The sequence below is a fragment of the Chiloscyllium plagiosum genome, unplaced genomic scaffold (genome assembly GCF_037043375.1).
Source record: "Chiloscyllium plagiosum isolate Xiang-an unplaced genomic scaffold, Cpla_swu_hap1 HiC_scaffold_8, whole genome shotgun sequence".
In the NCBI taxonomy this organism is placed as follows: domain Eukaryota; kingdom Metazoa; phylum Chordata; class Chondrichthyes; order Orectolobiformes; family Hemiscylliidae; genus Chiloscyllium; species Chiloscyllium plagiosum.
The window spans coordinates 85,658,880-85,945,901 of NW_028270146.1; the positions used below are offsets into that span (position 1 = coordinate 85,658,880).

The 287,022-nt window shown below is 41.9% G+C and overlaps 3 protein-coding genes across 11 annotated transcripts; all 3 read left to right on the forward strand.

The window, feature by feature from the left end:
* Positions 1-2,925: 2,925 nt before the first annotated feature.
* On the forward strand, positions 2,926-224,052 carry actn1 (actinin, alpha 1). Of its 6 annotated transcripts, none has more exons than XM_087990066.1 (22): positions 2,926-3,147; positions 96,279-96,393; positions 97,744-97,863; positions 129,407-129,493; positions 134,360-134,447; positions 138,373-138,451; positions 147,526-147,607; positions 153,551-153,636; positions 170,494-170,586; positions 177,326-177,556; positions 185,002-185,149; positions 189,198-189,348; positions 190,426-190,534; positions 194,816-194,956; positions 205,588-205,770; positions 208,606-208,740; positions 209,847-210,026; positions 211,478-211,624; positions 216,932-217,012; positions 217,377-217,442; positions 222,264-222,422; positions 223,520-224,052. In XM_087990066.1, exons 1-22 carry the CDS (start codon positions 3,037-3,039, stop codon positions 223,676-223,678), a joined length of 2,751 nt encoding a protein of 916 aa, XP_087846192.1. In that variant the 5' UTR covers positions 2,926-3,036; the 3' UTR covers positions 223,679-224,052. The 6 variants fall into 6 exon arrangements, with proteins under 6 accessions (XP_087846192.1, XP_087846191.1, XP_087846189.1 ...); XM_087990065.1 differs by lacking the exon at positions 153,551-153,636 and adding an exon at positions 153,248-153,333 and having other exon boundaries at positions 2,927-3,147; XM_087990063.1 differs by lacking the exons at positions 153,551-153,636; positions 216,932-217,012 and adding an exon at positions 153,248-153,333 and having other exon boundaries at positions 2,927-3,147.
* Positions 224,053-235,924: 11,872 nt separating this feature from the next.
* Positions 235,925-270,129, forward strand: LOC122553788 (serine/arginine-rich splicing factor 5-like). Of its 4 annotated transcripts, none has more exons than XM_087990067.1 (8): positions 235,925-236,171; positions 244,954-245,101; positions 245,214-245,284; positions 248,996-249,103; positions 250,644-250,713; positions 255,808-255,878; positions 268,711-268,818; positions 269,547-270,129. In XM_087990067.1, the coding sequence occupies exons 2-8, from the start codon at positions 244,979-244,981 to the stop codon at positions 269,788-269,790; spliced, it is 795 nt and encodes a 264-aa protein (XP_087846193.1). In that variant the 5' UTR covers positions 235,925-236,171; positions 244,954-244,978; the 3' UTR covers positions 269,791-270,129. The 4 variants fall into 4 exon arrangements, with proteins under 4 accessions (XP_087846193.1, XP_087846194.1, XP_087846196.1 ...); XM_087990068.1 differs by having other exon boundaries at positions 244,957-245,101; XM_087990070.1 differs by lacking the exon at positions 235,925-236,171 and adding an exon at positions 237,816-237,836 and having other exon boundaries at positions 244,957-245,101.
* Positions 270,130-272,638: 2,509 nt separating this feature from the next.
* Positions 272,639-282,369, forward strand: LOC122553787 (serine/arginine-rich splicing factor 5-like). Its single transcript, XM_043698106.2, has 8 exons — positions 272,639-272,760; positions 274,978-275,105; positions 275,243-275,313; positions 275,402-275,497; positions 276,920-276,989; positions 278,811-278,884; positions 279,909-280,016; positions 281,807-282,369. Exons 2-8 carry the CDS (start codon positions 274,983-274,985, stop codon positions 282,072-282,074), a joined length of 810 nt encoding a protein of 269 aa, XP_043554041.1. The 5' UTR covers positions 272,639-272,760; positions 274,978-274,982; the 3' UTR covers positions 282,075-282,369.
* The last annotated feature ends 4,653 nt before the right edge of the window (positions 282,370-287,022 follow it).

A 287,022-nucleotide genomic window follows, 5' to 3' on the forward strand; every position in this document is an offset into this window, starting at 1 on the left:
CAAGGAGTCAACCTGAAAACTTTTCCAACACAATGGCAGGCTGTGGGAGTGGGAGAGATTCTTGGTCAAACATGATGAAAGAATATTGGAGCCTCGACCATCACTAATCATTGCTCCATGTATGTAAAAGTGCATATTGCTACAGCAGTGGGTGATCTCTAACCTACCAGCCTATTGTCTCCATTCGAAAAGTGGTTAACCTTAAGGGAAAGGCACACACTCCAGGCCAATGAGTGGATGCAGGCACATAACAATGGCTCTGGATATGACAAATTTGAAAAACATTTATCAGATAGTCATCTAAATGACTGAGCACTGCATTCAAATGTCCTTCACATTTTGTTAAAAGGAAAATGTTAATCCACGAACTTGTACAGTCCACTAGTGTGCAGAATCACGTGGTAATCATGTTTTTGTCTGTGATTCTATGCTTCTCCACAGGGTGCGCTGCTGAGCTTCTGTCTAAATTGTATCAATGAAAATCTCTTATTCTTAAAGTATTAATCTCACTGTAAAACACTTGAAAAAAGTTACAACACGTTGATGAGGTCTATCAGGGATTTAATGATTACTACCAAACTGTCTCACAAGCCAGAAAGACGTTTTATATTAATGGAATTTCAAATGGCTACGTTATAATAAACTGTTTATTTAAAAATATTGGAATTTATCTACTGTGATGGCCTGTCTGAAAAAACATTTAAACTGTGCTGTCTATAAGAATGCTGCTATGTGATTGGCCATCTCCCCTGCTGGTTGTGTTCATTGCTTTTGGACATGTGCCACCTTTAAAAATGCCCTTTGGCAGGAAGTTTGGGTCAGGTATCTCTGCAGACTCAGCTTCCTTCGAGCATTACTGAACGAAAAAAAAATTAAAGGCCACAAACTCTTCTTTCTCTGCCAATGCTGACTGATTCAAAAGTTGGGGGGGAAAACACACTAGCGTTCCAATAGCGTTTTTCGACAGAACTGGCAGTTCAGCCCCGTTCCCATTGAGTCCTGTACCACGAGGACCGGGTATATGTTACTCATTCTGTCCAGACACGCAGTCCCAGTCAAGTGGGGAGGAGAGAAACACGGAATTTACTGTAAGGATGAAATAGCATGTTGAGTCCTGTTAAACTTTACAGTCTGTAACTGTACTGGATTTATTTTTAGCGAGCGTTATATAAATCTAGATGTGCTCGGTTATAAATGATGCAGACTGCCGGAGTCCCTGCCCCGACACAACATATCGACAGCATCAGGAGTGAAGTCATAAATTGCACAGCAGCTTCTGCCTCTGGGTCCTGTCTCAATGGGTTTGCTCAAAGTTTACCTCCAGCCCCTTTTAAAACAACTTTTCCCTTATATGGTTAGCGAGATTTCTGAGCCTGCTACCCTGATCCAGTGGAGGAGGCGGGATTGTGTGTGTGAGTGTGAAGAGATTACCTTAGATGGCAAACAAAGTCCTGCCTGAGGGTATGTCGGATGCTGTTCCTCCGTCCTGCCCCTGCATATTTTCAGGCAACTTTAGATGCCATCGAAAAAGGGAGACGCTTGCCAGCAATCTGTGGAATGCAAAGCGCTCAATGTCAGAGTAAACGCGGCGAGGAAGAGGTAAAATAAAAGACACACAATGTTGGATCTAATTCGGGATGTTTACTCCATGAGCAAAGAATCTCTGATTCTGGGAAACACGACAGGATTATTTCACCCACTGAAATCAACTTTCTTTTTAAAAATAAAGAAATACGCCAGCCCTGTTTTATGCACAGTATGAGGGACGTGGCGAGGCGAGAAAGAGAGAGAGAAAGTGAGATTAAGAACTGTTATAGCTGGGCTACTGCGCTGCAGGAGTGCGACAGTCCACTAGAGGCGCTTTCTGGGTGAAATTTACAAACACGGATCATGACTGCACTAGACTCCCCCGGCAGCAGCTGTCAAGACGGGAACAGTTAAGGTCGATTACCGCCCGTCAGAACCCATTCCAGCCTCGACTTCAGTGCAATGTGAAGCCTCAGAATTATACTTGGGGCAAAGCTCAGAAAACGCTGGAGAAACTCAGCAGGTCTGGTTGCCACTGTGGGGAGAGAGAGAGAAATCAGAATTAACGTTTCCAGTCTTCACAACTCCTGCTCCGGGGTAGACTCGTCCTGTTGGCTCTGTCACTCCCTTGTATAGATGCTGCCAGACCTGCCGGGTTTCTCCAGCACTTTCTGCTGGGCTATCAGATTTGCAGCACACACACAGGGTTTCGCTCTTTTATTCCACTTGAAGCCGTCGCTAGCTGGCGACTCCTCTGCAACACGCTCTCTCTTACGCTGGCCCTGTGTCGGTGTGGCATGACCTTAGAAGGTGATGCTGATGTTACTGGGATTGGAGGGCGTGGGATCATCGTTAAAATCATCAGCTCGCCAAAGAATTCTGATCCGCGAATAAATCTGAATTAAGGCGACGGGGATATATCTTGTCTGGATGCACTGTATATCTGATTGGTTTGTAGTATTGTCACAGTATATCCTTCCACCCTGATTCTGACCATAACGATACAATTTATTGCCCTGAGTGAAATGTTGCATTCACACTGGAGGGGAGTCTCACTAGTTAACGCCTTTGCAGGCTATCGTCGCCTGAAACGGGTTTCCAACAACAACAAAAAGGGGACAGGAAAGCTCGGAAATTAGCGAGCGCCGAATTCACTGCATTGCTAACTTAACAGCGCGACAAGCGTCTCTCGCTGGCTCACACGGCACAAGTGACATGTCCAGACCGACCTTCCCCCCCCCCCCGACCAGCAGAACGGCCCCAAAGCCCTCGGAGGGAGGACGGGCGGGCGGGGCCGGGTCTTTGACGGGCAGCTCCCTTCATCAATCCGAGTGCGGGTTGACAGCGAATGGGAGCGGCAGGAGGGAGGTGGGATTTCCGCCCCCCACACACACAGGCACTGAGAGAGAGAGAGAGAGCGCTGCTGGGTTCAGCCTGTCTGTGTTACATTGTAACCCTGAGCTGTGCTAGCGACACCTCACAGGGAGAGTACACAGACGCACACACACCATGGATCACTACGATGCGAATCACTCGCAGAGCGATGACTACATGCAGCCGGAGGATGACTGGGACCGAGACCTCTTGTTAGACCCAGCCTGGGAGAAACAGCAGAGAAAGGCAAGTGCTGTTGTATTGCTGAGCAGCCGGCTCGAACCACTTAGAGGATCAAAGCATTATCTCCCTCGCTGGCTTTCCAGTTCCGGAGATCATACAAGTGATCCACTATATCCGAGGGATTATAGGCACTGTCACACACACACACGCCCCACCTTAGTGTTTTTTGTAAGTGAGGTGAGAGTGTAATCAGTGGACGGTGCTGTCTCTTTTATTTTAAAAAAAAATCCTTCGTGGTTGAAAATCTGATTCAGATTTAGTGTGGGTGTGTTTGTCAGTGTGGAGATGAGAGAGGAATCCTTTCTTGAAGCTGGGCTTGGCTTCAATGAGCTGCAGTGTTGAAGTTCTGAGTGCAACAGATGGTTTTTACTGGGTGACTGACTCCGTGTCCATTCCACGACGTAGCGGCCAGTATCTTTCCGGCTTTGTAAAAGTGTCAAACCGAGAGATTTTTCTCTTTAATCCCAAAGAGGGGGGAGGAAAAATAAGTGATAAACAGTCCAGCTTTTTACTGCACCCTTCCCTAGCACACAGAGGGATGATAGGTGCCTTGACCTGGGTGTAGTCCTGGTGTTTTACAACAGGTAGCCTCCATGTTTAATACACAGTTAGGTTCATCCTCTGGTGAGTTTATCAGCTTTCGGAGTATTGTGGCACACCTTTCAGACCTCCCAGGTACTGAGGCCGGTACTTCAAAGCGAATGGCGATCAGATAGTCTGAAATGAGCTCCATGAGTTGATTTTTCGGTTTCCGTTTCTCCTTCAGGGTAAACACTTTTTTTTTGTTGGGTATTTGAAGGAGAATTTTCCAGCGATCTGGTTTCGGCACTAGCGACTGGGTGTTTCTGAGGTTTGGTGAGATTGCACGGTGACAGGGGTTTACTCTACTGGGCAGTCTTGCCGGATCTGTCTCTGTCTCTCTCTCCACCTGGTATTCCTGGACCTGGGAGAATCAACCCCCAGCAGCCTAGCCTGTTTGTGTCAGAACCCAGGCACAAGCCAACATGAGGTCAATCTTCAAATCACGCTTGGGGGGGGGGGTTCTTGTGAGTTCTGGTGTTTGGTACCATTTGTTGTTTGTTTGAAGTGAAGGTAATTAATTTCCCCCATTGCCACACCTTTTCTGTGAAAGGTACTTAAAACTGAAAAAGAATGACCAATCTCTTGTCAATGGGCAAGTTTTGGAACTGGAGACTGGTTAATCCTTGAATTTATTGCTTGGATTCTGTTGATTTGAACTGAAACGTACGGTTCTCGCAACACTTTCTCAATTGCAGACCGAGGCCAGTTGTTGGCTTCTAGGATCATACTGGTGTAAATAGGTGCTACCAACTATTTTTGATGAGTTTTCAACAAACCACGGTGGAAAGAATTTTCGAGTTGATAAGAGTTTGGGAAGGATAAGGGTTGGGTTTACACTGTGGAGTCATGTCCAAAAATGGTAACAGTCATGCTTTCTCTGCAATGTTTGATTTGTCTTGGCCAGAGGTTTCATGCATTAGGTCATTTTTCTGCGTTAGGTATATATCATTTTAAATGTCTGCATTTCGTTTTGCATACCAAACAAGTGACATTGTTGTACTTTAGATGAGCATGTGACTGTCGTGAATCCTCTTGTCATTGTTAGAGTGAAGGTGACTGTGGCTTTTCACTTAATCTCCTGCTCTCCTCTTGTTTATCAGTTCAAAGGAATGAATAAGAAGTTCAGCTTTTTTAAGAAAATGTTTGTAAATGCTCCTATTTGAAATGTTGGGAGACCAGAACACACAACTATAGAGTGCAGTAGGAATCAGACTAATAATTATTGTCAGAGAGACTGTACCTAGCACACTGTCAGAGGCCTTGTAGGAAAAGTTTTACTCCTTTCTGTTCCCCCTTCATTAGGGAAATGTTAGACAGAGACTTCCTTATTTCCAAAGAAGGGACAGACATGTGAAGGACATGTATGTCCTGTAATTCTGAATCCCAGATCTAGCTATTTTATTAAAGGATCCAGGTCTGATTCCTGTCTTGGTGTATTTTTGCCATTTTAGTGACATTCCTTGCTCTTATCAAGTACAGTTGTGCTGCTTTTAAGGGTGCAGCTTTATTACATTGTTCTGAAACTGAGTGGTGTGTTGTTTCATTTGAAATGAAACCATTGGCTTTTGATGCGGGTGTTCCCACTTGTCTGATCAAAGGTTATCTCCCACTTATTACAGCATTTCATGTATTGTGATTTTTGGTGGTTACAAGCTGATACTTTTTTTTGAGTCTTCATGGCTTCGTCATGTAGTATTTCGATCTGCCACCTACCCAACACAAACATTGATCCCTGATCTTTGTAGGGAAATCAGGTTCTTTTATGGAATTCTGAAAAGCCAACTTCAAGGACAGGGCAGGATTATCCTTTGTGTGTAAAAATTGAAAGCTGTTCTTTGCAAACCAAAAAGACTGGGTGGTTTATCTTTCTGACAAAGTATGTAAATATATTCTCCAATGCACAAATATAAATTACAGTTTCATAGCTTTTGAGTCTTCTGTTTATTTGTCTTCTATGTTTTGATAGATGACAATGACAATACCTGTCGAATGTTAATACTCCTATTTTTGTTCTACAAAATTATATGACCACAAAATAAACCAACCCGGAATGTAATAGAGATGTACAGCATGGAAACAGACCTTTCAGTCCAACTTATCCATGCTGACCAGATATTCTAACTAAATCTAGTCCCATTTACCAGCATTTGGCCCATATCCCTCTTAAACCCTTCCTATTCATGTACCCATCCTCATGCTTTTTAAATGCTGTAATTGTAACAGTCTCCACCAACTCTTCTGGCAGCTCATTCCATACACACACCACTCTCTGCGTGAAAAAAATGCCCCTCTGGTACCTTTTTAATAATCTTTCCCCTCTCTCCTTAAACCTGTGCCCTCAAATTCTAGACCCCCACCTCCCCTGGAAAAGACCTTGGCTATTCACCCTATCCATGTCCCCTCATGATTTTATAAACCTCTACAGGGTCATCCCTCAGCCTCTGACACTGCAGAGAAAACAGTCCCAACCTATTCAGCCTCTCCTTATAGCTCAAATCCTCCAAACCAAAATGTCACAATAACAACTTTCTCTTGAGAGATTGTACATGTTGACCTGTGTTTATACTGAGTGGGAGAAAGCTGGTTTTTGAAGATTTGAGTTTACATTACAAGGCTGTACACATCATACAGCTGATGTAAAGTTTCTCTGTACAGTAAGTAAAACAGAAATTGCCAAAACAGTTGACTTTTTGTCATTTGTGAAAACACAGATGTAACAGGTTTTTAAAGCAAATTCGAATGGAACCAGGCACGGATGCAGATTGAGGGTGAACATTATGGAAAGTCCATGTTAAAGTGAAAGGCAGGAAGATTAATAACAAAACGGATGAAAGGCAGTAGGAGGTGCTGATGGGGAAAGTTCTTTCTACTTGTACTATCATCTATTTTGTCACTTAATGTCTCTCGCCTTGCCATCTATATGTACATTTCCCATCAGTTCTCTCCCTGTTCCCTGTCCTTTGTACTTGCTTAAAACTGGAATCATAGAATCCCTTCATTGTGGAAGCAGGCTGTTCGGCCCATCAAGTCTACACCGAACCTCTGAAGAGCATCCCACCCAGATGCACTCCCCTACCCTATCTCTGCATTTCCTATGGCCAACCCACCTAGCCTGCACATCCCGAGACACCATGGGTAACTTAACATGGTTGATCCACCTAACCTGCACATCTTTGGACTGTGGGAGGAAACCGGAGCACCTGGAGGGAACTCACTCAGACGTGGGGAGAATGCGCAAGCTCCACAATGACAGGCGACCAAGGCTGGAATTGAACCCGGGTCCTTGTACTGGGAGGCAGTAGTGGTATCTACCAAACCACTGTGCCACACTGGTTAAACTAGTTAAGCTGTTTCTCAATTCTGCTGAAATATCACCCACCTGAAATGAAAATGCTATTTTTCTTCCTCCTGCATGCTGTCTGACCAGCTTAGTATTTTCAGCAAACAAAATGAAGGCAGAGAAATTGAGAAACTCGACAAGTCTTGCAGCATCTGCGGAGAGAGAGACAGTGTTAATACTTTGAATCTGGGATGACTTCAGAACTGAACAAGTTGCCTCAATACTGTAAAAGTGTCATCCTGGACTCGCTGTTAGTTCATTCTCTTTTCCAAGATGCTGCCAGACTCACTGAGTTTCTCCAGCATTCTGTGTTTGATTCCGATTTCCAGCATCCAATGTAGTTTCCCTTTATTTTAATATTTCCAGCCTTTTGTGTTTTCCATTCAGATCCCCAGCATCTGCAGCATTTTGCTTTTATATTCTCTGGCCCATATCGGACAAACATAAGATTGCGTACCATTTTTGTTCATTCAGTTTTTGTCAGTATTGAAGGGATGTTTAACGCTCGCATGTAGAGTGAATAACTGTGGACAATGGAAATCTGAAATCAAAAACAAAAAATATTATGGAAATACTCAGTAGGTCTCTCAGGAATCTGACAAGCAAAGTCTATACTTCAGGTCAATAACTTTTCCCAGTACTGATGAGAATTTATCATCTTCGAAATGAAAAGCTTTAATTTGAAAATGTTTTGATTTTAAAAGCGTTTCTGTTGCTGTGCATGTTTGAGGCCCTCACTACTTTGTAAATTGTTTTGCAGTGAATTGTGGGATGTATATTTGATCGTGTTTAGATAACGGAGACTTAGATAAAAGATACGCACCATCGCCAAAGATTGGAGTTGATGACAATTTTGTCAGCTGAAAAACCATCGTGAAAAAAATGTCTAAGTTAAAAGTTATTGAGGGTTCCAAGATAAAAATGAGATTTCTCAATTTAGATACTTGTAAACTTGCCATGACACACTGGTAGAAGGCATATTTAATTCGAACACATGCTTTGAATTTATTTATTTATCAATAGATACGTTAAGATTACAATAGACCTTACTCAGGACAATCAAGTTTTTTACCTTGTTATTTTTTCCCAGTAAGAGGTAAAGGTAAACTTACCATAGTCTTACTGGATCAGAGGGCGATGACTGATGCTGGTTTAACCTGGGTGTCACCACACCTTGGGTGAGGGGAGAGGTTGAGAAGAAGAGTCCTTCGTGGTAACTTCAGCAGGTGCAAGAACTGAACCCATGCTTTTGGCATCGCTCTGCATTGCAACTGAACTAACTGATCCTTTATTTTGCTAGTAATCTTTTAAACAAATCAAATTGGTGTAATGAAAAGGTTTTTTTTACAGGTTGATTCTTCTGATTAAAAGCTTCAGCTAGCACATTCAGAATAATTTACTGTTTCATCTATCTTAGACACAATATTGGTTGTATTTATAAAACCAGTTCCTTGAACTAAAGGTATTACATTCTATGACCATGGCCTGATTTTTACACTCGATGGGTTTCAATTAGAGCAAAATGGAGTTTTTCGTTTGAACTTTGTAGGTTCAAATGATTATTTTAATGTTAGCTTTTTATCCCCACAATAAAGACTGGCTCTTCGCTTTCTTGATTTAATGTGTTTGAGGCTGTTTTCAATTGGATAATTTTGTGACCTGCAAACAAGATATTCAAGAGTCACAGGTTGCAGCTACTAAGTCTTCTCTCACTCTCCTTCCTCCTTTTCTCTCTCTCTCTCTCTCTCTCTCTCTCACTCTCACTCTCACTCTCACTCTCACTCTCTCTCACTCTCTCTCTCTCTCTCTCTCTCTCTCTCTCTCTCTCTCTCTCTCTCTCTCTCTCTCTCTCTCTCTCTCACACTCTCACTCTCTCTCTCTCTCTCTCTCTCTCTCTCTCTCTCTCTCACTCTCACTCTCACTCTCACTCTCTCTCACACTCTCACTCTCTCTCTCTCTCTCTCTCTCTCTCTCTCTCTCTCCTCACCTTCACTCTCACACTCTCTCTCTCTCTCACACTCTCTCTCACTCTCTACACTCTCTCTCCTCTCTCATCACTCTCTCTCTCTCTCACACTCTCTCTCTCTCTCACCACTCTCTCTCTCTCTCACACTCTCACACACTCTCACTCTCTCACCTCTCTCACACTCTCACACTCTCACACTCTCACACTCTCACACTCTCACACTCTCACTCTCACACTCTCACAGTCTCTCTTCACTCTCACACTCTACTCTCTCTCTGTTCTCTCTCTCTCTGTTCTCTCTCTCTCTGTTCTCTCTCTCTCTCTGTTCTCTCTCTCTCTCTCTGTTCTCTCTCTCTCTCTCTGTTCTCTCTCTCTCTCTGTTCTCTCTCTCTCTCTCTGTTCTCTCTCTCTCTCTCTGTCTCTCTCTTCTCTCTCTCTCTGTTCTCTCTCTCATCTCTGTTCTTCTCTCTCTCTCTCTCTCTCTCTCTCTCTCTGTTCTCTCTCTCTCTCTCTGTTCTCTCTCTCTCTCTCTCTGTTCTCTCTCTCTCTCTTCTCTGTTCTCTCTCTCTCTCTGTCTCTCGTCTCTCTCTCTCTCTGTTCTCTCTCTCTCTCTCTCTCGTCCTCTCTCTCTCCGTCTCTCTGTTCTCTCTCTCTGTCTCTCTGTTCTCTCTCTCTGTCTCTCTGTTCTCTCTCTCTGTCTCTCTGTTCTCTCTCTCTCTCTGTCTCTCTCTCTGTCTCTCTTGTTCTCTCTCTGTCTCTCTCTGTTCTCTCTCTGTTCTCTCTCTGTTCTCTCTCTCTGTTCTCCTCTCTTGTTCTCTCTCTCTGTTCTCTCTCTCTGTTCTCTCTCTCTGTTCTCTCTCTCTGTTCTCTCTCTCTGTTCTCTCTCTCTGTTCTCTCTCTCTGTTCTCTCTCTCTGTTCTCTCTCTCTGATCTCTCTCTCTCTCTCTCTGTTCTCTCTCTCTCTCTCTCTGTTCTCTCTCTCTCTCTCTCTGTTCTCTCTCTCTCTCTCTGTTCTCTCTCTCTCTCTCTCTGTTCTCTCTCTCTCTCTCTGTTCTCTCTCTCTCTCTCTGTTCTCTCTCTCTCTCTCCCCTTTTCTTTATCTTCCTGCCGCTCCCACCTAGATCTTTGAAGCCAGGCCTTGATGCTCTACTAAATATGCTGCGGGATTCTGTTTGTTTTCTAAAAACTTTTGTGCGTAAAGGAAACTCATCCATTCATTCAAAAGATTAATCTTGGATTGAGATTTCTGCTTTATTTTGGTGAAAATATAAGTCCATTCAATTGAGTGATACCTATACATTGATGTTTTTCTCCCTCTCCATTCAAGGTATGTGCATTCAGACTTGTCATCATGCTGTTTATATAAGGCTTTCAATAATGCTGTTTACAATGTCCAACTGTGTGGCTTTATTTGAGTGAACCCTATGACCGTAACACATGAAACTGGAACACTTTTCATTTTTTTTTAATTGTTGGCTCAATACTACTAATAATCCTCAAAAGGTGAAAAAAACAGCATTATCCCAGAGGCCCTGAAAGCATCATCTAGTTGAATGTATAATTTGTTGATTATAAACGTACGTTGTAAATCTGTGCCTGGAAACACTGTGTGCTAGCAACAGTGTTGCTATGCAGCTTCTGGTTTTGATGTCTTTAGTCAGGAGAAGGTCACAGCAATGTTTACAGGATTGTTGGTGTGCCAATCATGGCTCTGTGCTGCAATCGCTTTGTCTAGCATCCACGTTCAGGTCATCAGTGACATTTCAGTTCAATGTTTTAGTTCACTTCATGCGTGCTCCATGTTGGGTGAAACCTGCACTATCTACATTGTAAAATGAAGGAGTAAAATGGTGGGACTTCTGTTGTGGAAAGTGGAAATGGGTTAATGTTGCACCAGTTCCTCTCTGGCCGATGTGCCATCAGACTTTCCCAGTTTTAGAGTCCGAATCATATCATATGCCACGGAAACAGTCCAACTCGTCCATGCTGACCAGGTTTCCTAAACTGAACTAGACCTATTTGCCTGCGTTTGGTCCATATCCCTCTAAACGTTTCCTAATCACTTCTTGTTCAAATGTCTTTTAAATGTTATAATTGAGCCCACCTCTACCATTTGCTCTGGCAGGTCATTCTATACAGGTACCCTCTGTTTGGAAAATGTTGCCCTTCTGGTCCGATTTAAACCTTTTCCCCCTCACCTAGAATCTATGCCCTCTGGTTTTGGACTCCCAGACCAAAAGACCATATCTATTTACCCTATCCATGCCTCTCATGATTTTATAAACCTCTATAATGTCACCCCTCAGCCTCTGACGCTCCTGTTTTAAAAAAAAAAAGGCCCAGCTTATTCGGCCTCTTCTTATAACTCAAACCCTCCAATCCTGGCAGCATCCTGTTAAGTCTTTTCTACCCCTTTTCCCTCCTTTACCAGAGGGTTATGGCTCCAGGCAGATTTGCCAATGCCTATCGCCTTCTACATTTCACCAAATTGGCTATTTGTCATGCAGTGCTGTCTTCTTCTGACAGCCAGTCAGCACTTTCTGATTAGCAATGGATACACCAGCTAATTTCCTTTCCTTCTCCCACCATCCATTAGCCCATGGATGTTCAATCCACAATGGATCTTGGAGCCTTTCTGGGCTGCGGTTTAGAGTGCTGCATGTATCTGTGGAACAATGTTGTTGAGGTATTGCTGTCTTTTTGCTTTGATGTGTTTTGTTAAAATTAATTCTCCACATTTTCTACCTCAAAAACATGCTTCCATCACTGCCTCCAGGCTACATGCAGACTTTAGGGTGGAGCAGCTAATTGGATAGATTCAGATAACTTGGAATCTGTACATTGTTGGAAATGAGCATTTATCAACCATAGGCAAAATATTTAACTGCTTTTAAAATAAAACATTAACATTTAAGATAAAAGATTTCCTATTAAGTAAATACTTCAACTGATTTGGTGAAGAAGCTTTTCAAAGCACTGAAGAAGTAAGCAATGGTTATGAAGGACAAAACTGTCTGTGTGGGAGTACTATGTAGTCACTCACATTTAATTTTTATTTTGATGCACACAGATATTGACAATGTGCTGTTTCCTCTTCAGTTTTCACAGTCTTTCCCAAAGGTGTTAGACACTCTTATGGTGATTCATTGTTAGCACTACTGCCTCACAGCACCAGGGGCCCCGGGTTAATTCCATCCTGGGTTAACTGCCTGTGTGGAATTTGCATATTCTCCTCGTATTTGCATGAGTTTCCTCAGGGTACTCTGGTTTCCTCCCACAGTCCAAAGCTGTGCAGGTTAGGTAGATTAGCCACTGGAAATGCAGTGTGACAGGGACAGGGGTGATGGGGGTTGGGTCTGGGCAGGCTGTTCTTCAAAGGGTTGATGTGGGCTGAATGGCCTTCTTCCACACTGTAGGGATTCTATGATTCAAATGACAGGGTATCGCCCCTGAAATGTTGGCTAACTTGCAATAGTTTTCCTAAACAGCTACCTGCACGCAAGGTGTTGTGACAATTGTCAGTCAACCAGACAGTGGAAAGCCTCACTGAAAATAATGCCGGAGATCACAGCGGGTCAGGCAGCATCCATGAAGGGAGAGCAATCTAAGAAAGCATGATGAAGATTCGAAACGTTAACTCGCTTTCTCTCATGGATGCGGCCTGGCCTGCTGTGATCTCCAGCATCTTTGTTTTCAGTTCAGATTTGACATCTACAGTAGTTAGCTCCTAATAGAAACCATCACATCTGATGTGCAACAGTAAGGGTGGGTTGTGCCTTTAAACCAGGGGCACAGTGGACTAATTGCAGTGGCTATGGCTGAGATTAAACGAGCCCAGGCTGGGATTAAACTCGTTTGCGTCACTGTTTGGTGGAATCTTAGTCTTTGCTGTTGGAAATCATGACCGGATCCCCGGAGGTGCACCCTACAGGTGCATGGCTGTCATTTCATCTGAGTACAGTACTATTAGAGTGCTCCATGCATGATCAGTGGTGCAGCTTTAGAATGAGATGAGAAACATCCCACCCATCTGTTTCTTTGACAGAATGAATCTGTTATGTTATGAAAAGAAAGAGCAGTATTTACCAATATCCCAATATTTACCGCTCGACCAACAGCAAAAAGCAAACAAACTAGTTATTTAATTGTTAAGCTGTTTTGGGGGCTTTGTGGAGGTATTAGTTCCTGCAGTTTGTCTCTCTATTGCAGCCTCCATTCTACAAATAATCAATTGATTGTGAAGCACTTTGGAATGTCCCTGGGCATTAAAAGTGTACCATAAATGTGATTTTTTTTTTTTCCTTTTGTTCTGCTACATCACACTGCGCAGATGATTCCTTGGATCTCTCATTTAATCACTCTGTGCATTGTAACATAATTTAATTGGATAAAGTTCGAAAGTGTTCACACAAGATAGATCCAAGACAAACTTTGCTCAGCAAGCAAAAATCTTGCACAATTTTCCTGTCAAAGTTCCTTTTGTGCTGTTGCCAAGAATATAGAGTGATGCTGTAGGAATTTTCTGTCTGCTTCTTCATTACCTGAAGTGGTGGAAAATTGCGGCAGTTCCTTTTTTTTAAAAAAAAACACATCAACCCTTTGCTGTTAACAGCTTACCTATTCTGGGGCAGTGCAGTGACACTGAACGACAGCTTGTTAACAACATCTGGTATTATGTTATGGGAATAGAGATGGATTGAGCCAAGGGTTTGGAAGGGAAATGAAAAGGGTGACTTGTTTAAGCAGCCTCCTGCCAAATTGCTCTGAAAGTTACTGGTGGTGGTGTGGGAGAACTGCCACTTCACTCAACACCCTCTTGATTCTAGGCACCAGACCGGAGACAGAAACAATGTGGAATAAAAATACACTGAATATCTACCTGAATACCTCACCCTTTTTAATGTGGAAACTTTCTACTTGAAGTACCAGTTGAGGGAGGGGGGTCTTTTCATTGTTCTTTCATGGAATGTGGGTATTGACGACTCGGCCATTATTAATTGTCCCTTGATTTAAGTAGCTTGCTTAGGCCATTTCAAGGGGTATTTAAAGGTCAACCACTTTGCTGTGTGTTTGGAATCACATGGAGGCCAGACTAGATAAGGATGACAGATTGATAAATGTGAAGTCGTCCATTTTAGTAGGAATAGCAGTAAAAAGGGCTATTACTTGAACGGTAAAAAATTGCAGCATGCTGATTACAGCGGGACCTGGGAGTCCTTGTGCATAAATTACAGAAGGTTGGTCTGCAGGTGCAACAGGTAATTAGGAAGGCAAATGGAATTTTGTCCTTCATTTGCTAAATGGTTTCAGTTTAAAAGCAGGGAGGTTATAATACAACTGTACAGGATGCTGGGGAGGCCACACCTGGAATACTGTGTGCAGCTTGTGTCTCCTTACTTGAGAAAGGCTGTATTGGCACTGGAGGGAGTGCAGAGGAGGTTCACCAGGTTGATTCCAGAGTTGAGAGGATTGGCTTATGAGAAGTGATTGAGCAGACTGGGACTATAGTCATTTGAATTTAGAATGAGGGGCCATCTTATAGCGACATATAAAAGTATGAAGGAATATGATAAGATTGAAGCAGGGAGATTGTTTCCACTGGCCGATGAAACTAGAACAAGAGAGTGCAGCCTCAAAATTAGGGGGAACGGATTTAGGACTAAATTGAGGAGAAACGTCTTCATCCAAAGCTGTGGAATTCTCTGTGCAGTGAAGTAGTTGAGGCTTCCTCATTGAATGTTTTTAAAGCTAAGATTTTTTTGAACAGCAAAGGAATTAAGGGTTATGATGAGAGGGTGGGCAAGTGGGACTGAAGCCGCAAAAGGATCAGCAGTGATCTTACTGAATGATGGTGCAGGCTTGAAGGGCCAGACAGCCTACTCCTGGCTCTTATGTTCTTATTTCCTTCCCTAAAGGACATTAGATTAGATTAGATTAGATTACAGTGTGGAAACAGGCCCTTCGGCCCTACAAGTCCACACCGACCCGCCGAAGCGAAACCCACCCATACCCCTACATTTACCCCTTACCTAACACGACAGGCAATTTAGTATGGCCAATTCACCTGACCCTGCACATCTTTGGACTGTGGGAGGAAACCGGAGCACCCGGAGGAAACCCACGCAGACACGGGGAGAATGTGCAAACTCCACACAGTCAGTCGCCTGAGGCGGGAATTGAACCCGGGTCTCTGGCGCTGTGAGGCAGCAGTGCTAACCACTGTGCCACCATGCCGCCCACGACCAAATGGGTTTTACAACAATTAACAATGGTCACCATAAGGCTAACCTTTTATTCCAAGATTTAAAAAAGAATTAATATTTCAATTTCACCGTCTGTCATGGTGCATTTTGAACTAGTGGCCCCACACAATTAATCTAGGGTTCTGGGTCACTGGTGCCTTGACTTGAAAAGGGTGGGGATGTTTCCTCAGGAAACAAACCCGTGATCCCAATCTGGTCTGTCCTATATGTGTCTGCAGTCTCCTCTTTATGTGGCTGATTCCTAACCACCCTCTGAAATGGCCTTGCAAGAAACTAAGCTATGGTGAAAAGGCTACAGGGGAGGCAGGCTATACACGCACAGGCACCCTCCCTCTATCTTGGCATAGCTCGGTGTTTGCATTCAGATAACCTCATGTGCCAAAGCTGAATCTTCAAAAAAAAAATCATGCAGCATCATCAGGATGAAAGGGTAGGTTTAACTGGAACTCCTGAGCTTGGAGATACACTGAAGTCTTTTTGAAGAGTTGAATGTTTTTAGGGCAATTCATTCCTCCCCTGGTGATGCAACTTCTGCCTTCAGCTCACCTTTTGTGGGAGGCATTTCCTGAGGAAATATCTGTGGACTTGGAAAAAGTGATTGGAAAATTAGTAACTGCTTTAATCTTCAGCTGAGTGGTACAAAATGCTCTGTCATTCCCTTGACTGCATATGGAATTGGTGATGATGAATATGACTTGTAAAGGATGAGTAATAATTTTGTGACACTGAATGTCCCTTCTGTTTTGATATTGAAAGTAGAAAGTGGGCAATTTCTCTATTCTTTCTGGCCTCCCTGAGGTTTAACAGTGGCTGGGAGAATGCATCTGGTTTTATATAATTTGTGTATCCTACGTTGTCCTCCTCATTTGATGAAGCATTGTTTTTGCCTTTGCCCTCATCACTCATTCCATCCTCTTTCTCAGTCACTGTCTTGGACTGACCAAAATTGTTCGCCACCTTCACATCCTGCACAATTGAGCTGAGTTTGCAAACCCTTTTATTCTCCTCTTTGAGCAGAGTGTCAACATCCTCCTCCACCTTCTGCCTGTTTGTTTTGAAACCCTTGTTTGCTTCAATCATCTACAAACTCCGTCTTATGTGTCTCCAATGCACTTATTATTTAAACTTCAGCTCGTGTACTGTGCTGCTGTAAAATCTCCGTTTGTACAGTTGTCACGGTTTCCCATCCTCCATTGCCTCCCAGACTGTGACAATGGCACGTCCACCCCCTTTCCTTTACTGGCCCTATCCTAAAGTCATTGCTCTAGAATTCTCTCAGTAAACCTCTCTCTAACTTCTGCTCTTCCTTCCAGTCTCTCAATAAAAAAAACACCTAATTTTTTTTTTCAAGGTTTTGATCACCTTTCCTTACCTCTTCTCTCTGTGGCTTAGCAATTACCCTTGTGAAGTATAATGGCACTTTGATGACAAAGCTGCTATATAAATGTTGACCTTGAATGATTGAACTATTGTACTGTTTTTGCTTGTTTATCCTGCACGTGTTGTCTAACTCCCAGAATGCAGACACCAATGAGGTATGTTGACCAGATTTAATCCGAATTATAACTCTGTATTAGAGTCTCTCTCAACAAGAATAAGAGAGTAAAGTAATTGGTCAGAAAGTAGAAGGAACAATATTTAATTTAACATGTTAGGAACTGTATTTCTTAATTTATTACATTTAATTCTCAGCAGATCGATGACTCTGAGGTTGGCATTTTTAATCTCTCCCTTGCTCAGGGAAGATGGTGCCCAGCTTTCTGGCAGGCTCACTGAAGGTCCGACTGCTTCAGTTCAAGTGTGGATCCACCTGAAATGTTAACTTGGTTTCTCTCCCTGCTGATTCTTGCCAGTACTTTCTGTTTTATCAACTGCACGCAACTATCTCCCCCTCAACCCTCCCCATTCAAACCTTACCTTTATGAAGCCCTTGAATACAAATAGTTGCAATGTGCTCTCTTTTCCCACCCAGGCCATTCCTGAGCTCTGCCACATGTGCTGTTCACTGTCCATATACCCACAGAACTATCAGAGCAATGTATCTTCCCTGAAGGCCATGTTTGAAACATGGAGAGGCTTGAATGGAGTGTAAGTTAATGTTCCCCTCATTATCTAGTTGTTGTTTGGTTGGTTCCATTGTTATGGCCCTCATCAGGAAACCTTCGTTGTGTCTAAATTTACTGTGAATTGCCAGCATTTCTTCAGTTGATCTCATTTCTTCAGTTTACAGTCTCGTATTCTTCAGTTGAACAATCAACATTCTGGCGTTACTGTTGACTAGAAATCAAACTGGAACTGTCACACAAATACTTGGGTTACGTGAGCAGGCTAGGAGTTATAGGGTGAGAAATTCCTCATCTGCAAGGCACAGGTCAGGAGTGTGGTAGAATATGCTCCACTTGCCTGGATGATTGTGGCTGCAACAACATTTTTGAGAAGCTCCCCATCATCCTGCACTAAGCAGCTTGTTTAGGTGGTGTCCTGCAATGTCCATTCCCTCTACCAGTGGGAGCAGTGTGTCCTGAGTAAACTGCAATAACTCACCAATGCTTCCGCTAAAGCACCCTCCAACCCTGGAATCTCTTAACACCTCAAAGGACAAGGACTGTAGGTGCATGGGGATGCCATGACCTGCAAGTTCCCCTCCAAGCCACTCGCCATTCTAACTTGGAAATATGTTACTGTTCCTTCCCTTATTCCACATCAAATGCAGGAACTTCCTTCCGCGTGGCACTGTGTGGGTGTCCCTTACACCTGGGTGGCACTGTGTGGGTGTCCCTTACACCTGTGTGGCACTGTGTGGGGGGGCCCTTTACACCTGGGTGGCACTGTGTGGGGGGGCCCCTTACACACAAGTGGTCCAAGAAAACAGCTCACCACCTACACCTGGAAAATAGGGATGATGTGGTTAGCGACTCCTTTGTCCAGTGAGAGAATATTTTTAATTTTTAGAAAAATCTAAAACTTTGTTACAGACTTCACCTGCCCACGTGATGACTGTCACTGGTGGGGTGCGGGGTGGTAAAATGGATTTCACTTATGTGGCAAGTGGCTTGTCAGTTGTAGAATTATAAATTGTCCATTTGTGGAGTTTGAAGCCAATAATTATCAGGATTCTAGCACAGTAGTACCGGGTAATCTGTAACAAAAGATGGACAAGTAGCTTCCCACTATCAACACTGCCTGTTCAACCATAACTCAATGTATGGGTGCCCGCCCTATAATCCTAAGGCAAGATAAGAGCTTGGTACCATTTTGACTTAATTTGCAAGGTTTCTAACCGCCATTCTGGGAGCGGAACGGCAGTCAGTTTGACGCTTCTGAATCCTGAACCAAATAAAACCCGTCCTGTTTCATCTGGATCGAACCAAAAAAAGCAAATGTTGGAAGCACGGACAGGGCACAAAGTAAGATAACAACAAGTTATTTTCATGTTGTCAGAGGCAGCAGTTGCTGTACACAGTTTAACCGAACAGGGAAGTAATGGGTATAGCTGAGGTGTGTGCCAAGGGTCAGCTGACCCCAGGAGGCCTTGAAAGAAGTACCATATGATTTCTCGTATGATTTAGAAGCGAACATATGTTAAGCTCTGGGTGTGTGGGAAATGCTGCACAAGGTTTTTAAATTCCCCATGTGCATGTTATGAAAGCTTTAAGTCTTCATAATGGCATGTTTTCTCAACACAGATAATGCCAGGGCACCGTTTCTGCTTGTGACAGCAATAAAACTCGATCAGTGTTGAACTTTGAGTTATATCTTTTGGTTCTCAAAGTGCAGTGTGGATCATGTGCTGGTCGCCTTCTGACCCCTCTTTGCATTTGTGGCTCAGTACATATTATTTTGTTGGCTATCAGGGTTTTCATTAGTCATTTAAAAAGAAACCCTTGCTGGAACTGTATTACAATATTGAGTTTTCTAACAGCCATTCTGTTCTTCATGCCTGTTCTGGCTGTATGTAGGAGTTAGCCAGTTGTACTCTTTTGGCATACAGCATTGCAAACATATTTTTTTTTCCCCAAGATCTAGTTCCCTTTTGAAAGTTGTGTCTGAATCTGCTTCCGCTAACCTGCCAGGCAGTGCATTCCAGGTTATCTGCAGTTCGTTGGGTGAAAACAAAATGGCAACTTAAATTAAACTTGACTGTGGTGAAGGAAGACATTCCATTTCCTGTCCGTTGCAATCTGCCACTTCATTTTTCAAATTTGTGTCAACTTTGTAGATGGTTGCAGCCTATGTATTTACAGGGATGCCAGTCTTTCTGCACAACTTAACACACTCCTCGACATGTGAAATTGCTGTCATGTACTTGGTGGGAGACAAATATACTGTTTGCAGGGCATGCGAAAGCTAGATCTGAAAATTGCAGAGCTGTTTGATTCCTGGGTTGAATTATCTATTCCAGTGTTAGATATATTGTCCGTAACTTTAACCCTAGTTGGTCAGCAGAAGGTTGGGGAATAAAATATCAAGGCACAGCTACCCGATCCCATGCCCACCTGTTTAAATGAGATGAGACTCCCACAGAAAGTACTGGCAAGGTCCTCATTAACTTTCAAAAGCTTCCGTGTGGTGATTTGGTTGATAACTTTTTGTGAATTTTTAAGTCATTGTGCACCTATAGGAGAGCATTCCATTCCCTGGTCGTTGGTGGAGCAGAATTAGGCCATTCGGTCCATCGAGTCTGCTCTGTTGTTTGATATGATTTGATATGTTTCTCAATCCCGTTCTCCTGCCTTCTCCTCGTAATCCTTTGTCTCCATATTAATCAAAACCTATTTACCTCCGTCTTAAAGACCTTCGGAAATATCAAGAGACCACAGTAAATATAGAAGTTATTTTTACCTGAGGCCTGACTGTTCTGGTTGACAGGGTCTCCCTGCCATCCAACCCACTAGGTGCTGCTCACATTTCCGTTCCCCCTTTCCACCTTCTCCTTCACATATTGCGGTTGGCAGTCTCTCTTTGATTTTTTTTTTCTCCACATGAACCCCTTGATCTAACCTATTGTCCTGCTTCCTTGCCTATCACTTTTTAAACAAAAAAAAGTGTATTTCTCGAATTCAGTCAGCCAATGGTTTTACAAAATAACTTGACTTTCTCTCCTTTATCAGTTTGTGGCAGAGAATTTTACGTTCTAACCACCCTTTCCAAAGACATGAGCCACTTATAAACGTTGAACATTGATCAGTACAAGCACAGGAACAGGCCCTTCGGCCCACCATGTCTATGCCGACCATGATGCCCTTCTAAAAGAATCCCCATCTGCCTCTTCATAGCCTGTACCCCTGTATTCCCTTCCTGTTCATGTCTGCCTAAATGCCACTTAAATATTGCTGTTGTATCTGCTTCTGCCACCTCCTCTACAACCTGTTTATTTTTTAAAAAAAAACTTGCCTCCCACATCTCCTTTAAACTTTCCCCATCTCCGTATAAGTCTATGTCCCTTGGTATTTGACACCATGCAATGCCCACAAAAAAGGCATCGGCCAGAATGGAACAAAATATTTGACGCACCATAAATAATAACAGACTGACCATTGCAGAATTGTCTTGGTTATCTCAAAAAGGTGATGGATCAAAGGACGGTCTCTGTGTTTCCAATGCACACTGACACATTTTTTGTCAGATACTCACTCATCAAGCTGCATGAGATTCCTCCCCCCACCCCATGACTTATCAATAGAGTAAAATAGAATTAGCTGTATTGTCATGTACTCAAATGCGTACAGTGAAAGGTTTACAAGTCACTACTTACAGCACCCTCTTAGGTACAAAAGTACCTAGGTACAGATTCTTTACAAACTTGTGTGGGGGTGCGTGGGGGAGGTAGGGGTAGTAATCAGAAAAATAAAGAAATAACAAGTGCAGCATCATAGATTGTGAGAATACATGAGGGAAGTAAAGGAAATAAAAAGTCCAGAATAACAGTGCTTCTAGCTCAGAATATACCAACACTTAGCATCCAGTCTGCACTGGGCCTTGAATCCAGACTCTGTCGGGCTTCACTTCGAGGCCAGGAGACCGCTCTGGAAGTACCTCATGGCCGGAAGCTGGGGCCATATTGGGCCAAGTGACTGCCACACCAGGCTGAGACACCTCATGGCGATGACACAGGAAGAGGAAGCTGATCTGGGTCTCCCTAATTCATGGGGTGACTTGCTCCATGTAATCAATGATCCATGGAGTCATCTGTCAGCCTGTTTAGTCACACAAAGACACAACTCTGTGTAGGCATCATCCTTGAATCGAGGGTCAGCTGCCATTGACTAGTGACATTGAAAACCTTTTGCATCACCAGTATTTCGAGAAAAATGGTTCGCCAATTTTTTTAAACCTGCAGGAATACAAGGATTATTTATCATGACCTTGGCTGAACAAACTCCTCAATGGCTTTGGGATTTAAAAGAAATGCGGGGTGCAGGTAATCCACAATAGAAAGAGAAATACTGGAAATACTTGGTAGGTCAGGCAGCATCTGTGGAGAGGAGCAGAGTTACTGCCTAAAGCCTTGGCACCTGTGGAAAGCAAAACAGAGCGGTGTGACCTGTTATGTATTTTCAGTATTGCTTGTTTTTGTTTTACACAAGAATCATTTGGCCTGTTCATGAAGTACAGAAGGGTGCTTACCTTTTTGTGCTTAACCCTTGTTTCCCTTAGTCTGTTGCTTTCTCTGTTTCTCACCAGCATTTCACTATTAAAACTTCAGTGATCTCGGTGCATAAAAGGTAATGGAATGTTGCATTGCATATGTTGTAGTGAAACTAATGAAGGATCGGGATAGCTCTTACCTTAGACCCTGTTCTCAAGGTGCTATGAGGGTCTCTTGAGCCAATTTACTAATAAGTTATGCCATTGGTAAACTTCATTGCACTAATATGATGATCTTCACACATTTAACATGAGGTGTTCTGCCTACTAATCACACAGGGAATCTAACAAATTCAGGGCAATTATTATAGCTCTTCAATGATTCTTGAGTCCCAAAGCTGACTTGCTGCAGTTTGAAATGAGCTGTAATATTCTTTCCTTGTGAATGAAGGAATGCCTTGAGTTGGCGATTTCTTTCTTTCAGAAGTTACCTTGACTGAGAATGTACAGGTCGTCTTAGGATGTGGCCCATCTCTTTGAATGGATACCAGATGAAAACCATATGTGTATTTATGAAAGCAACTTTACTAACAGAAGGCTTTTATTAACCATTGTACAAACGGTTGGCTTTCATTTCTTTCTTTAACCCATTCATCTTCGTGCTTTGAACAATAATATTTACTTGTATTGGAAGCATGTGTATGGTTCATGTTTAGGAGTTGTCTGAATGCCTGGATGCAATATTTTTGGCTCAGTGAGGTGCATGTCTTTATTGTTAGTGATTTGTTGATTTTCAAACTGAAGGTTCAGCTCATTTCTATCATTTTGAAAATTCATGCAGCGCTATTTCATAATACACATTGAGAAGGCAAACATAGTCTAAGTTCATTGCGATGACAGAGAGAGTGAATGGCAGTAATGGGGCACTAGCATGTCTTAGCTATGGAGGGGAGTAAACAATGATTTCTGTCTCCAGTATAATCCATTGGGCTCTCATTTTTTTTAAGTAATCAGGTTGATTTCACTGCTGAGCACAACAGTGATCACCTCGACTCTCTTGCAATTTAGTGGCTGGAGCAGGTATTGAGAATTAAACGCAGCCTAAAACTACAAGAATCATTCGGTAACAGTACAGACATTACTCCTGGTTGCAAATAACCCTATTCAGTTTGGTGTTTTAAATAGCTTGGTTGTGACTTAAGTATAGTTCCTCTGCAGCAAGCGAACTATTTTAAAACTCAAAAGTTGTTATGATCCTCGCAACACCGGGATTGCAATGGGCAGGAGCTTTGCACAAAGTTAAATCTTCAAATGCAGTGTTGCAAGTCAAAGATTTCAGATGTTGACATCTTCTGTGTCCCTGCTGTAATGAGGTACAAATCTTACAGACATGGTCTCTGTCCAGAAGCAACCCTCATCTCAGCAACAGCCTTTGGAATCTGACTTCTCTGCTCTGATTTCAAATCTTTCCAAACGTTGATTGCTTTAGTGAAGAATAAGCATTTCTTGTTGTTTGACAATTTCACTTAAACCAGTCTTAAAGAGACATACTAGATACAGCAGAGCTCCACAGCAGCAGCCAAAGGCTTTCCACAATGTTGTCCTTTCACTCTTTTTAGTACACTGTTAACAAAACATAATGGTCATGTAATAATATGCGCTGTATGTTATTTTATTTGGTACCTTAATGATCAGCTTACAATAAGTAGCACTCCCATTTTTGAAAAACAAAATCCCAGTTTTTTTTTTCTTTTTCTTTTCCTGAGTGTCCTCCAACTGGTGCACTGTCTCCCAGCTGTCTTAAGGAGCTCCTATGTATATACGGTAGTGCTTGTATTTTCCCAAGCACCCATGTTGTGTGTGTGTGTGCGCAATTGTAGGACACAGTGTAAGACAACAGATGTACAAATCTTTATTCACTTTCCACCACCAGAAAGAAAGGAAACACCAATGTGGCTAGTGACTGGCAGTATCCTTCACACCAAAGGACAATGCTGTGTGATTAAACAGTGAAGTGGAGGGCAGGGATTAAATCAAAATAGAGTTGGATGGGGAAATAATATACTCCACTCCATGTGGTGCCCAACTCTCCCTGAACAGTTTGAGGTGTTGGTAGACACCTCCTTCTCCAAAGACATCCAGGCTCAGACATAGCCACGGAAGAGGGGCAGGTAATCGGCCATAACGACCCCCTCCATGGCCCACTGCCTGGACCTGTTAATGGCCAGCTTGGCCAGGCCCAGGAGCAGACACACGAGGAGGTCCTCTGACCTACCCTCCCCACTCTCCACACCTCTGCCCAAAGATCAGGAGCGTGGGACTGAAGTGCAGCCAAAAGCAGAGGAGAAGGTTCGCTAGAAAACTAAAAAGGGAGTGCAAACGCCCACACCCCATATATACGTGATCCATGGACTCCACAGCACCACAGAACAAGCAGTTTGGCTGGGAGAACATTGTGGATATATTTAAATTCAAATTGACAGTGACTTGATGCCAGTTAGTGGGGGCGGGATGCAGCTTTGCAATCACGGTCCTAACCACCTGAACAAATGTTGATTTGTGACATTGTCCTTTGCAATGGCCTGAAATTGTGTACGTTTACTTTCCCACCTGGGCAATGAGTTGAAGTTTGAATGGCCACCACTCTTGCTTCAGGCTAGATTGCTTTGGGACTTGGAGCAGCTTTGCATGTTTGGATTTTTCCCCACTTGAAAGAAAAACAGCACAGAGTTCTGAAGAGTAGTTTGCTGAAAAGGAGCTCTGCGACTCCCATTTCTACTTGAATGTTCAGTGTGCTCATATGATGAGGCTTGTGCACTTAGTGAACTGCTGCATTTCTAGCCTTCACTTGCACCTTGCAGGTTTGCGTCCAATCCCATTAGATGTAAGCCAGGAGTGAAAAATCAAAGGTGTGCCAAAAGCTGCTTGACCCAGCATTATCACCTCTCTCCCACTAACTTCACGGGCAGCACTTAGTATTTGTTCAACTGTATAGATGTTTTCTTGCTTGAAAATGTTGCAGTTTTTGTTTGAAACATGTTTTGAACTTTGTGTTCAAACAAGACGTGAATTTTTTGTCTAATAATTTGTGATGGTTCTGAATGTTTCAAAACCCAATAACGTTTCATCTGTACACCAGTAAAGCAGGTGAGTAAAGCAAAGTCCACAGCAGTGAGGTGAATGACCTGTATATCTGTTTGTAGTGCTGTTGGGTAGAGGATGCTGGTCTTTCAGGATATGAGGCAAGTTCCTTGGGGGTAAAGTTTAAATTGCGGCTGGGAGGAGAGGGGGTGCAGGAGGAGAGGAGGTGGTTTATTGTCACATCTGAAAGTTGGCACCTCTCTTTGTACACATTACTATGCTAAATGCCAGTGCGATGTTATTGAGCAGAGCTTAGAGAATTTACTCATGAACACTTGCTTGATAGTGTAATGGGGCACATCTACAAGCATAGCGTCTAGTAGACAACCAGCAAGCTCTAATTGGCTTACTCTGAGTAATGCAGTGAAGCTCGGTAATTTTAAGTTTTTTTTAAGAGGACAAGTGCTAAGTGGTGTTTGCAGCAAGTTGTTGGTTTGTGGGGCCTCATTATTTCGACTGTTCAGGTTCAAGAAACCTGTCTCCCTTGTGAAGCGGACAGATCTCCCAAGACTCTGCAGAATTACCAGCTGAGGCTTGGGGTTGGATATTGCAGCCACAGACTGGGTGGAATCCTCCTCAAACCACGCATGCACACTGATTCCCTCCCTCATGGGGAAAGTGCATGAAGGCCAGAAACCCACCTGCCATTTTGAACGATGACAATGAGCACTTTAATCAGCCATCTAGTAGAGGCCATGGACTAAAGTGTTACACTGCCCACCCCGTTCCTTTACTCTGCACCTGGGAAGGATAAACCAGAAGAGAGTGGGTTCTGCCAGGGCTGAGGAGGTCAGGTTGGATTACAGACCCTCATATGGGACTGTCTGCATTGTGGACAAAGATGGCAGCTTCTGATTTTTCCTAGGTCTTTATATAGAATCGCTAGAGTGGAAACAGGCCATTTGGCCCAGCGAGTCCACACCAAAACTCCAAAGAGGATCCCACCCTACCCTATCCCTGTAACCCTGCATTTCCCATGGCTAACGCACCTAACCTACACCCCTGAACACTGAGTAATTTAGCGTGACCAATCCACCTAACCTGCACATCTTTGGAGTGTGGGAGGAAACCCACGCTGACACTGGGAGAATGTGCAAACTCCACACAGACAGAGGCCCGAGGTTGGAATTGAACCCAGGTCTCTGGTGCTGTGGGGCAGCAGTGCTAACCACTGAGCCACTTGTTGCCATATAGCTTCACAGTTTTTAGGCTGGCCTTGCACATAAGGAGAGAGAAGGCAGTTTTTAAGTGGACTGCCCATGACCAGTTACTAGTTCACGGTCTAATCCCTAGTCTGCTGGATGTCCGGCGTTTGCTCTGTGGTGCTCAGCCTCCCCTTCCCCAGTCTTCCAGCCAGTCAGTTATTAATCAGCTGGCCAATGCTGGATTCGCCTTGCTGAAATTGGGGGATGGAGGGATTCTGAGCAGACGGCATGCACTTCCAGTCCTGCCTGCCTGCCTCCCTCACTCTGCTGAAGAGTGAGCAGAGACCCTGCGTCTCACTCTGGTCAAGTGTCGAGTTTAATGTTACAGTCTACTAGGTGCTGCATTTGTGCACGCGAGGCCTGAATGATCATGGGACTGTAATTGGGGCAATTGGAATGACAAGTCAAGTATAGTGAAAGAAGGAAAAGGACGGGGTAAGAAATGGCTTTGAAACTGAGAGGAATACCGATTTTTCCAGATCATGGAATACCTCTAGTGTGGAAAGAGGCCATTCAGCCTATCAAATCTTCATCAACCTTCTGAAGAGCATCCCACCCAGACCCATCCCCCTACCCTATCCCTGTATCCCTGCATTTCCCATGGCTAATCCACCTAACGTGCACATTATGGGCAATTTAACATGGACAATCCACCTAACCTATACACCTTTGGACTGTGGGAGGAAACCGGACCACCCGGAGGAAACCCACGCAGACCCGGGGAGAACGTGCAAACTCCCCACAGACAGTCCCCCAGGGATGGAATCGAGCCTGGGTCCCTGACTCTGTGAGGTAGCAGAGCTAACCACTGAGCCACCAATGTCACCCCATCAGTAGGATTGGTACAACTGGGAGGAATGAAGGAGAAAGCTTGTTGTTCAAATGCAAAATGTCAACCGCAGAGGTTTGGATGCTGGAGTTGATAGAAACCTAGTCGCATTTTGAAAGGCTTGTTTTGAGTTCAGTGTACATTCATGTTGGCTGTTTCCTTTCAACAGTAGACTTTTGACTCTTGCACCTTGTGCTCCTAACCACATGTCATCGCTTCAACAGTCAGGAAACAAAACCACAGGGGGAGAGCATGTAGAGTTTGAACTTGTGACTTGTGATTGTCAGCGATGCAGGTACGAGTTATCTAATGGGAAATAAGCCGTTGTCAGGAGAACCATACATTGTGTGGTTTAAACGGCCCTGCTTCTTCCACCAGAACAGTAACTTTATGCAGTACTGAGCTTTGACGTTTCCTGCTGGTATTCTCACCAAGTCACTAATTCTCACTCTGTAAAGTCCTTTTATGTTAGTTTTATTATTTCCGTCCCAATCAAAATCAAAACGCCTTTTTATTTGCAACAACAACAACTGGCATTTGTATGGTATCTTCAGTGCAACAAAATATCCTAAGGCAGTTCATGGGAATATTATAAACTATCCTTACATGCAATGTTTTAGCGGTCAACTGACCAAAAGCTCAGTCAGGCAAGTTAAAGCATTTCTTAAAGGAGAAAGGCGAGGCAGTGAGGTGTAGGGAGGAAATTCCAGAGGTCAGGGCCTAGGCAACTGAAGATATGGTCACTAATGCAAGGACACTTCAAACTGGGGGCACATAAGGGCAAGAATTGAAGGAGTATAGGAACCTCGGGAGACTTGGTGGAAGGAGATTACAGAAGGGAGGAGCAAGGGGTGATTGAGGAATATGATTTGCTGTGAGGTAAGACCTGTGCAGCAGGGTTTGGATGGTCTTGTGACCTTTACCACTTAAAAGGTGCATGGCATTCCCTCCGTCTACAAGTTCCCTTTCAAGCCCCACACCATCTTGACTTGGAACCACATTACCACTCCTTCACTGTGATTGGGTGAAAATCTGGAACTTCCTTCTGAACAGTCCTTGAGTCTGCACTCATACCCTCAAGGACTGTAGCAGGTCAAGAAGACAGTTTGGCCAGACAGATTAATGAAAGAAGGATGTGACTGGGGCTGCTGATCGATTTATCTCCCTCTTACTTAGAAAGCAGATTGCGATCTCCTCACACATTTTAATTGGAGGGGACAGGGTAAAGCACCTTTTAAGAAGAGGGGTTACAGCAAAGCACCCAAGAGTAATACTTGTGTTCCTGGGCAAGTCTGGGAAGAATGAGCAGCTTTCAATGATGTAGCAGCCCATTCCAAAGGTAGAAGTCTCTGAAACTTGCAAAGGTTTAGAAAAGATTTACAAGGATGTTGCTAGGGTTGGAGGATTTGAGCCATGGGGAGAGGCTGAATAGGCAGGGACTGTTTTCCCTAAAGCGTCAGTGGCTGAGGAGTGACCTTCATAGTTTTATAAACCTCTATGAGGGCCATGGATACGGTGAATAGACAAGGTCTTTTCCCTGCGGTGGTGGGAGTCCTGAACTAGAGGGCATAGGTTTAGGGTGAGAGGGGAAAGATATAAAAGATACCTAGGGGCAACTTTTTCATGCAGAGGGTGGTTCGTGTACAGAACGAGCTGCCCAGAAGAAGTGGTGGAGGCTGGTAAAATGTAGTTTCAAATAAATCCATTGGATAAAATCTGGTGTCGTTTGACTTTTGACTTTGTCCACCCCAGTTCAACACTGGCTCCTCCACAACATTTAAAAGGCATCTGGATGGCTATGCGAATAGGAAGGGGTTTAGAGGAATTTTGGCCAAGTGCTAGTAAATGGCACTAGGATATCTTGTCAGCATGGGCGAGTTGGGCGCAAGGGTCTGTTTCAGTGCTGTCCATCTCTGACTCTAACAAGAAGACTGAATGTTTTGAGGCGAGGAGTCCAGTCCTTACTGGACAAGTGAGCACACTGACTTTGCATGCAATGTTTGTAATTGGATCTGCATATCAAGATGTTGCTTCATGTCACATGAGATGATTCTCAACTTGGATGATGAGGAATCAGCCTCTTGGCTGAAGCCTCGATTGTGGCTGTGAGGGGAGAATCGAAGGCGAAACGACACACTCACTCATGTTTCTGATCAGAGGGGAAAGATATAAAAGAGACCTCAGGGGCAACTTTTTCACACAGAGGGTGGTACGTGTATGGAATGAGCTGCCAGAGGAAGTGGTGGAGGCTGGTACAATTACAACATTTAAAAGGCATTTGGATGGGTATGTGAATAGGAAGGGTTTGGAGGGATATGGGCCAGGTACTGGCAGGTGGGACTAGATTGGGTTGGGATATCTGGTCTGCAAAGACGGGTTGGGCCAAAGGGTCTGTTTCCATGCGGTACATCTCTCTTCTCAATTCGAACCAGTTTAACTCTAAAATAGTGACTGTTTTTCGCTACAAATGCTGATGGATCTGTTGTACATTAACCAAGTTCCCATGTAATTATTTTCAGAAGCCTAGTATTTGTAGACTTTTTCCTTTGTAAATAGAGTATAATCATTTCGGATAGGGCAAACTGCTTAATAACCCCTTTGTTATTAGAAATGCCAAATAAAATGCCCATTTTATGCCGGTCCTCTGGCGATATTTTGTTCCCGTAGACTGCACTGCAACAGCAAAGTATTTCCAGATGGGTTCAGGCCAGGATGAAGTTTGTTTGTATTGCAAACCAGTAAAAACAGTTTAGAATGAATCTTTTTTTGTATTGCGCTTGTTGAGACAACCTATGCATTGAAGACTTCAGTGACTGAATGAAGCTTGACAGTTGAGTGCTCCTCAATAGAAAGTGTGTAAAAAGACACCTTAATATGATAATAAGCGAAACATGCCGTCCATTCTCATTTTTGAAATGGAGAAGATGCTTTCAGTTTTCTGTCGTTTATTGTTGTCCTGAAAGATAGTTCTACCTTTTTGTATTTCTCCTGCTTATGTTGAACAGCCAATATGGTGACAGGAGGAGGGGAGAGAAGAAAGATTTTTCAAAATTGTACTGCAAATGGATTGGATACTACTATATAGGATCATCATCTACCTGGGTTAAGATAAAGTGATTTGCATGTGGCCAGACTAATTATAACTTTGAAGAATGAAGGGAAATGAAATCCGCAAACCTCAACAATAGATGTTGCATCATATATCAACATGGGTTTCATGACTGCACACCAGTTTGGATCAAGGGATATTGTCTGACTGAAGGAAAACCAAGCTGAGTTTAAAGATGGTGATATAAATGTTAAAGATTATAATTTAAAAATGTGAAAGATTTAGAGGAGTTTAATTCAGTTTGAAGCCATCAGAGTTCCTGAAACAGAAGGTGGAGGCTTTTGCCATTTTAATGACTGTTGAAAAACCTAGCTTGGTTTTATGCTTGGTACCATACAAATAGTGGATGAGAGAGGGAGCTAAGTTACTTGATTTTTTTGGTAGCACATATTAGAAGTCAAAAGCAAGACGTTGTCACAGCCTGTTTTAGAATCTGTTGAAAGTGTTTATTCCACCGGTAGCTTACAAATACCTGGGTTCAGTCACTTTAATAATTATGGGGGTCGGTTAGCTCAGTTGGCTAAATGGCTGGTTTGCGATGTGGGGTGATGCCAACAGCATGGGTTTGATTCCCACACCAGCTGAGGTTACCACGAAGGCATCTCCTTCTCAACGCTCCCTTCGTCTCCGGCATGGTGACCCTCTGGTTAAATCAGAACCAGTCATCTCTCTTCTCTAATAAGAGAGCAGCCATGTGGTATGGTAAGATGATGGCAATATTACCTTTTTTTATTTATTCCTTATTTTATCTATTTCCTAGAATAAATTTATAGCTATTTTCCTGTAGCTTGGTTCATTTTATTCCTTTGCAGGCCTGGTACTGCTGAGCTGATAACTGGCTGTTTGCAAATTTGTCGTAATTTTAAGGTCAGAAAGCTGAAAACAATGAGTTTAAAATGGTTGCCTGGTTTTAAAACCTGGAATGTTTTGTTTAGATACATTGTAATGTTAGTTATTTTGAAAATAAAAGTTGCATTGCCACTTCAAGGTGTGCAGTGAATGAAAAGGCTAAAGCAACTGTGACAGCCTTAACCCCCAGAAATTAAAGACCTGTTTCCTGCCAGCAAAACCCTATGGTAATTTTAATACTTGGTCACAAAGCCTACGTTGTATATAGCTTTGGCTTCAGTTTCAACAAATCTCAAAAAATATTGTTGCAATAACACCCCAAGAAATGGGAGGAGCTAGAAAAGCTCAGCAGGTCTAGTCATGGGAGAAGGTGCCGCAAGACTTAAAATTGTTCGACTCGATATTGACACTACAACCTGCGTTTGAGTCCAGTTTCAGCACTTCATTTTCCGCTTGGGAACTCTGTAACCATTGGGAAGATGTCAGGTCTGGGCTGTTGCCAGCAGGGGAGGCAGGCCATCGTTGTCGTAGCTGGGGAACTGGAAGTTGTCAAAACGTGGACAGTGAGGAGAAAGAGGTGGCAAAGAGTGTTTCTAGAGAGTGTGTCTGCAAGTTGTTGAAAACCTGGTTGACATGTGGCAAAACAGGAATATCCAGCTAACTGGGAGCCAGGAAAATTTGAAGTCAGTTACTTATTGCAAATGAATGTAGAATCTCTAATTTAAGGCTGCGTGATGTGAGAGAATTTAATGCCATTGTGTTGAACAACAGTATTAATTATTAAATGTAAGTCTGAGATGGAGATTTGAGTTACACTAAGAAGAACAGTAACTGCCTGGTTAGAATGATCCAGCTTTATGCATGTATGATGCAAATACATTATCTATGATCTAGTCAGTCTGTGTTTAGATGGATGGTTTTTTGTATATAGAAGTGTGGATTTGGATGGGGTAGGGTGGGTGGAAATCCTTTGGTGCTAACTTATAGCTGTTGTCTTTGCCAGTATAAATACTATAGTTTCTTGACAATGAACTTCCTTTGAATGTTGCGGACTTAGATTAGTGAATGACTGATAATTATTGAGGATATTGATGAATTCTTCTAATTTTCATCTTGTGTACATTCAAATACCTCATGTCATCACAAGTACAGAAGGTATTGTTCTGATGTTACTGCAACGCCTGCATAAAGGGACTAGTAAGAATGGAAAATATAGCAATATTAATAGCAAAACGCAGCTCCAAAGATTAAAAGCAGCCTCAGGAAACCTTCAAGGGAATTTCATGAAGGAAACTAAACCTTGGTGGAAAGAGGAACAGAGTCACATGACATGGTGACGACCTGTGAATTGGTGATGGATGTTGAGGAAGAACTGGGTGGGACAAGGAGAAAGAAAAGTTTGAGGAGGGAAGTCAGAAAAGATTGGATGACAGTGGAGCTAAACTAACAGGACAGAAAGGAATAAAAAGAAATTTTGGGGCAAGAAAAGAAACAAAATGCACTGTTCTCAAAAAGCAAAAGAAAAGCTAAACTTGCAAAGAAAAGGAAACAAATGGAGCACTGCGATTTCTGTTTGAAATTTCAGAACTCTGTGTTGAATCCAGAAGGTTGTAACCTACCTAATTGAAAGACAAGGTGCTATTCCTCAAGTTTATGATCAGTCTCAATGGAACAGTGCTAGCAGCCAGCAGCAGAGCTGTCAGTGAGAGCAAGGTGGACGTTTCAAGTTCACAGGCATGTCTGTGGACTGAATTCCTTTACAATATGGTCACCCACAATGTGTTTGGTCCCCCCTCTCTTTCCCCCCCCCCCCCCCCCCCCCCCCAGTATAGAGAAGAGCATGTTGAGAGCAGCAAAGGAAGTAAGTAATTTTGATGCAAATACAAAGAAATCACTGTTTCACTTGGAAGGGGACCTTAAGCAATGAGGATGTAAAGGCAGTGGGTGTTACATCTACTGCATTTGAATGGAAAACTAATGTGGGTGGAGGATGAAGTGTTATGGGAGCTGGTGACTGAAGAGTGGTCTAGGGTATCATGGAGAGCATAGACCCTCCCTGAAAAAGCAGAGGATGAAGGGTGCCTCTAGACATTATCTTTTGTTTCTTCTCTTATCCCATCTCCACTTCATTTAGCTCAGAATACATTTTGGTCATTCTGGCTCAGAGCTTCCTTTTGTCCTGATTCCTTTCATCCTCTGAGTAAAATCTGTTACATTCCAAAACTACTATTCCCAGTTTTGCTGAGTGGTCATCAACTTCAAACATGGACTTAGCTGCTGCAGAGAGGAAGGATCAGATGTGAGTTTGCTACAGATTTCCAGCACCAGCAGTGTGTAGCTTTTTGACTGAAGCACATTGGTTGAGGTTATAATTTTAAAACAGGCTGCGAGTGATGCATCACCTGACTGACGACTGACTTGCTGTAACTTGTTCAATGAGTACCCACTCAAAGTTGACATTAAGAAGTTGAGTTGCATGCTGGTAGTTTCTGAGCATAAACAGCAAATGAAGCAACTGGCAAGCTGTATGCTGGAAATAGTCTCGTCTTATGTGGGCGAACTGTTAATTGCTCATGAGTTATGCTGCCTTGTGATCTTTTGTCAAATTCTCTTGGTGTTTGGTATTTGCCAGTTTTTTCTACAGTAAAGCATCCGTTAACTTGCCAACATAAATTTTTGTTAGAAAGTTTTTCTAGTCTTCAGCTCTCCGGAAACATTTTTAGCTTGGCCTATGAGCTTGATGTTACAGATGAGATTCCTGGTAGTTTTGGTGCACAACAAGTTCCCACAAACAATCTTGAAATGACCAGATAATCTTTTTGCGATATTGATTGACTAATAAACCTAGCCAGTATGCCATGGGTAACTCCCTTACTCTACTTCAAGATATTGCCATCGGATCTTTTATGTCCACTTTCCATGCCAGGCAAGCATTAGTTTCACCTGAAAGATGGCACCTCTGACAGTGCAGCACTCCTCTTTACTGCATGTAATGTCGATCTATATTGTTCATGCTCAGGTCTCTAGCGTTTAGTCTCATCTTCTCGTTAGGAGGCGGATGTGCTACCAACTGAGCCAAGTCTGATAAAGTTGTATGAAAATAAGATTAGAATCTGTGAATTTGAGGGGTGCACCTTGCTATAATTATCTCCTTGTCTCCAATCCCTCTTCACTTAAAGGCTATATTTGTTATTGACTTCCTCTGTGCAGCACTATGATAAATTGACAAGCAATATCAATTTGTATCTTTCAAAACCGCAGTTTTGCTTTATTTGGTATTCGCCTGAATTTAGTCTTGTTGGATTTTCAGTACATAATGAAGTTGACAATAAATGAGCTTATAAAGTGTTGTGACCACCATTACATCTTTGTTCAGTTGAATTATATTAATATATTCAACCCTATTTTGTATCATTTGAAAATGTTTTTAAAACTCTGAAACGTGAGACATGAGTACAGAATGTTTGAAAAAGGAAGCATTTGCTAATGCCCAGTGTTAAATAGAAAGAATGTCCAATTGCCTCTGAAGGCAGAGTTAGAAAACATCTATGATTGCTTTGTATTAGCATCTTGGATGGAATCAAAATACAAGAGCAACAATTTGTGATGAATGCAGTGATTAGACAGTAGCCAAACAAGAAATCATTTGTATGATTTGCAGGCAGGTTTCCAGCACTCTAAATACAAATGTGGTCAGCCTGTTCTGTCCCACTCTACAGCTGTGGGAAACAGGTGATTCTTATATCGCATAAGATTGTCAGTTCTGATAAAGGTGTATGATGCTGTGATCTGTGCATGCATTACTGTTGATGATGGATAGACTGCAAACTCTTTGTGGGCTAAGTTTCGGGGGAGAAAAAGTTCCATTGGGAGGCAAAAGCAGTTTCCTGGAGAAAATGCTTGCTTAGTTTTCCTTCACTTTTCCCCACTTCCTATCAGCGAACAATCCTGAGCATATATAGAAATTATTGGTCAGTCTGTTTTGCCCATTCCAGCAGCTGTTGAAGATCCCAAGGCACTTAAGAATTGCCCATTGGCATGGACAATGTAACTGTCAACCATACACACCCAAAAACAACAAGCAGATTATTGGACCATGTGGCTATTGGCTGTGGAGCATTGCCTGTCCTGAACTGTTTCAACACTCCAAAGCTAATTATTTATAAGAATTGCTTGAGATACTGATAAGATGTAGTTAACAGTTTTATTTTAGCTGTTTTATTAATCATTCAGTTGTCTTCCTTGCTGTGGAAGAGTTTGTGTTAAGGGGAAAGATCTGACAAACAGTATATTGCAAAAAAGCTACTAAGTTTTTTTTCTGTTTTAAAGAGCTTACAAAGGATTTTTACAGCCTCTAATTCTCCGGTGTATGTTCTTTGGAATTCAGACAGCCAAGTGTTTAAGCTGCTTGTTTAGAGGAGAATTCAACAATTTTTTTCTTAAACTGTACTGGGGCTTATCAATTACATACTGCTGGTGTTGGATGTTATTAGTCATATGTGGAAGGGCTTACTGATGTTGTGAAGTAATATTTATAAAATGTCAGGTCTTTTTGTTTCCATTGCTGCATACAAATTGCACAAATAGTTAAGTCTGTATATTAAGAGATAACTGAGGTAACATATATATTGAATGTACAAATAAGGAGCAGGAGTAGGCTGTTTGGTTCCTGAAATGTGATCCTCCATTTGATAAGATTGTAGCTCATCTGATTGTGACTTCCAATCCATATTCCTGCTGACTATCTTTCTCCTCCCTCCCCATCTTAGATTCATTCCCTTGTTAGTGAAGAAACTATTTCCGCCTTTAAAAATATTCCATGCCTTTACTACCACGGTGCTTTGGGGAAGAGAGTTTGAAAGAATCCCAACCTTTTGAGAGAGAAAACTTCTCCTTGTCTCTGTTTCTTAAATGAAAGACCCCTTTTGTTTCCTTTTAGAAGGTTGAAGATTTCCCTCTATAGCTTTCCCTATGTCAGGGAATTGCTTTACACTCAAATACAAGCATTCTGCACAGTTTTCAAGTTTGTTCCATGAATAGTTCCGTTGCATTCTGACCTTGAGGCTTTTGGGAAATCACACTGGTGAACAACAGGAGTTACCCAGTGAGTAAATGGAAACCTGCTTTATATATGGAAAAATGCTATCTATATGCTTTGGGGGGTGAAGATAGAGGCAGAAATGATTTAGAAGGAAAATCCCAGTACTACTGGCAAATTGACCTATGGGTCTGTCTGATATACTTCACTATGACTAGCATGTTTATTTCCACTGGTTTTTCCCTCTGGGTAAGGAAGAGAGTTAGGATCAGGGAGCTGAAACAATGGCTCCAGTCTTTCCAATATTTAATCAGGAGGAACTCCTGCTCACGCAGCACTGCTAATCCACCATCCAGAGGAAGGGAAAATGACATTGGTTTAGTGGTGGTCTTTCATGAGGTGAAATATTTGTGATACTTTTGGACCAAATAGGTAGTTAGATTGTTAATTGGCCATCGTTCACAATGGACCCAAGGCATCTTTGTTTGTCTACTAGAGAGATTTGTTTATAAAATTTGAATGGCACCCCTCTGAATCATATGTATGATACAGCAAGGACTCTGATCTCCCTGTAGCACCACAGCCTTTATGTGGATAGAACTTAAACTGTTAACATTATTTTGAGACTCACTGAGCCTGGGTTGAATCACCCCCCTTGGCTGATTTTACGCAGAGTGAGTGGGCATTGCATTGGAAGACAAAAATGGGTGGGGAATAAAATTTGGCATAGGAAGATTGAAACACAAAACGGTTTTCTAGATCTCAAAGATGCCCTCCCCCCACCCCCCCGCCATTTCCACATTTTATATTCTTCCTCCCCACACACGCACATTGTTTATGAAATACTTGATTCGCAAATACAGAGACAGTCTATTCAAATGCTATTGTAATTTTTAGCAATTCGCAATGTATGTTAGAATGGGAATCAGTTTTTTTTAAAAAGTATGTTTCCAGCAAATTTCAGTAACTTGAGAACTGAGCAGGGGAAAGCAGAAGAGGGCACAGCATTTGTAAATGTGCTGGTGAATCCTATTGCCTGTTGAAAGGGTTTTTTTGCAAAGCAATTTGCTAGTGTGATCTCCACTGTTACTACATGGATACGACAGGAGAACTGTAGCCTTGGGTCACTAGCAGGATGAAAGCAGCCATTGCCAATTAAAATTACTACACTAAACAACTGGACATGAGTTTCAGTGAAGTCTTTTCTACACTACTGAAAGCATTTCATAAATAAGTGTGCATGTTACAATGAAAAAAATTTTCTTTGCCCTTACTGCAAAGCTGCATTTTACTGGAGAATGCTGATGTTGAAGAGCAGTTTAATCTTGCTTCTACATTATTGGTCTGACCACATTGATATTAACCTAGGTGAAGGTCAAATGTGAGATTGTGATTCTTTAATTTATAGGTACTCTTGTAGTATATAATAGGACATTGTTGATTTAAGATTTAATCTGCCACTGTGTAAATGTTCTTTCATGTGATATTTCCCCTTTCTTTCTTTGTAAAAGTATGGAAATGTTTCCTTTGTGCTGGTTCAGCCTTGACCGTCTTTATTAAAGTCACTGTTATGGTCCAGCCATCTGCTTATGTTTGGAGAATGAGAGGTTAACGTTGATCTTGGGCACTCTGTGCAATAATGAAATCCTAAGAATTCTGATGAACACATGCCTCACTGAGTTTTAAAGGCATATTGAGATTTTTTTAGGAGGATGAGCAATGTACAATATGCAGGTTGAATTTATCCCTTTATTTCTCATAGCTTCTGCAGTCCGTTGACTGCAGGAGCTGGACAGAAACCACATTACAAAAAGGGACTCTGAATGGGTTTGCCGGAAGCAGGGAATGACAGATAAGCCAGGTCAGTCACTCTGCCACATAGACCTTCACCCCAACCTTTCAAACCACTTTGTTTCTTCAGGCATTAAATACCCCCCACCTGACAACCCCTCCAACCTAAAAAGGGCTGTGGATGCACAGTTTTGGAGTTTGCCTACTCCTATGCCATGGAGACTATGACCAAGTGCTATTATTGCAGGACTATTAATCCAGAGAGCCAGGTAATGTTCTGCGAGCCAGGGTTCAAATTCCTGCTAAGGCTGATGGTGGAATTTGAATTTGATAATAGAATCTGGAATTATAAGTTTAATGATGACCATGAAACCACTGTCAGGAAAAAAAAAATCTGGTTCACTAATGTCCTGTAGGGAAGGACATCTGTCACCCTTCCCTGGTCTGACTCCAACACCAATGTGGTTGCCTCATAACCCCATTTGTGGGCAATTAGGGATGGGCTACCAAAGCTGGCCTCCATTGCAATGATGCCCTCCTCTGAAGAAATGGGGTTGTGTGGTGGGGGGTGGGGTGGGGGCGGCTATGGGGATAGTGTGGATAAAAGTTCTTGAAGTATTTGATCAGACCTGATCATATTGCATGTTGGAGCATGCTCGGCAGGACAGTCTAATCCTTTTCGTACTCTCCACATGTTCCTGTCAGCTACACTATATAGAGGAAAACTCTTGCAATTGGATGCCAATTTTGAGGAATCACTGTTGCTCACCTTGTAGCAACCAGCCAGAAATGGGCATTGGCAGGATCAAACCATGTTAACTTTTTTGTGTGTGACAGAGGAAGAGACTTGATGTAAATAGGAGGGGAAATGTAATCCATATGTAATTTTCTAGGTACCCAAGTAACTTGTGGAAAAAGCTTTTTTTTTTAAGGAAGGAAATTTGACCGATGAATTGAAATAGAGAGAAGCCTCTTGTGACTCTTGATGCACCTTCAAATGGGAGGGAGACTGTCCTAACCCCATGCTGACGTTAACTGCTCAGAGCTGCAGAACTACAGCAAGAGCCAATTTAATGCCCGAAAAAACAAAATGGTTTGAAAGGTTGGGGTGAAGGTCTGTGTGGCAGAGTGACTGACCTGGTTCTTCTGTTTTTTTCCCTGATTCCCACAAACCATTCAGAGTCCCTTTTTTGTAAAGTGGGTTCTGTTCAGCTCCTGGCTAGAATACTGTCTAAAGGATAAACTTTCTGTCGTCCAAGTAGTATTTGAATAGAAGAAGGTGACTGGTTTCATCGTAAACGTTCAATGGCTTTTTCGTGTGAAGGGTGATGTAGGAAAGTCCCCAGGTTACTGGAGCCTTTGATTTGTGGCGTGAGAAAATGAGACACGCTCAGTCAAATGAGCATCAGATTTGAAAGGCAAGTTGTGGTCTCCTCTGCAGCTTCAGTTATACAGAAATACATACTGGTTTGCGATGCAGAGTAATGCCAACTGCATGGATTCAATTCCCACACTGTTAGCATGAAGAACTCTCCTTCTCCACCTCTCCCCTTGCTTGAGATGTGGCGAGCCCCCAGGTTAAAACACCATCAGTCATCTCTCTCTGATGAGAGAGCAGACCTACGGTCTGATAACAAAACCATGGTGACTTTATCTTACAGAAATAAATAAATATTAATGGACATTATATGTAGTCTTTCCCCCTAATGTCAAATGAAGACTTCAAGTTGTGATTTTGAGATGTATTATGTCCACTTTTCATACAGATTTAATATGGTTTCCATCAGGGTTATTATAGCATAGTAGTAAAGTTTCTAGACCCATAACCTAGAGTCGTGGCCTAAAAATCTGGCAATTTATGCACTTCAATTCTATCATTGTAGCTGATGAATTTTAAATCTAATTATGTAGTTCTGGGGCAAAGAGTGAGTGACAGTAATGTTGAAACTGAGAAACCACTGAATTGTGAGAAAAGACCATCTGGTTCTATAATGTCCTTCAAAGTAGGAAATGTACTATTCTTACCAGGGTAGGCCCACAAATTACAGCCATGACTGTGAGTGCCCCTTTGATTGCCCTTCGAAATAGCAAAGCAAAGCATCAATTGTATTCAAGAAGGTGGTGCAGCACTACCTTCCTATGGGCAGTTAGGATGGGTAATACATGCTGATTGTCGCAGCAACACTCTCATCCTCTGAATGACATAAAAACAAAATGGCTGCTGGTGTGGTGTGGGCCAGCACTTGGATATGGTGTGACAAGAGAGGGAGAGCAAACCTGGATGATTATTGTACTATATTCCATTGAGATCAGAATGTGCGGACTGATTAACCGATCATCTCGCTTCCCCTGTCACTTGCAAGTTGTTCTTTCAGCTCATGATGCTATTATTTCTAATGAATTTATTATAAAATTGCACACTGCAGAAAATTGCCTTCTATACCAGCAAACAGTCAGCTACGAGTGACTTGTGAACAACTGCCGTGCCCAGCGAAGTGTATATAGCATGCAATCCAGACTGGTTCAGTTATGCAAGTTATCATTTAGCTTGTCATAAATGTCCAGAGATGTATGTTTTAAAAAAAGAGCAAGCTAGCTTTCTTAATGAGAGTGACCTTCCACTGATCCTTGACATCAGTGAATGAATGTTATCAGCAAAATGACATGTGCTTACATTAATTCATCAATCACTTAATTGGACAGGCAAAAAAGCTCAGTCTTTTTATTTCCCTTCCCACCCCCACCCTGACCCTGATCCTTCCCTTGCAGAATGAAACTATTCACGCTACTGTATTGTTTGCGCTCAATACACTATTACCTCTTCCAGACCTGCGCCTTTTGTACAAAGGGGTACTTGTCCTAAGAGCAGCATTCAGAACATGAGTTCATTTATTTTAAAAATAAGTGCCGAGTACAGTAATTTGAGTTCCCTGCTGTTGCTCTTCACGTGCACTTATTGAAAGTCCAGGCTGTATGAATGGTCTTTTAATTGCATTGGTGTGCGAGTGTACACATTACAGCCTGGCTTAGCCTATGCATTAGTATAAATCTCGTTTCCAGTTGAGGACTGAGCACCGTTTTAAACACTGCTGACCTACTCTTTCGAGGGCTCGTGGTGTTTTCTTTCCATTAGTGTGCAGCAACTTGCTGAAACAGCACCTTTGGTGGGCAGTGTAAGCAGAACTGTCAAATCTGACTAAACCTTCAGTCACAAACGAATCCCTCGAGTAAAGTTCAGCCACGAAGACTGGAAGTCTCGAATATTCGACAAAATAAACGCTTTGTGTTTGTTTAATTGCACCACTTCTGCCACAGTGCAAGCAGGGCCTGCATTGTGAGCATGACTAATACAGCCAGCTTGTAAGGTTGCTACACCAGCTGAATGTTTGATATGGTGACCATCAGTGTGTGTCTAGATACATTAGAGAGGACAAGGTGGTGTGAGCATTTCTTTTTTTAAAAAAAACATTCACGAGGTGACTGTTGCTGGCTGCGCCAGCATTTATTGCCCGTAGGGCAGTTGAAAATCAACCACATGGCTCTGGGGTCTGGAGTCACATGTAGGTCAGACCTGCTAAGGACGGCAGTTACCTTTTTCTAAAGGGCATTAATGATACAGATGGGTTTTTCATGACAATTGGCGATGGGTTCAAGGTTGTCATTATTCTCTTAATTCCAGATTTTTATTGAATTCAAATGCCACCAGCTGCTGTGGCAGAATTTGAATCTAGGTCCCCATCAGATTAGCTGGATCTCTGGATTAACAGTGCAGCGATAATATCACTAAGCCATTGCCTTCCCAACATCTTGTTGGTTTAATTAGTTCTTATTGGATGCATTTTGTCATTGAAATGCATTTGTTTCCATTCATTCATCCTTCCCTCCCTTGCAAACGTAACTTTTTGATTTGAGTTGTGTCCAGATTCTGTGTGGTGAGAGAATTGTGCTGTTCTTAAACCAGAGGCATGAGTCATATCACTGCCAAGTAATAATTCTAAATAAAAACTTCATTTGCAAGCACCTGCCTTCTAATCTCTGTTTTCAAAGGTGTGCCCAAACCGAGCTGAGGATTTGTGCCAAACACAAGGCTGGAGAAACTCGGCAGGTCTGACAGCATCTGTAGAGGGAAATAGAGTTCGGGTTTTGAGTGTGGTGTAACTTCTTCAGAACATGAAGTCAAGTCCCACCAGATCGGAAACATCTGTTTCTCTCTGCACAGATGCTGCCAGACCTGCGACATTCCTTCAGCCTCCTCCATGTTTGTTTCAGATTTCCAACATCCACAGTGTTTTGCTTGTGTTCAGCATGTGGGTACATTGAGTAGTGAAGTTCCTTTTGCCCTTCGATCCCATGACTGTCCAAAATGTGCTATCCTTAAAAGCCCAGAGGGGTATGTGTATCTCAGACACTGTTGGATTTTGATAAAATGCATCAAGACAGCTAGTGTAATATATTATGGACACCACTCCCTGTCCCATTATTCCTTCTCCTTCACTTAATTCATAAAAACATAAGATATAGGAGCAGGAGTAGGCCAACTGGCCCTTCGAGCCTGCTCCGCTATTCAATAAGATCATGGCTGATCTTTTTGTGGCCTCAGCTCCACTTACCCGCCCACTCACCATAACCCTTAATTCCTCTACTGTTCAAAAATCTTTGCCTGAACAACATTTTAACAAGGTAGCCTCAACTGCCTCACTGGGCTAGGAAGTCCGCAGATTCAAAAGTTCGTCCTCCCCTCAATCCTAAATCTGTTCCCCTTCGACTTTGAGGCTATGCCCTCTAGTTCTAGTTTGACTCACCAGTAGAAAAAAAAACCTCCCTACTTCAATCTTAACTATTCCCTTAATAATTTTGTATGTTTTTGAAAGATTCCCCCCTCCCCCAATACTGTCCACCACCAATTTTCTAAATTCCAATGTCTATAGTCCCAATCTCTCCTCATAAGCCAATCCTCTCAACTCTGGAATCAACCTGGTGAACCTCCTCTGCACTCCCTCCAGTGCCAATACAGCCTTTCTCAAGTAAGGAGACTAAAACTGCGCACAGTACTCCAGCTGTGGCCTCCCCAGTGCCTTATACAGCTGCAACATAACCCCCCTAATTTTAAACTCTATCCCTCTAGCAATGAAGGACAATTCCCTCTGGGCAGATTTTTTTTTTAAGTCCTAATGTGCAGCACACTTATGAATCTTCTTGTTTAATCCCTTTTTTTATCGTCTTACTCCATTTGCGAGCATGTTAAGGAGACCTGAATATGCCACGGACCTACAGAAGCATGTTTCTACAGCCTCAGCAGTTTGGATATCTGGATCACAAGAGCACGGTATCAATAGAGGAAACATTAAAATGGAATCATCCATAAAGCAGTTGGGTTTTCCTGCTTATTGCTGCAGGGAGTCGAATGGAGTTTTCACTTCATCTTTTTGGAGGAGCGTTATTGGGGGGGGGGGGCACAGCTTCATGTGGTGACAAGCACAATTGCAAAGATTCCATAATATCAGAAACGTGCTCACTACTGATGGGGACAAAGTTTCTGGGTGGATAGCGCAGTGTTCCAAGTTTAACAATTTCAATGATGCTCTATTATGACATGGGCATCTAGACTCTTGCATTCAGAGACCTTGTCAGCTTCATTCTACATGAACAGAGCTGAACTTCCTTCCGTTTGCAAATGAATTGAGTATTGCCTGAAATTGCACTTCTTTGGTGGTGCTGGAGAGTTTCGGTCTGGAAGAGTGATTGGACGGACTGGGATTGTTTTCCTCTGGGCAGCGGAGATCGTGAAGGGATGTAATTTAGACGTATGAAATTTGAGGGACATACACAGGGTAGACCAGAAGGAGGGTTAGCCCCTTGATGGAGATATTGATGACCAGAGCGTGTGGGATTAAGGCAAGGAGCAAGGGGTTTAGAGTGGATGTGAGGAAAAACTGTGAGGGTGATGAAAATCTGGAACTCATGGTAGAGGCAGAAACCCTTAACATTTGAGTAGCATTTAGATATTAACTGAGGATGCCAAGGCATACAAGGCAATGGGTCAAATGTTCGATTCATAGAAGCTTACAGCACAGGGAAAAGGTCCTTCAGTACACCGCGTCCACACCAATCAAAAGCAGCCAGTTATTATAAACCCATTTTCTATGACACTTTTTTTTTTTTAAGAAAGATGTTCCTTTAAAACATTTTGTCCGTATCAGGACAGATCCAATAATGTCAAACTTCAAAGGGAGTGGCAACGAGTGCACATTGGTTGGCAGGTAGGATCCAATTGGTTTAGGTTTTGCTATGGGACTGTGCCAGAGAACTATTGATCCCTCGGCATTTGTTTCACTGAAGTGTGACACTAAGTGTTGATGTTTCTTTTTTCACCACCAAGAACAAGTCCCTGTGCATGAATGTACTTGGCTTCTGTTATGGACCAGATCAAACCTCCTCAAAATGTTCAGAAGATAGTCTAGGTTCTAACGTTTTCTTATTGCAAAGACAAATGTAAGATGTTACATTCCAGATGCAATTCGATTGGTCAAACTACCGGATTTAAAGCAAAACACGCTTTAGTCATTGACTCTATTTAAAATATAACAAAAGAAAGAAGGAATTGGACTAACTTGAATGGAGAACTTATCAGAATAATAGATACAGAACTATCCCATAAGCATCCCATAAGCACATCCTTGGAAAAAGGCAAAATCAAAAAACAGATTGGTCTCACATGCAATCCAATAGCCCAGGAAGCAAACCTTCCAACTTGTGGCTATAATCTAGAAAGGGATAAAAATAGCTTCTATTTCTTCAAGATCCCAACAGCTGAAAGCTAAACTAAAGATCCTGGTTCTGTGGGAGTTTAGCCACACCCATTCAGGCTGCCTCTATTGTTCCAATTTGTTTTTTAAATAACCAAAGCCTCCACAAGCTGTTTTCTTACAGACTGCTCCACACCTCTCATTTTAATCTCTCTTTATTTAATAAAAAACAGGACAAAATAACCTCCTGAAGCCACAGCATTGTTACTGTTCAAATAGCCATCAGTGAACCATGCTGCATGTCTTACTGATGATCAGAAATTGGCTATTGGTGATTCTTGTCACATTTGGAATTGCTTGGCAAACATGATCAGATCTTAGTATTATGTCTTGTATTCTGAGTTTTACAAATAAATTATGATTGTGTTTAGAAAGACATAATGAAGAGAGCACAGCATAATAATCCCAGATCTCTGTTTAAGCACTGCTTCTCTAAATCCCAAACTTTTTTTTTGGGAATTCAAGGTGCAGCCTTCTGAGTTTGTATATGTCAGTGTGCTTTTCTTCAGTTGTCTCTGGAAATGTAGAATTTTGATTTGTGTTCTTTGAAACTACAGTGAGACAAGTTTTGTGCTCTGTGTTTTCTGAGGAAGAAAGGTGGGGATGGTGAAAGGGAGACTTCGACAACTCCTCCCTCATTCGAGTGGGAGATGTAAGTTCCCCAAATGACTGACTACACCAGACAGATCTGGCCTCATTTGAGGTCTCACTTGGTGGCCCTGAAACATCAAGCAGCTCATACGAAATCAAGATTTCCAGTCTTGTAGTGAGACTTTAAATCCATGTGTTATGAGCCAGGACAGACACCATCAAAGCATTTCAAGAAAGTAGCACAGACCCTAACTTTGCTAGCTTTTTTAAGCAGCCGGAACATGGATAGTCTAGGGGGGATGCTGTCGGTCAAACCACATAGTTTTAAACAAAAGAATTTATTTACAAGATTACCAAATAAACACAATCAAAAGCAAACAGAATACTGAATAAGTTAACCTATCCGAAAACCCAACAGATCGTCCCAGCTTAATGATGCTGTTGCAAATACTTGTAACAATCCCCACAGACATCCCTTGGCCTGTAAGGTAAAATCAAACACAGGCTGTTACAGGAGAGTAATCGGTGAGATCAGTATGGACCTGCTTCTTTGGGTCCAGCAGCCTTTCTTCAACTCTGCTGTGCTGAAACTAACCCAAAACCAGAGAAAAGCTGAGCTGGGAGAACTGGCCACTCTCTTTTCATTGTACAAATGTTTTTTTTTAAATTTAAAAGTCTTCTGCCTGAGGCTCTAAAATTCTTCAACTTAAACTTTTTGGAACCTGTGTCTTTTATGATCTCACTGGGGGGAAAAAAAACAAGGAGCGCATAACCTCCTTAAAGGAGCAGCATCGTCACACATGACATACAGATGAAGCTCCATGAAATTTCCATTTCTTTGGGATAGCAAGAAGATTAGATCATTCATCCTAGATTTACCATGAGAAAATATGAAAAGTCATCCAGCAAATTGATCTACAGCTGAAAGGAGAATACAGGGTAAACACAATTTAATGTTGGGGTGGCTTCATTCAGAAATGTGTGTTTGCAGTGCTTCACACTCTCGCTTTCCTTGAGAGATTAGTGTTAGCAGCTCTCAACCTGGGCTTTATGTTGCTCTTGCAGACTGCTGCTCAGTTTGCTGTCCAATATTGGAATCTTGTGTGTGTGGTTGAACTTCAAGTGCCGAAGGGAGGCTAGATGCATCTTTGAAACTCTCTATAGCCTTCTGAACCATTGTCTGAAAGTGTGGTGTACAGTTTTCTGCTGCTTTAACTGCTAATTGGTTCTCAATAATCCTGCAATAATCTTTCTGTGAACGTTGTACATCTGGAGAGGAGGGAGATAATTGCAGTATTCCTAATATCAATTACTGCATATCAATGTATAAATTAGTGCAAGTAAACAGCTGAATGTTACTTCACTCTGAGTCAATGTGTCTCTGTCACTTGCTCTTGCTTTCTGTCCATCCCTCCCTCTCTTCCACCCCCCCCCCCCCCTTGCTCTGTGTATTCCTGTCCTTCTCGCTGTGTCTTTCTTTTTCTCCCTCTCTCATTCTTGTTTTCCATCTCAATCTCTCTGTCTCACGCATTCACATCATTGTTAAAAAACAATATAGCAAATCCCTGAGGGCAGTTCACAAACTGGGTTCAAAGTAGGGAATACTCAGGGGCGTGACCACAGGCTTGTTTAAAAAGGTAGGTTTAAAGAAGTGAAGAAGATTGATAGATGGGGGTTTATAGAAGAATTCAAGGTATGGGTTCTCCGTGACTGAGGACGTGATCATTTTCAATTTATGATGGAAGATTGCTCGTCAAAATGTTAATTTTTTTTTGTATGCAGATGGCACCAGAACTGCCGAGCCTTTCCAGCAATTTCTGGTTTTGTTCATTTCAGACCTCCAGTATCCACAGTTCTTTGTTTCATCTGAGCAGAAATAGTGCTGAGCAATGGTGCAATATTGGATGTAGGTGATGAGCAATTGGGAGAATTAGAGTTTGCTCATAGACACAGAACTTCAGCAGGAGCTGATGTTACAGACTTGTGGGTATAAGAAAGAGAGCAAGGAATCACTGACATATCTTTGAAAGACTCCAGGTACAGAACAGGGGGAATGGAGAATGAACTCCACTGAGGATACTTTGATTTCAATTTGATAGTCAAACTAAGTGAGGGCAGTCTCCTTAAACAGAGCACTGAGGTTGAGGTGTTAGAGAAGGATGGTATAGTCAATTGTGTCAAAGTTGGTCATGGAGAGAAAAGTGAGGCAATGCCGCCAACTCATTTGAATATTGCTGAAAACAGAGGCATCTTGCACTCATCAGAACAAATGGGAGAATAGCAAGGCATCAAACAATTTTATATACAGAATAAAAGTGCACATCAACTGTGATTGGTGTTCCAGTGAATAAAGTAACAAGAAATATAGGTTCCTTAAGATCCCAGGTAATTCCAAAGGGCCCATGTTTCTTTCATTTACAGAGAATTGTGTTGTTGGCCGATCAAAGGAACCTGCTGATTGATTCAGTTGTTTAAAATATGTAGAGTACAGACCAGCCCTACCAGTCGGCACTTGCAAAACTCAAAATATCTCCTGTGAGATGAGGTTTTGTAATTGGGCAGCACTCAGTGAACAATCCTGCATGTGCTAATAGCCATTACTAACAAACTATTCTATCAATTGAGGTTATATTGTAGATCCTTTCCATTTGCTAGAGGTGACATGTACACATATGCAGGTATTCATCCTCTACAAATGAAAGCTATGTCTTTTTGTTTTAAATCCTTTGGGAGCCTATAGTTTCCGGTTAATTTTCATCATGGTAACAATTTTGCCAATCAAAGTCAACCAATCAGGACCCATTATGCTTGTTGGGGTTGTTTGAAATTTGGCATTCTTGCATTTGTCCTGATTGTGCAAAATGGAAAGCTTTGTAAAAAGTCTGACTTTTCAGCAATATTCAACTTTTGTACAACTAAACTATGGAATATCATTTGTGATTTGTTATGGCAATTATAGAGTCCTAATTGGAAGGATCAAAACATGAGATGTTGGAAAACTGAACACTGATTTAGGAGCTGATACAATGTTGTAAGCGTTTTGATGAAGAGCGGTTTAGATGAGATGATAATTTGCAAGGACCAAGGTATCAAAGAGTTAATGACTGTGATGTTGAAGGGCAAAAGACTCTTACCCGAGATGGGAGTACTGCGCTCGCCTTCATTACTGAGGCTTTACTTGTTCAACACTGTTTCTTGCTACCTCAGCAGGGAAGTAACCACATGCACACAGAGAGAAGAAAATTAAAACATTAATGGGACAAATTTGATAATTGTAAGTAGACATTTTGCTCGATGACCAATCAAACACTTGCGTTGATGGGTCAAGTTACCCTGAAAAGTATGAAGTATTGGCAACACTCTGTCGAGGTTCACTGTCTCTCAGATGAGTACCTGCCAACAAAAAAAGTACTTATTCAATTGAAAGCACAAGGAGTTCAACAAAATGTAGGGTTTGGATCTCAGCATAAATTCTTTTATGTTTAAAGAAGAACGACCTGCATATAGGTACATGCTATGGCAAGAATTTGAATGTTTGAGAGGATTTGTTTTGACTGGCAGTCCAAATGCCTTGGATGATGTGCTAATGCATTGCAGCTGAAATATCTCCAGCTCCATATGTTAATATAAGATTGGCAGAGTGTCTAATTCATAAGGCTTCTCGGGGGCTGTTTGCATGATGGCTGGGTTCATAAAGTGCTAATGCAAACTTGTACCTTCTCCTGTGAGTTTGTTGCAATTATTTTTATTGATGCCTTTGAGCCTTTGAATTAACTCCATAAAACAAACGCAGCAAGTCAGGATCCAGTGTTCCACTTCAGAACTGCTTTAAACAATTTGTTGTGATTCATCCCGGATGTAAATTAAAGAACATTTTTGTTCTTGGGAATTAGCAGTGGCAACATATGGAAAAATGTGTCTCATTTCAGAGTTCTCGCTTCACAGTTATCAGTCACCAGAAAAACTCATCTTTTTTTTAAGGGCATGCTGAGCTTTTAATAAAGACAATATATTTGAGTTGCAACTGTGTTTGTTTTAAATTTCTTTTTAGGAAGATTGCATTCGCTGCACTGTATTGCATTGCATTGATTATCATATCTTCAGTTATTCCCAACTTTCCTAAGATTTCTAACTTATTCTTGGTGTCAATCTCAGCAGTGTTAGTTATCTTTCTCTTAAGTGTTTGTTCTTTAAGTACAAGCCTTTTTCTGAAAAGAGTCTTCAACCTATTTAGCCAGATGAAGCATCAGAGCTGGGTCTGTCCAACCCAGATGTATACTTCATTATTCTCAGTGCCTGACCTACATTCTGAATTAAGATCTCTATCTTAATCTTGCACAAGCCAATTACAGAGGTATAAGGGATGACAAAGGCTGAAATTGCTGGAGAAATTCAGGCCTGGCAGCATCAGTGGAGAGAAGGCGGAATCAACAGAAGTGTTCTGAAGAAGGGTCACTGGACCCGAAACATTTGACTGTGCTCTCTCTCCACAGATACTGCCAGATCTGCTGAGTTTCCCCAGCAGTTTCTCCATTTTTTTTCCGATTTCTAGCATCCACCGTTCTTGGATTTTAATTTTGAGGTAGAAGGGGAGAGTTGGCTGAAGAGGACCGGGTAAATAGAGTAAAATGTTTCCATCCCATTGGGAAAGAGACGCAGCAAGAAAGACCCATTTGTGGTTGGCTCAGATGGTTAAGGATAGTATTAGATAAAAAGAAGAGGCTTCTGATGTTGGCATAATAGTAAATTTTATGATTGAGAGTGTTTTTCTTTTTAATAGACTAGAAAAGTGTTGCCAAAAAATTTGATAATAAAGAAACAAAATAGCAAGTTAGTGCCTCAGAATATAATGAGTTTTTAAATTCATGTATGCTATGTGGTCTTTGCCTGGGTCAGGTGTCTGCTGCCCTTGTCTTCCACGTGGTAGATGTTGCAAGTTTGTAAGGTGCTGATCAGAGGAGCATTGGTGAAATACTGCAGTCTTGCAGGTGAGACTCACAACTTCTGTGTACATCATTGGCAAAGGGAGTGAGTGTTGAAGATGCTGGATGGAGTGCTTTGTCTGGGATCAGGTCAAGCTTTGTTTGTTCCTGGAGCTCATCCAGGGAAATAGAAAGTATCCAGTCACACCCCCGACTTGTGGCTTGTAGATGGGTGGTCAGGGACTGGGGAGACAGGAGGTGAACTAATTGCTGCTGGAGTGATGCTGGTGATTGTGAGGGAGGAATGATATATGGTTGATTTTAGCGATGGGAATGCCTTTGAACATCAAGGATGATGGTTAAATTCTCCATTTTTGGGAGAATTTGTGGTCACTACCTGGCATTTGCACAGCATGAGTAGAACATGACCAAGCCTGGATATTGTCCGGGTCTTGCTGCATGCAGACCTGGCCTGCTTCAGTATCTGAGGAGTCACGAATGGTGCTGAACATTGTGAATCATCTGCGAATATTCCACTTCTGACCTTTTTTTAAGATGGAAGGGAAATCATTTGAGCGGCTAGAGATGTTTGGGCCGAGGACTGTATTGTACAATTAAGAGCTTTTGCAAATATTCAAAAAGGAAGAGACCAGGTAAAGGAAACGTAGAAGCAGAGACGAGGGAAATTTTTAAAAATTTCATTAAAACGGTGAGGATATCAGTAGCTAGGGCCAGCATTAATTGCACGTAGGACAGTTAAGAGGCAACCACATTGTTATGGGTCTGGAGTCACATGTCGGCTAGACCAGGTAAGGATGGCAGCTTTCATCCCTAAAGGAACCAGATGAAATTCATACAGCATGGTACTCCTTCGTGTGATAGACAGACAAAATGTCTTTTGGCTTGATGGCAGCAGCCTTTCTGTTGTTACTGCACAGCAGCAAGGTAAAATAGCTCGTTTTACCTATTGCTCAAACCTTAAAGATATAGTATCCTTCCATGATTATCCGAGGTGGACTAATCAGTTTTCAGGACCAAAATGGGAACAGGCATTTGATGAGTTTAAACTTCACTCTTCCTAATTAACCCACCAGTAACTAACATCCACTGAAGGTGGTGAATCATTGATAATACGCTAGCTGATCTAACACATATCACAGGATTCTCGAATAACTTGTCTGATTTTTCACCTTTTTTAATGTGAAAATCTGGCAATGTTACAAGGGGACAAGGCCAACCTGGATAGACAAGTCAGTAAACCCAATGAACGGACTGGAATATTCATCCTTTACAATTAGTGACTATGGCAATAAAACTGAGGCTATTTTTAACAACTGACCTTTTATTGATAAACTCATAAATTGATCACCAGCCATTTGTTCACTGTGCAAGCTGAAACAAGGCATATTAAAGCCATCCTGTGGGATTAAGGTTCATCTCATCAGATCATTTGACTCCATGTTGTGTACAAACTTATGGGCCTAAGGCCAATCTTTTGATTCTGAAAACTGACCGCTTATCCTTTTGGACATTCTGCCTATCTCTCTCAAATGAGTACTGTGGTATATGAATTTCAGTGCTGGTGTGATGCCAGGGATGTGGGCCACAAGTCATGAAGGCAGGCAGATTATACCAAGCAGTTTTATCCCTTTGACTGTTTACAACAAACAAGGGACTTATTATACTCAACCAGTCCACATTTGCAAATCTCAGAGCACAGTGTCCAGCATTAGATGTGATTCTGTGACTTGACAATATTTGCTAAATAATTCTGAATCTATGATGAATTCTGCTAAAAGCCAATTTGTGGCTTTGAGTTGGGCTTGCAAAGTGTTGCATTTGTGTATACTGGAAGGTACGTATGTTACTACACAGGGCCCAGTCCTTAACAGACAGACAGACAAAACAGACACCATGCCAGAACAGAATAGGTGACAATCATTCTTTCTCGCTCATTTCTCAGAGCAAGGCCTTAACCATGCAGTCGACCTGCCTGGTTTAAAATTTAACAGCACATGATAGTTAACTATCAGTCGTCGTTAACTAGGTCATTATTTAACAATTAGAGATTACTTGCCATCAGCACACTTCTCTCAAACTGAATCCATCTTGCTTTCTCTTCATTTTGGCAATTGTTACAAATTAACCTGAATCTCACATTAAAGGCTTTGACAAAAATGTCCTTTTCAGCAAGATGTAGTCCATTTAGATTTTAAAAAAAAGCATTTTGTAGTGATTATGATGAGGTCAATCAGGTAGCCCTCAAATAGAATGAGTTCCTTCATTGGGGCTGTTAACCTGGTCCAGTCAGGGAGCCCTGGCTGACAGATAAACAGGAATGTCAGAGGCTCTGTTCACCCTGAGAGCTGGCTCTGTGGGAGCTGGATCAGTGTCAAGTTCTATGTACATGTAAATAAAGGGGACTTGGTGATGGGATACTGGCCTCTTTGCAGTTATTTCACATTTAATGTAATGCGACACAAAAATTTAAAACACAAGATAAGGGTTTGTTAAGCTGAGAATGATAGTAACCTGGATAGAGCATTGGTTAACAGCCAGATTGTGGACAGATGAGTCAAATGGGGGATTTTCAAATTGGCAGTCAGCATGTGGATCAGTGCTGGAGTCTGTGGATTACACTTTATATTAATGAGTAAGGTGAAGCATAATATCTCAAGTTTGGCGATACAAAGCCAGGTTGGAAAGCACGCTATAAGAATGATTTGGAGGTGCAGGTGTTGGACGGGGGTGTACAAAGTTGAAAATCACAATACCATGTTATACTCTGACAGATTTATTTGGAAGCACTAGCTTTCGGAGTGCCGCTCCTTCATCAGATGGTTGTCAATCACCTGATGAAGGAGCAGCGCTCAGAAAGCTAGTGCTTCCAAATAAACCTGTTAGCATTCAACACCAGGTTATAATCTATAAGGATCCAACAAAGAGATATAAATGGGTTGTGTCGCAGCAAAATGGCCAATGGCGCATAATAAGGGAAATTTACTTCGATCCTAAGTGCAGAAAAGGAGAATATGTTTTAAAAGAAACTTTTTTTTAAATGCTGCAAATGCCGATATTTCGGGACTGGTGGCACTTGCACACAAAGATAGCATACCGCTGCAGCAAATTATTTCCCCTTGCTGAGAAGTTTAGGACTAAGGGCTACCATTTCAGGATAAGAGGTGCTCATTTATGACTGAGATGAGGACACATTTCCTCATGCAGTGGAATTCTCTACTGCAGGAAGTTGTAGATGCTTTTGCCATTATTTATGTTCATTTTTGAGGTAGACAGATTTTTTGGTCTTTGAGGGCAGAGAGGGAATGGGTGGAAAATGGAGTTAAAGCCCAGGATCAGCCATAACCATATTGAATGACAAAGGCAGGTTTGATAAATGGTGTACTGTTTCCCCCCCCACCATTTCTTTTTTTTCTGTCCGAGGCCCAATCTACCCCAAACTTAGTGCTAACTCTCCACCTTATGCGTACGTGCCCCCACTCCCTTCAGTCAGTTTAATTTAGTGCACAAGAGAATTGTGTCTCTGGCTCAATGCCTCTGTGTTCAACAAGGGCCATGGGACAGATGATTGCTCTCTCACAAAGGAAGCTGAAATCTTCCAGGAATGCAAACGCGAGATGGGCATCCCACAGACAGAACGGAAAAAGTGACAGATCAGTGCAGGAATTCACTGAGTGGGTTTGCTTGAGAAATGAATGTTGAACAAAATAAAATGGATTACAGAAAGCACTAAAACAAAATAGATTTGGAGGCTTTACCAACTCAGGAGCACATAGTTGTAGCATGGTGGGGTGGTTCAGGTTAGCTTAGAATTGTCATGTCTAACATCACAAGTTGCTCAAGAATGATGGAGAGAAAGTGGTTCAGAGAGTAGCAGTATTGGTAACAGAGTATATTACAACATTGGAACAGACTATGTTTACAGGTTTAGTAAGATATTCAGTATGTGGAGAGGGTGGAGGAGTAACGGGGGAAATGGTGCAATTTTCTCAATATATAACAGGCCACCAGTCAGAGGAAAACAAATGTGGGCCGTTTAGAGAGAAATACAAGACAGCTGAACAATAAAATGATTTGTAACTAGTCCACAACAGACAAAAGAAATGTCTGATCAAAGGTGCTCCACCAATTTTGCTACAAGTAAAGCTTTCAAATGGCTTGTTTTGAATGCATTTTGTACTCCCATATTTTCAATCCCCCTATCTGATACTACTTCCTAACTCTCATTGATAATACAAATTTTGCTTAAAATCTGCGATTTGAAATAAAACCAATTACCAAGTGAGTATAACAATTTGGAAATAGCACTGCATTTTGTTTTCAGTCATGACTCAAAAATGCAGGGCTCCACTGGAAGTTGCCAACTTTTTTCAGACAAAGAACAATGTGACAGAGAAGGTAGAAAACAAAGTGGCAGGTCAACTGTGAGGAATCCTCAAATATAGAAACAAAATATAGAAATTGCTGGAGAAAATCAGCAGGTCTGGCAACTTCTGTAGAGAGAATGCAGAGTCACCATTTCAATTATCCTCAAATACAGGTTAGGTTGAGACTTTATAAATGTATACTTTGCCTTAAATCAACAGTAGATCAAAGAATAAAGATCCAGAGATAAACTGATGTTGGTTTAAATGGGATTGTAAAATAGAAGTATTATAACTAATACTAGGGCTGAAAATATTAAACAAAAACGTGTGACGTTAAAGTGTAGTGTGGAGATAAAAAGGGGTATTAAAGGATGAAATCAAAGTATTGAAAAAGAGAAACATATGCAAAAGTTTTTTGAAGAAAGGTAGATATATTAGAAATAAAAGGGTCATTAGTATATGACTTAAGGGAATCTAATTGTAGAGAGGAAAACTATCGTAAAGTGCCAAAATTCATAAAGCATAAACTAAGAATGTAGTTGTACTAGAGGAGGATGTTAGATTGTTGTACGTAACTTTGGAGAAGGAGTTGGTTCAGATAAAATCGGCAATACTGGAGGTAGATAAGGCACTGGACTGCCAGCATGCTTCCGAAACTGAGAGGATGTCTGACCATGCAGCAACCTGCAATGTGTTACACTGGGAACAGACCAGCTGTGTACAGGCCAATGTTCCCTTTAGCAACCTTAAATGCTCAAAGCCAATGGTGTACAGCAAAGAAAAGTTCAAGTGATGATTCCTGGAGGATATGTAAATAAATGGTTCTGATTGATGAGGCAGGTAACTGGGTAAATGCAGGCGATTGGAAGGAAACTTTCAGAATAATAGTTTAAGATTGACTTAATGAGGATTTAGAATAGTAATATGGACAGCATAAATTTGTAGTGGGCAAGTTGTATTTTTACACATGAAGTAGAGATTTTTGAAGAAGTTACTGAATATTGGTTTCTGTGTATGGATTCCTGCAGGAACCTTTTTCATTAAAAAAAAATTGCAAGTACAGGGGACTGGAGCAAGGGTTTTGTTCGGGTGTTGGATAATGTTTTGGAAGTTGCTCTGCTCCTTCATGTTGTGACCAGTGTGGGGAATAAATGAAGAGAGGTTCAAATCAGGTTCTGCAAAGGGTGTGAAATCAGCTTGATTTCTTAAAGTTATAAATGTTGTCAGCTCCATGAGTTTTAGAAAGTAGGAGGATAGTCCAAACAGAGTATTGGCATTTGCGCAGTATTGTAGCACATTTATTAGAGTCCTAGCGATGTACAGTAAAGAAACAGATCCTTTGGTCCAACTTGTCCATGCTGACCAGATATTCTCAACAAATCTTGTCTCACCTGCCAGCACCCGGCCCTTATCCCTCTAAATCCTTTCTATTCATATACCCATCCAGATGCCTTTTAAATGTTGGAATTGTACCAGCCTCAACTACTTCCTCTGGCAGCTCCTTCCATACAAGCACCACCCTCTGTGTGAAAAAGTTGCCTCTTAGATCCCTTTTAAATCTTTCCCATCCACCTTGAACCTATGCCCAGTAGTTCTTCACTCCCCTACCCTGGAGAAAAGAGCTTCTCTATTTACCCTCTCCATGCCCCTCAAGGTTTTATAAACCTCTGTAGGGTCACCTTTTAGCCTCTGCTCCAGGGAATAATTACCCAGCCTAGTCAGTCTCTCCCTTTAGCTCAATCCCTCCACCAGAGCAACATTCTTGTAAATCTTTTCTAAGCCCTTTCAGTTTCACACCATCCTTCTTACAGCAGGGAGACCAGAATTGCATGCAATATTACAAAAATGGCCTAACCAATGTTCTGGACAGTTGAAACATGACCTCCCAACTCCTGTGCTCATTACAGGTGTACACTGGCCAATAAAGGAAAGCATACCAAACACCACCTTCACCATTCCATCTACCTGTGACTCCACTTTCAAGGAACTACGAACCTGCACTTCAAAGTCCATTTTATTCAGCAACACTCCCCAGGATCTTAGCATTAAGTATAGAAGTCCTGCCTTGATTTGCCTTTCCAAAATGCAGCACCTCACATTGATCTAAATTAAACTCCATCTGCCACTCCTCAACCCATTAATCCATCTGATGAACATCCCACTGTACTTGGAGGTAACCTTCTTCGTAATCCACTATACCTTCAATTTTGGAGTTATCTACAAACTTGTTATTATGTTCACATCTACATCATTTATATAAATGAGGAAAAACAATGGACCAAGCACTGATCCTTGTGACACATCACTGATTACAGGCCTCCAGTCCGAAAAACAAGCTTCCGTCTTCTACCTTCAAGCCAGTTCTGTATCCAAATGGTTAGTCCTCCCTGTATTCCATGAGACCTAACCTTGCTAACCAGTCTACCATGAGGAACCTTGTTGAACGCCTTACTGAAATCCATATAGATCACACCCATTGCCCTGCCACCATGAATTATTTTTGCTTCTTCTTCAGCAATCTCAAACAGGTTAGAGACACATGATTTCCCATGCACTAACCCATGTTGACTATCCCTAATCAGTCCTAGTCTTTGCAAATGAATGCATATCCTCTCCCTCAGGATTCCCTCCAACAACTTTTCCACCACCAATGTTGGGCTCACCGGTCTATAGTTCCCTGACTTTTCCTTACCACCCTTCTTAAATAGTGGCACCACATTAGACAACCTCCAGTCTTTTGGCACCTCATTTGTGTTTATCGATGACACAAATATCTCAGCAAGGGGTCCAGTAATCGCTTCCCTAGCTTCCCACAGAGCTCTAGGGTACACCTGATCAGGCTTTGGGGATTTTTCCACCTTTTATGCATTTTAAGCCACCCAGCACCACCACCTCGGTATTACAGACATTTTTCAAGATATCATTATCTATTTCCCCACGTTCTCTATCTTCCATATCCTTCTCCACAGTAAATACTGATACAAAATACTTGTTTAGTATCTCCCCGATCTCCAGCAGTTCCACAAGTAGGTGACCTTGCTGATCTTTAAGGGGCCCGATTCTCTCCCTAGTTGCCCTTTGTCCTTTAATGTCCTTGTAGAATCCCTTTGGATTCTCCTTTACCGGTTTGCCAAAGTTGCCGTTATGCGAAGGTATGAAGTTGTATTGATTTTGAATGCAGTTAATTTTATTACTACTCTGTTGTTCCTATGAACCCTTACTGAGATATCATGTAATTTTACCAGTTTGTATCTGGCCTCTTTTGCCAAGTGGTTTTTGTACCCACTTCAGAAGACTCTCAAGGAGTGTTCACTTGTGAAAGGCTCGATATTCAGTTCACAGGCGAAAAGCTTACAAGAGCTTAATTATGAGTTAGAACGCCTGATATGTACCAGCGAAGCAAGTACATTTCCAACACAGAAGGGGCACTCTGCCAATTCTTTCATAACAGTGACTTATAACTAATCCTACGAGATTAGTCCTCATGTATTTATCCAATTTTCCCATCAGAAGGTGCAATGGTTCCTGCATCAGCTACTCACCGTGCCAATATGCACCACACACCAACAACTCTCTGCATTTAAAAAGAGCAGTCTCCTAACCTCCACCACCTTGGTCTTGCTTGTTGCAATTTTAAATTGGATCAGTCATCACTGATCAAATTTGCATTAGAAAATATATATCTTTTGGGTCTGTTCATGTTAGTTTGATTTCTTAGTATGGAAGAAATGTGTTATTATGTTCGTAAATAGAAAGCAAAAATAGAAATCAAACTGACCTAAATCAGTAATTCAGGAACTTGACTTAAGACTTGTGGTCCAAACCTGGACAAAAGAACTGAATTTTAGAAATGAGAAGAAAATTACATAAGACAGCTGTTGACACGGTGCAGCACCAGGGAGCGCTAGCAAAATTGAAGTCAGTGGGATTCAAAAGGAAAACTTTCCGCTGATTAGAGCCATTTCTAACATGAAGAGGATAATTTTGGCAGTTAGATGGGAATCATTCTGCCTGAAGGACATCAGGGTAGAGGTTCCTCGGAGTAGCTTCTATCTTAGTTGCATCAGCAAGGACCCTCCTTCCATCAGTAAGGTCATGACAGGGGGGTGGTGGTGCTCACTGCACAGTGCTGGCTCCTCAGCTATTCGAACAGTCTGTGCACACGTGAGGCAAGGGCTTATCAGTAGCAATAATGTTGCCTGCCACTTGTGTGACACCAGTGTTTAAAAAAAAGTTCGAGAAAAGGGAATCCCTACTGACATTCGATGGTATTGCCATTGTTGAATTCTCCTCCATCAACATCCTGATGGCACCGCTAACCAGATCTGGTTTCCTCCCACAGTCCAAAGATGTGCAGTTAGGTGGATTGGCTGTGCTAAATTGCCCATAGAGTCCAGGGATGTGCAGGATAGGTGGGTTAGCCATGGGAAATGCAGGGTTACAGGGATCAGGTGGGTCTTGGTGGGATACTCTGTGGAGGGGAATTGTTGTGGTCTTGATGGGCCAAATGGTCTGTTCCACACTGTATAGGGATTCTATGATTTTTGCTTTGAACAACCGTAATATTACTGTCGATGCAAGAGTATGACAAGTAACTCCCCTCCTGACTCCCCAAAGCCTGTTCACTGTTGGCAAGGCACAGGTCAGGAATGTAATGGAATATTTTCCACTTGTCTGGATGAGTGCAGCTCCAGAACACTTGAGCTCAAAACCACCCAGGACATAGGAACCTATTGATCAGCACCTCATTTGATCACCATAAACATTTAAAACTTCCACTACTGAAGCACGAAGGCAGCGGTGTGTATTGTCTACAGAAACTCACCAAGTCTTCTTTGTCAAATGGTTTCCAAACGTGTAATTCCACCATCTAGAGGGACAAGATTTATGGGAACACCACCCACCTACAAGTTACCCTTGAAGTTGATTTGGAAATCTGTCACATTATCTTCACTGTCGCTGGGTCAAAGCCCTGGAACTCTATTTTCTAGCAACATTCTGAGTTGATCTGCACAACATGGTTCACAAAGGCCACTTACTGTCACCTTCTGAAGGGCAGTTAACGATGGGCAATAAATGTTGGCCAAGCTAGCAATGCCATCCCTTGACTGAATAACAAGGCGCTAGATGGATGGCAGAAAGCTGGGATATCTTGCCTTTTGGATAGATCCCACCCATCGAATACCTATATTTCTTGTCATAAACAATTCTATAAAAACACATTAACTCTGGTGTATTGTTTTGCTGGTAGCAACAGATTTGTATTCTGTTGTCCAAATGGTTGTTTATCACTTGAGATAGCTGTTAGCTCAGTTGGCATGTGGCAATCGAGCTCGTGCTATTGATTCTAACCGTGTTGCTGTGGCAACAGGGATTATTAGGTAACCATCAAGATTAGGGGTCCGAACCAGTTTTTTGTTTGAATCTTGTTTCCGTACTACACCGGCCAATAATAGGGAACTATTAGCTGAGAACTAACTCTGTATACCCCAGATAGGGAGATTAGGACCTTTCTTGAGTCGTATCAAGTTTGCATTAAAATCCTGAATGGCCTTGACAAGGTGGGTGTGGAAGGGCTGTTTCCTGATGTGGGTCAGTCCAGAGCCACGGGACAGTATTTTAAAAATAGGCTGTCTACCCTGGAAAGGCAGTATTATGGGAATGTTCTGAGGATTGTGTGGCTTTGGAACACTCTTGCCACCTCAAGAAGGCAGTAGAGTTGGGGTATTGACAATTTTTTTAAGGAGGACCACTTTTTATTCATTCACGGGATGAGGGCGTCACCAGCTAGGTCAGCATTTATTGCCCTAATTGCCCCAAGGGCACTTAAGAGTCAACTGCGTTGTTGTGGGTCTGGACTCGCATGTTGGCCAGACCAGGTAAGGATGGCAGTATCCTTTCCTAAAGGACATTAGTTAGCTCGATAGCTTTGTTAGGTAAAGGAATCTAAGGTTATCAAGGCTAGATTGGAATGTCGAATTCGCAAGACAAATACGGCACAGAAACAGACCCTCCTCTCCAACTCGTTTGAATGGCCTACACCTTATTTGATGTGATTGTCAGACTCTGGTATAGATTTAGATTTGATAACATTTGCTGAAAGTTACCTTGCATTTAGAGCGTGGCTTACCAAATGTTACTGTTATTAGATGCTGTGATGCAAACAATGATTATAAAAGCACAGCCTACACATTCTTTCCTGTTCTTAGTTCTCATCACTTCCTGCCTACACCGCTGCCTCTGTGCTTCAGTAGTGAAGGTTTTAAATGTTTGGGGTGATGGATGAGATTCCTGTATATAGAGTCATAAGGACTTCTAAAGGGTCACCCCTCCGCCTCCAATATTCCAGGGAAAACAGCCCCAGCCTATTCAGCATCTCCTGATAGCTTAAACCCTCCAACCCTAGCAACATCCTTGTAAATCTCTTCTAAACCCTTTCAAGTTTCGCATCATCCTTCCTATAGGAGGGAGACCAGAATTGCACGCACAATTCCAATCTGTCCGTCTTCCTGTCTCTGTCTACATCTATCCACTCAACCTCTCTCCAACCCCATTTCCATAATACAACTTTTTTTTTCTGGCTGCTATCAGTTCTGATGAAGAGTCACCACACTTGATACGTTAACTCTATTTTCTCCCCACAGACGCTGCCAGAGTTTCTCCTTCAATTTTTGTTTTGGATTTCCAACATCCGCAGTTCGTTCTTTCATTGAGATCTATTTAAAAAAAACACATTTTGAGAGAGAGCAAGAACGTTTTGCACCAAAATCCTTTCAAATGCCTGGGAGTTCTACCGTGAAAAATGTTCAAGATTTCTTTGCATTGAAATTGATTGAGCACTCTCAAAGTAAATGTAACATTTTCAATCCAACTTGTCCATTCTGAACAGATATCCCAACCCAATCTAGTCCCACACCTGCCAGTACTCGGCCCATATCCCTCCAAACCCTTCCTATTCATATAGCCATCTAGATGCCTTTTAAATACTGCAATTGTACTCGGCTCCACCACTTCCTCTGGCAGCTCATTCCATATGCACACCACCTTCTGCGTGAAAAAGTTGCCCCTTAGGTCTCTTTTATATCTTTCCCCTCTCACCTTAAACCTATGCCCTCTAGTTCTGGACTCACCCACCCCAGGGAAGAGATTTTGTCTATTTACCCTATCCATGCCCCTCATGATTTTATAAACCTCTACAAGGTCACCCTTCAGCCTCCAATGCTCCAGGGAAAACAGTCCTAGCCTATTCAACCTCTCCCTATAGCTCAAATCCTCCAACTCTGGCAACATCCTTGTAAATCTTTTCTGAACCCTTTTGCGTTTCACAACATTTATTCTGATAGAAAGGAGACCAGAATTGCATGCAATATTCAAACAGTGGCCTAACCAATGTCCTGCACAGCTGCAACATGACCTCCCAACCCCTGCACTCAATACTCTGACCAATAAAGGAAAGCATACCAAATGCCGTCTTCACTATCCTATTACCTACGACTCCACTTTCAAGGAGCAATGAACCTGCACTCCAAGGTCTCTTTGTTCAGCAACACTCCCTAGGACCTTCGCATTAATTGTGTAAGTCCTGCTAAGATTTGCTTTCCCAAAATGCAGCACCTCACATCTATCTAAATTAATCTTCATCTGCCATTTCTCAGCCCATTGGCCCATCTGATCAAAATCCTGTTGTACTCTCAGGTAACCTTCTTCGCTGTTCACTACACCTCCAATTTTGGGGTCATCTGCAAGCTTACTAACTATACCTCTTATACTCACTTGCAAATCATTTATATAAATGACAAAAAGTAGTGGACCCAGCACTGATCCTTGTGGCACTCTACTGGTCACAGGCCTCCAGTTTGAAAAACAAACCTCCACCACCACCCTCTGTCTTCTACCTTTGAGCCAGTTCTGTATCCAAATGGCTAGTTCTCCCTGTATTCCATGAGATCTAACCTTGCTAATCAGTCTCCCATAGGGAACCTTGTCGAACGCCTTACTGAAGTCCACATTGATCATGTCCACCACTCTGCCCTCATCAATCCTCTTTGTTCCTTCTTCAAAAAACTGAATCTAGTTTGTGAGACATGATTTCCCATGCACAAAGCCCCGTTGACTATCGCTAATCAGTCTTTGCCTTTCCAAATACATGTACATCCTGTCCCTCCGGTTTCCCTTCAACAATTTGTCCACCACTGACATCAGGCTCACTGGTCTATAGTTCCCTGGCTTGTCCTTACCACCCTTCTTAAACAGTTAGCCAATCTCCAGTCTTCCAGCACCTCACCTGTGACTATCGATGATACAGATATCTCAGCAAAAGGCCCAACAATCACTTCCCTAGCTTCCCACCGAGTTCTGAGGTACACTTTACAAGGTCCTGGGGATTTATCCACTTTTTTGTGTTTCAAGACATCCAGCACTTCCTCCTCTGTAATGTGGACATTTTCAAGATGACACCATCTATTTCCCCACAATCTATATCTTCTATGTCCTTCTCCACAGTAAACACTAATACAAAGTACTTGTTTAGTATCTCCCCCAATTCCTGTGGCCTTGCTGATCTTTGAGGGGCCCTATACTCTCCCTAGTTATCCTTTTGTCCTTAATGTATTTGTAAAAACCCTTTTGGATTCTCCTTAATTCTATTTGCCAAAGCTATCTCATGTCCCCGTTTTGCCCTCCTGATTTCCCTCCTAACTATACTCCTACTTTCTTTATACTCTTCTAAGGATTCACTCAATCTATCCTGTCTATACCTGACATATGCTTCCTTCTTTTTCTTAACTAAACCTTCAATTTCTCTAGTCATCCAGCATTCCCTGTACCTAACAGCCATTCCTTTCACCCGCACTCCTGATATCTCATTTCTGAAGGCGTCCCATTTTCCAGCCGACTCTTTACCTGCGAACATCTGCCCCCAATCAGCTTTTGAAAGTTCTTGCCTAATACCGTCAAAGTTAGCCTTCCTCCAATTTAGAATTTCAAGTTTTAGATCTGGTCTATCCTTTTCCATCACTATTTCAAATCTAATAGAATTATGGTCGCTGGCCCCAAAGTGCTCCCCCACTGAGACCTGCCCTGCCTTATTTCCCAAGAGTAGGTCAAGTTTTGCACCTTTTCTAGTCTGTCCATCACACATTGAATCAGAAAATTGTCTTGTACACACTTAAGAAATTCCTCTCCATCTAAACCCTTAACACTATGGCAGTCCCAGCAATTCAGGCAGCATCCGAGGACAGGCAAAATCGACGTTTCGGGCAAAAGCCCTTCATCAGGATGAAGGGCTTTTGCCCGAAACGCCGATTTTGCCTGTCCTCGGATGCTGCCCGAATTGCTGTGCTCTTCCAGCACCACTGATCCAGAATCTGGTTTCCAGCATCTGCAGTCATTGTTTTTACCACTATGGCAGTCCCAGTCTATGTTTGGAAAGTTAAAATCCCCTACCATAATCCCTATCTATTATTCTTGCAGATAACTGAGCTCTCCTTATAAATTTATTTCTCAATTTCCCTCTGACTATTAGGGGGTCTATAATACAATCCCAATAAGGTGATCATCCCTTTCTTATTTCTCAGTTCAACCCAAATAACTTCCTTGGATGTACTTCCGAGAATATCCTCCCTCAGTACAGCTATCCTGCTAATGCTATCCCTTATCAAAAATGCTACTCTTTCTCTCCTCTCTTTCCCCAACCTCTGTCCTTCCTGTAGCATTTGTATCCTGGAACATTAAACTGCCAGTCCTGTCCATCCCTGAACCACATTTCTGTAATTGCTATGGTATCCCACGTTCTTAACCATGCCCTGAGTTCATCTGCCTTCCCTGTTTGGCTGCTTGCATTGAAATAATTGCAGTTTAATTTATCAATCCTACCTTGTTCTCTGCTTTGCCCCTGTCTGGCTGCTTGCCTGCCTGGCTGGCTGACTGACTCGCTTCTTTTATCAACTGTACCAGTTTCAGATTGATTTCCTTCCTCACTATCTCCTTGGATCCCACCCCACCTTAATAGTTTAGATCCTCCTGAAGAGGGGCGTAAACTTAAAACAACAAGAATACCTTAGTTAAGACTGAAATTTCGCAGATCTGTTACCTATCAAAATATAAACATTAATAACTGGATTTTTTTGTCTTAATGGACTGGCCTCTGAAGCCATGAGTGGCTGAAAAGAAGTTAATGCATCAAAATATGTCAACGCTGGCTCCAGTCCAGCTCGCAGAGTATGTCTGGTTTAAGTGAATGCACTGCTGCCTTTCAGACAGCTGAGTTTCTGATGTGATACAGCTGAGGCAGGCTGCTGAAGCAGTGCTAACAATGGGACCCAGTGTATTACTGAATTGCCATGTCCCGTGTGAGTAAATGGGACCCAAAGGTAAAGATGCACAATGAACTGAAGTGTATTGCCTAAGCTGGGAGAGATCCAAGTTCTAGAGGAGGTGGGGTGGGGGGGAAGGTGGTGGTGGTGGTGGAGAGAGAGGTGGCAACTTGTATCATTTCCTGTCACCACTACCCCCCTTTCATCCTGCTCATAATTTTGAATAACTGCAGACCACAAGATGGGCTGTGGAGATTCTTGGCAGACTTTCAGCGTAGTCAGGATTTATTGCTCTAGTCACGATCAGGATGGCGGAAAAGAGCTGTTCGGATCTTGCCGTTCCAGCTTTATCAGCTGCTGCGATCTCATGGCTGATTTAAACCTTCACCTTTTGCAAATTATTTACTGATTTTTCTCTTCGTCTAGCAGACATGTCGAAGAATTCAAATTCATCTCTTGACAGTATTGTTCTCTCTCTTCAGTGATGTAGTGACTCTCACAAATGACCCAGTGTCATTCTGCAGCCTCCTGTCCGCTTTATTCTGCAAAGCTTTGCTTAAAAAGCTGGGAGACCGAATCCAAAAGAATTTCTGTCCTCTCCGTTGGTTGCCCACCCAGTCTAGACTGGTTTCTTAATTATGAATCACTAAAATGTTCTGTTCAGTGATTTCATTCTTTTAATAGTTTCTGGCAGTATCCCATGTGGTGTATGCATTTCAGATTGAACGTTTCTAAACTTGCTTCATTTGAAGTCCTTCTGTGACTCTCTTGTTTCTTGCAGTTCTTTACAGTAAAGAGAAACGTTACCCCAGGTACTTAGTTCAGTTGTTACTGCATGGTACCAGCAGGATAATGTAGGCTGTTTAGGATTAGATTGTCAATGATTGGCAGTTGCAAGGATTTGTTGATTCCAGCAAGCAAATTAAAACAAGCTCATTCCACCACCTTGCTGTTGAGGAACTATTTTTGTCTCCTCTCAGAAAATCAAAAGTGACATAGTGGTTCCTGACAGTACAACGCTGAAGAAATAAGTGTTTCTAATTCTACACTACAGCAAATATTTGTCCACCATTGAGAGTTCCGGAGATTGTTGGCATTTATTGTGACGTGGAGTTAAGTGAGATTTTCCCCAGTGAAATTAGGTCAGTCGGTGTATTTCAATTCCTTTCATTATTTTGTTTTCTTTTCTTGATGCATTTGCAAACTGCGCTCATCCTGCAGAGAAAAGGGAAGAAGGGACTTGGATGGAGTCTTTTCGTGCCTGGCCACTGTTTTCAGCTGTGGGGTGCAGTTGTGGAAAGGACACCAGTTTTAGTTGGAAAAATTCAGTTTCCAAAAGCCTGGCCATTCCAATTTTTAGTGCGACAGTTAATACTGTATATTTATGGCTGTTTAAATCATAACATCCAGGAATTCCTTTGTGCCCGTCTTTTGCTGCAGTTGTCCAAAGATATTCTTTCTCTTCAAGTCAGCACTTTGAACTTTTATAGCATCACAGCATTTTAAATTCTTGGCTGTATTTCATTGCATTGCATTTATTAAAGAGAGAATTTTAAAATGTGATCGGGTTTCAGCAGCAATGCTTTTCCGAGATCGCAAAGAGGCTAATATTACCCATATAACAATGACTGTGAACATTTCTTCGCTCCCACCCCCGAGATCTATAGGATAAAAGAATTCGACAATTTGACCGAGATGGTAGGTGCAGGCAGCACTTAGCCAGTTTGCTCCATGAGCATGTTCGCTCCCCATCATCACGCCCAAGTGATGAGTAGTCACCGGTTAACTATGTTGGTGAGTGTAGGTCAGGATATTAGTTCATGTGGGATATTGCAGCTCTCCCCATTCTTGCCTTCACTTTTACCTTGCATGTGGGTTTTGCACAGGGATTGTTAAATAATAATTACGAAGCATAAGCTTTTCCTTTACCTTTTCCTTCACTTTGCAGCCCCCGAGCGGTGCACTGTTATTTGTGGACCCTACACTGCATCCCAGATTTAGAGCTCAGGTCTACTTTTTATACAGTGGGGTTACTTGGGCAACTCTTTAAATATACAGTAATTCTTAGCATCTTTCATTGCACCGCGATGTCACCTTTTGAGGGGAGAAACAAATTTTAAGACATCAATAAATCTCAATAACAAAGTGAACTTCACCTTCTTTCTTACAGCTGCTTATTTAGGGCCACAATGCGTTACATTTGTGCAGATTGGAAACTGCAAAAACACTTAGTCCTTGCATGTATTTCAACTCAACAGAATAAGTGATGTTCATTCTTAGCACAATGACTTTGATTAGTCAAGGCCATCAGCCTAGTTTAAATTTAAACAACGGGCTGTCCAGTTGGATCGAATAGTCTGTAATTCTGCGCTATATGACTCTAAAGCTTGCTAGTTAACCATCAGTCAGCACTTAATCAGTACATCAGTAATGAAAATGCTATAGACAGTGTAAAAGGTCTATTTTCCCTTTGCCTTGGTATTTTCAAATTGTCCTGATGAGTGCAGGATGAAAAGCTTCTGCAACAATTTCTTACCTCAACAGTACTTAACAGTTATTGAAATATTGTTTGTTTATGGAACCCATCCAGAATAAGAACTGCCTCCCTCTTTATTCGGCACTCCACTGTGAGTATTTCCATGGTGCATGGATTAGTCAGCTGGGGCATCCTATACAGCCCACTATAAGCTGTTGAAAGTCACGAGTAGTCCTGCCCAAAGGACCTGCTGGAAGTAGGTCCTCTCAGCAGCTGGTTGTAGTGTGCTCTGGCTGTAGCTTGTGGTCTGAACCAGTGAAACCTGGCAGCATTATAGTGGGTCTTGTGTGAGTGGCACCCTTATGAGGAGGGAGTGTGATCCAGAGTGTGGGTTGGCAAATGTGTCAGTAAAGCTCATAATTGGCATCTGAATCACTGCTGTTTCTGATGAACAATAATGTCTTTGTTATGGTTGTCCTTCTGTTTTTCATTTAGATTGTTACAATTGAACTTTTAATAAGTATTCAGTGAGCATAGATTTGCAGTCATAGTCATACGTAGAAACAGACCCTTTGGTAAACATGCTGAACATAATCCCAAACTAAACTAGTCCCACCTGCCTGCTCCTGGCCCATATCCCTCCAAATCATATCCATCCAAAATCCTTTTAAGCGTTATAATTGTACCCGCATCTTCCACCTAATCAGGAGGTTCATCGCACACACTAACCTCGTTCTGTGTAAAACGTTTGCCTCTTATGTCTTATTTTTTAAAACTCTCTCCTCTCACCTTATAAAGAAAAATGTGCCCCCTAGTCTTGCAATTCCCCACCTTCGGGGAAAAGGCAACTACCACCACCTCTATCTGTATCCCTCATTATTTTATAAACTGCTATACGGTCACCTGTGAACATCCTACACTCGAGTGAAAAAAGTCCCAGCCTTTCCAGCCGTCCATCATCTGGTCACAGCACAGGGGTTCGTGAAGGAATGCTGTAGTTCCCCCGCCCTGGCTTGGTGTCGAGCAAATCATGTCCTGACTCCCCTCCACTGCCTCCCCAAGCAAGAGTGAAAATTTCTTTTAAACTCCACTTTAAATGACTACCCGCCAGTACAGGAGGAGTTGTTGATTGCTGAACCCCATCCTGTTATGGAACCCTTCAATCATTGCATTTCTTTAAATGACTTCACTCTTGTGGTTCACTAGATAAGCAGTTATAAATCTCTCCGTGCATCTTTTTACACACTGAGCCTTCTCCTCATAGTTGGGATGTGCCAACAGATGGTGCCTCTGCTACAAAGAGGAATGTTCACTCAGAACCAACCTAATCTACAGTTAGGTACCAGGCCTGACAGAACCTGTAGAATTACGCTGACAAGTTAGTGCCTTATCACTTCTCCATAACATAGGGAGCTGACAGATATATCAGCGAGGCCATCTACAAGTCCCTTGGAGGATGTTACTGCGTTTTGTTGCACAGTAGCTCTGCTTCCTTGACTGCATTTTAAGTTGGGTTTCACTAACTCATACGCCTAGCCTATAAATTATTTGTATTTGCTGTGTATGCTATTATTGCTCCCAGTGTTAACTACTACTGACTGCTTTTGAAGGCTATAATGGTGAAAGATTATCCTTGGGCTAAGGGTCACATACTTTATCTTTGGCGTTGTAATAGCCACTGGAAAGCTTTGGGAGTTGGTGTATGCTCTTGTAATCTTGTAATATCAGTGCTTCACGAGAAGAAAATTCTGGTCCTGTTTGTGGCCAATTAATCATTAATCAGTGGAACAGAGTCAACACACTATTTGGACTGCAGAAAATAGGATAGTGTTGCAGAACATTTGTAAGCCTACCTTGTCTGTATCGGGCTTTATTCTTCATAAAAACCATATTTCTTCCACCTCTCTTTTTAACCCTATCAGCATATTACCTGATATCTTTCTTCCTCAGGATCTTATCTAGATTCCCGTCAATGTTCTAATTTCCCAAAGCTGTCCTAGTGGTGACAAGTTTACCATTGTAACCACCTTCTGTGTCAAGGTGTCTTGCTTGACTGAGTTTATTGTTGACTATAATGTTCATAGTCTGTCTGTACTTACCCACCTTCTATCTCCATCACTAAAGGCTCAGGGAGTTTCAAAAAGTATGTTTAGAATTCTCAAATGAGAGCTTCTGATGTTTTATCTCGTAATTGTGTTTCCTATTTTCAGTACGAACGCTGCATGGGATTGGTTTAAGGATTGCTGTGCTGATGCACTTCAGGTTAATAGAACTTGGAGGCAGTACCAATGGGTCATGAAACATTAACTGTGCTCTCTCTTCACAGGAGATGTTTTGATCTCCTGAGCCTTTCCAGTATTTTCTGCTTTCATTCCATTTACATGCTGACTGTCTTTTTGGAGGCATTGAAAGTATGTTGAGTGACATAAATTATGTGTTTATTTTTAGAAAGTGCATAACTATTACTAGGACTGTCTTGTGAATATTTGAGTCTTCCATTTGTGTAGTAATTTACACTGATTGTATAATGTGTGGACTTAGGCCTTACTGCTGATCACTTAGCAGTAAGGGATATGAGCCAAACACAGCCAAGTGAGACTAGTTTAGTTGGGAACATGGTCAGCAGGGGCTAGATGTACCGAATGGTCTATTTCCATTCTGTATGACTCAGTTGAGATAAAATGCTCTGCATTAGATTTGTGGCAATGGAGTATTCGAGCCTGCATCTATGACAGGGCAGTTGTATTTTTGTCAAAAGCATCGTCCTCTCCTCCTTGAACATGCATTGGCGTTCAATTTAAACATAGTTGAGATCATAATCTGAGGATGCAACTGAATTCTTACCACCCATCAGAATTTATTTTGATCAGGCTTCTCTACAACTCCGCATCATAAATGGGCACAAGTCCAATGCGGAAAATCTACAGTTGGACTTGGCTTAACAAGGCAATGTGAGAAATGTGTCCTGCTGCAGCAGCAGTGGATGGTCTTCAACAGCCAATGTTACACCATGTAGTCAGAGAAGTATAGAAGCAGAAGTGCATTATTTCTGATGCATGTCTGTTATCTTTCACTGGGTCTTCATGCTGTTTGAAAGAATAGTTTTGTTTCATAGAGTCATAGAGATGTACAGCATGAAAAGAGACCCTTTAGTCCAACTTGTCCATGCCAACCAGGTATCCTAAACTAATTGAGCTCCATTTCCTAGTTGGGAAGTGCCAAATGTAGCTCACTGCGAAATGTTTGACCTGATCAAGGTATTAAATTCATGTTGTTTCAGTTGAGACTCCAATTCTGATGTAGTCTGGTACAGTGATGCTTGATTTCAGATCCGTAGGGCCATTGTGTGTCTCTATATCTACAGTAGTCACCCTGATCGCATCTTGACTAGGTGGTGTGTCGACTTGGTCCTTTTGCTTTCACAGCTCAAGTTGTTTCCTCTAACCTTCTCTCTCCTAATGAGTTTTGGCATGGTTGTTGACAATCTGCCAATAGCTCAGGTGGTGCATTCCACTTTGAATGCAGTGCAGACCTGATTGCTATGAAACCAGGGAAATGTTCGAGGATTAACGTCAGAATAACAGAGCACCACAAAACAGACCTTTGCTGTTCTTAAGAGAAAACTGGAGAAACCCAAAAGTCTTCAAAGGATATGTGTGCGCGGAAGTAATTAGATGTACAATATAATTGAGGGAATAACATATGACCTTTTCAATTTAATGTGGGTGGGTCAAGATCATGCATGTAACAATTGGTAAAGGGTGAATTTAGGACAGATGGCAGGAAGAAATGCTTCGTACATGATCAATGTATCGGGTGGACTTCCGGGTCTATAGTGGAAGGGTAAGTGCTAGAATAATTGGCTGGTTGCAAGCAATAGAGAGATCTAATTTTCAATCCAAGGTGAAAGGCCCATGTATGACACAATCTGATGTCCCCAAGAAATGGAGAAATGAAATTAATCCAGATCAAGATTGGTTTCAGACTCCTGATAAAACGCACAACATCGATCCATTCAGTACGTGCTGAGACTCGGTTAGCAGATTTTAAAATCAGAACCTGGTTGACTCTCAAGTTATATGTGATTGGTATGTCTGACTAAAATGTGTCCTGAGCTAAGGACCAAGATGAGAGCTTTCACCAGGTGCTGGCTCATGCTCTCAGACTCTTAATCTTTGACTGCTTTTCTTTGCTTTTCTGACTACAATAGATAATGTAATACAGCCCATGATTCCTATCCCGTTGATCAACTGTAAAAGAGCAGCACAGAAACTACCAAATGGATTAGATGTTCTCTTGGTGTCATGCAGGAATGATGAACGCAAATTTCTTATTGGATTATTTTGCCCAATGGAGTGATGCATGCTTTTACAGCAAAAGCAGCTTATATTTAAAAATTTATATTTATAATAAAATTGTAAGGTGAAGTGTCCCAAGCATTTTGCAGAGGAGTTACAAAGCAAAATTACACAGCAAGCCACGTAAGATGCCTTAGGGCAGATGATCCAAAAGCTTGGTCAAAGAGAAATGTTTCAATAAGCATCTCATAGGAAAGAAAAAGGGATGAAGTGAATTGGAGAGATTTAGGGAAGGAATTTTGGAGCATTTGGGCCTCAAAAGTGAAGGCCCTCTGGCTGACACTGATGAGGTAATAGAAATTAGGATGGTCAAAAGGCAAGGGTTAGAAGAAGACAAGTCCTGAGTTTTGGATGGTGCAATTGGAAATTACATAGAGTTTGAGAGGGGAAGCAAGGGAAGGAATGTAAATTAGGCTGAGAATCCTAAAAGCAAAAGTTTCTTTTCCTGAGAGTCTTAAGCAGAGCTCACAGGTCTGGTGCGTGAATGGGCTTCTTGTGAACAGGGATGCAGGTGGCAGAATTTTCGATGTGAGGTCAAAGTTATGGAACATACAAAGTTAGTGACCAGCCAAGAGAGGGTCGGTAGAGTCAGCACATTCTAGAGAAAAAAAACGACCCTCCCCACCACCTTCAACCGTGACCTCTCCCACTCAGTAACTCTGCCACCCTTCCCCCTCAGACCAACTCTACTTTGGTGATCCCTGCTCACAAACTCTCACTCTGGGGTTACGCCAATTTTCATGCATTAAGGTGAGAAAAAGGTTTGGGAAAACATTAACTCATTTACGACTTCTTCCAGTACTATGTCAAGGGCAGAAGCCTGACTAGAGGCATTCAGACATGGTGTTCAGTGGAGGGTGAACATATATTTGGCAATGATATATTGAAGGACTTTGGAGAGGAAAGGGTATTGAGAGATGGGGCAGTAGTTTGCAAGAATAGAGGGACTAAGCATTGCCATTGGATAGGAGAGAAATCTGATAGCACATTTAAAGGAAAGAGGAACAACATCTGTGGAGAGAGAGAATATTAACAAAAACTAACAGAGGGACGTGGGAGAGCATTTTGGCCAGCAATTTGGTAAGTTGAGAGAGGGTATGAGGGGAGTATAGGAGAGAAACTAGTGAGGGATTGAGTTCAGGATAAGTCCAGCAGCTAATGGAGGGAGGTGGATGTGGCCAAGACAGATTGGATGGTGTTGACGAAGTGGACAAAGAAGTCCGTGAAGTGCTGTCATTTACTGTTGAGGGTTTGGATCAAGAGAGAGTCTGTTCTGGCAGAAACTGAGGGAGGAAAAATTGGGACGATAACACCATATGGAACATTTTGTACTTAAGAGAGTGACAGTCGGCGACAGTTTTCAATGAGAGCAGAGAGAGTTGGAACAAGGTGAGATGCTCAAAGTGTCAGAGGGATAGGAAATCCACTCAGAGTCACTTGCTAAGAAGAGCTGCACCATCACAGTGACCGTCTTGAAGGGGCAAGGGCAGGAAGTTCTAACCAGGTGGCAAGACTTCATTTAAGGGAAGGTTCAATGCCCCCAGTGGCTTCTGTTAGACCCCAATTTTTAAAAAACAGCTCAGCAGAGAAGTGGATCAGATTTTTAACAATTACCTGTATTTGCTGAAACAGCCCATTGTCCTCTTCATTTAGTGCAAAAACATACTTTACTATTGGCACTGTCTGTCTTCCAGCAATCTTGACAAAAATGGCTGTTCTGCTTGTGTGAACTATGATAGTTTAACTGAGAATGTTGTTTTGGTTGAGACTGGTATTATCTTCAACTGATGAAATCGCAGGGAATGAAAGAAGGATTCTTAACAGCAGCCTTATCTGAACCTTCCTCCCTCGCACCAAATTTTTTCAGGCCAGTTATTAATCCCAAGTTTGCTGTCTGGATGGTATAAATTACCCTTCTCTGACATTGTTAAAAATCACACAACACCAGGTTATAGTCCAACAGCTTTATTTGGAAGCACTAGCTTTTTGAGCGCTGCCCCTTCATCAGGTAGCTCTGGAGCAGGATCATAAGGCACAGAATTGATTGCAAAAGATCACAGTGTGATGCAACTGAAACCTGTTGAACTATAACCTGGTGTTGTGTGATTTTTAACTTTGTCAACCCTAGTCCAACACCGACAGCTCCACATTCTCTGGCAGAACACAAAGGCTTCTCTTGAATTTCTCAAGCAATTATCTGATTTTTACAAGAACGACCTGTTTTGTCTTTCAGGGGCTTCTTTTCTTTCTGGTTACTGTTTAATTAGGTGTGGCATGTACACTAATGCGCATTCAGAAAGTAATGTTATTATGGATCTGGGAAGCAGAGTTAGAGGAATTTATTAGTATCCTCAATCACCAAACCTCCACTTAAATTGGAACCCACAACATACAGGTGAAACGTTCATTTTCTAGTCTCCAGGTGGAGTGGAAAATTCCTTCATTTCAATGAATTTGACGTGGCAGTTCAACATCAGCTGGTAGCTAGCGTGCGTTTTGAACACTCATGCTCAATAAACTTGTACAATCTTTATTGTTAAGAAATGGGGTATATTTCAGTCTGAACTCCAAATCCCAATCTGATAAAAGTTCCTTTTTCTGCTGTCTTAACAAGAGCTTCTGCAAAGCTTTTTAAGTCTGTAGGAGGTTCTTTTCTGAACTAAACTTATTCTCGATTTTGGTTGTGCTTGAAAGGAGTGCGAATGAGAATAGGATCAGAGTCCAAACCTCAGTGTCCTGCTACTGGAACATTTTAACTCTCAAACCTTGATGTTATAGCATACGTTTTGCTGCTCTTTTTTGAGGTCATGATTTGGAGATGCCAGTGTGGTAGTGGGCTTGTCCACCTGATGAAGGAGCAGCGCTCCGAAAGCTAGTGCTTCCAATTAAAACTGTTGGACTATTACCCGGTGTTGTGATTTTTAACTTTTTGAGATCAGTTTCTACTGGTTCTGGTTTGTGCTGGGGTTATAATATGAACTGCTGAGGGAAACTATTCAGTTTAAAGCATTTGAATGTGGTGTTAAAATAGTCTCTGAAAGTCAAAACTTCAAAAAAAAGATTAATATTTGATTATTTGGGCATTCTAGTTGACGTTGTAATGATCATCAGAGGCCAGTACCTGTTTCAGAAAGAGCAGTGCTGCATTACACGTGTATGCGCTCTTATGTTAATTTTACTCATAGGCTGGTGATACTATTTGCATAGGTTGCATTTTTTTTGGGCTTATTTGAATATCTCACACATGCACAGTAAGTGCAGGAGTTGGAAATGTACCTTTTAAGAGTCCATATTGATTGATTTTAGTATATGTAGTCTTCCTTTTGTGGAAAAAGCTTTTGGTTCTGTCCTCTTACAAAATTTGCAGTGGTTCTCCTGCATGTTGTGTGGTGTTTAATATGAAAGCTGCTGAGATCAGCCTAGTCCGCCAGAATGAATGCAGCAAAAAGAAACAGCCAAAAGATTTTGTTCAAATGAAAACTGAGCAAGAAGTTTTCAAATCAAGATTTTCCTTCCCTCGACAGGGAGAGGGGCAGGGAATCTGACCCTGAATGTAATATATGTGTACTATCAGGCGGGATGTGCAGTCAAATACTTTACAGTATTTCCTTCTGAATATTCCTGATCAAGGCACGATCACACTGAGAAGCTGCGGAGTGGAGGATGGGGTGATGAGAGGATGAGTCATATTGCATATCCCAGTGACTAAGCTCCGAAGCAAGATTATGCCTTTTCCCTTTAAAACGGCGAGAGCTAGAGAATGACACGGGGTTGGGGGGAGCGGAGGATAAACCAGTACTTCTCTCCCTCACGTTCTTCTCTCTTCTGTTTTGTTTGTCTGAGGATCAGCAGCAGGAGCTAGAGGCCTCACCAGATTCTCACAGATAAACTGGAAGTTCCGTTTTTAGTGGGGGCCAGTGAACGGATTTTAATCATGTGATTTTCCAGTGCGGCTTGGTCCAGTTTACAGAATGTGCCTGTTGATAGTGGGCAAACTGGACGCCATTGACCAAAGGCAATCCTGAGAGAATGATGATGTACCAGGAGCACAGGGAACAAGTTGCTGGGCTCTACTGCATTCTGTGCATGTTTTCGTGAATAAATCAGGGAAGCTGATATAGTGTATTATTGCAAAGGGTTATTGAATCAAGCGTAGGAAGGTTTTGCTTCAGTTATGTAGGGTTTTGGTGAGACCGCTTACGGAGCATTGTGTACAGAACTGGTTGGCATACTTACTGAGTGATGTTTGTGCATTGGTAGCAGTTCAGAGAAGGTTTGCTAGAATAATACTTGCATTGAGTGGATTACCTTATGTGGAAAGGCTAGACAGACCAGGCCTGTATCCTCTGGAGTTTAGAACAGTCTGATGTGACTTCAGTCTTCATTGAAGATCCCGAAAGGGAAAAGCAAACTACTATGGATACTGGAAATTTGAAACAAATGCAGAGAATGCTGGAAAAACTCGGCAGGTCTTGCAGCATCTGCAGGGAGAGAATCTGTTAACATTTCAAGCATGTGGTAATTTTTCAGAACATCACAGGTTCTAAAGGTGAATCATACTGCACTCAAAACGTTAACTCTATTTTTCTCTCTCTGTGGATACTGCCAGACCGAGATCCTGAGGGGAATTAACCAGGTGGATGTGGACAGGATGATTCCCCTTGTCGGAGAATCTGGAACAAGGAGTCATTGAATCTGGAACAAGGAGTTTGAAACCAAGAGGTCACCCGTTTAAAACCGATATGGAAAGCCTTTTTCTCTAAAGAGTTGTGAATCCTTGGAGTTCTTTTCTCAAAAGGCAGGAGAATCTTTTAATATGTTTATGGCAGAGGTGGATTTTTGATTACCAAGAGGATGAAAGACGATCAGGGATAGATCGAATGTAGACTTCATATTAAGATCAGGTTAGCCATGGTCATATTGAATAGCGGCCTATCCTGTTCCTTGTTTGTATTTTAAAATTATTATACGCCAGTGTTAGTGACATTGTACTAGAGTAAATCAGCAGTATTAGTGAGGGCAAAAGAAGGCAAGAGTGCAATGATGTAGCAACATCAGTTTTATTATCGGGCTTCTGACTGACTTGGAGAATTTCGGCCTGTTTTGTCAGCAAGTTATGGCAGCAAGCAGTTCAGATCTCTTATTTTTATGGTGCTGCAGTTGGCTGCTGTGTTCTTGGCTGTGTGTGAATGCAAATGTATGTAAGTTTAGAATTGGTTCTTGTATCTCTCTCACAGCATGGTGCTGTGCAGGCTCGTGGAGGAGGTGTGGTGGCTTGGCTCGGCTGCTAAATGGGTTTTGGGTGTAGGTTTGCTCACTGAGCTGGAAGGTTCATTTCCAAGGCTTACGTGCAGGAAGTACAGCTGTTCGCGGGTGGCACTCTGTCGCCAAGCTCGCTAAGACCTATGGGCGCAATATGCTAAAACTGGCCCGAAAATGGGAAGCAAATGCCATCCGACAGTGTGCCAGCTGCAAACAGCTGTACTTCCTGCACGAATGACTTGGAAATGAACCTTCCAGCTCAGCGAGCAAACCTACATCCAAAACCTCAACCTGAGCTACAAATCTTCTCAAAACTCGCTGCTAAATGGGGGTTTCCTTTATGGAGTAGTACTTTATTGTTGACCTCCTGTGTTCGGGTGGGATAAGGGGTGGAAAGTAGAAATAAAATCTTTCACTCTTTTGGCTGGCTAAGCTGTTTTTTGAGGAGTAGGGTGACTATGGTCTCATTCAAAAAAAAAAGGAACACCTTTATGGTAATCCAAAGATTGTTGTCACTTTCAGCAGATTGGGAAAATCTTGTAGTTATTCCACCAATTAAACCCAGGAAGTATAAGTTAGAATGTTGTATTCAGTATCAAGTCATTTCCAAAAAGCAGAATAGAATGAGGATCTAGATTACAAAAGAGAGAAAATTAAGTGGCAAAGGAAGTGGAAAACAAAAGAATCATTTTAATTGAAAGCTAAATGAACAAGAGAAGATAACTAAGATATTTCATGGTGTTAAAGGGTGCCGAAGATGTTAAAATAGAAATTCCTTATTTTTTTGTGGGCATTTAGTTTGTTTTGACTATGTCAGTGAAAGAGCTTCATTCTGTTCAATCCACATAGTGAGATGCCATATTCATACACCTTGCAATGGAATGGCACACCTCATGCACGAAGTGTACACAGTTTGTATTTAACTGTGATTCTGTACTTATTTGAAGTTGATATCCAATTTGTGTACAAATGATGAGAAGGACCGTGATGTTAATTTCACAGTAAATTAGGCCCAAAGCTTTCCTTCACTGCTTAATGCTGACTGAATTTACAGAATCACAGTTATTTTAGTCCCCACCTCTACTTTTTTGCAGTTAACAATGGAAAAAAACATTGAGAATTTTTGTTTATCTCTAAATCTGCTCTTTATTCCAACCAGATTTGTATTGCAAACTAAGGCAACCGAAAGCGCACAATTCGATTTTTAATAGGATGACCGACTACTCGTTTCTCGTGTATAAAAGGATGTGAAGCATTCAGCCATTTTGAATTGCCGTGTAGTAGAAATATAATGTCAAAAGATGCTGTGCATCATAAGTAATTTTTTTCTTCCAAAAACGGTAATGTAATGCAACACAACTGATTTAAAATTTAAAAGGTGTGAAAGTAATTGTGAAAACACATGTTGAAGATATGAGAATAGCTGAAGCCAGTGATTTATTTGAGGAGTGTATCAATTTGACACTTTTGCCGACATGTTGCTAAGTTGTCAATAAACTGCTTTGATGAATTTGTGAGGCTTGCTGCATGGAAATGGCAGATAATTCATGTGGTTGAAGAAATTGGTGCTCCATTATAGCTGATTTTGATTTCTTCATTGACTCTCCTCAACAATAGCTTGAGAATTGGACATATAAGCCTGGGTTTCTTGTGCAGCAGCCATGTTGATTGTGTCATTAATCACCAACCATTAGATTAGATTAGATTACTTAGTGTGGAAACAGGCCCTTCGGCCCAACAAATCCACACCAACCCGCTGAAGCGCAGCCACCCAGAGCCACCCAGACTCATTCCCCTACATTTACCACTGCACCTAACACTACGGGCAATTTAGCATGGCCAATTCACCTGACATGCACATTTTTGGACTGTGTGAGGAAACCGGAGCACCCGGAGGAAACCCACGCAGACACGGGGAGAATGTGCAATCCCCACACAGTCAGTCGCCTGAGGTGGGAATTGAACCTGGGTCTCTGGTGCTGTGAGGCAGCAGTGCTAACCATTGTGCCATCGTGCTGCCCACCCACTGTGCCACTGTGCTGCCTGTTAGTATGAGGGTACACTAAGTAATTAGGGATGAAATGGAATATTAGATGTTGCTGCATAGGGAATGGAGCCCAAAAATGGGGAAGTCTTGTTACTGCTGTATAGAGCGTTGGTGAGATCACACCAAGATAGATGTGTACATTCTTGATCCAGTTCATCTGGAGTGAAATATATGCATTGAACTCAGTCCAGAGAAACGTCACCACTGGGTTGATTCTGGGGTTGAAGAGGTTGAACCTCTATGCATTGAAATTTCAAAGAATGAGAGGTAATCTCATTGAAACATGGAAGATTCTGAAGGGCGCTTGAAAGGGTAGATGCTGAGGGGAGGTTCCCCTTTGTAGGGAAACCCGGAACTGGGGATATTGTTTAAAAAAAAAAGGGTTGTCCCATTGTGATGGAGAGAAGGTGGAATTACTTCTCTCCGAAAATCATTCTTCTTTGGAATTCTCTACTCGGACAGCAATGGAAGCTAGATCATTGAACGGAATCGTGTCTGACCTAGTGTTTGGGGAAAATATAATTTGTGCGTACATAGTATGCTAGCTAGCTTGCCAGAGTCATGCAGCCGCAGCCTCTGGTGTAATTTACTTTCTATTTGGCTTGTAGCCACTATTAAATGCATTTCATAAAACAGTTAGTTAGGTTTTCTATAGATGAAGGAGTTAAGGATTATGGAGAACAGGCAGGAAAATAGGGCTCAAGTCAGAATCAGGCATGACCTTGATTGAGTCGTACAGCAGATTTCAGTGGCCAAATGCCCTAGCCCTACTCCTGTTTTTGTGCTTTATTTCTTACAAACAGATGCATTCACTTAAATCATACTCCAAATGGTTTTAGAATAAGAATTGAGTGTTAAACAATTCTAAATTCTAGTTTAGCACTGCATGAAGCATCCCTTCAGGACATTGTCAGATCCAACTGATGTGAGATGACATTTGTTGAATCTCCAGTTACTTCTGTTTAGAATCTGGTCCGGAGTACCAGATTTATGATGTATCTTTATTTCAGCTGCAAAGTCTTTCAGTAAACTGATGGTATACATGTCCCCATATCTGCTTAATTGTATAGGTACAGTATTGAGAAGAATTGTATTCTGCCTTTCCAATATACTGTTACTGAGGCAACCGGACAGTTTAACGATCCTGTTTTTGCATTTTTTTAAAAGATTCTGTGGTTCTGATCGTGGGATAGAATTCAAGACCAGACTGAGGCATGGTCATGAATTGTCTTCAGGATAGATCTTGATAAAAGCTATTTATTAAAACTAAATGCTATATAGGCCCAATGAAGAGCAGCTCCATGACATCATCACTGCCAGGCCTTGTACACACCATTCCCCAGGCTTTCTCCCCCAGTCATAAACATTTAATTAACATTTATCTACATTCCCAAATGAGTTGCCCAGATTACTAATTTTGACTTTTACTGTACGATTTTTCCATAAACTTCCATGCCTTCAAGTCTTTGAATTGATGCATTTGTATCAATAGGTGGGTCAAGAAGGTCAATGGCAAGGTATAGTTGGTGAGCTGTCTTTTCCTCTGCTTGGCCAACAGACTTCTGAAGGGTCTTGTAACTGCAAGAATGTATGGAGAAGAGGGTTTCTTTGTTTTCTCCATCACTAGCTTCAGGATTGGGTGATGTTGTCTTATTCTCCATGAAAAGAGTGGTGTAGTTCATCCAGAGTCAGTTATTCCCGAGATAAAGAAATTTGAACCATTCCAGTATTCACTGATGCTCTTGTAGGTTTCCATAGTTATATGGTTTAGATAGATTCATGAAGACAATCTTCTGGGAGTTGGTATCTACTATTGAAATATGATCTTGTCAGTTAGCTCAGTTGGCTAAAGGCTGGTTTGTGATGCAGAGTGACATCAACAGCATGGGTTTAATTCCCTCAGTGGCTAAGGTTACCATGAAGGACTATCCTTCTCAGCCTGAGTTGTGATGATCTTCAGGTTAAACCGCCACCAGTCGTGTCTCTCTAGGACAGCAGCGCTATGGTCCACTGGCCTGTACCTTTAATGAGATATTGACAAAAACTACAATCTGATTTTCATTCCATTTCATAGAGAAGTGTGCTAAGCTGTTATATGTTTGATTCAAAGTTGCGTTTAAAAAGAGAGAAACTCCTGAAGCTGTTTGAACACAATAGATTGGTACAGATAAGTTTTGTAGCATTGGCTCATTGTTAATAGGTAGTTAAAGCAGATGATTATTTTCTGGACCTAGATTATCTTTGTTAGGATTTTAATCTTTTTGTACTATACACATTTATTCCCTTGTATTCCTAGTTGATTGAAATTGCTTTTGCATGTTTGTTTGTTGCAGTTAAAACTGAAAACTATTGATTTTTTTTCTGCTATTTTGCATGCGGCTTTCAATGTAACGTTCAGCTTTCCTTTACCAATATGGCATCTTTATAGAGATGAGCAACGGTATTCCTTTCCTAAGATGTCTGAAGGATTTAGAAAATACCTGTTTTTTTCATAGATATTTTTATTAGAAATTTAACATTTTTACAAGTTTACAAAAATAAACAAAACTCTCAAGTACAAACATTGATATTCAATTAAATCTTAAATATACAATAGCCAAAATTTAACAAAAGAAAAAATACCGAGAAAGAAAAAAAACAAAACTCAACTAACTACTAATCTAACCTACAATTAACCAGAGTGTATATTTAAGTCTCTTACATTATTCAAATAAGAGAGAAAAAAAACCCAAAAAAAAACAACGGATAACATAGAAATTGAGTAGTGAGATACATGCTCGGAATGTGATAACATCAAATGTAACAAAACCCGTATTCGTGCGGGATTCCTCTCCTAAGGGGCCCCAGACCAACCAGGTTCGTAATCTCAATTAAATAAAAGCCCTTGTTAGGATAGCCGAAATATCTGTATTTATGTAATTCAAGAAGGGCTGCCATATTTTATAAAATAATTTGGTCTTTCGGTGCACCATATTTGTAAGGAAGTCAAGGGGAATACATTCCATAATTAATCTGTGCCAATTTGAAAGTCCAGGGGGGCCCTCAGCCACCCAGTTTACCAAATATTTTTCCTTGCAAAGAAAGAGAGAATAGAAAATAGTCTCTTCCCGTACATGTCCAGGGAGGGAAAGTTCGAAAAGCCCAAAAGGAGAGAGACAGGGTCCACTTTAATTTCCGTTCCTAGAATTTCTGTCAGGGTACTTGCTACTTTAGTCCAATATCTACGGATCTTATGACAGGTCCATAGGCAATGTACAAGAGTGCCCACCTCTATTTTACCTTTGGGACACATTGGAGATGCTCCTGCCTTAAATTTTGCCAATCGATCCGGTGCTATATGGGCCCTATGAAGTATCTTCAGCTGGATAGCCTGAGTTCTGTTACAGATGGTAATTCTTCTAGCATTTTCCCAAATGTCATTCCATGTTTCTATAGAGATTTCTAGTCCCAAATCCTGATCCCATGTTTAAAGCAGATTGTCCATATCTCCCGATACTTCATCATGTAGTAAATGATAAATAGTACTGACAGAAGCTACCCCCATTGGTCGTAGCACTCTACATTCTCTATCTGATTTATAAAGACTATCTAATAACGTAGTCTTCTTCTGTAATAGTCTCGAATTTGGAAGTATCGAAAGAGTTCTCCATTAGGTAATCCGAATTTCTGACGCAGCTGTTCAAAAGACATCAAGACCCCATCTTTAAATAGGTCCCCAAGACATGAGATACCCCTGGATCTCCAGAGTTTAAAAGTGGCATCTGTTAACCCCGGTTGGAATCCCAGAAAATACCTGTTGATAGAAACTTTCTCAACATAGTGTTAATCAAGATGATTTTTTTGACTGTCAGGCCAGTTTGTTTTTTAGTTTGAAATGTTATTGCACTGAATTCATCGCCATGGTCAGATTTACCCCCCCTTCATCTCCAATTTCTTTTTATTTAAAACTTAGTTGTTGAGTGAAATTGTATTTTGTGCTGGACCCATTATAGTAATAAAGATTTAATTAGTTTTATTGTTAGAGTTCTGAAGCTTTGAATTCCATTATATTTATTCATGGTATTTTAAAAATCAATTTACTTTAAATCCGTTTTTGAGGATTTTCCTTAACTTGTTTGTAGTTAACTTTGTCATTGTTTGTTTGGAATTCGAGATCTCCCAATTCCATTTCCCAGTCTAATGTCAAATTGGTTGTTTTATTTTCTCTTAGTAAGAATAGAATATGCTTTGTGTTCTGGTAGTTGAGCACCCGTGCATAGACGGCCACCTGGAATTATCCCCTTGGTTGCAAGTGAGCTTTTACTACTCTCCCCGCCTATTTTTAAATGTAGAAAAGCTTTTTATCCTCTACTAATATTGTAGAAAATTTTTATTTGGACTTGGAATTTTTTTAATGGCTTTTCAACAGGAATTTTCTGGTCAGAGTTTTGTTATACTTTCAAAACCTTTCCCTTCAGCTTCTCTGGTTGCCGGTTGCCCAAAGCCAACTTTTTTTGTCAAAATCTTTTTTTCAGTTCTTCTCTTCTTCCAATGACAGCAGGCCTGTTTCTTGATCTTCATTGCTTTCACAATATTCTAGGCAGTGCTTCCCAATGTTGCCACCATCCTTTGTGGCATGGTTTTATGCTGTCACCCATGAGTTTTGATTTAAGGCAGACTTAGTGATGAGAAGGACATGTCAAGGATTGTCTTCAGGTCTGGGCTTCTTTATACCATTGTTTTTACTGCATGTTAACTAAATATTACAACATTTTGGTCTTCCAACTTCCAATCTTACTGTTAGATTATTGAAAGACTATTCCATAAACCCTACCATCCAATGCGAGTCAGTCTACTCCACGCACTTCTGTGCATGTTTTAATTATACACATGGCTAGACATCAGGCTCCCGCCTAGGTCTGCATCTGCTTTTCTCTCTCATTTTCTTCACTCTGCCCATGCTGGTCCCTTTTATATCTTTCCCCTCTCACCCTGAAACAATGCTCTCTAGTTCTGGACTCCCCCACTCCAGGGAAAAGATCTTGTCTATTTATCCTATCTATGCCCCTCATGATTTTATTAACCTCTATAAGGTCACCCCTCAGCCTCTGACGCTCCAGGGAAAACAGCCCCAGCCTATTCAACCTCTCTCGATAGCTCAAATCCTCCAGCCCTGGCAACATCCTTGTAAATCTTTTCGCAACCCTTTCAACTTTCACAACATCCTCCTGATAGGAAGGAGACCAGAATTGCACACAATATTTGAAAAGTGGCCTAATCAATGTCTTCTACAGCCACAACATGACCCCCCAACTCCTATACTCAATGCTCTGACCAATAAAGCAAAGCAGACCAAACATCATTTTCACTCTCCTATCTACCTGCGACTCTACTTTGAAGGAACTATGAATCTGGATGCCAAGGTCTCTTTGTTCAGCAAGCCTCTCTAGGATTGTACCGTTAAGTGCATAAGTCCTGCTCTGATTTGCTTTTCCAAAATGCAGCACCTCATTTATCTAAATTAAGCTCCATCTGCCACTCTTCAGCCCATTGGCCCATCTGAATCAGGATACATTTGTACTCCGAGGTAACTTTCTTCGCTGTCTGCTACATCTCCAATTTTGGTGTCATCTGCAAACTCACTAACTATACCTCCTATGTTCACATCCAAGTCATTTATGAGTTATGAAAAGTAGTTGACCCAACACTGATCCTTGTGGTACACCACTAGTCACAGGCCTCCAGTCTGAAAAACAACCCTCCACCCCACCCTCTGTTTTCTACCTTTGAGCCAGTTCTGTATCCAAATGGAACCTTGTCGAAAGCCTTACTGAAGTCCATATAGATCACATCTGCTACTCTGTCCTCATCAATCCTCTTTGTTACTTCTTCAAAAAACTCAATCAAGCTCGTGAGACATGATTTCCTACGCACAAAGCCATGCTGACCATCCCTCTAACTCCTCATTAGATAATTGGTACAAATAGCTCTAGAGTAGAGCTAATGTGCAAGTCTCACCAAATTCTTGAGCATGATATGTTGCTGATACTTGCAGAATTGTTGAACCTGACATTGTAGAGGCAGGCTTTTAACCTATAACACCTACGCTGGCTCTTTGATAGAGTAGTCATGCCCTAGCTTTTAGGGCTAGGAATAAAAAAGCTCATTGTCCTTGAGATTGCCTGCCTCAACATCTTTGAAAATTATTCATGCAATCAGCTTCTGTTACCTTTTCCAGTTCCATATCCTGGAGAACTCTTGCGTGCAGGGAAAAAACTCACCTCAACCATCTCCTAGATCAAATGCCAATGATTTTAATCAGTGACCCAGGGTTATTGACACACTCACCGGAGGGAACAATTACTTTTTCTGATCTGCTCAAATCAAAAATTCTCAATAGTTTCATAATTCTTTTGTGGAATATGGGCATTGCTGGCAAGGCCAGAATTTATTGCACATCTCTAGTTGTTTATTGAGTGACTTGTTGGACCTGTTAGACATTAACCCTATTACTGTGACTCTGATGTGGCTACAGTAGAGAATGTGGGAAGGTGACTTAGCAGGATGCTGCCAGGGAGGTTGGAGGGTCAGAGCTATATGGAAAGACTTGCAAAACTGGGTCTATCTTCTTCAATAGCAAAGACTTGCCAAAGGTGTGTAGGTTACAAGGGACAGGGATAGGCTGTGTAGGAAGACACTTTCTCCATGAATAACGATGGGAATAGAGCTAAGGTAAGAAGTAGAAGGTTAGGAGGGGCATTCCACCATTTCACTCATGGTGGTGGAAGTCTGGAAATCATTCACGATAGGATGATAATTTTTGACTAAATCGGAAGCGTTGAAGAGTATTTAGATATCCATTGGTGTTGCTACAGCTTCCAGAGCTATAGAGCAAAATCTGGAAATTAGGGCCAGTGAAATAAAATCTTTGTTGACAAGCATGGGCACGATGGGCTAAATGGCCTCATTTTAGCTGGGGTCACATGTAGACGAGGATGGGTAAGGATGTTGGATCCTCTTTCCAAGAGGAACTAGAGTAAACGAGTTGGGTTTTAAACAATCGATAGTCTTGCAGTCACATTGACTAGCTTTCAATTTCAGGTTTTACAAATTGTGTTCAGTTTGCCATTGTGGGATTTGAACCCAGGGAATTTTCCTGACCCTCTGGATTAGCAGTCAAGCAATGATGCCAGCATCTTTTTGTTGAAAGCCTCCATTGGTTTGCCTCCTAATTATCTCTGTTCCAAACTTTTCCAGACTGTTTATAAATGAGGTATGTCTTTTTTGTAGTCTAACTTATCTCCTAACCCTTGACAAAGGGTTAAAACAAAAAGCAAGATGTATTTGAGGATTCTTTATCTTTGGGGTTCTGAGGTTTGAACGGCCGGCATTCTGTTGTGAACATTAGTTGTTCAGCTAGAGCAGACTCTGATACAAAGTGAAGTAAAACTTGTTCCCCTGCACTCTGAGTTTCAGTCGATGATGAAGGTAGGCTGGTTTCACACTGCAGTTACATTGGAGGGTAGTGTTTCTCACTGCTTACCTATTTGTGTTAGACTGTGGCTTTGACTGTGAGCAATGTCCACGTTTGAGGAAGGACTTGCTGGCTGCAGTGTTGGTGGTGAAGCCAAAGCTAATACTCTGCCTTCATCAATCATCTTTGTCACCTCTTCAAAAAACTCAATCAAGTTAGTGAGACACTATTTCCCACGCACAAAGCCATGTTGACTATCCCCAATCAGTCCTTGCCTTTCCAAATGTATGAAAGTCCAGTCCCTTAGGACTCCCTCCAACAACTTGCCCACCCCTGATGTCAGCCTCATCGGTCTATAGTTCCCTGGCTTCTTCTTACCTCCTTTCTTAAATATTGGCACCACATTTGCCAACCTCCTGTCTCCTGGCACCTCACCCAGGTTACAAATATCTCAGTCAGGGGGCCAGCAATCTCTTCCCAAGCTTCCCACAAAGTTTTGAGGTACACCTGATTTGCACTTGGGGATTTATCTATCTTCGTGCATTTTAAGCTGTTCAGCAGCTCCTTGTCTGTATTATGAACTCTCTTCAAGACATCACTATTTATTTCCCCAAATTTCCTTGCTTACATTTCCTTCTCCACTGGAAAATATTCATTTAGTGCCTCACCCATCTCCTGTGATTACACATACAGACGGCCTTGTTGATCTTTAAGGGGCCCTATACTCTCCCTAGTTGCTCTTTTGCCCAGAATGTATTACAGAATGTCTTTAGATTCTCCTTCACTCTATTTGCCAAAGCTTTCTAGTGCCCCAGTTGTTTTTATTTGCCATCCTGATTTTCCTGCGTTATTTAATTTTTAAATGCCTCCCACTTCCCAAATGTGCCTTTACCTGAGAATAACCTCCTTCAATTAACATGTGAACAAATGTAGTTCTGTCAATAGCACCAAGTGAGTAGATTAGATTAGATTGCCTACATTATGGAAACAGGCTCTTTGGCCCAACAAGTCCACACTGGCCCTCCAAAAAGTAACCCACCCAGACCCATTCCCCTATCCTATATTTATCTCTGACTAATGCACCTAACACTATGGGCAATTTAGCATGGCCAATTCACCTGACCTGAACATCTTTGGACTGTGGGAGGAACCCGGAGCACCTGGAGGAAACCCATGCAGACACTAGGAGAACACAGATAGTTGTCCAAGGCAGGAATCAAACCTGGGTCCCTGGCGCTGTGAGACAGCAGTGCTAACCACTGAGCCACCGTGCTGCCCCATGTTGTAACTGACTGAACAGCAATTAGGAACTCAATTTGTGTGAAGCACTTGGAGATAACTCAGATACATTATTCAGAATTACACAAGGTGGCAAAGATTTTAGTTTCCTTGTTATCTCCTATCTTCAGCTCCTCAACAATCTGATAATTTCACCTCTTTGTGCATGTTCAGCATCCAAGAATCTGAAAGGTAAAAGCATAAAATTATATATTGTCTTGAATATCTGGACACTATTGCAGAGCTGTCAGGAAACTGATTTTTTTTATTACTTGTGATTGCAGTCATCAGAACCTAATTGTTCTGTCTACTTCCTTTTCAGCTCTTCGCTTCCTATTCATTTTTTTTCCAGAAAAAGTAGACAATTGCTTGCACTCTGACATTGAGGTTTGCAGAGATTTTGTCAGGGCACAATTTTTTTTTCAAAGACAAAATAATTGAATAATTCAGTGTTGCCTGAGGAGAAAACTGCATGGTCTTCAAATATGACATTTATTAAAATTTCTTCCAGAATTCTGAGAGTTCAACCCAAAGCTTCCTCGCCCAGATCAAATTCGGGAGCCATGATTTGGTTCTAAATGTAACCATTGCAAGAGATATTAATTTTGTCACTAAAGACAAATTTCTTTGGTGATATGGCTGCATGTGTCTCAAGGCACAGGACATCTCAGCTATTGGCAGAACAAAGTGGACCTCGAGGAGGCTGTCTAGGTATTGTGTGTGTACATAGCAATATCAACAGCTTTGCAGAAAAGAGCGATTTGCATGTCTTTTAATCCATCAAACCTCCTAAAGTGCTTTACCATCAATGGAGTGTTTTGAAGTTTAGTCTCTCATAGGGTGGTTAGCACTGCTGCCTCAAAATGCCAGGGACACCGGTTCAATTCCACCCCTGGGTGACTGTCTGTGTAGAGTTTGCACATTCTACCTGTGTCTGAGTGAGTTTCCTCTGGGTGCTCCAGTTTCCTCCCACAATCCAAAGATGTACAGGTGAGGTGGATTGACGTGCTAAGTTGCCCATAGTGTCGAGGGATGTGTAGGCTAGGTGGGTTAGCTATTGGAAATAAAGGGTTACAGGGATAGGGTAGGTGAGAGTATGGGTCTGGCTGGGATGCTCTTTGAGGGTCAGTGTGGAACTCGATGGGCTCAATGGCCTGCTTCCACACTGTAGAGATTCTGTGATTCTATGGTGCAAAAAATATGGCAGCCAATTGGTGTGCAGCAAGCTTCCACAAGCATTAGTGTCATAATGAGCAGATGACTTGTTTGTGATGTTGGATCGAAGGATAAATATTGACCAGGACACTGGGAATAAGCCCCAAGTTGCTTTTCTTCAGAGCGCAATGGGACCTTCTGTCTTCATCTGAGGGCAACTAAGCATAGAGTCATAGAGATGTACAGCCTGTCCATGCCGACCAGATATCCCAACCCAATCTAGCCCCACCTGCCAGCACCCGGCCCATATCCCTCCAAACCCTTCCTATTCATATAGCCATCCAATGCCTCTTAAATGTTACAATTGTACCAGCCTCCATCACAATGTCGCATTGGAAAGACAGCATTCCTACAGTGCATTGTTCTCTATGCAGCATTGCAGTACTGGCCTTGATTTCTTTTCTCAAATCTTGGAGTGGAGCTTAAAACCACAGCCTTGTAACTTGCATGTTGCCAAGGCTGATACTGGAGCCCCCTGCAGGACATCGTGACTGCTGGCCTTACCAGTGAGGCCGACTTCAAAAAATGGAATGTGCATTAACTTTTTACTGCATTGACACACTTAGGCTCATTTTAATGTTAGTCACAGGATTGTGTTTGTGATGTCTTTCCTGGAGTGGCCCAATTGTGCTCTGAGCAGGCCAGTACCAGAGGTTTCTGACTTGAGCTCGAGCCAAAGTTCAGCTGCTGGAATTACTTTGTGCTGTAGTGCTAATGGAAATGTTTGCCCGAGTCCAAATTTCCATTTCGACTGCAAATCTGACTTAATTTATCAAAATCTGATGAGCCATACAAGTTTGGCATAGATTTGTACCGGTGCCATTGAACATCAGTAAATAGGCCTGACTTCTCAACTATCATGTTCCACCAGCAATGAAGACTCCCTAGGAATCTTCAATGTACTGCCTCAATAAAATGCATCCTTCACTCTTGCCCTCTATCCAGCACCAAACTAGGTTCTTCTCTCCAATTTCCTCCTCCTTTTCCCATCTTCAGACAATGTACTGGGCAACTTCCCACAATGGGTAATTTTAGTCTTCATCTGATTAAGAATTTGGAACAGGAGTAGGCCATTCAGCCTAGTGGGCTTGCTGTGCCATCCAATACAAACGTGACTGATGTTAGACTCTAGTTTCCCACCTGCTCCCTCACTGCCAACTATGATTGTGAACTGTCTCCCTCTATAGACCTCTGCTGTCCATATCCATGGCCACCCATCTCTGCCATTTCCTATGACTTCCTTATTTGGACAATCTCAATTATATACAAAGCCAGTTCTGTAAATTTCATTTCCCTCACCAAATGTGATAGCCACAATCTCTGTAACCCTCCTACTTCTACACATTGAGCATAAAAGCAGCCTTGTCAATAAAATATTTATTGAATGCTGTATTACCTTTGCTACACTTAAAATCTACATTGTTTCCTCATGCCCTTTCCAAGTTATCTTATCCAGGTTTAATTTCGGTTCTCTGTCATTGTTCTGTGCTGGAATTTTGCAAAAAGTCTATTATTATCTGAGTATTTGGATCTGCATGTTCCCATTATTTCTCTCTCATATTTCAGTGCCATACTCTCAACATTTTTAGATTAGACTCTAGATTAGACTAGATTCTCTATGGTATGGAAACAGGCCCTTTGGCCCAACAAGCGCACACCAACTCTCTGAAGAACAGCTCACCCAGAGCTATCTCCCTCTGACTAATGCACCTAACACTATGGACAATTTAGCACAGCCAATTCATCTAAACTGCACATCTTTGGATTGAGGTAGGAAACCGGAGCACCCGGAGGAAACCCATGCAGATGCAGGGAGAATGTGCAAACTCCACACAGACAATCGTCTAAGGCTGGAATTGAACCCGGTTCCCTGGTGCTGTGAGGCAGCAGTGCTAACCACTGTGCCATCGTGCCACCCTTCCACTACCTCTCGCATTAATAACTTTTCAGCTGGTATGGGCTTGTCCACTTTTCACTCTCCAGTTCAGTAGTACCCAGTGTTATAATTTTCAGAGTTTCAGAAGTTCACTCTGGTTCTGAAATTCTAGTGTTTTGTGTGTGTATTTTTAAACAAAATGTGATTTGGGTTTTAATGTTATTCATTCCTAAGTGCATACCAGTTGCATTTTTAGTAGGAGGTGTTTTGGTTCTGAAACCTGATCTTTCTATAGTTCCTTTGTCACACTGTAGTTATGTTGCAGTTTGGTGTTTTAAAGTATTTTAATTTTCATATCCTTGAGGTTGGAAATCATGAGGTATTTCACATCTGCAATCTAACTAAACTTCCAGTTAACAGTGGATTATGACAAATGACCTATATATGTGAAAAAGTACATCACTGAACTTAAACTTATTTACAATTGTTCAGTCAGTTTTATTAGTCCAATCAATTGGATTCAGTGCTCCCAGATTTGGAGGGGAAAATAGACTGGAAATCTCTAAATCCAGTCCATTTTGCGGAAAACCTGCACATTTGTGGATATCAAGGTCAGCTGTGATGGCTCTATAGCCTTCGAACAGATACCAAAGGGCCACAAGACATGTATGGAGCTACAATTCAGTCATGTCTTGATGGAGGAGAAACTGACAAGTGAAAATAAAATCATACAAAAAGAAGAAAGTTTGTTTTGCATTAGCATTTATTTTATGGAAGTTTCTAAGAAACATTTGTAAAGCAGATTTTGATCCCAGTGGACAATTGAGTTACTAAAGAGTTAAAGATAGCGAGCCTGTCATTGAGTGTAGTTAACTGGTTCTTGCGCCCTTTCTTGCCTTAGAAATGTGAAAAGGAAGTCGGTGACCAGTAACGTTTTAAACAGATTACAGAAAGTGGTGTGTGCAAAGGATTTCAAGGGCTGAGCGACTCTGATAATGCAGCCGCTTTGTTTAGAAAGATACAAACAAATTGGTTCACTTTCTAGAAAACTATTTTGTAAGGATGATGCTGTTTTATTATCAAGCCTGGTTTGCATTACCGGATGGATACTCCTTTTTAGATTACAAAGAAATGGAGTCATGACAAGGAAATTACAAAGCACAATATTTTGATATGAAGGAGACTCCTTCTCTATATATGGTTAAACATTGGCTGTTGTGCTCTGCTCATGACTACATTTCTTGTATATTGTGAGCCTGAATATAGAGAAATGGAAGAAGAGTGCTATATTGAGAAGCATTGAAATAGAGTGTATCTACATGAACAAGAAAGAAACTTACCCCCAGGGGAAGGCAGACTGTTCATTAGCAAGTCAAGCATCGGCAGCCACTTATGAAGTTAAGCTGAAATGGTTCCTGTTTTGAAATACGACCAAGGCCGAAGGGCATTTGTTTCTACATAAGAATCCTGGAGTAGAGCCAGAAGTGTTGTCTTTAAAAAAACAGACTTGCAATCCCATGGGAATAAAAAAAACTGCAGTTCATTTATCCAGTTAATATCAATCCTGATTTTGGAGGTTAGCAGTGCTTCCTGTATATTGTAGACAACTTGAATTGTTTTGCCATATTCAAGTGAAAATGGACAAGTTGGTTCGAAATTTCCAAATCCCATGTAATAAAAATGCAATGTCACTTTGTCATGCAGTCAAAAGACTGTATGTTCACTTTAAAATTCAGAAAACATTTTCTATCTTAAAGGTAATTTAAAGTACAGCCTCAGCTGCCAGTACACAGAACAGCTGAGAGACAGGCTATTCCAAAATAGATACATGTAGCAATGGCTGTTAAATGGATACCTGAGTTTTGGTTGCTGTTTTGACAACAACTTAAATTTAACCAATTAATTTAAATTGTGCCCAGGATACTAAAACCCAATTGAGTTTGAATTAATTTCATTGACAGCATCAGACCAGTGAGAGGGAACCATGTTGGGGGACATAAAACCAGGGCATTTTGAAAATCAGTCAGAACAACTGCCAGAGAGCAAAGGCCTCCCGAAGAAATTAACATCTTGCCCTCAAAGAAATTTCAGAAGACACTATCATCAACTTTAAAAAATCTATCACCTATCACCTGATGAAGGAGCATCGCTCCGAAAGCTAGTGTGCTCCCAATTAAACCTGTTGGACTATAACCTGGTGTTGTGTGATTTTTAACTTTGTACACCCCAGTCCAACGCCGGCATCTCCAAATCATGACTATCTATCAAGAGGTGTCTTTTCCAGTAAAAACAAAAGACGATCTAGGGAGAAAACAGTGAATCAGAAGACCACAAGGAAGACTGCAAACGAGACTGTGTGTGACTTGAGATTAAGTCAATCATTGTGCTATTGGAATAGCATATTGATTAAATTGTGTTCAGTAAAAGGGATAGTGGTTCGTTAGGGGAAAGAATGTTCAGTTTGTTAATTTTGTGTTCACTATGAGAGTTAAGAAAATAAATTATTTTTCTTTTAACTAGTGGAAATTAGGAATTCTCTTTGACTCACACACTTTAACAGATTACAGGGTGAGGTTTTTGGTTTTAATTAACACAGGGGTTCAACCTCCACATTGTAACAACGTGCTCAGTCTACAGAACACTATCACATTGGTCTTGAAGTTGATGTGTTGGCCATGACCCTTCTAATTGCTGGGGTGTTGATGAGTCATCTGTGTAAAATTGAAATGTAGTTATTGAGTGCTCACCTCTCTTCCCCACCCCACAAACTCCCTCCCCTTCCCTGAGTTCTTGTGTACACTTTTTATATACAGGCTGACAGCATTCAACTCTGAATTTTCTTTGTCAACATCAAATAGTGCTGTCCCACTGGCTGAGCCATGCCAGCTTCCTGGGGTAGGAAGAGCTTCCGTCAGTTTGGAGCCAGTAGACCCAAGGTGCACTGTTGCGTCGCTGCCAGAGAACCTAAGTCTTTCCTTTATAACATCACTCGGTGTAATCGAGATTTACAGCATAGGAAAACAGCTCTTTGGGCCATGGTGGCTGTGCCAGTCAAATCAAACCACCTGTCTATTCAAATCCGATTCTCCAGCACTTAGACCATGGCCTTCTGTGCCTTAGCATTGCACGTGCACATCTAACTGCTTAGTTCAATGTTATAAGGTTTTCTGCCTTCACCACCCTTACAGGCAGTGAGTTCCAGATTCCCACCACTGTCTGGGTGGCAAAGACTTTCCTCACATCCCTTCTAAATCTTCTGCCCCTTTTCCTTAAATCTACTCCCCAAGTCATTGATCCCTTTGTCAAGGGGAAGAGTTCTTTCCCTATCTGTGCCCCTCCTAATTTTATGCATCTCAATCATGTGCCCCCTCAATCTCTTCTAATCCAAGGGAAACTGCTCCAGTCTGTCCAATCTCTCTCGCTGTCTCACCAGCGTGGGTACAGATCATGCATAAAAATAAATTGTTATTTTTCTTTAAATAGTGGATTTCAGCTTCCAACTGCAAAGAAAGAATGAAGGAAGACTAACTAACTAACTAGCTCCAGAGAAAAGAAATCTCTTTTCATCTCCTCTCAAATGGGAAAACCCCCAATTCTTTTAAAACTGTCTCCCCATGTTCTATATTCCTGTATGCTGGTGAACTTTGGTTCTACCCATGACAGTTTGCAACAAATCCAAAATGCCTTTGCCATACATTATATTAATGGGGCTTCTACACAAAACATTCCAAGTTTTTTCACCAAAGTAAAGGTGGCCAAAAATTGAGGCAGCCGAGGAACTTTGCTCCTGACAATTTGGTCATACCTTGTGCATATAAAACTCTGAATTTCCAATAATTTTATAAGAGCAATATAAATAATAATAATGTGGAAACTTGGCTCTAAGAATACAAATAATGGGCAATATCAGTTATTTGACATTGAACTAAGAGTATCTGTAAAAGCGAGCTTTTCTTCTGTGGCCGAACACTTTAACTCCCTCTCCCACTCTGCCTAGGACATGCATGTCCTGGGCCTCCACCAAACTCCAGTCACCCAACATCTGTAAGAAGAATGCTTCATCTTTCACCTTGGGACCCTCCAACCACATGGGATCAATGTTGATTTTCACCAGTTTCCTCATTTCGCACCCCCCACCAAACCGGATCCAACCACACTCTTGAACTGTCCCACCTGTCTGTCTTCCTTCCCACCTATCCGCTCCACACTCCACTCCGACCTATCAACATCACCTCCCAGTTTCACCTGCCTATCACATTCCCAGCTCGCTCTCTCGCTCTCTCACACGCTCTCTCACACGCTCTCTCACACGCTCTCTCACACGCTCTCTCACACGCTCTCTCACACGCTCTCTCACACGCTCTCTCACACGCTCTCTCACACGCTCTCTCACACGCTCTCTCCCACGCTCTCTCTCACTCTCTCTCACTCTCTCTCACTCTCTCTCACTCTCTCTCACTCTCACTCTCACTCTCTCTCACTCTCTCTCACTCTCTCTCACTCTCTCTCTCTCTCTCTCTCTCTCACTCTCTCTCACTCTCTCTCACTCTCTCTCACTCTCTCTCACTCTCTCACTCTCTCTCACTCTCTCTCACTCTCTCACTCTCTCTCACTCTCTCTCACTCTCTCTCACTCTCTCTCACTCTCTCTCACTCTCTCTCACTCTCTCTCACTCTCTCTCACTCTCTCTCACTCTCTCTCACTCACTCTCACTCACTCTCTCTCACTCTCACTCTCACTCTCACTCTCACTCTCACTCTCACTCTCACTCTCACTCTCACTCCCTCACTTCTTCACCCCTCACTTCTTCACCCCTCACTTCTTCACCCCTCACTTCTTCACCCCTCACTTCTTCACCCCTCACTTCTTCACCCCTCACTTCTTCACCCCTCACTTCTTCACCCCTCACTTCTTCACCCCTCACTTCTTCACCCCTCACTTCTTCACCCCTCACTTCTTCACTCCTCACTTCTTCACTCCTCACTTCTTCACTCCTCACTTCTTCACTCCTCACTTCTTCACTCCTCACTTCTTCACTCCTCACTCCTCACTCCTCACTCACACTCTCACATCTCTCAGCCCACAAGCCTCATTCCTGATGAAGAGTTTATGCTCAAAATGTCGATCCTTCTGCTCCTCGGATGCTGCCTGACCTGCTGTGCTTTTCCAGCACCACACTTTTTGACTCTGATATAGGTTTGTCTATTTTAGATAATCTACTGAGAAAAGTAAGTTTAGAACTTAAAGAAATGTCACGAATCCCCAAATGATCAATTAAAGCCTATTTTTCGAAGAATTCGCAGAAGTGGCTGTTTTTCAAAAAGGCGCAGTTCAATAATATGTGTAATTCTCACCTGTGATTCTTCAGTGTGGAAGCCACTTAAATGCAAAGCTCTTTCTCTCTGAATATAATATTTCTTCTTAACTCTAAGATTGCAATTGTATTTACAGACTTTCACAGCCTGGTGTAACTCTCATCTCCGCAAGGCAGGAACACAGATTGAGAATATTGAAGAGGATTTTAGAGATGGACTCAAACTCATGCTTCTCCTTGAGGTTATTTCTGGTAGGTTTGTACTTTGTTTATAGTTTAGTGTCAGTGTACACACTCATGTCATCTACATAAAGATCAGTAAAGCTGGACGTACCAAACTATTCCAGATACTGACATCATATTTATCGTACCTTTCAGTCTCTTGGAACTTCTAAAAGTTTACTGTTGGTGATTATTAAGGCATTCGATCAAAGAATCCTATGTTGGCCCCTACTGATCAAAAGGATGTGTCCTCTATGATAACAACATTAATTCAATATCTGTCCTTGGATTTTACCTGAGTACCCTGCACTGTATTGGCATTCTGAATTCATGAAAGCTTATAGCTATCCTTGCTGCAGTTCTGTTGCAGGTAGACTCCCTTTCAAGCTGTTGTTTCACAGTATTCTGATGAGATATTGTTTAAAGTGGGAGCAGCTGCTTGTGGGCTTTGGGGAGTTGCAATGTTTTTCACTTGTGTCGCTGCAAGTGTGCTGAACTTCCTTTGAGGGGAAAGTCACTTTGAAATCTGAGTGGAGTTCAATGTATTATGAGTGATCATATAACCATAGTGGGCGGTGAGGGGTAGTGTGGTAAAACCTACTGTTCTATTTAATATTTAAGGTTACTTACTTTTACAAGAGCAACAGTGCCTTTCAACATTATAGAAGAAGTGTTAAAGAAAATAGGGCAATGGGACAAGTCAGGAAAGATGACTATAAGCTCAGCCAAAGGGAGAAGTTTAAAGAGCATCTTCCGCTTTGGGACCCTCTAACCACACGGGATCAATGTGGATTTCACCAATTTCCCCCTCGCTCCCCCCCCCCCCCCCCCCCACCCCCCCCCCCCCCCACCTTGTCTCAGATCCAACCTTCGAACTTAACACCGCCCTCCTGACCTGTCCTATCTGTCCATCTTCCTTCCCACCTATCCACTCCATCCTCCTGAAAGAGGAGAGCAGGGTAGAAGGACAGAGAGTCATCAAGAGAATTCCAGAACTCAGGTGCCAATGGGGGTCATTTATAAAACTTACTCACTGTCCAGTGGCCAGAATCGGAGAACTGCACAGATCTCCGAGGGGTGTAAAATTGAAGGAAATTGCAAAGACATGAAGGGATGAGGCCAGGGATGGATTTGAAAGTGGAGATGGGTGAAACAGAGAGGCAGGATGAGACAGGAAAGAATATGCGTCCCAGACCCACACAAGCTGGCTTCATACTGACAAATGAAATCTACAACTCAACATTTGTGTTGCCGAGGTGTTTGAGATTTGAATCATGCTGCCCGATGCGCAGGATCGGGAAGAGTAAGGTGGAAGGATCATGTTTACTTGGCAGAGTATTATTTCATCACTATAATATTATTTTTATTTTCCATGATTAGGTGAACGCTTGCCCAAACCAGAAAGAGGGAAGATGCGTGTACATAAAATATCGAATGTCAACAAAGCCCTGGATTTTATCGCCAGCAAGGGGGTCAAACTTGTTTCCATTGGAGCTGAAGGTAGGGCCATAAAGAGTAGAACAGTGGATCCTGATCTATAGTCCAGTCAAAGCTTTGTATTGATTTGTCAAAGTAGAGAGGAGCCTTGCTAAAAGTGACTACTACTCTGAATCAGACTCCTATTATCCCAGCCAGTCAAGTGTTTGTCATAATCTGATCACTGGCTCTGAAGAGAAAATATTTTCCTTTACCACCACTACTGTCATACTTCAGTTTAGCTAATATTAGGTTGGGAAGGAAGAGTGAAGAAGGTTTTAGGCTGGAACTTGCCTCTGAAACTTGTGCAGCATCCATGGAGAGTTACCCTTCAGAACTGTTTTGTAGTGGGGAGGGACCCGAAAGGTTAACTGTCCTGTCTCTCCGCAGGTGCTGCCAGATCTGCCGAGTTTTCCCAGCAATTTCTGATTTTGTGACCATTTTGTTCATGTAACGTTTGCGCCGTGAAGAGAGAATTCTGCCTAAATGTTAGCATGCCAACCTGTTTGTTTCTCAGCATTGTTATCATACTTAGTCGACAAAGTAGACTGGGGTGTTGACCAAGGCATTGGTGCTATCTGCGCTCTTGTACATGCTGTTGGGATTTTGTTGGTTTTCCACGTTGTCTGGGATAAGAAGTGTTCAGATATTTTCTCGGCTCTTGAAAAACGCAGACACATGGGCCCTTTTTACTTGGATGACTGGCGTACCTTTCGCTGTTTGCATCATTCATCACATCTTAACAGCATACGAAGAAACAGTGAGAATTGATTCATTAGAGTCTACACTTCTGTTGCGCCTTGTAATATTTTAATATATTTTTGTAAAATTGCTGACTGCTGAGGCTGTGGAACTGTGATGATCACAATCCACTGATAGTGATTTGATGGGGATTGCCGGTACCTCAGTTACTGCCTGATAGAAATCCTTGAGTAGCTAACTGTTCAAGTGACAGAGTGTTGTAAACTCCCAACACATGGGGTCCCTCTCAGTCTGTGGTCTAATTATGTGACCTACTGATTCACTTCCTTCAACTTTGGGGGAATCCTGTTTTGATTTTGTCTCCCAATCTGTCATAGGTATAAGCAAGTGCCAAGGATTTTTTTTATAACACACACTGAGTTACTTCAGAATAGGGCTGAAAATGTGTTGCTGGAAAAGCGCAGCAGGTCAGGCAGCATCCAGGGAACAGGAGAATCGATGTTTCGGGCATAAGCCCTTCTTCAGGAATACTTATGCCCGAAACATCGATTCTCCTGTTCCCTGGATGCTGCCTGACCTGCTGCGCTTTTCCAGCAACACATTTTCAGCTCTGATCTCCAGCATCTGCAGTCCTCACTTTCTCCTCAAAATACTTCAGAATAGGAGTCGTCTTGAGGTATGGAGCTAAACAGTGCACAGACATTTAAATGGATGTTGCACTGGGTATGCTAAGTCCTTATTCCTGTCACAACCCATGCATTTGTAATGTCTCTGTCATGACCTCAGGGCAAAATGCTTCACAGTAGTCTGAGTTGTAACATAAGGAAATGCAGCAGTCAGTATGCTGCAGCAAGCTGACACTGAGAAAGTAACCAGCTCATCTCTGTATTTTTGCTCGTGTAAGATCCAAGTTAAATATTGTCCAGGACCCTGAGCGTAATTCCCCAGCTGTTTTCTAAGTATGACTAAGGGAATTTTTACATCCATCTGCAGAGGCTAACTGCATCATGGTTTAATGTTTCATTTGACAGAGTGGCATTCCCTCGGAATTGCACTTGATGTGCTAACATTGATTACGGACTCCAGTGTGTGGAGTGAGTTGTGTGAGTAAGGCAAGGCCGTTCAGTCATCGAGAGTGTGCAGCTGGTCTGTACCTGAACTGCATTTACGTGCCCTCATTTTGGAACTCCTCATCCCCTTGCCGACTAACAACAGACCACAAACTCCCAAGGCTAGGCCTCAATGATTTCCTTCAACAGTGTCTGTAGTCTTTTGATGAAGGAAGAATTAAGTTTCACTTCTATAACACCATTTTGTAATACACTGGATATTCCAATGTGCTTTACTGCTGAGAAAATGGTGCCTTTGCTATAAGATATACACGGCAATCGGTTTGTGACAGTGCGATACAATGAACAGTAATGATATAAATGATTTTTTTTTGTAGCGTGAGTGAAGAATGGGAAAAATGAGGAACACTGAGTGAACCTTCAACCTCAACTGGAACCCAACGTCTCTTTCTGAAAATATTTTATATTTCTCCAAAGGGACATTGTGTCTTGGACAAAAGATGACGACACGCTGATCATGCAATGTTCCTTCAGGTGTCAGCTCAGACAAACTCCCTCAAGAGGTGTAGTGAGGTTTAACCTCATGATCTGCTGTCAGTGAGGTGTAAGAGGAGGAACCTTCCAACTCCTGAGACCTTTTATTGAAAGAGGCCAACTGGACATATTGAGACCCAGATCTGCTCAGAGTGGAAGTGGACACCTCTGACACCCCACTTCCATGTGCCGTGATTTTTGTGAGGGCCTCAGAACTCTGAAATGAGCTGCCAGAGGAAGTGGTGGAGGCTGGTATAGTTGCAACGTTTAAAACTCATCTGGGTGGGTATATGAATAGGAAGGGTTTAGAGGGATATGGGCTAAGTGCTGGAAAATGGGACTTGATTGGGTTAGGATATCTGGTTGGCATGGATGAGTTGGACCAAAGGGTCTGTTTGCATGCTGTACATCTATGAACTTGCCCCTGTGCTTCTAAGCAAGCCGATTAATATCATTGAAGGCTTGTTAGGAGCTCACCTCTTCCTGGAAGCATCCAGCTATGAGCTGCTTTCTACCAGAGGCAGGCAAGTACCAGGTCTTGGGAGGCCAGAAAATCCCTACAGGGTGAGTGGTGTGGCTATCAGAGCTTTAAAAGGCCTGCCCCTTCCTGAAGTTCATGTGGCAGCAGCCAGGGTGTGCAGAATAGAATTAATAACTTTGCTAGTTCAGGGAGTGTTTTCCCCTTCCCCTGGCATTGTGGGGCAGCCTGACCAGTGGGAAAAGCTGCATCGACTACTCCTCTGGATGTGAGGCTGTTGGAGATGAGGAGCACTGACCTCCGAGGGGAGGGCAAAAAACTAGGAGGCCATCGGAGAGGAGCCCAAAGGAGGAAGAGACGTTATTCTGAGTATTGATCGACAGCCAGTACCCAAGGGCGCTAAGACTTACTCTCTTTGGGTAGGAGGTCCCAGTTATCAGTACCCTCATTAGGGCACAGCTCTGTGGCACCTCAAGGAGGTTTGTACAGTGGGAGGACATTCAGATGGGGGGGTGGCCTCTTTTAAGGCTGGCCGAACATCAGCTTCACAACTGATGGGCCTCCATGGGCTCAGAGTGGACAGGGTCCAGTGCTTGGACTGTGCTAGGTGTCACTCACTGTGATAGCCAGCCCTGCTGTCAGAGACACTGCTCTTGTGAACTTTTGAGGGACCAGCTGGCTGGGGGGAGAAGCAGGAGGTAAAAGAACAGGAAGGAACTGGGAAGGAGAGGGAGATGGCACTGAGTGCTGCATGTTGAATGGCCTCTTGCTGTTCTTCGAAAGAGAACCTGCCTCCTGTTGTGAGGGTGGGGGGATATGTTCCTCAGTTGTCCCACATTGGGACAGGCTTTCTCAAAGACACATGCCTCTGGCTGCTGTGTGCATTTGCACAAGTCCCCAGCTGTATCTGAGCCACCCCGTTCCTGCCCTACCAGCTTTAATTGGACAGGAAATCCATCTCCATTTCAATGCAAGTCGACTCTCCTCATCCTCGTACCCCTCCCACACCCTCCCTCCCCCTCAATTCCCTCAATGGAACTCCAGCCATTTTTCCACCAAAGTCTGGTTTCTGCTACAAACCGATTCAGCTGATGATTCCTGCCTGTCAAAAGTTCAGTGCCTGGACTTCTCCAGCTTTTAACGTATTAAAACACCCCGAGGGATTACACAGGAGCTTTGTCAACTGACCTTTGACACCGAGGGGGCACACACCAGAGCTGTGCGAGCAGGCGAAATAGAGCAGTCATTTCTCTCTGTGCACTTCGTCATCAGATATGCAGCAGTTCGTGTGTGTGTGTCAACAATATTTGGCGTTTAGGTATTCCTGCTTTGCTTGAATTAGTCCTCTGAGTTGTGAATACAAATATTTTCTCTGTGTGGTGAGAATTATCTGGAAAGCTATCCATGTTGAAAACAGCATTATTGATAGGATCTTTCTGAGATTATAATCCTCAATACAGTTCATTTTAGTCTCCTCCCAGTGCAGGTTGGTTTGTCCTGATTTCTGTTTGTACAGGCCGTGATCAAAGTTGTCTCCCATATGTTAACACATTTTTCTCATCGTGCCTCCACCTCTCACCATTGGAGCTCATCACTTGAGAGCCACAGCGTGCCAGCAGCCAAACTGAATATATTTAGGGCGATGTTATATTCTGTTTTTAATGTCCCTATATAAAGAGTATTTTGTTGTAGATAAATCCATCCTATATCACTTCCTTTCCTCCATTTTGCAATCTCTATCCCCCCACCCCTTCCCCCCCAAATAGAGTCATGCAGATATACAGCATGGAAACAGACCCTTCGGTGCAATCAATCCATGCTGCCCAGATATTCTGATCTAATCTAGTCCCAGTTGCCAGCACTTGGCCCATGCCTCTCTAAACCCTTTCTATTAATATACCCATCCAGATGCCTTTGAAATGTTGTACTTGTACCAGCCTCCATCACTTCCTCTGGCAGCTCATTCTATGCACTGATCACCCTCAGCGTGAAAACGTTTCCCCTTAGGTCCCCTTCATGTCTTTCCCCTCTCGCCCCAAACCCATGCCCTGTAGTTTTGGATTCCCTACCTCAGGGAAAAGACCCTGTCCACCCATCCTATCCATGCCCCTCATGATTTTATAAACCTCTAGAAGATCACCCCTCAGCCTCTGACACTCCAGGGAAAACAGCCCCAGCCTATTCAGCCCTTCATCTCTCAATCTCAATGGTGTTTAAAAAGAAATAATGTTTTTGCCTTAAGTTTAAAGCTGTCCTTATCAAATTTAAAACACAAGGATAATAACAAGTGAGAACTATGTGAAAAAGGCATTCCTTTGCTCCTGGCCCTTTCCCTCCTTAACTTGTATCTTACTTTTATTTTCTATTCTTTAAACTTTTCTGCCTGCTTTGTTTCTTTCTCTCTCTCTCTCTCTCTCTCTCCCCCCCCCCATTCCCCGTCTCTCAGTGCAGACAATGAACCTCTAGAATAACGCTGACAGCGATGCGTAGACACATCAGGCAGAGAGTGATCATGTATAGACTGCAGCGAAGGAGACTGTCTGAGTTCTTTCTGAAGTGAATGTATGATGGTGGCAATTGTGAAGAGCAAAACTGTCTGTACCTGCCAGGTATGCATGGGACCTTCATTCCCTTGCTCAAGCTTTAGATACATGCATTTACAGGCTAGTGAGGGGTGGGGCTGATGCCAAGGGACCTTGACCTCCCTCCAGATGCCTCTCCTGTCCAAGACTGAGGGAGCTCTTACTGCATACTGATAGGGCAGAGGAGCAACTACATATGAACTACACCAGGGATTGTTACCTCAGGAGGTACCTGCCACATCATTTCCCCATACACAGGACCCAAATTCAATCTTAACCTCGGCAATGCTAGTACAGTGGCTGTGTTAGATTGGCCCAACATCTGGCAAGGAAGTAATGGCCTAAGAAGAAATATCTGGGATGAGAAGATTTGTTTTTCATTATGAGATCTTGACATGGTCAATCTAACCTTTCAGATCTTTATCAGACTGTTCATCTGAAATCCTGCTCTCCAGCCCCTTTCATGTGCTGGGGGTATTCTCCATGATCCATGCCATGTTCAAGATCTCTGTAGCCTTGAAATTTTCTGTATTGCTATCCATGCTGCCCTTCATTATCTCCTGCAGCCCCCATAATGGCTTTATCCTCAGCTCCTTAACATTCGGATACATGGGGCTCACAGATACATCATCCTGCGCATATGGAACCAGCACTGAGAATCGTAGAACCCCTGGTGTGGGAGCAGACTATTCAGCCCATCAACTCGCTGAAGAGCATCCCACCCAGACATCTCTTTCCTCCCCCCCCCCCCCCCCCAATCCTATCCCTATAACCCTGAATTTCCCATGGCCAATCCACCTAACTTGCACATTTTCAGAGTGTGAGAGAAAACCGGAACACCCATAGGAAACCAGCGCAGACACTGGGAGCATCTGTAACCTCCACACAGACAGTCGCCTGAATTGAACCGGGTCCCTGGTGCTGTGAGGCAGCAGTGCTAACCACTGAGCCACCGTGCTGCCTTGTCACCAGTGTTGGTGAGCCTTGCGTTTGAAGTGTTCTTGTAGTAGTGTCTTTCAGTTTCTGTTTTAATTCCCTCAAATGAATGTGTTCCAGCAGAAAACCATGGAGACAGATCTCCCGGCCCTCCATTTGTATTGTGCGAAGGTTTCTTTTGTGGGACCACTTTGGCATGAGAAGGTGATTGTAAATATTTCATTTGGTTCATTCACTTTCCTTCTCCGTCACTGGGGTGCCTGGGATGAAATGATTCTTAGATTAGATTAGATTAGATTACATTACAGTGTGGAAACAGGCCCTTCGGCCCAACAAGTCCACACCGACCCGCCGAAGCGAAACCCACCCATACCCCTACATTTACCCCTTACCTAACACTACGGGCAATTTTAGCATGGCCAATTCACCTGATCTGCACATCTTTGGACTGTGGGAGGAAACCGGAGCACCCGGAGGAAACCCACGCAGACATGGGGAGAACGTGCAAACTCCACACAGTCAGTCGCCTGAGGCGGGAATTGAACCCGGGTCTCAGGCGCTGTGAAGCAGCAGTGCTAACCACTGTGCCACCGTGCCGCCCACGGTGATTCTTCCCTCTCTAGTTTTCAGATGAATATGTCCTGCCATGATTACCTTTGCATCAATAAGCGATGAGATGTGAGTTCATTCAGCAGCATTTTTGCTTGGAGCAGCTCGTTCAGAAATGAGGGAATACAGGACCATGTGGATCTGACTTGTTTCCAACCTGGTACACTGCACATTCTTGGAGCAGTTGTAGTTTGTCATATGTTGCAGTAACTGCTCGTGGAGCAAGAGGTCAGCAGCTATTAACTGGATTTGTTGGAAATGCATTCAGCCAGGTAGTGTCTTTGCAGCCACTTGTCTGGCCCTCTCCAGATGTCTCCTATTAAATCCTACTGTCCGGACCCTCCTCACTTTTCACTGTTTTAGAGGTTCGGGTGGAACAAAATAAATGTACGTTTTCTTCATATGCAAACGGGAAACTTTACTGACCCTTAAGCAAAATGTTAATCTTTTAATGCTGTGATTTCCTAGAATCTGTTCTTGTAATGTGGTTAGTTGTTTGTACTGAGATGGGGCTAGCAGTGAGCTGATTTTAATGAACACCCTGCATAGTACTTCGACCCCTTTTCTAAAGGTACTGCGTGGTCATCTTCCCAGAGGCAGCCTCTCGGGATGAGGATGAAGTCTTTCCGCTGTGATTTGATTGGTTCTGAGGTGGTTGGTAACTTCCAAGCACGATCTAGAGATCCTGCCTTACGTGGGACAGATGGTTTGGATATCGATGGTTGGTTTGCTGTTCATGTACTCCACTCTGATGCCTTGACTTCCCCTCTTCATGTTTCCGATGAAGTCTGTCAATGTGCACTGTATCATCATGAATGAGTCTTACCTGCTACCCTGTCCTATCAGCTGGCTTCCTCCAACACATGGTGGCTCACTTAGAGTGGGGGCATCCATGCCCGAGCTCCCAACCTGCAATGGTAATGTTCCTCTACAAGGCCCCGATGAGTCATTCCTCATTTGGTGAGTCATGACTTCATTTGGAAGCACGGAAGAGGACTGTTCATGTTTTAGAGCATGCTCGTATCACCCTGACCACCACACGGTCTCAACAAAGCAATGAGATAATTTAAAAGCAGTTTGTACTGAGATGTTAGCAGGGTCTGTGCACTGAGTGATTGATTGTACATAGAATGTGCACATGACCTGTCTCCAGGAGAATCTAAAGTGAGTCACCTCCACATACTTCACTCAATTGGCTATTCTACGCTTGACCAATTTCCACCTATGTTAAGACGGTAGCCAATCTCCATCTTGTTATACAGTCATGCAGCACAGAAACAGACCCTTTAGTCTGCCTCATCCATGTTGACCAGGTTTCCTTCTGCATCTGGCCCACATCCCTCGAAACCTTGCCTATGCATGTACCTGTCTAAATGTCATTTCAATATTGTAGCTATACCCGCATCTACTGCTTTCTCTGGCAGTTCATTCCATATATGAACAACCCACTGTGTGAAAAGGTTGACTCTCAGGTCCCTTATAAATCTTTCTCCACTTTAAACTTTCACCCTCTCGTCTTGGACTCCCCCACCCTACAGAAAAGACCTCGGTTATTCACCCTATCCATGCCCCTTTATAAAGCCTACAATAAGGTCACCTTTTAACCTCCTTTACTCCAGTGAAAAAAAGTCCAAACCTCTCCTTTGTAATCCAAACCTTCCAGCCCCAATAACACGCTTGGAATTTTTTTCTGTGCCCTTTCCAATTTATTAATATCCTTCCGAGAGCGGGGTGACCAGTTCAGTCCTAGTACCTGACCAATGTCAGTGAGTTCATCCCTACTCGGGGAGGGCTCGGGTGAATTGCTGTTGGCTTCAGAAAAATCCCGCTTTTTGTTTTCTTTTCTCTACCTCAAAACTCCCTTTTGCAATTCGGTTGAGCAAAAGATGGGATTGGACTGTTGCTCAGTCAGCCATCCTTTATCCCAGTGAGTTCACCTCAACTTGGAACAGCTTCACGTGATCCCCAGAGAGAGTCGTAGCCTTGAGGGGCTGGCGGGGTGAACATCTGAGTCTTTTCTAAAAGGTGCTGCCAAGTACAGCTCCGAACAACCAGATTTCGCATTGATCTTGTCTCCGTCTCGTCTTGTCTTAAGTCACGCTGCTCTGCTGCAGAGTCAGATGGCTCAGCGGTTTTTGCAACCTTTTTAAAGCAGGGGAATTCCCCGAAAAGATTGACCACTCCTCGATGTGAAGTATCAGCTGTAACCTTCTGCATTTAAAAATCCGTTTAATCACCTACAGCAATAGGCCTGACAGTGCTGGTATCAGAGAGTACCGAAAATGGACACATACAGCGTCTGTTTCCGAACCGCACCCCAGACTGAACCCCTCAAACTCATTTCCCCTGGGTTTGGTCTTTAACTTTTTCTCAAATTGTGAAGCAGTAAATAAGACGTGCGACAAAAACGTTTTATGAATTATAGGTACATAATAACTGCCCAAACAAAGATGAGCTTTCCCTGAAGATGCTCATTATTTTTCTGGGCAGAGAGATCTCTGATGAATTCTGGGACAGACAATGTTATGATCGATGGAAAGGGCACTTCAGTTGCATGCATCTTTGGAAATTTTAAAGGACCTTAGTTTGACTTGTGTGGTTTTTATGATTTCATTGTTTTAAATCCACTAACATAGTTTTTATTTAATGCTTAATCAGTCAGATTTTTGTGAAGGTCATTTTTCTCTTGCATTGTTAATTACACAAATAGTCATTTGGTTGTGCAGGACTTGAGTATTGCTGAGTAATCAACTATATTATCTTGCACCCTCAGAATAATTTGCAGGAATACCAAGGGAAAACAACCTTTTTGTAGATATTTTCTAATTAACATTTTAAGAGATGTTATTATACAGCTCTGCAACGGGTAAGGCTTAAAACTGGATCTCCTGGCTCAGAGGCAGGGACAATGCACCTCCACCACAAGAGCTTTCAACCTTTTTATTGACTGTGTGATAGAAAATGGTGATTGATTTGATTAGATTAGATTAGATTAGATTAGATTATTTACAGTGTGTAAACAGGCCCTTTGGCCCAACAAGTCCATACCGACCCGCTGAAGCGCAACCCACCCAGACCCATTCCCCTACATTTACCTCTGCACCTAACACTACAGGCAATTTAGCACGGCCAATTCACCTAACCTGCATGTTTTTGGACTGAGTGGAAACCGGAGCACCCGGAGGAAACCCACACAGACACTGGGAGAATGTCCACACAGTCAGTCGCCTGAGGCGGGAATTGAAACCGGGTCTCTGGCACTGTGAGGCAGCAGTGCTAACCATTGTGCCATGGTAAATGCATCAGTTAGATGATGACCGACCATTAACTGCCAAGCCTTGGATAACTTTAACGGGCGGTTTGATTCTGATTGATCAAGGCATTACCTGGAGAAATGAGCCAGAGTGTGATGTGTCACTTATTTTGTTGTGTTGCCCAGTATGGATACATGTTCTTTCTGTTAAAATCCGGTACCTTGGACATTAAGACATGCAGCTTCCTGTAGGCACAACTATGCCACACTGCAAGCTCAACTAACAATCTTAAATTAGTTGTTAGTCCTTAACTCATTCAAGATTATTTAGCAAATGTCCAATCATAGAATCATGTCTAGTGTTGGACACTGTGCTTTGAGTTTTGCAAGCGTCATTTGGTTGGATACAGCCAAAGATATGATCCACCAGGTTATGGGTTGTATGGCCTACATATCTGGCATCATACTGGAACTGAAATTCAGCTAACACATGACCTATTTGTGTGATTGGCAGCAATCTTTTGTTTTGGTTTTGATAGCAACATTCTGATAGTGGCAAACATTGCTTGTGTCGCTACTGCCTTTTAACAATATGTAAAACAGCTAGCTTCACTTGTTTTTTTTCAAACTTCAAAGATATTTTATCCTTCTATGGTAATCTGCAGTAGACTTAGGCACTTTTCAGGACCAGATGCGATGGCCTCAGACCCACCAGTCTCCTGCAAGATGGTGTTGACTTAACCTGATGGATGCAAGTTCAGAAACTTTGACACAATATGCCTTTTTTGAAAAGCAATGTTGGCTATTCATTTATAGCTTGTTTGTTAATTAACAAATGACAGACCAACCATGAATTTGCAGATACTGTTGGAGCCTGCTGATTTTTAACTATACTAGAAAGTGAGGTGAAGCATGTGATGGCTTTAGGCACGTGGTAATGCAAAAAATATGTTTGAAGGTGAATGCAGAGATATGATGAGATCCATCCTTCCTGCTTTTTGTTGGTGACTTGAGTTTTGAATAAGAGTTTTTTTAGCACTAAAGAAAGGAATAACAGTAATGGCAATGAAGAGGCTTTGTCATTTCTCGTATACTAGCACTTACCTTGTCCTTGAAGTAGCTTTCATAATAAGGACAATTGTATCTGGAAATAAGTATCCTTTAAATGTTGACGGCCATTTTGTTTCTCATTTACCATGACCCTTCCTCACCTCTACCCTTACACGTTCAACTCCTCACCAACTCATTTAGAGAAGAGTCAAGGCCAAAATCCTAGTCACACATTGTCTACCTGAATCTGCCCTGCAAAGTAAGTAGTCAAATTAGCATATCAAAAATGTGTGTAATCATCTGAGTGAGAACATTTGCGTGTTCAGATGAAACTCCTCTTAGATCTTTGAATGCTTGCAATTACATTGTGTCTTTAGCGTACAGGGGCATGATCAGACAGTCACCTGAGGAGACAGCAGAACGGATTTGGTAAAAAGCTTGAGGTAGTTGCTTTTCGGGAGCATCCTTGAGGAAGAGTGAAAGATTGAGTTACAGTTTAGTGAGGAAACTACAGTCCTTGAGGCTTAGTCAACTACAGCCGATGGCAGAGGGCTAAAGGTCCAGGTATGCAAGGCTTCAGAATTGGAGGAAGCAGGGTGGCCATGCACAAGTCTTCCTGCTTTGTGTGTGTGTGTACAAAAAGTTGTAAAATGCCCATGCAATTGGAGTTACATTGACTGGGCAAGTGCATGATATAGATGTTAAGGAGGGATAAGTCCAGAGAACTGAAGGCAAAGATGAGCTTTTTAAGATTCTGGCATTATTCAAAGTTTGTGCAAAGATTTGTAGCTCGGGTGCTCGTTGTTGTGGTTCTGTTCGCCGAGCTGGAAGTTTTTATTGCAAACGTTTCGTCCCCTGGCTAGGCGACATCATCAGTGCTTGGGAGCCTCCTGCGAAGCACTTCTTTGATGTTTCCTCCGGTGTTTATAGTGGTCTGTCCCTGCCGCTTCCGGTTGTCAGTTTCAGCTGTCCGCTGTAGTGGTTGGTATATTGGGTCCAGGTCGATGTGTTTGTTGATGGAGTTTGTGGATGAATGCCAGCCAGGGAATTCCTAGAGGCATGGCATTCATCCACAAACTCCATCAACAAACACATCGACCTGGACCCAATATACCAACCACTACAGCGGACAGCTGAAACTGACAACCGGAAGCGGCAGGGACAGACCACTATAAACACCGGAGGAAACATCAAAGAAGTGCTTCGCAGGAGGCTCCCAAGCACTGATGATGTCGCCTAGCCAGGGGACGAAACGTTTGCAATAAAAACTTCCAGCTTGGCGAACAGAACCACAACAATTCTGGCATTATTTTGAAAATGTAGAAAATTACAGAAACCAGAGGAGACCAATTTGAAATGATTGCTGACGACTGTTCTGCTCACTGCAAAGGATGTGCCTGCTCTTTAATCTAGCCGCTTCACTAATGGCAGTTCCTTGCAGTGCTACCTGCATACACGCAATACTGACATTTCCTCCTTGTAGCTCTGGGATGCTGTAATGTACAACACACTTCTTTACACAGATAGCAGATTCCTGCAATGAAACAGCAGCACTCCTAGGGAGCATTTAGTAATTCAGCAATGTTTTGGGTATATTCTCATCCTGGTTAACAGGGAGAGCAGAAAATGAGCTGGTGTGAACTCTCCCTGTAATTGTTGTCACTCGATAGTCTTAAGCTTGTGCCCAAAACAATATTAGATGGATCATCCACTCATTTGGAGATAGGGTTGAGCAGACGGTTCTGAAGGCAGATTGATGTATGATGTTCAGTGCATTGTGAATGCTTGACACATCCTACGTGAATCTTGTCTCTTCAGAGTTTTGCAAAAAGAAAAATCTGCCCTCAGTTTGTGCAAGAATTATTTATTGAATTTTTTTACTTCTGACTTTGAATCCTGCCAAAGTCCGTTTTCAGCAGTGTCTGAGCCACCTGCCTGTGTTTATTTGTTTCACCAGGGTCGCTCCAATATCACCCACGAGTGACCTTCCTTCATCTGAGAGTATAGAATTTGACTGTTGGAGGGCTGCTTGACTGAGGGGTGAATTGCAGCCTGACTTGATGTTCCTCCTTGCCCTGTTCGTTGCCTGTCCTTCTCACCACTATTTCCCTGGTATCCTCCCACCAGCCAGTGACCACCTTCCTGCTATCACTCACCTGTCAGCGTGGGGTTTAGATGCTGATCTGATCTGTGGGACCTCCCTGATGTCCTGCTGTCAGCCGTTACCACACCTCGTTGGCTGGCAGCTCCTATTATGCTGAATTTCTGCCTCCAGAGTCCTCAATCCCAAGAAAGAATAAACGCCAGCCACTTGTACAGTTGGGCTTTCCATATACGAGGTGACATGGGACTTCCACCAGCTCTCAAGCCTCCATTAGATACTGCCATTTATCTGTAACATCTCACCCTCCTAGCTAGTCACCAGCTGGTTAAGTCTACATTTGTAACACTGTCAACTATATGAAATTGTTAGGGTCCATAATTGATGATGTAACCTGGATCCCATCTGCTGCATGTTAGTTGCTATTTCCTTCAAGAGACTAAACTTACGGACTTAACATTGGTTCCCACATTCACCAGCTCTCTCTCCAGGAAAGCAACTCAAAAGCAGCGTGGGAAGGCAAAAACAAACCATTCTCCATCCACACTTCTGTGTTACTGTTTATCTGTAAAGGAGTTCTACCTTTACATGAGCAGGGCAAAGTACAACACAAATAGCACCTCAAATTTACCCATATGCTAAACCTTACCCTTCGTACACCTTTGTGGTCACTACCTATCAAAAATGTCTGATCTGAGGAAGATTTGAAATTTCTAACGTGGTTTGTGAATCATGAGCTCAGTTCCATATTCCCCTCACTGTCTCAGTGATACGTTGACCAGTTATAACAAGCTGACCCACCTGAGCAGTGATCAGTTAAAACCGTTAAAAAATTGGCACTGTTTCTCTAAACTGTCTCTGCTATCTAGTAGGTATAATGTGCCAGTGGGAGAATGTGAAAGTGTGATTGTTTTCGCTTTTAGTTATGACAACCCTTGGGTTTTGTAGGTAAAAAAATTGTCGTGATTTTGTCCACTAATTCACTGAAGTGGTAATGGACACTCAGGTCCATTTCAAGAAGGAAATCTAGTATCCTTCCTCAGTCTGGCATAGCTGTGACTCCAGACCCATATCAATGGTTGATTTTCAACTGCCCTCTGAAATGGCTGAGCAAGCCACTCAGATCAAGGACAATTAGGGGTGGGCAACATCACATGAGAGAATTTCTTTTTTGCAAAATGCTAATAAAACAACAGTTTATGAGTGTGTATCAGTTGAACTATTCTTTTTACATTAATGTTATAGCAGGATTTATTGTAATGTCCTATTTTTCCAAAGATCCTTAGGCATTTTAGACCAAACTTTTATGGCAAGCAATGTCCTATTTCGTTCTTGAACCAGCTGTTTTTATCTTGGAGGTGTTCTGTCCTTTAACCAAGTTTCTCAAGTCATTTTCTGTTCAGAATGGCTTAGTTTGCAGGTTAATGCCACTGTGCAGTGGGATAATATCAGTCAGTAATATTTGGTTATGATCTCCTATTTTAATTGTTTGCAGTGAATACTTTATTGCAGTTGATGTGAATCAGCCCTGCTGTCAATAAAAGTATGGTTCTGTTGGGGACATTAGGTCATATTAAGTCACATCCTGTATAGGAGCCATACATCCGCAGATACAGTAATACTTGCCAAACCTGGAAATCCAAATGTGATACGCTTCCCTTTAATATCTCCTTTAAAAACAGATTGCTTCATTCCACTACACTCTTACTGTGGGCTTGCATTGCTTCATGCTGGTGAACGTCTTATGCCCAAAACATCGATTCTCCTGCTCCTCTGATGCGTCCTGACCGGCTGTGTTTTTCCAGCAGCACAGTCTCGACTCTGATCTCTGATCTCCAGCATCTGCAGTCCTCCCTTTCTCTCGGCTTGCATTGCTTCCCAGACTTGATAGATAGTTAATAAGTTCCTCTATTGAGTGGTATATGGATGAGCTCACTTATATTGTGTTATACACACCGTAGAGTCTTGATTCAGTAGGAGCATTCAGTGGGTCTTTGGATAAAACTTCATACCGAATTGCCTCCTGCAGGCCAGTGCAATGATTCTATGCCATTGCCTGAAGAGGAACAGGGAGTTACTCTGATGTTCTCCTCTCCCAACGCCATCAAAAGCAAATAAGTGTGGGACTCAATGGAGCCATACTGGGATAGAAAGCAGGAAACTGTAGACTAGTTAAACAAACATCTAACCATTGTGAAAATGTTGTGATCCATTATTAGGTAGAGGGGTGTCAGGACCTTCAGATAAGAATATTACAATTAGGTGGAATCAACTTGGCTTTATGAAAGGGAAGCCAATTCTTGTAAACTTATTAGAGTTCCTTGGAGGATGTGTAGAGAAAAGGGGGCCAGTAGATGTTGTGTTCAGATTTGCAGAACACATTTGAATGAGATGCCCTATAAAAGGTGACAGCAAGAGATAACTACTCATTGGACCAGATTTTCTGAGGAGGCTTGGAAACCCCATTTCCAACCCTGATCAGGAAAGAGAATATGTTTTGATCAGTTCTGCCCTTGAATTTCCTGGACTGGAACCTTCTATTAAAACCAGTAGAGACAAATTCAGGAATGCTCATAGTCCTAATGGAAAGGATTAGTCTGGAAATGATGCCGTCTACTTCGATTGTGAGGATGCTGTTTGCTGTTGTGTAAGTGCCCTGCAATCAGATAGATGGCTGTTGAAATAGGTCAGGTTATTGTTGAATTAGGATTGGGCGGAAGCGGGTATGGAGGGGGCTGCTATTTAGGGCATTAAAGTGACAAATAGGTGAGAGGTTGGGTCCAACAAGGTGACGTGTATGTCCCTACTGAGGGGGAGGGGGGCGCGGGTGAGTTGCCAGGTCAGAGTTTGGGGAACGGCTAGGTTACACTGTCAGGTTGAGGAGGTGGGAAGTATAGGTCTGGCAGGGTCAGGTCAGCATGGTTAGTTTCAGATCTTTGAGGGGTGTATGTTGGCAGGATTGTTACTTGAAGGATAGGGATGTGGAGTGAGGTGCAGTGTCATTGAGTCAGGAGTTCATTTTAATAGATTACCAGAAATTTGTCCAAGTCTTTATTCCTTCAATGTTTCTTGGTTCACTGTGAAGCTGAAACAAGTTGAAACCCTGTGAAATCTGGCTCTTAACTCTCAATCGGCATGTTTTCCAGAAGGTTCCAGATGCTGAGTAAAAGCCCCAATGAAATTTCAATGCCTCAATGATTCCAGGGGAGTCAGCTGCAGGGTCCTGATGAGTGACTCCAGTCTGTGTCGTCAAACTGACTTTCCATCCTTCAGAATCTCTGAGCTGGTCTATTGAGGGCGATGTGTTAGTGTGGAGAGCCTATCGGCGAACTAAGAGAATCTGGATAAATGGGCCACCCTCTGGTTGGCAAATTGTAACTAATAGGGTTCCACGGGAATGGGTGTTCCTAACCTGAGTACTTGTATCCTGCTTTAATGAGTTGGGTGAAGGAACTGACCATATTGCAGCCATATTTGGCAGCAATAATGGGAAAGGCAGGGAAGTAAGTTTGGAGAAAGATGCAAAGTTTTCATAGGGATTGAGATGGGGAAACTGTGTGAGCAAACATTTGCCAGACAGAGGGAAGGTGTTTCCTCTGGTCGGAGTGGTAAGAATGAGGGAGCAACCTTGAAATGTGGAATGATACTGTTCAACAGTGTTGTCAGGAAGTAGTTCTTGACAGAAAAGGTTGTGAAAATCTGGAACCGGCCCTTTTTTTTTTTAAAAGCTGCGATGTAAGTTGAAAATTCAAAAGTGAGCTGATAACATTTCTTTAGACAAGGGTATTAAATGTCGACAACCAAGGCAGGAAGCTAGAATTGAGCCCATGACCAATTGTGACCTGTTTGAATGGTGGACCAAGTTTAAGGGGTTAAATAGACGACGACTCCTCTTTCACTCCAATGAAACAAGGTGGGGGGGAGGAGGATTCATGTTACTGTATATTCATAGAATGGTTCTAGCACCAAAGAAAGCCTTTCATGTCTCTTGTCAGGTCTCAGTGAGAACAACTCAACTCTGCCTTTACCCCGTAGTCCTGCAAAAATTTCCTATTTCAAGTAGTTGACCAATTCCCTTTGACAACCACAATTGAATTTCCCTATACCACTGTCTCAGATTCGAACAACACTGCTTTTAAAACATTTTTCCTGATCATACAGAGAGAGATCCCTGCTCAGGGATTTGCACTGCAGGGATGTAGTGAACATTGAGCAGTGATGGACAGAGACCAGACACCAATTCAAATCCACTTTGGCTCATAGGGATACACCAGAAGGAAATGAAAGAGATCTTCGGAATGTTTGACTATTGTCTTTTTCCTGTCTGGTGTGCTCTGTCATCCATTAATTTTCCAAAATGGTCTAATTTCCCCCACTGCAACTTATTTTTATTCATGTGTCAGCATTGTGTAAAATGGAGCCTTGGGAGATTTTCCTTCTGATAGCTACAGCTTCCCCTTTAGGGGGAAGGAGGGGGTGCTGAGATTCTGCACAGGTAATTGCTCATAAACAGCACTCGCAGAAATAGGTCAGCCTCTTCATGACACTGTGTACTTTATCCTTCAGATTGTCATGACCGTGCAGACTGTAACAGTGCCCCAAGTCAATTTATTCACAAGATTACTGAAACCCATATCAAATCCATATGCCTGCAAATACAATTTTATAAAGTGTCATATTTTCAATATTATGATAGACGTGCACTTCCATGAACAGGCTAGTACTGTGCTACCGATCTGAAAGGTACATTATTTAACTGCTGCAGTTGACATCCGTCTAATCACAGCCTCCACTTAGAATTGTATTGACTGTGCTGTCAGTCTGCTGTCTTAAATTGGAGGGGGGCCAAATCTCTTTTCCCAGGGATAGGTCATAATCCATTATTTTCCTTTGGTTTCCAATTGCCGACGCATGGGGCAAGCTGTAAGGCTATTAGACAGATCATGACCCTCTGACATCCCTGGTGTGCGTCAGCATCCACAATTCCATAGGCCTTTGAATTTCTTGCACAGCTCCTTGTGTATTGTCCAGGTTGCTGACGCATATAGGCAAGTGGATGGAATATAGAATTTTACTTGTTTTTGTCCAAGTTTGAATTTACCCGTTGTTAAGACATGTTTTAATCTTCACAGAATTTATTTCTAGCTGCTTCTATCCTTGTTCTGATTTTGGCATCTTGTCTGCCAACTTTTGACACCATTTAAGAATGAATGAATTAATTTTATTGTCACATACTTAAATGAGGACAGTGAAATGTTTACAAGTTGCCACTTAGTGCTATCTTAGGTACAGCATTATTTACAGATCAGTTACAGTGTAACAATGTCACCAGCACACAGTGCCATCTTAGGTATAGAATATCTAGGTACAGTCCTCAGTTAGAGAATAGAAAATTGAATAAAGTTAAACTGGTTCCATCGTGAGAAAGTGAGGACTGTAGATGCTGGAGGTCAGAGTTGAGAATGTGGTGCTGGAAAAGCACAGCAGGTCAGGCAGCATCTGAGGAGGAGGGCTCCGCTGCTGCCTAACCTGCTGTGCTTTTCCAGTGCCACACTGTCAATTCTGGTTTCATAGTGACACCATCTACACTAATCTGAACTTTCTTTGTCTCTCCTACTTTATTTCTTCCAAGTGCCATTGTTTTTGGTTATTTGTACACAATCTAAAGTTCCAGATTATACTGAATGTAAGCTGTGGACTTGTCAGCAAACTGGCTGGTTTATTAAATCACGACACCAAGCCACGAGGCGGGGGAAACGCGACGGGTTTGCTTTGGGATTGTCGGTAGCTGTGGGACGAAAGTGAGTCAGGATCTGTCTGGGGTGGAGGGATGGGTTCAGACCGGAGGGCATTGCCTTGGTTTGCCCCTCTATCGGAGAGGGAGTGTGGATGACTGGGGAAGAGCATTTTACACCAACTAACATTTTTAAAAAAAAAAGGAAACATAACACTGAATTTCAACGGGTTTCCTTTCTGACAATCAATCGGTATTAGATAGGGAGGTGCAAAAGAATTATTAATTGGCATTGGTGAGCTTGGAAAGCCCTCCCAGGGTTCTGCGGATGTTGATAAGTGTCATGGCTCAGTGTGCAAAATGACTTGGCATGTGTTAGGGGTGATATCTCCAAATGCAGGCCACGAGAAATGATGGGGAGGAAGTCTGACAGTCCAGGCCCTGAGCTCAGTCTGCTCTTGTTGTTGATTTAAGTGCTGATGCGCCTTGATCCTGATAGGAAGCAGTTCTGATGCTGCCAACAAACTGCTCTTCCCTCTCGCTGCCTGAGTCAAGTTTTTGTAAAGGAGAGGAAGTCCATTTCAACGGGTTATTGCAATTCCTTTTCACTCGAGTTGACTTAAAATCGGGGAAAGAAATGGCGTTACACAGGCAAGATTATCTCCTGAGACACTAAGTTCAAACTTCCAGGTATCCAATGTCCATGGGCCTAGTTTACATTCTTACTTTCTGACTTCCTGCATTTTCAGGACTTCCCAATCATCACAACCTCCCGTTTTTAACCTGTTCATGGAGCAGTGCTCTGAAAGCTTGTACTTTCAAATAAACCTGTTGAACTATAACCTGGTGTTGTGTGATTTTTAACTTCACCCACAGAATGGCCACTCTAACTTGAATGTAACATTGATTGTCTACAATGTTCGTTCACCAGTTTTAATGGCTGCATGCTTTGTAGCTGAACCGTGGAACTGTTGTTAGAGCCTCTGGGCCCTCATGCTGGAGTTTCCACAGCAGTGAGAGGACCTGTAAAATGATGAAAAATGGGAGTAGGAACAGGATACACCATTCAATAAGATCATGGATAATCTGATTATGACCCTAATCCATTGTCTTGCCTGCGCCTTAGCTCAGTTTCGATGAAGATTCTAACTTGTCCTTGAGTATGTTCAATGACCCAGCCTCCGCTGCTCTCATTGGCAGAGAATTCCAAAAACTAACAACCCTTTGTGGGAGGAAGCTTCTCCTCATCTTCGTCTTAAATGGGAGACACCTTTTGTTTTGAAACTGTGGCTGCAAGTTTTAAGTTGTCCCTCAAGGAGAAGCATCCTCTCAGCATCTACTCTGTCAAGTCCTGTGAGAATCTTGGAGAAACACAGGGTTGAGAGCCTCTGTGCGAACTTTCTCAGAAAGTGCAGGATGAACTTGGAGAATTCCTTGTGAAAGACCAGGAACTTTTCATGTGACCGGATTCCTGGCTGAATCTGTTTCCGTTTCAGGAAGTAGTTTCAAAGTAACGATTGATTTGAGCCTCTTTATCGAGGGCCGTTTATTTTGTTTGCATGAAATTAATGTTGGACCGTTAGTGTCTCTTCAGGCATAATGAGTTTCAGTAGCGCCCCATAGTTCTCACTAGTTCGGGAGAAATTTCATCTGCTCGTCATCTTGTAGCTGTGGACTGAGATCTGCAAAATTTAGTGGTGTGAAATTCCAAGAGGATGATACCTGGTAATTGTTGATTGGAATCTTTCCAGGTATTTTAAGAAATTCCCTTTATTCTGTTGGTGGCAACCATGTTGTTGTCTGGCAATTTCAGATTTGAAAATGAACATATAGCTATTAATATTGATGGTTAAGAACTGTTCCTTCTCAATTAAGTTTGAGTTTTGTTTTAAGTTGTTCACAGGGTGTGGGTGTCTCTGACAGGGCTGGGGTTTTTTGCCCATTCTTAATTGCTCTGGCAGTGAGCTTACTTGTCAGACTGCTGGTGTAGGGATAGCAACAATGCTGTTGGAGAGGTAGTGCTAGGTTTTCCCTTTTGACTCACTAACTGTGTGATGTGGAGGGACACCTGTTGCTCATGGTCTTCAAGATGGTCAAGGCCGCAGTTTCAGAAGCTGCTGTCAAAGGAGCCCGAATAGGTTATAAGAGATATTGAACTCTATATGATTATTGGTGAACTATCCCATTTCTGACCTTTCCTCCATGATTTTCCCTCCGTGATGTTCACCTGATTTTAATGTTGAGGTTCCTCCGGGGAAGTGGTAAGTGCATCATAGGACTACCTTTGCTTGACTCTTGCTTTGGGCCGGCACTGGTCATGGACACGCACAAAGAAACATGAAACCAGATGTCCAGCTGAGTGGGAGGTGAGCTGGAAGGAGAATGCAGAGATGCTTCAGAGTCATTTGGACACGCTGAGTGAGTGAGCCAGTGCATGGCAGGTGGAGTATAATGTGGAGGTTATTCACTTTGTTAGCAAAAACAGGAAGGCATATTGTCACCTGAATGGAGATAAATTGGGAAACAGGGAGGTGTGGTGAATTCTGGGTGTCTTTGTGCACCAATCACTGAGAGTAAGTGTGCAGGTACAGCTGGCAGTGAAGAAGGCAAATAATATGTTGGCCTTCATAGTGAGAGGATTCGTGTACAGGAACAGGGATGTCTTGCAGCAGTGAGACAACACCTGGAGCAGATTTGGTCTCCATATGAGGACGGATATTCTGGCTGTGTAGTGAGTGCAACAAAGGTTAATCAGATTTATGTCAGTCCTGTCGTTTGGGAATTAATTAAGAGATATTGGATCGGCTAGAACTGTATTCACTGGAGTTTAGGAGGATGAGGGGAATCTGGTAGAAATCGAAAATTCTAACTGGACCAGACAGGGTCAACACAGGAAGGATGTTCCCGGTGACTGGGGAATCCGGAATCAGGGTTTCAGGATATGGGGAGGCTAACTGGGACTGGGATGAAAGAAATTTATTCATCCATAGAGTCATAGAGATGTATAGCACAGGAACAGACCCTTCGATCCAACCCGTCCATGCCAACCAGATATCCCAACCCAATCTAGTCCCACCTGCCAGCACCTGGCCCATATCCCTTTAAACCGCTCCTGTTCATAAACCCACCCAAATGCCTTTTAAATGTTGCAATTGTACTAGCCTCCACCACTTCCTCTGGCAGCTCATTCCATATACGTGAAAAAGTTGCTCCTTAGGTCTCTTTTATATCTTCCCCTCTCACCCTAAACCTATGCCCTCTAGTTTTGGATTCCCCCATCCCAGGGAAAAGACTTTTGTCTATTTACCCTATCCAAGCCCCTCATGATATTATAAACCTCTATAAAGTCAACCCTCAGCCTCCTCCGGTCCAGGGAAAACAGCCCTAGCCTATTCAACCTCTCCCTACAGAACTGAGTGGTGAATTTTCTCCCATCGAAAACAGTCGAGGCCAAAATATTCAACGTTTTCAAGGAGTTAGATATAGTTCTGGGGGATCAAAGGGTATGGGGAGTAAGCAGGAATAGGGTAACCCATGATCAGACTGAATGGTAAAGCAGGCTCAAAGGGACAAATGGCCTACTCCTGCTCCTATGTTTATGTTGCTATGAAGAACAAAATTGACAGGTAGCGCACTGAGTACAAATATTGATGATGTGAGCACAAACTGCAGTTTTTACAAGGAAACTTACTTTTGTTCCTGGCAGCTCTGTAGTAGGAGGCTAATGATCTGAGTCTGGTCTTTCTCCAGCAACAGGAGACTGAACAAGTAACTGTGTCTCTACAGAGTTACTGATTGATGGCATTTTCCACAGCCAAGTAGACATTAGCAGTTTGGGTTTTGTGATGGAAATAATTGAGGCCATCAGATCTCGCAAGCATTTAAGAGCATCTCATGGCAACTGCATATGTTGAGTGCAAGGTAGGAATCACTGAGCCACTTTTGTTTCTTATTTTTGTTTTCCCCATGCTTGTGTAGGAGCTCTGTAACAACAGCATCTCACTCAGCAACACTGCATTGAAGTCCATGAAGAGGGTGAATTTGCCCACTGGAGACACAAAAACATTGTCAGAAAACATTAAGGTGTATCCAACTAAGTGCAAATGGTTTTTTTAATTGAGATAAGTCTGAATTACTGCCAAACATAAACTTCTGACATTGAAAATATATTTTCGCAAGTGTGATGTAGCATTCCTTCAGATTTTAATTATTCTTAAAAAGTTTTCAAAATTTAATCTTTACATTTAAACACTTCTTTTTCTTTATCTCTCAGTTTCACTCTTCTTTTCCTCTGTTCAGTGTTTTTGCACCTGATTTTGCATATCATTAGTCCCGTGTGCTTCATCAAATTCCACATACCAGTTAGAGACGTGCTCTGTTCACATAAGTTCCTTATCCCCAGTAGAGGGCACTTTAATCTTTTGGCTCTTGGCAATCACAAATGCTATACAAAAGCCCAGTGTTTGGTTGTAAAAAGAATGGCAAGTTGGTTATTTGCCATGAACTGCAAAATCCAGGCCGTTGCTGTTCATTGGTGTAATCATAATTTTCTTGTAAGTTTTTATACTCACGTGTTTGTGGATATAGGTCAGTGTCTATGTGTGTTTTGTTTTCTTAGAGGTACCTGATGAATGGGATTTATAAAATCAATTGACTCAGGTTTTCACTGAAACAAAGTTTGGTTCCTGCTAATGTGTACAGCCATTGATGCCTTTATTGAGTAGACCATTATCTATGACTGCGCGTCTAGTCAAAGTGCTTTGTTTATTATTATCAACTTACAAAGGAAACAAACCCAATTCTTGATTAAAATTCATTGTGTACCAGCGTGTGTATGTATATTTAATTGATAACCATATATCGAGAAAGAAGAAAGCTAATGATTTATCATTCAACCTTTTATGAGGATGTCAAGTGACTAATCTGTTACCATCAGACAAACTAAATGGAAATTGTTGTTCCAAGTGTGATTGAAGAGTGAATGCATTTTTAAAAATGAAATGGAAAATTCTCTTTGATTACTATTGTGTCACAATCATGAATTCTTCTAAGTGGTATTCACAAAAGGGCATGGATCACATGAACAAGTTAATGTCAGCATTGCCAATGGCACACAAACACATGCATGCATCTACATGCTACCTTCAAGAAAAATGGACAGTTTGAGTGTGTCCTTTCCTGTTTACGTCACTCAGTGTTAAAGTTGATTACACCGTTGTCATGGCTGCTTCCTGGGCATACAGTTGACAGGTTCCAATTGATAGCATCTGCACAGCTGTCATTTGGAACACTGCTTGTACTTTTTAAAAACGTAAATGGAAACACTGCCAAGTTACCAAATTAATGACGCCTCCGTAAGCCCAAAAATGGAAGCTGTTTAAACTCTTGAATCAATCTCCATGTTCGTCACCTGAAGTGATTAATAGTCTGAGCCAGGGTTACTCACTAATATGTTACTTTCAGCCTTTTTAGTGCATGGAATTTACTCTTTATTCTTTCCACGTTTAGCCGTTTTCCAAATCCATTTTTTTCCTTATTATTAGAAGTAGTTTTGAAAGTGGCTGGCTAGGATTGTTCCTTTGAGTATTTATTTTTGAGAGGTTTCTTCTGTCTTCTTGCATAGCTAAGGAGGTTTATTTATATAATAAATTGTATATTCCTGTGTTTTGAAGTTGCATATCAGGATTGTGTTAGGTCAGATTACATAGTGCACTGCTGTTTTACATTTATTTCTTCCTGCCTACCAGTTGCAGGTGGATGATTCAAATTCCTTCCATCTCCCCAAACCTCCTATCCTTGACAGATATTTTCCCTGGCCCCATACTCCCTACACTCCAAAATACAGAGCAGATTTTCTGTGGTTCAGTAGAGTTATTGATGTCCTGCTATTGCCAAACCATAGGGTGTGGCATTTAGAACATTTGAAAACATCTGCAGAAAGGAATGATGATGCTTTTGAATTTAAAGGTCCAAAACCTGCTTTCAAATCAATAGGTTACATTCTTTGACCTTCAGTAGAACAACTACTCAGACGTATTATGACACTAATTATTCTTTTCCTCACATTCCTTCCAATTTTACTTTACGACAACTTTCAAAGTTAATGGAAAATTTTCTAAGTATGCACCATTTGTACCACTTGGATGTTCAATATATATTTTATATATATTTTTAGTGGAACTAATTCTATTTTTATGGATTGTATATAGATGCTTAGAGGTCATTAATTGTGTAGCAATTCAGAATCTATAGGGTTCTGAACAGTTGTTGTTTGCAATGAGAATTTAGCTTCTGGAGTGTACCCTCTTTCAGTTCAGGAGAGATGTAAATTTGTGGAGGGAAGATGCAGCAGCACTGTAATATTTAACTAGTGATTTCCTGTTTCCTTCCAATTTAGGTGAGGTAAGAGAGATTTCTGAGCGTATCTGTGCACTGTGAGGGCATATGAGAAGCAGTCAGGAAAAATAGTCTAGGGCATCAATGGCAAGGTCAAATAAACAGTGAGCAATGGCAATACACACTCAAAATTGTATTAATAGTGCTCTTACTAGATGGAAATGTGTCAACATTGGCTGAAAGGTTTAGATTTGACATTCCCTCTCCCGACTGGCACTGAAGTTATTGTGCTTGAGTTTGTCCCTCAATGTCCAAACAGCACACTTGTATTCACATCTAGATGTTGTGATACACTTGCAATTCCTCAGCCCCCTGCATTTCAAGAAAATTAACTACAAATAAGCATTTTATTCCTGATTCTGTTATCTTCCGATTTGGAAGCAGTTGAAGCATGTCCTTTCGTTGCTCAATTTTTTAAAAATAATTAATTTTGTGTGCAATTTGGGGATTATATTTGCATTTTTGTTAGGACATTTAGAAAGGAACCATTTATATTTTGCAACGGAAATCTGCTGATCTGCATTTAAAATGAAGTTTACTTTGAGTTGAGTGATTCATTGTAAATGGAAAATGTATAAAAGTCCAAATTGAAAAGAAAATCATTCAAAGCTCTTGTGATAATTCAGTGTTGGAATAGTGCTATCATAAAAATATATTTAAATAGCTGCATGGATTTAAGAGCATTCAGTGAATAATAGCATATAGTTGACTGGGACTGACAGACAGTGATGCATTTGACAGACCATCTATGGATGATGGAGACAGGACTGGACTTGATTTGTCAATATACAGAGCCTTTTATACTGAGCATGATGAATGAAGGAAAAGGCAGAGAAGTACATTTCGTTTGTGTTCAATGTTTGTCATGTAGCGGTGACCTGCAGCAAAGCTTCATTGGGAAACCATCTTCACCAGTTAACATAATAGTATATCATACAAATGACTCACTAACTGTCAGGTCATCGGATTTGACTCTGCTGCTATTGGAAGAGTCTGTTTTTCTGTTTCCTGGTTTAATAAAGGATTTGTTTATCTAGTTGTCATCATTAGAACAAACTGAACTGATTGTGGCTAGGATTGTATATTGATTACCAACAATGTCTTGACATAAAACCAAAGAACTGATTGCTGGAGATCTGAAATGGCTGGAGAAACTCCAGCAGGTTTAGCAGCATCTGTGGGGTGAAAGCAGAGGTAACATTTCGAGGGAAATAGTTTCATCAGAACTGTTCTGATGAAGAGTCATCTGACTCAAAAAACATTAACTATGCTTTCTTCACACAGATGCTGCTAGACCTGCTTGAGTTTCTCCAGCCATTTCAGTTTTTGTATAATATTATGGCAAGTTTTGGTTAGCACTCAGTAAGTTGGTTTGCACAGCCAGTTTGCTGCGTGACACATTGGTTTGTTGAAGAATTTTTAAAGATTTTCAAAGTCTTTGCAAGCAGTTAAAAAGTCTACAAGAATTTTTGAACACTTAAAACTTTAATAAGTTCAGAATGAGTAAAAGGCGATATAATGCACCAAGCTGAATGATGGCTGAATGCTTGACTTCAAGAGGTGTGACTTCCAGTGGAGTCAGATGAGAGTATAACTCAGCTCAGTGGTAGGCCTTGGAGTGGGGAGTTTGTGCTGGAGCTATACTGCAGCTAGTGAACAAGTTCACGCTGCAGTCTTATGGACAAGGCCAGAATGGACTCCTTCGAAGCAGCTTTGCTGCTGAGAGGAAAATCTAGGCCAGGATGTGTTATTGAAAATGAGGATGCATTCAAAAAACATGCAGCATTGAAATGGTACACTATGCTTGTAGATAGGTTGTTTTTTGTAGGTTCAAGCTGATCTTTCTTTTCTTAAAAAAAAAACCCACATGTTTGGGAATGATGTCACAAAACACATGGGATGGAGCCAAGAAAGATAAGAAACTTTCACATTTAAAGGTCTCTTGGATGCTGTGATGCTGGGGGCAAAGGACTGCAGTGTTTTTGTTTGGAACAGATGAGCAGATGACCTCAGTCTGTGCATCCATCTTGAGTCTGTTTGTTCAAGATGGTAGTCTGTGGTTGCAGACAGGTGTGGGTGAGAGTAGACCGATTCGGTTGTAAGCCGTTTACATCAGCAGCTTTGCCTCAAAAAGCAGCCAAATGCCAACAGGATGATTCCCGTTTATTTACAATCTGCAGGATTTAGATAGCAATCAGTCGGTTTGCTATTCATTTCGTGCTGAAGAAATCCTGTGACTGTCAGGACTGGGCATTTGCAGTAGTTTTTTGATGAGTAAGATGTCTTTGTGCTTCCTATCCCCACCCTTTCCCTTTCCTGAAGGTGCTGGCTCACTTTGGAAGCTAGTTCCATGGAGACCAGTAACACACTACAATCTTTCTCCTCCTCTTATCCAAGTTTTTGTTTTAATCAGTGAATGTCAATAGGCTGTTTAAGGGCATAGCCAGAGCGCTGAGCCCAGGCCAGCCTTTACCTTCTCTTCACAAGGACACTGAGGCGTAATGGAGCCTAGTCAAGACGAGGAATCTTGACTACTTCCTTCACTGTAACATAGGGGTATTGGGGCTAATTATTCCAACCCTGCTGCAATCAGCAAGCTTAAGTAAGATCAGGAACAGTTTTTACATGTGCATACTGGCTGCAGTATTGGAATATTGAGAGTGAAAATCCAGTTTGATATCAGAGCTTGTCACTGAATGTAATTGCTTTTAATTGAATATGGACAACACTAGCATATTCAGCATTTATTGCTTATCATAATTGTCCTTGAGAAGGTGTTGATGAGCTGTCTTCTTTTTTTTAAGATTAGATTACTGAGTGTGGAAACAGGCCCTTCGGCCCAACAAGTCCACACAGACTTGCCGAAGTGGAACCCACCCAGACCCATTCCCCTACATTTACCCCTGCACCTAACACTATCGGCAATTTAACATGGCCAATTCACCTAACCTGCACATTTCTGGACGGTGGGAGGAAACCGGAGCACCTGGAGGAAACCCACGCAGACACAGGGAGAATGTGCAAACTACACAGAGTCGCCTGAGGTGGGAATTGAACCCGGGTCTCTGGCGCTGTGAGGCAGCAGTGCTAACCACTGTGCCACCCATAAACTTGAACTGTTGCAGTCTATGTGGTGGTATTAAAAAGTTCAAGGATTTTGATGAAGCAAAGGAAAAATATGTATTTCCAAGTCATGATGGTGGTGGGGACTTGCAGGTGGTACTGTTCAAATGTACGTGCTGCGAGTGTCCTTCTGTGTTGTAGAGTTTGCATGTTTGGAAGGCACAGTTAAAGGGACCTTAAACTCCTACAGTGCATCTTGTAGCTGTTACACAGCACTGCCACTGTGCACCGGTCGTGGAATGAGTGAATGTTTAAAGTGCTGGATAAAATGCCAATCCAATAGGCTGCTTTGTGCTGAATGATATTGAGCTTAGGTTTTGAAGCTTCACTCACCCAGGCAAGTAGAGAGTATTCCATCACGGTCCTGACTTGAATTGTGAACAGTTTTGGGCAATCCCGAGGTAACTTTATGCCACAGAATTCCCAGTCTCTAACCTGCTCTTACATACACCCCACTTAAATGACCAACCTATTTCAGCCTTTGATCTGTGGGGACCCCTGGGGAAAAAAATAAGACCATAAGGCAAGACAGAAGCAGAAATTAGGCCATTCAGCCCGACGAATTCGCTCTGCTATTCATTCATGGCTGATAAGTTTCTCATTCCCGTTCTCCCGCCTTCTCCTCATTTTAAAAAAAACCTCAAAAGTTGCCGTTCTGTTTATCCTGATTTATCACTATAAAGTTGAATCTCTCTCTCTTTATATAGTTTCTTCATTGACTGAGGCTTGCTCATCATGACTGATGCTATAATGTGAGAAGGAGGGTGAGGACATGCACCTACCTCAATTGATGCAGGAAATAAATTTGTAATGTTGATGTTATTCTACATGCTAGCCACCTACCCAATGGAGCTAACTGGCCCTATTGGGAGTTCAATCATTGGATTTATTGGAAAAACCTGTTGTTGAGCTTTATAACTATTTTTTCCCCTCTGCCATTCAATACAGTGACACATTTTTTTTTCACCTAAACAAACTGCCAATCATTAAAACTTTTCAATAAAGAATATCTAACCTATCATACCTGGCTCCTTGAAAGGTCTATTCAAATAATTTGCTCCAATGACTGTCACCCAACCCCTGCCCCCAATACTTCCACATAGTTCTGAAGATTTCTCCTTTTCAAGTATATACTCACTTCTGTAATAGATTAATATCTTTCTTTACCTTTTAATAACTCAGAGGTGAGCCAACGTTCCCTCTAAGCTATGCAGCCTTGCAGCTACTGGCAAGGTCCACACAGCAGCAGGGAGGATTAGAGGGAATATTGTTCTCCACTGTACATTGTAAAGTGCAACAAAATAAAACTCTCTCTTTTTATTCCCTCACTGTTAAATCATTCTTTTCAGTGCGGTTTATACAAGTTGAATGAGTGGGCAAATGCACGGCAAGTGACTTATAATGTGAGGTTATCCGCTCTGATAGCAGCAGGTGGTGCAGAACGAAAATATGTTGGCCTTAATAGTGGGAGCATTCCAGTACAGGAGTAGGGATGTCTTACTGCAATTGTACAGGGCCTTGGTGAGACCACACCTGGAGAGTGCTGAGGTCACAAGCTTGGAGAAGATTTATAGCTCGTTGAGGTTCTTGATGTAAGTTTGCTTGCTGAGCTGGAAGGTTTATTTTCAGACCTTTCATCACCATGCTCGGTAACATCATCAGTGAGCCTCCAGTGAAGCGCTGGTGTTATGTCCCACTTTCTGTTTGTGTTGTGTGTCTTTTTAGTCATCTTATTTGAGGAAGAATGTTCTGGCTATGAAGGGAGTGCAATGCAGGTTTACCAGACTGATTGATTGATTCATGGGACTGCAGGCATGTCGTATTGAGAGAGATTGGATCAATTCAGACTATATTAATTGCAGATTAGAGAAATGAGGGGGAAATCTCCTAGCAATCCAAGACTAGACAGGATAAATGCAGGATGTATGTTCGTAATGACTGACTGGGGGATCCCGAACCAGGACCTCTCAGCCCCAGCATAGGGGTCGACTATTGAGGACTGAACCATGGAGAAGTTTCTTCAAATTGCTGGAAAAGCTCAGCATGTCTGACTGCATCCATGGAAAGAAAGTGGCGTTAATTCAGTGGAGAATGGACTGAAACATTAACTCCACTTTCCTTCCATGGATGCTGTCAGACCTGCTGAGCTTTTCCAGCAACTTCTGATTTGTTTCTGAGCTCCAGTATCTGCAGTTCTTTGGTCTTCTGCATCCTGCTTTATCCCCATACCCTTTAGCCCCAAGAACTAGAACTAACTTATTCTCTAAACTAGTCAACATTTTGACTTCACCTGCTTTGTGTGAATTCCACAGGCTCCGCGCTCGCTGAGTGAAGAAACTTCTCCATGGTTCAGTCCTCAATAGTCAACCCCTGTGCTGGGGCTGTGAGGCCCTGGTTTGAGTTTCCCCAGTCAGTCATTGCAAACCTACATCCTGCGTTTATCCCGTCTAGTCCTGGATTTCTAGGAGATTCCCCCTCATTTTTCTAATCTGCAGTTAATATAGTCCGAATTGATCTAATCTCTCTTAATACTACATTTCTGAATGTAGACTGGACCTGAAACATTAACTCCACTTTCTTTCCATGGATGCTGTCAGACCTGCTGAGCTTTTCCAGCAATTTGATTTGGTTACTGCCTACAGAGTTGGACAATCACCCGTGATCATGTTGCATGTCAGAACAGTCAAATGGCCTACTCCCGCTCCTATTCTCTGTTTCAATGTTTTAACTGTTTGAATTATTTCTAGTACAGCTTTTGATTTGTAGCCCTGTTTTTCAATGCAAGGAAATGTGCAAATGTGGGGTTAGCTTGAATGCACACCAGTTTTGAACTTCAAATTTTGACATCGGGACGCTTTTTGCTTGAGTTGAAGAATTGCATACTTGTTTACTTTTGTTGGGAAATGGGAGCGATGCCTGACACAAGGTTTTGGATAAAAATGTTTAGGGGAATAAAAAAGCTGTTTGAGACTATTTGTTAAACAATTTTCTCTTTGCAGAAATTGTGGATGGAAATGCGAAGATGACACTTGGCATGATCTGGACAATCATCCTTCGATTTGCCATCCAGGATATCTCTGTGGAAGGTAAGTAGGTTCTGCTGCGTGTATGGAATGAGTTGTCAGAGGAAGTGGTTGAGGCTGGTACAATAACAACATTTAAAAGGCATCTGGATGGGTATCTGAATAGGAAGGGTTTAGAGGGATACAGGCCAAGTGCTGGCAAATGGGACTAGATTAGGTTAGGATATCTGGTCAGCATGGACGAGTTGGACCAAAGGGTCTGTTTCCAAATATGCATCTCTATGACTCATCGAATTATCTTGAAATCCTTTAGTATCCCATGGCAAATAAAAACTTAGCTTTCTTCTATGGTTGTAATGTTGGACCTTAAACATTGAAGCCTGTTCATCTTTTATTTTAAAGGCGGGGGACTGGGGATAAGCAGATATTTTTACAGGCTGTTGGCTAGAAAACTCCTAACCCACTGTTGATATAGTTAACAGATGTGAAACATAATCAGCTCTATTCATGGTTACCAACTAATTGCAGTTGACTTATTTTTGTACAATGTTGCTGTCATGAATTAAGTAAGTTGTATTTACGATTGTTTTCTGTCATTTCAGCTGAAAATACACGCAACTCAATAGAGGAGCTTTATCCTAATAAAATTATTATTTCTCCTCTTTCCCCTGTCCCTCCCCATTGGGAGAATAAATAAACATTTCCCTTATTATCCCCACAATCATTGGGATAAAATGGATGGTGAGGAAAGTTAAAATAAATGATGGAGTGCTCCTAATTGAGTACCAATTGGTACCCATTGCTAAAATCATTTCCTTTTAAGCCTAACCTTAACCCTTGAAGTCAACTTTCTTGTGCATTTTAAAAGCAGCCACAGAAAATCAACTCTAATGCAATCATTATTATGAGGTTCTGATGAGCAAGATTGCTTTGAATATTCATATTCTGAGATTCAAATTGCCGTGCCAAGAACCTTGCCCTGTCACATAATTACTTTAACATGCAGATTATGTTTTTTAATGCCAATAAATGAACCTATCTCTCCCAATTATTGTATCCAATTATAGCTACATGTTGGAGCTTGGCAAGTCATCTCTTTCTCAAGTAGGCCTCACACTTGGACCAGTTGCTACTCCTTTAAAATAAGTAATGATGACCATTCGAGAACTGTTGATTGTTCTGCTGAGTGGTGATTGGCACCTTTCCTACTACTGAATGCCACTCTAGTTCTCTATCTTCAATGTGGAATAGTTATGCCATCTAAACAAATCTGGTCCATTTATGAGTCCTGAAAGGACAGGTCTTGATTTGACTGTTTGAATGTCCTTTTAGCAATGTAAAGGAGAAAAGGCATAATATTCCCTGCATCCTGTAGTGCCCCTACATCTTCCTGCACGACTAGGAGTATAGTTTTCCATCTGAATTGGAACGTGTTGTGAGAGCACTTAGGCTTTAAGGGTGTACTTTGTCCTGGTTTCTTTTAGGAGCGAGATTGAATTAGAGGGACCGAGCAGTCGATGGTAACATAAATAGCTGGTGAAGCCTTAGGTGTTTTTTAAAATATAAGTTGGAACAATAAGAGCAGCCTGGCTGGGTGAGGCCAGCTCTCTCATATCTGGGTTTCTACTGATTTAAACAGTTGGAGTCTCAACAGGTTTGGAAGCTGCCGTAAATGTCTCCTGGCTGCCCCTCTGATTTTTGCTTGATTTTTTTTCTGTCTTTCTGGTGGGATGCGTGTGAGACCATTGGTTTCTCACATTGTGTTTTTTGCCAAGTAGTGTGTTTATGGACTGTTACTGATTTGGAACAGTTAATTAGTAACAGTTACTGCACTTTTTTTTCTGTTATGTTTTCCAATAGAGTTAAGTTATTCTGTGTTCTTCTTTATTTTGTGGTAATTTAACTAGAGTATTTGAATAACATTTGAATATGTTTTGCTTAACATTGAGTAGTTTGACCAGTGGAATTACATCTGTAACACCATACTTTACATTTGCCTTTAAAATAAGAAAATGTTAGGGGTAGGCTACCTTCTTAAGATATTTGGTGGGGGGAAGTGGAGGGAAAGAGTGTCTGGTCTGGTCCATAACAATGTTAAGTCGGTCAGGATCCATTCTGTCTTCTACATTGCTTATTTGCAATATCCAGTGCAACGCATATGCAGACTGCTTTTCAATTCCACAAATTAGCCTCACTTGAGTGGAAGCTAGTTCTTATAAAATATGGTAATGAACGTGTTGTGACATGCCACTGGAGCAGGTGAGACTTGAACCTGGGACTTCAGGCTCAAAGGTTAGGGGCGCTATAGCTGTGCCATGAGTCCCAGACTGGATCTAATATATGTGCCCTAATCTCTAACCAATTAGTTGCTGCTGTTCTTAATCACAATTAGAGCAAGGACATATATGTACTCAACTGACAGTATTCATAACACAAACAGAGGGTATCTAGAAAGGAGTATTTCTGAACAGAAACATATTGTTAACGCATTTCATCATGTATTCATCAGGCCTAATACAAGAGGCCAAATTTCACAAACAGTTTCAACAGTTTATACCACAGGAAAGAAATGTTTGGATTGGTTGGCAAGACTATTTTGACTCACCTAAGTGTTGGCATGGAGAAAATATCCAGGAACTGTGGCTTCCCCAGGCTCCTACGTAATTCAAAAAATGCCACAAGACTGGAACACATTCCTTTTGTTTGCAGGGAATGAGTTCCTGTGTATGAATGGGTGTTACTTCTAGCAAGTGTGAATAAGCCCCATTATGAGCTGAATTAGAATGTTACAATGGTTGTTGGTGTAATGTTTAGCACACAGAAGGTCAGGAATTTGGAACCATGCACCCTTATTGCTTTCTGCTTAACAACACCTCAGCCAATCAGAGCAGACATGTCAATCAATCAACATTATCTTCTCCTGTGGTAATAATTGTTGTGATCATTTGAAATTTGGCATTCTTGTGTTTGTGTCCTGAAGACAGCATGATGAAAATCTTCAGCAAAATGTCTCCCTTTTTGGTCATACACCAGTATCCAATTATACATGGATTTGTATTTCCAAGGCTCTGACATCACATTTAGTGATAGGTTATGTCTGGAAATTTGCTTCTGTTGGATTTAAAATCGGTCTGTCCATAATGCTGTACTTAACCTCCTTCCCTTGCTACTTCCTTGAACAGGAGAAAAAACTGATCTGTTTTAGTAGAACTCATTTGTGATTGCTAGCAATGTCAAGCATTGACTGCTCAACCACCACCACCACCACAACCATCCCACCACCACCATCCCCCATTGATGTTAGCATCAAAACCTGGTATTAGTTTGAACATCCAGGAAGGAGTTGAAGGGCAGATGCATTTTGAAACTGTGATTGCCAATGGAAATGTGATTTTTAACAGACGCCTGTTGAAATACATGAAAGTTATAACACAACGTTTTTCTCCTGTAGTATAAACTGTTGTAATTGTTGCAATTTGGTGTTTTTGTCCTGATGAGTACACATTTGGTAACATGTCACCCCCATACAGAACTGGTGTATTGCTGAATGATCAAGTGACTTTCATCTTGTCTATTTGTCCCAACTAGCTTGTGTAAGTGTTTACTCTCCCCACAAACAAGAAGCTCACATCACCTTTATCCAATCTAATTTTAATCATTGACATTGTATTTGCTTCAACCGCTAACCCTGGAAGTGACTTCCATAGTCTCTCAACTCCCTATGTTACAAGGTTTCTCTGTCTTTGTTTGAACAGTGTTATTCCAGGTTCCCTCAGCAACTGGAAATACTCTGCCTCTATCTTTCTGTCCCATTCTGTTATTTATAAACTTTCAATCACGCCTCCATGCAATTTTAGAGTCAGAGTTTTACAGCATGGAGACCAATCCTTTGGTCCAACTCGTCCATGCTGACCACATATCCTAAACTAATCTGGTGCTGTTTGCCAGCACTTGGCCTTTTTCCCTCTAAACCCTTCATATTCATATACCCATCCATTTGCCTTTAAAATGTTGTAATTGTACCAGCCTCCATCAGTTCCTCTGGCAGCTCATTCCACACACACACCACCCTCTGCATGAAAATGTTACCCTTCACATCCCTTTTTATACCTTTCCCCTCTCACCCTAAACCTATGCAGTCTAGTTTTGGATTCCCCTAACCTGGTAAAAAGAACTTGGCTATTCATCCTGTCCGTGCTCCTCCTGATTTTTATAAACCTCTATAACATCACTTCTCAGCCTCTGCTCCAGGAACAATAGCCTCAGCCTGTCCCCATAACTCAACCCTCCAACCCTGGCAATATTCTTGTAAATCTTACTTGCGCCTTTTCAAATTTCACAACATCCTTCCTTAGACAAGGAGACCAGAATTGTATGCTGTTCTCACCAAAAGTTCTCTTCCAAAAGTTCTCACCAATGTCCTGTACAGCTACAACATGACCTCCCAACTCCGACACTCAACACACTAACCAATAAAGGCAAATGTACCAAGTGCTTTCTTCATTACCCTGAAGACTTGCAACTCCAACTTCAAGGAACTATGAACCTGCACCCCAAGGTCTCTGTATTCAAATGGAGCATGCTTCTTTGTTCCAGACAGTATCCTAATAAATCTCTATTGAACTATTTTAGAAACCTCGAACGTCCTTCATAAATATAAAGCCTACTACTATGCAAAGTACTGTACTGCAGTTTTAGAAATTTCATGGTATCTCACTGTTACCATTTGGGTTTTGTATACTGCTCAATATAATAAAACTTCTAATTCCATGAGTTTTTAAAGGCTTATTAATGTAAGGTGCTGTCTTCAATGCTTTGTGAGCTTGTATCCCCAACTGCAGGTCTATGCTTAGAACCAGCTGGTGAATGTTAGCCCTCTAACCTTACACAGTCATGCATTGTTCTTAAGATTGCCTTTGGTTTTCACAGAGACATCTGCAAAGGAAGGGCTCCTCCTATGGTGTCAACGCAAGACAGCTCCTTACAAGAATGTAAACATTCAGAACTTCCACATCAGGTAACCCCATCTAAGAAGATCTCTCTTTGTTACGATTTCAGCTGGAATTTAAAGACTGCCTATTTCAGATGGAAATGCTATGTTACGTTCAAGCCCTCTGAGTTAACGTAATGCTTATCGCGAAACAATGGTGCTCTCATCCTCTCGCATAGTCTCACTCACTCTCAGCTGCAGTTTCCACCATGAGCATTGATTGAGGATCATTGAGAGGATGATCCTGGGTCTTCCAGGAATTACGAGACAATTGTTGCTGTGCAACCTACTTTTGAAAATTGTTTGGCCACTGTGCTTGTTACTTTTATCTTTGGGAACCTACAGCAAAAAGTTAATGTTTTTAAGTTCTTGCCCTTCATGTTAATAATGTGATGATTCCCTAACTGTCATGTCTCTATATAGCACTGTCTGCTTGTGTATTTTCAACCCATTGTTGGTGTTATGACCCTGGAATGCAGCAATGTCATATTCACCTTCAAGGAGCCTTGCTGTGCCTGGCTGTGAGATCTGAGTAAAGTTAACATTTCCCGTCATAAAAAGTAATATTTTGCAGCAACAAAGCAATTTTTAAAATGCACTTTTAGAGAGATGGTGAACTTTTTTATTGAGGTAAGCTAAAATATCACCTGGTGAAAGTCAAGTCATAACTTCTTATGTCAAGCACATGGCATACCGCCACAATCAGCAAATTGACACCCATCAGGTTGGATTAAGAGTCTCTTTTTTTATTCCTATTGCCAATAAATAGTTTTTCCTCTGGTGTCTATCCAGCCACCTGGATGGTGACCACCTCCTGATCTGCCAGTGCCATTCCATCAGGAATTTGGGAATTCAAATTTATTAATTTAGTTTTATTTCAATATTATGTATTAGGTCATCTTCCTCCTTGCTCCATGTGCACCCTGAATAAAGGCAGGCCCTTAGCCCCCTATCTGCTGAGGCTATAATCTGAGTATTTTTATTGTAAGTATTTGGCCATGATGATTGGCCTTCCACTCTCAGGAAGCAGGCTTATCTCAGGCAGACCGAGAATCGAGCCTCATGCTGTTGGCATCATTCTGAGCCAAACATAGGCCAAACAAGCTAGCTAGCTGCTCTACTAAATGTTATTTTAATATGAAATGGATCTTCATCGCCTGTGAGGTTGTTATAAGATGACTGGTGGGGTCATAGAGTATATGCTAACACAGCTTGTCACGTATTGCACCTCATCTTCCCTGACTTGTGCCTTAAAGTGGTAATTGCTCACAGAGACCATTCGCTTTGTTGTGTCCTTGCCTGCTCTCCACAAGAGCAACTTAGCTAGTACCGCTTTGCTATCCTTGGCAATGTATTTACCTCTTCAAGTGCTCATTCAATTCCATTTTGAAAGCCACAATTGAGTCTATCTCCATCACAACCTAAGGCAGTATTTTCCAAATGCTAACCACTCACTGCATTAAATAAAGTCTTTCCTCATATTATCGACTCTTTTTAATTCCTTACTGCACCATCTACAAACCCTTTATACCCTTCCTAAATGTGCTACCCAGAATTGGAAGCATTGCTGCAGTTAAAGCTGAGCCTGTGTTATAACAGGCTAGTACTAAAGCCTCTTTAGAAAGCCATGATCTGCATAGCAACCCCTTGCACATTGCCTGAACCCCCCCCCCCCTCTTAAAGAACTGAAAATTTGAAATCAAGTTAGATAAGGGTGTAATACCACTGATGTTTTGGGATAATGGTCCAGGAAGTGAAAAGGTTACATTTAGGATTTGACAGTGGCATTCCAAAGTAATAGCATTGAAGGCTGGGACTCCAAGTCTAGCCTTGGAAGTAGCTCAAGAGCATCACTGACAATTTTGAACTCACAGACTATTGCCAGTCACCTCTTGATTTGTTTTGATGTAAGTGCCACACTGTTGCTGATGGATGTGAAAGGAACCCTCACAGCAAATTTGCAATGTTCCCAAAAAGCAGCAGCTTTAAACCTTGTTAATTTTTAATCCTAGTTTTCTGTGCAGTCAGCTTATTGGATCCACCGAGTTAATAGGAATTGCCAGTTTCTTCTGGCCAATGCGTTGGGAACCAGCAGCATTGATGCATCATCCTTGCATGAATCATCGAATCCCTACAGTGTGGAAACGGGCTCTTTGGCCCAACGAGTCCACACTAACCCTCCGAAGAGCGACTCACCCATACCCATTACCCCACCCTATATTTACCCCTGATTAATGCATCTAACCTGCACATCCCTGAACATTATGGGCAATTTAACACAGCCAATCCACCTAACCTGCACATCTTTGAACTATGGGGAGAAACTGGAGCATCTGATAGAAAACCATGCAGACAGTTGCCCAAGGGTGGAACTGAATCCGGGTCCCTGGCTCTGTGAAGCATCAGTGCTAACAACTAAGCCACCATGCCTCCCAGTCATTTATGCCTGCCTCTCCCTTCATTTAAATCATGGTTAATCTGTAGCCCAACTCTCTTCACTTGTCTTTGTTCCATATCCTGTGAAAACCTTATTTAACAAATTTGTCGTTCTGTCTTGAAAGAACAAATTTTCTCACCATCCTTTTTGGATGAGAGAATTCCAGACTTTTGTTGTGTTTTGCGTTAAATACTCCCTGATTTCAGTCCGAAGTGTTCTTTGTTTTGATGTAAATATTGCTAATGGATCTAGAAGTAATCCTCCCAGTGAACTTGCTGGAGCCCTAGCTCTTAAAATTATGCCCCTTTTGAAGTTAAATCCCACGTCAGAGTTTCTATTTTAATTGTTAAAGTACTTGTTTGGACTCAACTTAGCACCACAGAGATGCAGGTCTGTCAGATTGACGCTAAGGAGCAGCGAGCAGTTTAGAACAACACCGGAGGAAGGTGGATATGGCTGAGGAATGTGGCAGTGTTTTCTGATTATGGGGCTTCATTGTGCCATGCTATTTCAAGCAGTTTCAAAGCAGAGTTGGAATCTGAAGTTGACATGTGCAATTTGAGAAAATGTTAATGGCAGTACAAAGTTAAAAATCACACAACACCAGGTTATAGTCCAACAGGTTTAATTGGAAGCATTAGCTTTCGGAGCGACGCTCCTTCATCAGGTGGTTGAGGATTATAAGATTGTAAGGCACAGAACTTAAAAGCAAAAGTTTACAGTGTGATGTAACTAAAATTATATATTGAAAAAGACCTGGATTGTTTAAGTGTCTCATCTTTTAGAATGACCATGTCTTTTTCAGTTCTTTCACATGTTAATCACAAAACTTTTTTAAAGGTTACTTTCTCAAGTGAACTTTAACAATTAGTGTCATGTCAGCCCAGATAACGCGTTGAAGGTGTGAGGTGCCCTGTGTGAGACTCTGTGCCACAATGGTCAGACTGATTCTAACCTAAAAAAACAAATTTACAGAATCTTGCATGGATTCATGCAGTTTTTGAGCAAAATAAAATGTAATTCTGCAAGTACGAATTCACCCCACAAACCTATGTGGGGTGGGGGTGGTGGTGGGGGTTATGAGTGCCTTTCAGAGAGTATGTGTATGTATGGAGTGTAAAGGAGTATAAGTCTGTCAGATGTTAAAAATCACACAACACCAGGTTATAGTCCAACAGGTTTAATTGGAAGCACACTAGCTTTCGGAGCAATGCTCCCTCATCAGGTGATAGTCACTATCACCTGATGAAGGAGCGTCGCTTCAAAAGCTAGTGTGCTTCCAATTAAACCTGTTGGACTATAACCTGGTGTTGTGTGATTTTTAACATTGTACACCCCAGTCCAAAACCAGCATCTCCAAATCAAGTCTGTCAGAAGGTGTGTGTGTGTGTGTGTGTGTGTGTGTCACATGCAATGGGGATGGCCTCAACCGGGGCTTTGGATTCATGTCACACAACAGGTGACCCAATTAATGGTAGTACAATTTTCTTTCCTTTTTTTATTCCCTGTTTCTAGTTGGAAGGATGGCCTTGGATTCTGTGCACTTATCCATAGACACCGACCAGAGCTCATTGACTATGCAAAGCTGCGAAAGGTTTGGCACCCTTTTTCCTCCATTCTTGTATGAATTTGTTGTGCAAATGAATAAATTTGTGTAGTTCGATACTCGATCTAAATACAAGCCAGGTCTGATATAATGTGATTAGTTCTGTTCTCGCACAATCTTGTGTTATAAGAAAATTGTGCAATAGCCATGCCATTTAAATTAATGGGATCAGAATTACATTATAGCCAGTACCGGTAAGGAAAGTTTATGTTTTACAAATAACAGTCTAAATTCTTCAATCGCATTAAAGCCAATTCATGTTGAAGAATCACGTGTTATAGCAGAACCAGCTCTGTTTTATTTTCCTGTATACGTCCATTGACACATTATCTGTAAATCCCAGGGCAACAAAACTTTCCATTTCTGTGTAATATGTTAAGTTTCAAAAAATGTTTCTGACAAGGGGGTTGTTCTGAATTGAATGGGAAGAATTGTTCTCCCAGGCCTGTATTGTTCAGCCACGATTGGTAACATTGGCAATGCCTACCATTTTACTGCTGCTTAATATCCTTTTCCTCCTGGGCTAGAATTGAGAATTTGCTTATAAAGATGATCAGAAACTGTCCTAGACTTGTGGATCACGACTTTCTGCCTTGCACGGCTCTTTCCTGGCTTATTTGTTGAAGGCCGTGTTTACATCATGTGTGAACAACCTTCTCCCCTCATCCTGGGGAGTTGGGGTCCCAATCAATAGCAGCAGCAGCGAGGACATGGAAAGTCTAAGTTGTGGTGTGTCCTGTGTCTGGGAAGTCATGGTGGCTCTCAGAGCCAGGGACTCAGGTTCGATTCCACCTTCTGGCAATGTCTGTGCAGAATTTGTAGTTCTCCTTGTGCCTGCAGGTGCGCTGGTTTCACCCCACAATCCAAAGATGTGCAGGTTAGGTGGATTGGCCATGCTAAATTTCCCATAGTGTCCAGGGATGTACAGACGAGGTGGCTTAGCCTCAACAAAATGCAGGGTTACAGGGATAGGTTGGGGGGGGGGAGAGACAACAACGCTGTTTGAAGGTACGATGTGGATCCGATGGGCCAAATGGCCTGCCTTCACACTGTAGGGATTCTATGATTCTACTGTCCAATGTTCCGATGCTTTGCAGCTTAAAGCAGATGTGATTGGGACGGAAGGTGGGAATACTGGTGCAGTTGAAAAGGGCAGGTGAAGGGAACAAATGGAATGAAACTGCAAACTTAAATAAGAAGGTGTTCTTGATTGTTATATGTTAAAGCAGAACTTTTAGCAATGGAAATTTCCCTACCCCATTTCAACTAGGCCGGTTAATTTTTTTCTTCATTCTTTAGCAGTCAAATTGTGGGGATAATGTAGGGTGACATTTGTCAACAATACTGGATGGTTGACTCTGTAAATTAAATTAACCAAGTAAGTAGCCTCTATACACTTGCTGTTCTGCTAATTTTATTGGTTTCATTATTAATGTTAAAGTTATGCTTCACTGGGCGAGCTTTGATCTTAATTGCAAAACGCAAGTTTATTTTCTTAGCTGAAGAAAAAGATAAGGAGGAACTGAGGCTTCTTATTAGCTCTCACTTGACCATCCAAGACCTATTTGGGTTGCTGGAAGACTCCTTCACCGTACTTTCTTAACCACTTGCTCCCAAAGCAAAACATGATTTTTCTCTGATTATTCATTTGATAAATGTAGTTTCCACATTATAAAATGCTCAAAGTCTTCAAGAACAGACTCTGAGTCTTGTTGGAATGCTGTTTTGATACAGATATTCACACTGGTCACTGTCTGTAAATTCACATGCAGCTTCAGGGAGACTGGCTGTCCTGAATAATGAGGCTTTTCTACATGTAGACCAATGATGAGAGAGAGGCTTGTGATTATGATATTGCAGCCCAAAGATTTGAAGTTTGAAGAAAAAGGGTCTAATTTGCTCTTAAAATTAATCTATAATGTTGATGCTATTTTTAAGCATCAGTGTGCACTACCTGTGTCTCCATTCTCTTGATTTTCACTTTTCTTTTAATATGTTAAAGAGACTATATAAAGCTGTCTTGTTCTCTACAACCCACAGTAGCAGCAGAATCATCTCTATGTTCTGGAGGTGTGCTTAAGGTCAAATACTTTTACCAAATGAAGCAGATTTTGAATGAATCTGCAGTTTTGCTTGTGCCTGTGTGCAGTCTTACAAGGGAATTTACTGGCTGCTTTAGGTTCTTAATTGTATCGTAACCCTTGTGAAGCAATCAGAGTAATATCCTTAAGTGTGCAACACCTTTTTAGTCCCATACTTAGAAATATCTTATTGCATTTCCCAGTTGTGGAGGGTCATTTCCACCTACTCATCCGTGTAATATGGTCCGTAAGTAAGTCACGATGTTGCAAATTATTGTAGATAAAGTGTACAAGCCAGAACAAAAAAAAAGGAAGTTGACTTGGACACTTCATAGCTTTCAGCTCTTACCCCTTTTCCCATTTTCCCTAATCCTAATTATGTTTGCCAACTTGGTCTCCAAACTTTCAAACCACCCCCCAACCGTAAAAGAAACCATACTCCACTGAGCAAGCAAACCCACAAGAGTGAGCCATATATCGATCGGGGTCAGGGCAAAGACTAATTCCATAACCCCAGCCAAGGATTGAAAACACAACAGATATTGGTGAGAAAAACTGAACAAGAAGTAATTGAAAGCATCAAACAAATATAAGTAGTGAACTCCAGTATGACAGAAATTTAAGCAATAAATATGAATGCCAAGAGAGTGAGCCATCCTCCTACCTACACCCCACATCTAACAGCATTGACCATAGGTTTATATGAAACAAGCAAATTATATTGGAAGTATGGTGAGATGTGAGGATTGTGTTAGAGTATTAGAGTTTGCGAATTGGATCAGCCATGATAAACTATCCCTATTTTACCCACCAATTTTAGTTTTAAAAATCCTGAAGGGATGTCCTACATACGATTGTTTCTAAATAGATTAAAACATAGGAGCAGGAGGAGGCCATTCAGGCATTTGAGCCTGCTCCACCATTCATCACGATCATGGCTGATCTCCAACTCAGTGGTCTAATCTTGCTTTCTCCCAATAACCTTTTGATCCCATTCACCCCAAGTGCTATATCTAGCTGCCTCTTGAATGCATTCAGTGTTTCGGCATCAACTGCTTCCTGTGGTAATGAATTCCACAGGCTCACCACTCTTTGGGTGAAGAAATGTCTCCTCATCTCTGTCCTGAATGGTCCACCCTGAATCCTCAGACTGTGACCCCTAGGTCTGGGTCCACTATCGGGAATATCCTCCCTGCATCTGCCCTGTCTAGTCCTGTGAGAATTTTATAAGTCTCTGAGATCGCCCCTCACTCGTCTGAACTCCAGTGAAAATAATCCTAACCTAGTCAATCTTCCCTCCTACATCAGTCCTGCCATCCCCGGAATCAGCCTGGTAAACCTTAGCTGCACTCCCTCAAGAGCAAGAACATCCTTCCTCAGAAAAGGAGACCAAAACTGCACGCAATATTCTAGGTGTGGCCTCACCAAGGCACTGTATGACTGCAACAACACATCGCTGCTCCTGTACTCGATACCTCACGCAATGAAGGCCAAACATACCATTTGTCGTCTTTACCACAGGCTGCACCTGCATGCTTACCTTCAGTGACTGATGCACAAGGACACCCTGGTCCCATTGCACATTCCTCCCAATTACAGCCATTTACATAGTGATCCGCATCCTTGTTTTTGCTTCCAAAGTGAATAAGTTTACTTTTATTCAAGTTAAACTGCACCTGCCATTGATTTGCCTACTCATCCAACCTGTCCAGATCATGCATCTATTGTTAGAGATACCAAAAGCAACTATCAGACATAGGATTTGTACCAAATTCTGTTGTTGTCTACATCCTTGCTCATTATTGTCATTTATTATTGGGAACATCGGTTGTCATGATGAAATATTGGCAGAGAGAAACTAGCACACGGAAATGTAAAGAGAGAGAATTGAACTGGTGACCATTGGGGTAAAATAAGATTGGTTGAAATGTGTGATGATGTTGCATGTTTATGATGTGGAATCTCTTCTCATACTTCCTGAAGTTGTCTACTTCCACAGGCCAGCACAAAACGTCCTGTCAACAGCCCATACTATCCATTACATCAGTGAATCATACACTGTCCCTGCAACTCCAAATTACTTGGAAATGAGTAGAAAATAAGTTGTTGGATTACTGTGTTGTGGATTGACAGTCATTAATTTAAGTTCACTAGTCAAGAAATACACAGAAGCAAAACATTGATTTAATTTATTATTGTCACATGTATCTAAGTAAAGTGAAAAGGTTTGTTTTGCATTCAGCATTGGCAGATCATACCATTAAAGATCATAGAGTGATTGTGACGTGGAGGTGCCGGTGTTGGACTGGGATAGACAAAGTCAGAAATCACATGACTCCAGGTTATAGTCCAATAGGTTTATTTAATATCACAAGCTTTCGAAGCACTGTTCCTTCCTCAGGTGAAGTGTGATCTGGTGATAGAACAGAGTGAGGAATATTTAGTTATGGTCGCAAAGAAGGCACATAAACGGTGAGATCGACATTAGATTTGAAATTTGAGAGGTCCAAATTAGAAGTCTAATAACAGTGGGGAAGAAACTGTTCTTGAACCTGTTGGTTACATATATTTAAGCTTTTGTATCTTCTGCCTGATGGAAGAGGCTGGAAGAGATTATAAGATAGATCAAGTATTGAGGATGCTAATAATACAATTGATTTTTTTCCAATACCTAAAACCATTCCAAAAGCTGAATAAGCGCTCAATTCTTTCGCAGTTCTCCCAATGAATATTTCTGTGTGATGAAGTACTTGTGAAAGGAAAACTAACTAACTTTGTAAACCATCTTAAACGATTTCCTCTCGACTTGGAACACACAACCTTTTTTTTCCTGGCCTGGGTAGAATGCTCAACACAAGATCCATATCACTTCCTGTTCCATTTGTTAGAACATGCAATGGGCTCAGGCAGTCTTAATCTATAGAATCATGAAAATAAACAGCACAGAACAAAGCATTTGGCCCATCCTGCCAGTTCCATGAAAATGCTGTCAAATTAGTCCCTGTCCCCCAACCGTTTTGACAGTTTCCTCACATTTATTTTCCTTTCCGAGTATAAATGCAAATTCTTTTTGAAATTTATTATTGGATCTACTTCCCAGAGATGCATTCCCGATCATAACTAATCAAGGTGTTTAGGTAAAAATCTTCTCCCCTCTCTCTCTTTTTACAGTTGTCTTAAGTCTGCTTCCCCGTGCGATTTATTTTTCATTCTTCTATTGCTCATTTAACCAGCATTCACTGCCTATTCCTGATTTGCTCTTGACCCGACTGGCCATTTCAGGGAGCAGTTCAGAGTCCATTATGTTGCTATGGATCTGAAGTCATAAGCAGACCAGACCAGATAAGGATGGCAGATTTCATTCCCCAAAGGAAGGAAGATAATGATTATAGTTTCACTATTGCCATTACAGAGATTAGTTTGCAATTCCAGAATTATTATTGCAATTGAAAATCCACTGGATGCCTCATAATTTTGAACTCTTTGATTGAATCTCCCTTTCTTTAAAGAGTGAAATCTCTGTTTCATGTACTAGTTAAAAAAATAAATGATTATATCCTGATGGGAAACTGGAGTTCAGATTGACAAGAGGTTTGAATTCGAGCATGTTCCCCTATGTTATGATCTGGAGAGGAAGGGATATCTGGTTTTGCTCTTTTCCTATTCATTGTTTGATTGCAGAAGATTTTTTTGAATATTTTTAATAGAATGCTGGATAGCCAGGTTCACTATGTACTTGACCATGTCCATTCTTTTCAGAAATAAGCCAGACAGATGTTTTTGAATTGAATACAAAAGTTTATTTTATTGCTAAAAGCTCCTCAAATTTAAAATGCTGAAAATGTTTTGAAATAATCCAGTGACCATTGACCTGTTCAAACTCCACATATGCAGAAACCTACAATTACAGAGTATCTGTATTAAGATTGAGAGTTAACACTTAGAGTTAAACTTGAATAAGGAGAAACACAGATGAAAGAAGGAAGGTCAATAATAAAAACTCAGGGGTTAGGGTCAGGGCTATGCTTACTGGCCAGTCAGCTGTTTGGTCCTCCAATAAAGGACTCATTTTTCACAACAGTGTCTGGTATATTCTGTTTTCTCCTGGAGACCATGTTGTTGAATTGAAATCTTCCTATTACCTGCAGCGAGGCTTTCTAATTGGTCTCTCGACCCACAAGTAGTTCTCAAAGCTTTTGAGGGAATTTTTAGCAAGAGAGTGAGGTGCTGACTTGTTCAATCCAAATTCTGACATTCACATGCACACAGTTGCATGATATCTCTCCATGTTTGTTATATATTCCAAAATGAAGTGAGCAGTATCTATCAGCCATTGCAATAGCTGACATGGTTAATTTTAATGTTCTTAGCATTAACTCCTTGAATCCTCCATCTAGATAAATAGGAGTCATGTTTGGCAGATTGTCTCTGTAGGGGTCACCACCTCCATCCCACAGAGATGTTATTCAGCAATGATATTCGATTCATCTTGAATTTTAGCCAGTGTTCTGTCTCTCTTTCAGTTTATAAACTGTCCTTATAACAATCCAAAGCATGGACACAGCGTATGAAACTTTAACTTGAAATTTGAAATAAACACATGTTTGTAACACTAAGGTTACTTGAGATATTAGAGGGAAAGTCTAGTGTTGTAATGTGTATAAATATGTCATATAAATGATTAGGATGTGAACATAAGAGGTATATAGTAAGTTGCAGATGACACCAAAATTGGAGGTGTAGAGGATCGTGAAAAAGGTTACCTCAGGGTGCACCAAGACCTTAATCAGATGAGTCTATGGGCTGAGGAGTGGTAGGTGGAATTTAATTTAGATGAATGCGAGGTGCTGCATTTTGGAAAGGCAAATCGAAGCAGGACTTATTCACCTAATGGTAAGGTCCTGGGGAGTGTGGCTGAACAAAGAGACCTTGGAGTGCAGGTTCATAGTTCCTTGAAAGTAGAGTCGCAGGTGGACAGGGTATTTGGTACAGGACGTTGGTTAGGCCACTTTTGGAATACTGTGTTCAATTCTGCTCGGGATGTTGTGAAAATTGAAAGGGTTTCAGAAAAGATTTACAAGGATCTTGCCAGGATTTGGAGGGTTGAGCTGGAGGGAGAGGCTGAATAGGTTGGGACTATTTTACCTGGAGCGTTGGAGACTGAGGGGGTGACCTTTATAAAGGTTTATAAAATTATGAGGGGCATGGAGAGGGTGAATAGCCAAAGTTTTTTCCCTGTGATGGGGGAGTCCAAAGCTAGAGGACATAGGTTTGAGGTGAGAGGAGAAAGATTTAAAAAGGACCTAAGGGGCAACGTTTTCACACAGAGGGTGACGAGTGTGTGGAATGAGCTGCCAGAGGAAGTGGTGGAGGCTAGTACAATTATAACATTTAAAAGGCATCTGGATCAGTATATGAAAAAGGAAAAATGTGCAAACTCCACACAGACAGTCGCCCGAGGCCGGAATCAAACCTGGGACCCTGGTGCTGTGAGGCAGCAGTGCTAACCACTGAGCCACTGTGCTGCCCATGGTTAACCAAATCTGAACTGAGATAGACACAGGGAAAGAAAAACAATTATAAGAAAATCAAATAAAATGAAAGACAAAGCAACGGGGAAAAACAAGGTGGCGGACATTTGGATAATCCCAATGTGCTGGCCAAATGTTGGCAAATGGGACTAGATTAATCTGGGATATTTGGTCGGCATGGACTAGTTCGATTGAAGGGTATGTTCCTGTGCTGTACATCTTGACTAAAGGGCTGACCTTTCAGCATGTAGTTGCATGCTTTTGAACTTCCAACAGTATTGGCAAAGTTTAAATTCCTTTTTTTTTTAGAAGGGAAACCTATGCAGAGGCTTCATGAACTGAAATGTAGCTGACTACTGACAGTATTTATAAAAGAAAACAAAACACAGAATTCTGCAAATGTTGGAGATAAAAAAAACAATCTGGGGGAAGTAGTGATAAGTAACGATCTATAATGTTTTCTGAGATGCTGCCTGACCTTCTGATTGCTTCTAGTGTTTTCTTTGTTTCTGATTGTAGAGTCACGTAGCACAGAAGGAAGCCATTCAGCCCTCACATCTGTGCCAGCACATTGGAATTATCCAAATATCCGCCACCTTGTTTTTCCCCGTTGCTTTGTCTTTCATTTTATTTGATTTTCTTTTTTCCTGTGTCTATCTCAGTTCAGATTTGGTTAACCATGGGCAGCACGGTGGCTCAGCAGTTAGCACTGCTGCCTCACAGCACCAAGGTCCCAGGTTCGATTCCGGCCTCGGGCGACTGTCTGTGTGGAGTTTGCACATTCTCCCCGTGTCTTCGTGGATTTCCTCAGAGTGCTCCGGTTTCCTCCCACAGTCCAAAGATGTGCCGGTCAGGTGGATTGGCCAAGCTAAATTGCTGATAGTGTTAGGTGCATTAGTCGGAGGGAGATGGGTCTGGGTGGGTTACACTTCAGAGGGTCAGTGTGGACTGGTTGGGCCAAAGGGCCTGTTTCCACACTGTAGGGAATCTATAAAAAAAAACCCCAGGAAATCTGGGAAGACTATTGCATTTCTCGCATGTCTCCATGTTTTAACAGGATGTTCTGCAATTTGAGGATCATCATTGTTGTAGAGAGTGATTGAGCGGAGTTGCTGTCATTCTGCTTACCATTAAGTTGAAGAAGTTGAAGAATCTTGCTTTATACCCACACTACCATGCTTCACTTCACTGAGTTTGATGTAAACTTTAAAAACGGTGGACCTGATGTTATTATTTATCGTTATATAAATGATTTGGATGTGAAGGTAGGAGGATTGGTTAGTGAGCTTGTAGTTGACAGTGAAGATCATCTCCGAGTGCAATGGGACTTTGATCAGATGGGCCAGTGGGCCAAAGAGTGACAGCAGAAGACTTGAAGACTATAAACAAGGTAGGGGAGCATGTCAGTCTTGAAATCTCCTGTTAATGTTAGCCTTTCTTATTGTCGTAGGATGACCCTTACACCAACTTGAACACAGCCTTTGATGTCGCAGAAAAGTACCTGGACATTCCCAAAATGTTGGATGCTGAAGGTGAGGGGTTTTACGGTTAACATTTTACTGTTATTGATTTACCAAACCTGAATAGATTTTTGTTGCACTGATCTAGTTATAATCACAACATAAACCTATGCCTTTGAATTAAAATTGTTTTACTTACTTAAGAAGGGTAATGAAACATTGCAGTCTTAACCGAGGGAGGGTGTGAAGCTCGGCGAAGCTGCAAGTTGGCTTTATTTACATTCTTTCACAAATTATGCTGTTTCTTATGTATAATTAGCTTCATACTGCATTAACTCCAAGACAGCCATGTGGTGCTGTGGTGCTTTAGACCATATTCCAAGACATGTGGAGCTGAATTGAAATCACTGAAGAACAAGTGAGTTTAATCAGAGGAGCCACGTGATTGTAGAGGGTTATCAAGATGAAAGAGGTTGGAGATGGGGAGACATGACGCCATGGAGGAGACTGAACATGAGGTTGAAAAAGTTAAACTTGCTGTGTTATTGGGCCATGGTCTCTTGACGATCAGTGAGTGCATGGGGTAATGGATGAATAGGATTTAGTGAAAATTAGGACAAATACATGGTTTTTGGATGGCCCCCAAGCTTTTGGAGAATAACGGATGGAAGTGTGATTATGAGATCATGGGGTACTGAGTCAAAAAGTGTGGCGTTGGAAAAGCACAGCAGGCCAGGCAGTATCCGAAAACCCGGAGAGTCAACGTTTCCCTTTGGCTTATGCCCAAAATATTGACTCTCCTGCTGCTCGGATGCTGCCTGACCTGCTGTGCTTTCCCAGCACCACACTTTTTGACTCTGATCTCCAGCATCTGCAGTATTCACTTTCTTCTAGATTATGGGTATAGCCAATCCCAGCGATTCGAATCGTGGAGTAGTGTTATGGGTGAACTGAGGCAGGGAGTTAGAAGGATGACATTGTAGAATGAAGATGTACACCAACGGGTATGTGTCTTTGGTGGTGCTGTGGACATAGGCCAGAAGCTTGCTAGGAGTCAGGTGGGGCACCCAGGCTGCAGAGAACTGATAGTGGCTGATCTGGTAACCCTCAACTCCACCTTTCTGCCTTTTCCTCAATAACTCTTGATTCCCATGCTGATTTAAACATCTGTCTATCTCAGCCTTGAACACACACAACAATCCAGCCTCAACAGTAAAGAATTCCACAGCTTCACTCCTCTCTGAGAAGCTTCTCCTTATCTCTATCTTAATGTGTGAACTCTTGTTTTGAGATTTATGCTGTCTGATCCTAGAGTCCAGCAATGGGAAATAACTTTTCCACATGTACCCTGACAAGTCTTCGGGTTGTATGCTTTTATTAGGTTGCCTGTCATTCTTCTTTATTCCAACAAGTACATGCACAACCTACTCAACCCCTCCTCATAAGACAGTCTCTCTGAAGCAGTTGGCAGCATAGTGAATCTTCTCTGGACTGCCTCCAATGATGCTTTCTCCTCCGTATTCTAGCTGTGGTCTGACTGGCACCTTGTGTAGGTTTGCAAAACCTCCCTGCTTCTATAATCCATTACCTTTGAAACAAAGGCCCCACATTAGAGTGGCACGGTGGCTCAGTGATTAGCACTGCTGCCTGGCAGCATCAGGGACCCGGGTCCGATTCCATTCTCGGACAACTGTGTGTTGGAATTTGCACATTCTCCCCATGTCTGTGTGTGTTTCCTCTGGGTGCTCAGGGTTTTGTCCCACATTCCAAAGATGTGCAGATTAGGTGAATTGGCCATGCTAAATTGCCAACAGTGTCCAGGGATGTGCAGACTAGGTGGATTAGCACTGGAAATGCAACGTTCCAGGCATAATTTAGATAGGTGGGTCTGGGTGGGATTCTCTTTGGAGGGTCGTTGTCGATCAATGGGCTGAATGGCCTATGGGGATTCCATGATTTTCCTTCCGTATTACCTACTGAACCTGGATGCTAGCTTTCTGTGACTCATGGATGAGGCCTGTGATCCTTAGCTTTCTCTACTTAGCTCCTTCATTCTCCCTGCCAAAGTGCATGCCCTCACACTGTATTCCATATGCCAGGTTTCTGCCCACTAAGTTAACCTGTCTCTATCCTCTCTACAGAGTCATGGTTTCATCTTCACCACTTACTTTCTCACCTACTTTTGAGCTCTAATACATTCACTTTCTCCTACTAAGTCATTGAATTTCTATTGCAAATAATTGTGAACTCAGCGCTGATCCCTGTGGTACTCCAATAGTTCCAGGTTGCCATTCTGAAAGTGCCCAATTCATCCTAACTCACTGCCTGGAAACAAAGGTTGGATTATTTCATGTCTGCAAGTTAGTTGGTTGCACTTTGCCTTCTCTAAACAACCTTCCACCTACCCCCCCCCCCCATCCTGAGCAAAGTGATTATTTTTGAGTTGGTGCATATTTGGCAGTATCTCTGGGTTTTTTTTACATAATGTATTAACTTTTAAAGCTTTCCATAAGAAATAAGGACCACAGTCAGAAAGTGGAGGCTTTTAAGTTAGATTAGATTACGTTACAGTGTGGAAACAGGCCCTTCGGCCCAACAAGTCCACACTGACCCGCCGAAGCGCAACCCACCCATACCCCTACATTTACCCCTTACCTAACACTATGGGCAATTTAGTATGGCCAATTCACCTGACCCTGCACATCTTTGGACTGTGGGAGGAAACCGGAGCACCCGGAGGAAACCCACGCAGACACGGGGAGAACGTGCAAACTCCACACAGTCAGTCGCCTGAGGCGGGAAATGAACCCGGGTCTCTGGCGCTGCGAGGCAACAGTGCTAACCACTGTGCCACCGTGCTGCCCACTGCCACTGTGCCGCCCACCTGTGATCAGTTACCTCTGTGATCAGCGTAACTGTGATCAGCCTCTGTCAACGCTGTAGCCCCTCTGTCCCATGACACCTGATTAGGTATGAATGCAACCCCTCTTTATACTGTTAATTTGCATCAGCAGGAGCAAACGCATCACTCACTTCCCGTTCTGCATCCCTCATCCCAACTGCTTCATGCCTCCCTTGACTAACAAATCCAGGAGACAGTCAGGGATGCAGATGTTGGAGTGTCCGAGTCGAAAAGTGTGGCGCTGGAAAAGCACAGCAGGTCAAACAGCATCCGAGGAGCAGGAGGGTCATCGTTTCAGGCCTGAGTTCTTCATCAGAAATCCAGCCCAGAGATAACGAGTCAAGACTGTGACTTCTCATTGCGACTCTTTCTGATGGAAAGTCACAGATCTGAAACATTAACTCTGTTTCGCGCTTTCTCTCTTTGCAAATGTGGTCAGGCCAACTGATTCAGTTTACTTTAAAATCTTTAATGTCCAATTTCTGTATATCCCAAAAGAAACTTCGAGTTGGAGTAATCTAGAAGGTTTTACAAGTTGGAAAGGGTACTTTAAGAGTTAAGAGAGTGAGGCAGAATTGAAATTAGCTGATGATAAGATTTCTTGATTGAATCAGGATGTGTGTGCTGGTAGAAGAGTAGATTTTGTATCAGGTAACCGGTTCTTTGGTAACTGAGAGTTGTTACTCTCTGTAAATTTCAAATTATTCCACCATTTGGTACAGCTAGTATGATTTACCTTGCACAAATCCTAAATGTTGTGATAGTTACTAAATTGGATCATTAGTATATACACTTTTAATAAGTGTAAACGTTTTTATGCCACATTGTGGGGAGAATTGCACCATTTCCCAGGCACTTGTGAGTGTTTTCTGCAGTTAACTTCCCTATATTTTCACATTACTGAGCTCAATCTTCAATAATCCCACGTTACTGCAATGTAGGGAGGAAAAGAAATTCAACATTATCTCTTGCGGTCACATGTCAACTCTCCTCTTTCATAAAACTGTTTTCGTACACCAGTCACAACTGGTGCATTGATTTAGTGCCTTTAACTTCCTAAGGTGCTACACAGAAGCATTACTAAACAAAACATGACTGTGTGCCACATCAGTTCAGATGATCAAATGTCTGGTGAAAGAGAGAGGTTTTATGGAGTGTCTTGTCGGGGGGAGGTAAGGTTATCAGACAGAGGGCAGGGTATTCAAGCGAATTTAGGATTTAGACAACTGAAGACCGTCAATAGAAAAATGATTAAAATCAGTGATGTTGAAAATGTAAGAACAAAGGAGCACAGCTATCTTTGCAGGTTTGTGGGACTGGAGGAGAGGTAACTGTCTAACCAGGATTCACAGATAGCAATCTGCATTTAGTAGACCCAAAGTATGCTGATGACTGCAGTTCTTCCAAGCTGAGCTCTGATAAATCTGATTACGAGTATCTGTCTCTCCCAATGTTTTAAAAAAATGTTTAATTCAGAGTCTGTGTTGGATGGCTTGGGTGTTCTTAGAATTTAATTATACGTTGAAGGTACATCGATACAATGGGCCAAGCCATGTAAATTGCCTACTGGAGTAATTACATGCCATTCAATTTCAATGTCGTATTGGACAAATTCTTCATTGTATTACTGACATTGCTGAATGCATGTCAGAGCTATCTTCACTTACATTGTGAAAGCAATTGTATAGCACCTAATTACTTTTAAAAATCCACCACACTCACTTGTACTTGAATTTACAGCTAAACTATTATAAAGTTTACTTGTTTTGTTATGGATGATGCCTGTTAACCTGCCTGGTGTGTGAAATTGTGTTTTCTCACTGTTAACACTAATTAGTGAAAAGGCATTTTTTTTCCCCTGGGGCAGAGCTTCCTTTTGATAAGGGCATCAAATGCCTCCAGCATTTGTGGCGCTGTTTATTTTGTTGACTGATATGATTAATGCCTTGGATTGTTCAGTGCCACTTTCTCAGCACAAATCATTGGCAGGCACTCTTGGTACAGTAATTGGAAGGGGGAAAACAGCTTTCCAATTTTTGCCCACAATGATCTGGTGCACCATTGAGAGAAAGGAATGCTAACTTTACTGTTAATGCAGAGAAACCTGATCATGTTACTTTGGGTGGGGCCCAGCAGCATCCTGCTATATCCTTCATGTGCAAAACTCAAATTGCAGAGGTAATATATCCTTTCATGTTTTGTTGTGTTACACTGCACGTCCTACAGTTAAATGTGAATGTATTACCTAATACAAAACCTTCTGCTTTCTTTTCTCTCATTATCGTGGTGCATAATAACTGTAGTTCAGCAAATGAAACGGGAGCATTTGTTTAAAAAAAAAAGACGCTTCAACCTGTCACTGTCCTGGCTAATTCACAAGTTGTTGAAATGATTGACATTCATTGGTCATGTTATATTGCTATCTTTTATAACAGTTTTTAATGTGCCTTCTGTTTCTATTCACTGGATTCATTGACAGTACTATTTCATATTGCTAACCTGTTTGAAATAAAAGCCAATTGTTAAGAACAGCAACGGGCCTTAGTTGAATCTGCCATATCATTATTGGATGAATTAAAATTCTCCGGATTATAAGACCTGGATTCCACTCTGCATGGATTGCCTCCAGCTTTTTGATGCAAAAGTCACTACGAGTCTCTTGCCCCAGGTCCTCATGGGTACTACTAATTCTCATCTTTCTTGTGCAATAGAACTGTTTCTAAATGTTTTCTCTCAAGATTCTCAGTAGATGAATATGTTGCATTAATTTACTTTTGCAAAAATAAATCCTTTCCTGTGTTTCCTGACAGACATTGTTGGTACAGCACGTCCAGACGAGAAGGCAATCATGACTTATGTCTCTAGCTTCTACCATGCCTTTTCAGGAGCCCAAAAGGTATCCCAGGAATCCATATTTCTGGCAACAATTGCTTCTCTGGCTAACTATACATTTTTTTTTCTGTTCTGCAGCTGGTATGTGTTTTTCCCCGTGCTGAACTTTCCACTCTTGATATGATCTCCTGTGTTGCATGATTGGAACAGTATGGTTCTTCACTGATTGTACCTTGGCTCACCTTTCTCTTTCCTAATCTTTTCTTGTCTTCCTTGCACAGATCTTATAAGCACGCTTAGGCCGGATGAAAAGGCTGTAATGACCTATGTTTCATGTTACTACCATGCGTTCTCAGGTGCACAGAAGGTGAGAAACCTACCTCACCCCTCTGTAGAATTCCCCTTTGATTTAGATTTTCTAACTCTGGTTTTGATAGATTTAACATCATCCTTTTTTGTTTTCAGTCTGGCTTACAGTGGTCCAGCTAAACATTTTTTTGAATCTAAAGAAGAGCTAGATTAGGTTTTGAACATGCCCATTCATTCGTTCCAAAAGTTCTTCCACAGTCACCCTGCATCTTTGTTCTCATCAGAGAAATACAAGTAAATCTCATCAGTTAGCCAGTCAAATTCTCCTTGTGGCTTTCCCACAAATTGAAGAATGAAAGGGGGACTACATCCTTGTCTGGTGATGACTTCCTCGATCTTTGCTCAGGATTACTTTTAAGATTGGACTCTGGTACATGTGATTGATGTGGTGTTTATTAAATTTCTCAATCATTTATGTTCCTCTTCTAACAAAGTAGAGTGCTGGGCTGTCACTAGTCTGCATTCTTTATCTTATTTTCAGAATGGTGACTTTTTGGAGAGCAATATTTTGGTACTGAACTAGTATCTTTCAAAACACAATCCCAAATTTAGACTGTATCTGCGTTAACCACCCGTATTCTTTTCAGTTTTCAGTCCCTCTTTCATTGTTCTGGTCCAGGCTACTGTCAGTCTAAATGGTTATAGCTGGCTGCTGGGCTTCCCTCCCACCTGCATTCTCATCCCCTAACCCCCACCTCAACATGAATGGTTTCATTTTGTGAGGTAACCTCTTTCCTCCCTGTTTCTCTCCCAGTACCTGCTCTTTTGCATTGTTCATCCTGGAGGACTCAATCTAAAGCCAAGCAAACTCGTATCAAAGTTTGATTGTCTGACACGAAACTGTCATAGTTGGCTTGTTTAAGGCTCCTGCTTCAAATGGGAGAAAAACTAATTACAAAGTTTGATGTTCATCAGTGACTATTGTCAGTTCCTGGCACAAAACTATTTTTCTCCTCATTTCTCATGGTTCTAATCATAACAATTTCCTTTGATCCAGTTATATACAGTACATCAACCCAGAACTTAATATTGGAGGGTCCACAGTAAGCCAGCCACAGATTAGTTTCCAACCCAATAATGTCTTTGTTAAACTAGAAATTTCTACTTCCAATTTCTTGGCTTCATTCTTGAGACTGGTGTCCTTCTCTTTCATAGACTATATCCACTTCCCTTTGTTATATCTTTTGCTTCACTCTTTGGCTTGGCTGGTCCTCAATCTCATGTTCAGCTAATTGTTATGCATTGAATGCTTAATTAATTCCTCCATTATGTTAATGCTTAACGCAAGTTTTTTTTGGTACTCCTGATTTGTGATAAATGTCCTGTACGATTGTAGCTTTTGTAATTTATTTGTTTTCTAGGGCAGAAGCAGATTGTAAATGTGATAGTCTATATGGGGTCTGGGTCATAAGGGCCATGCAGAGCATTGTAATTATGGTTCAACATCAGATACTTGTAACTGTGAATGGAAAACAATTCCTGCAAGTGGTGCCCAATTCATGACATTGTGTATACTTATTAAAACTGATGCATGGAATCATTTTTATGAAGCTTTTACTATGGATTCTTTCTGCTATAAAGTGGGAATACAATGGAAAAGTCATATTAAAACCTTATGTGACTACTTTGGTTTAATGATTATACCACAAAAAGGTTATCGTTTAGCTCTTTGCTAGTCTTTGGAATTAATTCTGTTCCACGTTTTTATTGCTTCCCTAGCGGGGGAGCATGGAAAGTTGACCCAGTTTATAATCAATCCAGCAGGAGGCTGTAACAAAGCCAATTCTGCCTTTTATTTTTATATTTTTCTCCCAACTGGTTGGATTGGACAGTCCTAAATGTGTATTATTGCTTAGCGGAGATTGGGTGCTCATCATTTGGGAAATAATGTAAGTATGTGACCCATCTGTTGGCTTTTGATGGAGGAAGATTTATTCTAATTTATAAATATATCTCTAGAGAGAGAGGGAGAGAGTGTATGTGTGTGTGTGTGTGTGTGTGTGTGTGTGTGTGTGTGTGTGTGTGTGTGTGTGTGTGTGTGTGTGTGGTCCAAGTGCCAGGTCATTTATGAAATTTTATTCTCCTGTGGTTTACTTATTGAACATGATGTTCCCAAGGTCAGTTGATCGGATATTTGTCCATAAATGCCATGTCATCTCTGTCTGTACTGTAGAAACTAAGCACTGCCTGTATGTGAAGGATTTCCTGCAGTTTGCTGAGTTTGTGAAAATGTAAATATGGATGTTCTACTTCTCTCTCTGAATGCTCTTCTCATTGCTTATTTTCCATTTTCATATTAGTGTTACGAGCCTGAGGAAAATGTCTCATGAACTGCTTCCTTCTTCTGTCATCCTGTCCTTAATACCGTGCAGGTATAGGCCCTGGTCTTGGCCAGAGGCTTTCCTTTTGCACTTGCCTCTAATACTGAATTGGTTCTGCTGTGTGTGTCTGTATGTTCATAGAAATTCACCCTTTTAGATATTGCATGAAGTTTTCTACTGGTCTTGCATCTTTTCTCCTTTTGGTATCCTACATATCTACCACTGTTTTGTACATGTCTGAAAGTGCCCCTGTATGCTAACTAATACAGCAGTTTGCCCAAAGTGAGACAGTGGCAATGGTTTTTCTTCAGATCCACAGGCATGCCAAATAATGTTATTTAATATTGGAAATGGATTCTCAAACAGACCCTACCTCAGCCAAACTGGACTAACAGCTTGTGCATCCTCATTGTTATACAAAATCTTTTGTACTGCCAAGTATTTCTCAGTCCACAATGTACATTGAGAGGTTTCCAATCTTCTGAAGGTGAGTGCCTACCTTAGTCCTACTTGCAGCATTTCCCAAATGCATTTAACCATTCCCCCAATTCTTAAGCTAAGTGGCTGAGGATGCAATACAGAGTGTAAAAGGAAAATGCTGCAGACAATTTGAGGATGTTGCCTCGCTACAAAAACTGAAAACATTGATTCATCCAAATTAGGTTTTGCACCATGCACAGACAGACACGGTAGCCTAGGATAACCATCAAGTTTATTTGTTCACCTTTTGAGAAAAAATTACTTGGGAAGTAAATATTGGTTTTAAATTGCCTTGAGCAAACAGCAAACTACCTTTCATTTGCCCTCCTACTATAAATGCCATCTAAATTGGCAATGTTTGCTGGGTGACTTTCTGCGTAAAATGTTTCTATGCAATGTTTAATTTTTGTAGACGTGTTGTCATTTTGAGCTTTTCTGATTTGGTTTGAAACTCAGTTGGTAAACACAGTGGCAGGAACAGCCCATGCTCAGTATACACAATGAGTCACTCAATCCACAGCATCTCTCCATTTTAATTTTTTTTCTCTCTGCGTTTAACTGGTTTATGGGAGTTAAACAAATTTGCAGCTGGCCTTCAAATATTTTTGTTGAAGTACGTAGACCAGGAACGTCAGTGTTGGCAGTTGAGTGTTAACTGAATATGGGGCCGTGTAGAAATTAATGAGTCATTAAGACCCAATTCGTTGGCTGATTAGGACACTTGTTTCAATTCAAAACCCCAGATTCAAAAGCCTACTACTCCAATTATTTTTCCAAACTTGTTAGATATTGTAGAGAATAGCATTTATGCTAATTATTACAATTATTACTCTCAAACTATAGATGGACCTGGAAATCTAATGTCACTTCCACTTTGAATAAAATAATTTAGCAACACCGCTTCCAAAAGCTTTTGCTTCCTTCAAATAAAAGCCTGTAGACTTTCAAGATTGGGAGCAGATTATGCGCCTGGTTTAATTAATGATACCAGGTTCACCATTATATGCTGGTGCCAACTAGTCGAACTTTGAAACAAGTACAGGAATTTTATTCAGTTTTTTTTGTATCCTTCTGATCAGTTCAGAATAGATGTAGTTAATTAAGGTAAATGCTTCTTATTAGACTACGTAAATCTTCACTTTTATTTCCTGTGTGTATCTCTCAATTTCTTTTTAACGCTTATTCGTTTTCTTGCATTTAACCCATTCGTGTTTTTATCGAAATGGATTTCCCTTCTTTGTGCCTCTTGTGTCACACAACTCTGCTACACTTGCCTCAGCAGGTTCTCGTGCATGTGAGAAAGGATCATTGCCTCACTAAAAGAAGGTCTTTCCTTCCTGCAGGAAAGTGCTTGGTTTGCACTGGGCACAGCTGCAACAGTAGAGATTGAGAACTCTGCTTAAGTGTGCAGTTCCCTCTGAAGCATCGTGGCACCACTTGCCTACCTCCAGATACAGAACCCTTTGTTCCCTTCAGTGGGCCTTTTGTTGGCTTCTGTTTGTTTCTATGCCCATGTTTCCATTGTCCACATTTCTTTGTCTCAGTAGAGATTGCAACGGCAGTCTGAACTGCTGTGTCTGTTGGAATGTCTGTTCCAGCTCCTGTTGCAAATTCCCATGCAACTGTTTGAGCCCATTGTGTTTCAGGTTCCAGTCTCACTGCCATAATGCTTTACTCTTTCAAATTGGGCCTCATCATCCAAACTTCTATGTTTGTCTGCAGAGCAAGAGCTGAACCTGAAATTAACAGCATTATACTGCGGATGATGGAAGTCTGAAATGAAAATGAAACATGAAAATGAAAAATGGTAGCAGCTGTGGAGAGAGAAAGGCGTTTAACAATTTGCGTCCATTGTGATTCCATTCTGAAGAAGGGTCACTGGACTTGAAACGCTGATCCTGTTTCTCTCCCCCGCATAGATGCTGCAAGACCTGCTGAGTTTCTCCAGCAATTTTTGTTTTGATGTTAGAGCTATACCTGCCCAACCCCTCTACAATTCAGATAACTTATTTTACGTTGTCAACTTGGCTTCACAATTTACTGGCAATGCTCTCGATTACAAAAAAGCCAATGGGAGTTGAACTGGTGAGGGAAAGAAACTGGATAATTCTACTTTTTTCCAAGCTGGTGGAATAGAATGTGACTTTGCAGCGAATGTTTCTGACACTGTGACCAAGTACCCTGGGAGGAGGGGTTCAGTTTGAGCCCTCCCTAATGAGATGACAGCTTCCATTTTGCGGGATATGGAATGGGTTTGAGCGCATGGAAGCTCAGGCCCTCTCACTGCAGATGGGGACATAGTTCAAAAAAGACCAAAGCTGGCTTGACCTCGCTTGACATTCGCAAGATAACTTGCGCAGGAGTTCAAAACATCTCACAGAAAATATCTCCTGAGTTTAGAGGAGTGGTTATTGAGACTTTAGGGGAGAGTGAAGCCAGATTTGTTTTGTGAACCCAGCTGACTTAGACAATCCCACTGCCCACGAATGGCCACCATTACCATTAGGTTAATGGATTATAAAAGGCTGCAAGGAGATGGAAAGGTCACCAGTTTGATCTTTGTGGTTGCCTCACTTGGAGACTGAAATGGAGAAATCTGGATCAGGGTTAATTCCAGTACTGAGCTATCTGGAGAGTCTGAGCAAAGAACCATTGCTGCTTCATTCCCATTTTCATATTTGGAGGTGGTGCTCTACAGGGGCAGAATATTGATTACATACAACAATCAGCTCACGAGTGGGCTAATACAGCTGGAAATGCTGCTTCATTACACTGTGCAGCTAATATTAGCATTTCCCAGACTCTGCTGCAGATTGCTATTTGGTTACTGAGCAACCAAACCAAAAGTGAAAGTTGGCAGATAATCCAAGGAGATTCTACAAGAACATTAAGAGCAACGAGAGAGAAGGCAGGGTCCCTTAAAGATCAACTTGTGTGTTGAACCTCAGTGGATGGGAGAGATACTAAATGAATATTTAGCATAGGTTTTTCCTGTTGAGATTGAAATGGAGGCTAGGGAACTCTGGGAAATAAATATTGATATTTTTAAAACTGTTCACATTAGAGAAGAGGAAATAAGACCATAAGGCCATAAGACATAGGAGTGGAAGTAAGGCCATTCGGCCCATCGAGTCCACTCCGCCATTCAATCATGGCTGATGCGCATTTCAGCTCCACTTACCAGCGTTCTCCCCGTAGCCCTTAATTCCTCTAGACAACAAGAATCTATCAATCTCGGCCTTGAAGACATTTAGCGTCCCGGCTTCCACTGCACTCCGTGGCAATGAATTCCACAGGCCCACCACTCTCTGGCTGAAGAAATGTCTCCGCATTTCTGTTCTGAAATGACCCCCTCTAATTCTAAGGCTGTGTCCACGGGTCCTAGTCTCCTCGTCTAACGGAAACAATTTCCTAGCATCCACCTTTTCCAAGCCATGTATTATTTTGTACGTCTCTATTAAGTCTCCCCTTAATCTTCTAAACTCCAACGAATGCAATCCCAGTATCCTCAGCCGTTCCTCATATGTTAGACCTGTCATTCCAGGGATCATCCGTGTGAATCTCCGCTGGACACGTTCCAGTGCCAGTATGTCCTTCCTGAGGTGTGGGGACCAGAACTGGACACAGTACTCCAAATGGGGCCTAACCAGAGCTTTATAAAGTCTTAGTAGTACATCTCTGCTTTTATATTCCAACCCTCTTGAGATAAGAGACAACATTGCATTCGCTTTCTTAATCACGGACTCAACCTGCATGTTTACCTTTAGAGAATCGTCGACTAGCACTCCCAGATCCCTTTGTGCTTTGGCTTTATTAATTTTCTCACCATTTAGAAAGTAGTCTATGCTTTTATTCTTTTTGCCAAAGTGCAAGACCTCGCACTTGCTCACGTTAAATTCCATCAGCCATTTCCTGGACCACTCTCCCAACCTGTCTAGATCCTTCTGTAGCCTCCCCACTTCCTCAGTACTACCTGCCTGTCCACCTAACTTCGTATCATCGGCAAACTTCGCTAGAATGCCCCCGGTTCCCTCATCCAAATCATTAATATATAATGCGAACAGCTGTGGCCCCAGCACCGAACCCTGCGGGACACCGCTCGTCACCGGCTGCCATTCTGAAAAAGAACCTTTTATCCCAACTCTCTGCCTTCTGTTAGACAGCCAATCCTCAATCCATCCCAGCAGCTCACCTCGAACACCATGGGCCCTCACCTTGCTCAGCAGCCTCCCGTGTGGCACCTTATCAAAGGCCTTTTGAAAGTCTAGATAGACCACATCCACTGGGTTTCCCTGGTCTAACCTACTTGTTACCTCTTCAAAACATTCCAACAGGTTTGTCAGGCATGACCTCCCTTTACTAAATCCATGTTGACTTGTTCTAATCAGACTCTGCTATTCCAAGAATTTAGAAACCTCATCCTTAATGATGGATTCTAGAATTTTACCAACAACCGAGGTTAAGCTGATTGGCCTATAATTTTCCATCTTTTGCCTTGATCCTTTCTTGAACAAGGGGGTTACAACAGCCATCTTCCAATCATCCGGGACCTTTCCTGACTCCAGTGACTCTTGAAAGATCTCAACCAATGCCTCTGCTATTTCCTCAGCCACCTCTCTCAGAACTCTAGGGTGTATCCCATCGGGGCCAGGAGATTTATCAATTTTAAGACTTTTTAACTTTTCTAGCACTATCTCTTTCGTAAAGGCAACCATACTCAACTCAGCCCCGTGACACCCTTTAATTTTTGGGATATTACTCATGTCTTCCACTGTGAAAACTGACGCAAAGTACTTGTTAAGTTCTCCTGCTATTTCCTTATCTCCCATCACTAGGCTTCCTGCATCAGTTTGAAGTGGCCCAATGTCTACTTTTGCCTGTTGTTTGTTTCTTATGTACTGAAAGAAACTTTTACTATTATTTCTAATATTACTGGCTAGCCTACCTTCATATTTGATCCTCTCATTTCTTATTACACTCTTTGTTATCCTCTGTTTGCTTTTGTATCCTTCCCAATCTTCTGATTTCCCACTGTTCTTAGCCACTTTATAGGATCTCTCTTTTTCTTTAATACATTTCCTGACTTCCTTTGTCAGCCAAGGTTGTCTAATCCCTCCCCGGTTAATCTTTCTTTTCTTGGGAATGAACCTCTGTACAGTGTCCTCAATTATACCTACAAACTCCTGCCATTTTTGCTCTACTGTCTTCCCGGTTAGCCTCTGCTTCCAGTCTATTTTAGTCAGTTCCTCTCTCATGCCCTCATAATGACCTTTATTCAACTGTAACACCATTACATCCGATTTTGCCTTCTCCCTTTCAAACTCCAGACTGAACTCTACCATATTATGGTCGCTACTTCCTAAGGGTTCCCTTACTTTAAGATCTTTTATAAAGTCTGGTTCATTGCAAAGCACTAGGTCCAGAATAGCCTGCTCTCTTGTGGGCTCCATGACAAGCTGTTCCAAAAAGCCATCCTGTAAGCATTCCATGAATTCCCTTTCTTTAGATCCACTAGCAACATTATTTACCCAGTCCACCTGCATATTGAAGTCTCCCATGATCAATGTAACCTTGCCTTTCTGACATGCCTTCTCTATTTCCCGGTACATGTTGCGTCCCTGGTCCTGACCACTGTTAGGAGGTCTATACACAACTCCAATTATGTTTTTTTTTTGCCTTTGTGGTTCCTCAATTCCACCCACACAGACTCCACATCATCCGACGCTATGTCATTCAATACCATAGATTTAATTTTGTTCTTAACTAACAAGGCAACCCCACCCCCTCTGCCCACCTCTCTGTCTTTTCGATAAGTTGAAAAACCATGGAGGTTTAACTGCCAGTCCTGACCCCCCTGTAACCAAGTCTCTGTGATGCCTACTACATCATAATCATTCACTATTATCTGTGCCATTAGTTCATCGGCTTTGTTATGAATGCTACGAGCATTCAGGTAAAGTGCCTTAATGCTAACTTCCTTATCATTAGAGATGTTGGAAGTCATATGTCCTAAGTTATCCTTGCTTTTTACTGCATTCTGGAGGTCTTACAAAACATAAAAGTGGATAAATCTCTAGGACCTGATCGAGTGTATCTGAGGTCATAGAGATGTACAACTTTGTGTGAAGTTAGGAAAGACATGCAGGGCCCATAGCAGAAATCTTTTAATCATCTATCATTGTGGGTGAGGTGCCAGGGGACTGTAGGCAAATGTTCTGTCTTTATTTAAGAAAGGCTGTAAGGAGAAGCCTGGGAACTATAGACCTGTTTGCCTGACATAGGTGGTGGGTAAGTTGTCGGAGGTGATTCTGAGGGACAGGATTTGCATGCATTTGGAGAGGCAAGAACTGATTAGGGATAGCCAGTATTGGTTTTACGTAAGGGAAATCATGTCTCAAACTTGATTGAGTTTTTTTTTTGAGGAAGTAACCAAAAGGATTGTGGGTAGAGTGGTAGTTGTTGTTTATTTGGACTTTACTAAAGTCTTTGACAAAGTACTGCATGGTAGACGAATTAGTAAAGTTAGATCACATGCGATTCAGGGTGAGCTTACCAACTGGTTGCAAAATTGGCTTTATGGTGGGAGACAGAGTTGTTTACAGACTGGAAGAAAGTGAAGACTACAGATGCTGGAGTACCAGAGTTGAAAAATGTGGTGCTGGAAAAACACAGCAAGCCAAGCAGCATGCGAGGAGCAGGAGAATCGATGTTTCGGGCATAAGCCCTTCTTCAGGAAATTCCTGAAGAAGGGCTTATGCCCGAAACGTCGATTCTCCTGCTCCTTGGATGCTACCTGGCCTGCTGTGTTTACAGACTGGAGGCCTGTGACCAGTGGTCTTCTACAGGGATCAGTACTGGGTCCTCCTTTGTTTGTCATTTATAGAAGTGATTTGGATGAGAACATAGGAGCGTGGTTAGTAAGTTTGCAGATGACACCAAAATTGGTGGTATAGTGGATTGTAGAGAAGGTTATCTAAGATGACAGAGAGACTGTGATCAATAGGGTCAAAGGGGTAAGGAGTGGCAGAAGGAGTTTAATTTGGATAAATGTGAGCTATTACATTTTGGTAAAACAAACAAGGACAGGACTCATACAATATGTAGGGGCCCTGGGTAGTGTTATAGAACACAGAGACCTAGGGGTTCATGTATTACAATTCTTTGAAATTTGCATCACATGTTGACAGGAGGGTAAAAAATGTCTTTAGCACGCTTGCCTTCATTGTTTGAATATAGAAGTTGGGTCATCAGGTTGAGGTTGTACAGGACGTTGGTTCGGCCTCTCTGGAGGACTGTTTCTCGTTCTGGTTGTCCTGCTGCAAGAAGGATATTATTAAATTGGAAAGGGTTCATAAAAGATTTACCAGGATGTTGTTGGGAATGAAGGGTCTGAAATATAAAAGTAGGCTGGGACTATTTTCACGAGAGAGTATGGGGTTATGGGGTGACCTTTGTAGAGGTTTATAAAATCATGAGGAGCATAGGTAAGGTGAATGACAAGGGAAGAAAGGTATGTTGTCCATCATAAGGCCATCTCCAAGTCCTGCTAGCTTCCACTCCCCATGATCAGAACTGACTTCACAGTTTCATTTGCGGAATATTACTCAAATGGAGAAAGACTGCACAATGCTGCGTACAGAGGGATCTGGGGTTCTTGTACATGAATCTCAAAATGTTAGCATGCAGGTACAGCAAGAAATTAGAGAGGCAAATTGATTATTGCAAAGTGGATGGGGTATAAAAATAGATTTTATGACAATTGTACAGGACATTAGTAAGACCATATCTCGAATACTCTAACTTCAGTTTGGTTGTCTTACTGAATGAGGGGAAGTTATGTTAATCAACCTGTTCAGAAATATTATGATGTATTCTCCAGAGAGATAGGTCTTAAACCCAGTCACTACGGAGGGAAACTACCAAGGCATCACAAGACCCTATCTGAACCAGAGGCGTTCTTGCATTGAAAGCAGTTCTATAAAGGTTCACTAGGCTGTTCCCTGGGATTTGGGGGTTACCTTAGAAGGAAATCTTGAGAATGTTGGACTTACACTGGAATTTAGAAGCTTGAGAGGGGATCTTAACAAACATCACAAAACTCAGTGGGGACTTGACAGTGTAGATCAGGGCTTCCCAAATTGGGAGGTAATGTAAAGGAGACCTAAGGGGCAACTTTTTCATGCAGAAGGTAGTGCGTGGAATAAATGAGCTGCCAGCGGAAGTGGTGGAGGCTGGTACAATTGCAACATTTAAAAGGCATCTGGGTGGGTATATGAATAGGAAGAGTTTGGAGGGATATGGGCCGGGTGCTGGCAGGTGGGACTAGATTGGGTTGGGATAGCTGGTCGGCATGGATGGGTTGGACTGTCTGTTTCCATGATGTACATCATGACAACAGTGGCCGTGGAACACTGATCAAGTTATATAACAGCTGGACTCCCACTCAAACAGGCATCAGCTCTCTCAACATCTTAAACCCCATGCTCCCAGGACTCACGACATCTTATAAGCCTTGAAATGGGGTCACTGTAGGAAATGGTTTGGGAAGCAATGGGCTAATGCTGAGAGGATATTTCCATTTGTGACAGAATCTTGAGTGAGCCAGCATAGTTTTTAAAAAAAAAATGTGTTCTCTCTCATTTGAGACTGGGTTGAGGAGCAAGTTCTTCTGGGTGTTGTATATCTTTGGAATTCTCTATTCTGAAGAGCACGAAGTCACTGTGTATGTTCCGGCTGAATTAAACAGAATGTTGATTGACCAGGAGATTGAGAGTTGTGGGGTACAGGCAGCAAAGTGAATGTAAGGTCACAATTGGATACGGCAGAATTTTATTGAATGATGTAACAGGCTTGAGGGGCCAAATGGCCTGCTCCTGCTTCTGTTTTTAATGATATTATCTTAGTTTTCTAAAAGAAGATAGAAAAAAGGTGCAGGTCATTCGATCCTTTGAGCCTGCCCCACCATTCAATATGATCATGGCTGTTCTCAGTATCCCATTCCCACTTCTCTCCATAGCCCTTGATCTCTTTAGCCGCAAGGGTCACGCCCAGCTCCCTCTTGAATATATCTAACAAATTGGTCCCAACAGCTTCCTGTGGGAGAGAATTCCACAGGTTCACTGTCGCTAACCTCTCCTCATTTATCCACCCTATTGCATTAGCCAAAATTCTCCTTTTTCAAAATGTTTAACCATGTGGAGAGTTTTATAGTTGATAAGCAAAGTTGATTTTTATCAGAGTTTATTTTTAAATGGTGAATGGAATAGTTTTTATCAGGTAGAAAAATAGCTGATCTGAAGACCAGTAAACCCCCTCTAGATGTGTTGCTGCAAGTCAAGTTCATGCATGGCTCATAACGAAAACACAACTAGAGTTCACTATTTTCTTGCAGCTGAACACAAAATTAGCTCCCTAATGGAATAATAAATATGAAATTTCTGGGAAGTTGCTGGTGGTGGCCAACAGGAGTCTCAATCAAATGAGCTCTAAATGGAAACCAGAAAGTGGAAATGAGATCTATTTTGAGGCAGAGTTAGAGTCATAGAGATGTACACCACGGAAACAGAGCCTTTGGTCCAACCCGTCCATGCCGACCAGATATCCTAACCCAATCTAGTGCCACCTGCCAGCACCCGGCCCATATCCCTCCAAACCCTTCCTATTCATATACCCATCCAAATGCCTCTTAAATGTTGCAATTGTACCAGCCTCCACCACTTCCTCTGGCAGCTCATTCCATACACATACCACTCTCTGCGTGAAAACGTTGCCCCTTAGGTCTCTTTTATATCTTTCCCCTCTCACCCTAAACCTATTTTGTAAATCTCTATAAGATCACCCCTTAGCCTCCGACGCTCCAGGGAAAACAGCCCCAGCCTGTTCAGTCTCTCCCTGTAGCTCAGATCCTCCAACCCTGGCAACATCCTTGTAAATCTTTTCTGAACCCTTTCAAGTTTCACAACATCTCTCCGATAGGAAGGAGACCAGAATTGCACGCAATATTCCAACAGTGGCCTAACCAATGTCCTGTACAACCACAACATGACCTCCCAACTTCTGTACTCAATATTATGACCAATAAAGGAAAGCATACCAAACGCCTTCTTCACTATCCTATCTACCTGCGACTCCACTTTCAAGGAGCTATGAACCTGCACTCCAAGGTCTCTTTGTTCAGCAACACTCCCTAGGACCTTACCATTAAGTGTATAAGTCCTGCTAAGATTTGCTTTCCCAAAATGCATTTATCTGAATTAAACTCCATCTGCCACTTCTCAGCCCAGTGGCCCATCTGATCAAGATCCTGTTGTAATCTGAGGTAACCCTCTTTGCTGTCCACTACACCTCCAATTTTGGGGTCATCTGCAAACTTACTAACTGTACCTGTTATGCTCGTATCCAAATCATTTATGTAAATGACAAAAAGTAGAGGGCCCAGCACCGATCCTTGTGGCACTCCACTGGTCACAGGCCTTCAGTCTGAAAAACAACCCTCCACCACCACCCTCTGTCGTCTACCTTTGAGCCAGTTCGGTATCCAAATGGCTAGTTCTCCCTGTATTCCATGAGATCTAACCTTGCTAATCAGTCTCCCATGGGGAATCTTATCGAACGCCTTACTGAAGTCCATATAGACACCATCTACTGCTCTGCCCTCATCAATCTTCTTTGCTACTTCTTCAAAAAACTCAATCAAGTTTGTGAGACATCATTTCCCATGCACAAAGCCATGTTGACTATCCCTAATCAGTCCTTGCCTTTCCAAATACATGTACATCCTGTCCCTCAGGATTCCTTCCAACAACTTGCCCACCACTGAGGTCAGGCTCACTGGTCTATAGTTCCCTGGCTTGTCCTTACCACCCTTCTTAAACAGTGGCACCACGTTTGCCAACCTCCAGTCTTCTGGCACCTCACCTGTGACTATCGATGATACAGATATCTCAGCAAGAGGCCCAGCAATCACTTCTCTAACTTCCCACAGAGTTCTCGGGTACACCTGATTAGGTCCTGGGGATTTATCCACCTTTTAAGCATTTCAAGACATCCAGCACTTGCTCTTCTGTAATATGGACATTTTGCGTTGTGTCACTATATATTTCCCTACAGTCTATATCTTCCATGTCCTTTTCCACAGTAAATACTGAGGCAAAGTATTCATTTAGTATCTCCCCCATTTTCTGTGGCTCCACACAAAGGTCGCCTTGCTGATCTTTGAGGGGTCCTATTCTCTCCCTAGTTACCCTTTTGTCCTTAATATATTTGTAAAACCCCTTTGAATTCTCCTTAATTCTATTTGCCAAAGCTATCTCATGTCCCTGTTTTGCCCTCCTGATTTCCCTCTTAAGTATACTCCTACTTTCTTTGTACTCTTCTAATGATTCACTCGATCTATCCTGTCTGTACCTGACATATGCTTCCTTCTTTTTCTTAACCAAACCCTCAATTTCTTTAGTCATCCAGCATTCCCTATACCTACCAGCCTTCCCTTTCACCCTGACAGGAATATACTTTCTCCGGATTCTTGTTATCTTATTTCTGATCCCTTGATTATTGATAATGTCACAAACTCATGGCAAATTCTACTTTTAATTTGACACTAAATTCACTACAACAGTCTTTGGAGCAGAAATAGACCATTCGGCCAATCATGTCTGCTCCACTATTCAATGAGATTGTTCTCAACTCCACTTTCCTGCCATAACCCTTCCCATAATCCTTCATTGCCTTACTGATTAAAAATCTGTTTATTGTAGCTTTGAATATACTTAGTGACCCAAACTCTGTAGCCATTTGCTGTAAATAATTCCATAGATTCACTACCCTCAGAAGAAATTTCTCCTCATCTCTGTCATAAACAGGTGATCCCTAATATTCCGAAGAGGATTATGCCCTCTCGATTCTCCCACAAGGGGAAACCAACCTTTCTGCGTCTCCGAAGTTTCTTGTCTGTTTCAATAAGGTCACCTCTCATTCTTTTAAACTCTAATGAGTACAGGTCCAGCCTACTCAACCTCTCCTTGTGAGACATTCCCTCCAGACCTGGAATCAAAGAAGTGACCATTCTCTGGCCTACCTCCAATGCCAATACATCCTTCCTTAAGTAAGGGCACCAGAATTTACCACCACATAGGCCTTTGCAGGGCTACGCCTGATGAAGTGCAAATACGGCAACAAAAAGAGTTGGCCTGCTTTGACAGGATTGGGTAATGTTCAAGGCAAGAAGCAGGAAACCTCCTGTTCTGCCCTTTTCAGCACATTTGTTCAGCACAGTCTGAACATCTGACGTTGTGAAGCCAAGCGCCATTAACTAGACGATCATTAGGTCCTCACTTTGAATCATTCATTCATTATTTTAATTGACCATTCTATTTGCTAGTTTGCAACCAGGCTTTTTAATGAACGGAATGGAAAACATACTCAGGATCTGTATGGTTCTGTTAACAGCAAACTTGCTAACCATTGGTGGGATATATATGTTTTTATATATATATATATAAAAGTATATATATTTTTTAAAAAGCATGGCAATGGAGACATTTGAAGTCTAAACTGGTGCTGTGACTGAAAGAGAATGTATAATTGGGAATACTACAGATGATATCAGGAAGGGTATTAGCAAGATTCACTCCGCATTCTTCCCATGCATAGATCAATAGAGTTCTGTTGTTATATAGGCCACAATTAGTTGAACTGGAAATGCTTTTCTTGTGATAGTCATAATGCATAATAGCCAGGTGAGTTCTAAGTTTCCTTTCTATCGCTGAGTGTTCAGCAAGCAGTGTTGGAAAGTTCATTTACAGGGGGAACATATTGTTTTAACAGATGGGCCAATGGGCTGAGAAGTGGCAGATGGAGTTTAATTCAGACAAATGCGAGGTGCTGCATTTTGAGAAAGCAATATTTAGCAGGACTTTATACACTTAAAGGAAAGGTCCTAGGGAGTGTTGCTGAACAAAGAGACCTTGGAGTGCAGGTTCATTGCTCCTTGAAAGTGGAGTCGCAGATAGATGGAATAGTGAAGAAGGCGTTTGGTATGCTTTCCTTTATTGGTCAGAGTATTGAGTACAGGAGTTGGGAGGTCATGTTGCGTCTGTACAGGACATTGGTTAAGCCACTGTTGGAATATTGCGTGCAATTCTGGTCTCCTTCCTATCGGAAAGATGTTGTGAAACTTGAAAGGGTTCAGAAAAGATTTACAAGGATGTTGCCAGGGTTGGAGGATCTGAGTTACAGGGAGAGACTGAACAGGCTAGGGCTGTTTTCCCTGGAGCATTGGAGGCTGAGGAGTGACCTTATCGAGGTTTACAAAATTATGAGGGGCATGGATAGGATAAATAGACAAAGACCTGGGGTTGAAGAGTCCAGAACTAGAGGGCATAGGTTTAGGGTGATAGGAGAAAGATTTAAGAGACCTAAGGGGCAACGTTTTCACGCAGAGGGTGATATGTGTATGGAATGAGCTGCCAGAGGATGTTGTGGAGGCTGGTACAATTGCAACATTTAAGAGGCATTTGGATGGGTATATGAATAGCGCTGGAAATGTGTTGCTGGAAAAGCGCAGCAGGTCAGGCAGCATCCAGGGAACAGGAGAATCGACGTTTCGGGCATAAGCCCTTCTTCAGGAATGGGGAAAGTTTGTCCAGCAGGCTAAGATAAAAGGTAGGGAGGAGGGACTTGGGGGAGGGGCGTCGGAAATGTGATAGGTGGAAAGAGGTCAAGGTGAGGGTGATAGGTCAGACTGGGGTGGGGGCGGAGAGGTCGGGAAGAAGATCTCAGGTTAGGAAGGCGGTGCTGAATTTGATGGATTTGACTGAGACAGGGTGGGGGGAGGGGAAATGAGGAAACTGGTGAAATCCGAGTTCCTGGGTATATGAATAGGAAGGGTTTGGAGGGATATGGGCCGGGTGTTGGCAGGTGGGATTAGATTGGGTTGGGATATCTGGTCGGCATGGACGGGTTGGACCGAAGGGTCTGCTTCCATGCTGTACATCTCTATGACTCTATTTACGATGAACCAAAATCTCTTTTTTTTTGTCACCTTCTCTACACAGGCGGAAACAGCAGCCAATCGAATCTGTAAAGTTCTTGCCGTTAACCAGGAGAATGAACAGCTAATGGAGGATTACGAGAAGCTGGCCACTGACGTATGTGCAAATACCTCTCTCCAGTTACATGACCAGAACTTGAGAATCATGGAGATTGTCTCTCCTTAAAATGAACAACCCATTTCACTTTCAAGATGAAAAGCAATGGAGTACTATTTCACAAATAAGCTTCATCAGCTTCTTATCAGCAATCCCCCTCTATTTCCTCCTTCCATTCCTTTCACATAAGTGTGCACCCATAGGGATCATCCTTTGTAAATATTTAGATTTTACAGCACAGAAGGAGGCCATTCAGCCCATTTAGTCAATGTTAGCCATCAAGCACCAATCTTGCAATACTGACCTGTAGACTTGCATGCTATGGCATCTAAATACTTCTGAAAAGCTCTGTTGGTTCCTGCACACTTCAGTGAAGTGAATTCCCTCACCCTGTGGATGAAAATAATTTTCCTCAAATCTCCTCTGAACCACCCATCCCTTATCTTCAACCTGTGCCCCCTGGTTATTGACCCCTCCAATCGGTGGAAAGGTTTTCTCCCTATCTACTCTATCTGTGACCCTCAATATTGTACACCTCAGTTGCCTTCTCTGCTGTGAGAAAAACAACCCCAGCCTTGACTAGTCTTTCCTCTTAGTTGAATCACAGTAGGCTAGGCAGCATCCTGGTGAATCTCCTCCACACCTGCTCCAGTACCATCAAATCGTTCTTGTTGTGGGGGACCAGACTGCATACAGCACTCCTGTTGTGGCCAAACTAACGTTATGTACACCTCCATCACAACCTCCCTGCCTCAACTAATAAATAAAATGATCCCATCTGCTGCCTTAACTACTTTATCTACCTGTCCTGTACCTTCAAAGATTTATGGACATGTATGCCAAGGTCCCTCTGATCTTCTGTACCTCCTAGGTTCCCTCCATTCAACATGTTCTCCCAAAATGTATCACTTCATACTTGTCAGACATAAATTCCATTTGCAACTTTTCTACCCTTTTTTGAGCCAGTCCATCACAACGCCCTTCGGTTAAGATTTTCTCCTCCCTCTTTACAACACAACCAATTTTTGTGTTATCCGCAAACTAACTGATTATACCTCTTACAGCCATGTTGAGAAAATTAATGTACACAGCAAACAGACCCAAACTGAACCCTATTGCATGCCAGTGGACACAGGCTTCCATTGACAAAAACAGCCTTCAATTATCCTGTCTCGACAACTCTTTTCCCCCCCACCCCCCGCGACCTCCTGTCTCTTCACCTCGCTCCCGACCTCCTGTCTCTACACCTCGCCCCCCCCCCGACCTCCTGTCTCTACACCTCCCCCCCCCCCCCCCGACCTCCTGTCTCTACACCTCCCCCCCCGACCTACTGTCTCTACACCTCCCCCCCCGACCTCCTGACTCTACACCTCCCCCCCCGACCTCCTGTCTCTACACCTCCCCCCCCCGACCTCCTGTCTCTACACCTCCCCCCCCCGACCTCCTGTCTCTACAACTCTCCCCCCCCCCCCCCCCGACCTCCTGTCTCTACACCTCCCCCCCCCCGACCTCCTGTCTCTACACCTCCCCCCCCCCCCGACCTCCTGTCTCTACACCTCCCCCCCGACCTCCTGTCTCTACACCTCCCCCCCCCCGATCACCTGTCTCTACACCTCCCCACCCCCCCAACCTCCTGTCTCCAAACCTCCTCCCCCCGACCTCCTGTCTCTACACCCCCTCGACCTCCTGTCTCTACACCCCCCGACCTCCTGTCTCTACACCCCCCCGACCTCCTGTCTCTACACCCCCCCGACCTCCTGTCTCTACACCCCCCGACCTCCTGTCTCTACACCCCCCCGACCTCCTGTCTCTACACCCCCCCGACCTCCTGTCTCTACACCCCCCCGACCTCCTGTCTCTACACCCCCCCGACCTCCTGTCTCTACACCCCCCCGACCTCCTGTCTCTACACCCCCCCGACCTCCTGTCTCTACACCCCCCCGACCTCCTGTCTCTACACCCCCCCGACCTCCTGTCTCTACACCCCCCCGACCTCCTGTCTCTACACCCCCCCGACCTCCTGTCTCTACACCCCCCCGACCTCCTGTCTCTACACCCCCCCGACCTCCTGTCTCTACACCCCCCCGACCTCCTGTCTCTACACCCCCCCGACCTCCTGTCTCTACACCCCCCCGACCTCCTGTCTCTACACCCCCCCCGACCTCCTGTCTCTACACCCCCCCGACCTCCTGTCTCTACACCCCCCCGACCTCCTGTCTCTACACCCCCCCGACCTCCTGTCTCTACACCCCCCCGACCTCCTGTCTCTACACCCCCCCGACCTCCTGTCTCTACACCCCCCCGACCTCCTGTCTCTACACCCCCCCGACCTCCTGTCTCTACACCCCCCCGACCTCCTGTCTCTACACCCCCCCGACCTCCTGTCTCTACACCCCCCCGACCTCCTGTCTCTACACCCCCCCGACCTCCTGTCTCTACACCCCCCCGACCTCCTGTCTCTACACCCCCCCGACCTCCTGTCTCTACACCCCCCCGACCTCCTGTCTCTACACCCCCCCGACCTCCTGTCTCTACACCCCCCCGACCTCCTGTCTCTACACCCCCCCGACCTCCTGTCTCTACACCCCCCCGACCTCCTGTCTCTACCTCCCCCCGACCTCCTGTCTCTACCTCCCCCCGACCTCCTGTCTCTACCTCCCCCCGACCTCCTGTCTCTACCTCCCCCCGACCTCCTGTCTCTACCTCCCCCCGACCTCCTGTCTCTACCTCCCCCCGACCTCCTGTCTCTACCTCCCCCCGACCTCCTGTCTCTACCTCCCCCCGACCTCCTGTCTCTACCTCCCCCCGACCTCCTGTCTCTACCTCCCCCCGACCTCCTGTCTCTACCTCCCCCCGACCTCCTGTCTCTACCTCCCCCCGACCTCCTGTCTCTACCTCCCCCCGACCTCCTGTCTCTACACCCCCCCGACCTCCAGTCTCTACCTCCCCCCGACCTCCAGTCTCTACCTCCCCCCGACCTCCAGTCTCTACACCCCCCCGACCTCCAGTCTCTACACCCCCCCGACCTCCAGTCTCTACACCCCCCCGACCTCCACTCTCTACACCCCCCCCCGACCTCCTGTCTCGACACCCCCCCGACCTCCTGTCTCTCGCTCCCCCCCCCGACCTCCTGTCTCTCGCTCCCCCCCCCGACCTCCTGTCTCTCGCTCCCCCCCCCGACCTCCTGTCTCTCGCTCCCCCCCCCCCCGACCTCCTGTCTCTCGCTCCCCCCCCCGACCTCCTGTCTCTCGCTCCCCCCCCCGACCTCCTGTCTCTAGCTCCCCCTCCCCCCGACCTCCTGTCTCTATCCCCCTCCCCCCGACCTCCTGTCTCTAGCTCCCCCTCCCCCCGACCTCCTGTCTCTATCCCCCTCCCCCCGACCTCCTGTCTCTACCCCCCTCCCCCCGACCTCCTGTCTCTACCCCCCGACCTCCTGTCTCTACCTCCTGTCTCTAAGCCAGTTTTGGATCCAGATTGCCAAATTGCTTTGGGCTTTTATTTTTTTGACCTGTCTCCTGTGTGTGTGACCCTGTCCTAAGCCATGCTGAAGTTCATGTTGATCACATCAACTACAGGAATCTTATCTACACACCAAGTCATCTCCTCAAAAAAAATTCAGTAACATTTGTTAAACGTGATCTTCCTTGACAAAGCTATGACTTTCCTTGCTAAATCATTGCCTCCTCAAGTGGGGATTAATTCTATCCCTCCGAATTTTTTTAAACAATCGATTCCCTACCACTGATATTAGACTTACTGATGTGTATTTTCCTGGTTTATCCCTTCAGGCTTCTTGAGTGCTACCAAATTAGTTGTTCTTCAGTCGTTTGGCACCTCTCCTGCAGCCATTGATGAATGTTAGGGCCCCTCAATCTCCCCCTTGCCTCCCACAGTAACTTGAAATGCATCTCACCTAGGCCTGATGATTTATTTATAATAAATCTGAGCATTTATTTACTGTTAAGCCTCGTAAAACTGTTGATAATCAATACTAATTTGCTCAAGTATATCACAGTGCAACTCCCTGATTCCTAAACCTGCATTGTCCTTCTCTGTACTGAATACATTTAGAACTGCACCTATTTTTTCCAGCTTCACACAAACCGATTGTCACATTTTACAATGTCGCACCCTTGGCTTGTCTGAAGACTGTACACACTACAATATTGAGCTGTCAGTCCTGCCCCCCTCTCAGTCATGTCTCTGTCATAGCAACAATCTAGTAATAACAGCTTTATCAAACCCTGGCCCTCTCCACACACACACAAGGTCTCATTCCAGTTCAGATACAACCTGGCAGACTTGTACAGGTCCCACTTCCCCAGGAACAGACCCAGTGATCCAGGAGTCTAAGGCCCTCCCTCTTGCACTAACTCTTAAGGCATACATTCTACTGCTCCATCCATCTATTCCTGTACTCACTAACACATGATACTGGCAGTAATCCAGAGATTACTGTTTGAGGTTCTTTTTTTTGGATCTACTACCTAGCTCCTTAAATTCTTGTTGCACAATGTCACCCTTTCTCACAGTTGTTAGTACCAATGTGAACTTTTGATTATCCTAGCCCTGCATCCATTCGGAAAATTCCTTGACTCTTGCTCCAAGGAAGGCAATACACCATCCTGGAGTTATATCTGAGGCTGCAGAAACGCCTGTGTGTACAGTTCACTATTGAATCTCCTACCACTATTGCTATTGCTCTCTTTCTCTCCCCTTCTTGCTCCCCGGGGAACTGTCACCATTTTCCAACACTTCAAAACCGATCTTGAGTGAAGTGCACTCTGGCCTTTCCTGACTACCTGTCGATCTCCCTTCTTCTGAATGATAGCTACCTATTTCTTCTCTGACTGCACTTGCTTACGCTATGGGGTGACCACGTCTAATAAAACGTGCTGTCCACTTGGCTGTCAGACACATGGATACACTGCTGTGCCTCCAGCCTTGCTCAAACCTGCTCAAGCTGGTTAAACCATTGGCACTTTCTGCGGATGTGGTCATCCATTCTGCCTGGAATGTCCCTGAGACTTTCCACATGCTGTAAGCCATTGCAACATACACGGGACTGAGTTGCCCTGTTGTATCTCCCAATTATAAAGTCTTTGCCTAAATTTAAGACAAGTAGAAAATTAATTTGGTTTGTTTTTTTTCTAAAAAGAAGCAAGGATTTTTACCTTTGTTTAATAAAGCTTTAAAAGTGGAGACAAAAGGCCTCCATCAGCTCTCTGCTTTGTGCTGACATAGGTCTTTATTCAAATCATAAAATTCCAAAGAGGCAGTGTAACCGAGCTGTAAATTAACAGTACTAAAATATAGAATTGTGCAATTAATTTCATCACTTCATTATATAAAATAATTCTTAATTTGCAGGTCACCCCATTTTACAATGTTCTGAATTAAAGTGTTTTAAGACCTGATTGCTAGTGCTGACCGATCACACCCTTATATTATACAGAATAAATCAATTCTCCCTCTGTAATTTGGCATTCCTTTATCAGTCCTGTGCAGCTTCCAGCAATGGGGAAAATGTTTAATACAGGTTAAATCTACAAACAGAGGACCCTTTAAACAGCCCACAGATTTGAACAGACTTTTTAAAAAAAAATTCCAATTCCTCTTTCTGCTTTTGTGAACTTCTGCACCAGTTACTATAAAATATCTTATTGTTAGGAGTCATTTCATGCTTTTTTGAGATGAGGAGGAGTAGCTGGCTGGGATGCCAAGCAGGTCCAGTTGCCAATGTCTTGCCGTCTGCCCTCTCCTCAGCAATCTGCGCCCTTGCAGCGAGAGGGAGCATGTCACGCTGCAGGAGCCCTTGCTGCACTGTGGGGCTCCACTTACCAAAGGAGACTGAATAACTGAGCTCTGGCGGCATTAAGAGGAGCAAATAGACTGTGTGCCTCTGTGCTTTGATGCTGCAGTGCTGAGCTCTAGTGTGGTACTGTGATGTTGCACAAAAGAAGAACAAGCATTGCATATAGCACTAACTAGCCTTAAATCATCAGTGAGGAAGCATCCACACTCTGGTTAGAACTGTCTCTTGAATTATTTACAATACTACTTAAGAAAAGACCAGCTTATTATCAATACAGCATCACCACATGCACCATTTATATCTTTAGCATCCAATGTCCTGGAACAGACAATTCTCTGGGATTAGTCGAGCAAATCTCCATTAAATACCTCTCCAATCCCCGTAAGTAAACCCAAGGCTTGGAGAAATTGTAATACCCAGTCTTCAGCCACCAGTCCCCCGCGTTCTTGCACCTTCCAAACTTGGTTCTCACTGAACACTGGGATTTCCTCAGCCTATAATGGAAGATATTGGTAATGAAACGAGTCTGTAATTACACGTAATATGCAAAAATGCAGATGGCTATCCATGGCTAACCACATCTAGTAGATGGCTGGTAGCCAAATGAGTAGAGTTGGGTACAAGGTGAAATGGCAACCATTAAAAGTCTTCCATTTAAAAAATGAGCCCAGAATTACTTTACCTCAATTACTTTCAACATTTCCAATTTGAGCCATTATGCGTATTCGGCATCACCAACCTTATTATAACATCCTCTGTTAATGAAATAGCAAATTGTTTATATAAAATACACTCTCTTCGCTGCACGGTTTCATTTGTGTTTATCAGAATTCATTCTTATAAGCAAAGAGGGTTGGTACAGCTGCTACCTAGCTCAATGTTTTGTGAGCTTTCTGGGCCATTCAGTGCTCTTGTTGTGTTTAGCTTCTGGAGTGGATCCGACGCACCATTCCCTGGTTGGAAAACCGTGCCCCGGAGAACACCATGCAGGCCATGCAGCAAAAACTGGAGGATTTCCGAGACTATCGCCGCCTCCACAAACCACCCAAAGTGCAGGAGAAGTGCCAGCTGGAAATCAACTTCAACACCCTGCAGACCAAACTGCGACTCAGCAACAGACCAGCCTTCATGCCATCCGAAGGCAAGATGGTGTCGGTATGTATAAATACAATATTTCCTTGCTGAATCTGGGCTGGAGAAGCATTTCTATTATAAACATTCAAGGATGAGGTTGCCAGTTGACTCCTGGTTTGTGTGTGTGATTCAGTTGTGCAGTGTTTAACCATTTTATCATGCTGCCCTATTATTTCGATGATTCAGGTCCTCAGTTACTGCATGGTGAATTGATATGCACTCAGGAGCCTGTAATGGAGTATTGTAATTTTAATGGGTATTTATACAAGTTTATCCATTTTAATATCCCACCTTCTACTTCCCTGTTACCTGCTAATTTTTTGTCTTGTTTTGATAGTACATGATTGTTAAATATTTGCATGGTTTTTACCCTGAATGATTAGCCTATGTATGAATGTTTTGATGATCATACTTGCAATCCAGTCTTTGGGCCATGAACACATTTCTTGAATAAAATACCTTTTGTTAATTTTATTGTAATAATTCTAAGACTGCAGGGTGTAAAGCTTGACCTCTGGCTATCATCTTGCGTAGAAGAGTTGATAAATAACCACAGTTAGAGAGCTTCACTTCCAATCCCATTTCTCACCACGTCATGTCACTTCTTTTAATTTTTTTAAGAAGTGCAATTCCTGAATATATTCGTTTTTTTTTGTCCCTACCTAAGACAGATCCTGTGTATGATTATAGTGAAACAAGAGTGGGAGACTAGTTTCCTGGTGCATTCTCCATTACAATCCCTTGACCAATCTGAATTGGCATGTGAAAAGGATGTGGATTTATCGACAAGTTGTAGTCTGTATGACTTGCCACCATTTTCACATGCGGAAAAAATTGGTGTTCCCTTGGAAGTTTAGCATCTATCCTGATGTGTATCAGACAAACAGCTTCAATGGCATGGCTTGCTTTTCAGCAGTACTGCACTGCCAAATTAATGTTTATATTTTGCTGTACACCACAATATCCAGATTATTTTATGATTTTGTTCCCCCTGTTCCTTATGCTCCTCCTATTTTGGATCATGGGTACCCATCGAATTCTGATCTTTCTCATCGCAAATTGCATCCAAATGAGATTCACTCATTGGGAGTGCTTGGAATTGATTTAAGATTTTTCTTCACTCTCTCCGGGACATACCATCACCAACAAGGGTGGGATTTATTGCCCATCCCTGGTTGAGTTGGTTCATTAGACAGAAACTATTTCCATTGATTAAAGAATCTAGGATTAGGTGACGCACACTAAAGCCTTCAAGGAGTGTCGCTAAGAAACACGTCTACAAGCAAATAATGATACAGATTTGAAACGGAGTTTTGAGAAGATTTGTAGCTCAGGTTGAGGTTCTGTTTGTAAGTTTGCTGACTGAGCTGGAAGGTTCATTTTCAGACGTTTCACCACCATAACCTGTTTCATAACATCAGTGAGCCTCCGGTGAAGTGCTGGTGTTATGTCCTGCTTTCTATTTTTTTTAGGTTTCCTTGTGTTGATGATGTCATTTCCTTTTTTTTTAAAAGAGGGTGGTAGATGGGATCCAAGTCGATCTGTTTGTTGATAGAGTTTTGTTTGGAATGCCATGCTTTTAAGAATTCTCGTGTGTGTCTGTTTGGTTCGTCCTAGGATGGATGTGTTGTCACAATCAAAGTGGTGTCCTTCCTCATCTGTATGTGAGGATACTAGTGATAGTGGATCATATCTTTTTGTTGTCTATATATGGTCTTTTAAGTTCATTAGCTGCTGTTTTACTATGTTGGTGGGTTTGTGGGCTATCATGATGCCAAGTTGTCTGAGTAGCCTGGCAATCACTTCCGAGATGTCCTTGATTTTAGATTAGATTAGATTCCCTACAGTGTGGAAACAGGCCCTTCGGCCCAACCAGTCCACACCGACCCTCCGAAGAGTAACCCACCCAGACCTATTTCCCCTGTGACTAATGCACCTAACACTATGGGCAATTTAGCATAGCCAATTCACAACTTTGGACTGTGGGAGGAAACCAGAGCACCGGAGGAAACCCACGCAGACAGGGGGAGAATGTGCAAACTCCACACAGACAGTCGCCCGAGGCTGGAATTGAACCTGGGACCCTGATGCTGTGAGGCAGCAGTGCTAACCACTGAGCCACTGTGTCACCCCAGAGAAGAGTGGCTAGGCTTTCTACACATGTTGTGTCTGCTTGTTTGGGTTTGTTGCTGAGAAATCAGTGGATTATGTTCATTGGGTACCCATTCTTTTTGAATATGCTATATAGGTGATTTTCCTCTGCTCTTCGTAGTTCCTCTGTGCTACAGTGTGTGGTGGCACATGGAAATAATGTTCTAATGCAGTTTCATTTATGGGTGTTGGGATGAATTTAAAAGACCCTTTACAGACAACAAGCAAAACTAATGTCATTTACAAAATACATTGCAAGAACTGTAACAAACACTACATTGGACAAACAGGCAGAAAACTAGCCACCAGGATACATGACATTAACTAGCCACAAAAAGATTTGACCCACTCTCACTAGTATCCTTGCATATGGATGAGGAAGGATACCATTTTGACTGGGACAACACATCCATCCTCTGACAAGCCAAACAGCAACACACAAGGATTTCTAGAAGTATGGCATTCCAACTGGAACTCTATCAACAAACCCATTGACTTGGAACCTATCTACCACTCTCGGGGGGGGGGGGGGGGGGAGAGCAGGAAATGACATCACTGCCGGAAGTGACATCACCACCCCACGGAAACCTAAACACATAAAGAGAAAGCAGGACATAATGCCAGCGCTTCATCGAAGGCTCACTGATGTTACCTAGTATGGTGCCAAAACATCTGAAAACCAACTTTCCAGCTCAGTAAACAAACTTACATTTGAAACTTTATTTCAAGTAAAATTGTTCATTTTAAATCAGGCTGGGAAAAGGAATTTGATGAAGTTAGGTCACAGACCAGCCACTATTCAAATGAATGGTGGTGAGGCTCTTTTTTTTTCTCCCACAAAGGCTCCTCTAGATATTGTCTTTTGGTTATCAGGGCTACTTTATCAGTTTCATTGTCTCAATTATTAGCTGATGCAGCCACAATGTAACACTGCATTCTGGTTGTCACAGAAAAATTGATGCACGTTACTTCTACACACGCAAAGCCATTGCCCTCAACACGCCTTCTAAATTAATTTTAGGTAGGCAGTTATGACCGTTTTCACTAGATTTCAGACTGTGATCGCACATTAAAATTTAATAGTTGATAGTGTTCTTTACAATCGCATCCACTGTATCTTTTTTTCTGTTTATAAAGCTTCTGAACATGCGTAGCCTTATCCTAGAGATTCCACATTTATTTGCAAGTAATTCATCACCTTAGTGGTTTAAAATTTTCCAAGCTTTGCAATGGCTGTGTATGCCCTTTTTTGGGCAAGTTTGAAACTCTCCTCTTCTGTACTCTCTCTCCCCCCGCAAACCTTGCAGCCTTCCTGACTTTCCAGCCTTTGTAGATGACTTGTCTTTCCTCTCCACCACAGTCTCCTTTTTTTTCCCTCCATCAGGCACTTCCCCAGATTCATCTTGAGTTCTAGTTACTCTTCAGAAAAAGGGGCTGGCTGGTCCTCTTGAACATGAGCAAACCATGTAGTGAAGATGCCCTCACACTTTCATTAGATGGCAAATTCCTGGAGTTAAAATGCGAATGCTTGCAGGTTGAATTGCAGCCCCAATGTCAACCATTTCTGTTCATGTCAGGATTGATAGGAGCCTTTTAGACACGTACGAGTGTCCCTGAAGTCGGCCATATTGCACTTTGGTGTTGGTCTTGGATTCATTTATGGGTTTCATTCCTTTTGGAAAAAGTGGGCTTCTGTCTACTTTTTTTGAGATGGAACAGTGAACCTTGCAGGTCATTTCTTTGACTTCCTCGTTGGAATCAACCATAGCGAGTCACAAATTTTAAGATTGAAAACTAGGGGAGAATAGGGTAGTTGTTCACAGACATATGAAACATGACTAAGCTTCTGCTTATCAAACCTAAATGCAAAAAAGAATTGTTAAATCATTAGTTTTTAGACTTGTGGTGAACCTGATTTTTATACAATAATGTTGAAAGGTGTCAGATCAGTAATTAATAACAAGTCCATTTTAATATTGAGTGAAGATTATTTTTACCTAGACCTCGCCCAGTGAGTGGCTGAGCTTTTCAGGCAGAGAAGACCCAGATTCAAACATAGTGGATGTCACCATGGAAAGCAGCAGCCTATTTACATTCTGGTTCCATGGTTTTGATTTGGAGAGAGGCAAGTGAGCCAGGGTTCCTGCTCTTGACCTCTCTTACTCGGGGAGGCGATGGCCTAGTGGTATTATTGCTATTCTGTTAATGCAGACACCCTGATAATGTTCTGGATACCCAAGCTCAAATCCCACCATGCCAAATAGTGGAACTTTAATTCAATGAAGAGTCTAATGACGACCATTATCGATTATCGGAAAAACCTTAGGGAAAGAAACTGCCGTCCTTATCTGATATAGTCCAAATGTGACTGCAGACCCACAGTTTAACTGCCGTCTTAGCAATTAGGGATGGGCAATAAATGCTGGCTTAGCCAATGACACTCATATCCTGTGAATTAATTAAAAACAATAACCACTGAAATCCAAGTCAGTATAAATGTTGGGCAAGGACAGAGTGATAGGTCGTAGGTTAATAATCATCACTTTGTCACTCTTCTGGGGTGGAAGCTTACTACAGGAAGAGATCGCGATCTCAGGAGGAATATGAACATGTCGAACTGAGGATATAAGAAAGATGTAAGACCCTGAACAGAGCATTCAGCAACACTGATTTGGCAGTGTTATATTTCAGATTGATCATGCCCATCTCATTAAACCTTACTAAAGACTTATTCTCAGTATGTCTGGCATTTGGGCAACAAACATGGAAGGTCGCCAAGCTGAGAAACTGTTAACTGTCTTAGACTGTTAACTGTCCCTGTGAAATGTGAAGTATGTTCAAATGGGATATATACTCCTATCCTCCAGTCCCCAGGACATGGCATTTTCGATCCCCACAAAAAAAATAAATCACTGGATGAGTTATACACTCAAGAAACTTGACTCCATTCAGGACAAAATGGCCTGTATGATTGGCACTTCATCCACCCTCTTCAACATTAACTCCCTCCATGATTAGTGCCCAATAGTAGCACTCTGTACCATCTACAAGATAAACTTAGTAACTCACCAGAGCTCTGTTGACAGCATCTTCCAAACCCCACAACCTCTACCATCTATAAGGACAAGGCTAGCAGATGCATGGGAGTATCTCTCCAAGTTCCCCTCCAAGCTACACACTATCCTGATTTGGAACAAAATCACAGTTTTTCACTGTCACTGGGTCAAAATCCTAGAACACCCTTTGTCATAACATTATGAAAGTACCTAAAAGACACAGGCTGCGACAGTTCAAGGACAGTTCGCTACCACTTTCTCAGTGGCAATAAATGCTGGCCCAGCCACTGCCAATGTAGGACTACAGGAAAAACCTACTGGAGTTCCTCACAATCCCTCACTCCTCCATACAGAAACCGGAATGTGGAAGGAGAATTCAAATGCATGAGAAAGGAAAAAGTGGCATGGGAGATTTAATCTCAATGCTTTCTCAGTCTTCCTTCTCCTTGCTCTCCTCATGGTCTCTTGTGATCTGTTTCAGCCAGACACTGACACCGACACCAAACAGATTAACTTGTAGGAAGGGCTAAGAGTGTTGGGACAAAGGGAGAAAATGAACAAAATAAACACATTAGCCCATGAATTGTTTAGAAAATAAAATCTATTGAAAGGAAGGCACAACCACAAGTTTGGTTTTGGTGCTTATTTTAAGTAGAATAGCAGTTAATGTATTTAAACTGCTGTTTCTCCCTTTAACAGTCAGAGCTAATCCTTAGTGACCATTGATGACCATATTTTATCTTCAGACCTCTGTATATGCACAAGACTCAATGAGTTTATTACTGCGGATTAATTTAAATTAATTAATCTAAAAATCCTCCAGGATTAGTGAACAATGCAACCTTTGTTTTATAGAATTCCCCTTTGAAAAAAAGAAGCATTCAGAAATTATTCTACACAGCTTTCCCTATAAGTGGTAGTCACATGTTATCGAAGTCTTTTCTTAATTTAGCATTAAAGTAACAAGCTAATTAATGAATGTAGTGCATAATCAGAACAGTGAAGGTCCCGCTGAAGGTGTGGACTGCTTCAATGCTGAATCATAATGTTCTCTCCTTACTAAGTACATAGATGCTGGAAGACAATCTGTTTTTGCCTTTAGAACACTAAAAACATGGTTCAAACAATGCACTTACCGTTATTTAAGTTCCCACATTGTGACTGTGTGGCTTTAATGGTACCTTTGCAGTTGCTGATGAGACAATTCTGGATTATCCTGAGAGATGCACCTTGTTCAGATCTCCTCTGTCGTGCAGACTGTGCCAGATTCTGAAACTATGTACCCATGACTTGTTCTTTTCTTAATGCAAATACCAGTCTTTTTTCTTTCAACAACTCATTTGTGAGAGGCTAAGGTCTCTGGCAAGGCCATCATTTGTTGCTTAGCCATAACTGGCTTTCAAAGGTAGTGGCAATGAGCTGCCACCTTGAACCAACCTAGTGATGATGAAAGAATGGGGATTTAGTTCCAAGTCAGAACACTGTGACGTGAAGAGGAAATTGCTGATGGTGGTGTTCCCATGCCTCTGCTGCCTTTGTCTGCTGAGTGATAGAAGTTGTAGATTTGAAAGGTGCCATCAAAGGAACCTTTGTTGCAGTGCACCTTCTTGATGATACACACTGCTGCCACTGTCAGTGGTGGAGGGAATGATCACTTAAGTTGGTGTGATAGCCAAGCAGGCTACTTAGACCTGGATGATATCAAGCTTCACAAGTGTTGTTGGAGCTGCACCCAACCAGGCAAGGCAAGGTTGAGGGGGGGGGGGGGGCAGTATTCCATCACACTCCAACTTGCAGATGTTGGACAAACTGTGGGAAGTCAGGAGGTGAGTTACTCATTGCAGAAAACCAGTCTGACCTGCTTTCATGTACAAAATTTTATATGGCTGATCTGGCTCAATTTCTGGCCAATGGTAATCCCCAGGGTATTGGTGATGGTGAGAAATTCAGAATGGTAATGGTGTTGAATGTCAAGGAAAGGTGTTTCGAGTTGCTGTTTGTGGGGGTGGTGGTCTGGGTACTTGTGAAACTTGCCACTAAGCAGTTATATTTTCAATTCAGAAATTTTAGAGTGAAGGTCCAGGAGATCTGCTTGACTAGTCTTACATCGACACTGAATTCATTTCCTGGTGTTGGGATCCATTCAGTTTGGAAATTGATTGGATTAAACAAGAGATGGTGCAGGATAATGCTGCTAGGTTGATGAACAAGGCACTAACCTTGTTCTGTATCTATAACTGTACTTCATGCTGATTGCAGGATATAAACAACGCCTGGGGCTCGCTGGAGCAGGCCGAAAAGGGTTATGAAGAATGGCTGCTCAATGAAATCAGGAGGTTGGAGAGACTGGACCATCTGGCTGAAAAATTCAGACAGAAAGCAGCAATCCATGAGGCTTGGAGCACTGGTAAATATTTTACCGCCTGTAGGCACAAGAGATTCACAGAACAAGACAGTGTCTGGATCATTTTGCATCCCTTAGCCTGCATGGTGCTGAATGTTGGACTCTCTCAATCCATAGCAGCTCAGAGTGGAAGGTGGTTTTATGTTAGTAATTTTTGTTCTTCACATCCGTTGGCCCAACATCCATCCAACAAATGACAAGGTGTTTGGCTTCACTTGATTTGCAGTGGCTGCTCATGGTTATCTTGCTAAATAATGGCTCCCATTAATCCTTTGTCATAACATGCCATTGGAGCAGTCAATATATCTTCAATAAACTGCTTCAGTAAACTCAGAGTCTCTACTTATGAAGAGTTTGTGAACTTTCCCACATAGAATCACAGAATCTGTACAAATGCCTATCTCCTCCTCCTTGTGGTCTATGGGAGGCTGTCAGTTTGTCCTGGCAATTATTTGGGGTGCCCTCCTGAGTATTGTCATAGAGTCACAGGGGTCTACACCTTGGACAAACGGCCCTTCGGTCCATCGAGTCTACATTCTATATTAGGCACTGCAATTCCTGAAGGATAAACTGGCCTTGAAAGAACTGCAGTGTTGATCTGTGAAAGTAAATTAATGCTTTCAGCGCTGGTATTGTACAGAAGCTGTGTTTAGAAAGTTTGCAAGGGTCTAAATCAGGTGTGAAAGGATTTGAAAGCAAGGGATTCACTTTCTCTAGAGGAAATCAGAATAAAGGGGTACAATCTTTAGATTAGAGCTTGACTATTCATGGGTGAAATCAAGAAGCAATCCTTCACGCAAGGGATAGTAGGAAAGTTAACTTCTCTCCCTGAGAGAGGCTGAGGGTGTTGGGTAATTCAAGGAGAAAGATCAAACTAGGGGTGGGTCAGCCTTGATCCAATTGAATGACAGAACAGGCAAAGGGATTGAATGACTTCCCCTTCAACCTGTGTGTAGATTGTGTGCTCTGGACGTTTGAAGGCTGCACAAGCTTTATTTCATTAGGGCCTTTCATCTGACAGAGGGAGAAAGAAAGAGGTCCTCATCCCTCATAATCCACATTTCAGGCTGACATCTCTCTGAAGTAATAAGATAGTTCACTCCCACACTGCGTAGCCTAAAGCCTTGCAGAAATAAGTATTCGGAAATGAAGCTATTCTGGAGCAATGCATCACTTCCCTCCCCCACCCACATTTAGTCTGTGCTACCAGACGTGTTTGCGGCACAGTTACAAACATATCAAGCTCATAGCAAAAATAAACCTGTTATTCTGCTGAAGTCTTACATAATGTGCTTGTTTAGAAATCACTTCAATATTGATTTGCAGATCTGTGTTAAACAGGGCTCCAACCCAGCCAATTTTGGTGCAGTTTTATAGCCCAACACAGTGGTGCCTTGTGGTTTTTACAGATTGAATCAATCAACTTGAAAAAATTCCAAGGTGATTACAATCCACCCATCTATTCTCCACCGCATTAATGGATACAGTTGTATTCACTTTGTAATGCGTCAGGAGTCATTTGTGTTCAATTAGTTAACTCTGGGCAGTTGGGTTGGCCCAGACTTCCCCACATGTTTCTCTCTCTCTCTCTCTCTCTCTCTCTCTCTCTCTGTTGTTTTGTCCATTGAAAGATCTGCAAGGATGGCCTTAAGTGACCTGTATATTGTTCTGTTTGCCTGGTTAGTAGGTTGTGCTTGACTGCTGGTTAAAATTTAGATCAGAGACACTGACTATGTCCTGACTACATTGAGGAATTATGGCACAAGTGTGCAGCCTGTTGTTCCTTTATAATGTTTTGGTCCACCATCATGCTACACTGTCATTCTTCCATTTTAAGAGCCAGTGTTGAGCAGGAAGTACTTTTCAGCTTGTACATGCTCGGTTAACCCATTTATAAGGAGGACGCAAGGGTGTGTGTGTTTGTGTGTGTCTTACCAAATAGAATGAAGGTATTTTCCAAAAGGGTGTAGAAAGGAAGTTAAATTTAGAGATTAACCTGCCTTGTCTTTTTTATCAATCATCTTAGAGCTAGTTACTTGTCAGGTTGGGATTAGTAAACTTGTTACCTTAGTAACTTTTTGAGAACTTGAAAGGGGAAAAAGATCCAGCAATGAGAAACTATGATAATTATAGAGCGCAACTCTATTATTCTAGTTTACGTAGGGATGTGTGTATACGGAACAAGCTGCCAGATGAATTAGTGAATGCAGGTTACAGTTACAACACTTAGAAGACATTGGGGCAGGTACATGGATTAGACAGATTTAGAGGGATATGGGCCGAATGTACGCAAATGGGAGTAGTTCAGCTTAGGAAACTTGGACAGAATGGATGAGTTGCTTTTCATGATCACTTCACATCTCCAAGTGTTTTGCAACCAGCGATGAACATTTGGAAAGGTAGTCTGCCTTGCAATGTAGAAAGTGCAGCAGACAATTTGCACTCCGACTTATTTTTGTGATGTTGGGTTGAGGAATAAACATGAGCAAGGAAATCAATTCTTTGAAATAGCACACCTGAGAAGGTAAATGGGGCCATCAGTTTAATGAACCATCTCAAAGTCAGTACCTCTGACAGTGCAACGCCCCTTCAGTGTTGTAACTGGAGCGATTTTTGTGCCAAAATGCTGGAATGGGACTTGAACCTGGAAGCTAGTGATTCAGAAGTGTGAGTGCTACCGACTGAGCCACATCTGCCACCCAAAGCAAGAACTTAGATTTCCATAATGCTCTCCACACAGAAAAGGATGTCCATGCATTTTAATAAATGTTGGAGAAAAAGTAAGTAGATATTGAAGATAAGGAAAAAGGGGGAAAGAGAAAGGCTTGTATCTTCAACTGGGCCATTTGGCCCTTCGGATCTGAGCTGACACTTTGAGAGAGCTGTCCCATTTAATCCCATGTGCCCCAGCTTTTCCTGTAGCCTTGAATTTGCTTCTCTTCAAATATCTATCAAAGTTTGATTATAAATTTGAAATGCATATCCAGTTGGTTTCTTTTTGAAAGCTCCTTTGGCATTAGTTTTGAATGAGTGTGTGCGAGTCATAATAGTCTCCTGTCTGAAAAGTATTTCCCCTCTGGTTCATTTGCAAAATTACTTTTAAGTCTGTGACTTCCCCAAGGGAATAGTTTTGCCCTATTTGCATCGTCAAAATCGCTCCTGATTTTTGAAGAAGGGTTTGGAGGTGTTAAAAGCACAACAGAGGAGAGGAATTTGAAGGAGGCTTTTTACATCAGACTGAGAGGTTAGAAAAAGAAATGGTGGAGAATGGGCTGCTGATTATTTGAAGAACACTGCCAGAATGAAAAGTCACTGGTTGAGGGACAGCATGGCCCTGCTTGGATAGGCTGAGAGAAATTATGGAAGTATTTGAAATCTTGAATAATCTTTAAAAGCGAATTGGCAGGAGCACGGCGTTCGTGCATCTTGGCAAGGATGGGGTACAGATAAGGGATGTCAGCTACTAGTTCTTAAGTTGAGATGTAGACGAGAGAGGCTGAGGAGCAAGTCGTAGCTTTATCTGAGTCTGCAGCAGACCACTCAATGGCTTGGACACAGTGGATAATGGGAAATTGTGAAGGTTGGTGCACAGTGCTGTAAGGACACATAACTGACTTTTCCGCACTGCATCTGGACAGACCCAGCAAAATCGCCCTTCATCGACTTCTGAGGTGCCCAAGGCATACATTAGATTTTCAGCATCTGAGGAAAAGGCATATTTGTAAGCTGGAAGAAAGAGGGCCCTGGTAATGTTAGTAGGGAGCAGCAGACTCAACTGTATGGCCAAGGATCAGTATGGCTGGGTTCATTCAAATTGTGATAACAGACGGATGATTGTAACGAGTGGGAATGCTGTGAAGTTTAGTGGAGGAGCTGAAGAGATAGAGTTGCTTATAGCTGTTTCGTAACAGAGTTGTCGATTTTGCTATCATCTATTCCTTCCCCTAACTTCCTGAAATATAATGCCTGTTTCATTAAAATAACTTAATGAGACAGTTCGTTAATGGACCTGTACATTTAACTGTGATTTGTACTTACCTTCCTATTTTAGGTAAGGAGGAAATGCTGATGGCAAAGGATTTTGAGACAGCGACCCTGTCTGAAGTGAAGGCTATATTGAAAAAGCACGAGGCCTTTGAGAGTGACCTGGCAGCTCACCAGGACCGTGTTGAACAGATCGCTGCAATCGCCCAGGAGCTCAAGTATGTATTTCAGTGAAGCTTTGCTTTTAAAGAAGGCAAAAGATTGGAAACTGCCCTGAGTGAATGCTCCATGGGGAGATATCCTCCAGGGACATTTAAATCTAAATGAATTGGTTTGAAGTTGCGTTGTATTGGTGCTGTACTTGTCAACCCTGGTTGTGTTTCCTCCGATCGAGAAACTGCCTGTCACTTAATTGTTGGCAACGGCCTAGAAAGGCAAATGCCCATTGATACTTCACTGCTACCCATCATGCCCAATCCTCTGCTTGTGTAGGAGTGAAACATTGGGCAGAAGAACCATCCTGCCACTGTGTCAGATGACCCTCCCTCCCCCACGAGCTCAGGCCTTTGACTTAGTACAGCAAAATGCTGAGCTGGTTATGTCAAATGTGATTATGCGTCTGCCTGTGAAGAAGTAAAACTGTAGAAATAGTTTGTTTTGTAGATATACGCCCGGTAACCTCCTGGCTCAGCAGTTTCACAATCCCCTTCATGACGGAGTCATGACTTCAAATCCCATTCCAGAGACTAGAGTCCATGATCTAGCTACCACATCAGTGCTGTAGTGAGGGAGTGCTGCAATGAGAGGTGCTGTCTTTTGAATGAGATTATAGACCAAGGCTGCTTCTGCCTTGGGTATAAGTAAAAGATCCCACTGTTTAAGGAAGAGTGGGAGAATTCTTCTGACATACTGGCCATCATTGATACTTTGGCCAATATTATTATCCACTCATTCATCTTATTATCTTGTTGGACCTTGCTGTGAGCAAATTGGCTGTTGTATTTGCTTTATATCTGACCAATGATAACGGAGAAGTATTGTGATGCACTTTAGGAGATTCCAGGATATGAAAGACACTACATTAGCGCAAGTTTGTTCTTCTTTCTGCTTTGATGTTTCTGCACTAAAATCCCCATACGAAAAGTTAGTCGCAGGGCCGTTTCTAGACAAACAGTAGCGTGTTCATTTTCAGCACTCAAATATGAAGGGAGATTTTGTTGGGGATGGGGTACTGATGAACCTTTGTTGTTGGTATGTAGCCATGAGATAAGATGAGTAATTTCTGACTTTTGCAGTGAGCTGGATTACTGGGATTCCCCAAGTGTGAATGAAAGATGCCAGAAGATCTGTGACCAATGGGACAATCTAGGAGCCCTGACCCAGAAGAGGAGAGATGCCTTGGAGGTATTTTCGACTTCAACCAGTGTCTTGTGAACATAGTTTCTATTTTACTTCAATGTTTGTATGTGTGGTAGCTGCAACACAGATTGTGCAGAGAGCCCACAGGCCAAATTTTATTTTTTAAATGGATGAACAAAACAATAGAGATGACATTCAACCTTACAAAACTTCGGTCAGATCCAAGTGGAGTGCTCCTTATCATTTCGGACACCGTGTTTGAGGGCATTCTGGTTTGGAGGGGATTTTGTTAAAAATCTTTAGAAACTTTGAGGGTAAATAAAGACAAATGATGTCTTCCTGTCAGAAAGTCTTCACAATCAGGGGCTTCATATTAGTGCCAGGAAGTCGCCATGCAGTGTGTGGCGGAAACCTGAATCCATGTCCCCCACCAGCGCCCAATCCCCGCCCCTCTCCTCAAAAGGAGAACCTGTTGAGGTTGAGGAGCAACTGGGGAAAAAAAAATTCCAAACTGAGATTAGTGCAGTAATTGAGGCTTAAGGAATTGAGGCAGGTTGATGGAGTTAAGTTGCCAAATCGGCCATGATCTGATGCAGTGGCAGAACAGGCTCAAGGGCCTACTCCTGTTCTGAAAAAGGGAGTGATTAGTTTTAGTCAAGCCTTGTTCATAGTCTGGAACCACTGCTTCAAGTTCAGTGAGTCAAATTAATTTATGATGAAAGTTTGGCTCAACAGCCAGCTTTTCCTGCAATAACCTGGAACATTATCAATATTTTCTAATCGACCTGTTCCTGGCTCACCTCTGGAGCAGATGAGACTTGAATCCAAGCCTCCTGGCTCAGAGGTAGGGATACCACCACTGCCCTTAGTTTCTGAGAGCAGGCATTTTCAGACTACCATGGCCATTGGCACCTGTAACATTTCACCGGAGGGTGAAAATGGGTACAATCAATTCACTCGGTGATCAAGCAGTTAAATCTATTTTGGTTTTGGAAATGGTGGAAAGGCTTATTAATCTGGTCAGTTAGAACATTCCTGGACTGTTATTCTGTATACCATACTTGTAAAGAATCAGTCACTTTTCAAAAGTTAGCATAACAGGAATGATTTAATGTTTTCAATGCTCAGCCTGTATTGAAGGGGTTGGAGGTAAGAGCTCACTTGTATTATGCTCTGTGGGTTCTTTACATTGTTGACGCTGGTGGTAGTAAACCAGAAGATGCTGGAGCTGAGGGGGATTCAGCTGAGATAATCATGGGAGGAACCTAAGTAGTGACAGTGCTGACAGTCTCTAATCCGGCCCATTAGTGGGGGATCTTATGATTGCACTTGGCCAGACTCCAAAGCTGATTGCAGTGTTTATTAAATTCCTTAGAAATCTGCTTTGTCTTCATAACTTACCTATCTCATATGTTAGAGAGCTCTAGTAAACCTAGTCATGTTTATACATCTCAGTTACTAAAACGTTGAGTGTTTGTCTCATGGTTTAGTCTATAACTCAAATGAATGGAGCATAAATTTAGTGACTGAGACTCACTTTTGCTCATGTACATCAGTTGAATGCTATTTCAACATCTAGATAGATTTTAATCAACATTCAGAGATGTTATTACATCCCTCTGGAACAGGTGGGACTTGAACCTGGGCCTCCTGGCCCAAACATATGGGCACTACCACAACAGCCCTCTATATTTAGACATCTAGGGTAGATATCAAGATTGTTTTCAGCTACAGAGTGCTAATGTGTGCGAGACTGCATGATGAAAGCAAACAGTGGTGAAACAAAGCCTAATTGTGAAGGTGAAGGAAGAATTGGTTTTAAAATTGCTGGCCAGGTTATATATTGTTCATGCAGTATTCAGATATTTTATCAGATGATGTCGATTGAACTGTTGACCAATCTGTATAAGTAGCGGGTTTCCGTCTCTGAAATAACTCCCCAGAGGCCAATATCCCGTCACCAAGTCACCCTTTATTTACACATACACAGTACATGACACTGATCCAGCTCCCTCAGAGCCGGCTCTGAGTGAACAGAATCTCCTGACACTCCTGTTTATATCTGTCAGCCAGAGCTCCCTGATTGGGACTGCTAACCTGGAGCAATCAGGGAACTCCTATTCTATGAGGTCCTCCTGGCTGACCTCATGGCAATCACTATACTCTCCACATCGGTTCCTCTGCATGGTGACTTTGGTGAAGCTCAGGCACTGTTGTCTTTTCCTGACCTGTTGCATCCATTTCTAACTTGTCATTTTTGTCGTGGGAAAACTGCAGGGAAGTTGATTAAACCATCCATATCATGCAAGCTGACATCTCCTAGTAGCTCTGGCCTGTGTCTGGATATTTTTGCTGTCAAGGGAATTTTGTTTGTGGAAACCATAAAACTGTTGAAGGATGAACGATACATGGGATGGAGTATTTTGAGAATATAAAGAGCAAGATCAGAACAAGAAAAACTGTTTCTTAAGAAAAAGAAGCTTTCAGAAAGGGAATGACACCAAAATTGGACAGTGAAGAACATTATCTCAGAGTACAACAGGACCTTGATCAATGGGAGTGGCAAATGGAGTTTAATTTAGTTAAGTGTGAAGTATTGCACTTTAGTAAGGCAAATCAGGGTAGTAATTGTATATTTAATGGTAAGGTCCTGGTGAGTGTTATTGAACAAAGAGGTACAGGTTCCTCGTTCATTGAAAGTGGAGTTGCAGATAGGGTAGTGAAGAAACTATTTGATACACTTGCCTTTATTGGTCAGTGCATTGATTACAGGAATTGGGGTGCCATGTTGTGGCTGTGAAAAAAAAAACAAAAAAAAAAAAATTTGGTTAGGCCACTTGTGGAATACTACATTCAGCTCTGGTCTCCTGCTATAGGAAAGATTTTGTTAAACTTGCGTGAGTTCAGGAAACATTCACAAGGATGTTGCTGGGACTGGAGGGTTTGCGCTATAAGGAGAGGCTGAATTGGCTGGGGCTTTTTTTCTTTGAACGTTGGAGGCTGAGGGATGAGCTTATAGAGGTGTATAAAATCATGAGGGGCATGGATAGGGTGAAGAGACAAGGTCTTTTCCCTAAGATGGGAGGAGTCCAAAACTAGAGGGCATAGGTTTAGGGTGAGTGGGGAAAGATTTAAAGGGATCTAAGAGGCAATTTGTTCACACACAGGTTGGTGCGCGTATGGAATGAGCTGCCAGAGGAAGTGGTGGAGGTATGAATAGGAAGGGTTGAGAGGGATATGGCCAAATGGTGGCAAATGGGACTCTGTTAGATTGAGTTGCCTGGTCAGCAGAGGCGAGTTGGACCAAAAGGTGTGTTTCTTTCTGAATGACTGTATGACTCTAAGGATTGCAAAGAAATGGACTGCTCAAAAGAGCTTTCCTTTTCTTGAATCAACGCAAGAACAGCATCAAAAGACACTGTCCATAGATTTTGAAGTACTCATAGCTTGGGATTGGCTTAAGCTTTGTCTCCAGTTACAACTATTGGCAGCAAAACAGTTGTTTGGATAACTTATTGGGGGAACAACTTCAGCTGCAAGAAGGCTTCAAACATTCCCATTTCAGAACTCAAGAGTAACTAAGACCAAGAATTTCCATAGATGAAAAAGGAATAAATGCAGAACTGCTGAAGGTTGGAGAAAGAGAGAAATAAGAAGATGATGTGTTTCTAAAGAATGGGAAGCATCTCATTTTCTTTGCTCTATATCTAGAGCTCGTGATTTTGCAAGGCAGCGTTATTGAGAATGGAAAGGTGGTTGAGAGTATCTATTGGGATGTCATCTGAAGGACCTTGGATAATTACACATTACTGTAGGGAGTGAATTAGTTGGATTATGACTTGAAAAGATGTAAATGGTGAAAAGAGAAAATATATTAGGGAACATTGATTGAATGATAAGTATGTCAGAGGATGTTAACTACAACATTTTTGAGGAATTCAGTATTCATGAACAGAATTTAAGTGGGAGTTTGAAAATTGCACAGAAATGAACAATATAAAATGCTGCCAAAGACTTTGAACATGTCCAAGATTAGTTAATCACCAGATTGTTCAAGTGCAGAGTTCCAGAGAATGCAATGTTGGCAGTAAATCTGTGCTGAAAACCAGACAGAAGATGATGTATTAGGCCAGAGCTGTAGGTGATGGATAATTTGAATATTAACAAATACTGAGTATTAAAGCCAAAACGTCTGCATGTAGTCCTCACTTAGCAATGCCATAGGGGTGAATGATCAAACAAGCTTCCGTTTAATATCAGTGAGCTGCCTTAAGGGACTCAATATCCTTCTTCGACTTTAATGAATGTATTTACATTCCTTTTCAGAGGACAGAGAAACTCCTCGAGACAATTGACCAGTTGTATCTAGAATATGCAAAGAGGGCTGCTCCCTTTAACAATTGGATGGAAGGTGCCATGGAGGACCTGCAGGACACGTTTATTGTTCACACTATTGAGGAAATCCAGGTATGTATGAAACATTCAAGAACACATATGTGAATTCGCAAATTCGGAGCAAGAATAGACCATTTGGCCCCTCAAGCTGGCTCTGCCATTGAACAACATCATAACTGAATTTGATTGTGCCCACATCTCCATTTTCCTGGTTACCCATTTTCTCCGTTGACTCCCTTGCTAATCTAGAATCTATCTACTTCTCACTTAAATGACTACTTCCACTGTTCTCTGGGAAAGAAAGTTCCACAGAGGCACTATCTTCTGTGGGAAGCAAAACATTCTACCCTCCACTAGTCTGACACAGGAGATTCTCATGTTTAAACTGTATCCTTCATTTCTAATCCCTTCTACAAAGGGAAGCATTCTTTCATCAGCAATCCTGTCCAGTCTCCTCAATATTATATGGCATGATCAGCTCATCTCTCATTCTTCTAAGTTCAAATGAATACAGATTCAATCTGTCCTCACAAGGTGACCAAATAAAAGCAAAATATTGCAGCTGCTGGAAGTCTGAAATGAAACAAAGTGCTGGAGAAACTTATGGTAGCAACTGTGGAGAGAGAAAAACAGTGTTGACATTTTAAGTCCAAAAGACTGTTCCTCAGAACCCAATTCTGACTGCTGAAGAAGAGTCACATCAGACCCCGAAATGTTAGCTTTGCTTTTCTCTTTCAACAGAAGCTGCCAGACCTGCTGGGTTCTCCAACTTTCTTGTAGTTTTATCTCCTAAGATAACCACTTCATTCCACGCATCAGTCGAATGAATCTCCTCTGATTTGCTGTTCATGCAATTATGTCCTTTCTTATATAAGGAAATCAAACTATAAACAGTACTTGACATATGGTCGCAACAATGTCTTGAACAACTACGGTAAAACGTCCCAAATTTTACATGCTCTTGCAGTATATGACAACATTCCATTTGCAGTGCTATCGTCGCCCATTTCAGACACTCCATTTCAGACACTCCATTTCAGAAAAAGCAACAAAAGATATCATTGACTCGCTCTTTGGAACAAACCATTGCTTGTCAGGTTGCCTGACACAGGACACCATCCACTGTGGTACATTTAAGTTTGTATTTGGCCGCACAGATGCAACGCTAATAAAAACAGACTTGCGAGTTGCTATCTGTGAGTCATCCTGACATTGTGCGTCAGGGAGAATCATGATAAGTGGCACTCCCACATGCACAGGACAATGGGAATCTGCGTCACTTAAACATTGAAGAGCTTTGTTTACTACCACCCCCTTCAGTTTATTTAAACTTAACATTTTTATAAACTAAAACATTAAACCTGCTTGACGGTTCTCTTGGGTGAGACCTGTATCCACTGCATATCATTATGATTGTCGTCTCATTTTCTCATATTATTCAACTGAATCTGTATTATTACACATCATATTGTCCCCATGTCTATCTCCTCTTTGGCTGTGCTGATTTTAACTGTTATATTTGACCAATCAAAAGCAGTGCTGTAAAGTACAAGTCACAATTTTCACTCTCCCATCAGTCTGTCAATCACTTTCATCACCACCTGATTTATTTTGTTATATTTATATATGTCCTATACAGTCCAGCCTTGGCATTTTCATGATGAGTTTTGACACAGTAGGTATTTCTTTAGGTAATGGGTACAGTAGGGCGACAAACCAAATTCTATCAGAACTGAAATGCAATTCAGTCAAATCACTTAAGTGCTGGAAGGCACTGCATTCCACATTGAACTGACAAAGGACCCTCTGACCAGTGACCAAGTAATTCACGTGCTGGCAAAATGACAGTTTTATTGTCACGAGGATCATAAAACATGGGAGCTGAAGTAGACCATTGAACTGCTCAAACGTTGAGTGAGATCATGGCTGATCTGAAAAATCTCATCTCCACTTTTCGTGCCTTTTCCCAATAATCCTTGATTCCCTGACTGATCAAAAATCTGTCTATCTCAGCCTTGAAGATTCTTTAGAACATTAAAACTAGGAGCAGAGAAGGCCCACCAACCTGCTCCTCCATTCAGTGTAATCATGGTTGACCTCATCTCAGCCCCTCAACTCCAATTTCCTGCCTGTTTTCCATAACCCTTCTTCCCCTTACTAATTGAAGATATATTTCCTCCTTTAAACTTACTGAATACCCTGACATCCGCTGCACACCATGGTAGTGAGTTCCACAGATTCTCAACCCTTTGAGAGAAGTGATTCCTCCTAATCTTGAAATCAAATTTATCACCCTTAATCTAAAACTGCAGCCTGTCATTGTAGATGGCCCCACAGGAGGACACATCCACTTGACATCTACTTTGTCAGTTCCCTTCGGCGTCTTCTATCAATTAGATCGCCTCTCATTCTTGTAAACTCTGGAGAGTACAGTCCTAAACTGTTCAATCTCTCCTGCATAAAACAAACTCCTCATCCCTGGAATCAATCTCGTGAACCTCTTCTGAACTAACTTCAATGCAACTGTATTCCTCTTCAATAGGAAGAATTTTCTGTGCCAGAGGTATGTTCTAATGTGTTTCAACAGCTCGATTTTAAAATATCAACAAGTTATGTGTGGAACATGCACATTTTTGCCTGAAATCCCTCTAGCCACTATCTTCTTAAGAAATGACTGGCACACCTTGAGTTTATACAGTACATTTTGCATCTCCCAGGGCATCACTATTATGTCGTAGGCAGCTGATCGATGCAAAGCATGATCCCACAAGAGATGACTTAGATAAATAACCACTGGTTACACTGGTGTCGCCAGAAGGAGGAATATTGTCCAGGACACTAGGCCAATACTTCCCTTTAGAGACTGTTCTTGAATCTTCCGTGCACCCAAACAAAGCACCAATCAGAAAGGTACAATCTTCCACATTACAGCATTCCCTCGAGCAAGGTTATATATTCCAGGACAGGACTCTCTGGTAATGAACAAGAATGTTGTCAACTGAGCTAAATTACACTATTTATTCTGTGTTTTTTAATCTAGTTAAATTATTTAATATCTTTGTTGAAATAGAATTTTATGTGAATTAATCCAGTTTATCAGTTTGGCTTTTGGAGTGTATAACATTTTGTTGAATGCTATGTTGAGCATGACAATGTCTGTACAGTAGTGATGTGTACAGTTAACACAGCTGTTCTAGTGTGTGTTTTTACCTTTTACCTTTATGTTCATTGCCCATAATTTTGTGAAATGATTTGGAAAGTCTCAGCCAAAAACCATCTGTCTTTGTTGTTGTAGAGTAAGCATGTAGGTCGTGTTTGTTTGGCTATGTTACAAACCTGTGACCTCTACCACCAAGATGCACAAGGGAGCGCCACCACCTTGAAGTTCCCCATCAAGGTCCATACCATGCTGACTTGGGCATGTTTCACAGCTCATTCACCCTGACTGGATCAGAATCCTGGATTTCCCTCTCTGTGCAGTGGAAGAACAATTACCTCATGGAATGCAATAGCTCTCCACCATTGACTTGAGAACAACAAGGGGTGGATAGTAAATGCTGCCCTTTCCACTGACACCCACATCCTCAAGATTAAACTTTTTTTAAAGACGCATGTGTAATTCACTTGTGCCATATCGGTGTTGCAGATCCCTCATTTTCCAGAGTGGTTTGATCCAATTGTTGGAAGTCTGAAACCACTTTGCAGGGCAGTTCAGAGTTGGTGAGGGACTGAAGTCACATATAGGCCAAACTGGGTAAGGGTTTGCCGCCTTATATTTGGGGCGGCACAGTGGCTAGCACTGCTGCCTCACAACGCCAGGGACTTGAGTTCGATTCCAGCCTCAGTCAACTGTCTGTATGGAGTTTGCACATTCTCCCCATGTCTGTGTGCATGTGTGTGTGTGTTCCGGTTTCCTCCTACAATCCAACAATGTGCATGTAGGTGAATTGGCTGTGCTAAATTATCCATAGTCCTAGGTACATTAGTCAGGGTAAATGTAGGGGAATCAGTCTGGATGGGTTACTCTTTGGAGGGTCGGTGTGGACTTGTTGGGCCGAAGGGCATGTTTCCAAACTGTAGGGAATCTAATCTAATCATTCAAGAGCATTGATAAACCAACTGGGTTTCAACCATGTATACTTTTACCGTTGCCATCTTTTTATTTCCAGATTTTTTTTACTATTAACTGATCTCAAAGTTGCAACCTGCAATGGCAGGATTTGAAAGCCTGTCAATAGTTTGTCCAGGACTCTGGATAATTAGTCCAACATCATTTCCACATGAAGTACAGTGGCAACATAGCTAACAATAGGTTTTCCCTATTGAAGAGGAGGAATGAAATTTGTATGAAACCGCAGTTGGTGTTATAACCTTAAGTATTTCTCAAGGGAAAGAATATGAATGATAACAGTTGGTTAAAAAAAATTACTATATTTGGACACGTCTGTGGAATTGTTCTCTACAATTAGTAAACTTTGACCTTTTTAACCTGCCAAGTCTGGGGAAAAAATGTTGCTGAGAACTGTACTGCATATTTATGTCACACCAAAAGCTTATGATGGATGAGTTTCTTATTTTACAAGTAAAATACCAGCTTAGTTCAATTAGTCTAGTTACAGATTTTATAATTGCCAGACTCCCGCAAATTCTCAGCCAGGAATAGTATTGTTCACCGTGGACCATGTCCGTGGAGATCCACAAAGTCCCAGGTTCAATTCCTAAGCTAGTTGACCTCATCCAGACTATCTGGACCTGGGAATGGAAAAATTAGCGAGAGTTTCTGGTCTGAACCACATTCCAGTGAATAGGTACTGAGTGAGGACTGCACCCAGTCCCTGTCACCTCACTGCCCACACCGTCAGTTGAAGAATGGCCATTTGATTAGTCTAAGAAAACAGGTACCCTTTTTATATGCGTAATCAATTACTCTACACTGAAGAAAGGGATCATCAGGGTATGTGTGGGACTGGCAGAGACCATTCACAAGGAATGCAGCCAGACAGAGAGAGAATCAGATACTGAGTATTTTCAGGGAATTCTGCAGTTTCTGTGAAGTCATAGTGTTGGCTATCCCCGAAGTGTTGGTGAACCATTGCGCTTGCCTGGAAACTATCCATCTGCTCACCTGGTGACTACGCCATGGTATCCTGAATGATATGGGAGTTTTTGGAGAGATTAGTAGCTGTGGACTTTTCTTTGAATGTCCAGATAATGTTTTATTTTAATATTTAAGAATTTTATAAACCTACTGTCCCCAATTCATTTATTTTTGAGAGCAGCATATCCAATTTTAGCTCTTTAACCTAGTGTTCAGAATATCTCTTGAATGTCTGACAACATTTCACATATTTGCATTCCAATCCCCACAAATCCATACATGTTAGGGAAGCAGTTTGCATTTTACTTCAACACTGAGTGTTTATTATCCCGCTGGGCTGTTGGTAATGCATCCCCTTTTGAAGTAAAGGCTGAGATTCAGTATTAGTTGAGAATTTGAGCATATACTTTAGGTTGACTCTCAACTGCAGTGGTAATGGGGTGCTGCGTTGCTAGAGAAAGAGTCTTCCAGTTAAGACATACTAACCATGACCTTGTCTTTCTGCTCTGTTTCAACTAAGTGTTAAATTGCATTCTATCCCTATTACTTCAAAGCCAGCTTTTGCTCCAAAAAGTAGTTGTAATTTCTTTCACGAAAGCATGTTGTGTCATATGTTTGTATGTTCTTGTGTGAAGAGGGGTGCACACATTTAGCATTGAGGTATTTTCTCGCATTCCTGAAAAGGACTAGCAGTCCGATGTGCTGACACTAACTCTGCTGTGAGCACACCCAGTTATTACCCCAAAATTTCTCAAGTCAGTTGAAATATAGACAAATGGGTAAATGTTTGGAGAAAGTGCTGTGAGCACTTGTGGATGCACTGGAGAGTGTTTTTTGGCAGTTATATTGTAGCATTTTTAAGTGTCAACTCATGGTAGAACAATTTGTTTCTTTTCTCTCCCTCTCTCTCTTTTGTCACCCCCACACCCCTTTTCCCCCACCTCTTCGACTGTTCCTATACATCCAACTGCATGCTCAAAAGTCCTGCTTTTTTGCTTTCCCTTCTCTGTTTTTTCACTACCAACGTTGCTCGAGCTGTCATTGTATTGCCAGGAGCTCTTAACATCAGGTAATCCTGATTTCTCTCCAGTCTCTAGCCTACAATCTCCATGTTTTTATAACTCAAGTTGGGTATCAAACAATCACCACCTCCTGATTTGTCTCCCATTCCCTTCCCTTCCATCGTGGGTTGTTACCTGACCTTTGAGTCTTGACTCATCAGTTAATTTCTCCATTGTTGATTTTAAATAAACTCCGATGTGATCAACATTCCCTCTAAGCTGCGCAGCCTCTCAACATGCACACACACAGACACTGATTGGCTGGTGTGTTCACTTCCAGTTCTGGGAGCCAATGTCACGTGTAATCTGCACAGAAGCAGAAAACAATTACAGGGGATGTAGGATATGATCTAATTTCATTAGGTTTTCCGTGTTATGGAGCAGACCAGACCCCCTCAACGTGTTTTAAGAAGGTAGTCATGACCCTAACTTTTTCTTCTTTTAAAGGCAAATGTAATATGCTGTGTTTGAGATGCAATTCGATGGGGCAAACCACCGGACATAAGCAAAACCCCATTTATTCAACGATCTAGTTAAAATGCAGCAAAACAAAACAAGAACTTAAAATAACAACTCTGTTGGAAAGCTTAACAGAATAATAGATGCAGTAACAATTAGTAAATAACCATCCTAATATAGTAACATCCCATAAACACACCCCTTGGGGAAAGAAGGCAAATTCAGAAATCCGATCTTCTCACCTGCAAGGTCCGCAATAGGAAGAGAAGTCTCAGCTTCTAGTTGTAACTGATAGAGGGAAAAGATACCTTCTACTACTTCAAAACTCCAGCTTCTGCTGAATCTAAAAATTAAAAAAAATCTTGAAATCCTGGTCTGTGACAGCTGGCCACACTCATTCAGGCTGCTTCTATTGTTCTAAGTTTTTTTTAATTAAAAAAAGCCCAAGGCCTCACAAGCTGTTTACTGGCACATCTGTCTTAAAACCTCTATTTATTTTAGAAAAGAACAAAATTACTTCTAAAGCCATAGCATCACCATGCTGTCCAACATTAACATCTCCAGGCTGTATATCTTTAAAACTTCAGATATTCACCCTGACCTCAATGACATAATATATGATCTAATTTCATTGGTAGAAAGCCAGAAGTATCTCCTATACCTGGATCTGAGCTCTCTCTCTTCCCCTCTCCCTTATTGTTTACCCATTTGGAATGCACTCAGTAAGATGCCCTGTTGATTTCTATTTAAAAGCTTTGGCTAAAGCTCTAGTGTTCTCTCTATCTTTATTAGCAGGATTGATTTTAATTCCCCATTCAGAATTTAATGTCAGTTTGAGATGGACAATTTAAATTTGAATAAAATCTGTAATTAGTGCCTTTATTTAAAATATTAACTACCCTACGGGTGAATTCCGATTTCAAATAATGTCTTATTGACTAATATCTGTTATTAGTCAATAACATGCTGCAACAATCTATTCTTACTGGGTATTGTTACACAGTCTTCAGTAGTTCTCTGGTACCATTGCTACACTGTTGCTTAGGTTACACATAAGTAATGAGAGCATACAGGCTCATCAGACATGGTGGAGCTGGGCTGTATAGGAAGGTAAGACTATATTGTGTTCACCTGGCCATCTAACATAGACATGTTTCACCAAGCATCACTTCATAGTGATGAGGAGTAGGAGTCCTGCTAGTTTATTCATCAGCATTCTGGCCCATGATACAGATATAAATTGATGCTTTTGTAGTTACCATGGCTAATCTTCTTTAATTATAATTTATTATTTTTAAACTTTTCTAACTAGAGTTGCTAGGTATTCAAATGTGATGAGTTTATCATAACTGCATTGGTTGATTCAGTTACCCCCTTTACTGTACTCTTTAATATTTTCATGTCTGTGTTGAGTTAGCCTTGGAGAGGTGCCGCGGTAGCATAGTCAGTTCAAGTATCCAGTCTGGGTAAGATGACATTTTACATTGTTTCAAATTTGATGGATGATGTAGAAGGTTTTAATTTTGTTACTAGCTGAAGGCAAGAATTTGCCAAGTTCTGGTCCCTGAATACTCCAAATAAATGTGTGTTTACTGAGGGCTACCAAATGTGCTGCATGGTTTGAGGTTCCTGTCTGATATTGACATCTGTATAGACAGTGATGAAGGTTATCAAAAATTAGAAAGGGTTCTTGATCAACTGGACCAAGGAGTGGCAGGTGGAATTCAATTTAGTAAATGTGGTGTGTTGCATCTTGGGAAGAACAGCAAGAGCAGGACTTGCACAGTTAATGGTAGGGCCCTGGGGAGTGTTGTAGAAAAGAGAGACCTAGGGGTTCAGGCACGTAGTTCACTGAAAGTTGCATCACAGATAGACAGGGGAATAAAGAAGGTGTTTAGCACGTTTGCCTTCGTTGCTCTGACCAATGTGTTTAGGAATTGGGACATCATGCTGCAATTGGTGAGACCACTTTTGGAGTACTGTGTACAGCTCTGCTTGCCCTGCTATAGGAGGGATATTATTAAATTGAAGAGGGTGCAGAAAAGATTTACCAAGGTGTTGCAGGGGCTGGAGGATTTGAATTTTAAGGAGAGACTGGAAAAGATTTTTTTCACTGCAGCATAGGAGGTTGACGGGTGACCATGTCTAAGTTTATAAAATCATAAAGAGTATTGATAAGTGAATAGCAAAGGTCTTTTCACTAGGGCTGGAGAGTTCAAAACTAGAGAGCATAATTTTAAGGCGAGAGGAGAAAGATTTAAAAGGGACCTGAGGGGCAGGTTTTTTGCACACAGGGCGATTCCTATGTGGAATGAACTGCCAGAGGAAGTAGTGGATGCTGGTACAGTTACAACATTTAAAGGACATTTAGACAAGGACATGAATAGGAAAGGTTCAGAAGGAAATGGGCCAAATGCAGGCAAGTGGGACTAGTTTAGTTTGAGAAACTTGGTCAGCATTGACGAATTGGACCAAAGGGTTTGTTTCCATGCTGTGTGACTCTGTGGAGTCCAAAATATGTAAGCAAATATAATGTCAGAGGTGGCGAAGTGATAAGTTTCCATTGATTCCTGTTCAGATCAAGTCCCTGGGAAAACAGGTGATTCCTTTCCTAAAGCCATTTTATGATAATTAATCTATTGTTATGACCAGATGAACAGGGATATTGCCAATTCAGTTTGTACTTTGTCTGTCTACAGTGAAGAACTAAGCCAGATAGGTAATTTTGACTGAAGCAACATGAGGGTTAGTTGTGCCAAACCCCAGAGTAAAACATTAAAAAAGTTAAAGATGTACAAGTATGTCTGTCTTCTCACTAGCAAGCACATACTCAAATCCCAAATTGAATTGAATTAAATTTATTGTCACATGTACTGAGGCACAGTGAAAAGCTTTGTCTTGCGAGCAATACAGGCAGATCAGAGTTAAGTAGCGTGGATAAGTAAATATTAATGCATGAGGAAAAGTACAGCCTTATAGAATATTCATATAACCTTAAGAATATGTAAGGTTAAACTCAGCCAAGTTAAGAATGCACACTTACTAAGAGAAAGGAAAATTTATGAATTATATCCACAGTCACTGTTTCACCAGCTGAAGTAGTTGGTTTGAAGTTGTGTCTGAGAGTAAAACTTGGAAGTGTCAGAACTGGTCCAAATTGATCTCGCATATCTGAAAATAGAACTCCAGTTCACGTTAAACCCACTGGTTCTGTACTGGTTATCCCACTTATTGTTGTCAAACTCCAATGGCTTTCCCTCCGAGCTTTGTCTGCTGTAGAGTGATAGATAGATGGGGCTGCACGGTGGCACAGTGGTTAGCACTGCTGCCTCACAGCGCCAGAGACCTGGGTTCAATTCCCGCCTCAGGTGACTGTCTGTGTGGAGTTTGCACGTTCTCCCCGTGTCTGCGTGGGTTTCCTCCGGGTGCTCCGGTTTCCTCCCACAGTCCAAAGATGTGCAGGTCAGGTGAATTGGGCATGCTAAATTGCCCGTAGTGTTAGGTAAGGGGTAAATGTAGGGGCATGGGTGGGTTGCGCTTCGGGTCGGTGTGGACTTGTTGGGCCAAAGGGCCTGTTTCCACACTGTAATTTAATCTAATCTAAATATGCTTTTCTGTCTCAAAGACCGGGTTTAGAGATTATAAATAGTATTACTTTGTAGTTTCTGTCAAAATCCAAATTAAAACGTCCACCAAAAGATTACATCACAACTCTGAGTTGGTTGTGTACTCCAAAAGCTGATGTCTGGCCCAACTTTCTCTCGCTCGTGAAAGCTGAGGTGGTTAATATTTAATGTTCAACAAATTAATCCCTAAATGATCCATCCTCTACCCTGATGAGACAGTCAGGAGCTGTTCTCACCCCCAGGTGTGCCATTGTCTTTGTTGGGGTCTCTGGAATGTGGTTACACAAATGCATTTGAGCACTTGTTTTGAGTCAGTGTCTTTGTTTCAGTGCAATGTCCTTTTTAGAAGGCTAATATGTCACACTGAGATTCCAAACGAATTCCACATAGCGCATTTTCATGATATTCCGGACTCTATGTGACTAATGTTTTGTTCCTCACCTGTACTCTGTCCTATAGGGATTGATAACTGCTCACGAGCAATTTAAAGCCACCCTGCCCGAGGCAGACCGCGAGCGGCAGGCTATCCTAGGCATTCACAACGAGGTATCCAAGATAGTCCAAACCTACCACGTCAACATGGCCGGTACCAATCCTTACACAACAATCGCCCCACAAGACATTAACAACAAATGGGAAAAGGTGAGGACAATTCCTAAATGTTTTGGTTGTACTGTGGGGGGGGGGGGGGGGTGGGAGAACAAAAAGGGCAGCTGCGTTTTGTTTTAAAAAACCATCAGTGAGATGTCACTCACTATCTAAGTTCATTTTGCACCAATACGTGACTTAAGTGTTGCTGTCTTGTACTCATCAAGACAGTTCATAAGAATATGAATTGAAGGGAAAATTAATATTGATACTGAGAAGAGAATGCATATTAATTGGCAAGTGGTTTCTAGTTTAGCTGTAACCATGGATAATGCACCAGTGATTATGGGTTAACAGTTAAGTTCTAGGCTTTGTTTAAACTTAAACCAAGTATGTTGACCCTAATAGGTTAAGAAATTGCCCTGAAAAATGAGTCAGTGAGTGACTGTCACTTAAATTGTTGAGTTGACAATATTTTTTGGCTGTCAATAACAGACAAGGTACTGGCCCAACTATACTTGTAAACTCACAACACAGTGTCAAACATTATTTTAGATTCTGCAACTGTACAATATTTAAAGATAAAACTGAGTGTGCAAAAAAATTACTCTGACAACCAATGAAGGCTTACAGTGTGACACATTTGTGTGTACTGGAAGCTACACACACTGGACCCTGTTCTTTGCAGACCAAGAACATGCACACACCCTGCACCTGTTAACTCAACAAAATAAGTGGCAGCCATTTACTGGCTCATTTCTCAAGGCAGTCCCTTTGCCTGTCAGCCAACCTGCCTGGTTTAGAATTTAAACAAAGCCTGGCAGTTAACTGTTAATCATCACTAACTGGAGCATTCTCCATGGCAAAGCCTGTACCACTGAGTCCATGTGCCAAAGAACAATGAGCATTCTTCTGTCATAGAGCATAAATCTTTTCCCCTTAAAATGAGAATTGCCCTGAAGATTGCAAGATGAAAAGCTTCAACAAACTCTCTTCATTCAGCGATAACCAAGTTCGAACAATCAAACATGTACTTGAATAACTGACTAGTTTTCACAGCCACATTTGAGTATCCAGTGTCTCACCCAATCATAATTTGAGCACATAATGGAGCTGCTTTTGTTGGCCTTAACTATTGATCCTGTTGCATAATTTGATTTGTCGCCATGTGTGTCCAGCTTTATTCCAAATTATGCTTTGATACAAATCCCAAATCGTCATTCAAGACATCTTGGCTTTTCGTCTCTCCTACCTGTGGGTGAAATAATTCTTAACAGAAAATGGTTATAATACATCATATATGGAATAAAAGACACTGTGTGTATCCCAGTGTGGTTTTCATTTGAATTTTGGCTCTATGTCAAACTTTTCTTTTTGGAATTTAATCTCTGAGGAAACAAAATGTTGGTGAGATTGTTTCCAGCTGAGTGTGCATTCCTTTGTTCTTTTGTAATCTTCTAAAGGGAGCTGATTGCTGCATTGCATGTCTCCAAATGAAACAGCCAGTAGCCAAGACCCTAACACGCTGTACTAAAGTTTCCAGTCTGTATTCCACCTCCGATTAACTTGTCACTATTTATTTGAATGGGATTTAAGTTGCTGGTAAGGACATCATCTTGGACAAAACAGACTGCTTGATTGCCGCCCACCACCATCTTACCCCACCTCCCCCCACCCAATCCAATATCTTCAACATCCGCTCCCTCCATAAATGATCCACAGGAAACACTGCGAGAATACTGCCTCACAGTGCCAGGGAAACTGGGTTCCTTTCCAGCCTTGGGCGACTGTCTGTGTCTGACTATCTTCCGGGTGCTCTGGTTTCCTCCCACAGTCCAAAGATGTGCAGGTTAGGTGAATTGGCCATGCTAAACTGCCCATATGTGTTCAGGGTTGTACAGGCTAGAGGCATTAATCAGGGGAAATTTAGACTAATAGAGTAGGGGAATGGTTCTGGGTGAGGTACTCTTCAGAAGGTCAGTGTGGGCATGTTGGGCCAAATGGATTCTATGAACTCACTAAGGCTCCTTCTTCGACAATACCTTTTCAAATCCACAACCTCTAGATGGGGATGAACAGCAGATACATGTTCAGTGGCTTTCCCATCACTGAAATTTCCCCCATTATTAACATCCTGAGAGTTACTGTTGACCAAAAATGAACTGGGCTAGCCATGAAAATACTAGCTTTGGGGGAAGTTAGGAATTCTGTGGTAAGGAACTCGCTTCCTGTCTCCCCAGTGGCTGTCCACCAATTTCAAGTTACAAGTCAGGTGTGTGATTGAATACGGCCCATTTACCTGAGTCACTGCAGTCCCAACAACACTTGATATCATCATGGACAGTGCAGCCCACTTGATTAGCAGCATATGCACTATTTTCAACATCAAGTCTCTTCTTCACACATACATAGTGGCAGCGGTGTGCACCATCTACAAGATGCCCTGTAACAACTCCTCAAGGCACCTTTCAAACTTGCAGCCTCTATTGCCAGAAGGACAAGGGCAGCAGATGCAAGCAAACACCAGCACCTTCAAGGTCCCTTCCAAGTCACTGAGCCAAATTCTTCTGAATATCACTGTGGGTTTACCAATCCATCAGTGGTTCAAGAAGGCAGCTCACTACCTCCCTTCTCCAGGGCAATTTGGGAAGGACAATAAAAATGTTTGCCAAGCCAGTAACACCCACCTCCCTCAATGAATAATAATTTTTAAAAATTATTCTGAGCTGGATTCAACGTGAAAGAATAGTGTTGTACCACCAGGTATCCCAGCCAGTGTAAAATACCTGTAGATATAAAGGGAGAAAGTTACTCCTGTTTGGGCTTTTGTCCCTTTTAAAGGAATAGATGCAGTGTTGAGTGATTTATATGATAATACCTTGTTTTCAGGTTCGACACTTGGTGCCTCAGAGGGACCATGCTCTGATGGAGGAAAATGCTCGTCAGCAATCCAATGAGAGACTGCGGAAACAATTTGCAACACAAGCCAATGTTATTGGTCCTTGGATTCAGACTAAGATGGAGGTAATATCTCAACGACATTACAGAGCTGGTTGCAAGACTGCATAATTGGTGAGGGTGCTGTTACAGGCACTGAGTTAGCTGTTTTATCGGTGATGGTGCTGTTACAGGCTATATTACAGGCTGTGTTAGCTATATTATCAGTGGTGCTGTTACAGGCACTGTTAGCTGTATTCTTGGTGAGGGTGCTGTTACAAGCACTCCGTTAACTATATTATCTGCAACAGTGCTGTTACAGGCACTGTGTTAGCTGTATTCTTGGTGTCGTTGCTGTTACAGGCACTGTGTTAGCTGTGTTATCAGTGACTATGCAGTTACAGGAACTGCATTAACTATATTATTGGTGACTGTGCTGTTACAGGCACTGACTTAGCTGTATTATCAGTGATAGTGCTGTTACAGACACAGCGTTAGGCACTGTGACAGCAATTTGAAAGAAAGCAAGGGAATTGAATTTATATGAAATCTTTCACAACCTCAGAACTTGGCAAAGTGTTTGACTGCCAGTATTGTACGTTCTCACTTTGAAATCTAGCCACTGGTGTAATGTAGGGAAAGCAGCAGCAAGCACCCACACTGTGAGGTTCCAGAAAAAGTAATGAGTTAATGTCTAGATGGTCTGTTTTTGTGGTGTGGGTTTTAGAGAGTGGCATTGACCCGGATACTGAACAAAACATCACTGCTCTTAGTCAATAGAGCAGTTCAATGTTTTACATGCACTAACAAGGGGAGATTGGCTCTTGGTTTGATATCTCATATAAAAGATGCTCATTCCTACAATGCAGGAATCCCTCATTACTGCAGTGAAGTGTCAGGTTAGATTATTTATTATTTGGCAGACTCAAAAGTCTGTGGTGTGGTTTTGATCAGAGCTAAATGTTGCTTTGTCTATCATGGAGTTTTACATACTCCTAAAACTTGGCTATTCAATTGATCAGGTTACGTAACAAATGCACCTACATTTATTGAAGACATTGTATGATTGAGAAAAGTATTCTTACTATTCAAGCATTTTCAAGTTTGGTGTGGTTCTATCTGTTGTACAGCTGGTATCCACAAAAGGCAGCAGAGATATTCATCCCATCGCCTCTGTCCATTCACTTTTCTAGGAGATTGGTCGCATCTCCATTGAGATGCATGGCACATTGGAGGATCAGCTGAACCACCTCCGACAGTATGAGAAAAGCATTGTCAACTACAAACCAAAGATCGATCAGCTTGAAGGAGATCATCAGCTCATCCAAGAGGCACTAATCTTTGACAACAAGCACACCAACTACACAATGGAGGTAAACAGCTCTTCTCCTCCCAGTGCTTTTCTGGTTTGCACTTGTCTATACATCCTGTTTAATGCAGATGCATGTAGTTTGCACTTAAAAGGTCAATTGCCGAAGTCATCTTGCAGTGTTGCTGCAGCTGCTCCTGCTGCTTTAATGATGGCATTGTTTAAAGCTGTTTAACATTTCTGTGTCTCAACTGGTCTGCTGTCTCCGTGATCTTGTTTTCATTCTTGGCCTTTCTTTCTCATTCCTGTACGCTTTTACCTTGATTCAGTTCATAGATATGAATTGTGTGTCTCAGAATCACAACCTGAAACCCGTCAATCTCCAAATGAGGATGGTTTCCAGACTGGAACGTAGATACAGTGAGCTATTCCTCACTCTCAAAATACAGCATTTTGTAAACACCAACACATGAGGACCAGTAATCATTTAATTACAGCATTTTTAGTGTAAGTAAAGTGCCTAACAACTGTAGAATTTATGGAACTGTAACCATTCATAATGCAGCACCTTCACAGCACAGAGACTTGTGATTAATCTGACGATACCATATTTGTTTTAGAGTGTCCTGTGTCTTTTTAAATGGGTCTTTATTTAATAAATTTTTGTGCTTTCTCCTTCAAACCTTCAAGCCTTTTTTCAGTAAAAGTTGTCAGGCATATTGTAAAATGATTCACCAATATTTCTTTGAGATGAGCAGCATAACTTTAATTTTGGGCCCCCCAGACAGTCCTGAAAACCATGGCTGAATTGTGTTTTTCTTTAAACAAAGCTTGAATATTAATAGGTATTTTCCTGAGAAGTGACTATAATATTTTCCCTAGTGTATTTTAAATGCATGACCAGTGGTGAGTTTGGAAAATGAGCTGTGGTCATTTTCTCATCCTAGTCTTCCTCACTAAGTTTTGTACAACAGTGACGGTCTAATTATGACCATTTTTGCAGGTTTAGGAGTAATAATTTTCCTTTCATCTGCTTTGATTAGTGCAATATTGTTTGCTCCACTGTTAAGGGAAGTTGTGCCAACTTTTGAAGTGTTATTAACTCTTGAAATGAAATTTGCAATCATGTCAATATAATCATTGAACAGTTTACTTTCGAACAGATTTCGTCATCTGATTTCCAAAACAAGCAAAGTTGGTCTTGCAGCTGTTAAAAATCCATTTTTTTTTCTAGCTTTCAGTTCACCTCCAGGCGTGAGGAACTTCCTTGCTCTCTCTGTCACTGTGTTAGCATGTGGGAAAAGCTGATGATAGAGCATTAGTGGCACCTGAACCAGACTGCTTTCTCAAGCTTGCTCCTTTCTCAAGCTTATTTTTAATCTTGTCAGGTACAGATCTGCTCAGGGTCACTATGAGAATAGCCATTAGAAAGAACAAATTGAAGTGCCTGTGAAGCCAAGGAGAATGCATTAGACAAGTGCGCTTAATTCATTGACTTCCTTCCCTTTGTTCCAGCATATCAGAGTGGGCTGGGAACAGCTGCTCACCACCATTGCCAGGACAATCAATGAAATTGAGAACCAAGTCCTCACCAGAGATGCAAAGGGCATCAGTCAGGAGCAGATGAATGAGTTCAGGGCCTCCTTTAACCACTTCGACAGGGTAAGCTGACGGGTTTGACTTGCCGGTGATGTGTGAGTTTTGCAGTGAGATTTATTCAGTTTTCTTGGCTGTGTTGAAGTATTTTCTTTCAGGAAATGGGGGATGCGATTCAAAATAGAATGTTTGCCACAAAATGTTAACCATATCCCCAATGAAGCCACCAACTGCACCTGAACTTCAAGTTGTCAAACTCCGAAACAAAGGAAACTGTGCAGTGCTCAAGTTTAATAATAGATAAAGTAACTAGTAAAAGTTTAAAACTAAAGCGTGCTGAGGCCTGAGATGTATTTTCCCATCCTTCTTTAGCGTGCTGAGGCCGGAGATGTATTTTCCCATCCTTCTTTAGCGTGCTGAGGCCGGAGATGTATTTTCCCATCCTTCTTTAGCGTGCTGAGGCCGGAGATGTATTTTCCCATCCTTCTTTAGCGTGCTGAGGCCGGAGATGTATTTTCCCATCCTCCCTTCTAGCCTACTTCCGTATGCACCAATTGTTGCACCTCCAATGATCATTTTCCATGTGAGAGTCTGGACAGCAGCATTGGCAAATTATTTGACTATGGAATGTGGATCATCCCTTACCATGAATGTGATGCATAATTTTACAGATGGCCGCCAACAAATTTGCCCTGAGCTGGGGAGGCAGGGAGCTGTAAAGTAACCCAGGTAGCTCCCCTGTATGCCCCTGACCTGTGCCACTCAATCTTATCACCATGACTTCAATCCCCTCTCTTTCCGCCCCCCCCCCCCCCATAGTCCCCAGGCTTTCCCTGCCCTCATTGTTGTGGATGCTGTACTTCTAACCAAATAATGCATGACCAACTGTTGAACTGTCTATGTGGCTGCCATGACTGCTGAGCCATTACTCCCCAACATTTTAGATGGTGAGATAGGAAACTATAACATCTGATGGAGTATGTCTGGGAATGTTCAGTAGGGACTCCCCCATTCCTGCAGGTTCCCATTTTAGAAAAGTAACCATTTGCCTACAAGTATTGCAAACATCAGTTTTCAACCTTGTTCTGCTTATTTTCGTACAGAAACTAAAGGTAATAGTCGCAGATGAATGCCATAATCTTCAGCGCTCAAACTGTTTGTTCGTTCCTTCGCTTGTCCCTTCTCATCGATCTTAATAGAATTTACTTTCCATTTCAACACACCCTCTTGTTCCCATGCTACACTACTGACCTGGGCCTGCTGAGATTTTTCAATGAGGCATCAATTCATGCTCCAGGAGCAACACCTCATTTTCTGCTTAGACATTTGACAGCCTCTAGGACTCAATATTGTATTCTACAACTTCAAAACCTGACTTCATGATGTCTGTCCTCCATTTTTCTTAAATTCTCCACTCCACCCCACGACCTTGTATTGTTTGTGTCCTTTGTGTCTCATTTAGTTTGCTCTCAGAGAACCCATTTGCTTCTTTCACAACTTTAAATTTATACTTGTTTCACATTTTTGTTTCACATTTTTATTTCTCTTTTTATCCCCAATTAATAACCCCTTTGTCTTTCACACTAGGCTTCCACACCATCTGTTGCCCTCCACCTCTGTCAAAAGTGTGAAAAACACCACTCTCCAATCTCTCTCAGTTGTGGAGAAAAGTCTCACTTGATTTGAAATATTAACTCTGTTTCTCTCACCACGGCTGCTGACAGACCTGTCGAGTTTCTCCAGCACTTTGTCTTTGTTTCAGAATTCTGCCATCTGCAATATTTTGCTTCTATTACTTGCTACTCTGTGTTGACTCAGTGAGTAAATAACAGGCCCCATGAACCGGGCAGGTCAGCGACTTGACTCCTTGTTGTCATGGTATTAAAGGACATCAACAGCGGAGAAATTTTCAACAGTTGCCAGCTGAAGAAGAGAGAAGCATTGGCCAAAGCGTGGTCCCTAATTATTGTTGAGTCGGTGGAAAACTGCACGTTGACTCTTCATGGAGTCAGGGCCGAACACCGCTCCAGACTCCTTCCTCTCACCTACTCCCTCTCCCCTCCCCCCACCCCCCCCACCGTTTTCTTCTCCTCCCCCATACCTTCTGCCTCATATTCCTCCATTGAATGGCCTGTCAACACTGTGTTCAAGCTCGCACATGAATGAAGAATGACAATTCCAGTGAGATACAAGCAGATTGGTGGCATCCATGGCATCAGGAAGATGGGACAAAGAAAGTAAACAATGTGGGGGAGGAGGGGGTATATGTGAGTGGATTGGTAATAAATTACTTTTTCAAACTCTGCTTCATCCTGTGTGCAGACACATCAGTCAAATATCTATGACTCATGCTCAGTATTTGACATTCATACTTCCAATTTTGAAAATTCTTTTTAACCAACGTCTCTGAGTCTGTGGCAGATGGGACTTGAACCCTGATGGTTAGACTTTTCTTTAATGTCCAAAAGTGCTCTTACACACAACTGAAATAATTTTGTCCCCCATCACCCATGGTATCTTTTCATTTGTTAACCTCCTCAACAAATCATCCATATTTTCCAATTGATTAATTTCCATACAAAGCCTATTAAGGGCAATGCAGTATTTTTGGGGGAGGCAATGTCCTAGTGGTATTACCGCTGGAGTGTTAACCCAGAGACCCAGATAATGTTCTGGAGAGCCGGGTTTGAATCCCACCATGGTAAATGGTGAAATTTGAATTCAGTTAAAAACAATCTGGAGTTAAATTTCTAATGGTGACCAGGAATCTGTTATCAATTGAGAAAAGCCCATCTGGTTCATTAATGCCCTTTAGGGAAGGAAACTGCCATCCTTACCTGGTCTGGCCTACATGCGACTCCAGATCCACAGCAATATGGTTGACTCTTAACTGCTCTCTGGGCAATTAGGGATGGGCAATAAATGCTGGCCTTGCTGGAGACAGACTCCACTAATGAATAAAGAAGGAAACCAAAGGTTTAGGGGAGGTAGGTAAAGAGCTAGGGGCTAACTCAAAATGGAGTTGGAAGGGGCTGATTGATTGGACTTTATCAGATTTTGAATTGTTGCAGGGTGCCATCTTGTCCATTAGAAATGTGTGATTTAATAATTGATAGTATCTGGGGTGAAGATAACAAAGCTGGCAAGTCCCAACGTATGCATTTTGTGAAGACGCAAAACTGTCTTCAACTGCCCAGAGACCTTAAAACGTGGAGGCGCAGTCTCAGGAGAAGGGGCTGAGCATTATGAACTGCAATGAGGAGAAATTACTTCAATCACAGTGTACTGCAGATAGGAATCTTCTGCCCCAATGATGAGCACGTCTAAGGCTGAGGTAGGCAGAGAGTTTTGACGTCTCAAGGAATGGAGAGATAGGAGAAGTGGACAGGAAAGTGGAACTTCAAAGAATTGAATTTCTCTTCTGGTTAGATTAAGAACAAAAGTTGAAGGTAGTTCAATGCTATTTTTTTGTGGTTATACCTTTGCTGCACTGATCCCTCAGCATCAGACCCTTTGCACAGTCAGTATTAAGTTCCTATTTGATTTTCAACTTGTCCAGTGTCCCAATGGTATCTGAACACTTGCTGCATCATGGATCATAAGCTAAAACCCTCATTGTGCAGTTCAGCAGTGCACTGCATTGCTGCATTCACAGAGTCCCCTCGTCTTAATTTGGTGCTCTGGGGAATTGCAGGTTAGGATTATTGATCAATGTTACTCCTGACCGATATCAGGGAGAATCTGTGCTGGTGGTGTATGGACTGAAGCGTAAATAAGGAAATGTATATTATTTTCTAAAATAAAATCAATTCCACAACAGTTATGTAATTCTTCTCCTTGTCAAACTTGGATAATACATTTTACACTGCACAGTTGTTTCTTAGAAGTGCTCTTAACTCTGATATTACATAACAACTGCTTACCCTGTGAGAGATATTTGTATTTGCTTCATATATTACTGGGAGTAGTATGATTTGGTATCTATGTGGTATGTTTGATTTCTTGAATATTGTGATGCAATTGTCACAGTGCCAGTAAGGCCTGTTTAAATACTGCAAATTATGAGGGAAAGTAGAATGGCTGTTAGACAACAGAGTAAATAATGATGTATTTTTGATGTTGATTGAACATTGGGTTTTGAGAAGTTAATTATGGTATACTTTGTAACTCTGACTGCACTTGCCTCTCTGTCACTGCACTGCTGTCACTGCATATCCTTACCCCTGAGCACTGTCACTGCATTAAAGGATGCATCCACTCTCTGATGTGCAGCTTTGTTAAATTCTGTTGTAAAATTGTATTGATACCTTGTTTGTTTTATGATACCTATGAATACTAGAGCAAACTTTCTATCTCATCTCACGGATTTGGCAGGATAAATTTTGACAGGAACAAGTTTTAACAAATACTTCCAAGAGGGAAATGGGATGACAATCAAATTACAGTTTTGAGTTCAGTTTTTGATGTAATGTCCAGAGAATGCTAGTTTTCTGTATCAGACTGCCAGCATGCAGAAACAAGATGTTGTGTAGTGTGAGGGTATCCAAGATGTCTTTACAGCTCTTTGAAGTTTTCAGTTTTATTTCTCTGCCTTTTCTTTCAAAAGAAAATTAATGCCTTAATCTTCCCAAATACCAATAAGTAAATGGGATAATGGGCCTTACCTTCAGCAGCAGTGAATGAGCCAGGAGGGAAGAAAGGTTAGACCTGGTTGGTTAAGTGTGTCACCTTCTCCATCCCGCCCCCGCCCTTACCCCACCTCCCCACCCCCCAACTGCTGCCTTCTGCCCTTTCCTCACCAGCACCACCCCTCAGCCCGAGCAGCAGCTTCTGTGGTCACTGCAGGAAGCAAACCCAATGACCAGAGTAACTCTTAAACCTGCTCCCTCGCCATTGGCTCATTCAATGTAGGACATAGAATGCCAAAGTCTGGAGAAAACACAGTGAAAATCTTGCCTTTGAATTTTCCCGGGAAATCAACAGTTAGTTATTGGCATATGTTGGTTCCTTTCTAACTGTTAACTGGAAAGCATTAACCTCTTGGTGAGTTCATCACCATTTGACCTCTTGTGAGTAGCTGGGGATGAATCGTTAGTTTTGATCCCTGTCAAGACAGCAGAGATGAGCTTTCTAGTAATCTGGAAAAGAAGCCTTATCGTTTGGGACCATGAAGTTTGAACCGTTGTGATATCTAATTTTGTGCACTTTGTTTTCCTCTTTCCACTTGCATGATCTCCTTCCTTGACCCCCATTTTTCCCTTTGCATGTATGCCTTCCACCTATTCACTTTTTCTCCCTCCATCCTTTCCCTCACCCAACAACTGCTGTCTCCATCACCATGCATGGCGTACCTCGTGGCATTGCCTAACCCAGGACCATTCTGGCACCCTCGGAGCAGAGGAGTTCAAAGCCTGCCTCATCAGCTTGGGGTACGATATTGGAAATGACGCACAGGTATTAACTGTTAGTGTATAATGTGAAGTACTCTAAACTGGTACATTGAATTAACTAAATGTTTTTTTTTTCTCTTTGTCTTTATGTCTTGACCTATTGTCTCTGTTTGTGGTGGTTCTCTTGTAATTCATCTTCCTCTTCAACTAATTTTTTCCTGCCCATGATGTTTGAACCGCACTATCTGCTATTCACCTGTTTTTAATCTCTCCTGTGTTTCTTCTTCCACCTTGATACATTGTTGAAACGTTTCTTTCATTTGCTTGTCTTGCACTTTGCTGTCTCATTCTCCTTTTTTTGTCGTGATTACCTTCCGCTCTGCTTTTATTTTTGTCCTGTTGGTGTCTCCTTCCTCCTCTCTCTGTAGAAGAGGACTGGAATGATGGACAGTGATGATTTCAAAGCTTGCCTTATCTCCATGGGTTACAATCTGGTATGGTGACTTCCCATTCCTTCTACTATTTTCAATGTATTAAAGCCTGGTTCTGAAGCAGGGCGATGAATGTAAGAGATCCATGTTAAGTGGTCTTTGTTGCAGAACAGCACATGTACGGTTTAGTGACTTGCTTCATCCAGATACTGAGTTTTGTTTTATTTCGGTCACCTTTAAGACTATTGACACGTTGAACTAAAGCTGCAGTGCCTCACAGAAGTTTTGCTGAACCACTGTGTAGATAAACATCTCCGTCTTTGGACTTGCCAGTTCGGAACCACTGCTTATGAATTTCTGCAATCTTTAAAGTCATAGCAGAATGGAAGTCTATGATATGATGAGATGCACCACTCTGAAATTATTAAAGATTACACATACAAGCTGAAAGATGGCAATTTTCTTTTGGCTTGCTCCATGTAATTTGCAAAAATATAAAGTTACAGTCATACAGCATGGAAACAGATCTTTCGGTCTAACCAAATTATAATCCCAATCTAAACTAGTCCCACCTCCCTGCACTTGGCCCATATCTCTCCAAACATTTCTTATTCAAATGTCTTTTAAACATTGTAATCGTACCCACATCTACTACTTCCTCTGGAAGTTCATTCTGCACATGAGCCACCCCATTTTTTAAACAAAATAAATTGCCTCTCATGTCTTTATTTAGTCTTTCTCCTCTCATCTTAAAAATATGCCCCCTAGTGTTGAAATCCCCCACCCTAGGGAAAAGATACCTGCCATTTACCTTATCTATAGCCCTCATGATTTTATAAATCTCCTATAAGGTCATCCCTCAACTTCCTACACTCCAGTGAAAAAGTCCCAGCTTATCCAGCCTCTCCCTATAATTCAAACCTTCCATTCCCGCCAACATCCTGATAACTCCCTTCTGAACCTTCTCCAGCTTAGTATCCTTCTTATAACAGGAAAACCAGAGTTGCCCACGTACTTCAGAAAATGCTTCACCAACTTCCTGAACAACCTCAAGAAATTGTCCCAACTCCTATAATTGAGTCTGAGCAATGAAGGCAAGTATGCTAAATGCTTTCTTGACCATTCTATCTATATGTAATGCAAACTTCAAAGAATTATGTACTTGACCCACTAGGTCTCTCTGTTCCATAACATGACACAAGCCCCAATAATGCACATTTAGAATTCTCTTCACTCAAAGAATTGTGGATTCTTAGACAATGGGAACTGTCAAGATTATGACAGAATCATGTAAGATTATTAAGGAATATGGACCAAAGGCACAAAAGTGGAATTCAGGAGGACCAGTCATTACCTAAATGAAAGTTGGAGTGGGCCTGTAAGGTTGAATGACCCATTGTGTTCCTTCTGCATTGTGTAAATATAGAGCAACTTGGTGGGGGGGGGGAAACTGCAGTTTTTGGATGAAGCAAAGGGCACAAGATTATACAGTCAGTCAAGTTTAAATGTTCACTACAGTTTGTATGTTTTTAAGTTTGGAAAAAAATGTTCACCTCACTAACTGGAGATTTGAAAAAATAAGGTGGAATAAATGATAAAAAGACCATCAGAATTTCAAATAGAGGATAATGAGTACATATTGACATGATTCCTATTAAGTTTTAAAGAGGTGGTGACCTAATTGTCCCACAATTTAAGATGATTGGCAGCAAGTTTGCATTTAAATAAATTATTGGAGTTTTTGTGATCTGTACTGCCTGAAGGGTCCTGGGAGCAGAGTTAATTGTATCTTTCAAAAGGGAATTAGATAAACATTTGGAAGTGAGAAATAACAAAAACTAAGGACAGATCAAGGGAGTTGAGACTAAATGGATTGGTCTAACAAATAACCAGTACAGGTACAGAGGGCTGAGGTACTGCTTACTATGCTATATTATGCTATAAAGTATGTTGAACAGGGAACATATGTAAAACTAGATTTACATCATCAGAAATTTGATGTTTTATTGACTTTTGGGGCTGGATTGGATTTTAAAGTTTGACTCCAGAGATGAAAGAGCAATGTATCAATTGAGTGCCCCACAGATGGGATTCCCTTTCGCAGTGGTTTTAGTAAACAGACAGCCATGAATTCTCACTAATGGATTTCTGTCTTAAATCATTTTGAAATCATTCAATTTTTATGTGAATTGTAGATAGTTTTGCGATGGAGACTCCTGTCACAATACCTTGTTCGATAGGCACGCAGAATGGGTGTAAAGTCCTGTTCCCATGATTTGCTGTACTCCTGATATTCCCAAGAATCTTGCACATTAAATTCTTGTCATGCTTATGATGAGCTGTCAAACAGAATGCTACGCTCTTTAAATAATAGGGAAATTTGATGATTGAAGCCGAATTCCTATTCAGCATTTATGATCCTCCAACAACATACTTGTAATATTGCAACTGGCAATGTTTGTGGATGATGTAGGGAAGAGCAGAATAAGGGAACCAGACTACTCATCACCATATTTGTGCTGACAGGAATGCTTTCACAATATTCCAATGATAATAAAGAGTATCCTGTTACGGTGAAACTTATTGATGATGAGCAGTAGATAATACCTGGGCCGATAGCAAACACTCTGGAGCTCAGCACTCTTCTTGTAAACTGGGAGAGAGAATTTGGGGAAATGGGAGTGGACATCAGTTGCCAAAATTTGGGATGTAGGATATAGGTTAATTGGGGGGTCAATTCATGACTGTATATAATATGGGCTTATTGAATAAGTTGATTACATCCATGTTATTTTAACAGAAAGGGGTATGGTGTAGCTCAATGACGAATTGGCCTTTACCTCACAGATTTGCTGTTTTTTTAAAAAATATATAATTATTCTGAAAGGATCTGCCCAAAGTTTCCCCTCCCTTTTATTTTATTTCTCACACGTTTTGGAGATGACATTTTCAGTCCCCACACAATGATAATGAATAAATTATGTCAGGAGATCTCTCAGAACCACCTGAAGAAGGCCTTTTAGTTAATAATCTTGTGCTTTCACCCAACAGGTAAGAAATGTTAATGCTTTGCCATATAAATGTCTTACTTCCTTCCAATATCATGCTGAGATGTAACAAGCCAAATTTAAGCAAATTTAGATAAAAATCTAAGCAAATGGGTACCTTTGAGCCACTAATAATGCTAGTAATGCAGACAACCAACTTTCTGCAGCTGCCCTGGTTTCTAAGTGAGCCCCACCTGATCAGGACTTGCCTAAATATTGAGGTCGCTCAGGGTTAATCTAGTGCAGATTGTGCCTTGATCGCCTTCCTCTGCTGATTGTAGCCGAATGACCACTGGGGCTATACATGCCATCCTCTGGATTCAGGAAGCGAATCCATTTGGACCCCTGTTCAGGTCAGCATACAGTCTGACTTGACCATAGTTACCCCTCCCCTGAGGTGGCATACCCTGCTGACATGTGATGCTGCGGCCTATATCAGAGTAATTGCCTGTGTGCCGGAGGGGGCCAGGAGTGTGAAATTAAAGAGGAAATTGTTGGAATTTCCTCTGTTCTCTTCCTGAAAGTGGCCTATTGGTGACATTGTACTTAAATTTGATGACCTTCCACTCATCTACTGCTCTCTCCTCACTGAATACTTTGTCCCAGAACTTTAGCCTCTTATAAATTGGACAGCACAGTGGTTAGCACTGCTGCCTCCCAGTGCCAGGGACCTGGGTTTGATTCCACCCTCAGGCGACTATCTGCGTGGAGTTTGCACAATCTCCCCGTGTCTGTGTGGGTTTCGTCCCATCGTCCAAAGATGTGCAGGTTAGGTTGATTGGCCATGCTAAACTGCCCATAGTGTCCAGGGATGTGCATGCAAGGTGAATTAGCCATGGAATATGCAGGTTTACAGGGATTGGGTAAGGGATGGTTCTGGCTGGGATGCTGTTCAGAGGGCCAGTGTGTACTTGATGGGCCAAACGCCTGCCTCCGCACTTTAGGGGTTCTATTCTATAATCTTTCCTTCAGCCTCTTATAAGTGCTTCCCTTTGAGAGACCTACGCCAGTTGTATTCTCAGCCCTGGGCTCGGGATTGCTTTCCCAAGATTCTCATCATCTCCACCTGGCTTCTCTCACTGTAAGATTTCCCTTAAAAATCCCAACTTTTATAAGTAAACAGGGAATGTTTTTTGTACGAATGAGGATCTAATTCTCCTTGAATGTGTTGTGTGCACCATGGCATGATTGAGTAGAGAGATTTAAGCTTGAATCCTGTTAGTATGCTTTATACCCCCAACGTATTCCAGAAAGAAAATTGCTGGCAATTAATTCCCTATTTGTGAAACGTAGGCGAAATGAGGAGACAGCAGTACCAAGTTTAAGTGGCCACTTAACCTATTCTACTTGTTTACTTGAGGCTGAAGAAACAGGAAAGTTCCCCAACTAATTTTAGGAGGGGGGAAATAAATGGCATTGGGTCTTTTATGACCATCTACACATCAGACAGGTCCTTGGTTTTGCATCTACCATAGCTAAAGGCTGTTAGAATATAGCACTCCCTCATTCCTATACCAAAATGTCAATCGATGTGATCCGCTCAGGTCCTCGAATAGACTTGAACCACACCTCTGAATGAGAGGTGAGCTAACACTTTTATCAGGAGATTTGGTACATTGAATTCTGATTTGTGTTTGTTTAACCTCGACTGTACCCAGTCATGAATCTGTCAAGTCAATAATTCCTGATTGAGGACAAAGTTTTGTTGCTGTAAAATGATAAATGTGGAAGTGAGCTTCATTTAGACCAAACAATGGACAGTGGTGTGGGAAAGATAATGGTCCTCTTTTTGATTCTGATGAGACATTGGTATAATTACTGTGGTTGATGATTTCAGAGTGAAACAGAGTTCGGACGCATCATGAACATCGTTGACCCCAACAACATGGGTGTCATAACGTTCCAGGCCTTCCTGGACTTCATGTCTCGAGAAACCACAGACACAGACACTGCTGACCAAGTCATGGCCTCATTTAAAGTTCTAGCTGGTGACAAGGTGAGTTCTTGAATTGAATTCAAACATGGTAAAGAATTAGACTTCTATTCACTTCATTTGATACAGTTCACCTTTTCACCATGGGCTGCAATACATTTTTGCATCATTAGCTTGTCACCTGTTTGAGACGGAGTTTATCAGGTTCGGTGTGGGGGCAGGGAATGACAAAGGTTTGCACTGAGGTTAGAATTTTGTACCTAGTTGGATTTTGTTGATCAACAGAGTCAAGGTTATTGGGGGAACAGACTGGATTGGAGTTGAAGCCACAAGCAGATCAGCCACACTGTTCGTGAAAGGCAGAGAAACCTCGAGAAGCTGAATAGCTTTCCCTTACTTGTAGTTCTTGTGGTCTTGTTGTCTGTTTATACCATTCCAACACACACAAATATTTAGGGCAGGAATACAAAACAAATAATTTTGTATCAAGATTGTTATATTCTATTTACTATACAGCTCCATTCACCTCAATATAGCTGTATAGTAAATAGAATATAACAGCATGTGTGTCAGTTTGTACAAACATTGAATATAGCTTTCCTTAATGTGCCATTGACAATGTGCAATTTAACACCCATATCGGTATTCTGCTATTTACTCAGTAGATGCATTCTAGTGCAACCCTGCACAATACAAATACACTTAGTGTTGGCAATATAATCGCATTATAGCCAACACACACTTTAAAAAGTCACGTTTTAGAAAAAGCGATCCCTATTCACCCAGTTATGTAACAGCCAATTTGCACTAATGAAAGACACATGATAGCAGAACCGTCTGTATTCTCTTTAATTTTATACTTCCTTTAAAATAAAGGTTCCCCTTTGGTTCAGACGAATATTTTTCGCCCTTCTGTTCTGTTTGTATCATTTTCACCAACCTAAAATATTTACTCTTGATTTCAGTTTTTAAAAAAAGCTAAGAACTGTAATTAATAGTGAATCCTGCTGTGAACTACAAAGTGAATGAGAATTCGTACTACAATTTCCAAGTGCGCCAGTGTTGAAGCAGTATCATCTGAGAAGGTGGAAACTCCAGCTTACATTTTGACTGGAAGCAACTGCATTCTTTAATGGCACTTATATTCTTCTACCTTGCAGAACTACATCACAGCTGAGGAGCTGCGTCGTGAATTACCTCCAGACCAGGCGGAATACTGCATTGCTAGAATGGCACCCTACACTGGGCCGGATGCAGTTCCAGGCTCCCTGGACTACATGTCCTTCTCCACAGCACTCTATGGCGAAAGTGACCTCTAACTCTGCATCTTTTGTATGCAAACCAGTGTCTGCTCAATTCTATTTGGCTTTAAACTAAAGAAATTGCGGAATGTCTGCTTGAGCTGGCAATTGCAGTTTACAGAAGAAATATTTTTTTCTTCAGGCAACTTCAAAACATATTTTATTATAGAAATAGGTATTTTTCTCAAAATGTTCCAAAAAGAAAGAATCGAAATGCACCATTTACTTTTGTTGTGATATCCGTAGTTAAGCACAATGTTGCATTCCATGATTTTCTACTAATGTACACATTTTATGTATATGAAATAAGACCACATTGTAACTCACTGTTGCACAAAATTACGCAAGTTCACTCATTACACTGCATAATAAAGGATTTATTTTATAAATAAGTTAAGTATTTTCAGACTTTCTTTAAAATCACTTTTCTTTGTGTGTGATGGTGACGTTGTTCTGATATGAGTTTCTTTTTGAAAAGAAGAAAATCACAATCTCATTAAGTGATACCAATGTGCTGTTTCAACTGTAACGGTTCAAATATTCGCACAAGAGAAAGCAGCAACAAACCTACAATGCCCTCTTTCATTCTTTATTTAGTTGTGGTTTGAGGAGTTTCTTGGAGGAGAAAGTGAGGTCTGCAGACGCTGGAGATCAAAGCTGAAACTTTATTGCTGGAACAGCACAGCAGGTCAGGCAGCATCTAGGGAACAGAAGATTTGACGTTTCGGGCACATGCCCTTCTTCAGGAATGAGCAGAGAGTGTTCAGCAGGAGAAGATAAAAGGTAGGGAGGAGGGACTTGGAGGAGGGGCGTTGGAAATGTGATAGGTGGAAAGAGGTCAAGGTGAAGGTGATAGGTCGGAGTAGGGTGGAGGCGGAGAGGTCAAGAAGAAGACTGCAGGTCAGGAAGGCGGTGCCGGGCTGGAGGGATTCGGCTGAGACAAGGTGGGGGGAGGGGGGATGAAGAAACTGGTGAAGTCCAAGTTCATCCCCTGTGGTTGGAGGGTTCCCAGTCGGAAGATAAGACGCTCCTCCTCCGACCGTCGCGTTGTTGTGGTTTGGCGGTGGATGAGTCCAATGACCTGCATATCCTCGGTGGAGTGGGAGGGGGAGTTGAAATGCTGTGCTACAGGGTGATTGGGTTGGTTCGTCCGGGTGGCCCAGAGGTGCTCTCTGAATCGCTCCGCAAGTAGGCGGCCTGTCTCCCCAATATAGAGGAGGCTGCAGCGGATGCAGTAGATAATGTGGGTGGAGGTGCAGGTGAATCTGTGGCGGATATGGAAGTTTCCTTTGGGGCCTTGGAGAGAAGTGAGGGGGGAGGTGTGGGCGCAAGTGTTGCACCTCCTGCGGTTGCAAGGAAAGGTGCCGGGAGTGGAGGTTGGGTTGGTGGGGGGTATGGATCTGACAAGGGAGTCGCGGAGGGAGTGGTCTCTACGGAAAGCTGATAGAGGAGGGGAGGGAAATATATCCTTGGTGGTGGGGTCCGTTTGGAGGTGGCGGAAGTGACGGCGGATGATGCGCTGTACATGGAGATTGGTGGGGTGGTAGGTGAGGACCAGTGGGGTTCTGTCCTGGTGGCGGTTGGAGGGGCGGGGCTCAAGGGCGGAGGAGCGGGAAGTGGAGGAGATGCGGTGGAGGGCATCGTCGATCACGTCGGGGGGGAGATTGCGGTCCTTGAAGAAGGAGGCCGTCTGTGTTGTGCGTATTTTGAACTCGCAGATACCTCCTCCTACTGCCCCCTTGACCATGACCCCACCCCCCACCACCAAACCATCATCTCCCAGACCATCCATAACCTCATCACCTCAGGGGACCTCCCATCCACCGCCTCCAACCTCATAGTACCACAACCCCGAACCGCCCGTTTCTACCTCCTGCCCAAAATCCACAAACCTGACTGCCCCGGACGACCCATCGTCTCAGCCTGCTCCTGCCCCACCGAACTCGTCTCCGCATACCTTGACTCCGTCCTGTCCCCATTAGTCCAAGAACTCCCCACCTACGTCCGTGACACCACCCACGCCCTCCACCTCCTCCAGGATTTCCGCTTCCCCGGTCCCCAACGCCTCATCTTCACCATGGACATCCAGTCCCTGTACACCTCCATCCCCCATCACGAAGGACTCAAAGCACTCCGCTTCTTCCTTTCCCGCCGTACCACCCAGTACCCTTCCACCGACACCCTCCTTCGACTGACTGAACTGGTCCTCACCCTGAACAACATTTCTTTCCAATCCTCCCACTTTCTCCAAACAAAAGGAGTAGCCATGGGCACCCGCATGGGCCCCAGCTATGCCTGCCTCTTCGTAGGGCATGTGGAACAATCCATCTTCCGCAACTACACTGGCCCCACCCCCCATCTTTTCCTCCGCTACATTGATGACTGTATCGGCGCTACCTCGTGCTCCCACGAGGAGGTTGAACAGTTCATCCACTACACTAACACCTTCCACCCCGACCTCAAATTCACCTGGACAGTCTCGGACTCCTCCCTCCCCTTCCTAGACCTTTCTGTTTCTATCTCAGACGACCGAATCAACACGGACATCTACTACAAACCGACCGACTCTCACAGTACCTGGACTACACCTCCTCCCACCCCGCCCCCTGTAAAAACGCCATCCCATTCTCCCAATTCCTTCGTCTCCGCCGCATCTGCTCCCAGGAGGACCAGTTCGAAATACGCACAACACAGACGGCCTCCTTCTTCAAGGACCGCAATTTCCCCCCCGACGTGATCGACGATGCCCTCCACCGCATCTCCTCCACTTCCCGCTCCTCCGCCCTTGAGCCCCGCCCCTCCAACCGCCACCAGGACAGAACCCCACTGGTCCTCACCTACCACCCCACCAATCTCCATGTACAGCGCATCATCCGCCGTCACTTCCGCCACCTCCAAAAGGACCCCACCACCAAGGATATATTTCCCTCCCCTCCTCTATCAGCTTTCCGTAGAGACCACTCCCTCCGCGACTCCCTTGTCAGATCCATACCCCCCACCAACCCAACCTCCACTCCCGGCACCTTTCCTTGCAACCGCAGGAGGTGCAACACTTGCGCCCACACCTCCCCCCTCACTTCTCTCCAAGGCCCCAAAGGAAACTTCCATATCCGCCACAGATTCACCTGCACCTCCACCCACATTATCTACTGCATCCGCTGCAGCCGGTGTGGCCTCCTCTATATTGGGGAGACAGGCCGCCTACTTGCGGAGCGATTCAGAGAGCACCTCTGGGCCACCCGGACGAACCAACCCAATCACCCTGTAGCACAGCATTTCAACTCCCCCTCCCACTCCACCGAGGATATGCAGGTCATTGGACTCATCCACCGCCAAACCACAACAACGCGACGGTCGGAGGAGGAGCGTCTTATCTTCCGACTGGGAACCCTCCAACCACAGGGGATGAACTTGGACTTCACCAGTTTCTTCATCCCCCCTCCCCCCACCTTGTCTCAGCCGAATCCCTCCAGCCCGGCACCGCCTTCCTGACCTGCAGTCGTCTTCTTGACCTCTCCGCCTCCACCCTACTCCGACCTATCACCTTCACCTTGACCTCTTTCCATCTATCACATTTCCAACGCCCCTCCTCCAAGTCCCTCCTCCCTACCTTTTATCTTCTCCTGCTGAACACTCTCTGCTCATTCCTGAAGAAGGGCATGTGCCCGAAACGTCGAATCTTCTGTTCCCTAGATGCTGCCTGACCTGCTGTGCTGTTCCAGCAATAAAGTTTCAGCTTTGAGGAGTTTCTTGCCCTTGTTCTTTAATGAAAAGTGAAAGAACTGTGGATGCTGTAAATCAGAGACAAAGATAGAAATTGTTGGAAAAGCTCAGCGGGTCTGGCAGCATCTGTGGAGAGAAATCAGAGTTAACGTTTCAAGTCGAGTGACTCTTCCTCAGAATTCTGTCTGTATTTTGAGGAAGGGTTACTGGACCTGAAATTTAATTCTGATTTCTCTCCACAGACGCTGCCAGACCCATTGAGCTTTTACAGCAATTTCTATCTTTGTCTCTTATTCTTTAATATCTGGGATGCCTAACCTATGGCATAAGACCATCTGTGCCCTTTACCCTCCCAACATCCTGCAAATCCACAGTCAGAGCAACTCAGATTTGCTTGTTCAATGATCTTGGTTGAATTTCGCAGGATTGAAGCTTTGCACAGATCCATGTTTAATGCTATTGCTTCTTTTGGTGGGTAAGTTCTAAATTAGTACACCAATGTCTGCTATATTCAGTACTTAAGATATGAATAGTAACTTTGGTAGTACAAAGTTGGAGTATGGCTGAAAACAAATATGCTTTTGAAGCTTTTCACCTTGCATTCAATTGGACAGACTCAAATTTCATCAGAACAGATCCAAGATTATCTCACAACATTACTCCCTTTGAAATTTTGGCATTCTTGCATCTGTCCTGATGAGTACTGTGTGAGAAGCTTAACAACATGTCTTTTTATTTCAACAAAACATAAGCTTAAGGTATATAAATAAACGAACGTTAATAGGAATCTTGCTTTTAACATTTGTGCCTTCCCTTCTCCCAAGTTTCCATACTATTGTTCTGTGCAGCCCACCAATAAACAAAAATAATTTGACATCCCTGTATTTTGATCCACTTACTGAAGACTATAAAGATATAGAATAGGGACAAGAGGAAATGGAATGTATTGGCTACTTTTGAACCATATGCAGAAGACACTCATGCTTTTACAACTTGCAATGCACCTGTTTAACGTTATATTAAATATAATTTACTTATCCAAGTTGCAAACCTTTTCTGGGGAAGAAAAATGTTTTTGCATGCTATGTTATAATTTCTCCCCAGCCCTCGTAACTTTGCTCACCAGGAGCAGGACCTTTTATCATATTTCATTTTGAGCTTTCAGAGTTGATTACACCTATATTTAGTCAAAACTGCTTTCAAAATAGGCATCTCTTTGGCTAGAGTTCCCACTTTGTACCTGGGCAATAAAATATGGAACAAATTGGTGCAGGGTTTGTGAAGTTGCTGTAGGAGCAGTCACTCTGCATAACTAAAAAGATCCAATGTCAAGCAACATTGTTGCTATTCACTAATGCCACACTATACTACAATATTACTGCTTTCAAAATGTAAAAACAGTGAACTATAGTAATGCTAGATTGCCACTGAAGATGATCCTTGAAAATAATCTATTTAATGCTAAACTTGATTGGGTTCTGCTCCACTTTGGTGTTCATTTACTTGCTGAAATAAATTTAACATTAACAATCAAACCGGTCACCTAGTTATAGTTATTAGGGAGGGCTCCTGCAAAAAGGTTCAGTTCAGACCAACACTTGTTTATTGCCATCCACATTCCTAGCTACATGGAATGTTTCACTTGGCATGTTTGAAAAGTGACCTGAATTTTTTAATCTAGATTTTTAAAAAATGTAATGTTTTGAGGGTAAGAGAAATAGAGACTATTATAAAATTGCTTTTTTCTCAGATGGAAAGAAAGTAAGGATGAATTGACTACAGCATTTTTATACATAAAATATCAATTTGTACTGGTAACTCAATCTTTAAACTTACAAATAAAGATAATGTATTTGCACATCATGTGTTTATAATTTGTTAAGTAGTGAGTTTATTTAAAGGTTGGGTTTGCTATACTACTAAATGTTGGCACTGTAGTATCAATAGGTCCATTGTATTTTGCACAGAAGTTTTCCAATTCCACAGTGCTGCACTTAGTGATGCACACCCAAATACACAGTAGACATTGAGATTCCTGGAAACTGTCTACTCTAATTCCAAAAGACAGTGTAATTTACCCAAAGGAAAATATTATTGGTACAAAGAATTTGAGTTAATATGTACAGTAAGTAAGATAATTTAATACTAAGTTAACAAATGCAAATGATCAATCCAGTTCAGTCTGCTTTGATATCAGTGTTCAGAGGTGAAGTGCTATAGGGCAAATCTAACTTCTCCAGCTACCACCCCACCATCACCAAATTGTATTTCCTTCTCTTTATTTATGCTGTTTGTGCACAATTCCCTTAGCAGAGACATAAGATGGAATGTTTCTCTTTGGATTTGAATCCAGTAATTGTTATGGTGTCTGCTGGTTCATGGAATTTAAGATGAGATCTTTTCACCTCCAACATTAACACAAAGTTACTAATGAAAGCCAAAAAAACAGTTTTGCACTACATGTTATGCCAGCTTTTGGCTGTGATTTGTAGGATTTTGATCTGCCTTGAAAAAATGTCTTCCCTTTTTAACATTACTCGTTGTATAATGTCAGTCTGTGATATTTTTAGTGTCTTTCATGTCTTTGATTGGACTTGATGCTGTCCGAGACAAACATTTGAAAGCATGTGATGGATCTGATCTCACTGGAACTACGGAGGCATATTAACAACATGCAGGAAGTGATTTGATCTAAATGAGTGACTTGCTAAGCCATTTCAGAGGTCAGTTAAGATTCAACCACATTACTGTGGAGATGGAGTACACGTAGGGCAGATCAGGTACAGTTTGCAGATATGTTTCCTTCCATAAAGGACATTATGGATGGAAACAGCAGGCTGTGTGTATGCTTCCTGCATGATAATTCTGTCCAATGAAGTATTTTCCAGGTGGTTTATCACTTGTATTTTTTTTACAAATTACATAATCAAATGCCTTAATATAACACATGAAAACACATGCTAAAAGTTTTATCTTTTAGATATTCTTACTGTAAATTGGGGTTCTTTAAAGAGAATTTTTGTCTCTTTGGTTAATGCCAAGTAAGACATTCTACCAAAAGACCTAGAGGATTAAGGGACAATAAAGTATCTCTACAGAACCAAACGAGCTGGAGTCATGTATGTATCAATCATAACTGAATTGAGTGGCTCAACAGGTGACCATCCTTCAAGGCGGACTTCGGGACAGCCAGCAGTGAAATGTGGCCTAGCAGAGGCTGATAGCTAAGTTCCATACCCACAGGGAGGGCCTCAACCAGGACCTTGGGTTCATGTCACACTATAGGTGACCACCATTGCACCATACACACACAGACACTCCTACACACCCTTTCAGACACACACACTCACACATGCATCCTCTCACAGACTTAGACCACTCTACACTCATGCACACACATATACACTCTCTTTCACACAGACACTCACAACCCCCAACCCCAGACACACACACACAATCCTACAGACACACACACTCCCACACTCACACATGCTCCCCCTCACAGACTTAAGACACACAACACTCTCATATACACTCTCTCACACTCTCAATCTCCCAACCCAGACAGCCACACACACACCCATATATACATATATGTTTGTGGGGTGAATTTGTACTTGCAGAGTTACATTGTAGTTTCCTCAAAAACTACATGAATTCATGTGAGACTCTTATCTCACTTTTTAGATTAGAATCCGCCTAAACATTATGGCACAGACAGAGAACACGGGACTAACACCTTCAACATATTGTCTAGCTAACACCAATTGTTACAGTTAACCTGAGAATGTAACTTTTTTTAAAAATTGTGATTTACACATGAAAGAAATGAAGCTGTCATGGTATTCGAACAGATGAAAGACTCCTCAAACAATCAAGGTATTTTTCAATGTACAATTTCAGTTACATTACACTGTAAACTTTTACTGTAAATTCTGTGTCTAACAATTGTCTCCTCCACAACTACCTGATGAAGGAGCGTCGCTCCGAAAGCTAGTGTGCTTCTAATTAAACCTATTGGACTATAACCTGGTGTTGTGTGATTTTTAACTTTGTACACCCCAGTCTAACACTGGCATCTCCAAATCATCAACAGATTCAAGAGCCTGAATGATCTATTTTCATGCATCTTTTTTTAAAAATGTATTCATTGCATCTGGGTGTCTCTGACTCGACCAGCATTTATTTCCCAGCCATTATTACCCTTGTGAACGTGATAGCAAGCTGGCTTCCTGAACCACTGTAGTCCTCGGGATGTAGGTAATCCATAGCACTGTTAGGGAGTGAGTTCTGGGATTTTGACCCAGTGACAGTGAAGGAATCCCAACAGAGTTCAAGGTTAGAGTGGTGAGCAACTTGTTCCCATGCACGCTTCCAAGTGGAAGGGGTTGTGGGTTTGAAACATGCTGTCATAAGAGCCCTAGTGAATTATTACATTGCGTTTTATAGATGGTATGCACTGCTTCTACCGTGCTTCAATGTGGGGGATAAAGTGAATGGTGTAAATGTTATGGGATGCTGAACAAATGGGATGCTTTGGTTTGGAGTTGAGCTTTGAGTTTTGTTGGAAATGCACCCAACAGGGCGCATGGAGAATGGTCCATCACACTCCTGACTTGTGACTTGTTACATTGCTATTTCACTGTTTATTGAAAAAGGAATTCGTAACATATGCCTGCTTCCACAACCTATCATTATTGTAGTCAGAAGCCGGTAAATTCAACTGAATTGATAGGTCCAAGTGGTTAAAAGAGATACGGATCGTTAGCGGTTACATAGGACAAACAGGAAGACAACTAACGATCCATATCCATGAACACCAACTCGCCACGAAACGACACGACCAGCTATCCTTAATAGCCATATACTCAGATGACAAGCAACATGAATTCGACTGGGACAACACTACTATTATTGGACAAGCCAAACAGAGAACCACCAGGGAATTCCTAGAGGCATAGCATTCATCCACAGATTCAATCAATAAGCACATCGACCTGGACCCAATATACCGACCACTGCAGCGGACAGCTGGAACTGACAACCGGAAGCGGCAGATACAAATCACTACAAATGCCGGAGGAAAGATCACAGAAGCGCTTCACAGGAGGCTCCCAAGCACTGAGGATGTCACCTAGACAGGGGACGAAACGTCTGCAACACAAATTCCCAGCTCAGCGAACAGAACCACAACAACGAGCACCTGAGCTACAAATCTTTTCACAAACTTTGTTAAATACCATTTCCAATGATCTCCCAACCTCCACTGAATGCATGTTTTGAGGAGGGTTACATGGAGCTGTTTTCAGAGCAGTTCTGCATGATGTTAAAGGGTCCAGGCCCCACCTGCCATTATGATTGTTCATGATGAATGGTAAGAGCATGTCTCTTGTGTGTGCTCTGCTCAAAGGCAGCTCTTCAGGCCAATCTCAGCCAATTTCTTGGCCTTTTGTGTCAGTGTTGGTTTGCCATTGCCTTCCACACTCAAGCAGGTCCCAAGTCTCCCTCCACCAGAACAGGAATCAAATCTGTACTGTTGTCATTTATTATGAACTGTACACTAGTCATCTAGCCATTTAAGCATCCCTAAGAGTGTGTTTACAGAATACTAACCTACCCCTACCCTTGTTACAAATTAACCTATATTTCTGCATTGGTATCTGCAACATCACATTGACATTTCTTTCTTTCACTGACATGTTTTCTGGTATTGGCTTCACCCAGTTTAATTTTAACTTGACTGACTAGATGTGTTTCATCTCACTGCCAAGCAGAATAACCTATTTGTGCACAGCAGTACGATGTTGCCAGTCAATCATCATCCTCTTCTGTGACATAAATTGTTCAGATCATTTGAAGTTTGGCATTCTTGCATTTGTCTTGATGAGTGCAGGGGGAAAAAATACCTTTGGGAACCTATATTTCCTTTTAGCTGTATTTTGGTAATCAAAATGAAGATCACTTTGACAGGTTTTAAGGTGTCGCATTTAATGAACAACATTCAGCAAGTTCATGAACAACATCCGCAGTTATTTTGTCATCTATTGTTGCCACACAAGATTCTAGAAAACCATTCACAGACTGTTAAGTCATTACTGGGAATAAAAATCTTTCACACAATCAATTCCAGTTAATTGAATAACAGGCTTGACTTTTAGTTGCATTGCTCAAACTTTGAGAAAGGTTTGTTATTGCATGTTATTTTCATTATCAGATGTAAGCAGTAAATATTTCACCTGTTGTTTTCCTTTCACTTTCATGTTACAGAAAATGCCAAAATATTGCAATAAATATTATCCCAGCAATGAGATGCCATTATGGTTATTATCAGGGCAGAATCTTTAGAGAGAAAAAAAACTATTGTTTCTATGGTGTCATTATTTGCTGGATTGCTACAATCATGTTATCATTTACAGCTACTGGATTTTACAACTTAGTAAATTAATTTTATTTAGCATGAAAAAAATCGCTGAAATGAGTCCTAAATATTAATTGTACCTGCTAGTTATGTTGCACTACTTAATCACTAATCTGTAATACAAATTTTTTGGCAAATATATTGGTGTTCCCATTTGGCTTATTTCAAATCTTCCATTCAAAACTTTAAAATCCTTATTTTCCCCTATTCAAGTAGCTAAATATATGCACATACTCACAGTTGTACATTTTTCCATTAAGCTACTTAGCAAATTGTTGCTGAAGATACCAATCTTTGCAGAAAAGATTATTCATTTCACAGAATTTTACAGAAAATATTTCCTACTGTATGACATTGGTTATTTTTTAAATCAATGTCTCCTTGTCTCAGTATCCTGGAATACAGAGTACAGTAGAACCTCAATTGTCTGAAAGAGATGGGCGGGAAGTATTTTGTTCTGATAATTGATCATTTGGATAATCAATTTGTTCATAAACAAACGATAATATGAGTGCCGGTTATCCAGTAATGCACGCTATAATGCTATTTAACTGACAACTGAATGCTGAGTTGCCTAATGCCATTTTTATGGGACCTTGAAATCTTGTTCGGATAATCCGAAATTCGGACAATTGATGTTCGGAAAATCAAGGTTGCACTGTACCAGCATTCCATTCAGTTTATAACATACACAGGCAAGCACTTGCCGATACAGAACTTGAATATTGCTTGAAAGGAAGTGACTGATGGTGAGACTAACAGCGGAAGAATGCAAGTTCTCAGTTCATCGGTTTCCTGTAGATTCCAGTCTGGCCTGTTTCAATACGGTGCAGACTCTGGACAAGGTTAGATTCACAGACCATTTTTTGGATTCCCATGTTATCCTGCTCATGTGCGGACTCTGGAAGTTGCTGTGGGGTAAATGAGGGCGCATACTGACCCCAGCTACCTGATGAAGGAAAGTTAGTGCTTCCAAATAAACCTGTTGGCCCAGAACCTGGCGTTGTGTGATTTTTAACTTTGTACCCCCCCCCCCCAGTCCGACACCGGCCCCTCCACATCATATTTTATTATTGTTAGCTATCACTGAGTTTGGGCTTGGATTTTCCCCAAACGATTCAGTCCTCCCGTCCATTCGGAGGATGTGTCAATGGAAGAGCAGTGGATTGGTTTTGTTCTTCACTTTGGATCGGAACGCGGACCCATCCAGGGAAACTTTTCCAAAGTTGAGTAAATGCCCCGGAATGATTCTTCCTCATGCCCTGCAGAAGCTGTTAAAACTAACAGAACACTGCAAATAAGAAAAGTTCCTGCTTTGCAAGCAGCAGACAAGGATTATTCGTTTCACAGAAAATATTTCAGGCATATCTTTTCTCCCACGTTGTTACTTGGCATTAACCACAGGTGAACTCTTTCGAACTTTTTTTTACAATAGAAGTATGGTTTGCCATTTGCAGGTGAAGAGGAAAACAAGTCCAAAATTATTTCTCACCAGTTACTGGGTTTTTTGTTGCAATATCACTCTGATCCCATACAAGTGTCGGGCATGGTCACTGAAGGAGCTACCGATCCTCCCGGCCTGCAGGGGGCAGTGTAAGCGGTGGGTCCTCCCGGCCTGCAGGGGGCAGTGTAAGCGGTGGGTCCTCCCGGCCTGCAGGGGGCAGTGTAAGCGGTGGGTCCTCCCGGCCTGAGGGGGGCGGTGTGAGCAGTGGGTCCTCCCGGCCTGCAGGGGGCGGTGTGCGCAGTGGGTCCTCCCGGCCTGCAGGGGGCGGTGTGTGCAGTGGATCCTCCCGGCCTGAGGGGAGGCGGTGTTAGCGTTGGGTCCTCTCGGCCTCCGTGGGCAGTGTAAGCAGTATGTCCTCCCGGCCTGCAGGGGGGCGGTGTAAGATAAACGTCCTCCCAGCCTGCAGGTTGGGGGGAGGGCGTGAGATCCATGGGTCCTCCCGGCCTGCAGGGGGCAGTGTGAGCGGTGGGTCCTCCTGGTCTGCGGGGAGGCAGTGTGAGGGGAGTTGGGTTCTCCCTTGTCTGCGAGGGGCAGTGTGAACAGTCGCTCCGACCTGCCTGCAGGGAGAGGTGTGAGCAGTATGTCGTCAAGGCCTGCGGCGGGCGGGGAGTGAGGGCCGGTCCTCCCGGCCTGCGGGGGCAGTGTGAGCGGTGACCGTGAACAGTATAAGTCCCGGTTTGGTGGCGGGGAGAGGAGTGTTGGCAGTCGGGTCCTCCTGACCTGCAGGGGGCAGTGTGAGCGGCGAGGGTGCCTCTGACGGAGAGACGGTCCCACTTGTGTTACCATCACAGCGACCAGTTTCAGGAGGTGGCGGCTGGTTTCAGTGAAAAGGGCGAAAGAGACAGGGAGAGGAAACGGACAAGGAAGTGAGTGGGATAGCCAGCTAACCAGTGGCGGGTTGACAGAGTGTGAGAAACGACATTGACCTGGGAAATCTGAAATACAAACAGTCCTTGCAGTGAATGAGCAGCATTCTTCCCCCAATTCAAACCTGTACCTGACCCCTGGGTTATGTGAGGCCCAACTTCCCAGAATCTACCCCCCACCCACCTCCTCACACCCTAACCCTAACCAGCCACCGGACTCGCCCCACAGCCCCCTAACCCTGAGTCCCCCCTCACCCTTCGCGAACTCTCTGACTCCCGCCCCACCCCACTCCCTCGAATTCCCCCCACCCCTCTGACTGCCCCCTCCCCACCCCTCTGACTGCCCCCTCCCCACCCCTCTGACTGCTCCTCCCCCTGGTTTCCCCCCCCCACCCCTCTGACTGCCCCCCCCCACCCCTCTGACTGCCCCCCCCCACCCCTCTGACTGCCCCCCCCACCCCTCTGACTGCCCCCCCCACCCCTCTGACTGCCCCCCCCACCCCTCTGACTGCCCCCCCCCACCCCTCTGACTGCCCCCCCCACCCCTCTGACTGCCCCCCCCACCCCTCTGACTGCCCCCCCCCACCCCTCTGACTGCCCCCCCCCACCCCTCTGACTGCCCCCCCCCACCCCTCTGACTGCCCCCCCCCACCCCTCTGACTGCCCCCCCCCACCCCTCTGACTGCCCCCCCACCCCTCTGACTGCCCCTCCACCCCTCTGACTGCCCCTCCACCCCTCTGACTGCCCCTCCCTCTGACTCCCCCCCTCCACACCCCTCTGACTGCCCCCTCCCCCTGGTCCCCCCCTCCCCCTGGTCCCCCCCCCTCCACCCCCCTCCCCCTGGTTCCCCCCCCCTCCACCCCCCTCCCCCTGGTTCCCCCCCCCTCCACCCCCCTCCCCCTGGTTCCCCCCCCCCTCCACACCCCTCCCCCTGGTTCCCCCCCCCACACCCCTCCCCTCCACACCCCTCCCCCTGGTTCCCCCCCCCACACCCCTCCCCCCCACACCCCTCCCCCTGGTTCCCCCCCCCCACACCCCTCCCCCTGGTTCCCCCCCCCCACACCCCTCCCCCTGGTTCCCCCCCCCCACACCCCTCCCCCTGGTTCCCCCCCCCACACCCCTCCCCCTGGTTCCCCCCTCCCCCTCCACACCCCCCCCCTCTCCACACCCCTCCCCTCTCCACACCCCGCCCCCCTCCATACCCCTCCCCTCCACACCCCTCCCCCTGGTTTCCCCCCTCCCCCTGGTTCCCCCCCTCCCCCTGGTTCCCCCCCACTCTACACCCCTCCCCCTGGTTCTCCCCCCCCCCGTCCCCCTGGTTCCTCCCCCGTCCCCCGTCCCCCTGGTTCTCTCCGTCCGTCCCCCTGGTTCTCCCCCCGTCCCCGTCCCCCTGGTCTCCCCCCCCCCCCCTTCCCGTCCCTCTCCCCCCCCCTCCCCTCCCCCGGTTCCCTCCCCCCTCCCCGTCTCTCCACACCCCTCCCCCCCCCCCCCCTCCACACCCCTCCCCCCCCCCCCCCCTCCACACAGTTACACAGGGTTTAACTGTGTAACAAAAACAGTAACTACTGGAGGAAGTACGCAGGTTTAGCCGCATGTGTACAGAGAAAGTAGAGTCAATGTTTCAGGTTCAACAGCCCTCCTTCAGAACTCAATGTTTGCCTGCTGTACGTTGAAATTTATTTTGGCTCAGACAATATGGCTAGCTTTTAGCCCTTTGCTATAACTGTGTTGACCTAATGTAACGTACTCAAATATGGTAATGAAACTATCAAACTAATTCAAAAATAGTTTCAGAATTTTAAGATATCCAGTTGTCTTCTCGCATAATTCTACATCATTGGATTCTTTTTAAACTTGCAATGTCTGTTGCTAGTCTGCAAAAGTATCCATTTTGGTCTATGGTCATTTGCTGAATATGCTGTCTGTCTGTTCCTGTCATGTCCTTTTCACATACTCATTATTTTGTTAAATTTTACATGCTTTTTGAAGTGTTCAGGCATAGTGAGTGGCTTTATGTTCCAATAAAAGGCAGCAATTTTTAATTTATCAATGAATTCAAGTTTACGATGGACAGAAGATGTGAGGGAGGCTGGCAAAGGGTGCATTGAAGTAGTCCAGTCTGGACTGCAATCAACAATGCATTGAAGATGGTACATTCGCAGCAGATGAGCTGAGACAGGGATGGAATGCGGGATGTTGTGGAGGTGGGGCATTTTTAGTGCTGGTGCAGTTTCAGTGCTTCCATGGCAGTGATATAAATGTAAAAACATTGGCATTGATATAGGAGAGTGGAAATTGTGCAATAAGTATGTCTTCATCTGCATAATGGATGCCGCACTTGGAGCATGTCTTATGGAGAGCAAAAAGGAAAAAAAAACAAAAATGGACTTAGAAGTGACAATTAATATTTTTGCCATGCAAGTACCAGGCAATGACCATGGCCAACAAGAATGAGTCTTAATCATTTCCCCTTGATGTTCAACAGCATTATTGTGGAAGTTACCATTGACTGACTAGAAGCTGAACTGGACCACCTATTTAAATAGTGTCTGCAAGAGTAGGTCAGTGACTGAGACCTCTGTGGTCAGTTACTCACCTCGTCTTCCCAACACATGTCCGCTGCCTACAAGGCACAAGTCAGGAGAATGACGGAATACTTTCCACTTGGCTGGGTGTGCAGCTGTAATAGGACTCAAGGTTCAACAGCATCTATGGAAAAGCAGACTGTTCAATTGGTGTCCCGTCCATCACATTCTTTTTGGGCAGCTCCTGAAGGATAACTTTTTCTTCCTGTGTAGTGGTGTAGGGCCTGAAGTGACTAAACAGGCCACTGCTGCATCTGTACATCCTGCTACATGTTGGGCAGCTTGTGCTTGCTGGAACTGGTGAATGGGATGCTTGGATTTTTGCATGGTCCTTCCGCTGTTTGTGCCTAGCCTCCATTTGAGTCCATCGGAGATGATCTCCTTTGCAGATACACCTTCTCAATTTTGGTTGGACTTGGGTTTGAGATTCCCACGAGTTAGTGGGAGTATTGAAACGTTTTTCAGGGATGCTTCTCCCCATCTGCCTGGCGTGACGAGGCTCAGAGTAGAGCGCTCATTTCAGAGTTCTTTGTCACACATGCAGATGATGTGGCCTGCTCCATACAATCAAGGGCAGTAATCATAGGGCCTGAGCCCTATGCCCTGCTGTCCCTGACCCAAGCACAGTTGGGACCACTAGAGCCATGGACCATCTGCCTGATGCAGATGATTAACTATAACTAGTGTCTCAATGCTAGGGATTTAGCCTGAGAGAACACTGATATTGGAGCGCCTCTCAGATCAATCGATTTGAAGAATTGTGTAGAGACATAGCTGGTGATATTTCTCAAGGAATTTGAGACATCTGCCTGTTTTCCATGACTCTGATCTCAGAAGGGCTCGTAATGCACTGTTCTTCATGTAGTCAAAAGCTGCACTGGCAGTCTGGAGGTGGTGTCTGCTCTTGCTAAGAGGAGGGTTTGCGAGATATGATCTACACTGTCCAGTAGCTTACCTTGGATTTGACAGGGGACAGTGTTGCATGGTGTGAGGGGCTTGTCGATGACTTCTGTGTTCCAGAGCCCATTCTCGCATGTGTCTCCATGAACCTACCGATGATGACTTGGAACTCGGTTCAAGTGCGTGTGCACAAGGAACGTCTGTATACTGTCAGCAGACATTGGTATGGTTTCTGGTCTGATGGCGAAGCTTTCTTTTTGTCCTATATGTTAGCTCTGCTCCAGCAGGAATATTAATGAATATGGAGTACGCTGTTGCAGCAAGGAAGAGAGCTGGTGCAATGACAGTTTTGCCTGACCACAGTGTACACGCAAATTGGGTTAGTGAGGGATCGATTGGAGCTTGCATCCGGATGTGTAGTAGGCACTGATTAATAGAGGCAGCACTGTGTTGCATCTACCAGATGCACTGAATATCTCACTAAGGCTTCTTAGTTATCACCGTCCAAACCCATAATCTCTGTGATCCACCAACAAGTTCCCAAGCAAATTATTCATCATCCAGACTCATGTTTATTCCATAGCCTAGTGTAGGGTATGGGTGTCACTGGCAAGGCAGGCACTTTTGGCCTATCCCTCATTTCCCTGGATCTGGTTGTTCTCCAGACCATTTCTAAGGATAGTTAAGAGTTAAGTGCCACATTGCTGTGGGTCTGGAGTCATATGTAGACCAGACCAGGTATGGATACTAGATTTACTGAAAGAACATTAAGCTAGTTTTGGTTTTACAATAGTCAACAATTAACGTTAGACTATCCTTGGAACGATGTCACCATTCCTTTAATATTGCTGGGTCAAAATTCTGGATGCTATCCCAAGCAGTACCTTGTAAAATAAAGGAATCGCCTTCTAGTAACTGGGAGAATGGCCATTTTGTCACATTGTTTTTGTACTGTCTTTTTTTTTGTGACTGCATTACATTTAATGTTCTTACCTTAAAACTGTCATTGTGATCCCACATCTGCGCAATTCTGACACAAAACACAGCTTTGGCATATTCGTAGCCTTGATGCATTCCCACATTCCTCTCCTAAGTAAACCTTAGTATTTGTATTGTTGATTTAGTCCACAGTATTATGTTATTATTGTAGTGGAAACTATGGAGGCCACACATTGGGCACCTAAGCAGTGGTGCTTATGAAAGATCTGGTGTCAGAATCTAATTTAAACTTTGACACTTGTTTCCAGTGCTACTTGAATCCTATCCATGGATTCAGAGACACCAGTAAAAGGATATCACCAGGGCTCCCTAACAAATAAAAAGTGAGTTTATAGAACCTGATGCTCAAACAGATAGAGAACTACTACCCCTTTTATTATGCAACTCCATTGTTAACCACTCTGCCTCACTCAGTTTGATATGGAAGGCCAGCAGACCACCTATCTACATTCTCATTTCCATTCCATGGGTATCTGCCTCTTGGAACTGGTTGATTTCAAGCTTGCTTTGCCATATAGTAAGATCATGGCTGATCTGATTTTAACCTCATACATCATAGTATCATAGACGTGACCTGGTAGTGTGAAAGTCTCAGTCTCCATCTTACTTAAGTCATCTTGCGGCATGACACACTGAGGGGGAACATGCTGTAGTTTACATCCAAGTTGTTTAGCTTGAGCCTGGATGCACAAGTATCTATTTGAAATATGCGAAGGTATCAGAAGCTGTAGTACAAGTCTGCTGAATACTTCAGTATTATGTTACCCAATTATTGTTCTTGTGTTATGGGAATTAACATAAGTGTTACCTCATCAGGTATGGATACCTTTTTTAAAAAGCCCATTACTGCATCTGTGGGATATCATGAGGGCAATGCTCATCTGGGTGAACAAAAGCAGCTGTTTATGAAGGAACAGTTTCCAGATATCGCACTACTGTCATAGCATGGTGGTAAACAGCAGACCTGCTTGTAAAAGACACCAAGATCTTGTTTGCAGTTCCCTAGCTTAAAAGTAAAACTGACAGTCAAAGAATACTGTCAGTTTAACCACAGAGCCCTCCTAATCTGGGGAAAAAATACTGCATATCCAGTCACAAAGCATGGAAACAGACCTTTGGTCCAACCAGTCCATGCCAACCATATTCTCAAACTAAATGAGTTATCTTGTAGCTGTGCACTTTGCATCCAAATTGCTAAATGTGAGCCCAGACGTACTTGTTCCTGAGACTGTAATGTATGTAGATAAAGGAGTGTAATAAAAGTTAATTGAATCTTTCTGTACTATGTTACCTATATCTCATTCACCTATTACAGGAACTAGATAATTATCACTAGAATACCCTGTTGAAGGTATAAAACAACATTTTCGATATCTATAGGAAATTGGGATGGCAGAACATATTTTGCATAAGTGTATCCAGGTTTAAAGAAACAACCTGTAGGCATTATACTTTATCACATCACAGATCAAGACAGCACTTCACCACCACCTCAAGGGTGAGAAATACTGGCGTGGCTGTCACATTTCCAATTCAGGAATGTTTTTTTTTTAAAAAGTAGCTTGCATGCATGTGTTGTTGGTAAATTGGATATGGAATGATAGCGATATCAAACTTGGATGAGATCGAATTGAAGAACCAGAAATACAGAAGAGCAACTTAGGGTCTGGGAAACGAGCCTAAAACCAAAAAGGTGGAAGGAAATTGGTTTGAATTTTTTCTCCCCAGAGACACAAACTGATGAAAAGGCGCTCATTGTAGTTCAAATCGTTGTTTACTCTGCTCTGGCATTGAAAGCCCGAAATACTGCTTAGGTCTAACTTGGATCAGCTTCTTCTGTTCCTTTTCTGTCAGCCTTGAAATGTTTCCTAATTGCTGTTTAAAGCTAATTTGTACTTATTCCAGAGAGGGTTCATCTTTAAGAAAAATTATAACTGAATGCATGAACAGACTGCTAAATCATATGCAACGGGTTTAAGTGGCAGTCTTGTTAAAAGTAGAATTCTAAGTCAAAATATTCAAATTAGGTGATCATTTCTGCAGAGGTTTCAGCCTGCTGTTGGAATATTGCTGAGCAGAATAACTCCTCACATACAAGATTACTGTTTACAGTAGGATGCATTTTTTTGGGCAGAGGTAATATAGCTAAATCAAGCCTGAGATTTGAATAATGCAGGTTTAGCTCTAGTTTTGAAGTTGTGTTCGAAAGAGAGAAGTTATTTTAAATGTCAAAATTATCTGGTGTGTCTAATGTAGTGATGTTTTCCCAGCTACCTTATGCAAGAGTACATGAGTAGAGATGGAACTGTATTCATGGAGAGTGCGACTGGTGCAGGTGGTCTTATGAATTCTTTTTTAAAAGAATGTCTGCTCAAATTGTGCCAATGTGGTGCATTGTAAAGTTAATTTTCTGTATTTTTGTTTTGTCATTTTACTCCATTGCCCAGTAGTTCTCTCTTAATGATTTATAGCAGCATCAAAATATTTCAGTCACAAAGTATTATTTCAACTTGTATCATTGTAACAACCAATTGTTACCACTGGAGCTTCCATATCAGCTAAGCAAACTTTATAGTTGTCTCCATGGAAATATCTGCAGTGACCTTATTTGCTATGCAAACTCCCAAATAAAAGCAAAGTACTGTAGATGCTAATGATCTGAAATAAAACGAGAATGTTCATGAGAAATTCAGCGGGTCTGGCTGCATTTGTGGAGCGAGAAGCAAACTTAACATTTCAAGTCCAATATGGCTGTTTATGGAACAGAAAGGGATTGGAAAATAATGATTTTGTCTTGTTGGGAAAGGAGGAGCAAGTGAAACCAAAAAATAATTTTCCAGCCTTTTTAAGTCAGACCTTTAATGCCAGATCTGCTGAGTTTCTCCAGCATTTTCTGTTTTATCTCAAACAAATTCTAAATTTGTTTGAACAACTGTAAGCCGTAAATTTTTGATTCCTGTTTTTTTGCATCCCCCACCAGCTCCAATATGACAGGCTACACCTCAATTCTTTCTTTGTTGGTCAATGAAACAGTGATGTGATGATTTTACAGCATGTCAGTAGGTTTTATCATTGAATATCCAGTCATACAGCATGGAAACAGACCCTTGGTCCAATCAGTCCATGCCAACAATGTTCTCAAATGAAACAAGTCCCGCTTTCCTGCACTTAGCCCATATCCCTCCAAATCTTTCCTATTCATGGACTTATCCAAAGGTCTTTTTAAACATTATAACTGTACCTGCATCCACAACCTTCTCTGGCAGTTTATTACACACACTAACCACTCTGTGTAAAAAAAAACTAAGGCTATCCCATATGTACTTTGTAAATCTTTCTTCTCTCACCTTAATAATATGCCCCACTAGTCTTGAACTTCCCATCCTCTGGAGATACCCTTATCTACGCCCCTTATACCTTTATAAACCTTCATAAAGGTCACCCCTCAATCTCCTATGCTCCAGTGAAAAACGCCCCAATGTTTCCAGTCTATTTTTATATCTCAAACTCTCCATTCCTGATGGCATCCTGCTAGATGTTTTCTGAACCCTCTCCAGTTTAATAACATCCTTCCCATAACAACAAGACCAGAACTGCACACAGTACTCCAGAAGAGGTCTTGTTAGTTGTGCTATTTTCCTTTCTCTCGAGTAGCTAGGCACAGGTTTAGTTTGGATCTTATTAAGCCATCCTTGTCAATGTAGTGCTGACTTTTAGACACAGGACAAAGATACTTAAATGGTTGTGCTTGGATATCAGTTAATATGAAGAATAATAGAGTAGCCCTGCCTGCAACAGTAGTAGACTCACCAACTTTATGGGCATTTAAGTGGTCATTGGATAAACATTTGGATCATAATGGAATAGTTTAAATTGGATGGGCTTCAGATTGGTTTCACAGGTCGGCACAACACCCAGGGCCGAAGGGCCCGTAATGCACTGTAATGTTCTGTGAAGTTTGGTCCTGTTCGGTTTAGGTGTTCATTATGTGTATTATGTTCATGACTGTAATGAATTTAGGGAACTAATAAAATGGCAAAATTGCTTTATAAAATAGGATCCACATAAATTAACAATTTAGTTTACAGGTAAATTTTAAAATGTAAAACAAGAATTACTGGAAATTCGCAGGTTTGGCAGCATCTGTGGCAAGAAGGCAGAGTTAATGTTTTGAGTCACTGGAATTTAATACTGATTTTTTTCCTTATTTAAAATAATGTAAATGGTTATTTTACTTTCTGAAGCATAAGTTATGTTCGATCTTGAATTTAATATTTTTAAATGCTTTATATAAAAGCAGGCTCACCCATCTCTAGCTTAAAATGAGGTGTCGTGTGTTCATTGGTCACTTAAGCCCTTATGCCCGAGAAAAGGACGTTGAGAGGTTTTTCAAGGGATATGGACGCATTCGAGAAATCAACTTAAAAAATGGCTTTGGTTTTGTGGTAAGTGTAAAGTATTTTTTTTAAGCCATTGGAGCTCACTGACTCTTAGCTCTTCGTTCTAACTATCTCTTCCTGCTAGAAAGGTAATTTGCAGCCAGTTATTCTGTTCCAGGAATTTGAAGATTACCGAGATGCTGATGATGCAGTCTATGAGTTGAATGGAAAAGAACTTTGCAAAGAAAGGTAATCTTTCGTGACAATCAGCTTTATGATGAAGCTGGGTCATGCCTCACTGCAAAAAAAGTTTGTAAACCTATTTACACTTTCTTCTAGGAGAAAGTGAGGACTGCAGATGCTGGAGATCAGAGCTGAAAATGTGTTCCTGCGCTTTTCCAGCAACACATTTTCAGCTATTTACATTTTCTCTCCACACTATTGGTATCTATATTAATAATGATATTGTTGACTATAAACCCTGAACCTCAGGGACCAGTACACATTAATTTGGTACATCAGTGGACAGAGTCCATACTTAATCTGTCTGTTTCTGTTCAGTCATTTCTAATCCTCGGGCATGCTCCTGAGATCACCACTGTCACTGAAACAAGTCTTCAGCCAATTCAATTCAATCAGCTGATATCAAGAAATGGCTGGAGACACTGGATATTGCAAAAACTGTAGACCCTGACAACAGTCCAACAATTTTACTGAAGGTTTGTGCTTCAGAACTAACCGAATTCTGAGCCAACTTGTTCCAGTACAGTTTCAATGCTGGCAATGAGGAAAATTGCCCAGGTATATCCTGGCTACAAATACCGGACAAATCCAACCCGGCCAATTATCATCCCCATCTGTCCACTTTCAGCCTTCAGCAAACCGATGGAGGGGGTCACAGACAGTACTAGCAGGAAATAATCTGCTCACTGGTGGTCAGTCTGGGTTCTATCAAGACTTCTTATCTTCTGATATTGTTACAACTTTGGTTTAAACACGGACAAAAGAGCTGAACTCCAGAGTTGAGATGATTGCTCTTGACATCAGGCAGCATTTGACTGAGAATTGTATCAAGGACCCCTAGCAAAACTAGAGAAAACTCTGCTGGTTGGAGTCATATCTGGCAGAAAGGAAGATGGTTATGGTTATTGGAGGTCAGGCACTTCAACTGCCGACATCACAACAAGAGTTCCCGAGGGTAGTATCCTATGTCCAACCATCTTCAACTGCCTTATCAATGACCTTCTCTGCACTACAGAGTCAGAAGCAGGAATATTTACTGATGATTGTGTAACATTAAGCAGTTTTCACCATTCCTGAGAAAGTGAAGTGCCCTGTGACCTTTTGCATCATTACCTGAATAATTCCAGGCTTGGACTGTTAAGTGACAAGTAGCATCTTCTTTACTTAAGCACTAGGTCATGATCATCTCCAAAAAATGTGAATCTAACCATCTTCATTTTACATGCAACAACATTACCATCACTGATCCATTAAAGTCAACAATCAGGGGATTAGCATTGTCCAGAAACTGAACTGGAAGAGCCATGTAACACAGCAGGTCAGTGACTCTGAAATCTGCACCAATTAACGTACTTTCTGTCTGGATTAGAGTGGTGCTGGAAAAGCACAGCAGGTCAGGCAGCATCCGAGGAGCAGGAAAATCAACGTTTTGGACAAAAGCCTTTCTGTCTGCAAATGCCAAAGTACCATTTAGAATGTACAAATCATGAGTGTGATGAAATAATTTTCACTTATCTGGGTGAGTTGATCTCCAACAACACTCAAGAAGCTCAACACATACCAGGAAACAAAGTAGCCTGTTTGATTGGCACCCATTCATCAGTTTGAGCATTGTCCCCTGAGCACTGGTTGTTAAGAGACAAAGAGCTGACCTCCAGAGGGGACTACTTTTAAATTAGACAGTATTTGAGTGAGTAAGGTATCAAGAAGGTCTGGCAAAACTTGAGATAATCTTCTGTTGTTAAGACTCATACCTTGCACAAAGGAAAATTAAGTGCGACGTCTACAAAATTCACCAAGGCTCTTTGGACAGCTCCTTTCAAATTCATGTCTTCTTCCACCTAGAAAGACAACAGATGCATGGGAACACGACCACTTGGAAGTTCCCTGTAAACGAGACATTATCCTGATTGGAAATATATCTTCATTTCTTGACTCTTTCAAAATCCCGGACCTCCCATCTGAACAAATAATGCACGTTCCTCCACTGAAAGGTTTGTAGTAGTTCATGAAGGCAGCTCACCACCACCTTTTCCTGGGTAATTAGGAATGGCAATAAATCCTGGTATAGCCAGCATCACTCCCATTCCTTGAGCAAATTAGAAAAAAAATGTATAATGGACAATATATATTACAGCGTGCCAGACTCAGAATTTGTTTTGTGTGAGTGTTCATTTAGTTTATAAATTAATGTACTGGTCCAAAGAAAAAAACTAAATATCTTTCATTGTTTTACCCTTGAAAGGTTCTTTGAAATCCACCTATTTCCACCATAACTTTCTGAAGAAGGAAAAACTTCCTTTTTTAAATAAATAAACTCACCTTTGTTTTTAAAACAATGAGCCAGTTGCATCTTTTCCATCAATTTTAGCCAATGGTGAGCAGGAACATGGCTAAACTTTGCAAAGTGGATGTGATTTTGGAATGCTTGACTGATAGCCTCACTCTAGATTTTTCTCCTGCTTCATGAAACTTTTACCTATGACTTATGCAGTTTTATAAGTTAAATGATCTTGGCAGCTCCTTCCCTTTCTCTTTTAAGCACTTTTTTTCTATTAGCTCAGTGATTTTTACATAGCTGATCTGGTCTGGTGTTGAGATCCAAACTCTAATGTTAAAATTACTGATTCTAAGTAGTTATATTTTTGAGACTGTTTGACTGGATCACTGACTTTCTCAAGTTGAGGTACAGTCCAATTATTTACATTAAGCAATGTGCCAAATCACTCTTATTTCTTAGGGTTGGGGAAGGCTGTTACATTTTATTTTGTGGACAGTAATGCTGATTCTAGTTTGAGCCCATGATCTCATGCTGTCCCGTATCTGAAGCTTTGTTTTCTCTCCAATGCTCTGATCGCAATCAACATACTCACTTTGTTGTTCCAATAATGACTAGCTGAGAGACGCAGAAACTTCTGGCACAGCAGTGGCTGAAAAGTCTGGCCTTGTTTATTTCTAGCAATTAACATTTCTTCAAAGTATCGTTGCAACTTGAAGGACCAAGGTAGCGACTGGAATAAAGTATTAATGATAATTTCAGTTTCTTTCATCTGTTCGCCACCAAAAATATACTTCTGACAAATGACGACTGCAGAAAAGCTATGTGAATTTCAAAAGTTTTGCCACATCATTGAAGCAAATTCAGTAATAAATGGATTGGATTTATTATGGAAAACAGTTGCTGACTTATGAAGACAGAAAGGGAGAACATGACAAATAAAAGAGACAATATTAGTGTAATGGACCAAATGGCCTCTGCATTACTACATGATTCTATGTCCGTGTTCATAGTTCTTACAAGAAAGAACAGTACTTTTTTCAAATTTTGATGATTATGATTGCTTACACTTTGACACTTAGTGCATTTTGTTTTATACTGAATCCATTGATATCTAAAGTTTGCTGTGGAAAGTTAGATTCTGGGTCGAACACAGAATGCCAGTGTTCATGTGCCTGTTAATCCCTTTAGAAGGTGTATGGTTGTCAGGCTGTGACCTGGCCAAAGCATTTGGTCAGAAATCCCTGTGGAATTACACTTTTTCTAACACTCATGTCAGATAATAACAAATACTTGTGAACCCTACACAGGCGGGAAGTACTGTATGCAAGGAGGGGAGGGGATGTGAAGGAAGTGGGTGCTGTAACTTTATTTTTTCTTTCTTGATGATTACATAGTTTGCAAGGATACATATTCACCCATCTGCATCATCTTCATAGGGTTACAATTGAATATGCTCGATCACGATCAAGAGGAGGTTGGCACAGAAGCAGCAGATTCCCACCACGCTTCAGTTATCGCAGATCAATTGGTGGAGGAGAAGAAAGGTAAAATCATCATAATATCCTTTGTAATAACAGCGTTCATGCTCTTAGAAACTAAATGGACAGGTTGATATTAAATGCTTGTTTGGAAAACTAAAGGTATCACTTGAGCTTTGATATGCAAAGTTTAAGACTGTTCTTATTGAAAATGTTTGAATACATTAGAAACACGCAACAGTGAGCAGGAAAAATGCTCTGGATAATAAAGTGAGAGAATGTTTGGTATGTAAGTGAAATAGATATAGGATAGATGTTTCTGAAGTTTAAAGCCATGCTTAGCTCAGTGGACCAAGACACGATAACGATAAAAATGAATTTAGGACATTCTTTATTGTGAAAGAATTTTCACTCTGCACCATTAGTGTTGACTAGCTGACTGTGTGAATCAAACAAACGTGAGATACTTTAATGATTTCACTGGCACCATTAGAGAATACTAAAGGTAACATTATTTTTGTGTATGTTTTGGTGATAATTGAATCTGTTTGTCTAACATCAAACGGCAGGAATGTATCTAACCACTGCCTCAGCAGAATTTCTGCATTTGACCAAACATAAAAGAATTTTTCCAAAAGGAATATTTCTCTTTGCTAAAGTATTTTACCATGTCAATTAAAACTTTTTTGAAATATCTTTTTGAAAAAATATCTTTTGAAAAATTGTGTTTACAAAGATCCTGCTCTTTTCTGTCTCTTGTTTGAGGAGTTTTTCTTTCAGAAACTATTCTTTTTAGGATGCATTTGCACTACAACTTAAAGGTTATCCTTTATTGAGGGAAAATGGGAGGTAGTTCCAGTGGAGCATAAATACCGGCATGGACTGGTTTGGCCAAACTGTTTCTATGCCATATATCTTATGCTATGTGAATGCATATATTTACATATGTAGCTTGTCCCAATGTGGTCCCCCACTTTTAACATGTCCAATTGGTAGACTTCTTTTTCTTCCTCTCAGTTTTCTCTCTTCCTCACTTGAATGCACTGCTCCTTTGCTGTATGTTATCTGCATGGGTCAGCCACTTTCCAGTATCTTACTCATGCAATATTCATAGACTGCTTGGATTTGGGAAACATCCAATCAATCCATCATGGTATTCACACACACACTTAGAGCTTCCCGTAATATCTCAAGAATAATAACGTTGGTAATTTATCTTTCCGCAATCCAACCCCACTCCCAATCCTGCTGACCTACACCAATTTTGCTGCCCCTGTTGAAATCAAATTACCCAGGACAGTATCAGCGGTGCCACTAAATCAGCAAAAAGTCCTTAACATTACTAAAAGTTTCCTGAAATGTACGCAACAATTTACAACCAATTTCTTGTGAATGAAGAATGAACTGTTAGGAGAGCTCTTAGAAGTGGATCTGAATGTGAAAGGCTAGAAAATCATTCTTCCTGCTTGAATTTGAGTATGTACAATTATCTGCTGTGCAAATGATACAAATAGACAGCTATTCATCTCTTGAACTCAACTGTTCAAGTGCAGTCAGTACAATACTGGTTTAAAGAGTACAATAAAACATTCTGTTTCGTTTTTAGAGGTGGCCGTCCAGTTCACACTGAATATAGAATTATTGTGGAAAATCTGTCCTCCAGGGTTAGTTGGCAGGTGAGCTCTGTGGCTTATTTTTAAAACTCTTTTATTGTATGATATCTTGCTAACCGTTTGAATCAACGTATTCATATACCTGATGTGTGCAAATGAAGTACAATGTCAGCCTGATCTTGTGCCACAGCTTAAAAATGGATTCCATTGTATCTACCAGAATCCATAACTCGTGTATTGGTTATGGCTCTGGTTCTGTTTTGAAGAATGTGCTTTGAGTTTAATGCTTTTGCCAACACGTCCCTTGCCAGAAACCTAACCAGCTGATGCCAGATAACTTGTTTTCCTGTTAGGTCCCCATCTGCTACCTCTTGTCAACACATTTCCTCCTTCAACTTGGAAAATGACATGGTCTGTGTAGACATCTCCATGGCCAGCATCCATTCACTTCGTGATCAGACAACTGGACGTGTGCACTTTAGTACGGTGGGTCAGTTCCTGCCTGTTCTTACTGTTCCCTCTGAGATGGAGTGCTCTGCAGCTACACAGTGGCCCATCTAGCAGACTGGGGATGAAACTCTCGATCATCTATTTTGAGAGTTCAGTGCTAAATCATTCCAAGTTACAGAGCCACCAAATATCATTTCATTAGTGATTTAATTGTTTTTAAGCCTATGTTAGGAAATACAATTTATACTGAGTATTAACTGTATTAACTGAGCTACTTTTACAAAACAAATGCAATGGAAAAGTTGTTAACATTTGTAACTGTGTATATTTAATATACAACAGGGATCCAACATGAACTTTTTCATGATTTGGTATTTCACTTACCTAAATTTAATCTTGTATTACCTTGAATATGCATCTTTAACTGTGAAGGTTGCACAAAACAAGCTTAAACACTAAATGTGAGATGTGATATAAATTCAAAGACATTATTATTGTAGTGAATTCACGATCTCTTCCTAAGTTTTTGCTAGAAATATTGTTTAGTAGCTGGTCGCCACCAGGGTAAATGCAGATACAAAATGCTGAATGCAGCAAACAGTCTCATGTTCTTTCTGGATGTTGGACCAGGTGTACTCCACCTAAGATTGCCAAGCAATGGTAAAAAGATACTTTTCTGCAGAGCAATGTGGTGAGTCAGCAAAAATTACTGTTGAGCCCTGTTGTAAATTTAATTTGTAGTTAGAAGAGCATAGTGTGAATTTGACATTGCTTAGTTACACTCAGAATCTTAATTAAATATGTGGTATAGTCTCACTAGCATGTTATCAAGTGGCTAAATAGAGTGCTATTAAAATTCATCCACTGAATTGAATAAATTAATTGGCTTGTTCCAATTTAAAGTATATGTACTACACATTGTGCATTGAAAGAAAGCAAAATATGCTCTTAACGAGTGAATTGTTCTGTAACAACAGATAGAAAAGTACTTTTCTATATGTTGCTGGTTTCAATGAGCGGTAGTGTTGTGAATGTGTGCTGAATGTAGATGGTCAGTTTTATAAAATAGCTGCTTATTTATTTTGGATTATCATAGAACAGTTTTGTTTGATATTATATGAAGAAATGCTTTTACCATGGTCAAAGTTTTTCTTGAGCATTTTACATTACTAGTTAGATCATGTGACCGTCACCCATATTGATAATCTCCTGAAGTTTCACTGAGGTACTTTGTTCCTGAATTCCATCATAATCGGAATCACTTGCTTTGGTGCAATAGAACAGGCTTTTTATTTAGTGGCAAGTGTTTGTTTTTATAGATAATCTGCATTAATCTTGAAATCTCTTTTCGAATAATCTTAAGTAGAAACTTAATAGGTCTTTGAGATATCATCTATATAGCTTTTGTAAATACTGCAGTGGTTTCTGTTGGTCATGTTTCTTATTTGACTTTAATAATTCATGTCAACAATGATAAATGTTGTTTGGGAACTCTGAACAAAATAACAATAGGTTATGTTTCACCTATTGCCAGCTCGGAATATCAGATATTACTTTCACTGCTGAGTCAGAAGATGCTGTCTTCAAGCCCTACTCCAGGATTTAGGAACATCATCTCACTCAGCCTCAAGTGTATGAATGAGAAAGTTGTAATGTTAGGGCAGCACATAGATAAGCTACAAAAATAAGGCTCTGTCTATTCAAGAAGATATTGAACAGTCTTTTTATTTAAAGAGCCCTTCCAGTATGTTGACTAATATTGGTTCCTCAATCAACAAAACTACCTGGCTCTTAAAATAATTTGCTGTTTGTGTGACGTAGCACATTGGTGGCTGCATTTATCCAGATACCAATAAGTGACTGCATTTGAATAATAATATATTAGGTGAGAAGTGCTTTCTTTCTCTCTCCCTCCCTCCCTCCCTCTGTTCTAACTTTCAGCACTTGCTTAAAAAAAGCAATGAATCAGCTTCTTATTTGAAGCTTTCATGTTTGTAAACCCAGTTATTCAAAATTGAAATATTTATCATAATTTGACATCCAGAGTGAGGTATCTGGCATTTTCTTTGTGTAGATATAATGGAACAATCATTAAGTCCACCTACTTTCAACTCCAAACCATCACTCGACTTTGCTCCTGCCATTGACCTTCTCAAAGAATCCCTACAGTCTGGAAGCAGGCTATTCATCCCTTTAAGTCCATACTGACCCTCTGAAGAGCATCCCACCCAGACCCACTTCTCTACCATATCCCTGTAACCCTGCATTTCCCATGGTAATCCATCTATCCTACACATCCTTGTATATCATGGACAATTTAGAATCGCCAATCCACCTAACCTGCACATCTCTGGACTGTGGGAGGAAACCGGAGCATACGAAAGAAACCTATATGGACACTGGGAGAATGTGCAAATTCCACACAGACACTCACCTGAGGCTGGAATCGAACCAGGGTCCCTGGCGCTGCAGTGCTAACCAATGAGCCACTATGCCACCCCTAGTGTAACCCTCATTTGTGCCTTTGTCACTCCTACTCTTATTTACTCTAATGCTGTCCTGGTTAGTCTCCTACATTCGACTCTCCTTAAGCTTGAGGTAATTCAAACTGCTGCCAACATCCTGCCTTGCACCATGTCCCATTACATATCATTTGTGTACTTGCGACATTTGGTTCCTGCTCAAGTAACATCTTGATTTAAAATTTTCATACTTAGTTTGAAACAGCTCCAAAACTTCATACTTTTTCACATCTGTAATCTTCTCCAGCACCACAACTATCCAAGATACTGTGCTCTTCTAGTTCTGGCATCTTAAGCATTCCAGATTTTAATCATTCTACAATTAGTGGGTGTAGATTCAGTTGCCCTAACCTTAAGTTCTCGAATTGTATAAATCCCTCTGCCTCCATATCCTCTTCTGTGATACTCCTTGAAACCCTCTTTTTTGACCAGCCTTTAGATATGTGTCCTGCCACCAACTCATGCTTGGTGTTAATTTATTTTATCATGTTCCTCTGAAGCACCTTGGAACACCTTATTGTACTAAAGGTGCTAAGTACAGAGAGTGTTTTTCAAATTGTTGCTACTTCATTTATACCTGGACTCAATTTAAGTCTGACTCTACAACTTCGGAGGAATTGCTTAGCCATTTATTGTAAAAATATCAAAGATTGCAAATACTGAGCAGGGTCAGGCAGCATTTGGAGGAGAACAGAGTTGACATTTCATTGGAACGGCACGGTGGCACAGTGGTTAGCACTGCTGCCTCACAGCGCCAGAGACCCGGGTTCAATTCCCGCCTCAGGCGACTGACTGTGCGGAGTTTGCACGTTCTCCCCGTGTCTGCGTGGGTTTCCTCCGGGTGCTCCGGTTTCCTCCCACCATCCAAAGATGTGCAGGTCAGGTAAATTGGCCATGCTAAATTGCCCGTAGTGTTAGGTAAGGGGTAAATGTAGGGGCATGGGTGGGTTTCGCTTCGGTGGGTCGGTGTGGACTTGTTGGGCAGAAGGGCCTGTTTCCACACTGTAATCTAATCTAATCTAATCTAATGGAACAAAATGGATATATTTATCCAACTCTTCCCAAATGTGTCTGAACTCTGTTTTTAACTGGCTGTTATTTGGTTAACCAAAAAAAGTATTTTGGTACCAAGTCAGAAATTGCTAGAAAAACTCAGCAGGTCTAGCAGCACCTGTGGAGAGAAAGCAGGGCTAATCTTTCAGATCCAGTGACCCTTCTTCAGAACATTCTGAACTGTTGTGAAGAAGGGCAACTTGGACCGAAACATTTAACTTTGCTTTCTCTCCACAGATGCTGCCAGACCGTCCTACGTTTTTCCAACAATTTCTGATTTCTAGCATCCACAGTTCTTTAGTTTTAAATTATTTTGATCAGTTTAGGCTTTTTATTTTATATTTTGGTTTCCTTCATTTGTTTGCATATAATTGAGAGACCTATGGAAGCTCTTGCTGGGCTAATTTGTCAGTAGGTTGACACCCATAATATATTTCATGTTAAAATTTAAATGGATGCCTGAGAAGCTGGGACATCATTGACAACAGCCTTGGTTAACCTTTTTTGCATGTTTCCTGTCAACCAGGTGTTCTACCCTTATCTCGAGTGCTTTTGCTTCTAATTGAACTAATAAGACTTTGGTAGTGTGTTGTTTGGAGGATTTGTATAGTAAAGGAAAACTAATGCTGGCTCGGAATTTTGTAGTGCTTTGCCTTTTCATGAACAAATGTGGATCCAAAAACATGAACAAATGACCTCTCCAAAATGCCAAAGATAATCAGCAAAGTTTTGAATGATTCTCTGGTAAGGCAATACTGCTGATTGGGTGGCATCTAAGCTTTGTAAAGTGATTTGCCAAGGACTAATAGAAAGAAAGTACAGTAATGAATTAAATCATTAGCAAAAAATGATTGGTATAGGTGTTAACCTGAGGGTCGCCATACCTCCAGCAAGGGAAGATGTTTATGCATGCTATCCAGTCATTCAAATGGAAATTATAAAAGTGATGCCAATGTTTTCTTAAGTTACCAGACACCTTGAAACAAAACGAACAGATGTTCACCCATGATGAAATGTCTAGTTCTGTCACTGGAAACTTTAAAATGCTTGGTTCAGTATGCTTTGAAGTGCAATCTGTAAGTATCAACATGTATCCCAGTAAACTAAAATATATTGTTCTTATTGTGAATAGGATTTGAAGGACTTAATGAGGCAGGCTGGAGAAGTTACATTTGTAGATGCACACAGAAACAAAAATGAAGGGTAAGTTGAATTTTTTTTTGTTAATTAAATTTGACTTTTTTTTTAACACTGGCACAATAGATCCATTATTATCCTTTCACAAGTTTCTTAAAGAATGAAACAGGATTTTAAGGGAACATTTGGTAAGAATCAACTATGAAAAGAATTGGAAGGATAGTTTGATAGACTGAGATGAAGTGAGGTTTGTGGAGTCTCCTGGAGGATAAACATTGGCATAGGCCTGCTGACTAAATAGCCTGATCGTGTGCTAAAAATCTATTTGATTAATATTCATCCATCAGTATCATAACAAATCTTCAAAATAGTTTAACCAGAACTTTTCAAAGTGTCTAGCTAGTTCAGAAGTTCTGTTGATGTAAGATTTGATATTTTGTGATCATTTATGATTACTGCACTACAATTTGTTCATATTTTTCAATCCAGTCTTTAATGCAAAGATATTTACTTGAAATCCCAAATTGATCATCTCAAAGCAATGTGAAATGTGAGCTGTGAATTCACTAAGCCGGAACATGAGTATTAATTTCACATATTGAAATTCACTGATATGTGCAGTATTTCTGAGTGCAAATCTTTGAAGCGTTTATCTGACCTACTGCAGAAGCATAAAGATGATCTTCGGAACATATTTATAATCAGGTAAAAATGATTTCAGAACACTTTTTCCATGATATTTTGTAAAGGAGTATCATGACAAAGTTGGACCTTGCAGTAGATGACGCCCAGAAACGATTATCTGCAAAATGTAATTGTTTCTTTTAAATACTTCGTTTTTTAAAAGAACTCAATTTATGTAGTTGGCCTCAAATCCATTGTTGTTATTTTCAGAAGATTAAATCACTGATCCAAATTTTGTACGATCTTATCTTGGCTACAAGTTGACCTATCTACCTACTTTAAATGGTGGTCCCTCTAAAGTCTCAAATGCTAAGGCCATCTAATTTAGATGGCTTTTGGAATAGAGGAGAACTGTGGGTGAATGAAGGATGTATTTTGTTGATAGATATTAAAGAGACGTCTATTATAGGAATCTTGGGATATTTCTTTAATTTTGCTTAGTTTCAAACATTAAAAATCAATGGAACATAAAAGTATAATAACATGTCCCATGTAAAAGAATGGGAGGGTGGATTTATTTTGTGCCTCACTAACTATAAAGTTAATGATGAATTATAATTAAGTTGCTGGCTTACTTTCGAACTTTCACTGTCATTTCTATTCCAGTTGTGAAATATGCACAAGCAATAGGATGACAGTATTGGGTGATTTAAAGTAGAGTAAAAGAAGTGCATGTGAAGGATTCTTTTTAAGAATGTAGTCATTACTCCATCCTAGATTAATAAAATTAAATCAATTTAATAGGGAGGCATGTGATCATATTCAGACAAAAATGCTAAGAAAACCATTTAAGAATACAGAATATGCATTTGCAAGGTGAAGAGGGAGATTTATCACACCTGAAGGAGAATATTAAAAGCTGAACAATAACCTAAAAAGAAACAATACGGATTTGTAAGCATTTAGAGAATAACACAAATTAGAGATTGTGCTGTTGAAGAATGAAAAGGAATCTAATTTTTAAGGGGGAAGATATGACTGCAGCATTAAATAAATAATATGCTTGTTTTTAAATAAAGCAGGTCCAATTCAAATAAAAATGTACTGGAAGAAACTACTTATCAATTGTTAGAGAAGCGTTGCTTCTGGAAAGATTAGCAGAACTTGACTATGATAGTCAGCAGTACCACGTAGTTAACAACTTAAGCTGTGTTCTGAGAAAGGAGATGGCAGAGACCAGATAACACAAAACATAAAGTTATGGCTGTGAATTGCAAACCCCTACGCTCTGTGGGAAAATAAAATTCAACCCTTTTAAACCTGCCAGTTATTTTAAATCTATCCTCCCTCTCCTAAAAATGTGATGCAATATCCAAACCCTACGTAGTACGCTAGGTGTGACATAATAAGTGTTTCATATGGATCTGGCACAACCTATCTGTACTCAGGTTATATGCCTTGGCTAATACAGGAAAACCTTCTTAAAAATCTATTATACCTGTCTTATACCTTCAGGAATCATTGTGGGCGACACGGTGGCACAGTGGTTAGCACTGCTGCCTCACAGCGCCAGAGACCCGGGTTCAATTCCTGCCTCAGTGTGACTCTGTGTGGAGTTTGCACATTCTCCCTGTGTCTGGGTGCTCCGGTTTCCTCCCAATATCCAAAAATGTGCAGGTTAGGTGAATTGGCCATGCTAAATTGCCTGTAGTGTTAGGTGAAGGGGTAAATGTAGGGGAATGGGTCTGGGTGGGTTGCGCTTCGGCGGGTCGGTGTGGACTTGTTGGGCTGAAGGGCCTGTTTCCACACTCTAAGTAATCTAACTAATTGTTACTGAGAACTGAGCATTGCAAAATCTTTCTGGAAACAGCCTTTTGATCATAAATGCACCTGTTTATCAAAGGTCTGATTTCTGCCACTAAGCTACTTCTGGATCCAATCGGTCTTTTACTTTTCTGACCAGTTTGTCCAAAGGGATCTTGCTAAAAGCCTTCTAAAATCCACATAGATTTCACCAAGCACGTTACTGTCATCAACCTTCCTCGTTACCTTGTGAAAATGATAATTAATTTAGTCAAACACAACCTTCTTGCAATTCAATGCTGACATGATGAATCTGTGTCTTTTTAAAACATAGTATATACTGTCGTTTAGAATTTTTCCCAATAATTGCCCACTAGTGAAGTAAGATTATAACTATGCAATGTTGAAAGTTCTCTAGATGCATTTTGCAATGCAACAGCCCAATTTTATTTCTCTCCTGTACCACAAAACTTAAAGGCTGTTTTCAAGCCTCATTTAAATGCATGCAAACAATTTTCCAAACAAACTAACACATCTCAAAACTCAAGCAAAGTTAAAACCTTCTTTAACCCACAATAAATAAATACAGATCAAATTTAAACTTATACATTATTCTGTCCACTTTGCAATCCAACTTTCTAAATAATATGAAGAACCTATAGCACAGTAGAAATTCAATAGGATTAAAATTTGGTTGCCAGACTATGAACAGTGAGTTAAAAAATGGTTGTTGAAATTGGAGAATTGGTTGGGATTGATGTATTCCACAAAACAGTTTTGGATTCACTTTCCCACTATGTATACATGATTTAAATATGAAATCATATTTAGATGTCACTGGCTATCACAATTTAAAGTTTGTTGGCCCCAATAAACTAAGAAGCTAACGAACAGTGAGAAGGCTATGCAATGTAATGCTGAGACAAGTGATAGATGCAGTTTAACATGGATAAATGTGAGTTGTTAATTTTTAATGAGAAACAAGGAATGGAGTGAACATTTAAAGGAGAGAGGGTCTGCATGAACTGAGAGCAAAAATTCAAAGAGCTAGGATTTCCTGAAAGTATTAGTGTCATTAAAACTTAGTTTTAGAAAGTACAGTGAAGCCAAAGGAAGCAGAAAGAATAAATTCATAGAATCCCTACAGTGAAGAAGCAGGCCATTTGGCCAATCGAATCCGTACCATCCCTCCAAAGACAATTCCATGAAGACCCTACCCTAGCCCCATAACCCCACATTCCCTTGGCTAATCCACCTAACCTACACATCTCTGGACACTATGGGCAATTTAGCATGGCCAACCCACCTAACGTGCACATCTATGGACGTGGGAGGAAACCCGACCATCCAGAGGAAACCAACACAGACGTGGGAGAACATGCAAACTCCACACAGTCACCCGAGTTTGGAATTGAACCCAGGTTAGCGAGTTTTGAGAAGATTTGTACTCAGGTTGAGGTTCTGGATTTTCAAACGTTTCGTCACAATACTAGGTAACGCCTTCATCCAGAGGCTGACTGAAGAATTTGATAATGTGAAAAGGGAAATACTTTTTCATTTGGTCAATAACAAAAGGCCATCAATTTAAAATGGTGAGAGTGAAGAAGGTTGAAGAGAATCTTTGCTACTTGAAATATGGAATGCTCTAGAACAGAATATGGATCAGTTTGAGATTATTGATAGATTAATTATCATTAATCTATCATTTGAGCAAAATAAAGAGCTACAGAGAGAAATTCATGCAGTAGGATTGGCTTTGTATTGGTCTAGCAAAGAACCAATGGAGATGGGATGGGCTGAAAGGTTGCCTCCTATGCTCTAATGTACTCTGGGTTGCATAGAACTAATTGCAGTATAAATGGAACTGTTACATTTTCGAATGAGATGCAAAGAAAATTCAACTGAGAACATTTATCAACTTGTAGTAGTATTAGCTAACTGTTGTATATGTGGCATAAGACATGAATTGGATGTGTTATAGTGAATTGAAGAGCATAAATCCTTGAATACCAAAATAATAATACTTTGCAATTGCTTTAAGTTGTTTTAAAAATTTGGCTAATATGTATAATTTACCAATGTCAATATATGTTCATAAAACATGGAATAGTTTTCTTTACATTGTACAAGCCGGCCATCATATTGTCATAACATGAGTGCCTCAATGTACCGTAAATGTTGACCCATCCAAGAATAAGCAATGTATTTGTATCGAAGTATGTCAACTAGAAGAGGTTGTTTTGTGATTTGTAAACTTTTTAACATTTACTTTTTGTACAAGCTATGTAATTACAACAATTCTTAATGAAATAATGGTGCTCAATGATGACTGCTCTAGCGTTCTTTTGTCAAAGTAAATATCAAGATGATTGCGATTTGGTTTTATTTTGTAGTTTATTCAGAGAATGCTGTGAATGAAGAAGTCCATGTTTTCACCAGTCAGCACATGTGGATTTTTTGGGACTCCAAAATTACTGATATTATGTAATTTCTGGACCTAGTTCTGGTAAGCACTGCTCAGTCTCCCGAGCATTGTTAACAAAACTAGATTGGTTCCCAAGTCTAATTTGGAATGCTTTTAAAAGATATTGTGAACAATAGGTGACTGAAGTAATTCTCAAGAGCCCTTCATTGGACGCTTTTAAATGGAAAGTTGTAAGTTTTTATCACAATCTTAACTGTTATTATAGCATGATTATTTACAAATATCTCTTTATCCTCCTCCTCCATAAATTCCCAAGATAAATTTCCTCAAGTCCAAGCTTTCAAAATTCACGAATAAGTCCTGTAGCTCTTGACTGAGCTGCCTGCAATGTGCAGATCATTTCAATGTTTGTGAAATCCATGCTGAGCATAGCATTCGAGAAGTAACCCTACGATAGCAGTTGGTTCGACTTGAGGGATAGTATGAGTTTTCTTTCCTCAACTTATTAGCTAAATACGGTAGTTTAGTTGGTATTTTGTTTTTGACGAGTTAGTGTTCAAACAAGACTGTTTAATCAACCACCATCATTTTGACTGTTGAGGAAACTTAGAAGTTCTATGAGAAGGCAAAATCTGAGCCACCTCGCTAACAGCAAGTAAATAAGATGTGATGTGTTATAGTTTGACAATCCTCGATTAGTTGTTAACTTCCTCAACTTGATATTGAGAAAGTTTGAACCTAAAGATACTTAACTAGGACTAAATGATTGATCAATCTCTTCCTAAAGATAAAGGGCTAGCCCAGATTAACAATGCCCTCTAGTCTTTTTAATAAGTTAAAAGCAGATCTTAATTTTCATGAATTTTATAAGATCCTGCATAATAATTCCTTCATCTCTTCTCCAACACACAAAAATAAAGGAGTGTGGATTCAGGTTCTCATGTTAATGAAAAAGGGGACTGAGAGATAAAACAAATCTAAATGATATAAAAAGTTTATTAACGAACTGAAAATGGCATGATACTCGAAGTCTAAGTGAAAACAGTAAATTGCAACATTAGATTTTAGGAAAAAGGAAGGTGATATAGCTTTATTTCTCATAAATCTAGTTTTAAACTTTAATTATTCAGTTAAAAATATTTTAAATGGGTTATCTATCAAATATTAAAGTAATGGTAACCTTGAGTGATTGACAAGCCCCTAAGTTCTTTAAGTGAATTTCCTTTATTTGGTTTGCTGCTGAATGTTTATCGTAGATTTTCAGCCTGTGTAATTAATTTCTTTTGGATGAGGGTGATCTCTTAACTGTAATGAGATCCCTCCTTTTTATGCTCCAGATTTGCTTTTGATTACTCATAATTCATGTGAAAGACAATCCTCTTCAATTCTAAGGAAGTTTTCATGTCAAATTCCATGTAAGTCAGAGGGTCCCTCAGATCACCAGAAGGCGAATCTTGCTGATGATGTCATGGTTGGTTAAAATTTTCCTTAATGTTATAAGATTAGAATATGACTGAATTGGAAAATTTTGATTCTAAATGTAGTTCAGTTGTCAAACCTTATGTTATATCATATTTTTAGACAGTGTAAAACAAAAATGTTAGTTACGAGGCTTGTGTTTTTTTAAATCAGTGAATCTTTGTTTTCGTAAAAAGAACAAAGTCCTAACTTGTCTAGGATGTGTGGCTGAACTATTGTGAACTGCTTTGACCTCTCTCTTTTATAAAAGATGTACTTCTAAACTACAAGCTTTCAGTGAAAAGTAACTCTTTTAACTTTATAACTCTTGTGACAATATTTCTTTACACAGATTTCTTCACAAAAAGTGTTGTTTTGGGGGTGTGGGCAAGAGATTGGAGTGTAAGAATAGTTAGACATCATTTGGGTAGTGCAGTAGACATCAGGCCCCCGCTGTTCCTGGAGTTTTCACAAAAATTAGACCCAGCTTGACAGAAAGGATGGACCAAGTTGCTTTAGTAAGCAAAAAATGCCATTTATTACAACGAAATAGCTTCTAGCTACAGGTAATTATGCATCATATCATATAACTGTATTAGTTAAAACTATAACTGGCTTATAAATCAGCTTAAAGATGCATGCACACACACATATGTATACATACACACACACACACACACACACACACACACACACACACACACACACACAAAGGAAAACATGGGTATTATGGGCAGAGAGAAAGATGGGAAAAGCAGTTCAATTATCCCTGTTCACTGATCTATTTGGCATGTCAGGGTATTGCTCCTTGATCTTCCACTTGTTTGCAGGAGGCATAGAGTAACTGCTTCAAGGTTTATGAAGGTTTCTGATTGTTAAAAGTCACAGATTACAGCAATTAATGAAAGGAAATAAACTGGCTAACTTCAAGCTTGAGATTCTTTTTACTGTAGTAGAAAAATAGCTCCTTCCCTCTAGAGGTCTGATGGTTTCACCCATCAACATTCACATCCACAAGATGTCCAGATAACCCAGAGCCAATCACATAGTTGCTGACCGGTAGAAAGGCCTTATCGTCAATAACTGTTGCTGACTGAATCTCGATTTGTACAAATCCCTTGGCTCCAACTCATCTGCAACGAGATTTCGCCCCCACTGTTTGCACAAACAGATGTGTAAACAGCGCTTACAATGAGTGTCTGGTAACTTATTTTTTTAAAAAGTGCAGCAATCTTTTAACAATTCTTGGCTTTTAAAATGAGTCCTTTTTCCCATTTCAGTCCACAATCAAAACTACAGGAAAATGAAAAGATGCAGACTTCACTGAACGCAATGTGAATGTAGCATTTAATCGAATGATAATATTAGTGTCACAAAAGTGCCAAGCAATAACCGTCTCCAACAAGAAACAATCTAACCATTTCACCTTGACATTCAATGGTATTGCTATCGCTGAATCCCTTGTTAGTATCCTATGGATTAGTTTGGACTAGAAACTGAACTGAATCAGCCGTATAAATACTGTGGCTACTAAAGCAGGTCAGAGGCTAAGTATTTTGTGGCAAATAAATCACTACCTAATTTCAAAAGCCTATCAACCAACTACAAGGAACAAGTTAAGAGTGTGATGGAACTACCTCCATTTGCCTGGATGAGTACAGCTTCAACAACACTCAAAAAAACAAAACCAGCCTGCTTGATTGGAATTCTATGTAACACCTTCAACATTCACTATCTGACACAAAATAATAGTTAAGTGTGCCATCTGCAAGATGCACTGCAGCAGATTACCATGGCTCCTTTGACATCAGCGTTCAAACCCTTGACCTGTACCACTTAAAAAGACAAGGTAGCAGATGTCTTGGAATACCAAGAGCAAATTCTTTTCCAAGACACACACCATTCTGACATGGAAGGATAGTGCAATTTTTTCACTATCGCTGGGTCAGAACCCTCTAACCACCTTCCTAACAGCATAGTGGACTGCTCAGCAGCATCATCTAAAGTTGATTAGGAATGGACAATAATTGTTGGCCGAAATACGGTTGTCTGGAGTATCTGACTGAATTGCCTGCTGGTATATAGAGAATGTCTATTTGGGTGAATAGATAGCTTTGAGGGAAAAGATGAAAGTTTTTTTAAAAATATTGAACATACATATCATTCATAACTTTGGTAGTGCATTTTAGTTCTGTACATTTGTATTGCTTCGTTTAATAGACTCTGACTTGTCCAAAGTCACAATAGATATGCGTCTTTTCCTTTATTGCTGTATAATTAAAAGAATGTGTTCCAATTCTAATTGTACAAATCCCTTCTAAAGTCCTGGGTTCAAGTCCCATCTTCTCCAGAGGTGTCTCATAACGCATCTGGATAAATTAATTTGAAGTGTCTGCCAGTCTCAGTCCCTTCTGGGATCAGTAAAATTTAATTGAATAATCAGGAATTCCATAGCATTGCATTAATTAAAGCATAAGGTAGTTTGGCAAGATAGCATGAATTATCATCCATTGGATTAAACTGGTGGAACAACAAGCAACCAATGAAAAAGTAATTATTCATAATATAAAAGAACACTTGAATTGTTTTTAGTTGTATGTGATATTCTTAGTTGCATCTGTTTAAAGTATACTAATGGAAGCCATTTAGATTTTTTTGGTCACCTTGGAATCCCAGCCCAAGGAGACATGCCAATTTATCCAAATCCAAAGAGCTTAGATCCAAAAAGGTAAAGCTACGGTTTTGGACTGCTCGGGTATGTCTTGGAATATTTCTGCAATTCAGGAGTGCAAAGACTTTGTAAATTTATAATTTGGACCAGCCAAATTATTAAGACAGAATTGCAGGGTTATTTGAAGCAAATTTGGAAAGGTTCAGCCTCCGGTGATAGGATTGTCCCTCCTGGCTCCAGTAGTAAGCCAGACTGGTTAGTTGGACATCTCTAGTACCCAGGAGTCCTGTACTTGCATTGGATTCAGACACTATTATTAAACAAACTACACTGTGCTGACTTCAGACATCACATCATTTTAAAACCACTTCATTGTGATTGCCTCCCACTTCCAAGGAGGAAAGTTACTAGTTGGTCATCACTTAACTGAAAAGTGTAAATTTACAGGTGACAATAGTTACCAGGAGAACCTGGTCAATAGTATAGTAAGCATTACTCATCTAAAATGTAAGATTGCATTGTCACCATCCTCCTGAATATAGAATGTACACACACAAAATTTCCCATGGAACTTCAGAAACCTAACTTCTGTACAAGCCAACCATGGTAACTGCAGAAAATTGCATATTGATTATCTCGTAAAATGTAGGAACAGAAGTAGGCCATTCAGCTATCTAATGAGATCATGGCTGACCTGATATTCTTCATCTCCACTCTCTTTTTCCTATAAACTTTGATTATTTTACTAATTTAAAAATCCATCAGTCTCAGACTAGGCTATATTTAGAGTCATAGAGATGTACAGCATGGAAACAGACCCTTTGGTCCAACCCGTCCATGCCAACCAGATATCCCAACCCAATCTAGTCCCACCTGCCAGCACCCGGCCCAAACCCCCCCCAAACCCTTCCTATTCATATACCCATCAAAATGGCTCTTAAATGTTGCAATTGTACTAGCCTCCACCACTTCCTCTGGCAGCTCATTCCATACACGTACCACCCTCTGCGTGAAAAAGTTGCCCCTTAGGTCTCTTTTATATCTTTCCCCTCTCACCCTAAACCTATGCCCTCTAGTTCTGGACTCCCCGACACCAGGAAAAAGACTTTGTATATTTACCTTATCCATGCCCCTCATAATTTTGTAAACCTCTATAAGGTCACCCCACAACCTCTGACGCTCCAGGGAAAACAGCCCCAGCCTGTTCAGCCTCTCCCTATAGCTCAAATCCTCCAACCCTGGCAACATCCTTGTAAATCTTTTCTGAACCCTTTCAAGTTTCACAACATCTTTCCGATAGGAAGGAGACCAGAATTGCACGCAATTTTCCAACAGTGGCCTAACCAATGTCCTGTACAGCTGCAACATGACCTCCCAACTCCTGTACTCAATACTCTGACCAATAAAGGAAAGCATACCAAACGCCTTCTTCACTATCCTATCTACCTGCGACTCCACTTTCAAGGAGCTAGGAACCTGCACTAAGGTGTCTTTGTTCAGCAACACTCCCTAGGACCTTACCATTAAGTGTATAAGTCCTGCTAAGATTTGCTTTCCCAAAATGCAGCACTGCGCATTTGTCTGAATTAAACTCCATCTGCCACTTCTCAGCCCATTGGCCCATCTGGTGCAGATCCTGTTGAAATCTGAGGTAACCCTCTTCACTGTCCACTACACCTCCAATTTTGGGGTCATCTGCAAACTTACTAACTGTACCTTTTATACTCGCATCCAAATTATTTATGTAAATGACAAAACGTAGAGGGCCCAGCACCGATCCTTGTGGCACTCCACTGGTCACAGGCCTCCAGTCTGAAAAACAACCCTCCACCACCACCCTCTGTCGTCTACCTTTGAGCCAGTTCTGTATCCAAATGGCTAGTTCTCCCTGTATTCCATGAGATCTAACCTTGCTAATCAGTCTCCCATGGGGAACCTTGTCTAACGCCTTACTGAAGTCCATATAGATCACATCTTTTGCTCTGCCCTCATCAATCTTCTTTGTTATTTCTTCAAAAAACTCAATCAAGTTTGTGAGACATCATTTCTCACGCACAAAGCCATGTTGACTATCCCTAATCAGTCCTTGCCTTTCCAAATACATGTACATCCTGTCCCTCAGGATTCCCTCCAACAACTTGCCCACCACCGACGTCAGGCTCACCGGTCTATAGTTCCCTGGCTTGTCCTTACCGCCCTTCTTAAACAGTGGCACCACGTTTGCCAACCTCCAGTCTTCTGGCACCTCACCTGTGACTATGGATGATACAAATACTTAATGAGCCAGCATCTCAACAGCCCTCTGTGGGAAAGAATTCCAAGATTCACTACCCTCTGAGAGAAGAAATACCTCCTCATCTGTGTTTTGAATGTGCAAACTCTTATTGAGATTATGCCCTCTGGTCCGAGGTACTCCCACAGAAAGCCGGTGGGGTGGGGGGGCCCTCGTATCTGCTGTGCAAGTCCGCAAAGAATCTTGTTTGTTTCAATAACATTGATTCTCATTCTTCTAAATACCAATGAGTATAGGCCCAACCTACTCAACCTCGCTTCATAAGGCAGTCCCTCCATAGTCCGTATCAGCCTAGTAAACCATCTCTGGACCGCCTTCAATACAAACATATCTTTTGTTGGATAAGAGATAGGAGCATATGCTAGTGACTTCCAGAATAGAATTTCCTAATTTGTTGTCTAAATAATGCCTTCAGTATTGTGGAAGAATCTACACAGGGCAGATATCCAAACCACTTGCCCATATATAGTCTTGCAATTCCCTTTTGTGGGGTCATGGATTTCACACATGGTCAAGAAAAGCCTTAATTTTTGCATGCTGAGGAGCTCTGCACCATACGTTCCAGTTGGATATGTAAAGTTCTACAAACCTTACCTGCACTGAAAACTCTCAGGAAGGCAATAATGATTAAATTGTCCTTTGCTCATTGTCTTCCAAAAACAGTTTTGTTGATCACATTAGGTAAGATAAGCAGCAACCTTGCCACCCTCCCATTTTGAGAGCTTCATTTGCTTTTATATGGATTTTGGAACCAGAGTATCCATTTCGGGTAAAATCCAAGATTTGCCAGGTTCCCAGTTTGTTGAAGCATTACGATGAATGTTTTTTTTTAAATCAATCAAATCTGAGTTTCACAAAGCCCTACAATTTCAAATGAAGCCACAATCTGTTCAATACATGCCATGAGTTTTGAATCCAGCCTCTTGCTTTCTGACGATGCTGTGTGACCCCATGACTTCTGATATAGGTCTTGAGCTATTCCAAGACAGCCACTATAAAAACAAACCTCAGCAAGCTTCCTCAGTAGATATTATGCTCAGTGGGATCCCTCTTATTGCAGATGGAATACAGTGTTTTCTGATGTGCTGAATATTTTTGCATGCCACTGTTCACTGGGGGTCAGAGGCAGATTAATAATTCCTGTTACAGTATGGATGGAATTGTGAAGTCAGGAGGAAATATCCATATGTTGATTGGCTTTACATTAAGTAACATTTACTTAAAATTACACTTCAGTTTTTCTTAAATGAGTAATCCATGTTCTTGAAATTATAACACGAACACCAGGTTCCTCCACTGTATTGCCTCAGTGGCCATGCTTTATTTGTTAACAGTGACTATTGGTATTTCCTGAATGTGTAGAAGGCACGACAACCCAGCCTGACTCATGCTGAGCCAGAATCCAAATAGGCTTATGTTACAGCAAGTATTCACTTTAGCCATTAGGAGTGGAACTCTTATAAATTTCCTACGTAAACAAGGGTGAGTGCATATTCAGTCCTGAATGGTGATTGATTGAACCAGGAACTTTCTGTTGTGGTAATATTGGGAAGGAGGCAAAATATAATGTGATTATCAGCATTACAAGATGCACATTTCTCAAAATGTCATTTGCTTGTTTTAGGGTGGTTGAGTTTGCCACATCTAGTGACATGAGAAATGCTCTCAACAAGCTGGAAGGTAAAGAGATAAATGGTCGAAAAATAAGATTAATTGAAGATCGGAAACGCAGGTGATTATTACTCTTAATCTATGCCATTTAAATTTACAAAAATTATTCCTTACTATTTCCACATGACCTGCAAACATTACTGTGACTTACCTTCAGCAGCCGGAGTTCTGTCTCTGAAATTCCCTTTCTAAACATTTCTACCTTTCTTTAAGAAACTCCTTAAAACCTACCTGTTGGCTGAGCTTTTGATCATCTGCCTTAATATTGTTTTATGTGCAGTCGTTCATTTTATTTTGTCTCAAATACCTTTGATTTTTTTTAATGTGTTAAAGGTGCAATAAAAGTTGTTGCTTAACCACAGGGATGGGGGATAAATCAACTCACTGTAATCCAGAACTTGCATGATATTGCATATTCCTTTTGGTGAAGTTACTGAATATTAATTAGTGGAACGTTTTCCCCCTTTCCCCATTGCTGTGATCAGCTAAAATCTGTTGGAATTCTGATTAACTGTGGAGATGGCCAACAACTGCTCTCAATACCAATGTCTGTATGGGGGTCAGGGAAATTATTACCAGGAGAAATATCTCTTTTTTTTTTAAATGCCTTGGCACAGATTATCCAGGTTGCTGGTGCCATATACGGCACTCTACATTGTATATACTTTACCAGTATTTTACAAGAAATAAGGTGCCTGGGTGCTTTTTTTCCCGATATTAATGAATATAACTAACTGCTTGTGACTAGATAATTGAAAATGAAAATTTGATTATCTAACTGATTTCTAGGACCAGAAGCAGATCTCACAATAGAAGTTCCTCAAGATCTCGCAGTCGGTCACCATCATCTAAGCAGTCAAAATCAGAAAGTAGATCCAGAAGCAGGAGTCGTGGTAAATCCCATTCTGCAAGCAGATCACCTGTTAGAAAAGATCAACCAGTGATGAATAACCAGGCTCATTCAAGATCAAAATCTTCTGGATTGACAAACCAATCAAGATCCAGATCACGTTCTGTTGAAAGTGCTGATTAGACAATGATTGTAAAAAGCTGTTTTCTTCAGAAAATGATATTAGCTATCTTTTGCTTGAGATTGTTTGTGGATGCTTCTTTGTTCATGTAAGTTTTTGTTGAACTGTAAAAGACAAATATTTCTTTAATACATTAAAGTCACTAATGGAAAATAATTTGCTTATATTAGAACTGGTTTAAAGTTCTATGCTGCTTTGGTATTGAATATATAACGGATAGATTGAGTAAATTGATATCAGATTGTTTCTGAAAAGCTGTGGCATAACTTAGACTCTCTTCATATTCTGTTAATTATAACTGATACATTATACTTTTTAAACCAATAAATGTTATTACAACATTTGATTTTCTTGGACTATTTCATTGGTATCTCTTCAATGAAAAGCTTTGAATTAACTGTTTGTTTTTGCTGCTTATGTGCAATTGCATGGCGACATTGAGTTTGTTTTAAAAGAATTTTATTAGAATTTGATTTGATTGTATTTTCATCTTTCTATTTGTCAGCCTTAACTCAGTATTACAGATAGTGTCTCAAAACCATTAACCTTTGGGCCTTCGAAGTTTGGGGTGCGTGGCTGGGTCACACTGATTCATGTGACATTGGGGATTGCACAGAATATTGAAGCAGATCAACATGCAAGTGGCAAAATAGAAAACTAGTCCAGCACTGTGTCTGGCTCAATTGTCCATGAAAGGTTTTTCAATGTTTTTTCTCAACTAAAATTGTTGTGTGGCACATTTTACAAATGCCTGGTTTTCCAAGAATTCCAGTATTTTGACAGTTGAGTTTGAAACATTGTACCCTATAGTACTTTTGGCCGAGTGTCAGAAGTTGTGGATTCAGTCTCCACACCACAGACGAGAACATGGAATCCAAACTGTCACTTCAGAGCTGCAATGGAGAAACATTGCACTATTGGATGTACCCTTATATTATTCATCAAATCTATCATTTCATATAGAGTAAACAAGGCCAAAGTGCTTTTCAAAGAAAAGCTGAGATGTCCAGACTTGCGCTGATCTCTCAAGCAACATCTTAGAGAACGGATCTGGTCATTTATTTCATTATTGATTTGTGAGACCTTGCTGTGTGCAAACTGCTGATTTATTTCCTTCATTACAACAGTGACTCCACCTGAATGTAATCAACATTAAAACTCTGGAAATAGCTTCTATGCAATCTGATTCTTATTTTCAAGTCAGTTACTTCCATGAGTACTTTTCAAACTTTCTCTATTTTGCCAGTGAGCACTGTACTACTTTTGGAGAAGGAAAAACAGCTGTGCTAATGATTATGCCAGTTTCTGCATGAGATTAATTAAGCAGTAATTTTCTGCAAATATTATATTCTGAAAAGAGAACTTTGTTTTTGTAGACTAATTATTCACTGGTGGAAACTTTAGATTTGAACTAGCTGTACTTGGTCTGTTTTTTTTGCATTTTCTTACCTGGGAAATAAAGTAACACTTTTTTGAAGCAGTTTATAAATAAAATTGAAATGCACTTAATTTAAGAACTGTGATTCAGTTAGTTGTTGTAACATGAAATACTTCTCCAGAAATAAAGGCAAAAACCCATAATACCTTCTAAAGGAAGAAGTAAATTAGAAGTTTTACTAGTGCTAATCTTAAAAAATAGATGGTGGGCTTTAAGAAACAAAAATTGTTTTTGCAGACAAATATACAATGTTGAAGCAAAACACGAAATAGAAAGTAAATTCTAACCACAGTTCCACACATTAAATTCATAATCACAAATAATATAGAACTCAGGTTCGGTACCATGTCTTCACCGTAGGGACAGAAACCCAAAATTTAACCTAACATTGGAAAGTAACTGTGAACAGGTTCCTGACTGCAGTTTTTTTTAAACACGAAAATTCTTTTTACATCTTTTAAGATTAGATTACTTACAGTGTGGAAACAGGCCCTTCGGCCCAACAAGTCCACACTGATCCCTCCAAAGAGCAACCCACCCAGACCCATTCCCCTACACCTAACACTACAGGCAATTTAGCATAGCCAATTCACCTAAACTGCACATCTTTGGACTGTGGGTGGAAACCCACACCGACAGGGGGAGAATGTGTAAATTCCACACAGACAGTCACCCGAGGCTGGAATTGAACCCAGGTATTTGGCATTATGAGGCAGCAGTGCCAATGTATCTTCCTCTGTCTTTTAGCTAAGTACACTCTTTGTTATTATTTTAAATTCACACTCAGGATGTGGGGAGTCACTGGCTTGGTAAGCACTCTGATACCTCTCTCCAGCAGCACTGACTTACTCTCTCAGCTTTGACAAAGGGTCAGTTAGACTCGAAACGTCAGCTCTTTTCTCTCCTTACAGATGCTGCCAGACCTGCTGAGATTTTCCAGCATTTTCTCTTTTGGTTTCAGATTCCAGCATCCGCAGTTATTTGTTTTTATCCAGTGCTAGAGTTGGAACCTTGGTGAACTTGCAGTCTTGTGGATAGTACACACTGGCCCCTACTGAACGTCAGTGGAGGGAGTGGATGCTTGCGGATGTGGTGCCAGTCAAGGAGGCTGCTTTGTCCTGGATGGTGTTCAGCTTCTTGAATGTGGTTGAAGCTGAACTTATCCGGGCAAATGGACAGTATTAGGTGATCAGGGAAATATACCTGTTGGACTATAACCCGGTGTCGTGTGATTTGTTTAAAATTCTGCGCAGAGCGGAAATAAATTTCTCTCCGCGCGCAAGAGACGGGGGGGTTCTGTGCCTGGGGAAGACCCCTTTAACAGAGAGGGCTCCCTACTGCAATGTAACTCTTCGTAGAGAGTCACCGTGGAATGTAGCGAATGAGATGGGGGAGCGGGGAATGTGTCACAATGCCCGGAAGTGACATCAACGCCGCCAGCCCATTGGCCGTCGCGAGGCGGTCGGCCGCCATTTTGTGCGGCAGTTGTATTTTATTTCCAACTGCGTCAGTGCGGGGCGAGCGGCCTGAGCTGGTAAGAGTGAGAGCCGTCTTATCATCGCTATTAATAATAACAACATCGTCAATATTATTGTGGAGGTGGCCTTCCTCTACAACACATCCCTTCCCTTTCCCCAACCCCAACCCCTCACAGCTCGTCTGTAAGCGCCACGTGGTGATTTTTTTTTGTCTCTCCGGTGCGGTCGGCCCGGGCCTAGGGGGGGGAAGGCTCCCGCCCTCCCGCCTCTGCTCCGCCGCTCCTTGTGCTCGGGAAAGGAGAACCTTGGTGTCTTCCCCAGGCACAGAACCCCCGTCTCCTCCCGGCGATTCTCCTTCTCCCCATCCCGCGGTCGGTCCGAGCCTGGCCGTGCGCGGTCGGTGTTTCCTGTAAATCGTGTGTTTTTTTAAAAAAAAAACCCGCCTGGCGAGAGGTCGCTTCTTCCCTCGCAATTTTTTTTTCTCTCTCTATCTTCCCCCGCCCCCCCATCAATACAACACCTCTTTCTCCCCTCCCCCCCCCCCCCAGAATGGCCGTGCCATAAGGGCCCTGATTGCCCCCCCCCGGGTGTAAGGGGTGGAAAGCTCGTTTCGTTTTTGATAAGAGTTCACAGTGACCTTATCCCCCCCGATGAGTTCCAGCAGCATGTGGCTCGAGTAGAGCAAAGGGCTCCACGTGCAGCAATGAGCCATGCGGCCTATAAGCTGGCAGTGCAGAATTGCTATGCCGTGGTTTTGTAGGAGAACAGTGCTCTCTGTATTATATATTTTTAAGCTGGAATGCGTACTACTCGTCCTTCAGAGAGTGCTCTCGTAAAGTTTCATGCTTCCAGCCCCTTGCCCAGTGGGCTTTACACTGAGGTGAACTCTGATGAAGAGCTGGATGTTGCCTGACCGGTTGTACTTATCTCTGAATGCTCTGGTTTCCTCCCACATTCCAAGGATGTGCAGGTTAGGTGGCTTGGCCATGATTTATCGCCCACAATGTCCAAGGATATGCAGGCCCGGTGGATTGGCCATATTAAATCCAGGGTTGAGAATCGTAGAATCCCTACGGTGCAGAAACAGGCCCTCAACGCTCCAAAGAGCATCCCATCCAAACCCATTTCCCCAACCCTATACTCTACATTTACCCCTGACAAATGCACCTATCTTACACATCCTTGAACACTATGACCAATTTAGCATAGCTAATTCACCCAACCTGCATATCTTTGGATTGTGGGAAGAAACCTGAGCACCAGGAGGGAACCCATGCAGACATTGGGGAGCATGTGGAAACTCCACACAGACAGTTGCCTGAGGCTGGAATCGAACCCGGGTCCTTGGCACTGTGAGGCAGCAATGCTAACCACTGAGCCACCGTGCCATCCTAAAGAGGAGTGGATGGATGCTCTTTCGGCAGGTTGGTGTAGACCTGATGGGCCATGTGGCCTCTCCACACCATTGGTATTCTGTAATTTGCGCAATACTTTGATTGGTTCACCATTAAGCTTTAATCAAAGCATGTTTTATTTTTAAAACACAGTTAATGTACAAAAAAAGAATTGTTGTAACTTTAAGGAAATACTGAACATGTTACTGTATCATTTAGCCATTAATTGTCAACTGTTCCAATGTAGGCACTGTTCCATAAATGCACCCTTGGTAAAGGCAATTCAGCAACACAATTATTAGTTCCTTGTGGTCTCTCTTTCTCCAGTCCAGTTGTAAAAAAACCAAACGCTGCAATCTACCCTTTTAATTTTTTTGTTTAGAGGAAGACCCTCTACCTAAGACTTTACACTAGCAACGGCATACTCAAGCTATTAGTTCCAGCAGCCAGCAAAACCCACCAACTAACTGAAGCAAAACCAAAATCCATTTTTGGGTCTGAAAGCATGACCCTGCCCACTCATTCTTTTATCTTAGTTAAAAACATCCTGGGAGAATTCAGAGCTGTTCTCCAACTATCTAAAGGTGACATTTCGGCTCCATTGTGGCAACGTGCTTTTGCAAAAGAAACTGGACAGAACACATCTGTTAAAGGCACAGTATTGTCAAAATACATAGGAATAAGTCTGTGGATACTTCTCATTATATGAGAGAATGCCATTATTGTCGTAAAGTAGCATACCATTCAGTTCATAGTAATGCTGCAAACATCTGTTTTGACTTATCTTCTGAATAAATATAAAATTTGAGTTCTAGATTCAGTTTTAAAGTCACTATAACAGAATGCTTCTTGTTTCTGACTTTTATGGAATCCTACCAGATAAAATGAGCTCACGTATATTCATTGGTAGACTGAGCCCTCATGCCAGAGAAAGGGATGTGGAAAAATTCTTTAAAGGATATGGACGAATAAAGGAAATTGACTTGAAGAATGGATTTGGATTTGTGGTAATGTTGCTTTTCAGTTCAACAGATTTGAACATTGTAACTTTAAGCAATAAAATATTCAAAACACAATCTTTGAACGAGCAAGCCACGGTCTGTATAAATTATCTATATTTTGTTACCACTGTATCTACTGTTAGGAGTTTGAAGATCACAGGGATGCAGATGATGCAGTTTACGAATTGGATGGAAAAGAATTGTGTAGTGAAAGGTAAGAAAAAATTAAAATAGGCTGCTTTGTAGCTGACTATTTTCAAATAAAATGGCTGTTTCGTTAAGTGTGTATTATGTTTCTGCAGAGTTACAGTTGAACATGCTAGAGCACGACCCAGAGGGGGTCGTGGAGGACGCTATTCAGGTCGCTTTAGCCCACGCCGCCCACGGAGTGATGGAAGGTGAGACAATCTAACAGCTGCACTACTGGCTTAGAAAAACAGAAAGGTGAATGTCACTGAGCTTTATGGGCAGGCAGGTTATCAGGTTTGTTGTCTAGTCTGTATCAATTTGATAAGGTCACAGTTGGCCTCAATACTGATTTTTATAAGGAAGGAGAAAAGTGAACAGAACTTTTGAATCTTGATATTTTATCAATAGTTGGATGCAGAGGCTTAATGTGATCCTGCACAGACAACACTGATGTCTCCTATAAAGACCAGTGATGGAATGCAAACAACAGAATGAAATTACCCTTTGAACTGGTGAACAATAAATAGCTTCTTTCAAAGAATGCCTCTCATGTGGAAATGTTACGTAACTTGCCATGCAAATTAATCACCAAATTGTTACAGCACCGATGGGAGGCCATTCAGTCCATTGTGTCAAGGCTGGCTGTCTGAGTATTATGATTTGGTGCCATTTTTTTGCTTTCTCCTATACTATTATACATGGTTCTATTCAAATAATAATCTAATGCCCCCTTGAATGCGTGAATTGATTTGGCCTCTGCCACATTTTCTTGCATTGCATTCCAGCCCCAAAGCATTAATGTGAAACAAATTTCTCATATCACTTTAAATCTGTGTCTTTTTGTTGCTCTTCCTTCTGAGTGAGAAATGTTTTCGCATTCTCTCGCTTGCTCTCTTCCTCTCTCTCTAATTTCCCCTTTGCCATTTCTCAAAGTAGAACAGTCTTATCAACGGACGGTTCCTATCTCCTAAACTATTGTAGTCAAAACTCACTTCTGGGCTTTCTCCAAAGCATTTACAACCTTCCTATCATGTGCCACCCAGAACTGTACACAATATTAGTCTAACAATGTGACTTCTGTATGTTCAGTATGGACACCTTGCCTTTATATTCCATGCTCTACTGATAATGTAAAATATACTCTCTGCTTTATTAACTTCTATCTCCATCTTCCTGCCTTTTTCAGTGATCTGTCCATATGTACACCCAGGTCACCATGCTCCTGAGACTTTGTGTTTCACCCTGATATTTTGCCTTTACCAAAATGCGTTTCCTCACCTTTTTGCATTGAGCTTCATCTGCAAATTTGCCCAATTCACTGCGTGGAAGGCAACTTTGCGTTTTGTCTCGTCTGCAAATTTTGAAATTGCCCCTGACACCTGCTATGTATTTGTGTCGATAGTGTCTGCAGGCATCCGCAATTCATATTCCAGCAATTTCTTTTGAGGTTGTAATGCTCATATGAGTAAATTCGTACCAGATTATCATCTTAAACATTCTTTGATATATAATATGGGGAAAATTGATGACTTTGTTTGCTTTATAAAGAGTAAATTCCGCAGGAAGTTTACATGATATTCCTTAACACAGTTGTGAATCTCAGTTAATGCAATTTTGTCTTTTTTTCCCAGAAATGGACCTCCAATTCGTACAGAGAACAGATTGATCGTTGAGAATTTGTCTTCAAGAGTTAGTTGGCAGGTATGTTGCACATAGCAGTGAATCACGTAATTCAGTTGCCATAATACCTCTTAAGCTGAATTATAATTCAATACTTAAAGTACTTTCAAGGTTAGCTGAGATTTCACAGCAATAAGTGGATGGGTATGGCTCCACATACTACCAGTGACGACCTGTGTAATGGAACTGTCAACTTCAATTAAAGTGTAGCTCAAATCCTGCACTATTGTTTTGATAGTTGTGAGAAAATTAGCATCACTATACCAGCTATTGGAACTTGAAATGTGTCTTGCCCTATTAGAATGTGGTGGAACTCGCTATGTCAAGTGATGTTAACACAGAAGCTGAGTGGAACATGGGATATTAATAATGGATTGTAAACAGAGTGACAGATGAACAATGTGTTCCTCTTCTAGAAAGAGGAATATCATGAAATTATGTAACTCATGGTGCTGTTACAGATCATAAAGCCAATCTGTGTTATTGTCTTTCCAGTAGTGTAATCAGGAAAACTACAGAAACATCATGACTTAAACGCTTGTTGGAAAATTTGCCAGGAGAACTGTTCTGAAGGCAGTATCTTGTGCTGGTATAATTGTATGGAGAGCACTGATTCTCCAAAACCCTGACCAAGTTACAATTATTTTTATGTAAGGTTTGATGGTGACCATTGGCAATCAATTCTACTTGGTGTTTATTGCAGTCAAGCCCCATCTTGACACTGTTTTGCCAGTATTCATGCTTCTCACAGAGGTTGCTGTTAGTCAGAAATTGGTATTATGATTTTTTTTCTTACTTTCTAAATGATGCTTGGTAGTCTGACATAAATCAAATTGAAATCATAAAATTTGAACCATTTGGTGCACACTTCCCCTTTTAAAATAGATGATTTTTTAACTTAAAAATATTGGTGAGGGTTGTTGAGCCAACTGCATAGAAGCTTGGCTCACAATGTACCTAGATTCTTTGCCTCTTTCAAAACTGTACTAGGGAAGGATGGACAGTAATAAGAGGCAATAAAAGGTGCACGATACTGAACTAAATTTTCAATTGTCCATTTATAAAAATTTCATTAAGTACTGCAACTTTAGGAGTGTTGAAATTCAGATGATGTAATTTGTCTAAATTGCTAACTTATTTGAAACCTTAAATGTGACGTTTTTGTTTGGTTTGTTTGAATTATGTGCAAACTTTAACCAAATATTAAAACCTTTATTTACCAGCCTCTCGTATCGTTGGCCTTGTGACGAGTGACGTTTTCCTAATCGCTCTGGCTTGGTCTCTTGATGGGCCTAGTTGAATTGCCAGTCCTACGTTTCAATCAGTTGGTGATCTGTATTATGCTGGTCTGACCAACATTGGTGGGCGCTAGCTTATGTGCCGGGGTCCGTTCCTGCGCCTCTGAAAATGCTGGTAACGAGTTGTCCTAAAGTCGAGTTGAGAGCTGACTCTAAAATGAGAGGTCCTTGATTGAATGAAAGAAATTCGCTAGTAGGTTGTTTGGAAGCTCGATTTTGAAGTGTGAGGAGCCATTGGTAACCACACAAGATTTAGCAATTCCTGTTCCCATGGCACCGTCAAAGCCTACCTTTTAGGATGGGTGATATCCGGGAGGGCTCACGTCGAGTGGGTGCTGAAGAGCACTATCGGGTCGTCAGTCGTGGTGGTACCTGTGCAAGTTCTTCTTGCATTTGCCTGGTTGACTAGCCTAGGGAATTGTACAGGAAGGTAATAAATTTTGATGAAATTAGCTTTGGTTCTTTTGTAGTAACTTTCTCGTTGAAAATGACTGACTAAGTGTACATATGGCTTGTTTTACATAACCATTGTGATTTCACATAGGATCTGAAAGACTTCATGAGACAGGCTGGAGAAGTTACATTTGCAGATGCGCATAGGCACAAAATGAATGAAGGGTGAGTTAAACAAAGAAATTAATGAATTGATGTATTAGCAAACTTGTTAGTCAAATAGGAAGAATTTGCTATAATAAAATGAAGAACTACACATCCTGAAAATCTGAAACAAAAACATAAATTTTGAAGAAGGATCACTAGATTCTTTCTCTTCACAAATGCTGCCAGATCTTCTGAAGTTTTTTCCAGTAATTTCTGTTCTTGTTTGGTAAGAATTTGATGATTTGTACTCCGTGCAATAAACTAATCTTTGTACATTAGGCCAAAATTGTTTTCAAGCTTACACCAGTAACACCAGGATTTACAGCGCTTGTTAACCTTCTGTACTACTTGACAGCAAACTTTGGTGTAATCTCATCTAAATGCTGTTGCTGGCAACATGATCTGAAGGAACAGAGTTCCACATGCATGCTGATTACATCCAGCTTTGTTAATTCCACCACCGTATTTGACTCCCAGCACTAAATCTTTCATCTGCCAAAATAGTCTAGCCATTTAATGTTCCAGAAGATTCTGCTTCTCCAATTGTAGCTGCTTGTGCACCCTCTTTTGCTGGCTGTGTCATCAGCCACCTAAGCCTTATGGCTTGAACTTAACCTCATCTGCACGGCATCTCTTGTGTTTCTTTATAACCCACACTTTAAGTAAACATTTAGTTAACTGGTCTTGGACTTATTTTCTTTTTTGTCTGATAAATCTATGATGTGCCTATGAAATGTTTCTCGTTATAGTTGCTGTATCCAAATCTTAGCTGCTGGATTTATTTTTGAAAATATTATAGTTTGTGTGTAATATCTTCTGACATTTTTTGTTTGTCCTGGGAAATAACATTAAGTCTAAACAGTTTATCTCACTCTTTCTGACATGACCGTATTGTATTTGGAAATGTGTGTGGTTTACTTCCTGCAGCATGATTCCAGTTCTACAGTACAAATGGAGTGTCACTATCATATTCAGCTGCTTAATCAAAATAACAGTGTTCAAATTGGCAAAAGTAAAATTGTAAATATCATTTTTCCTTTAGGGTTGTTGAGTTTGCCTCCTATAGTGATTTGAAGAATGCTGTTGATAAACTCTCTGGCGCAGAGATAAACGGAAGAAAGATCAGACTGATTGAGGAACCTAAACATAGGTAAGTGTCACATACAATCATCACAGCTTCCATTATTACAAATCAGAACTATATAGTTTCAGTCAGAGCCATAGAGATTATAGCACCAAAACAAACCAGTTCAACTCGTCCATGCCAACCAGGTATCTTAAATAAACCTAGTCACATTTGCCAGCATTAGGCCCACATCCTTCCAAACCCATCCAGATACCTTTTAAATGTAATTCTACCAGCCTCCACCAGTTCCTCTGGCAGCTTGTTCCAGTCATGCCCACCTTCTGCATGAAAAAGTTGCCCCTTAGATCTATTTTAAATCTTTCCCCTCTCACCTTAAACCTATGTTATCTAGTTTTGGACTCCCTCAGCCCCGGGAAAAGACTATTTCTATTTACTCTTATTGATGTCCCACGTGATTTTATAAACTGCTATGAGGTTGTCCCTCAGCCTCCAATGCTCCATGGAAAATAGCCACGGCCTATTTAGACACACTCTGTAGCCCAAACCCTCCAACCCTGGCAACGTCCTTGTAAATCTTTTCTGAACCCTTTCAAGTTTCACAACATCCTTCCTATTGGAGGGAGACCAGAATTGCACACAATATTTCAACAGTGGCCCAACCAATGTCCTTTGCACAGCTGCAACATTTCCTCCCAACTCTTATATTCAATGCACAGACCAGTGAAGGCAAGCATACCAAATGCAGCCTTCACTATTCTCTTTACATGTGACTCCATTTCCAAGGAAATATGAAACTGCACTCCAGGGTTTTGTTTTCGTCAACACTCCCACGACCTTAGTGTTAAGTGTACAAGTCCTGCCCTGATTTGCCTTGCCAAACTGCAGTACCTCTTATCTATCTAAATTAAACCCATCTTCCACTCCATTGGCCTATCTGATCAAGATACCGTTGTACTGAGGTACCACCTTGGCTGTCCATTACACCTCCAATTTTGGTGTCATCTACAAACTTATTAAATATACCTCCTATGTTCACAACCAAATCATCTATATAATTGACAAAAGCAGTGGCCCCAGCGCCAATCCTTGTGGCACATCACTGATCATCGGCTTCCAGTCTGAAAAGCAACTCTCCACCACTACCCCTGTCTTCTACTTTCAAGCCAGTTCTGTATCCAAATGGATACTACTCCCTGTTTTCCATGAGATCGAACCTTGCTAACCAGTCTATCAGGAGGAATCTTATTGAAAGCCTTACTGAAGTCATATAGATCCTCTTCGTTACTACTTCAAAAAATTCAAATCAAGTTTGTGAGACATGATTTACCATGCACAAAGCCATGTTGACCATCCCTAATCAGTTCTCACCTTTCCAAATACGTTAATCCTGTCCTTCAGGATTCCCTTCAACAACTTGCTCACCAGCGATGTCAGGTATACTTGGTCCATAGTTCCCTGACTTTTCCTTCCCACCTTTCTTAAAATATTAAGACCTGTGGCTATCAATGGTACAAATACCTCAGCAAGGGGCCCAAACTTGTTTAAAATGCTGAAGTATCAATTTAAGAATGTGAATTTTGCAAGAATAGAAAATTCTTGAAGCATCGTCTTTCAAGTGTGTCAGCTGAAGGATTGTCTAACTGACAATGGGAGGTTGCGTTTGTACAGTTTGGCAGGGAGGTGGCAAAAAGGTTTTCTTTTTAATCTCAAATTTTTGTCATATTGACAGGAGCAAAGAGCTGATGTCACTTTTGAAATCAATTCAAGTGTCCAAACACTAATATAAATCAGTTTTTGTTATGACACTTGAGAAATGTTGTAAAAATGGGCATTTATATCCCCTTGATGTTTAGATCTCGCAGCAGATCCCGTTCGCGGAGCCGTTCGTTTTCCAGATCCCGTAGTCGGTCTCGTTCCAGAAGCCGCAAATCCTACAGTAGGTCAAAGAGCAGAAGCCGCAGCAAATCCCGTTCTCGCAGTAGATCTCGTGGTCCTGTCAGGGAACAAAAAGTTCGTTCACCTTCACCATCCAAATCTCCTTCATTGGAGCGACCAAGATCTCGTTCTCGCTCACGTTCCCGATCGGTGTCAAGGTCACCTTCTGTTGCGAGTGCTGACTAAGTGTATACTGAAAATTAATATAGTAAAAGGGGACTTTTACCGAAATAAAACTGATTTAAGTAGAAAGGAATAAATAGCTCTATCTGAAACTTAATGCATTTCACTTGGGGTCAGATTGCTTGCGGTTATTGGAGTTAAATTGGAATTATTATTTACATAAGCTGTAGTTTTCAAAAAAAATTGTTTGTTATGTTCAATTAATATTACTTTTAAAATGCAGCTAAATTTGCATTAATACTTAGCCTGTGGGAAATCTGGCATTTGATTTTTCTTGAAATAAAAATTGCAAATTTAACACTTGAGAATGGTCATTTTTTCCATCTGGATTTGTGGTTATGTCTTTGCGTAAGAGTGGTTCAAGTGCTCGTGACACATATTTAGTATGCTTCGGCAAAGAAAAAAATGGAATGAGTGTTTTCTTGGAGCCAGCCATTCTTGATATTCCTCACTCAGCTTCCCAAATTTGGACTTTTAGTATCGCAGCTACTTCATAATATATCTTCTTTGCATTAAAAATAAGGAGGGCTCAGAGCAACTTAAGTACCAGAAGCTACAAAAGAAATAGTATTCAATGACCAAAGTCATTTTCCAGTCCATGTTGACTTTTTTCAGTTGCAAGTAAAATCTTTGCACTCCAACTATCAAGTGTTTGCACATAATAAAGATAGTTGCCCTGAAGAACCTGATGTCTTAGATATGTTTCTTACTTTGCAAAGCTCTTGTGCGATGATGTTGTCACCTGAACAAGGTTATTTTATCTTTGAGTTTTTTTTTCGAGAAGTCATAAAGACAGGTGTTGAAATGTCTGGAAATGCCTCGTTTAACAGTGATGTGGAGGAGCCGGTGTTGGACTGGGGTGGACAAAGTCAAAAATCACATGACAACAGGTTATAGTCCAACAGGGTTATTTGGAAACACTACCTTTCGGAACAGTGCTACCTGGTGAATGAGCAATGCTAGGAACACTAGTGCTTCCAAATAAACGGGTTGGATTATAACCTGGTGTTGTGTGATTTTAAACTTAGTTTAACAATGGTACGGGAGTGACCAGTTCTTCCAGTTCAGGTTTTTTCTAGTTTTGTTTAGTTGTAGCAGAAGCTGCCACAATGCAAAAAGGTTCCATATGTCAGATGATTCTTGACTGGCTTCTCTCCCTGAAACCTCTCCTGCCTGTAAGAACCTGTGATTGAATTTACCTTTTGCCAAGGCGTGTGTTTCTGGGATGATACGGAAATTGGAACAGCTCCTTAGTTAAGTGGTGTATCGAGTCAGTTAAGTTTCCAATAGTTAAATTATTCTGAATTCTATTTTCTTTTGTTCGTGTTTCAACTGTGGTGTTTAAATAAATTCAGTTTTGCTGAAAGCTGAGTGGTTTGACCAGCTGCATCACACGTGGAGTACCTACTCTATGTCTCTCTTTAAAATAAGAAAAAGTTAGAGTCTGGGCTACCTTAAAATATTGTGAGGGGGTCTGGCCTGGTCCTATTCCACATGCATGCTGTTAAATTGGGAAAATAAGCCCAAACAGAAGAGGTCATATTGAGGCTGTAAAGGATATTGGTTAGGCCACTTTTGGAATATTGTGTACAGTTCTGGTCTCCCTCCTATAGGAAGGATGTTGTGAAACTTGGAAGTATTGCAGGTAAGATTTACAAGGATGTTGCCATGGTTTGAGGGTTCGGGCTGCAAGGAGAGGCTGAGTAGGCTGCTCCAGTTTCCAAGGAGCATTGGAAGCTGAGGAGTGACTTAATCAAGGTTTATAAAATCATGAGGGGCATAGATAGGGTAAGTAGACAAGGTCTTTTCTGAGGTGGGAGAGTCCAGAACTAGATGGCATAGGTTTAGGATGAGGGGGGAAAGATTCGAATGGAATCTATGGGGGAGCTTTTTCACACAGGTGTCTATGTATGGAATGAGCTATCACAGGAAGTGGTGGAGGCTGGTACAATTATAACATTTAAAAGAAATCTGGGTGGGTGTCTGAATAGGAAGTATTAAAAGGATGTGGGCCTAATGCTGGTAAATGGCAGTAGATTAATTTAGGATATCTTGTTGACATGGATGAGTTGGACCGAAGGGTCTGTTCGCATGCTGTACATGTCTGACTAAGTGTGAGGTGTTGCAGTTTGGAAAGTCAAACTAAGGTAGGACTTATACAGTAAATAGTAAGGTCCTGAGGAATGTTGTGGAACAGAGGGACCTTTGAATACAAGTACATCGTTTTTTGAAAGTGGTGTCATAGGTAGGCAGGGTGATGAAGAAGGCATTTAACTTGCTGGCTTTCATCAGTTGAGGCTTTGGAGTATAGGAGGTGGGCTGTTATGTTACATTTGTATAAGTAAGTGAGGCTGCACATGAAATATTGTGCACATTTTTGGTCACTCTGTCAGAGGAAAGTCGTAGTTAAACTGGAAAGAGTGCAAAGAAGATTTAGGAGGATGTTGCCAGGACTAGTATGCCCAAGTTATGGGAGAAGCTGGCCAGGATGGGATTTTATTCCTTGCAACGTAGGAGAATGAGATGTGGCCTTATTGAGGTGTATAATATGAGGGCATAGAAGGTTGAATGCAGATAGTCTTTTTTGCCCAGGGATGAGGATTTAAAAACTGGAGGGCATAGGTTTAAGGTGAGGGGGGAAAGATTTAAGAAGAACCTGAGGAGCAACTTCACACGGAGTGGTGTGTATAGAATGGGCTGCCAGAGAAAGTGGTTGAGGTACTATAGCAACATTTTAAAAACATTTGAATAGATACATCGATGGGAAGGCTTCAGAGGGAGATAGGTCAAATGCAGGTAATTGGAATTAGCTGAGTGGTCAGCATGGACCATTTTAAACTGAAAGGCCTGCTTCCATGCTGTGATACTCTTTGGCTCCTCTGATTCCTTGGCATCAAGGACAGCCGTTCTCATATCATTTCTGAAGTTAGTTTATTTGTCTACGTTTAGATCAAAGCTGTAAATGAGGTCAGAGTGCTAAAGGGTTCTGGCAAAACCCAATCTGCATCAGTGTGTTTGAGATTTATTTTCTCATTAATCTGTTAACCATTATTATACACACCTGGAATACTTGTACTCCGGCCTCCAACTCAGCAGTAGAGATATTGCCACTGCACCACAAAGATCCTTTTACTATCGTCCTGGTGCTACACCACCAACTTTGGTGTAATCTGCAAACTTACTAACTCTCCTTCCTATTTTCCCATCCAAATCATTTATAAAAATGACAAAAAGCAGTGGACCCAGCACCAATTCTTGTAACACACCAGTGGTCACAGGCTTCCAGTTCAAAAAGCAACTCTCCAACACCACCTTCTGTCTCCTAGTTTCAAGCCAATTTTGTATCCAAATCGCTAGCTGTCTCTCTATTCCATGTAATTAATCTTAATAAGCAGTCACTTACCCTGCCTTATTTCTCAAGAGAAGGTCAAGTTTTGCTCCTTCTCTAGTGGACGCATCCACATAATCAGAAATTTTTCTTGTACGTGCTTAAGTTCTTCATTTCTAAGGGAAAATTGTTAATTATTTAATTCTATCTACACTTTGATTTCATTGGATACATTCCATTTAGCGAGATGAGTCTTTCCCATTTCTATTTGATGGTGTGACTTTTTTTTTTCCTGTTATTTTATTCTAAAAGTGGCCCATTCTCAAGGTTTTGCAAGATAACCCAGTTGTATCCACAGATTTCTGTCAAGCATGTTTTGCTTTTTTTCTTTCAAAGAAGGAGCCCATTTCATCATCAGTTTCAACCTCCATATTCAGTTTGTCCATTTGCAATGTTGGGTCTACATGCAACTCAGGACTCCAACTCTGTGCTTTCCTGTTGGTAATCATTTTAAACTTGCAATTCTTTTCCCAATTCCTGTGCCTTTCTATTTTCTTTATTCGGCTGGAAAGCACACAAATGGCACCATTGGCTAATTTATTACACACAGTTTGTAACTCAGTTGTTCCTTTCATTGCCTCTTGAAAAAATCTTATCAAGGGCACATATAATTACTATTGCATAGTTCTACAATTTCCAATACAGCTGCTGTTGAACCTCACTTTTCCATTAAACTATCTGCAGGTGGCATTTTCAAAAATGTCAGTGATAACCTCAATTAAAAATTGCTGCTCCTCACAGTTTCCCAAACTTAAAGTTAATTAAACCATTATATATGTGATACTTAGTTCGATGGATAAAGAAAATATACAACTGGGACAATCACTGATATTAGAGGAGACAGACTATGAGTATGGAATATTTTGGTCTCATCAAAGTGGTGGGGGCATCTTTTTGCTCTCCAGCCAAGGTGTCCCTCAGTCCTCTCCTTTCTCCTTCCTAAATGTTTTGCATTTGACTCTGTTCCTGACACATTAACCAGGTTTAAGGTGGGTGTAAGGTTTCTTCCCTTCTGAAACTCCTTAGTTCCCTTTGCACACTCCAATGTTCTTTGTAATCCCTCTTGCTCTTTTTGTGTACTAGTATCCTGCTGTAGGGCTTTTTGCTAATTTCTATCCCATTGTGGGGTTGTTTCCTATCCCCGGTGCTGATTTTACTCTCCCTGTTCAACTGTGGGGCTCTTCACTCCCCAGGATGAAGTAGGGTCACTGTCCTCTCCCTGTTTAGCTGTGGGGCTGTAACCCATCCTGGTGCAGATTTTGCTCTCCCTGTTCAACTGTGGCGGTCTTCATCATCTCTGGGATGAACAAGGAGTCTGTCGATTGTCTACCTCACATGTCACAACTCCCTTTCCTCCCTTAATTCTTTTTGTACCACAAATTACAGCCAGGACTGACTACAAGGTTGGTAAAGGGTGGCAGTGTGAAACATACTCATCTAATTAGAACCCACATTATTGGTCACAGACTGATGGAGTACCCTACTTGCAGTGCCAATTTCTGGAGAAGGATTTTAGAGGATATTAATCCAGTGCTCAGCAGCATAAATCAATCTTTATTCTGA

Coding starts and splice junctions, on each gene's coding strand:
- actn1 (XM_087990066.1), top strand. CDS start 3,037: ATGGATCACTACGATGCGAATCACTCGCAGAGCGATGACTACATGCAG. Junction 153,637..170,493: donor CGTTCTCAGGTGCACAGAAG/GTGAGAAACCTA, acceptor TTCTCTACACAG/GCGGAAACAGCAGCCAATCG. Junction 185,150..189,197: donor CCATGAGGCTTGGAGCACTG/GTAAATATTTTA, acceptor TTCCTATTTTAG/GTAAGGAGGAAATGCTGATG.
- LOC122553788 (XM_087990067.1), top strand. CDS start 244,979: ATGAGGTGTCGTGTGTTCATTGGTCACTTAAGCCCTTATGCCCGAGAA. Junction 249,104..250,643: donor ATTGGTGGAGGAGAAGAAAG/GTAAAATCATCA, acceptor TTTCGTTTTTAG/AGGTGGCCGTCCAGTTCACA. Junction 255,879..268,710: donor CACAGAAACAAAAATGAAGG/GTAAGTTGAATT, acceptor TGCTTGTTTTAG/GGTGGTTGAGTTTGCCACAT.
- LOC122553787 (XM_043698106.2), top strand. CDS start 274,983: ATGAGCTCACGTATATTCATTGGTAGACTGAGCCCTCATGCCAGAGAA. Junction 276,990..278,810: donor CTTCAAGAGTTAGTTGGCAG/GTATGTTGCACA, acceptor GATTTCACATAG/GATCTGAAAGACTTCATGAG. Junction 280,017..281,806: donor ATTGAGGAACCTAAACATAG/GTAAGTGTCACA, acceptor CTTGATGTTTAG/ATCTCGCAGCAGATCCCGTT.